The sequence below is a fragment of the Delphinus delphis genome, chromosome 11 (assembly GCF_949987515.2).
Source record: "Delphinus delphis chromosome 11, mDelDel1.2, whole genome shotgun sequence".
Lineage (NCBI taxonomy): Eukaryota > Metazoa > Chordata > Mammalia > Artiodactyla > Delphinidae > Delphinus > Delphinus delphis.
The window spans coordinates 44,991,993-45,209,344 of NC_082693.1; the positions used below are offsets into that span (position 1 = coordinate 44,991,993).

The 217,352-nt window shown below is 47.9% G+C and overlaps 14 protein-coding genes across 35 annotated transcripts; 9 read left to right on the forward strand and 5 right to left on the reverse strand.

The window, feature by feature from the left end:
* Positions 1–207: 207 nt before the first annotated feature.
* Positions 208–7,229, forward strand: GLI1 (GLI family zinc finger 1). Of its 2 annotated transcripts, XM_060026292.1 has the most exons (11): positions 208–307; positions 538–630; positions 896–1,091; positions 1,346–1,490; positions 1,843–1,932; positions 2,023–2,160; positions 2,474–2,623; positions 3,244–3,408; positions 3,912–4,142; positions 4,661–4,928; positions 5,350–7,229. In XM_060026292.1, the coding sequence occupies exons 1-11, from the start codon at positions 208–210 to the stop codon at positions 7,092–7,094; spliced, it is 3,321 nt and encodes a 1,106-aa protein (XP_059882275.1). In that variant the 3' UTR covers positions 7,095–7,229. The 2 variants fall into 2 exon arrangements, with proteins under 2 accessions (XP_059882275.1, XP_059882276.1); XM_060026293.1 differs by lacking the exon at positions 538–630 and having other exon boundaries at positions 926–1,091.
* A 142-nt stretch (positions 7,230–7,371) lies between these two features.
* Positions 7,372–19,370, reverse strand: ARHGAP9 (Rho GTPase activating protein 9). 4 transcript variants are annotated; one of them, XR_009521213.1, is made up of 20 exons: positions 19,170–19,370; positions 14,690–14,757; positions 14,046–14,379; positions 13,548–13,771; positions 12,359–12,583; positions 12,058–12,171; positions 11,758–11,862; positions 11,466–11,527; positions 11,247–11,337; positions 10,898–11,038; positions 10,702–10,800; positions 10,331–10,472; positions 10,121–10,228; positions 9,649–9,747; positions 9,399–9,476; positions 9,198–9,251; positions 8,815–8,949; positions 8,354–8,459; positions 7,932–8,063; positions 7,582–7,716 (listed from the first exon to the last, which is right to left on the reverse strand). XR_009521213.1 is itself a non-coding variant. In XM_060025067.1 (19 exons), the coding sequence occupies exons 1-19, from the start codon at positions 19,177–19,179 to the stop codon at positions 7,545–7,547; spliced, it is 2,367 nt and encodes a 788-aa protein (XP_059881050.1). In that variant the 5' UTR covers positions 19,180–19,359; the 3' UTR covers positions 7,372–7,544. The 4 variants fall into 4 exon arrangements, 3 of the variants coding, with proteins under 3 accessions (XP_059881050.1, XP_059881052.1, XP_059881053.1); XM_060025067.1 differs by lacking the exon at positions 7,932–8,063 and having other exon boundaries at positions 7,372–7,716; positions 19,170–19,359; XM_060025069.1 differs by lacking the exon at positions 7,932–8,063 and having other exon boundaries at positions 7,374–7,716; positions 10,943–11,038; positions 19,170–19,348.
* Positions 18,497–36,744, forward strand: MARS1 (methionyl-tRNA synthetase 1). 4 transcript variants are annotated; one of them, XM_060025064.1, is made up of 21 exons: positions 18,614–18,753; positions 19,568–19,658; positions 19,819–19,897; positions 19,976–20,110; positions 20,458–20,533; positions 20,781–20,953; positions 21,135–21,241; positions 25,249–25,365; positions 25,508–25,711; positions 26,461–26,662; positions 28,711–28,785; positions 32,594–32,764; positions 32,935–33,030; positions 33,169–33,286; positions 33,969–34,182; positions 34,922–35,053; positions 35,161–35,265; positions 35,357–35,543; positions 36,097–36,168; positions 36,406–36,498; positions 36,598–36,744. In XM_060025064.1, exons 1-21 carry the CDS (start codon positions 18,645–18,647, stop codon positions 36,742–36,744), a joined length of 2,703 nt encoding a protein of 900 aa, XP_059881047.1. In that variant the 5' UTR covers positions 18,614–18,644. The 4 variants fall into 4 exon arrangements, with proteins under 4 accessions (XP_059881046.1, XP_059881047.1, XP_059881049.1 ...); XM_060025063.1 differs by lacking the exon at positions 19,568–19,658 and having other exon boundaries at positions 18,497–18,753; XM_060025066.1 differs by lacking the exon at positions 19,568–19,658 and having other exon boundaries at positions 18,666–18,753; positions 20,007–20,110.
* Positions 36,745–36,756: 12 nt separating this feature from the next.
* Positions 36,757–37,575, reverse strand: DDIT3 (DNA damage inducible transcript 3). The gene is made up of 2 exons (XM_060025072.2): positions 37,438–37,575; positions 36,757–37,347 (listed from the first exon to the last, which is right to left on the reverse strand). The coding sequence occupies exons 1-2, from the start codon at positions 37,573–37,575 to the stop codon at positions 36,979–36,981; spliced, it is 507 nt and encodes a 168-aa protein (XP_059881055.1). The 3' UTR covers positions 36,757–36,978.
* A 761-nt stretch (positions 37,576–38,336) lies between these two features.
* Positions 38,337–41,004, reverse strand: LOC132433815 (DDIT3 upstream open reading frame protein). Its single transcript, XM_060025071.1, has 2 exons — positions 40,935–41,004; positions 38,337–38,389 (listed from the first exon to the last, which is right to left on the reverse strand). The coding sequence occupies exons 1-2, from the start codon at positions 40,995–40,997 to the stop codon at positions 38,348–38,350; spliced, it is 105 nt and encodes a 34-aa protein (XP_059881054.1). The 5' UTR covers positions 40,998–41,004; the 3' UTR covers positions 38,337–38,347.
* Positions 41,005–42,971: 1,967 nt separating this feature from the next.
* Positions 42,972–49,655, forward strand: MBD6 (methyl-CpG binding domain protein 6). Its single transcript, XM_060025073.1, has 13 exons — positions 42,972–43,300; positions 44,341–44,404; positions 44,583–44,719; positions 45,013–45,115; positions 45,245–45,407; positions 45,637–46,692; positions 46,865–47,526; positions 47,806–47,959; positions 48,143–48,312; positions 48,443–48,856; positions 48,963–49,015; positions 49,239–49,302; positions 49,448–49,655. Exons 3-13 carry the CDS (start codon positions 44,607–44,609, stop codon positions 49,520–49,522), a joined length of 3,027 nt encoding a protein of 1,008 aa, XP_059881056.1. The 5' UTR covers positions 42,972–43,300; positions 44,341–44,404; positions 44,583–44,606; the 3' UTR covers positions 49,523–49,655.
* A 919-nt stretch (positions 49,656–50,574) lies between these two features.
* On the reverse strand, positions 50,575–65,110 carry DCTN2 (dynactin subunit 2). The gene is made up of 14 exons (XM_060025075.1): positions 64,946–65,110; positions 63,979–64,047; positions 55,447–55,543; positions 55,231–55,292; positions 54,800–54,898; positions 54,018–54,178; positions 53,676–53,826; positions 53,251–53,316; positions 52,997–53,035; positions 52,810–52,887; positions 52,649–52,720; positions 52,312–52,414; positions 52,104–52,195; positions 50,575–51,023 (listed from the first exon to the last, which is right to left on the reverse strand). The coding sequence occupies exons 1-14, from the start codon at positions 64,979–64,981 to the stop codon at positions 50,937–50,939; spliced, it is 1,212 nt and encodes a 403-aa protein (XP_059881058.1). The 5' UTR covers positions 64,982–65,110; the 3' UTR covers positions 50,575–50,936.
* Positions 65,111–67,651: 2,541 nt separating this feature from the next.
* KIF5A (kinesin family member 5A) lies at positions 67,652–96,551 on the forward strand. 2 transcript variants are annotated; one of them, XM_060025077.1, is made up of 30 exons: positions 67,652–68,080; positions 79,061–79,148; positions 79,243–79,316; positions 79,713–79,817; positions 80,070–80,118; positions 80,551–80,606; positions 80,855–80,942; positions 81,231–81,355; positions 81,932–82,036; positions 82,361–82,509; positions 82,616–82,764; positions 83,037–83,212; positions 83,992–84,060; positions 84,436–84,642; positions 84,947–85,093; positions 85,704–85,892; positions 86,258–86,375; positions 86,750–86,814; positions 86,924–87,033; positions 87,381–87,482; positions 87,988–88,048; positions 88,298–88,369; positions 88,532–88,636; positions 89,185–89,205; positions 91,231–91,447; positions 91,679–91,832; positions 92,149–92,231; positions 92,640–92,667; positions 93,124–93,238; positions 94,219–96,551. In XM_060025077.1, the coding sequence occupies exons 1-29, from the start codon at positions 67,952–67,954 to the stop codon at positions 93,200–93,202; spliced, it is 3,120 nt and encodes a 1,039-aa protein (XP_059881060.1). In that variant the 5' UTR covers positions 67,652–67,951; the 3' UTR covers positions 93,203–93,238; positions 94,219–96,551. The 2 variants fall into 2 exon arrangements, with proteins under 2 accessions (XP_059881060.1, XP_059881061.1); XM_060025078.1 differs by lacking the exon at positions 89,185–89,205 and having other exon boundaries at positions 67,662–68,080.
* Positions 96,552–98,836: 2,285 nt separating this feature from the next.
* Positions 98,837–111,124, forward strand: PIP4K2C (phosphatidylinositol-5-phosphate 4-kinase type 2 gamma). 4 transcript variants are annotated; one of them, XM_060025081.1, is made up of 11 exons: positions 98,837–99,081; positions 101,967–102,064; positions 102,957–103,053; positions 103,414–103,557; positions 107,096–107,242; positions 107,432–107,470; positions 108,062–108,175; positions 108,547–108,814; positions 108,983–109,086; positions 109,268–109,379; positions 109,670–111,124. In XM_060025081.1, exons 1-10 carry the CDS (start codon positions 98,908–98,910, stop codon positions 109,346–109,348), a joined length of 1,266 nt encoding a protein of 421 aa, XP_059881064.1. In that variant the 5' UTR covers positions 98,837–98,907; the 3' UTR covers positions 109,349–109,379; positions 109,670–111,124. The 4 variants fall into 4 exon arrangements, with proteins under 4 accessions (XP_059881064.1, XP_059881063.1, XP_059881065.1 ...); XM_060025080.1 differs by having other exon boundaries at positions 109,268–109,367; XM_060025082.2 differs by having other exon boundaries at positions 109,268–109,390; positions 109,670–109,768.
* Positions 111,125–112,286: 1,162 nt separating this feature from the next.
* On the forward strand, positions 112,287–117,480 carry DTX3 (deltex E3 ubiquitin ligase 3). Of its 3 annotated transcripts, none has more exons than XM_060026294.1 (6): positions 112,287–112,581; positions 113,923–113,987; positions 114,178–114,254; positions 114,621–115,350; positions 116,242–116,459; positions 116,779–117,480. In XM_060026294.1, exons 3-6 carry the CDS (start codon positions 114,226–114,228, stop codon positions 116,852–116,854), a joined length of 1,053 nt encoding a protein of 350 aa, XP_059882277.1. In that variant the 5' UTR covers positions 112,287–112,581; positions 113,923–113,987; positions 114,178–114,225; the 3' UTR covers positions 116,855–117,480. The 3 variants fall into 3 exon arrangements, with proteins under 3 accessions (XP_059882277.1, XP_059882278.1, XP_059882279.1); XM_060026295.1 differs by having other exon boundaries at positions 112,288–112,581; positions 114,602–115,350; XM_060026296.1 differs by lacking the exon at positions 113,923–113,987 and having other exon boundaries at positions 112,288–112,581; positions 114,602–115,350.
* A 386-nt stretch (positions 117,481–117,866) lies between these two features.
* On the forward strand, positions 117,867–125,410 carry ARHGEF25 (Rho guanine nucleotide exchange factor 25). Of its 4 annotated transcripts, none has more exons than XM_060026298.1 (16): positions 117,867–118,007; positions 118,299–118,413; positions 120,697–120,911; positions 121,048–121,143; positions 121,224–121,297; positions 121,468–121,534; positions 121,724–121,827; positions 122,017–122,086; positions 122,206–122,295; positions 122,393–122,485; positions 122,675–122,725; positions 122,899–122,976; positions 123,163–123,363; positions 123,518–123,698; positions 123,966–124,177; positions 124,483–125,409. In XM_060026298.1, exons 1-16 carry the CDS (start codon positions 117,909–117,911, stop codon positions 124,591–124,593), a joined length of 1,857 nt encoding a protein of 618 aa, XP_059882281.1. In that variant the 5' UTR covers positions 117,867–117,908; the 3' UTR covers positions 124,594–125,409. The 4 variants fall into 4 exon arrangements, with proteins under 4 accessions (XP_059882281.1, XP_059882282.1, XP_059882280.1 ...); XM_060026299.1 differs by having other exon boundaries at positions 123,966–124,081; positions 124,483–125,408; XM_060026297.1 differs by having other exon boundaries at positions 122,899–123,363; positions 124,483–125,410.
* A 1,407-nt stretch (positions 125,411–126,817) lies between these two features.
* LOC132433821 (solute carrier family 26 member 10-like) lies at positions 126,818–133,853 on the forward strand. Its single transcript, XM_060025083.1, has 18 exons — positions 126,818–127,160; positions 127,630–127,740; positions 128,304–128,461; positions 128,653–128,817; positions 129,078–129,230; positions 129,961–130,043; positions 130,193–130,340; positions 130,451–130,564; positions 131,543–131,620; positions 131,710–131,805; positions 132,216–132,322; positions 132,434–132,503; positions 132,576–132,692; positions 132,833–132,866; positions 132,946–133,028; positions 133,126–133,180; positions 133,297–133,403; positions 133,716–133,853. The coding sequence occupies exons 1-18, from the start codon at positions 126,818–126,820 to the stop codon at positions 133,752–133,754; spliced, it is 2,061 nt and encodes a 686-aa protein (XP_059881066.1). The 3' UTR covers positions 133,755–133,853.
* An 11-nt stretch (positions 133,854–133,864) lies between these two features.
* B4GALNT1 (beta-1,4-N-acetyl-galactosaminyltransferase 1) lies at positions 133,865–140,733 on the reverse strand. Of its 3 annotated transcripts, none has more exons than XM_060025086.2 (11): positions 140,409–140,733; positions 139,599–139,817; positions 138,896–139,060; positions 138,653–138,759; positions 138,163–138,203; positions 137,835–138,015; positions 136,735–136,833; positions 136,395–136,585; positions 135,782–135,922; positions 135,291–135,531; positions 133,865–134,663 (listed from the first exon to the last, which is right to left on the reverse strand). In XM_060025086.2, the coding sequence occupies exons 2-11, from the start codon at positions 139,814–139,816 to the stop codon at positions 134,446–134,448; spliced, it is 1,602 nt and encodes a 533-aa protein (XP_059881069.1). In that variant the 5' UTR covers position 139,817; positions 140,409–140,733; the 3' UTR covers positions 133,865–134,445. The 3 variants fall into 3 exon arrangements, with proteins under 3 accessions (XP_059881069.1, XP_059881067.1, XP_059881070.1); XM_060025084.2 differs by having other exon boundaries at positions 136,726–136,833; XM_060025087.1 differs by lacking the exons at positions 136,735–136,833; positions 137,835–138,015; positions 138,653–138,759; ... (1 more) ...; positions 139,599–139,817; positions 140,409–140,733 and having other exon boundaries at positions 133,869–134,663; positions 138,163–138,181.
* A 39,526-nt stretch (positions 140,734–180,259) lies between these two features.
* On the forward strand, positions 180,260–209,775 carry OS9 (OS9 endoplasmic reticulum lectin). Of its 4 annotated transcripts, none has more exons than XM_060025088.1 (15): positions 180,260–180,429; positions 180,854–181,030; positions 182,180–182,243; positions 182,374–182,450; positions 182,636–182,734; positions 204,911–205,121; positions 205,232–205,336; positions 205,572–205,672; positions 205,874–205,925; positions 206,310–206,398; positions 206,601–206,876; positions 207,162–207,351; positions 208,274–208,438; positions 208,596–208,708; positions 209,008–209,775. In XM_060025088.1, the coding sequence occupies exons 1-15, from the start codon at positions 180,268–180,270 to the stop codon at positions 209,131–209,133; spliced, it is 2,007 nt and encodes a 668-aa protein (XP_059881071.1). In that variant the 5' UTR covers positions 180,260–180,267; the 3' UTR covers positions 209,134–209,775. The 4 variants fall into 4 exon arrangements, with proteins under 4 accessions (XP_059881071.1, XP_059881072.1, XP_059881073.1 ...); XM_060025089.1 differs by having other exon boundaries at positions 205,235–205,336; XM_060025090.1 differs by lacking the exon at positions 208,274–208,438.
* The last annotated feature ends 7,577 nt before the right edge of the window (positions 209,776–217,352 follow it).

A 217,352-nucleotide genomic window follows, 5' to 3' on the forward strand; every position in this document is an offset into this window, starting at 1 on the left:
CCTCTATGGGATTTCTCTCCTTACCGTCCCCTGGCTGAGTGAAGCTCACTTCAACTTGATTTCCCACGGCAGATGTCTTGGAGGTGCTCTGCCCAGGGTTCGGCACCTGACTTAGTTACCTGACCTTCCATATTTCTCTCCTGCCTTTATAACTTGCAGATCTCCCTTCCCCTCCTGCAGTGTCCCCACACTCTCCTCTGAGACACCATGTTCAACTCGATGACCCCACCGCCAGTCAGTAGCTATGGCGAGCCCTGCTGTCTCCGGCCCCTCCCCAGTCAGGGGGCCCCCAGCATGGGGACAGAAGGTCAGTGCGTACACCGATCCCCGGACCTTGATGACTGGCAGATCTCTCACCCAGTCCCAGGGATCCCTCGTCTATTGCAGGCCCCATGCCAGTTTCCCATATACAAAAAGATCTGAGGCCCCATGTCATTGGTGCTTGGAATATGGGATCGGGCCTTACCTGGGGTTTCGAGGTGAGACCTTATGTGTCCTCCATTCCCAACCCCCATTCCAGCTGTATCTCTTTTCTAGGACTGCCTGGTCTGCCCTTCTGCCACCAGGCCACCCTCATGTCCGGCCCCCACAGTTACGGGCCAGCCAGAGAGACCAGCAGCTGCACAGAGGGTGAGGCTTCGGGCAACATCTCTTTCCTTTCTGCCTCTTTGGGACTTGTCCTGAGGGAGAAAGTTGGAGGGCAGGGCATCTACTTTGGAAGAGGAAATGCTTGGAGATGGGATCAAGGAATCAGAGCATGATCAAGAGGTCACAGATGGGGTCAACAGGGCAGAGTCTGGTGTCATTTCTTCTGGCTGAGAGTCAGGACCCATGGGCTGCATGCATGGGGGACATGCTCCTTTACCGTATCTATCTCCCCTGTTTCCTGCCCCAGCCCCACTGTTTCCTCCTCCCCGGAGTGCAGTCAAATTGACCAAGAAGCGGGCTCTCTCCATCTCACCTCTGTCAGACGCCAGCCTGGACCTGCAGACAGTTATCCGCACCTCACCCAGCTCCCTCGTGGCCTTCATCAACTCACGCTGTGCATCTCCGGGGGGCTCCTATGGTCACCTCTCCATCGGCACCATGAGGTGCAGACAGCCTCGGGCTAAGAGGCCCCTAAAGGCCCTACCAAACCCCATTAAAAGCCTCAAGCCCTCCAAACCACCTGACCCTATTTGAATCCTTATCACTTCAAAGGCGTGGAAGCCCTGCTCAGTACTTCCCTGGGACTGCCTCAACCACTTCCCATACCGTCTTCCAGAAACCCTCCAAAGAGCTCAAGCACTCCTGAGGCTTTCTGAGATGATAGTCCTAAGTAACTGCCTCTCCTCCTCCTCCTCAGCCCATCTCTGGGATTCTCACCCCAGATGAATCACCAAAAAGGGACCTCGCCTTCCTTCGGGGTCCAGCCCTGTGGTCCCCATGAGCCCACCCAGGGTGGGATGATGCCACATCCTCAGTCCCGGGGACCCCTCTCAACTTGCCAGGTGAGAGTCCTCATATTGTCACCTGATTTCCCTCAGTTCCTGGTGGGCGGGTGGTAGACTTTTCAGAGGAAAGGTGAAGGAAGAACAGAGGACGTAAAAGTTTTCAGTGCCAGAAAAATTAAGGGGTGTGGGTGCTGGGATTCGCTCCTTGGGGTTGAATCAGTCTCTTCCAAATGAGATCCCACCTTTCACCCATCCCACACACCAGTGCAGTCTAAGGAGGAAGTCTCTTCCAAACCCAGGGGTTCCAGATGCTTGGGTGGGGGCACTCAGGGCAGGAAGACCTGGCTGGGCTCTCCCTTCTTCCTGCTCACTTCTCCCTTCACCATCCTCACCTCTGCCCTCGGGGAAGCTGAAGTCTGAGCTGGATGCGCTGCTTAGCAAGCGCCCAGAGGAGCCCTTGGAAGGTGATATGTGCAGCCCCAACTCCACGGGCACACAGGTAAGGGGGAGCGGGGAGCTTCACCTCTGCAACCTGAGCGAAACAAAAGCTGTCACCCAGGTGACACTAGGATTTTCTCTCCTACCCTAGGATCCCCTGCTGGGGATGCTGGATGGGCGGGAAGACCTGGAGAGAGAGGAGAAGCCTGAGCACGATTCTGTGTATGAGACTGACTGCCGCTGGGATGGCTGCAGTCAGGAATTCGACTCCCAAGAGCAGCTGGTGCATGTGAGCCGCAGGGGGTAACAGGAGTGCTGGCTGGAGCCTGTAGGACGTTCTGGGTGGGACATGGTGGAATCAGGCTAAGGGCAGGAGGTCAGAGGTTGGGTGCCCAGTGGGTAGGCAGAAATTCAGGAGGTGTAGCTTTGTTTTAGAAACTTGGAAGAACGGAGCTGTGGGCTATGATGTTCTTCCTGCCTCTTCTTCCCCCATGATGGGAAGCCATGGAGGGATATGGTGTGGTGGGGAGGTCCAGGGAAGGTCTGTTGTGGATCTCAGGGGCATAGGGAACCACAGAGAACCTCTGCATCTTCTCCCTCAGCACATCAACAGCGAGCACATCCACGGAGAGCGGAAGGAGTTTGTGTGCCACTGGGGGGGCTGCTCCAGGGAGCTGAGGCCCTTCAAAGCCCAGTACATGCTGGTGGTGCACATGCGCAGACACACAGGCGAGAAGCCACATAAGTGCACGGTGAGGCAACCCCTCCCCAAGCTCAGGGCTCCTTTCTAAATCGGGGCTCCCCACCAAGGCAGGGCCCAGTCTGACTTTTGCCTCCATAGGTCCCTTCCTCCATAAACAAATATTCAAAAATTGTATTTTATGACTAGGTTGGTATGAAGATGAACATATTGATATTATATATTAGAACACTTTCTTGGACCTAAAAGCTAATTTTTCCCCTTGTTTTTAAAAGAAATTAAAACATTTTTGTGGGCCCCTAGAAGTACAGTGGGCCCTAGGCACCGGGTCTGGAACTCTGCCTAATGGGGAAGCCCTGCACTGAGGACACACACTCCCCGGATGACCCCTCCTAAGACAGTCTGGGCTCCCCATGCAGGAGACGTGCCCTGGTTTGACCAGGGGCTGCTCGCTGCCTCAGCTCCATGTCCCTGCAGGCCGAGTTCCTCCAGCTACTTCTGTTCCCCCAGCTCTTGCCTGCCCTTGTCCCTGAATTTTGGGAATTCTGAAGCCCCAGTGCTCTCCCATCCTGAGTTATATTCTCTGATGTATGTCCCTTTTGAGATTCAGGGTTCCACTAATCTCCATGTCCTTCTGTCTGAGAGCGATCCTTTGACCCCCATGTCCCCTAGTTTGAGGGGTGCCGGAAGTCATACTCACGCCTGGAAAATCTGAAGACACATCTGCGGTCACACACGGGTGAGAAGCCATACATGTGTGAACACGAGGGTTGCAGTAAAGCCTTCAGCAATGCCAGTGACCGAGCCAAGCACCAGAATCGGACCCACTCCAATGAGGTGAATGCCCCACTCAAGAGACCCTCCCCACTTAAAGAAGCCACCTACTGGGGAGGTTCCCCCATAAGAAATCCCTTAGCCCAGCACCCACTCCACAGAGGTGAGTTCCCCCTACCCCCGACCCATATAATTCACCTGAAGAAGGTCTTTCTGAAACCAAGAATTTCCACTTACCACCCCTCCTCTAACCAGCCAAAGGGCTAAACTAAAATAGACACATTCTAACTAGAAGAGACCCCCTGGTCCCTTCAACCCCTGAATTTATGAGGCCTCACAGACCTGGGTTCACGCCCTCATCTTTCCCAGCCCTGGGCTGTCAGTTTTCCTCATCTTCCCCTTGATTCTTTCATCCTTGACTCCAAGGGCCCTACTCTCCTATTTCCTTGGGTGCTATGCATTCTCCCTGACCCCCCTCATCCTCACTTACCACCACTTTTTCCCATTTCTTCTGAATTCTCCCGCTTTGATCCTTTTGCCTGCTGTCTTCACTCTCCATTCAACAGAAGCCCTATGTGTGTAAGCTCCCTGGCTGCACCAAACGTTACACAGATCCCAGCTCACTCCGGAAACATGTCAAGACAGTGCACGGTCCTGACGCCCACGTGACCAAGCGGCACCGAGGAGATGGCCCCCTGCCCCGGGCACCGGCTCTTTCCACAGTGGAGCCCAAGAGGGAGCGGGACGGAGGCCCCATCAGGGAGGAGAGCAGACTGGCTGTGCCGGAGGGTGCCATGGTGAGGCAACCCCCTGCCTCTATACCCCCACCTGCCCTGCCGACATCTTTCTAGTCCCCTCCCAACTGTGCAAATCTCTCTTCTGTGGCTGGTCCCCCAGTCTCTTATCCAAGTTTTGCTCCTTGGGCTACCTCAATTCTAGGGATTTTAGTGTAATTAACTACTTCATGGGTTCAACAAACTCATATATAGGAATTAGTATATTATTTTAGGCCTTGTGCCTGTATAATTTCACGTACTCCTCACAACAACTTCATGAGAAAGGAACTTACTCTCCCCATTTTCAGATAGGGAAACTCAGGCATAGAGAAATTGTTCAAGGTCATAGAGCCCAAATTTGAGTCAAGGTAGTCTAGGCTCTTCTCATCACCTTTGGCCCTCGTCTTTCACTTGCTCGGCCCTCTCCATACCCTTAAGCAGTCACTGGGACGCAGGCTTTAGCCACTCACCAAGTTCAGGGAACTGTGGGGAAGGGGGGTGGGTGCCACCCTTAGCCCTCATCTTCATCTTCCCCACAGAAGCCACAGCCAAGCCCTGGGGCCCAGTCGTCCTGCAGCAGTGACCACTCCCCAGCAGGCAGCGCAGCCAACACAGACAGTGGTGTGGAAATGACTGGAAATGCAGGGGGCAGCACTGAGGACCTGTCTAGCTTGGACGAGGGGCCTTGCATTGCTGGCACTGGTCTGTCTACTCTTCGCCGCCTTGAGAACCTTAGGCTGGACCAACTACACCAATTCCGACCAATAGGGCCCCGGGGCCTCAAACTGCCCAGCTTGACCCACACCGGTGAGAGATGGGTGTTGGGGGTGGTTGCTAGGCTGGGACCTGGACCTTCCCTGGGGTTGGAAGGAGGACTTCACCCTTCAGGGCTGCTATACAGCTCCTTTGTACAATTAGAAAAACGTCCTCCTTCCTCAAGACGCTTTCCTTCCATCTATCAGAAAATTGTTGTGACATACAAAGTCTACGATGCAAATGCTGTCCCCTATGATTGTGCAGTGTACAACCTGTAGGACTGTTCACAGCGACCCTGAATCCCTGGTGACCCAGAAGCAGAAAGGGCATGGGTGAAGGAGGAGACAAAACTGAGTGGTTAGAGTTAAGGAGCCTTCCTTGGGATTCCAGGACAAGGCTATCCCTTGGGGGAGGCAGGGTGAGACTCAGAGGGCTCCCTGGCCCCCCTGCCTTTTCTACCTATCACTTGCAGGCACTCCTGGGTCTCGCCGCCTGGGCCCCCCAGTATCTCTTGACCGCCGCAGCAGCAGCTCCAGCAGCGTCAGCTCAGCCTATACTGTCAGCCGCCGCTCCTCCCTGGCTTCCCCTTTCCCCCCTGGTTCCCCACCAGAGAACGGGGCATCCTCTCTGCCTGGCCTCACGCCTACCCAGCACTACCTGCTCCGGGCAAGATATGCTTCAGCCAGGGGAGGTGGTACCCCACCCACTGCAGCACCCAGCCTGGATCGGATGGGGGGTCTTCCTGCACCTCCCTGGAGAAGCCGAGCTGAGTATCCAGGATACAGCCCCAATGTAGGGGTCACCCGGAGGGCCAGTGACCCGGCCCGGGCTGCAGACCGCCCTGCGCCAGCCAGAGTCCAGCGGTTCAAGAGCTTGGGTTGTGTCCACACACCCCCCACAGTGGCAGGAGGAGGACGGAACTTTGATCCCCAACTCCCAACCTCTGTCTACACACCACAGCCCCCCAGCATCACTGAGAATGTCACCATGGATACCAGAGGGCTACGGGAGGAGCCAGAGGTTGGGACCTCCATGATGGGCAGTGGTCTGAACCCCTATATGGACTTCCCACCTGCTGATACTCTGGGATATGGGGGACCTGAGGGGGCAGCAGCTGAGCCTTATGGAGCTAGAGGTCCAGGCTCCCTGCCTCTTGGGCCTGGTCCGCCTACCAACTACGGCCCCAACCCCTGTCCCCAGCAGGTCTCCTATCCTGAACCCACCCCAGAAACATGGGGTGAGTTCCCTTCCCACTCTGGGCTGTACCCAGGCCCCAAGCCTCCAGCTGCAGCCTACGGCCAGTGTCCTCGTCTTGAACATTATGGACAAGTGCAGGTGAAGCCGGAACAGGGGTGTCCAGTGGATTCTGACTCCACAGGACTGGCACCCTGCCTCAATGCCCACCCCAGTGAGGGGCCTCCACGCTCACAGCCTCTATTCTCCCACTTCCCCCAGCCTCCCCCTCCCCAGTATCCCCAGTCAGGCACCTATACCCAGCCACCTCCTGATTATCTTCCTTCAGAACCCAGGCCCAGCCTGGATTTTGAGTGCCCTACTCATTCTACAGGACAGCTCAAGGCGCAGCTTGTGTGTAATTATGTTCAGTCTCAACAGGAGCTGCTGTGGGAGGGAGGGGGCAGGGGAGACCCCCCAGTCCAGGACCCTCTCTACCAGAGTCCCAAGTTTCTGGGGGGTTCCCAGGTTAGCCTGAGCCCTGCCAAGGCACAAGTGGCCACATATGGACCTGGCTTTGTACCCAACTTGCCCAATCACAAGTCAGGCTCCTATCCTACCCTTTCACCATGCCATGAAAATTTTGCAGTAGGGGCAAACAAGGCTTCCCACAGGGCAGCAGCACCACCCCGACTTCTGCCCCCACTGCCCACTTGCTATGGGCCCCTCAAGGCAGGGGGCACCAACCCCAGCTGTGGCCATCCTGAGGTGGGCAGGCTGGGAGGGGGCCCAGCCTTGTACCCTCCTCCTGAGGGGCAGGTGTGTAACCCTCTGGACTCTCTTGATCTCGACAACACTCAGCTGGACTTTGTGGCTATTCTGGATGAGCCCCAGGGGCTGAGTCCTCCCCCCTCCCACGATCAGAGGGACAGCTCTGAACATACCCCACCTCCTTCTGGGACCCCCAACATGGCTGTGGGCAACATGAGTGTCTTACTGGGATCCCTGCCTGGGGAGACACAGTTCCTCAACTCTAGTGTTTAAGGAGTGGGGAAGCACAGATCCACATTTCCTAAGGGGTTTCCATCCCCACAAAGGAGTCAGGAGGAGGAGCCATAGCCCCCTGGAATACCCCAGGGATGGGAGGTATGGGCTGGGGCTGTACACAGTCTAACTATATTTGGGGAGGAATTTGATAATGACACTGTTTCCTGATAATAAAGGAACTGCATCAGAAAGAGCCCTGCTTTATATGTTATCTTGGGGGAGGGGTAATGACAGGGAACTAGAGAAGCAGGGTTTAATCCATCCACTTCCCTCTTTAGAGAAGCTTCCTCACCCTTTCCCAACCCCTCAGGTCCAACTCACAAAGATGGAGACAGTCATCTGGTAGACACAGGATTTAAAGGGATATCCTCAAAGCAGAACAACCCCCACCAAAGGCTATCCAACAGAAATCACCGGAGACACATTTTCTCTTCTACCTTGCCCCAGTCAGCGGAAGAGGCTGGTGTAGTCGGTGAGCATCAGCTGGACGAGCTGCCCAGGGTAGAGGGCATGGGCCGCTGGGTCAGATGTCTCCTGCTCCGGTCGAAATAGGGTTGGTCCAAACACAATTCCCAGGTTGTGGGAGGTCATGCGGTTCTTGTCTGAGTGTGCTATCACCCTGTGGGCAAAGGCCAAGAGACAGGGCCATAGGGCAGCAGCCTTGCCACTGCAAACAAATCTAACCCTTCAGAGGTTTGAGGAAGAGTTCACTTTGGGATCCCTCCATGCCGCGGCTGAAGAAAATCAAGGAGAGAGGCTCCAGGGGGACGGAGATGAAACCAATGGAGAAGCCTTCAGGATACAACTTGAAGATACAACCTAGGATACACCCACCTCTTCCCAGCTTCAGAGACTGCCCTCTCTGAGAGTCCTCTCTGCTCACAATTTGGGAGGCTTTAATTCAAATGGCTATGCTCTCTCAGAGGTCACTGCCCAGGTCCAACTCCACCAAATAAATCATCCCTACTGTCCCAGTGAAAGACAAAGAAGCAGAGGGAAGGGAGAGGGTGAGATTTTCCTTATTTCTCTCGCAGCATCCCTGGGCTTGTCTTGGTCCCCAGTTCCCCATTTGATGCTGACTGAGCAAAAAGGCTTTGACTCTGGTAATATGTGCTCTGCACAGCGGTTGCTATTCCCTCCATCACCCACTAAACTTAGGTGTTTCCCTACCTTCACCCCATCTGAACACAGAGTCCCAGCTGCAGGCCCCATCCCACCCTCTCCCAACATGAACAAAGATGTTCAGTCTTCCTGACCTGCATAAATGCTCCAGGAGGTACTGTAGAGTGTCATGGTTGGGCTTCGGCATTGAGCTTATTAATTCTTGTATTTGAGAGAGGCGCTGTTCTGATTCAGAGAGTGCTAGAGAGAGAGTGATGGGAAGGGCATGGGAGTGAGGTTAGGGAAGGTGCTAGGGCAGGGTGGGTAAACTCACTACTCTTTCCCATGCTCGGTGAAGACATCATTAATCTATCACAGCTTTCTTTTTTGCTGAGCCCAACTGCAACCTTAGAATTCTTTTAAACTCAGCCCTCTAAACACTCAGCAAAACAACAACTGGAGTTGGCACATTAGTTGAAAGTTATTTTCCATCTCTGTGCTCAGGATGGGACAGAAGAGTATAAGGGAACCTCTACTCTATTCTTTATCACTCATGCTCCCCCCACTTCCCCTCCACCCCATATCAAGGGTATTGCCCAAGGCTCCCATCCTTTACCAAGGGCAGCACGAAAATGGGGCAGCAGCAGTGGGGGCACCAGAGGCTGGGGTAGCTCCCTGAGAAAAAGCTTCAGGGCTCCAGTGATCACATGAATGTCATCCCACTCAGCACTGTCCAAATCTAATCGGCCTTCTGGAAGGAGAAGGAGGTACAGAGGGGCTCAGAAATGGCCAGAGGGACCCAGAAACTGAGAGATCAGGAGTTTGGGAAAAGATTCAGTTAAGGCAGACCACAGGAATGCCTAAGGGGTCCACAGCGGGGCAAGACGGCAGAAATCAGGATGGGGACAACCCCCCAGAAGCAGGACATGGGGGAATCCACGGGGAGCAGGGATGATGTGGGTGACTTTTAAGGGTCTGAAGGGCCCTCCATGTAAGTACCTTGTCCTGGCTGTTCTGGGAACATGTATCTCCCATCGGAGGTGATTGCCCGCTCTGCAACATGTATAAGAAGAGATCAAGCACTAAGACATGTAGCTCAAGACAGAAGACGTCCCTTTTCTGCCAGCTCCCTCACTCAGAACCACCTGTGATTCTGATACATGAAGTTCTTAGTACCACACCTGCCCAGAGCCACCTCACCTCTGTCCACCAAGAAGCGAAGTTTCTGGACCACTGCCAAGTTCCCGCTCACCCGGTAAATGCCATCCACATTTAGACCTAGGAGATAAGGCAGGGAGCAGATAAGGATTCTTGCTCTAAAGTGTGTGCTGGTGAGGGATCTGAGGGTAGAGTGAAAAAAGGGCAGAAGGAAGACTAGGATGGGGGAGGTGGGGAGTTCTGGGCCTTGGCCTGTTAGAAGGGGAGATTCTGGGGTCTCTGGGAAAGTGACCTCTCTTATCCACAGCAGCAACGCAGAGCCGCACAAAGCTGGGCACAGTGTCCCCTTCCCGCTGGCACAGTGATTCCAACTGGCAGCCGAACACCTGGTCTGGGGAGGCACAGAGTGAGGTGGGAAGCCAGTGACAGCGTCACCCATGAAAGCTCTTTCTAGCACGGGTCTTCACCCCAAAGTTGGGCTGGCTCTCCTGCCTGCCTGTTCCAGGTCTGGGCAAGGAAGTATACCCCCTCCCCCCAACAATCAGCTGCAGCGGGGAAAAGCAGTGGTCTCAGAAGTCTGCTGATCTAGTTCTGGGAAGCTCTACTCTGAGCCTCGCTGAAGTTTTCTCATCCATGAAATGGGCTGATGCCGAGATCCGGAATGTAAATAAAAGTGCTTGCAAAAACACTAAAGCAAAAAAAAAAACAAAAAAAACACTAAAGCAGGCACTAAGAAGGGCCTTAGGTGGCCCAGCCCATCTCACCTCGGAGCAGACCCCGCTCCTGCAGGGTTTGCAAGGGCGGTCTCTTTGCGATAAGCCGCTTTAGTTTGTTTCGTACCCGGTTCTGCTCAGCTCCTTCCGGACACCGACCTGCGGAAGCAAGTGGAATCTGAGCATGAGAGCAGCCGCCACTGTGGCTCCGAGGAGCAGGGAAAAGCCCCCAGACCCCGCCCACCAGGCCTGCCCCTTAACTGGAGCTCCGACGGCTGCTGATCCGCAGCAGTGGCTTGGACACCGGCTCGGACTCCACTTCTTCGTCCTCCCCCGCGCTCAGTTCACCCAGCTCCGCAGGTCCCGAACCGGACAGACGCAGCTCCAGGGGGTTCTCTCGATCCTATATCAGCACAGCAAGATGGGCCGAATCAGAGGTTGGAAGAGAGCTAGGAGAGAAATCTGCACCCCCCCTTGCCAGCTGCTGGGGTCCCACACATCCCAGGCCCACCCCAGGGCTCTACCTGCCACCTTGTCCCTCACCACCCCACATCCTACAGTTCCTTCTCCACTCCTTCTGCCCGCCCAAGCCTCTCCCGGGTCACTGTCCTGCCACCTCCCACCCATCTCACCAGGCGCTCGATGACCGCCCGCAGTGCACAGTGCCAAGCGCGTAGCTCGGCCTCGTGGTCTGACTGCAGCAGGAACTCGTGGCCAGGGACCGTGCGGATCTGAGGGGCCCGCGGGGAAAGGGCTTGAGTCAGCGGGAAGGAGCATAAAGAGCAGGGAGGCCCAGCGGGAGACCCGTGAGGGAAACTGGGGGCGCACCCTCGGGCCGGGCGGGGCTTCGGGGATGAGCGGGAGAGCGCTCACGTGTAGGACGTTGCGGCGGCTGGACAGCTGGCGGCCATGGGCCAGGGCGGCCCCGCGCAGGTCGACGCTGCTTTCGGGTCGGCTACCCGCCGGTCCCTGGCGATCCGGGGAGAAACTGAAGCCACGGCGCTGTTCCCCTCACGGCCTCCCTCTCACCCGGTGGACTGCGAGGACACGGGAGGCTGCGCTCCTTCCTCTCGACGTGCCCTCCCCCTCCCCCCCCCCAACCCCGGTAGGCCTGAGGCCTGTAGAAGTTGTGCCGGAACCCCTCGTGCCCCCCGCTGCTCCCCTCCCTCACACTCACCCAGACGGTGCAGGGGACGGTCGGCGGTGGCTCTCGGTAGAACACCAGGCTGTTACCCGCTAGTACTACCCAAGATGGGCCCCAGTTCTTCCTGCAGGGGCGGCGGGGGCAGTGATAATAGTGCAGAGGTCATTTACATTCGCGTCCGCGAGGGCCCAACACTTGGCGCTACCCGCGGAATCCGACAGTCCCCGCCCCTGCTGTGTTCCCAGTTCTCACCGGAGCTTGCGGCCGCCCTGGGCGATCTTCGTCATGTTGAGCATGCCCGACCTTTCCACCTCCTGGCAAGAGGAAGGAAAGGTATCAATAAGCCACCCAGAGCCCCCCACAGTCACCATGGCTTTCCCCAGGGGATCTCCCAGGAGTGAGGTCCTTTAAAGTTGAGCGGGCGGTGCTCGGTAAGAGAGGATACCCAGAGAACGCTCAGAAAGAGGAAGACCTTTCTGAAGGGGCAAGAACTGGGGGCTGGGCAGGGAGGATCTTCACGTTCACAAGGAAACGGGAGACTTACATGGGGGTCGTCCAGGACCTGCGGCAGTGGCCGAGGGGACTGCAGAGCCGAAGGCTGGTCTGAGGGGTCGAGCTGGGAGGCGAGTCTGCAGAGGGAGGGTGAACCCTGGGGGAGGGGATTGGAGAAACAGGTGGAGGAAACTTTAACTTCGGAGTCCCTGGCTGTAGGGGGAAGAGGGGTGCGGATGTGGGGGTGTGAGTCAGGGGGTGTGGTGGGGTGCTGAAGAAGAATGTCTTGCATAAAAGAGAAAGTCTAAAACGATGGCTTTTCCTGCATGTGATGGGGGGGCGGGAATCTCACCTGGGAGTCGAAAAGTCCTGGCGTCCCTGTGCCAGATTCTGAGTCCTTTGCCTGAGGTTGCAAGACACCGTTGTCCTTATTCATGGTCTGTGGCCCCTCCATGGAGCCAGGGTTCTGGGGAGAGGGAAAGGCAAAACTCCATCCAGATGCCACCTCAATCGGCTCTCGACACCCTTCTTAACACTTTTTTGATTTGTCTGATCTTCTGAGAGTCCCAGTGAGAAAACATACTACTTTGGGGATCAGTAGGGGAAAGAAGGAGATTGAAGGGACAAGGGACAAGCAGGAGGGAAGGTCTCACCATCTCTCGGGTGCGAGTGTGGCGTGGAGGCTTCCAGGATTTGCAGCCAGTCAGCGAATTTATGTAGAAGCAGCGTCCGAAGTTGGGGTCCAAGTGCTGCTCCCAGGCGTCCAGCCTCTGCAGCGGGGGACATGCAGGGCTTGTGGGTGGGGACCGGGGACAGCGGCGAAGGTCCACCAGGTTGCAGTACACAGGGGGCTCTGACATGAAGGTCTGGGGTCTTGCCTGCAAGGAAAGGGGGAAGAAAGAGGTAGTTATTCTACCTGAGCCCCTCCCCGATCTTCTCTCTCCTAACCATCTCCTCCTCTCTCCCCCACCATTTTCTCACCACCACCTCCTGGCTGGGGTGACCCAGGTACTGAGGAAGAAACCCTAGTCTCCTGCAGCTGTTTTTTTTCTGTTTTTTTTTTTTTTTTTTTGACTCCCTCCCTCACAGTCTTTGCTTTTCTCCTCACTTCCTGTTGCCAACTTCCCTCCTCCCCCACCCCACCCCCACCAGAGGACCTCAGGAAAGGGGAACAGGCTTTCCGTGTGTATGGAGGGAGGGGTCAAGAGGAGCGTCCCACCCTCACATCCTCCAGAGTAAAAGGAGACAGAGAGGGGTCAGAGGCCCCTGCTAGCGGAGTGTGAGAGAGGAGGGGCCATTTTTCACCCACTAGTAAGTAAGAGAGAGGGGAGGGGCTGAATCTTCAGGAAGATCAAGGGAGTTCCATCTCTAGAGGAAACTTGCTGGTGACCTGAGCTAGCAAGACAGGACACAGCAAAAAACCCTGCCCTGGGCCAGGAGTCAAGAGGCTGAGAGACAAAAGCAAAGCTAAGCTGGCCTTTCAGTCCCTCTATCATTTTGCAGGTTCCACGTACCCTCAGGATCTTTGCTACTTGCTGTCCCTCAGCTAGAAGTCCTTCTCATCTCCTCATTTGTTTCAGGGCTGTCTCTCCTCATGCAGATTCAACTAAATGTCATTTCCTCAGAGATGCATTCCTAGACCACTACATTCATCCTCCACCACATTTAGCTTCTTGGTAGTGCTTTTTAGTACCAAGGGCTATCTTATTTATGTGTTCATTATCCCCATGGGAATCCCTTGACGGCAGAGATTCTGTCTGTCCTGTTTGCTAATGTGCCTAGAACTAAGCCCAGCAGTAAATGTCTGTTGACTGACTGCTCAGAAGAAGCACTATGACTCACCATGTTCGCATCGGCGTCTGTCAGCAAGTCTTCCTGGGAAAGGGATCTTCTACTTGGTCCTTCCTGGAAGGGCTTCAGGAGGCTTGGCCTCAAGTTGCTAACACTGATACTTCTACACATTTTAGGGGGAAGAGGAGGAGGCTGCTCAGATGTAGCCTGGGCTCTGCCTGGGGTTTCCTGACACAGGTGCATCTCCTCCAGGGAGCCAGGAAGTAACTTTGGCCCTGGAAACAGAAAAATGGGAAGAGTTGGGGGCAGGGTCCCCCCATGGGTCTTGGCTGGGTCCCTGATCTTGGGGGCTCACAGGGAAGACAAGAGCAGGTAGAAAATTACATGAGATGTAGAAGGCTTGAGACTAGGAAGGAGAGGCGATAGGGACACCATGGTGGGGATGAGGGGTAGGAGTAGAGGATTAGCAAAAGCTTCGGGGAAGGGGATCTTTCCAATAATTCCCAGAAGCCAGGGAGGTAGGAAGGTGACGGGGGAGGACTTACTCACCAGGAGTCCAGAGGGATTGGCTGGGGGTGATGGTTGTTGGGCTCTGGGAAGGGCTGAATTCCTCTGTCATGGAGGCAGCTGGGATGAAGATGGGGCGAGAGGTGGAGGGTGTTCCCAGGCGCCTTACCAACCACCAGTCTGAGTTGGTCTTTTGAAGCAGTAGGAACCTGTCCCCTTCAGCCAGAGACACCTGCCGGCCATCTGCCCCAGTGTAAGTGAAGGCGTACAGGGCACAGAGCTGGGATCCCTGAGAAGGGCTCCGGGTCCCCAGCCCTAGGTTTCCCTGGGTACTTGGCCACCACCCGCTCGATAGCATTGTCGTCGGTACTGTCACCTATGGGAAAAAGGGGTGAGGGAGGTCCAGAAAAGGATAGGAGTGGCTACTTGCAGGCAGAGAGACATGGTTCTAAGAGCAGTGTGGGGTAGAGGGGAAGAATAGAAAGCCTGGGGTAAGAGGAGAGGGTAAGGCAGAGGGCCTGAGTGGGGGTCAGTAAGAGGTTTTGGGGGCTGAGAAGTCCTGGCTGATGTGACTAATGAGGAAGTATGCAAGTAAGGTGAGAGAGGATGTGGTCAGCAGGGCTTCGAGACCAGCAAGGCAGGAAATCAGAGGAGGGGGTCTAGCTGGGTGATTTTCCTCCAAGTACCTTCTGGGGCCAATCAGAAGATCCAGGGACAAGAGGAGCTGGTCCTGGGTGGTGGTGGGACTCTTGAGCTGGACACAAGAAGATGAGGAGAAAGAATCAGGTCTGAGACAGAACACAGGCAAAGAGACAGGAGTTAATGAATGACAAAGATACAAAAATGTGTGACTATTAAATTTACACAAGCACCAATGTTTCTATTGCCAATCACCTCAGACCTAAAACTGCGTACTTCCTGTGCAGATTCAGAAAAACACAAAGACAGAGAAACAGAGTGCCAGAGAAATACTAAGACCAAGTTGGAGAGAAAGAGAAAGTGGCTGGGAGAAACACAGAGGGGTTCAGAGTTTGAGGAAGAGGTGAAAATACCATCCTCAATTTAGGATGTGTTTTGGGGAGCTGAGCAGCCTTGATATGATCCTCTGTACATAAGCCTCTTGGGTGGGACCATACTTTAGTGTGTGGGTTCATTCATTCATGCTCTTAGCAAGGATTGGCTGACCACCTCCTGCGTAAAAAGAACAGTGTCAGCTACTGGAGATAAGAGAAGGGAAGGAGATAGACATAGCCCTTGCCTTCTTGAAGCTTAAAGACAGATCTTAACTGATGACATAATAAATTTATTAATTACAATTGAATCAGGGACTATGGACAAGTAGTACAGGATGCTTTGACAGCTTATGGGGGTGAATGGGGGACTAATGTTAGCTTCTCCCTGGTGGAAGGTGGGAACTGACCTCCGCTGTCGGTTGCCAGAGCTTTAAACCCCACGCCTGTGCTTCCTCCTTACCTGACCACGCCTCTTTTCCCCTTCTCTCAGTCTCTCCACTGCGAGATGTGAGGATTTCTGTCTGGCTTTGGAGATGTTGGGTAGGGAGTGCCCCACCCCCTTGGTGACATCAGAGAGCCAGCTCTCCTCCCCACACATGATTTGAGGCCTTGAGGCCCAGGCTGCCAGTATTGGGATTCTGTCTCAGTGATGTCTTCCTTAGTTTGCTCTGTTTTCAACTTGTGGAGAACCTTACCTCTCAACTCTCCCTTTCCACTTCCAAAATAGTGACCAACTTTATTCATTTATCCATTCATCTGGTGGTTGTTAAGTGCTCAAATCTCATCCTCTTCTGCCTTCTCTGCCATCTCTCCTGCACTTTATCCTTTTCCTCTTTATTGGCTCCTTACCATTAGCTTTTAAACATATCCAAGTCTCTCCCATCTTTAGACGAACTTCCTTTTACTGTACTCTCCACCCTATCTCTGTCTTCCTTCTTACAGTCAAACTTCTTGAGAAAGTTGCCTAAATGGGGGTCTCCATTTCCTTTCCCCTCACTCCCTCACCTTTGCAAGCTCACTCCTCATAGGGTCACCCCTAACTTTGCAGGGACACTCTGCAGTCCTTATGTTGCTTGACATCTCAGCGACAGCCAACACAGTTGACCTTTTCAGCAGTTCCTTCTCTGTTGCATAAGGAAGGACTTTGCTTGCTTCTTAAACTCCAGAGGTCTGTCTGAGATCCTGTACCCTTTGCATTCTATACACCATAGGTGATCTTATTCTCTCCCCAGCTCAAATGACCTCCATACGTTGCTGGCACCATATCTCTGGTCCAGCTCTTTCTCTGGAGCTCCAGTCTAATCCATTGTCCACTGAAAAACTCCACTTGGGTTTTTCATAGGTACTACAAACATAGTATGTTCCGAACTGAACTTGTCAGCTTCCCCCCCAAATCTGTTTCTCTTCTAGTACAACTATTAAGTTAAATATACTTATTTATTTTTGGCTGTGTTGGGTCTTTGTTGCAGTGCACAGGCTTCTCATTGCAGTGGCTTCTCTTTGTTGTGGAGCATGGGCTGTAGGCACGCGGGCTTCAGTAGTTGTGGCTTGCGGGCTCTAGAGCGCAGGCTCAGTAGTTGTGGCACATGGGCTTAGTTGCTCTGCGGCATGTGGGATCTTCCCGGACCAGGGCTGGGACCCGTGTCCCCTGCATTGGCAGGTAGATTCTTAACCACTGTGCCCCCAGGGAAGCCCCTATTTATTTATTTTCTTTTTTGGCTGCACCATGCTGCTTGACGGATCTCAGTTCCCCAGCCAGGGACTGAACCCGGGCCATGGCAGTGAAAGCCCGGAATCCTAAAATCTAGGCCACCAGGGAACTCCCAAGTTAAATTTAAATTTATAAATATTTATTGAATGCTTACTGCCATACGTGCCAGGGCAAGGACCATGTGCTAGGCATTGTCAATTAAGAGGTCCTCTCTTGGGGAATTCCCTGGCGGTCCAGTGGTTAGGACTCGGCTCTTCCACTGCAGGGGGCATGGGTTCCGTCCCTGGTTTGGGAGCTAAGATTTCTCATTTTTTGGCTTGGCCAAAAAAAAAAACAGATGCCCTCTCATAACAATTAAAATACAGTGTGATAAACACTGTGATAGGGGAAATACTATCATCTGTTGGAGTACATAGAGGATGTACCCAATTGCCCATGCCAGAAACCTGGCAGCCAACCTTAATTTCTCTTGTTTCCTCACCACTCACATTTAATTGATTACTGAATCTTTCCAACCTGCCTACTTCCTTTAATCCCTACAACTACTGCCCTTTTCAGCCCAGATAATATGACCTTTGAACTAGTCTCCTTGCATATAGTTCTACTCCTCTCCAGTCCATTCTTGGCACAGCAGCCAGAGTGATGCTTCTAAAACATAAAAATGGCCTGCCACTCCCCTGACTTAACCATTCAAAGGCTTCCCATTTTCCTCAGAGTAAAGTCCAAATTTTACAGTGTGGTTTACAGAGCCTTTCTCCTTTTAGCCCAGTGTTTTCACACTCCCCACCACAAACTCCATACTCCAGCCACACACTACTTCCTCACATTCCTAAACAGCATTGAGGTCTCTGGTCCTTTGCATAAGTTGTTTCCTCTGCCTGAAACACTTCCTTTCCCCACTCCTACCAACCTCCACCAGGCTAACTCTTTCTCATCAGCTAGGTCTCAGTTGAAAGGCCATTTGCACAAGAAGGCCTCTCTTAACCCCTTAGAGTCGGGTAGGGGTCCTAACTAGGAGACCCTACAGCAGATTTCACATTCCCACATTATAACTTTCATGACACGTTAAAGGTTATTTGACTTTCTGACTTCCCAGGAAGTCTGTGAGCTCCGCTAAGGCAGAAGCCTGTTATCTATTTTGTGAATAATCGTATCTTCAGTGCATTGTATAGCACAAAGTAACCTCTCTGTACCTCAGCTCGTAAGTACAATTAGGTATTAATTAATCTTAAAGGTATACAAAGATGATTAAGAAGGGTCCCTTTCTCACTTACTGATACGTGCTTCCTTGAATAACGTATACTTATTGACAAACTCTTAGCCTTCTTACTCCGCCTCAACTTACCTTTTTCCTTTACATGCTCCCTTCCCTTTAAATGAGATTGCCTGGCTGCATATGCGCTTTAGAATGGTATTAAATCAATATTTAATAGTCACATTCTTTTTTGTTAATAGGATATGTACCCTAATTTTTATTGTGTCACTAACGTAAGTTTATCATAACTCTCAACTCTAAAACTCTGATTCTTATGAACTCGAATCGAGAGTCAGCCATGGCGAACAGCCGCTATCATGACGTCGCCACTTCAGCAAGATGACTGGGGGCCTCGGTTTCCGTCACCGCCCGTGGCCTGAGTTACAGGATTAAAGCGCGCCGAGCCCCACACGTAAAGGTCTCCTCGGCCCTCCCACCAAAAAAGTGCTGCTCTGGCACAGTATCTACTGCCTCTCCGTCTCTATGACACTCTTTTCCTGTTTCCTAGTGTTGCATGATGGGAGAAATAGTCTACTTTCCGGGAGTCTGGCCGGGGGAAAGGCCACATTCGGAACTCCATTTCCCGGCGTGCTTCGCGGCGGTCGCTCATCCCACTGGCGGGAGACCGGTTCCGGTTGCGTCAGCGTGGGATCCGCGGCGAAATGAGGTTGTTCGTGAGCGAGGGCGCCCCGGGGAGCCTGCCCGTGCTGGCCGCCGCCGGGAGGGCCCAGGGCAGAGCGGAGCTGCTTATCAGCACTGTAGGCCCGGAAGGTAGTCTGCTGGTGCTGGTGGGCGGTGGATGAGCCGGGCGGGACTGAAAACACGCCGACGACCACCCTACAGTTGTCTTCGTCAACCCCGCCCCCGTCACGCACTCCCGTCAACCTTCTCCCGCATTATCCTTGGGCGCCTCATCCCCTCTTTCTTCCCAGTCGTACCTTTCATCCGTCACTTCCCTTAATTACCCTCAATGTACCCTTCTCTTGCCTTCCCTCCTTCCTCTTCCAGGACCTCGCCTCACTCTAGTGAACCTCTTTCCCTTTTCCAACCTTCTCCCACCCCTATCAGGCAACCCCCCCACCACACGTCACTCACATGATAACCGCCAGGTTCTCCTTTGTCGTTCTTAGGAAACCCTGCTTTCCTTTCCTAAGCACACAGAGACACACATACTCTCTTCGGTTTACCTCTTCTCATTCCCAGCCATCTGTTTGGGTGACTCTTAAGTGGTTCTCTTGTCAGTCCTCCCAGTTCTCTTAATTTTGTTCTCCCACTGTAGCTCAGATCAGTCTCAGATATCCTGATTACTTTCAGTTGTTCCACTTCTTGGCTGCAGCACTACCCCAGTACCACCACCTCCTCGCTGCAGTCCCCATCTGTTGTTTCCAGCTGGCCGTCTCAGCTGAACACCTGCTGGTCTCTCCAGTTCATTCTGGACCCACCCCCTTTCAGTGCTCCTATCCTGGACCCTCTCCGTGAGACTGCCCATCCCCCCCCGCCCCCCGCCATAAAGTTGTCCCTCTAAGTTGACAAAGCATTTCTTTTCTTTTCTCTGTTTTTCACCCATCTTCCTCTCCCGGGTCAGAGTGTGTGGTCCCGTTCCTGACCCGGCCTAAGGTTCCTGTCTTGCAACTGGATAGTGGCAACTACCTCTTCTCCACCAGTGCAATCTGTCGGTCAGTACTGGTTCTTGATGCAGGGAGGTGGCTGAATAGAATCAGGGATTATTGTCCTCTGTGTAGCCTTGTTTACAACCACTGTTTCACTGGGGGGTGAGAAATGGGCTTGACAAATGGGCCCCTTTAATTCTACCTCTGTTGCTCTCTTCCTGGGTAGATACTTCTTTCTGTTATCTGGCTGGGAGCAAGATGACCTCACCAACCAGTGGCTGGAATGGGAAGCGACAGAGCTGCAGGTAGGACTGAGATGTGGGGAATGGCAGGCAGGCTCTTGCTCTGCATGGCTGCCCTGACCCGTGTCTCCTGCATTTTAGCCAGCTTTGTCCGCTGCCCTGTACTATTTAGTGGTCCAAGGGAAGAAGGGAGAAGATGTTTTTAGCCCGGTCCGGAGAGCCCTGACTCATATTGACCACAGCTTGAGTCGTCGGAGCTGTCCATTCCTGGCTGGGGTGAGTTGGGCCTTGAGATGGGTACTGGGAAAAGCTGTATGATATACGAATTAAGAGGGAAGACTGTATTCAGAGTTCAGAACTTCCAAACTGCCACTTACTAGCAGTGTAAACTTTAAAACTCACAAAAACACTTTAAACTTCATTTTTTTCACCTTTGAAGTGAGGGTAATGTATTACTGTCCGCCTCAGTGGGTTATTGTGAAGATTAAGAGAGGTAATTTAAAATGCTTAGCACAGTGCTTGACACATAGTAAGTGCTTAGGAAATGTACGATACTGTTATGTCAATTGGGAAGAACCTGAGTGTCTCACCTGTGTACTTCTTCTTTTCTTTCCTCAACAAAGGAGACAGAATCTCTAGCTGACATTGTTTTGTGGGGAGCACTATATCCATTACTCCAAGACCCGGCATACCTCCCTGGTGAGAACTGTGCATATCACTTCTCCACCAGCCCCAACCCCAGGAGCTTGGTGTCGGGGTTACAGAGTGGGCAATAGAATATTGAGGACCCATTTTGATGTGTAGCTTGACAGGGCAGCTATAGCAGAAAGGTGGCTGAGGGAACTGGGAAAGGCAGCTGGAGAAACTTTGTGAAGAAGGGGAGGAGGTCCCTTCCCGCCTGCCCATTCTTGGTCTTACTGATTGCCTCTTTTCTTCCATGCCACAGAGGAGCTGGGTGCCCTGCACAGCTGGTTCCAGACACTGAGTTCTCAGGAGCCATGTCAGCGAGCTGCAGAGACTGTGCTGAAGCAGCAGGGTGCCCTGGCCCTCCGGCCCTACCTCCAAAAGCAGCCCCAGCCCAGCTTCCTTGAGGGGAGGGCTGTCAGCAATGAGCCTGAGGTTTGGAACAGAGCAGAGGGGTCCCCACAGAGCCTCAGTGCGTGAGGTGGTGGGTGGCTTGGAGAGGGACTTTGAGCATGACTGCTAACTTTTTCAGTTCATGGAGAGCAAGGAGAAGAGTTCTTTACTCTACGCACCCCCCCCCCCTCACCTGGTGAGGGATACTGTCCACTCTTCATAGGAGGAGGAGCTGGCTACCCTATCTGAGGAGGAGATTGCCATGGCTGTAGCTGCTTGGGAGAAGGGCCTGGAAAGCTTGCCCCCTGTTCAGCCACAGCAGAATCCAGTGTGAGTAGGCACACATGAGTGGGGCTTGGTTTCTTACGTGGAAATTGTTGATAGAGCCAATACCTGCCTGTCGAATTCTCTTTGCTGACCTTTGATTTTCTGTCCTCTCAACATCTTGGCTAATACTTTGGATATACTGTCCATCAGTCCCATCTGCACCCATGTTTTCAGCTACTTTCTGTCTACTGATTGCACCTAAATCTGTTTTTTCCAGTTCACATCTCTATTCTGAGCTCCAGACATAGTTGTCAGACTATCTCCTAGATTCCTCCACCTCCACTGGCATTGCAAACTCAACGTGTACAAAACCAAACCTATTACCTTCCCTGCCAGCTTCTCCTTCTCCTTCATTCACTTGTCTTAGTGAATGACTCCCACCTTCCACCTAAAATTCCAGGCCAGAAATCTTGGTGTCATCTATCTATACCCTTCTCTCATCTCTGCTTGTATCATTTGTTCCATTACCAGGTTATTGATTCTAACTCCTAAAGAGTCCTTGTATCCATCCCTTCTCCCTGTCCTCACTGCTGCTACCTGAGATTGGGCCTCACCATCTCTTACCTTCTCCTTCCGTGCCATCCCATGCTCCACACTGCCACCAGAATGGCTGCTTAAAACTGCCTATGTTATCATCTCACCTTCCTTTTCAGAATTCTACAGATGGTTTCTCTGTGTAGTTCATAAGGCCTTTCATGATCTGGCCCCTGCCTGCATGCTTAGCGTCATATTCTGTTACTCTCCTGATAGCTAAGATAATATTCACACACATACGTAGATTTTTCCATTGAAATGAAATGTCTGTAGTTCTGAACATGTTGTTCAATAAAGATTTAAGTGTCCACTCCTTGTCAGGCCCTGTGTGCTGGGAACTGGGTCTACAGAGGGGAACGAAACAGATAAGACTGTCCTCTCATACCACTTTGAGTCTAGTGGTATAGACAGGTGTTTAAAAAAAACTGTCACTCATGAAACTAACACAACGTTGTTAATCAACTATACTCCAAAATAAAATTAAAAGTTAAATAAAACCTGTCACACAAAGGTGTAATTATAAATTTTGGTAAGTACTATGAAGGAAAAGAACAGGATGCTATGAGAACATATCACAGGAGATTAACTTAGAAAAATGGCATTTGACCTAAGACTTGCAGGAATTCCCTGGTGGTTCAGTGGTTAGGACTCCACGCTTTCACTGCTGAGGTCCCAGGTTCAGTCCCCGGGTGAGAAACTAAGATACCGAAAGCCACGCAGCATGGCCAAAAAAAAAAAAAAAAATAGGGAACTAAGACTTGCAAGATGAGTAGAGTTAGGCAAGGGTAAGTCTGGGGGAAGGGTGTCTCAGATAGAGCAAGCATCGTGTTTGGTTCTTTATAAGGAATTTCTAAAAGGCTAGTGGCTGGAGACTGGTCAGTCAAGGGGCAGTTGGGTCAAGATGAGTTTTAAGAGGAAGGCAGGCTGAGATCATATACTGTCACACCTTGTTGTTTTTGCCCATGCTCTTCCTTCTCCCTGGAATGCCTGCATCTTACCTACCTGCTGTACAGTTGTTCAAGAGACCAGTTCTATCATTTCTTTCTCTGTAGAGCTTGTGAGAGTTTTAAGTGCTTCATCTTCTGGGAGCTTCCATTGTCATATTATGTTGTAATTGTCTCTTTTTAAACTTTTTTTTTTTTTTTTTTAATTTTTGGCTGCGTTGGGTCTTCATTGCTGCACGCAGGCTTTCTTCTAGTTGTGGCGAGCGGGGGCGGCTCTTCATTGCGGTGCGCGGGCTTCTCATTGCGGTGGCTTCTCTTGTTGTGGAGCACGGGCTCTAGGCACGCAGGCTTCAGTAGTTGCGGCGCATGGGCTCTAGAGCCCAGGATCAGTAGTTGTGGCGTACGGGCTTAGTTGCTTCGCGGCATGTGGAATCTTCCCGGGCCAGGGCTCAAACCTGTGTCTCCTGCGTTGGCAGGCGGATTCTTAACCACTGTGCCACCAGGGAAGCCCTATAATTGTCTCCTTACATGTCTGTCTCCTCGCTAATCTGTAAGCTTATTGAAGGCAGGGCCTCTCTCTTCTTTTATGGTACACATTTTCTAGCACAGGGCCAAGCATTTGGTAGATTATGATAAAATTTGAATGAATTAATGAAAGTTTGTTCATTCACTGATTTTGAGTATTTCTTTTGAGTACCTGTTGAGGATTGTTTTAAAGGTAATAAAGAATAGGAGATAGATTTTTCTCAGGTGTTTATACAGGCTAACATGTTTAAATGTGTACTTAGAGGAGGAGACAATTGACTAAAGACCCTAGAGCCAAACCAGGCTATCTTCTGTGCTTTTCCTTCTGACTGAAGGACATCCCCAGTGTCTTTTTTTTTTAATTTTTTTTTTAAATTAAACTTTTTATTTTGAGATAATTGTAGATTCACATGCAGTTGTAAGAAATTATACGGAGCATCCCCAGTGTCTTGATCAGGCAAATTCCCACCCATTCTCGAGGGCCAACTCAAGTAGTTCTGCCTCTGTGAAGTCTTAGTCTTAGGCCGGAGATACTTGCCTTCCTTCAAGCTCCTTGGGCACTTTGTACCCCTCATCGCACTGATCCAGTTAGAAGTTGTCTGATAGAACGTAACCCTCTTGAGGGCAGAACCCTGGGCGTACTCTGTGGTGGTGCATATCTGCCACCGTAGTAAGCACACTCAAGATGAGAGAGACGTTACAAGGTGACAGAAAAGGAGCACCACAGAATGTGTGGTACAAGATGCTTATGGACTCGGGATACAAGGATGACTGGGTGGAAGGCCGGTTGCCAGTAAAGAAAGGCTTTCCTGAAGGAGCTGATTTCTAAGCTGGATTTCAGAGAAAACTATGGTATTCAGTCATGGGGAGAAAAGTCAGTTAATCCAGGAGAAAACAGTGAGATCTTTCTCAAGGAAATGAGCTGTAAAATGTTCCAGGAAGTAGATGGAACATCTAACTGGATATATAGCATGCAGCTGGGAAGAAGGGTAAGGTTAACATGAGGTAATCATTGGAGTCTCTATTAGCAGAAGAGATTATGGGACTTGGTGAGCTCGCAGGATGCCCAGGGTTGAAGGACACGGTAAGTGATGGTAGTCAGCAATTGTAGATTAAGAATGGTTGGAAGTAACGCAACATTGTAAATCAACTATACTTCAATAAAAAAAAATATTAAAACTGAAAAAAGAATGATTGGAAAGATGAAAGGAAACCTGGTGAGGTGTCAGTGCCAGGGAGGGGGGTGAATACAAGACGTGTGCAGCTGAGCTTTCACTGGTGATGAAGCGTGAAAAGAGAAGAGCAGACCGAGTGACTTCCGACAGCAGATTGAGTGACATGACTAGGAATGATCCTGGGAAAGTGGGGAGGAGAGGGTGGCTATGAAGGCAATGGCTGGTTCCTGCTGGTTTGAGTCAGGCCGTGAGGAAGTGACAGATACGGGTTAGGGAGGGAAGAGTCAAGGGATATGAGAGGACTTGGGAAGGCTTGTGTATGGGCTGGCGAGCTGTAAGCATTTCAGGTAGTGAGTAGAGGTAATGTTAACATAGCACTTGGGAAGAAGGGAAGAGGTCAGTGCTGGGAACGCGTTTTTGGGTGGCACTGCGTCTAGGAAGTCAGCAAATGATGTTAATTTTTTACACAATCTGTGGTTGGACAGATCCTGGGGAGAGTTGTCAATATCCCAGAGTTTGGAGCCTGGGAATGAGCTAAAGGAAAAGGAGTACTTAGGGTAGTAAAGAGAGACAGAGCTCAGCGTCAGAATGAGGCTTCTTAGGAGCAGTACACGAGGCTTGGTTGCTGTGGGCAAGGCCCTGTATTTGCAACCGTAGGGATCTCATGGCTTTTGGGGGAGTTTATGCTCCAGTGGATTCGTGTGAGGAAAGACTTCAGATGGACGTGAGCCTGTTACAGTAGAACAGATGCATCTGGGTGTTCTGTGCACTTTGGGTCCCTCTTGACCCTCTCTTCTCCTCCCTGGACTGTTCTCTTCCTCTTCCCTACCAGGTTGCCTGTGGCTGGGGAGAGGAATGTGCTCATCACCAGCGCCCTCCCTTATGTCAACAATGTCCCCCATCTTGGAAACATCATCGGTTGTGTGCTCAGTGCTGACGTCTTTGCCAGGTGGAGCCAGCTGCTGGGGGAAAGCCCTGAGGGAGCAGTGGGCCCCAAGGGAATAGGAGGCCTCAAGGGGGGAAGCCGGAGGGATCCTGGGTACATGGGAGGGGCTGAGATGGGGCCTCATGATCACCACATTCCTTCCCAGGTACTCCCGGCTCCGCCAGTGGAACACCCTCTATCTGTGTGGGACAGATGAGTATGGTACAGCGACAGAGACCAAGGCTATGGAGGAGGGTCTAACCCCCCAGGAGATCTGTGACAAGTACCATGTTATCCACGCCGACATCTACCGCTGGTTTAATATCTCGTTTGACATTTTTGGTCGGACAACCACTCCGCAGCAGACCAAGTAGGTTTCCTCTAATCAGGCAGAAATGGAGAGTGGGAGCAGTGGGAATATCTAGGAGACAGAAAGAAGGAACCAAGATTGTTCCCCGCCCCCCACCCCCAAATATCCAGATATTGTCCTGAAATGTGTCCCAGGCATTATTACGGGGATTCATTGTGTGCAGAAGCCTGACCAGGGCTGAAGGTGCAGCTGAGGGAGGGAAGAGACAGGACTTAGGCTCATGGGAAGGACCTGCCTTCCCTCTACCGCCTCCCTTCTCTTCCTGGCCGCCACTGTCTCAGGACAGCCCCTCTCACTCCTGTGTTTATAGCAAATACACTCATTTTCCTCTGCCTGATTATCGTCCTCATAAAAACTGCATAGTAGACAGGCTGCCAGCTGAGAGTTCTGTGCAGTTTAGCAGCACTCTGATTTAATTTTAATTTTTAGGACATATCAAAGAACTAAACAGTCCTATTATCCTTTTGGAGATTTTTGTTAATGAAGAATACAAAACAGATCTGTATTTTACAAAAGTAAATTCTAGAGCGGTGAGGAAAGAGATCGTGTGGGGAGTTGGGCAATTTATGTGAGGTGTTTGGGCTCATCAGTAAACTCCCTACAGATGACTAAGTGGTCTCTGACTGATTTCTTTGGCACTTGGACTGAATGGGTTTGGATTCTGGGTGGAGTGGCAGGAGGGAGGGGTGCACCACTTCCTCTGACTTCCCCCGGTCCACCCCTCCCCTGTCCCTTGCTCACCTCATCAGAATTACCCAGGATATCTTCCAGCGGTTGGTGGCCCGAGGTTTTGTGCTGCAAGATACTGTGGAGCAACTGCGGTGTGAGCACTGTGCCCGCTTCCTGGCTGACCGCTTTGTGGAGGGCATGTGTCCCTTCTGTGGCTATGAGGAGGCCCGGGGTGACCAGTGTGACAAGTGTGGCAAGCTCATCAATGCCATCGAGCTCAAGGTGAGAGGAGGGTCTCCTGGGAGCCCGGAAGGAGACAGTCTCTAATCTTAAGGGACTCCCAGTCTGGTCCGCCTCAGGTTCTTTTTTTTCTTCCTTTTTTTTTTTTTTTAATTGAAGTATAGTTGATTTACAGTGTTGTGTTAATTTCTGCTGTACAGCAAAGTGACTCAGTTATACAAATATATACATTCTTTTTTATATTCTTTTCCATTATGGTTTATTCCAGCTTATTGAATATAGTTCCCTGTGCTATACAGTAGGACCTTGTTGTCCATAGGATTTTTGTTTTAGCATTCAAGACCTTTCACCAGTGGCTCTTCCTACTCTGTCTTGGCAATTCATCACTCAGTTCACTGCATAAATACTTACTGAGCATTTACTATGTGCTTGGCATTGTGCTGGAAAATCGACAAGTTGAGTTCATATTACCCTACCTTTGCTCCTGCTTCATACCACCTGATCTGCATTTGTTTAGTTCTTTCTCTTTTCCATATATGCCACCTTTACTTCTACTCCATGTTTATTCATTTGGTAGTTCATTCATTCATTCATTTATTCAACCAACTTTTTTGAGTCTTTAGGGTAGTCACAGTTCTAGGTGTTGAGGATGTAGCAGTGAACAAGACAGATTTTTATCTAGTGCGGGAGGAAACCAACACTAAAGATAGAATAGAGTTACTCCAGGGTAAACTGCCTGGAAGATGTGGTGGAGGGTGACTTCTGGGGGAAGAGTTGAGCTGGGTGATTAGGGAAGGCCTCTCAGAAGTAACATTTGAATTGAGAGTTTAACTGAAGAATGAGAAGGAGCCAGGAGGTGATGAGTGGGGTTAAGAGTGTTCCAAGCAGAAGGACCAGGAAATGCGAAGACCGGAGGCAGCAAAGCGCTGAAAAGGGGAATTGAAAAGGCCAGTGTGGCTCATAGTGAGTCGGGGTGGGGGTGGATGGGTGGTGGTGGATTGAGACAAGGTCAGAGAGGTAGACAGTGACCCGATTTCCAGGGCCCAGTCAGCCATCTGGGAGTGGAATGGCACGCTGCTCTGTGGATAATGGGTAGGAGGGAAGCGAGAGAGAAGGTGGGGAAACCAGTCTGGAGGCCAGTGGTAGCTCAGAAATGGGATGACGATAGCTTGGACTAGGTTAATAGCAGTAGAAATAGCGGGGTGGGAGGGGGGAAGGATTTGAGATATGTTTTGGAGGCAGACTCTATAGAACTTGATAGACTGCAATTCGGGGTGATAGAGAAGTCAAGAGAATGACGACTTGTATGCTTTTAGCTTGAGCAGCTTGGGCGGATGGTAGTACTATCTATGAACACAGGCAAGATTGGGTGAAGAAGAGCTTTCCTGTGGAATTCAGTGATACTATTTGGGTTTGTTAAGTTTGAGGTGCCTCCTTAGACATCCAAGGAGGGATGTTAGGTAGGCAGTTGATAGAGGCATGTGGAGTTCAGGAGAGAGGTACTGAGAGTTATAATTTCTCACCTTCAAAAACCCAGATCAAAACTCATTCAGAAGCTTTCATTGGTTAGCTCCACCTGTTTACTCCTTTCGCCATCATCCTTCAATGTTTGTATAGTCAAGTTGTGCCATGAAAATGAGTATTTCTTGACATTTTGCCATGTGAAAACCTGTGCTTGTTTCTCACGCAAGCCCTCTCTCCCTGATTGATTGTAACTTCCTCAAGGAGAGGAACCGTGTGTCTTCTCTTCGTTGCTCTTTCTGCTCCTCACACAGCTGCGTACAGTGCAGGGCTCTGGGTCTAGCCTGTGCTCAGAGAATGCTTTTTCCTATTCTTTGGAGTGAAAGGACACAGATGTGAAACTCTGAGTAGCAAATGTTGTGCTATGCAAACCTGAGTCTGCAAGTTCAGAGAAGACCCAAGTAAGTAGTTCGTGAGTTGGCGGGGTGTGAGCGTGAGGCTAAGCTCGGTGCCAGACGGGGGACCTCATCTCTCTGTGCCTCCCCCCTCTCCTGGACAGCTCCTGGCATGTAGCCTGATCCTGACTGTCCTACCTTGGGTCACCCCTTCTCTTGACTTTCCCTTCACAGAAGCCTCAGTGTAAAGTCTGCCGGTCGTGCCCTGTGGTGAAATCCTCTCGGCACCTGTTTCTGGACCTGCCTAAGGTGAGTGGGCCTTTCCCTCAAGCCAGTCTGCATGGCCTCCTCTGCCCCCTCTGCCTCAGCCACAGGCAGAGGCAAATTTGTACCAAATCACCCTCATATATTTTTAATTTCCATTTTAAAATTATACTTAACATGCTTAAGGTTAAAAGATGTAACAGGAAAAGGGCACAAAGTGAAAGGTCCAGGCCCATCTGCCAAGAGAGATTTACTACTGCTGATTTTCCTTTGTAGCACTTGCACATGAAAGTATTCTTATGCCTTTTTTTTCTCCTTAATACAAATTAGATCATGGCATTCATATTCTTCAGTCTACTTTCTTTCTTTTACTTCACAATGTGTCTTAACCAATTTTTCACTTTAGTGGATTTGCTGCTTTTTTTTTTTCCTTTTAAACTTTTTATTTGGAAATAATTTCAAGCTTGCAAAAAGAGTTGCAAGAATAAGCAGTTGCTAGAACAAAGAACCTCATGTTCTTTACCCAGAAGAACCTCATGTACCCATTACCCAGATTCATGGCTGTTAAGATTTTGCTCCATTTGGTTTAGCTTATTCTCTCTCTCATACATGTATGCATCTGTACTTATATAACCTCTTTACTCTTGAATGCTGCCCGGTGTGTTTCCTAAGAAAAAAGACATATTCCTGCATAACCACAGTATGGTTAACAACTTCAAGAAATTTAACATTGATATAGTTGTGTGATCTACCAGCCATATTCCAGTTTTGCCAACTATTCCATTAATATCCTTTCTAGCATCATTTTTCCTGTAGTGTAGAATCTGGTTCTGGATCATGTATTGCATTTAGTTTTTCTGTCTCTTTAGTTTCCCTTAACCTGAAACAGTTCCTCAGCCTTTCTTTATCTTTTATGACATTAACAGTTTTTAATAATTATACGCCCTGATTCCCCCTTTTAAAATAGAGTATTCAGTCTGGATTTGTTGGCTGTTTTCCTCATGGCTAGATTCAGGTTATGCATCCTCAGCTGGAATACTACATAAATGATACTTTGTTCTTTCCAGATGATACTTTGTTCTTTCCAAAATGATACTTTGTTCTTTCACATCATGGCCATTTCCCCCTCATTGGTGATGTTAATTTTGCTCAATCAGGGTGTTACCCAGCTTCTCCACTGTACAATTAATGTTTTCCCCTTTGCAACTTATAAGCAGTCTGTGGGAATACACTTTAAGACCATGCAAGTACTTTGCTCTTCATTGAAAGGTTCCCTCTAAATTTAGCATCCATTTATTTAATCATTCTTACCTGAACCAGTTTTTGTTAAGATTTGCCAACTCTGCCACTCCCTCCACATTTACCCTTCTCCTTCATTCATTTATTTCATTTATTATCAGTGTCAACTCATGGATGCCAATTTTTTTTAGTGGTTTATAATTGATTCCTGTCCTAAATAATTTTCATATTCGAATTGTCCCTTATTTGGCCAATGGGAGTCTATTCAAGGTTGTTTCTCTGGGTGTTTCTGAGGTCTCCCATCATTTTTTAAGCACTTCCTTATTTTCTAGCATAGCAGGATATTCTAGATTCATCTTGTTCCAGTCTGGGATTCAACCATTTCTCTACCAAGCCCTGTTTCTTTTTTTTTAAGTAGGTAACAGTGTTAGAGACCAAGATTTAAGTGTGCTCATTGCTACTGGGATGTCTTTGCTTCTAGGCCCTGTCAGCAGAGAGTTAGGCATTTGTTTTGGGTTCACACTGACACCTGAAATACCAGGCCAGCCCCATGGGGTTCTTCCTCACTTTCCCTCATCTCATATTTTTATTTCCCTTCTTCCAAACAGTAAGTACTCTGGTTCCCAACAACATTATTTACTCATTTGCTCGATTCTACAATACACCTAAAAATTTCAGAATTGCTTCACCCATACCACTATCAAAAAACCTACTAAGATGAGTTTAAGGTTTATTGGCAGTCCTGCCCCTTCCCCCCCAAGCGTGGGTATATAATCAAATATGTTCAAAATTGTCTTGGCTTAGTTTTTTCCCCCTTTAGTGTGGTTGTGTTACTGAAGTAAGCCAATAAGTTTGGTTCATTTGCTTCTAGTTCTTTTTCTCTCCTCATACTTACTAACTTAATTTTTTGAAAATGTAGAACATCAGTATGCTTCTAAAACATCAAAACCATGCAAAAAGGTATACGCAGAGAAGTGTCATTCCCTTATTCCCTTTCCTGTCCAGGCTACCTTGTTCTCCCATCTCCTGTAGGTGATGGGCTTTGTTTTCTGATTTTGTCTTAGTGTGTTTATTTTTGTAAAGATAAGCCTGTGTGTGTGTGTGTGTGTGTGTGTGTGTGTGTGTGTGTGTGTGTGTATGTATGTTATTTCCTCTTATACAAAATACAGCATACTGTATATACTCTTTTGCATTTTGTCTTTTCCATCTAACAGTATGTTCTAGAAATGACTCCATATCAGGATTACTCCATATCAGATGATAGAGATCCTTCTTACTCAGGCTTGTTTGTTTGTTTTATTTAAACAGCTGCATAGTACTCCATTTTGTGTGGGTACCATGGTTTTTTGTTTTGTTTTTTAAAAATATTTATTTATTTGCACCAGGTCTTAGTTGCGGCATGCGGGATCTTTAGTTGTGGCATGTGGGATCTTTTTTTTTAGTTGTGGCATGAGGGATCTAGTTCCCTGACCAGCGATTGAACCTGGGCCCCCTGCATTGAGAGCGCAGAGTCTTAACCACTGGACCACCAGGGAAGTCCTGTGGGTACCATAGTTTATTTAACCAGTTTCTTGTGTTTGCCATTTAGGTAGTTTCCAGTATTTTGCAGTTAAAAATACTATTGCCTTGTGCATGTGTATTTTTGTATTGTGGGAAGTGTATCTTCAGGATAAATTCCTTAACAGGGATCACTTGGCTGTGTCCAGGAGAAATGCATATGTAGGTTATTGCCAAATTTTTCTCAATAGGTGTTATTCCATTTTACATTCCTCCCAGTAGTGTGTGTGTGCACTTGTTTGCCCAGAGCCTCACCAGTAGAGTGTGTTGTCAGGTTTTGGATGCTACAGTATTTATGTGGATGAATCACATGAACCATCCCTTACAAAAGATTTATCTTTGTTTTTCTGCTTACAGAAGTGATATACACTTGTTTTTAAAATTTCAGAATGAGGGAATTCCCTGGCAGTCCAGTGGTTGGGACTCTGCACTTCCACTGCAGGGGGCACAGGTTTGATCCCTGGTCGGGGAACCTAGGATCCCACAAGCCACGCAGTGCGGCCCAAAAAAAAAATGTTCAGAATGAAATACATGGTGTAAAAGTGGATGTTCCCCTTAATCTCATGTGAGAATAAAGCACTGAGATATAGTTTTCCTCAAAAATTTTTTGGCCTTATGTTAATCTGTGTATTACTATTCTTTATTTTTATAAATAGGATTATATCATATGTTACTGTTTAGCAGTTTATTTAATGTATTTCTGAGATCTTTACATATCAGTACATACAGGTCTTCCTCACTCTTCTTAAAGGGCTTATAAGTATTTCATTATGTTGATATACCATATTTCTTTAAATTCTACAGAACCAAGTGAATTAGTTTTAATTTTTGCTGTGGTGAACTGTGCACTTCTTTATAAACACATCTGTACACACTTATGTGAATATTTCTGTTGAAAAAAATCCTTAGAAGTGGAATTGCTATGGCAAAGTCATGAATCCTTAATTTTAATTATATATCACCAAACTACTCCAAAATGGTTGTACGTATTTATCCTTATGGTGACCACACATGCGACTGTCCTAAACCAGCTCTCTGTGCTTCTCTGCTGTCTCAGTTGGGAAAGCCGCTGGAGGAGTGGTTGGAGAAGACGTTGCCTGGCAGTGACTGGACACCTAACGCCCGGTTCATCATTCGTTCTTGGCTTCGGGATGGCCTCAAGCCACGCTGCATAACCCGAGACCTCAAGTGGGGAACCCCTGTGCCCTTAGTAGGTTTTGAAGACAAGGTAAAAACGCTATGCTTTATTCATATCTCATATTATTCAGCCTTGGGATTGAAACCCTGGGCTAGCAGAACAGACTTGATTGTGTCTTGATTCAGTCTGAGGCTTTGGGTTGGCAAGGTTTTCCCAGTGTTCTTGCATCTTACTGTGTCTCCTCCCTCCTGACCCTCCAGGTATTCTATGTCTGGTTTGATGCCACCATTGGCTACCTGTCCATCACAGCCAACTACACAGACCAGTGGGAGAAATGGTGGAAGAACCCAGAACAAGTGAGCAGTTCTTTGTTAGCCTGTCAAAGACCTGGGGAGGGTGCGTGTATAGTGGGGGTGGTTAGGGGTGGGTAGCTGATCTTTCTTGGGCCTTTGAAGAGGATGTCAGGAGCTCTGTCTCCCAATTATATTCCATAGGTGAGCCTGTATCAGTTCATGGCCAAAGACAATGTTCCCTTCCACGGCTTAGTCTTTCCTTGTTCAGCCCTAGGAGCTGAGGACAACTACACTTTGGTCAGCCACCTCATTGCTACAGGTACCCTGGGAGATTGGAGAGGGGGATGTTCTTAGGGAATGAGGGCCAAGACAGTACTTGGAAGAAACTCCTGGAGAGGTGCTAGGTCTTGAGTTAGGAGTTGAGATGGAATAGGAAACAATTAGAACATGGAAGCTCAATGCAGAAAAGGAAACAAGGGCTTCCCTGGTGGCGCAGTGGTTGAGAGTCCGCCTGGCGATGCAGGGGACGCAGGTCCGTGCCCCGGTCCAGGAGATCCCACATGCCGCGGAGCGGCTGGGCCCGTGAGCCATGGCCACTGAGCCTGCACGTCCGGAGCCTGTGCTCCGCAACAGGAGAGGCCACAACAGTGAGAGGCCCGCATACTGCAAAAAAAAAAAAGGAAAAGGAAACAACCTGAAGAGAGCAAAAGTCCAAAGCTAAATTTTGTAATGGGTAGAAGTAAACAGAAGACCAGATGCAGAGGAGGGATCTCCCAAGTTCTGTGCAGGCCAGCTACTCTAGAACTGAGGTTGAGGGAGAGGAAAGAAGAGTTAGTGGGTCAGAGAGGAAGGACATGATTTTTTTTTTTTATACAGCAGGTTCTTATTAGTTATCTGTTTTATACATATTAGTGTATATTTGTCAATCCCAATCTCCCAGTTCATCCCACGAGGAAGGACATGATTTGAACAGATGGTTCTCATTCTCCTTCTCTGTCCAGAATACCTGAATTACGAGGATGGGAAATTCTCTAAGAGCCGGGGTGTAGGAGTGTTTGGGGACATGGCCCAGGACACAGGGATCCCTGCTGACATCTGGCGCTTCTATCTGCTGTACATTCGGCCTGAGGGTCAGGACAGTGCCTTTTCCTGGACAGACATGTTGCTCAAGAATAATTCTGAGCTGCTTAACAATCTGGGCAACTTCATCAACAGGTGGGACCTGGTGAGGGGTGAGAGTCAGCAGATGAGCCTGGGGTGGGGCTAGTAGGCCACGTATGCTTGGTGCGAGTTAGTTGTAGAGATGTGATTTAGCAGAGTTGGTCACAAAGTGAATTTTTGTGAATTATTTTCTTATTAATGTTCTTTGTAGAATTGGAAATGTGTTTTTTCCTAGCAAAAAGGTTCACTTGCAGACCACTGAAAAGTTTGGCTGAAGAAGGGGGTTATTTTAGCATAGGGGTAGGAGACTTCTGCTGTACTTTTCAGTTTTCTTACTTCAGGCTCACATTCCATTATCGGTCCCTATCTCAGCTACTCTGCAACCTAAAGAAATATCCTCCATGGCTACACACGCTTTCAGGTTTGCTCATTAACCACATTGAACAGATAGTCCCTACTAGAGGATTTATTTGTTTGGTAGCAATTAATGCATATTTCAACGTGATCATTCTGAGTTTTTAACTTCTTAAAAATAAACGGTTGCTTAACTTTATTAGCTCCCTTTATATAAGGGATATCTGTATATAAAACGTCTGTTATGTGCAGACTCATATTCTTACGGGAGAGGGAGAATAAGGAATTAATTTGTTAAGTTTTGCCTTCCAGCTTGAGGGAGCCAGGTGGTTTCAGTTCTGAGAAAATGCAGAGTTATGAAAATCGTGTCAAATTTCTCTAAGGAGACTGGGCAGTAACTTCTCTTTTCTCTCCCCTCTCCTGCCCTCCTCCCATCCAGAGCTGGGATGTTTGTGTCTAAGTTTTTTGGGGGTTTTGTGCCTGAGATGGTGCTCACCTCTGATGATCGGCGCCTGCTGGCCCATGTCACCCTGGAGCTCCAGCATTATCACCAGCTGCTAGAGAAGGTTCGGTAAGTAGCTATACCTCTGTCTCAACTCAGTGATCTGCTGGCATGTTGAGAGCCCCATACTGGTCCCCCCAGAACCTTACACCTTGGCCTGCATCCTTCCTTCCCAGGATCCGGGATGCCTTACGCAGTATCCTCACCATCTCTCGCCATGGCAACCAGTACATTCAGGTGAACGAGCCCTGGAAGCGGATTAAAGGCAGCGAGGCTGACAGGTAGGTAAGGAGGTACGGTTGGCTCTAGGAATAAAGTGGCTGGTAGGCTACGTCCTCCTGGGGGTCGTGACTAATATCTTTTCTTCCTCAGACAGCGGGCAGGGACAGTGACAGGCTTGGCAGTGAATATAGCTGCCTTGCTGTCCATCATGCTCCAGCCTTACATGCCCACGGTTAGTGCTACCATCCAGGCCCAGCTGCAGCTCCCACCTCCAGCCTGCAGCATCCTGCTCACAAACTTCCTGTGCACCTTACCAGCAGGACACCAGATTGGCACAGTAGGTCTCTAGATTTGAAAGAGCCAGCTTCTCTCAAAATTCCTGCTTTTGCCAAGCAGCCTCTGGGGAGGGGTCAGGGAAGAACTTAACTTTGGGCATGAGACTCTCATAGCTATTCGAACCCCTTCCCCACTCGTCCCCACTCTTCACTTAGGCTTGTTTCTAATATAAAGTCCTTAGTATTGGTTTACAAGCCCAGTGTTTTCTGTAGCTCACGTATCCTCACTGTCCTTCATGCCAGGACCCAAGGGGCAGGGAGAATACAAAGTAACCACCTCCTCAACACAAGGGGATAAAAGTATGTACACCTCTAAGCTTTTGCATCAACCTAGCATCATTAAATAGTTTAAATAACTTTTGACCCTAGTGAATGCTTTTTCTGGATTCTTTACTGAAATCAGCAGGTATTTGCTCAGTGTTACACTCTGTAAGAGTGTTTTTTCTAGACCACTGAGTTCCTAAATGTCAGAAGTTGGGGTGGAGAGGCCCTCTATATAGTCTGGTAGAGTTTATACCTAATCAGTGAATGATTCTGGAATTCTTTTTTTCACAGGTCAGTCCCTTGTTCCAAAAACTGGAAAATGACCAGATTGAAAGTCTGAGGCAGCGCTTCAGCGGGGGCCAGGTGAGAAAGCTAAAGACTGTGCCTCACCCACCAACAGTTAGCATCCTCCAGTAGCCCTCACTCATCCCTCTTTCCATCTATTGGCCCTGCTGCTTCCTCACTTCATTTTTCTTTCCTGTCTTAGCTAGAAGAGTCCTTGTCATTAAAGGTAATCACTTTCCCCCTGAGATGTTATATAAAACTTGAGGTCAGGGGATGTATATGGTAGCAGGTGCTAACTCTGTTGTTGATCTCAAGGCAAAAGCATCCCCCAAGCCAGCAGCTGTAGAGACTATGACAACAGCTGGACCACAGCAGATACAAGTGCTGATGGATGAAGTGACCAAGCAGGTACGGAGCTTAAGCCCTATGGGAGGCTGGAAAAGCTGAATCCTAAATAGGTCGTTTCTGGTCTCACTGTTGTGATTCCCCCATCCCCTCTTCTCTTAGGGCAACATTGTCCGGGAATTGAAAGCACAAAAGGCAGACAAGAACCAGGTTGCTGCAGAGGTGGCTAAACTCTTGGATCTGAAGAAACAGTTGGCTCTAGCTGAGGGGAAACCCCTTGAAACCCCTAAAGGCAAGAAGAAAAAGTGAAAGTGAGAACTTGGCTCCTAGAAAGTCACTTTAATGGATGTGGACAGTAATAAATAAATGTACAATCTCTATATACATGCCGAGACCCTCTCCTGTCATCTACCCTAAGTTTTCCCCCTACTGAATAGATGGGGGTGGGAGGGGTCCATCGTTGGCACTGGTGAGAAGGTGGTCAGTAGATACTTCCAGGAAGGGTCGGAAGTGGCCTGAGGGGGAAGTGCTGGTCCCAGCCGTTCATGCTTGGTGCACATTAACCATCCGGTCAATCAGGGCTCGGCGAGTCGCCTCCACTTCCCTGGTCAGGCGCTCGATTTCCTGCTTGAGCCGTTCGTTCTCTTCAGCTAGCTGTACCACTTTTCTTTCGTTCTCTTGTTCTTTCTCCTTCATGCGTTGCTTTCCAGCCCGTGCCGGGGACTGGCCACTGTGTTTCCGTTTCCTGGGTCTTTCTTGGTCTTCCTCTTCTTCCTCCTGAGCCGGGGAGCTCTGACTGGAATCCGGAGAGCTGGGGCTCTGGGAGGTGCGCGTGACCGCTGCTCGTCCTGGCTCCTCGGTCAGCCAAGCCAGGGAGGCGGGGTCAAGAGTGGTGAAGGTTTTTGGTTCTTCCTTCAAAGGAATGAGGAAAGGCAGAGTAGGTGTTAATTAGCTGAGAAGGGACGGGCAGCCCCTGACCAGCGTTAGGCCTAGCATTCTTACCTCCTCGTTTCCAGGGGGTGAGACATAGGTACCCCCATTTTCATCTGAGGACAGCACCTCCTGCAAGTCCTCATACCAGGCTTCCAGCTCCCAGCTGGACAGTGTCCCGAAGGAGAAAGGCAGTGACTCAGCTGCCATCTCTGTGGCTGGATCAGGCTCTGGGAAAGGACATAGTCAGGATAGTGGGTGGGGGAAGAAGCTCCACAAAGCCGTCAGTCTACGGGTTGGCACACTGGCCTGCTGCCTGTCTGTTTTGGTAGATAAAAGTTTATTGGAACACAGCCACATCCATTTATTTACATATTGTTTACGGCTGCTTTCATGAGACAACAGCAGAGATGCATAGTTGTTACAGAGACTATTCTGTGTGGCCCTCAACGTCTAAAGTACTTACTGTCTGACCCTTTAAAATTTACCAACCCCTGATCTAGAATGATATTCCGTCTTTGCTTTTGCCCAGCACATGAAGAAGCAAGTGCCTGGATGTGCATTCTTATGGGTTCCTGGTAAAAGTCTTCGGCCCCCCTTGGGGAACTCCACTGGTTGTGTCCAGGGGCGGTCACCAGACCATCTGTGCTCCTTTCTCCTCCTGTGTGGGGAGCTTGGGCAAACAGTCCTTGGGTCAGTCTAACCTTGGTGGGGACGGAGGTGTGGTGAGACCTCACCTGACTGCTCACTCAGGGCCAGCTTTCAATTAGGACATGCTCTAAGAATAGTGATTTGGTCACCTTGTTAGGGGCAGGTCAGGAGGATGGATGTGGCCTAACAGCAAAAGCCTGCTCAGATTCAAACCGTCCTCTCCCACCTTCTCTAGGTGTTTTCATAATTTCTTAGGGCCCCAGTAAAGGGGGCCTAAGCAGCAATTCTTAGGAGCTGGTTTTGGGAAAGGGTTGGTTAAGTTTACCTGCTTTCAGGTGTGGTGATGTATGAAGATACACTTCCTTCTGGAACACTGTGGGGATCAAAGATAAATGTTAGCCATTTCTGGAAGGGGGGAGACAGGCAGGTTCTTTTATCTCCAGCTTCCTACTGCTCCTTCCTTACTTCTTGTCTTATAGAGTATAGTTAGTTATTAGTCCCTGTAGCCATTTCTAAGGACAGAGAAGAGCCTGACTTCCTTTATTTTTAGTTGCTGACATTTGTAGTCCTGATTACATAATAACAAAATCCTGGCCAACTCAGCTTTCTCTAAATTTAAGGCAGTCCTCAAATCTGCCAGGGTAAGGACTGGACTACAGGGAAGGGAAAAAATCAAGTGGCATTTTCCTAATTCCATTCCCACACTGACATCCTCCAAATGTGTATTTCCAGTCTAGACCTCTCCTGGGACCTCCAGCTCTAACTGCTTACTTGCCATTCTCTTTTTGGATATCTAATATGCATCACAGACTGAACGTGTCCAAAGACCAACTCCTGCTAATCTTCTCCTTCCAAGGTCTTTCCCATCTCGGTATACAGCAACTTTAGCTTGAGCCAAAAACCTTGGTATCATCCTTGATTCCTCTCCTCTCACACCCCACAATCCAATCCAAACCACCAGCAAAACTTCTTGAGTCATTCTTCAAAACCCCAGAATCTAAACACGTCTCACCAATTCCACTGTTTCTAATCTAGATCAAGTTACTATCATCTCTCGGGTGACTGCAGAAACCTCTTGACTGCAGGTCTCCCAGTTTCTGCTTCTGCAACCCCTCCCAGAGTCTATTCACAACAGCCCCCAAAGTGAGTCTTTTAAAACTTAAGTCAAGGGCTTCCCTGGTGGCGCAGTGGTTGAGAGTCTGCCCGCCGATGCAGGGGACACAGGTTCGTGCCCTGGTCTGGGAAGATCCCACGTGCCGCGGAGCGGCTGGGCCCGTGAGCCATGGCCGCTGAGCCTGCGCGTCCGGAGCCTGTGCTCCGCAACAGGAGAGGCCACAACAGTGAGAGGCCGCAAAAAAAAAAAAAAAAAAAAAAAACTTAAGTCAGGCTGTGTCATTCCTCTATTCAAAACCTTCTCATTTCACACATATTAAAAGCTAAATTCCTTAAAATGGCTTAGAAGGCCCTCCACAATCTGCTCTTTCCTTGCTCTGTTTTTCTCATTGACCACTCTCCGTCTTGCTCACTCTAGTCCAGCCAACTGGCCTCCTGTTCCCTAAAGATACTATGCATGCTCCCACCTTAGGACCTCTGCTCTTGCTATTCCTTCTCCTGGAAAGCTCTTCCTTCCACATACCACATGGCTTACTGCCTTGCCTATTTTTAGGTCTTTCATTTAAATATCAGCTCAGTGGGGGAATCCCTGACCACCCAGTGTAAACTGTAACCTCCACTCAGCATTCTCTACCCTTCCATGCTGTAGTTTTTTTCTATGGCACATGTTTGCTTACTGTATGCCTCTTCCCACTGAAATGTAAGCTCTGTGAGAGGAGAGATTTTTTTCTCTCTTGTTCACGGATAAATGCTGGGTCCCAAACTTAACCAGCATAGTAGGTGCTGGTTAAGTATTTGTTAGGAATCAATGGATAAATGTCCCCAATCTCTCATAAGGAAAGGAGGACGAAGTCCAGAGGCAGAGCAGCAGCTGCCTATCCCTGGGGACTGTAGATGCAATATCGTCCTCAGTGCTTCTGTACAGGGCTGTCCTCCCTGGAGAACCCTCCTTGCTTTCCAGTGTGTGAGACATAGCTTTCATCATCAGTGGAGCCCCGGGCCAGAGGGCTGCAGAGCCAAGCAGGGGGCTGACCTGATGCAATGGTTACACAGAGATTAGCTGGAGACAGGACAAGGGGAAAGAGGCAAGGACCAATCCCAGGGGAAGGACAATCCACTGGGGAGACCTCCAAATGGCTTCCTACACTTAAAAGATCCAGGATGCTCTCTTCTGCAGAGGGCTTAGGGACCTCTGGGGAAAAGGAAAACTCATCTCTGCTCCCCGTCCATCGACATCCCTCTTCCCAAAGGCTTGTGTCGGTCTCTTAAGATTCTCTCCTCTGCAAGGGTTTAGAAAGAATGTCCTGTGGAGGGTCCAAAAGCCCCATCTACTGACGTGGCTATGCTGGCCCTGAGACGCTGCGGCTAAGACAGGATTGGGGGTGGGGGTGGGGGAGGACGCTAGTGGCAAAGTGGCGGCAGCGGCCTGAACCACTGTCAACCAGCCTTCTCGGCGCGGGGATGTGTCCTGTTGCCCCGCCTCCCACCCGGCAGGCCTAACGAGGAGGCCTGGGGTCTGCAACGGGAGAGAAAAAATCTTCCTAGGGCAGCTGGGGCCCCTTCCCTGAACAGCACAGAGTAAGGCCTATGCTCCGGGCAGTGGTGGGATGCTGCTGTCGTGCGAAGGAAGAGGAGTCTGTAAGCACTACTTCTGAATGAAGGCTTCTCATCCCTCCCCCGGACGGTCACTTCATTGCGGAGGGTGTGGGACCACATCCTTAAGAGCGGATGCCCTAACTTTAAGGTGACAACTGGTGTTCACGAGGATGGGAGGGTAAAAGGTAGATGGGGGAATCAGTACTCGCCTCTCTCCTCAGGTTCCGGCTCTGATTTTGGCTCTGTCGCTGCCACCCGCTCATCTTCAACATGATACACTCTATGCCTTAGACTCAAGCCTCTGACCCGGATAGCGCGGAGCTGAGATCTTTTAATAGGGCCTTGCCCTCCTCTCCGGAGGCGGATCCAGAAGCCTACCAATCATAAAGCGGCACGCCGGCATTGGCCCCGCCTCATACCTTACATCCGCCACTCAGGAGCCCCAAGGCACCGCCCCCATCGCTCCCTCCCGCTTGGGGGTCGACTTAGTGTTGGACCCGGAAGTGGCTTTGGGTCACGAGGCTTCGCGGAGGAGGTGAGTCATGCGCGCGCGCGGAGGGGAGAGCTGGCGGGGGAGGGGAGGAAAGGGGGGCGGGGATGATGCAATGTTTGGCAACCGGTGTCTGCGCGCGCACGCGCAGGGCACTACAAGGGTGGTGGGAGGTGCGGGGGGGGTGGGGGAGAGGAAAGAGGGCGGGGCGCCAGCTCGCGGCACCCAACGGCCCCAACAGCGCTCAACCGTGGTTGCCCCTAGGCTGCGGTGTGAAGCCTTACTGCGGCTAGTCTCCCTCAAGAGCTCTTGTTCTGCCCACCTGACTTGAGCCCCAGTTTTACCTCCTCCACAAGAGACTCCCATTTTCTTTGCCCCTCATCCCCTCCCAGCAATGGACACAAGGTCTTTTAAACCTCCGTCCTTTGAAAATTTGCATCCAACCACCAGGGTTGTTTGCATCTTCTTGAGTCTTCCTAAAGGGGTCCTCTCTTTTAGCTCCCTGGCTCCCTCAGAAGAGGCCAAGTAACTTGAATCCCCTTGGTAGTCATTTTCAGCTCCTCCTCGCTGAAGAGCACCCTTAAACTCTTTATAAAGTTTTTGATGAGCCCTTGGCATGCAGGAATTCATGTTCTTTGCCGGGTGGCCCCGATTCCCACTCTTTCCCTTATCACCTTCCCCCGTGGTGCTCTGGTGCCCTTCACCAAAGATCAGGCCCGCCCTTTTCAGTGTACCAGACCTGCAAGTCCTTTGACTCCCTGCTGTGAGGAGCGGGGCATAGGCCTCCTGCTTTCTAGGTGTTTGGGCTACAGTAGGGCTGTGTTGCCTGGAACACTGCGTGCACGTGAGCGCACGACTGCCTTGGACTAGGTTGTCAGGAGCCCAGATTCTAGCCTCAGCGGTCCCTCACTTGCCCAGGGATCCCAGGCCTGCCTGCCACCTAATCTCCCCGTGCTTCACCGTTCTTGTTAGTAAATAAAAGATAACGAGTTATGGAAGTAAAATGAGAGAATTATGAACTTGGAGGCAGCTTGAACAAAAGTGAAAAGCACCGTGGAAAATGCAAAGTATTTTTCTAGTGCCATTAGGTAGAAAACAGAGGCCATATGGTGGCCTGTTACATATCCTGTCATACCCTCATGGGGGCAGCCGGAGTTTGTCCTAAGTAGAAACTGTCAACAAGGCTGGTTGTGGCTGGGTGGCAGCTTCAGGCGGTGGTGTGACGGTGACAGGTCTTTGGCCAGGCCTGCACCATTGCTCCAGAGCTCCATTTCTCCTTCTGTAAATGGGGGTGGGGGTGGGTTGGAGCAGATGGTCTCTCCTGGCCCGAAGACATGACCAGGTTGTCAGTGACAGGCAGAGGTCATGTGACTTGACAGGCCGGGGTCGTGTTGTGACTTGTTGACCTGGGGAGGCGGGTCAAGTCCCAGCACACTACCCGGGAAGCCTTTGGGGGCGGGGCAGGGCAAGTCGCGACTTTCATCTTTTGGGGCCGGTTCCTCCCGGACCTGGCATTCCTGGCTACCCCAACAGATTGTGGCTTCGGAAGGGGCCCCTCCCGGGGGAAGGCTGGGATTGGCCACCAGTGGCCTGGGAAGAGGCTCGGATCCTTCCGCTGAGGCCGGGGGGGGGCGCGGGGGGGTGGGGCCCGCGTGGGGTGTTTGTTCTCTTGGGGATTAATGGGGGGTTGTGGGGGAGGGGTAGGCGCGCTCCCGCATGCGCACTGCGGCCCCTCCAGTTGGCTCGTCCTTGTCCGCTGGGCGGGGGCCCGGCCCCGCCCCTCTCCCGTCCGGGCAGCGGCGGCGGCAGCGGCGGCTGCGGCGGTGGCGGCGGCAGCGACGGCGGCGGCGGTAGCAGCCTGCGCGGTGCCTTCTGGGAACGGAATCCCCAGGGCTGCCCCTGGCCCCCATGGCGCATGCGCGGGAGGCCGCTCGGTGATCCGCGGCGGCGGCAGCGGCGCTTCCTGCTAGGACCGGCCGGGGCCGTACCGGAGGCTCGGGCTCCACCGACCCTCCTCCCACTCCCTCCCACTCACCCTCTGGGCCGCGACTGCGCAGGGCGGGGCCGGCCGAACCATGGGCCGCGGTGAGTGCAGGGCCCGGCCCCCCCACCCCGCCCCTCCCCCTCCCCCTCCCTTCCCCTCCCCTCCCCTCCCCTCCTCTCCCCTCCCCTCTCGTCCCTACCCTCTGCCCCCTCCGCGTCCTCTCGGCCCCTTTCCCTGGCCCCATCCCCATTCCCCCGCCCTCACCTGCCCCCACCGTTTTTCCCTCTCACTGCTTGACTTTTGCCTTCTTCACCTCCTTCCCCTCAGTGCTTCGCCCACCCTCCGCCCGCCCTCTCCCCAAGTTCCTTCCTACTTCGTGCGCCTTCCCCTCCTCCCCAAGCCGAGGGAAGCAGGCTGGGTGACAGGCGCCTTGTTATGAGAGGGAAAGTTTAGAAGCCGCCAGTGTGGGGTGGGAGCGATGGTAAGGTTGGAGAGGATACTTGCAGGTTTGGGGGGCGTCCCCGTGTACATCAGAGGAGAATTCTTCTTGGAGGTAATTTGAAGCCAGTGGGACAGGAGGTGCTGAATCCCCTTGCCTTAGGCTTGGGGGAAAATTGGGAGTTTCTGAGAATCGTGGGAGAAGACCCAAATGAACTAGATCAGTGATTGTCTAGTGGAGCCAGGCATGGGGGGAGTTATGCTGGTACCACCCCAGCGGGCAGTTGGGCAATTGCCTGGTGACCTGTGGGGCAATCTACTTTTTATATGATCTTCCTGAGGGGGAGGGAACAGCAGGGGCCAGACTCTCTGGGAAACTTCCTAGTGGCCTGGTATTATAGGAATTAGCCCACACTCTTGGCTGAAGGTTTCTCTCCTTGGTGGGACAAAGGGGCCTTACCCTTTATATGCCTAGGGATTGGGCTGTGATTCCTTGGTCCCTGGAAGCTGAGGCTTTGACCCTCTGGTCCCTAGGGACTGGACATGGAAAGGATGGTTGTGGACTCAGCCAGCAGATCCCTGAGATCTTTATGGGTACTTACCTCATATTATTAAGGATCTTTCCCTTGAGAGTTTCCTGGGCTGTGGTACTTTCCTAGCTTGGGCAGATTCCTGACGGTCCCTCCTCTCTCCTGTGTTGCAGGTGTGGGCTAAGCCGGCGGCCCCGGCTTTAGACTGGACCCCACAATGTTTGCAGAGATGTTCAGGTAGCCATGGTGGGATGGCAGAGGGTTCCCCCTCATTCTCTCTCCCAGCTCTCCGAGGGTTTCCCCTTGCCTCCGAGTCCTCTTGAGTCTCCCCACACCTTTGCTTTTCTTAAGTGCTCCCTCAGGTACCCAGCCCAGTTTAATCCTCCTAATGCCACATGGATGTCTGTGTTATCAGGCACGTGGGAGCTGATTACACACAATGAATGGGGGCAATGAGAGCAGTGGAGCAGACAGAGCTGGGGGCCCTGTGGCCACATCTGTCCCCATCGGCTGGCAGCGCTGTGTTCGAGAGGGTGCTGTGCTCTATATCAGGTATGACTCCCCAAAATTCCCCAGTTTCTATCCCCAGGCCCTTCAATTGCCTGAGTTTTCTCCCAACCCTCCTCTCAAAGCCCAGATTGCTGGTGCCCTGTTCCTCTTCTCTGTTCCTCCTCCTTCCTCAGCCTTTTTGCTCTCTTTGTCTCTGGCCCTTTGCATTTCTTCTCTCTGTCTCTTCCTTACTCTGCCCTTCCTAGGAAGGTCTTTGACTAATGAACTGTTCTTTAAGAGTCTCTCCCAATTCAGTGTCAACTAATCCCATACTCTCTGACCCTGTCCTCTCCCAGCCCAAGTGGCACAGAGCTGTCTTCCTTGGAGCAAACCCGGAGCTACCTCCTCAGCGATGGGACCTGCAAGTGCGGTCTGGAGTGTCCACTCAATGTCCCCAAGGTCAGAGTGGTGAGGGGAGCCAGAGAGTATAGGGATGAGCCGAGAGAGTTAATGCAAATCGCTGACTGTGGTAGCTCTTCTCACAGATTCTGCTCCCTCAGGGTCCCTGTCCATGCTTCCACCTTGCAGGTTTTCAACTTTGACCCTTTGGCCCCGGTGACCCCGGGTGGGGCTGGGGTGGGGCCAGCATCAGAGGAGGACATGACCAAGCTGTGCAACCACCGGCGGAAAGCCGTTGCCATGGCAACTCTGTACCGCAGCATGGAGACCACCTGCTCACACTCTTCTCCTGGTGAATCTTTTCCACTTTACAGAGACTGAGGAAAACTTAAGGGCCTGGAAGAGGGATGGTGGGAAGAGCTTTGTGAGAGGGAAGCAAGGAGAAGGGTGGAGTGGGGAGCTGCTTGGTGAGAGGAGGGTACAGGGAAGCTGGGAATTTATGGGAGAAGGGATGGAGAAGACAAAAGAAAGTTCTTGGAAGGGGAGCCACAAGTTGATCCTTTGTTTCTCATTTATTGCAGGAGAGGGAGCGAGCCCCCAAATGTTCCACACTGTGTCCCCAGGGCCTCCCTCTGCCCGCCCTCCCTGTCGAGTTCCTCCTACAACTCCGCTTAATGGGGCTCCTGGCTCCCTTCCCCCAGAACCACCTTCAGTTCCACAGGCTTTCCCCCCTCTAGCGGGCCCTGGGGGGCTCTTCCCACAGCCAAGGCTTCCCGACCCAGTCCCCTCTGGAGGCAGCAGCAGCCCTTGTTTCCTGCCAAGGGGCAATGCCCCCTCTCCAGCTCCACCTCCTCCACCTGCTATCAGCCTCAATGCCCCCTCATATAGCTGGGGAGCTGCTCTCCGATCCAGCCTGGTGCCCCCTGACTTGGGCTCTCCTCCAGCTCCCCATGCCTCCTCCTCACCACCTTCTGACCCTCCTCTCTTCCACTGTAGTGATGCCTTAACACCCCCTCCCCTGCCCCCAAGCAATAATCTCCCTGGTCCCCCTGGCCCCCCTGGTCCTGCCACTCAGCCACCAGTGTCTTCAGCCACTATGCACCTGCCCCTGGTCCTGGGGCCCCTAGGAGGGGCCCCCACGGTGGAGGGGCCCGGGGCACCCCCCTTCCTTGCTAGCAGCCTACTCTCTGCAGCGGCCAAGGCACAGCACCCCCCTCTCCCCCCTCCCAGCACTTTACAGGGCCGAAGGCCCCGTGCCCAGGCGCCCTCAGCTTCCCACTCCTCATCATCACCCCGCCCCTCTCAGCGTCGTCCCCGCCGCCCCCCAACTGTACTGCGATTGCTAGAAGGGGGAGGTCCTCAAGCCCCTAGACGGAGCCGCCCTCGGGCCCCCGCTCCCGCCCCACAGCCTTTTCCTCTCCCTGAGCCCTCCCAACCGATTCTCCCTTCTGTGCTGTCCCTGCTGGGACTCCCCACCCCTGGCCCTCCCCACTCTGATGGAAGCTTTAACCTTTTGGGGTCAGACGCACACCTTCCTCCTCCCCCAACCCTCTCCTCAGGGAGCCCTCCCCAGCCCAGGCACCCCATCCCGCCCTCCCTGCCTGGGACCACCAGTGGCAGCCTCAGCAGTGTGCCAGGTATGTGAGTGTGATGGAGCCCTTCCTCCCTTCGGGTGGAGAGACAGCCAAGGCATTTACGGGGAATTGAGAGCTCTGTGGTGGTTTTCTGGGTTGGGGGCAGGGAGGTTGGATTCTTCGGACGCTGGGAGGAAGGACCTCCCTTGAGCTGAACCTCTCTTTTTCTTTGCAGGTGCCCCTGCCCCACCAGCTGCCTCCAAAGCCTCCCTAGTCCCTAGCCCTGTGCTTCAAAGCCCATCCGAAGCGCTCGGGATGGGATCGGGCCCAGCCTGCCCTCTGCCTCCCCTGGCTGGTGGGGAGGCTTTCCCGTTCCCCAGCCCCGAGCAGGGCCTGGCACTGAGTGGAGCCGGCTTCCCGGGGATGCTAGGGACCTTGCCTCTCCCTCTGGGTCTGGGGCAACCTCCGCCTTCTCCATTGCTCAGCCACAGTTTATTTGGCGTGCTGGCTGGGGGAGGGGGACAACCTCCCCCGGAGCCCCTGCTACCCCCACCAGGGGGACCTGGCCCTCCCCTAGCCCCAGGCGAGCCCGAAGGGCCTTCGCTTTTGGTGGCTTCCCTGCTTCCACCACCCCCCTCAGACCTTCTTCCACCCCCTTCCGCACCCCCTAGCAACCTCCTTGCCTCCTTCCTGCCCCTGTTGGCCCTGGGCCCCACAGCTGGGGATGGAGAGGGATCTGCAGAGGGAGCCGGGGGTCCGAGTGGGGAGACATTTTCAGGTTTGGGAGACCTGCCCCCCTTGCTGTTCCCCCCACTTTCAGCACCCCCCACCCTCATAGCTTTAAATTCTGCGCTGCTGGCTGCCAGCCTGGATCCCCCGTCAGGGGCGCCCCCCCAGGTGAGGATGAGGATGAGTGGGTGGGACAGAACCAGAGGTAGAATCAGAGATAGGAGCCGGGAATCAAAGGCTTTCAGTTTCATGTCTGAGCTCTTCCTCAGGGTCTTTGGGGAGGGCTTAATTCTTGGCTGGGGGTAGGATGGCTGCAACAGCTGGGTCTGTATTTAATAAACATGGCCTACTTCATGTGAGGCTTCAGTGGGATTGTACATATGAAAGTACTCTAAACTTACTGAATACTTTACACATGTAAATGTAATAACTATTCTTTCTCCTTAGCCCTGTGTCCTGAGTGCCCCCCAACCTGGACCACCTACCTCCAGTGTCACCACGGCAACTACTGACCCGGGGGCCTCCTCTCTGGGCAAGGCCCCCTCCAACTCAGGGAGACCCCCCCAACTCCTTAGCCCTCTGCTGAGTGCCAGCCTGCTGGGTGAGTCTGAGGGAAGACTCTGGTGTGGGAGAGAAGAAAGGAAGCAGAAAAATTGAGAGTAGAGGCTGGATGAATTAGGGAAGAAAGTCTCTGACCACCGGGTAAAGGCTAAAAGAATAATAGGGTCTGCTCAGCCTAGCTGGTTGGCCTAGGGAGACCCTTGACTTTACAATTCCTCAACAGGTGACCTGTCTTCGCTGACCAGCAGCCCTGGAACCCTCCCCAGTCTGCTGCAGCCTCCTGGCCCTCTTCTCTCTGGCCAGTTGGGGCTGCAGCTCCTCCCTGTGGGGGGAGCTCCTCCACCCCTCTCAGAGGCTTCTAGTCCCCTAGCCTGCCTGCTACAGAGTCTCCAGGTGAGGGTATGGGTGTGGGTGTGTTTGTTAGGGAGAGAAGTTTTTCCCAAACTGGAAGTATAGACATTTTGAGTTAACAGTAGCAGAGGGACTGCATTTGAGACTGACTGAGATTTTGTTTTGTCTGCAGATCCCTCCAGAGCAGCCAGAAGCCCCCTGTCTGCCCCCTGAGAGCCCCACCTCAGCCCTTGAACCGGAGCCTGCCCGGCCTCCCCTCAGTGCCTTAGCCCCACCCCACGGTTCTCCCGACCCCCCAGTCCCTGAGCTGCTCACTGGGAGGGGGTCAGGGAAACGGGGCCGGAGGGGAGGAGGGGGACTTAGGGGCATTAATGGTGAGGCCAGGCCAGGCCGGGGCCGAAAGCCTGGCAGCCGGCGGGAGCCTGGCCGACTGGCCCTCAAGTGGGGGGCACGTGGTGGCTTCAATGGACAAATGGAACGGTCCCCAAGAAGGACCCACCACTGGCAGCATAATGGGGAGCTGGCTGAAGGGGGTGCTGAGCCCAAGGATCCATCCCCTTCTGGGCCCCATTCTGAGGACCTTAAGGTGAATGCAGAGTGATGGTGGCCTGGGCACAAAGACTCTGAGGAAAGGTTGAGGCCAAGGCGCCTTCTCCTAACTTTTCCTACACACACAGTCTGTCTTTTCTCAGGTGCCCCCAGGGGTAGTCAGAAAGTCTCGTCGTGGCCGGAGGAGAAAATACAAGTGAGTGTTGGGCCCACCACAATACCGGCCTTTCCCCACATCTTCTTGGGTTTATAGAAATAGCTCAAGAGTGACTTGGCTTTCAAAAAGGCAGATACTTGCTTGAATATGAATAAGGATGTTACGCCTTTACTATCCAAACGTAGAAAGTTTCCCACCCAAACTCTGAAATTCACCTGGTGCTTGGGGAGGTGTTCCTGATCATCTGTGCCCCTTATTGCAGCCCTACCCGGAACAGCAACAGCTCCCGCCAAGACGTTACCTTGGACCCCAGCCCCACAACCCGCGTAAGTGTGCGTCCCTGTGTGGGTGGGTGCGAGTGCGTGTACGGGGTGAGGCAGGAGGAGAAGGTCAGTGGGAGTGGGGAGAAAATAAAGGACTTCCTGATACCTAGCTGTTTGATCACTTCTTTCAACTTCCCCTCTTGTATAGGCGGCTGTCCCTCTGCCTCCCCGGGCCCGCCCTGGCCGTCCTGCCAAAAACAAGAGGAGGAAACTGGCCCCATAGCAGCCATACCTGGAGCTGGATCTGACCCTGACTGGGGAGAGCTGAGTGCTGAGCCTTGGGAGCCCCTGCAAGCCACGTGCACCTGTGGACAGTGGGTGGGGGCACTACTCCCCACTCAGAGCACAAATGCAACCCCTTCCCCACAATCCCATCCTGAGCCATTGCAGGGGGTAGGGAGGTCACCCCCTCCCCCCCAAAGCCATGTCACTGAAAAGGCCTGGGGGGGGGTATATGGCCCTCTCCCCACCAGGCTAAGGGGAACACCCCTTTCCCCAGGTCTTTTATTTGTTTAAGTTATTTTTGCACAAATGACTCTTTTATATTTAATTCGACTTCATTGCCTCCCTTCTTGAAGCCAGCAGGCTCAGTTTACAAACCTGTGAGCTACTGTTGGCTGCTGCCCTCCTTCCCAGTGAAAGGTACAAAGCAATAAGCATCATGCACCCTCCCCTCACCCCTACAACACCCCTCTGCCTCTGGCTCAGGTTGCTCAAAGCACAGATCCCTTCTTACCCCTGTCCCCAGGTTTGAAACACATAGCCTCATTTCAAGGTGTAGCCAGCTTCCCTCTACTTTCCTCTGGGATATAAAAAGGGGGTAAGGGGGCAAAGAGAGCCGTCTGGGTCTCTCCTCCCATACACACTACACTGCCCCTTCTCCCCCCATCAAAACGCTCAGAGACGTTGTGATGATGCGACTGAGGATTATGCAACGTGGTCCAACCGGAGCGGCCAGCATGACCAGCTGTCCAGGGGCTGCCTCCTGCCTTTTCTTTTGTAAAGACAAGACCTTTGGGAGTTTTAATTCTGTTTTGTACTTGCCCTTTGGGGCCTCCACTGCTTTTCTATGGGAGACACTCTTAATTTAACAGATGAGAATATTTTGAAACTCTGGCTCTGACTCTGTCCTCATTTTTTCCTTAGTTCTTTTGTAAGAACAGGTTACAATTTAAATCCTTCTCTTGTAGTAGAGAGTGGCTTAGACTGTCTATTACACTGTGAATGTCTCTCTCTCTAGTGCTGCCTCTTCCCCAGGAAACAGCAGAGGCCACACAGAGTACAACAGCATTTAATGGTCAGAAACAGTTGTACAGTATTACAATCAGTCACAGAAGCTGTGCTGGAGGACAGGATCCAATCCTTCCCCACACCAGGCAAAGCAGTATTGGACAGGAGCTGGCATGTGGCTGGGCCCACGTCCTCATCCCCGTGGCCTGAGGGGAGACCACCATCTAATATCCCCCAGGTTCCACTGCTCTTCAGAGGAGGGGTGTAAGCCCCACATGCAAGAAGAACTCCTTGCCCCCAGTGTCAGATAGGATGTGAGAGTTACGATTAAGGGGAAACCCTGTGTAAGGTGTTAACGGAGTTCAAAGGGGTAGGGATTACCCCTGTTCTCCATCTCCCAAAGGTGCTCACTTTCCCAGTTTCTTCATCCGTTCATCAATGTTGGCAAAGTTCCGCTCAACTGTGGACAGGTTATCACGCATCGTTGTCTGCACCTAGAAAAGTGACAGAGCTATTTTACTCTTTGTCAGGTTCGGGTGCTTACCTGAATGAGGACCTAAAGAAATTCTCTTACAGAAGGCAAAAAAGATATGGAGGGGGATTCCCTGGTGGTCCAGTGGTTAGGACTCAGCACTTTCACTGCCAGGGCCCCGGTTTGATCCCTGGTTGGGGAACTAAGATCCCACAAGCCACACGGTGTGGCCAAATTAAAAAAAAAGAAAAAAGAAACGGAAACAAGTTGATGGGCCCCAGAGCGGGAAGGTTATTGCACCAGTTTCCAGGCTGCCCTGGAATACCGTGGACCTAGCACAGGGTCTGCCAAGCAGGCAGGCTTCTTAAGAATTCCCATCCTGACTTTAACCAGAACAGCTCTTTTATCTGTTTTATGTAATGAGGAACAAGTAAGATTTTGTTGACATGAGGGTTTCACAGGTCCAGTTTTAGAAAACTGCTCTGGAGGAAGAACATATACCAAGCACTTTAATTTATCTTGATGGTCCTACGATACAAGACAACTTTAGTGCTTCTCCCAGCTCTGAGAACAGTGCCCCCAACAGAAACCGAGGACTCGCTATGTGCTGGGCACTGCTAAGAGAATGAAGGAAGAGGCGAGGCTCACTGCCCAGCATCAGGAAGGAAGTGGCAGAATCAGGTGGGAGCCCAGCTCCTGATTTCAAAGCCCATGTTCTATCCGATGTGCTGTGCCCAGAAGCATCTGGTTGAGGACCCAGGGCGGGTAAAACTAAGCTGTGACTACAGAGTGAAGGGGTAGGTTTTATAGGAAAAACTGAGGTTTACTGAACTCTTAACAATTCACTCATATTATTTCACCTAATCCATAAAACTCTGAGGTAGGTGTAAGTTTCCAGATGGTAAGATGGAGGTTCATAGATTAAATAAGTTGTCAAACGTCCCACAACCATTGAGAAACAGTATGGAGACTCAAACCAAGCCCCTGCCATACCACCATGCCACCAAATGGGCTAAGGCAGAACCCTATGGAGATGAAGCTGGAGAACCTAGCCTGTGTGTGCTGGGGAAGGGAAGTAGCTGACCAGTAAAGGGGCACACACCTGGGTCAAGAGGGTGGCGCTGTCCTTGAGGGAACAAGCGATCATCTGCTGTGTCGTATCCAAGTGTGTCATAAGCTGACCAAACTGCACGGCTATGAAAGAAGGTCAGAACGGTATGTGTGGTGTTAGAATCCAAGACCAGAGGGAAGGGAACGAAAGCTGCCCACTTTCTAATTCCTCTTAGCACCCCTGGCAGCTGGCCTCCCACCTTGTTCATGCAGCTGCCTGATGGTGACAAGTCTCTGCACCAGCTCAGGAAGGGTGGAGGCGAGGGGGCTCCAGCGCTGTATGGTTTCATACAGCTGGTGCACCTGGACGGACAAGACAGTGGCCAACCTTCAGCGAAGTACACACTGACCATTCACTAGGGTGGGAAAGGTCAACTTGGTGGGGCAAGAGGGAAGCACTGCCTTTTCTCAGCTATTAAGAGCATATGAAGACAGGGACCTGAGGATTCAGTGCTCTCATGCTTTGCTCTTAACCACCAGAAGAGTACATAAGGGAGCAGGAAAGGGTATGAAGATGGAGGAAAGGTAATTCCTGACCTTGCTTTGTGCATCTGCATCCTCTACAGAAGCTTTATGCTTGGCAATCTCATTCACTTTTCCCAGGACACTCTGAAAGCACAGGTTTTAAGGTTTATAGGGCATCTAGGGCTTCCAGAGTCCCAAGCTACCTGTAATCCAATTTGCCCCCCACTTAATACCTGTAGCCGAGCCTCCACTTGGTCCAGAACTGCAAGGTCCAGGGCGCTCACCTTTGCTTGCAACAGCTCTACAGTCTCCTGGGGGCGGGATTTAGGACAAGCTTCATGAAGGGGAAGAATCAGACTAGAAAACCCAATCCCGATATCCCCTCTGTAATCCAAACACTCCAGTTCCTTTTACACTCACCATAAGGCAGGCTCCCTGCAGACCTGCAGAAAGGGGATTCTGATGGGGAAAAGCAGGAAAGAAGTCAGTGGTTCTTATCTCTCCATGCGATTACCACCTTCTCCCATCCTTTCTGGTTCTAGCGGGCAACCCCTGGCTGATCCTGTAACTGGAGCCCTTTCCTGACTCCTCCCAGGATTCTGTGGAATGCTGTGGACCTCAGGGCTCAGGGCGCAGGATATGCGGGTTAGACTAAGTATAGGAGAGCACCTGACCTGAGCATCCTGATCACAGCGTACAGCTGCTTCCAGCTCCGCCAGGCGCTTCTCGAGTTCTGCCACCTAGGGGGAGGAAGGAGGGGAGATTTGCCATCCACCTCCCTGCTGCTGCAGTGGGAGGTAAGATCCTGCTCTTTGCTTGTCTGCTTACCACTCCCCTACCCTCTCCCCACCGCTCTGCCAAGGGACTTCTTTCCCTGGAACACATCCCTAGTCAAAGTCTTCACTGAAAGTAGATGGTGAGGCAAACACGGAGAATGAGACATCAAGAGGAATCAAGCATTCCCAGCACCCTCTCCCCAGATGTGATCCCTTGGAGGGAGCGAGGCAAGTCTCTAGAGCCACATCTCCCTGGCCCCCCAACCAACAATTACATACATACATACATATATACATACATACACACATACATACATACATACTTTGGCAGCTTGAGAGAACTTGTCCTGCTCAGGCCGAGAATGTAGTTCATAAGTGACAAGGCTGCTATCTGGGGGTGTCCCACTAGTGGTCTTTCCCCCTGAACCAGTCCCTTTGCTGTTCTTTGTTGCTTCCAGCTGCAGCAGTAGGCGCCTAGGTCAGGAAACCAGAAACAATGTCATGACTTGAAGGATGTGGGTCAGCCCAGTCACTCTCGTTTCTGCCTCACAGTCAGCATTAAGGAACAGCTAGGCCACTTCTCCCCTTCGTATCCCTGTCAGTACCTGGCTGAGTCCCTCTACACCCCAGTCACCAATGATTTCCCAACGAAGTCTGGCACCCACTTAGCCAGAGCTCCATCGGGGTCAGTAAGGTTGATTGCGGCATCTGGTCCCAGCAGCTTCTCCAGATGGGAAGCAACCAGCTGCTGCTTCAGGGCTGCCAGCTGTTTGGCCAGCACCACGGGGGTCAGCTTCTCCTCAGTGGCTGACTCCTTCACTGTCGTCTGGTATGAAAACAAACAGACAGTGAGGGGTGGCAAGAGTGAGTCAAGGAAAAAAAATAGATCAAGACCCTTAAAAATAGCTGCGGCTGAGGACTTCCCTGGTGGTGCAGTGGTTAAGAATCCGCCTGCCAATGCAGGGGATCCAGGTTCGAGCCCTGGTCCAGGGAGATCCCACATGCCGCGGAGCAACTAAGCCCATGCGCCACAACTACTGAGCCTGTGCTCTAGAGCCCGCGAGCCACAACTACTGAAGCCTGGGCACCTAGAGCCCGTGCCCCGCAACAAGAGAAGCCACCTCAATGAGAAGCCTGCACACCGCAACGAAGAGTAGCCCCTGCTCGCTGCAACTAGAGAAAGCCTGTGTGCAGCAACGAAGACCCAACGCAGCCAAAAATAAATAAATAAAAATAAATTTATATTAAAAAAAAATAGCTGTGGCTGAAACTCACTGGGATGGTCCTTACCCACCTATAGTACCGAATATAAATTCATGTGCATTTCTAAACTCTGAAAACCTCAGCCCCTTATCCAGGAGCTTAGGGAAGCTTTCTCCTCTTGCTGGGAGGTCTTCCTCTGCTACATAAGTCATAGCAGAGAGGGGAGAAGAGAGTTTATAGTTACCTTGATTTTCTCAACTTCAGTCGTCAGCTCTTGGACCTCATGCAGCAGTCTCTGGTACTTTTGCTGGGGTGTCTCCTTCACTCCCAGACCCTCTCCAAGCTAGAGAGCAAGCACAGATGGTGATGTTACACCTCCCAGTAGAGGGAACCTCAAGAATTGGTCCAAACCCCAGGCCTAGTTTGTAAGTGTATCATGCCCAACTCAGAATCCACGCCATCCTAGTCCAGGAGGACTGGAGATGGCTGGAGGCCTGGAGACGCTCCAGAGCAAAGAGCAGGGGGACAAAGCATCCTCAACTGCATCCTGCTGGCCTCCTCAGGGCCCCCAGCCACAGAGAAACTTGGAATCCCAACTATGTCCCTTGATCTCTCTCCTAAATGCCCGCTGGGTAGGACTGCTGCACCATTCCCATCAACACACACACAACAAACCATCTCGTATTCTCCAGATTCATATCCCGTTCTTTTGGTTTTTCCAATTCGATCTGAGAAATCTGCCAAGAAAAGAAGACGGAATTGAGGGCCTGATCAAGACACACGGCAGTCATGGTCTCAGATGACTGTGAGGGCTTCCATAAGACAGCCCAAAGCAAAAGTCAGTAAGGCCTGAGGTCAGGCTTCCCCATCCAATTTCCAACCGGGTCTCACCAAGTCCCTTTGTTCCCACTCTCTTGTCTTTGAACTTGTCATAGGCAGCATTGGGATTGACAATGATGTGCTCCACACTTGTACTCGTCAGCTCCTCCTGCAGGAACAGGTAGTTCAGACCAGGGGCAGACTCATTCCCACCCTCGAACTTCCCCGACCCCACAAAATCCCCAAGCCACTGGGAGACTGGGCTGTACTTTCCCAAGGGGAAAGAAGGGCGGCTCCATTCCAAGCTACAGACCCAGGTTCAACCTAGGAAATGAAAGCTTCCTGGTAAATTTGGAGTCTCAGTTGTATAAATATTAACACCCTGATTCAACTGGGAACAGAGGCAGCATAACCTCCCCGCCCATTCTGTACATAAGCCTCCCTATCCCCTCCCCTTCCCCAATGCAACTGGGCCCTCCCAGTTATCTGGCACACACCATGCATTCAGGGCAAGAAATCAACTTGACTTCTTTCAACCTCCCCCTCCTAAAAGTAAATTTCCTTGCTGCTGAGGAAGTCTATTTTCAAGCTAACTTCCCATCCTTGCTGGAGGGAAAGAGGAGACAATCAAGCTACTAACTCTGAGAGTGAATATCAGGACTTTCATAGCTGCTGAAGGGAAGATACCAGCTCTTAGATACAAAGGGAAGGTTGGCAGAAGGCCTGACCAGAAGCCTTGTTTCCAGGCTGCCGTGAAGTCAGGGAATTCAGGGGATACAGAGAAGAGGCAAATGCTTTTTAATTTTTTGGCCGCGCCGCGCGGCACATGGGATCTTAGTCCCCCAACCAGGGATCGAACCCATGTCCCCTGCGTTGGAAGCGTGGAGTCTTAACCACTAGAGTGCCAGGGAAGTTCCTTGCTGTATTATTATTATTATTATTATTTGCGGTACGCGGGCCTCTCACTGTTGTGGCCTCTCCTGTTGCGGAGCACAGGCTCCGGATGCGCAGGCTCAGCGGCCATGGCTCACGGGCTCAGCCGCTCCGCAGCATGTGGGATCTTCCCGGACCAGGGCACAAACCCGTGTCCCCTGCATCGGCAGGCGGACTCTCAACTACTGCGCCACCAGGGAAGCCCACTGTATTATTTTTTAAGGGACATCTTAGAAGCAACAAGCATAAGCTGTATCTGTTTGCCAAGAGTACCCATGGGCAAAGGCCACGTTTAAGTCCTGAAATGGAGATAGCCCGGATCTTTTCAGAGAAGCTGCAGTACCTGCCTCTTCTCCCTGACCCTTCTGCTGTTTCTCAAGCACTGAAGCTCTTCCATAAAGAGGGGAGGTGGTAAAGAAAGTGAAAGAGATTTCACCCTAAAAATTGATGCAGAAAGGTTCCCTCCTTACTAGATATCTATTAGCTGTTCAGATTCTAATAACTGCACCAAGACCATGCCCTCCAGACTGCATGTCTCTCCTTCAATTGTCAGCAGTCCGACAGGTCTCATTACGTTACTGAAGGAAGTGGAAGGAGACCAGAAATCCTTTTCTGTTGGGGTGGACATCTCCACCTTCCACAGGAAGAAAGTAAAGACAGTCTTCCCTCCTTTAGCCAGAGCAATGATTCTCAACCCTGGCTGCACAACAGAATCACTTAGAAAAGGGGCGGGGGGCGGGGGAGAGGCCTGGGTTCACCTCTGTAGATTCTGATTTAATTGTTCTGGGGTAGGGCCAGGGTAGTGGGCCAGTTTAAAAGCTACCCAGGTCATTCTAATATGTATCCATGACTGAGAGTCTCTGTCTGTGTGTGTGTAGTAGGGGTTGATTGGTGGGGGAGCAGTTATGATGGAGAGACATGGAGAAAGAGCAGCAGACACAAGCTCCATCCTTCATCTCTGCTCTGCTATTACAAAAGGAACCAGTGAGTGGCAGCTTTATAAATAGGGAGGAGGGGGGTAAGGAGAAAATATCAACTTCGACCTTACCTCTTCTTCAGGGAAGTGCTAGGCAGAGGGGCAAGAGCTAAAGATTAAGGGAAAATAAAAGGGTTCAATGTCCCATATGCAAGTGCCTAGGGGAAGAAACAACTGAGTCCTAAATTATTCTCTCCTTAATTTTCTCTGAAATGTTATGGCCAGAGCACACACTGGCCAAATAATTGTGTGGTCTCTGGCCTCTAAAAAGTGTTTGTCTGAGAAGGACTCATGTCCAGGAGAAGGACTCATGTTCGGGAAAGAACATCACCCTCTCTCAAGTTCCCCCTCAAGAATATGCCTCTCCTCCTGTGAGTGCCCCGATCAAGGCCAATGAAGTAGAAAAAAAAACCTCTTTGGGAGGCAGAGTCTACAGACCAAGGAAAGAAATTAATCACAGCTACCATTTTGTTAAGCCCTTATTGTAAGCCAGGCACTATGCAGATGAGAACCTGCTTTCCTAAATAGGGAAGGTGTGGAATAAGAAAGGGTCAACAAACAGAGCATGAGTCTCAGAGGTTCTGGGATGGTAGGAGGGATGGTCAGTGCTTTCATCTCACTATTCCTGCTGCAGGAGCACATCCTGAGGCAGAAGGGCTGCCCGACGCTGGCATCCTCTTGGAGCCTCTCCGAGGGTGTGGCCCCGGAGACTCAGGTCGACAGCATACTTTAGCCCTCCGGTGGCACCTACTCCGCCAGTGACTCGGAGATCTGGGGGCATGGGCTGGAGGTAATGTCATTACAGTGATTCGTGAGATGGGAAAAGGTCAGCTGGGGCTGGGGCTGAATAGAGGGACAAAAGATTTAGTAGAGATAAAAGGACAGAGAAACAACTGCCCATCATAGCACACCCCGTTAAAAAGCACATGAAAGGTCAGGCTTCTTACCAGCTCCTTGTGGTTTCCCCAGAGGTGAGAAAATCAAAAGAGTTAAAAGGAAAGGGAGTGGGGACATGGGGGTGAGGGAGGGAAAAAAAAGACAAAATTGTTATTAGCAAATTGTCACATGCACTACATGATAGTCTTCAAACATACTGCACCACAGGGCCCAGGGGAGCCTAGCAAAATTTTGGGGCCAAGAAATTTCAGCTGGGGTCACCACATACCCCAAGAGAAAGAAGAGCTTGGGACCCTTTCCTCTCTGATGGTGAGGATGTCATGAAGCTTTGCCATTAACAGCAGCAATTCAGGATCATCTGAGAACTAGTAGTTAGATGTTGCAAGCTGGTGGCATGGAAGAGGACAGTGGGGGGAGAGAAGGCTGAGATGGCGGGGAAGCTGTAGAAATGGCAGAATGTGAAGCAGAGGCTGTGAAGACATTCTGAGAACGTGTAGCTGATTGAAGGTCCATGATTCTCAAGGGGGCGTTCATGGCTCAAGTCTTCTTATCTCTCGGTTTCTCTAGTTTTGAAGAATTAGGCATTTGGATGGCAGAATCAGTCATAATGAGGGTGCTCATGTGGGTGGTTTGATATGACTTTATGTTAAGCAGAACAAAATATGTCAGGTACAGATGGTGAGTTTAAGGAAATCCGAAGTACCTAATTGAAGCCCCATCCTCATTCTCTGTTGCCAGAGGAGAGGCAGGGCAAATCCTGGTCCCTTGCGTAGTCTGGTGTATTATTTACATCCATCTTGGGTGGTTGGGAACTCACCCTACAGCTCTGAGGGATCCAGAGCAATTCTGCCATGATGTGCTAGCACAAAGAGTCCAAAAGACACCAAGATTCACGGCTACCAGACATGTGCAGAACATATTTCTTCAACCCTCTGTTCACAAGGTTCACAGGGGTTGGAGGGTACACAAGGGGGAAAGGTGAGAGTATTTCAAAGAGGCTGTATTTTAGTTCAGGCCACGTAGACAAGGCTCCACTTCCAGGCAAGACTGGTAAAGAACTGCCAGGAGAGGAAATCCGGCTGTATGCACAGCCTTTCCAGGATCTCTACTGATGGGCAGACAGAAGTGTGGGAAGTCGAGGATGGTTATATGTATATGAAAACACATGATGGGACAAAAACAACTGCATCCTCTCCCAGAGATTTCAGCTAGATACATCTGAACTTCAACCTCGCCATTCCCGTCTCACGCCAGAGTCCAGCCCAGCCGAGACTCCTCTTTCAGCTCAGGGTAGAGGTGGATCCAGGTCCTGTGGTCTAGGCTGGGATGTCTCTGCAGAGTGGGTGTAAGCACTCACAGGTGCACACATGCAAACACACAAGGGGAGGCACACACACTATACCTTTCTCTTACTTGCCTCACCAAGCTAAAACCAGCTTGAGAAAAACTCAAGGATAAAGAGAGGACAATGGGCCATAAGTTCAAGTTCAAATCATCAGGAACAAGCAGAATGGGGGAGGAAAGAAAATCAAAAAAAGGAAAAGTGGTATATTTGTTTGTAAATAGTATATACCACCTCCAGGTCTGACCTATGCGTGGGTTGGGAAATGAGATTTTAGGGATAATTTCTGTAACCTGGAGTAGTAATAGTCACCATGGGAACCTATTACACCAGCCAACTTGATTAGAAAATTCTAAGTGCCCTGATCCCAGGTACCAGTTTACCTGGTACAGGACTCTCAGTCCCTCTCACTAATAACCTCCCAGACGCCCCAGGGTTGTTTGGCTAAGTGGCTATGCCTCAGAGGGCAAGACCTGAGGTTCCAGATCAGACACGGGAAGAGGTCACTGCTGCTCTCTGAGCCTGTTAGGCTCTGTGCCAACACCGCAGCCAGGGGCACTTCGGAACCATGATGACAAGGAAGATGGATAGTGCTGTAGAATAAAACTGTCCAGGATGGACCAACATAGTGCTGACCATCCAACCATTTCTAAAGGAAGGGTACAGAAACAGAAAGACTCACGAAAGCACAAAGAACCCAAGCTAGTACCTTAAAAATGTATATAACACCCCTTTCCTATCCCATTTACTTTTCTCTAAAGGCTTAGCATAGGGGAATATTAAAATGAGGTTTTTACCAGGTATAATCCACATACAGTCAAGAAGTGAGGACTGTTGCTGTCCCCCTTGTTCTCCACCCTTGTCCAGAATGGCTAAAAGTCACTCCCTTTCTCTTAACTCCATTTCAGTCTGTGGAGGAGAAAGGCAACCCCCTTCCAACTCCAGCTCTTAAATGCCTTATGTCCAGAAGCAGTCTTAGTCTCCATGCTTCTATCCCATCCTCCATTGGACAGTTGTATTCTGCACACCTCACAAGGGGAAGAGACAATGATCCATGAATCATAGCTGTGCTTCTAAACCTTGATTAAGGATCTTTAACCATGAGGCCAGCAGGCCCCTTAGTGATCCAGCTAGAGATGCATTAGAATTTAAAACAATTAGCTGCAACAATAGCACAGTGACAGAGCATTGCATGCGAGATGGCAAATGAAAAAACATGCAGAGAAGAAGCATCGAATGGTCTTACTTGTGCAAACTAGTGTCCAGGCAAGGTGGTGAGGAGGGAGGATGGGGGAAGCATTAGGAAAAACTCAGATAAGTTCAAGTGCGCCAATAGTCAATGAACACAATCAAGCATACTCTGTGATATCCTAAACTGCAAGGAAAAGAATCTACTATTTCACATCTCAGGCTGGTGGAGTTTTCAGCATTATCTACCCTTTGGAGAACCAAACCTCTGCCACAGACCCACCAAACTAAGGCTAGGTCACTTTTTCCCTTTCACATGCATCAGGGATAGTTACAGCATAAAGGGAGGGACTAAATCCTATTTCTAGTGAGTTTTCTAAATTTACTCCCCTTGTTCCGGCAGTTCAAAAGCCATGAGCAGAATGCCACACAGACCCAAAGGTAGGCTGTGGGCCCAGGGGGGAAGAAATTCCAATTGGGAATTAGCTTTCCTGACAAGACATTTTAAGAAAAGTGTCCAAAAAGCCCATCATCCCAATCAACCCAGGAGTGTCTGAAATGCAGAGGGGATCCTCCTAGATTGAGGAGTTAAGAGTTAGACTGTGCCGTTTTCTGGCCCATTCACTTTAGAATATTTTAGTTCCTGCTAAAATTGTTTTGAAGGGATAGCAGGAAAATCAGGATTATGTTTACCAAAAATAAAACCTTCTACTACTTTCCTCCCCCATCCTCCCCACTATGGGAATCGCAAATTTTAATGTTTAAGTTAAACTAGCAATTACAATCTTTAGGGGCTATTATAGGATATTATTTCCTTCAGCAGCCCAATTTCTTCCACAGTGGAGTAATGAGAAAGGAAGTGAAAAGACAGTGAAGGTCAATACCCCTTGACTATTTCTTTAAATAAAAATCTGGAGACCGCCCTGAAAGGTTCCATACGAAGCCGGTCGTCCTGGCTGTCTCCAGGGAGTGGAACTACGCAGTGGCAGGCAGCGGTGGGAAGAGACACTTTTTGTTCTACGTGCATATATTACTTACTTCAAAAACTAATAAAATTAAAGTTGAAAATAATCTGGAAACTAAGGCAGAACATGCTCTCGCCAGGAGTGAAGAAGGTGACTGAAATCTCATGGTTCAGCCACAATAGTGGTGATGTGCACTGTCACCTGTACTAGGTCTTGGGAAGGTAAGTGAGAAGGGGACAGGCTGCTAGTGAGAATCCAGGCCTCACAGAAATGAGGTTTCTGGATTGTCTAAGTACAACCCACTGCTCCTCAAGTTGCACATATACGTCAGTATTAAGAGCAGTGGCAGAACCATTACTCAGCTGACTTCCTGAAAGCTGCCCTCCTAAGGCCCACAGGGACATGCAGGGGCCAGAGACATTAGCTGACATCAGGAAACATCTCAGGCCTCTCCCACTCCCGCCAGGGCTCTTGAAGTAGCTGAAGGTCTCCCCACCCCATTTACTCCTCCCTAGTGATGGAGAGTCATTTAGCTGAGCCTTAGGTGATGGAGGCAACTTAGCTCCTCTTGTATTTACCATCCGGTTCCTATATACTTCTATACTGGCATTCTGGGCTACATGCTGCAGGAAATGAACACTTACGGTGTGCTCTCCCCATCAGCCACCCCACTAGATGCTACTAAAATAGGCTGCTCAGGCTCAGCAGGGAGGAACAGCCAATCAGGGATGCACATTCAGTTCTTCCATGCCTGGGATGAGGGTCATGTTCTTTTTATTAAGAGATAGCCCATAACTTCAAAAGGAGAATTACAATGTATTTTTTCATTTGGAAAGGGGACTGCTATATTACCTGTCTGTATCACAGCCAGCGACAAAGGGACAAAGTTCCACTCATTATCTCACCATGAAGGCTTGATATTTTCTAGGCAGAGGCCTAGGCCAGAGTTGAACAGTCTCTGAACTATGGTAGTAGAATGGAGTCCTCGGTATACATACTCCTGCCCTTTGAGGTCAGAGACTGCTCCCTAATAAGATACCTCTTAGAGTGACAGGTCTACACCTAGGTCCTGAGCAATGACAACATCTGCATTATCTCCAGATACTCAAGTTTGGGGGACAGACTGACATGCCAGCAAGTACAGAAGCAACAAGGAACACACCACTCTGAGAGGGGACAGGGAAGGTGTTCCCCACAAAGTAGGAACCACTTCCACATGGGGGAAATCAAATAAGGAATAAGTGAGTACGCCAAGCCATACATTATAAGCCAGCCACCAGCATTCTCCAGAACTAACCAGCCCCACAGACATAACCACAGGACTTACAGACACACATACTGAGCCTGTTCCCACTGACTCTTGGTCACAACTTTATTGAGATCTCACACCATCAGTGTGACCCTAGCCCAGCTCTCCTTGGAAACTACAGAACCTAAAACACATCCTATAAGACATGTTAACAGATCTTTGCTCCTCTTGGCACTTACATATAGAATTTTTACTATGTTGATTTCATTCACTCAATTTTTTCTTTCATGTTTCCTACACGTATCCTAACTCCCCCATTAGTCTGGGTGATTTTTGAGGGCAGGGACATTTCTTCCTCTGCATTGCACAAAAATCAACAGAGAATGAACACATTCAATAAATAATGCTAAGTAGTTTCCCTTATGGTTAAAATGTGTCCATAACTAATTCCTTCCCCTTGAGTTCTTCTTGAATCTGAAAGCGCTACCAGGGCCTCTCCTCTGCTGATATGAAAGATTTATGTGCTTCCTCAAATTTGTTTCGCTCTAACCAGGTTCCTTATCTTCCTAAAATCTCGAATTCATTTTCCTGCTCCTTGGCCAATGGATACTGTATATTCACATAAAAGAGTATTCCTCAATACTTCAAAGTCTAGCTCTTGTTAGGATAATAACAAACATGTACTGAGCAATATATTTTATGAAATAGAAGGCCTAGGTCTTAACCTCAAGCAGTTTGTAAGTGCTCAGGATTCATGAATCATTACCATGGACTAGTACCTAGAGCCCTAAGTAAGTCACTAGCCCCCAACCTGTTTTAAGATATTCCAATTGTATTTAAAAGGCCCAAGTACCAGGCCTCTTAGCTGTAATTCCACTGACCTGACTCTCCTTCCTGGCATTGCTCATTTGCAAGCCCTGCGACATACATACCACCCAGGCTGGGTTGGCATACCCGCTTATTGCTGTGGGTGGCTCACCAGAAAAGGGAAAGGGCCTGCCTGGGGGAGAGAGATCAGAGTCCAGAGGAGTCCTGAGGCAGCACACAGTCTTACCGCATCAAACTCCGCTTGATCATCCTCAGGCAGGTCGCTGGTTTCATAAACATCTGGCTCGTTCCTGGCCTGCAGGTAGAAGCAGTGACCACCCAACCTCACTACCCAGCATCCACCAACACCCCTAACCCCACTCCATTTGAACAAGTTAACAGAGAAAGCAGGCTGTGACGCCACCATTCTGCCCCTTCTTTCACCTGCCCCGTGACCTGCCTGTCAGTTCCCATGTCTCAGAGGGGTGGGGATAACAGTGGGGACATCTGATGGTTAATGGTGAATGTTAAGTGATGACAAAGATGTCACCCTGAATCTGAAGGGGGGCGGGTCCTCGGCACTCATGTCAGGAGGAGAGGAGCTATCATTAGGCCCTGTACACACTACCCTGGCACAAGGGCTGAGAGTGACTCAGGACCTTAGTACCCAAGGTCCTATCCCAACCCCCACCCCGAGAATGCAGGCAGGGCAGCACAAAGGGAGGGTACATGCCGGCCTGTGCGGGGGTGGTTTGGGAAGGAGGTTCCCCAGAGGACATAGTTCTCCATCTGGCACAAGAGGGGTTCTGTCACGGTAACCTCGTCACTCTTGCCAGGGTGAAGGCCATCACCAAATGGTCTGGTATGTGTGTCTCGGGAGGGGGTGGGGGGCTCATGGGAAGATTTGGGGAGACACGGGTGGTGTTGACACGGATGGCAGAAGCACTCGAGCACAGTGCTAAGTGCCTGGAGATGATTTCTGAGCCGAGAAACCGGCGACTGCCGGAAAGGGGCCTTGTAGGCCGTCCCACGGCCCAGCCCAGTCGGGTAGAAGGAGTCCGGAGGGTGCAGCGGCCGGTCGGGGAGCTAGCGGCGGGAGCCCTCGGGGCGGAGGAGGGGTTTCAGGCGGGAAGGGTCACGGGTTGCTGTCTGTTGGGGGTCCTTAGGAGGTCGGGGGCGCGGTCTTGGGGAGCCAGGGCCGGCCGTGTACTCACAATGCCGGGAAGATCGGCGTATTTAGGGTCCGCCATGGCGGCGGCGAGGCGGGGTTGGGGGACCGGGGCCTCGGTGGAGCCGGGGCCGGTGTTCGGGTAGGGGAGAGGCTGGGTCCGGATCCAGGATAAGGCGGCCGCAAAGGGAGCGGCGGAGGAGGCGGAGGAGTAGGAAGTCTCGCGACAGGAGTAGTACAGGGGGAGGGTGAAGCAAAAGTCGCGAGAACAACCCGCTACCACACCCCTGGAGTGACAGGGATTGGCGAGAACAAGACCTGGGAATGACGTAGTGGCGGGGAAGCGTCGCCTAGGATTGTGGGATATGTAGTCTTGGATGATCCGGCTTGGGCGGGTGACGGACAATAACGCGCCTTGGGAGTTACCTCGTACGACTTATTTTCTTTCGTTTTTACGTCGAGTCTGTGAAAGAGCTTTTATAATTCCTGTTTCTCGAATAAATTTGGACTCCCAGAAATTAAATGACTAGGTAAAAATAACACAACTAGGCATGCTATGGCACAGCCAGGGCTTCGAAACAATAACAACAAGTAAAATTTAGTAAAGATTTAGTCATGTTAGGAATGAGAAAGTTAAGTAAACTTCTCAGGTTAGGGCTGTCAGGTAAAATACAGAGCACCTAGTTAAATGTGAATTTCGGATAAACAACTAATAGTCTTTTCAGTATAAGTACGTCCCATACGGTATGGGACATACTAACACACACAAATTATTAGTGTTTCATCTGAAATTCAAATTTAACTGGGCTTCCTGTTTTTGTTTTTCAAATCTGGCAATTCTATCTCAAATAGAATAGGCACTTGGTAGCACCATGTCTGTCTGAATACCTTCTGTGCTCTTAATCCCTTCACTAATGGTTTTCAGACTTTTGAATTTCACAGTTCAATACAATTAAAACAACAAAAAACCTTCTTGAAGATAGGCATAGTATTGCTACCTTTTTATTTTGCCAAGTAAGTACATTAAAAAAAAAAAACCTACTCTCTACTATTACCATCATTACTTAGTAGAAAAGTATGGAAGGACATACAGTACTCTCAGAATAAAAGTCCTTTGAAACAATAAATCCAGCTTTATTAAAAAAACTTACCACATTCCACATTGTGTGGTGGCTTTTTGGGGGAGGGATGCATACACATGAACTTTTTTCTCTGACCAGTGACCCTCTATGGACTAGCATTTTGAAACTCCTTCACTAAGGATGCCATCCTGGAACCCTTGGGCGCCTGAGGTTGGGCTATTTCCTGAGCTTGCAGGATGCTGCAACAATTAGAAATAGTGCCAGACCAAGTGACTGAAGAAATGCCTATATTTCTGAGTTTATAGGAACTCATTGTCATTCTATGTGTCCTCTCTTGGCTCCTCCCCAAGCCTCTTTCTCCATAGTCCTACTGCCTACCCATCCAGCTTCTTATGCTGAACCCTTTTCCTTCAGTTTCCTTAAGATTCAAGGTGAGTTAGGGGTATATGTCCAACTTGGAGACCCCTTCAGCTGCCTTCCGAGTGGTTAGGTCTTGTCTGGCCAGGCCATCTTTCTCTCCTCCTTGCCTCATAGTATAGTATCTAAGTGAACCTAGACACTTACCAGGCAATTGCTAGGCAGAACCTCCATCCCCTCCTCCCTTCTTCTCCCATCACCCTGCTCCTCCCCTTGGCCTAGAGCCTCAACTCCTGCAGTCTAACTCTGTTGGCCAGCAGAGGCCCTGTGACGTGGAGAAAAATCTATCTGGCCAGTTTCTAGGTGGTTCTGTCCAGGGGCTGCAGCAGGAGTCTGACCTGAGGGGAGGAAGGACACAGAATCTCTAGCCTTGGCTCTTTTTTTCCCAGGGAAGGGAGAGAAACAGAAGAAGGGCCTGAGAAAGGGGCTGGTGTGTTGGGACTCTGTCCAACAGTACTGAGACAGGAAACACTCACGTAGGTGCCTAAACCTGCCTGAAGCCCAAATGCAGTTGTCTGCTCTAGAGGTCCTTTCTCAAATCCCCTCTGGCCTTACCCACCGCCATCATCACCCCTCCATCACTGCTTTCTGACTCCCTTTCTCTTGCAAAATTACTCTTGCCCACCTCCATCCCAGCCCCAACCTATGAGGCAAAAATAAGAATTTTACCTGCTTTTGAATTCTAATAGGCCAGAATAGGAGTTTTTCTTCCTTCCAACTGGGGACCTATTGTGTATGTTGGGGAGAGAGTAGAGTGCACCTTTGGATGTAGAAGGGGAAGGGAAGACCCAGACCTCCTTTGACCCTCCTCTCTGAAAAAATGGGACCTGGACACCCACCTCCATAGGGGTACAGGCAGCTGCCCTTGAAGGCTGAGTGGTGGGCTGGGAATCTTTGCGAGGGTTGTGGGGAGAGGGGAGGAGAGGTGTGCTCCCACTTTGGAGAGAGGATTGTGATGGGGGTGAAGGATGCCTTGGAATAAAGGTGTAAGCACTATTGACTCTCTTCCCCGGACAGTAGACAGGCCCACCTCGGATCCCTTAGCCCTTCCAGGGGGGTGGAGTCCGAGCGAGGGACAGACGGGTCCGGGATGCAGGGGGTGGGACGCAGTGAGTGACTGAGGTGGGGAAGGGGTGAGGACCAGATACTCTCCGAGGGTTAGGGGTGCGGAGAGGAGGCGAGAAAAGAGCAGAGGCGCTGCGGTTCGGCGGTGGGCGCCGCGGCGTGGCATCCCCCAGCGAAGGAAGCCCCGCCCCGCTCCTCCATCGCCGCCCCGCCCAGGCCCGCAGCGCCGCGCTGCAGCGCAAGGGGCGGAGAGGCAGAGCGCCGAGAGAGGACCAGACGCCCAGGTCTCCCGCATCCCGGTGCCGCAGGAGCGAGGAAGCGCGCCTCGGCCCTGTTCCCCAGCCTTCGTCCAGGCGCCCGCCGCGCCTTTCTGAGCCCCAGAGACCGAGCGCCTGTCCTCCGCCTGGGCCTCAGCTGAGCCCCTCTCCCCCGGAGCACATACGCCCCTGCAGCAGAAGAAGTGCCCCAGCCCGACACCGGCGACCACCATGGCCGAGACCAACAACGAATGTAGCATCAAGGTGCTCTGCCGATTTCGGCCCCTAAACCAGGCCGAGATTCTGCGGGGGGACAAGTTCATCCCCATTTTCCAAGGGGACGACAGCGTCGTTATTGGGGTGAGTGCCGCCCCTGGAGGGAATTTCGGAGAGGGGGCGGGAGGCTGAATCTTTTCCCCTGCCGAGCCTCAGCCCCTGCCTGTCTCTGCGCCCTCTCTCCACCGCTCATCCTCCATCCTTTTCGCCGCAGCCCCTCCTCTCCCTGCATCAGGATGGCTGGGTGTGGCCTGGCCAGGCCGGCGTCCGAGTCTCTGCAGAGCGAGAGGGGGCTACTTTCCCGCGATCAGGGGACCGGATTCCCCTTTGCTGCGCTCTGCAGCGTCCCCACCCCTAGAGCCAGTCCCATGTTTTTCTGATGTTTTCCTTCTTCCCTAGGGAAAGCGCATCTTCCCTTTGTTATTGGCTCAGATCTCTACCCCCCACCTCCCAGGAAGGGGGAGACTAGTGGATGGGCTAGATGAGAGGTGGGCAGTCCAGGGTCTCTGCGGAGGTATAAATGAGAGTGGACTCTAGGATCAAGGCCTCCATCATTCCCTGAAGTAGTTACAGCCTGGACTTGGGGGGAGGGCACAGGTCTGATGAAGGGTTTTCAGAGAAAGAAATATGTTGGTGCCACACCCAGTTTGGTGGGGGAGCCTCTGGGTCCTAAGGAAATGTCTGCCTTTCTCTCCCAGGTACAGTAGGAGGAGGATTTCAGACCCCTCAGCTCACCCTAACAAATAAAAATAACCAAACCCTGAGATCCTAACAAGTAGTTGCGTATTCATCCTTTCTCTTGATGATCCAATAAAAAGTAGCAAACCATCTCCTCTACCTCATCATGACAGCCCCTACCCATGGAAGAGGCCTTGTTAAGAAGGAGAACTAGTATTTACTGTGTGCTTGTTACTCTACATATATTATTTAATCTTCAAAACAACACTCTGAAGAAGGTATTAATATTTCCACTTTACAGATGAGGAAATTGAGGCCCAAAGAAGTTGAATGACTTTCTCAAGGTCACACTGTTAATTCACGGATCTGAACCTAAATCTGTGACTCCAAAGCTCACGTCTTTCCTTCTGTATCACATTGCCTCCACGGTTTTCTGTTCTGGACTTTTATCTGTGATGGCTCCAAAGGAATTCCTAGGGAATTCCTCACCTACCCCTCCTTTCCTAGATTGGTTGGGACTGTCAGGCTATGGGGTGAAAAGATCTGGGGTTCAGTCCAATAGGGAGTTAGGCTTAAGGGGTGCTGGGCCAGGAAACTGTAGCCAGTTTGAGAAGGGAGAGGCCCATATAAGGACCATCCTCAAGGTCAGGGGCACTTCTTATGTGTCTTTGATCCACAGTGCTTGGCACAGGGCATGCTTGTTAAAAGAATGAAGGGAAAAAAAGGGAGGGAGCCTGGGCCTTCTGAATCAGTGAGATTGGGACTTTGAGTAAACATGCCTTAGGAAGAGACTTGCTTACATGTCCTGTCCCTAAGGGCCCTAGTCCATCACCAGGCTCTCTCACCCACACTATGGACTCAAGTGGGTGCTTTCGCCCTGTGTGTGTGCTTATGTATGTGTGTGTTTGCCACATAGAGAGGGCCCCTGCTTCTCTTTGTCTCAGGGACGTTAGACCTTGCAGTCTGGTCAGTCTGGCCAGGCTAAAATAATGCCTGGATCAACCCTCGGGGCCTCTTCCCTGAATAGTCTGGACAGTGGGCGTTAGCTGTGAGAGTTAGAGCTTGAGGGCCCCCTGAGACATAAAGGCTGAGAAATAGGAGAAAGGTAGTTACAGAGGAACAAATGCACAAAAGGCTTCCACTTTTAAGGCTAGCTTCCTTGCTCTGGGTTTTTTAGGTAAATCTGAACCAACTCCTTTAGGCTCTCTGGGCCATCCATCCTGGCACGGTGGGCGCAGGGCATGGGGTGATGTTGGGAGGAGTTGTGTTGATCTGTCCGATTTGCCTAGCTAAACAGGAGAGACGTGGTGGAGGTTGGGAGGGAGGAGAGATGAAGAGAGGCCCAGGGCCCCCTGCCAATTCAGATTCTATCTTACTCCACAGCTGTTCCTTCCTTATCTGTTTTGCCTGATGTTTGCAGGCCTGTACCTTTGTCTTGCTCTGTATCTTCCCTTGCCCTAGCCCTTCCTGTCAATCTCTCCTGCCAAGATAAGTGCTTATGGGGGGGCCATTTTGTCTCAGGCAGCATCCTTGGAGCTTGCCTTCCCAGCCTTTCTATTCATTCCTCATTCCGGAGGATGAGGGCTATAGGAGAAGTGATTTTGAGGAGTGCCTTGAGGGTCCCAACAAGGGAAAGAAATCTCCCATTCCCTTTCTTCTCTCTCCCTCTAGCTCCCTTTGGGGACCAGTGTGTGGGAAACTGAGGAATTCATGGAGCAAGCAGCTTCAGGATGTCTGGGAAGGTGAGGGAAGGATGAAGGTGGGAGAGGCTAATCTCTCCAAGCCCAACCCCTGCTCCTTTCTCTGACGGCTCTCCTCTCTGCACTGCGGCTAGCTCTGGGCTACAGAGTCCCTAATGTTCATGGGCTTTTCTGCTTGGCAAAATGTAGGAGAATAAGCTGGGAAGACAGCCCTGTGAGCCATATCCACACTGGCCCCCCATGACTTCTCCCAGGAATCTGGGGGATGGAGCTTTGCCCAAGTTAATGGCCTGAGTCATAGTAGAAGGGTGTCTGGGTCACTGTCTGTGTGTGCTATGTACCTTGTTTTGCTCTTTGGGTCACTCAGAATCCGCTGTGACTTTTTAAGTGGACCCCTTTAAGTGTCTCTCTGCCTTGGTCTTGGTGGGCAGAGTGCCTGGTGTCTGAGCTGTTGCATCTATACCAGACACGGGAGGGATGACAGCAGGGAAACACATAGCCTCTCCGCCCCCCCCCCCAACTTCCTCTGTCCCTCCCCTTCCCTCCCTCCCTCCCTCCCTCCCTCCCTCCCTCATTCAAGTATCTACCACATTCTACCTCCCTTAGGTCTCCTGATGGTTAAGTGGGTTCTTAAGGAGGCAGAAAAGCAGGGTCACCAAGTACCTCATTTGGAAAAGCCAGGTTGGGACCGGCAGGATTATTGGAACAGGGTCAGTATTGTTTGAGGTGGCTCAGGATTCCTTTGATGTCTGAAGAGAGGGAGTAGTCTCCCCTTAGCCTTGGGCGAGTCTGTAAAGGAAAATGGAGAGGGGAGGTAATGTTCACTGTGGCCAGTGTCTCTCCAGCATTACCATGGCAACAATCCCCAGGGGTGTCACTATGGAAATCAGTCCTGGTGCTCTGAAGTTCAGCCTCTACCAAGTGCTTTAGCAAAGGTTGAAAAGGTTGGTCGTCTTTGGACCCCTGATCTTAGGCCCTCCCATTAGCTTTAGTCAGCACACACAGTGGAAAACTCCAGAAAGTGCTGGGAAACACAGTTGGACAGGAGACAAGGTAGCTTAGAGTGGGTCAGAGGAGAACAGAGTCCTGGGTTGGGGGACTCTGAAGAGAAGCCCTCTGGAATAGGCACTGAGGAGCGCTTAGACTGCTGTGGGTGGAGACATAGTGGAGCTCAGAGGCATTCCTCGAAGGTGGAGGGTCTCCCTGAGTGTTTCTGACCTAACAGTCTTCTAGTCCCTGACGCTGTACTGAGTCACAGAGTCTTGGATTATTACCTGGAGGTAGAGATGGTGAGGGAGGCTCCTTGGAGAAGATGGGTGGGAGAACTGCATTCTTCTGAAAAAGGGGGTGAGGTTGCCAAAAGGGAGTGATGAAGGGCTTTAGCTCTGTCCAGAAACATTTGGAGAAATGCCCACATGGAGGGGGGCGGGTGGGGTAGGGGAAGGAAAAGCCACGATAAGGATCTGACGCAGTGTTGGTACGTCAGTTCTGGGATCCCTTTGGCAGTGTGGGTCTGGAATCAGACTGCTTGGGTTTGAAACCTTGCTCTACCATTTCTCAGCTGTTTGACTTTGGGCAAGCTACCTTACCTCTCTGAATCTCAGTTTTCGCATCTATAAAATGTAATAATTGTACCTACTTCCTACGATTGCTGTGAGCATTAAATGAGATAATGCATATAAACTGCTCAGCACAGTGACAGGCACATAATAAACTCCCAATAAGAGTTAGATGTTATTATCATTTTATATGTGCTGTCTCCCCACAAGCTAACCTTTGGCACAACTGGGCAGTGGTTAACATTTTCCCCTCTTACTGGTTGTTTCATCCAAACATCCAGGTCCCTAGTATCTTCTTGCTCTCTTCTTCCATCAATATCTGTGCTTCTTTAACAAATATTTACGAAGAGCATCCTGTGGGCCAGGGACTATGCTTGATGTTGAGGATTTAGAGGGAATCCCTGCTTTCAGGAAACACTTGGTCTACACAGTGATCCAGGCTGAAAAGTGGCCTGGGCAGAGTCCTGGGAGGGGGCATCAGAAATGGCTTTTGCTAACTGTACGTACATTTCCCCAGATTCTGATAAGAAATCTCCCACAATGTACTACAGTCTGACTTAGAATAAATATGTCATGAAAGATGTGAATAATGGTGATGCTTCCCATGTGAGCAGTCTAGAAGTGGAAAAAGTGGAAAACCACTGGTCTAGTTATTCTCATAAAAAGATCTGACAAAACGAGTTCACCGTGGCTGTAATCAATAGTAAATCAAAAGACATTTGTACTTCAACAGATATAAAAATCTTAAGAAATGAACTAGATTTGGGACTCAAGGGCTCAACCAAGAGGAGGGAAGTGGTAGAAGGCCTTCCCAGAAACCCTAGAATTGTATCCATGGCTTTCTCTGCTCACGAGATTACTAAGTGCACCCATTTTTAGCTCTTGGATATTTTTTATCCTCATGGTTCCGAGAATGCCACCCTTCCTCCCTCTCTGGTCTCTTCCTTCCTCCCAGCCTAGGCTGAGGAAAAGGAGTTCCTTGGGCAATAAGTACCTTCAGCACTTGGAGAGCGCCCTCCATTTCATTGAGTCCACAGCACCCTCTGGAATCCTGTAACTGGGAGTGTTAGAGAAGAGAGAGAGAGTTAATCCCCACGTTCCCAGAAGGGAAGAAGGGAGCAGCGAGGTTGGCTTGAGAGTTATGTTTAATCCCCTTTGGCTGCATGCCTGGCTTCAAGAAGCACGGATAGACATCATTGGTGGAGAAGAGGTGAGAGTCACTGGCCTGAGATGGACATGTTTTGTTTGTTTCTATTTCTTGGCCACTGGATGGGAGAAATATTGAGTTAGATTACAATTCAAGAATCAAGGATCAAGGATAGAATAAAACAAATTGAAAGAAAGATATTACCACTTAGAAGGAGAGGCGTCAAGGCCACTTAAAATCTGTTTATTGTAACACTGTATGATTTTATTCTGTGTAATAAGAATTTTATTCTTTGTAATGAAGTGTAATGACGAACGGTATAGATAAAAAGGGTGAAAAATTCACAAAAGTCCTATGAACAATTCATAAACTCACTCAAATCTTAAAAATAATCAAGGTAGATTTTTCTTTAATAATTCTAAACATAATCATAATCTGATTACAACACTAATATATTTTAATTGTTGACAAAGTTAAAAACAAAGAAAATCACATAGAAGAAACTAAAACTCACTCAAAATCCCACCCCCCCAAAAAATACTGTTAACAATTTGATGTATTTGTTTCCAGTAGTTTTTTCCTGCATATATACATATAATAATTTTAATAAAAGTGTATCATAAACTATATTGTTTTATAACCTCTTTTTTCACCAACAAAATATCATGACTATTTCACCATCATTAAATATTTTACATAATTTTATTTATTAAGAAAACTAAGTTAATTTTTTAATGTCTTACATGCACATGTGACAAAATTCAAATGATATAAAAAGATATACAATGAAAAGTAAGCCTCCTTCCTACTCCTCTTTCCTAGCCACCCAGTTCCCCTTTCAGAAGGCAGCCTTATGGCCAGTTTCTTGTGGATCCTTCTAAAAGAATATCATACATTTACAAGCAAATACATATATACATGCATGCACTTTGTTTTAACACAAATGATAGCATACTATACATTTTATATACATATACATATAGTATACATACTATACATTTTGTTCTGTACCTTGCTTTTTTTTTACTTAACAATGAGTCTTGGAGATCCTTCTATATCAGCACAGATATCATTCTTTTTAACAACTGTATAATTTATTGTAGGGACATGCCATAATTTATTTAGCCAGGTCTCTATTGATGGATGTGGATATCTAGGGTTGTTCTAGTCATCTGCTATTACAAACACTTGAACGACCATATGTATATTTAAGGGCCCAGCCAGTGCAATGCATCCTCAAACTATTTTTGGCCACTGCATGCATGTGGGATCTTAAGTCCCTGACCAGGGATCGAACCCATGCTCCCTGCAGTGGAAGCATGGAGCCTTAACCACTGGACCACCATGGAAGTCCCATCGTCAAACTATTTTATTTTGGCCACTTTGATAGGTTAAAATGCTACTTTATAGTCTTAATATTCATTTCTCTTATAAACAATGAGGTTGTGCGTAATTCATATTTTAAGAGCCATTATCACATCATTTTGTGATGTGATATTTTATGATAGCACTTACTGAGGTATAATTTACATACAGTGAGTGCACAAATCTTATGCAAACAGCTGGATGAATTTTATAACATATTTTGACACCTATGTGACCACCACCCAGATTGAAATCTAGAGCATTTTGATTGCCCCTGAAAGCTCCCTTTTGCCCTCTTCCTGTCAGTATCACCCCAAGGCAACCGCTACTTTGACTTCTGTCACTACAAATAAGTGTTGTTTATTCTTGAACTTGATATAAAAGGAATAATACAGTATGTGCTCTTTGAGTTTCAGTTCTTTCACTCAACTCCTTTTTGAGATTTATTGGTGTTCTATTATGACATCATTTTATTTTTTAATTAAAAAAATTTTTTTTGGAGTATAGTTGCTTTACACTGCTGTGTCAGTTTCTGCTGTACAGCAAAGTGAATCAGCCATATGTATCCCCCCTTTTTTGGATTTTCTTTCCATTTAGGTCACCACAGAGCACCGAGTAGAGTTCCCTGTGCTATACAGTAGGTTCTCCTTAGTTATCTATTTTAGACATAGTAGTGTATATATGTATGACATCATTTTAAATAGCAGCAAAGAATAAAATATATGTACATGCCATAGTGTAATCAATTCCTTGTATTAACCAGTCCCCTAAATGTAACTCCTTTCAGTTGTCTTCAATTTCTCATTATTATAAGCAGTGTTGATAATAAACATTCTTGTAGCTAAATATTTGCTACAAATATTCCCCTAGTACAAATTCTTAGGATTAGAATATCTGGGTCAATGGATATGTACAATCCAAGGATTTTGATTATGCAAATTTGAATTGCCCCTTAGAAGTATGGATGTACTGTCCTACCAGAAAAGAATGAGCATGCTCCTTTCGAAGAAGTTATACCCCCTTGAACCCTCATCTACACTGCGTATTACAATTAAGTTTTTGTTTTCTAGTTTGATAGGTGAAAAATGATGTTACTGTTTTTTTCTTCAAAAATGTTGATCATCTTTATGTTTATTGAACATTTGTATTTCTTCTTCTGTTGTTAGTACCTAACCCTTGTCTATATTTTTCTGGTTAGTTTTGTCCTTTGTTACTAATTTATGAGAGTTCTTTATGTAGTAAGAATATTAATATCTTTGTTTAAATTTTTTTCTTATTTAAAAATTATGTATTTTCATTTTGGAATAGTTTTAATCTAAATCAAAAAGAACAACAACAGCAAAAAACTCCTAAAATCCCACTGTCCAAGGATAGATACTGTTAACACGTTTTTCTGTGCAAGCTATACATATATACATATATATAATTTTTTTTACAGACATGGACTAATCCTTCATATACTCTTTTGTGTGTGTTTTTTTATACTGCATACTATTTTAAAAACCACTTTTTTCTTAAAATTATTTTGTGCATACCTTGTCATTACACATTTTTCTGTAACATCACCTATTCTATTTTCTTTTTTTAATTTCAAAGTAATACATTGTCATTGTAAAATATTTACATATCACAGAAAAAATGTAGTAAGCATAAGTTCCTGTCATTCTGCTCTCCAGTCATAACCACCATTAACAGATTTATATACAGTCTTACGTGTCTTTTTTCTAAGACTGTTCTATCCATATACTTTTTAAAAATGTATAATCACATTATACAAATTGTTTTTATTTTTTCACATGATCAGTCTTGGACATGTCAATATATGTAAACCAACCTTGCTCATTTTTTTTTTTTGCGGTGCGCGGGCCTCTCACTGTTGTGGCCTCTCCCGTTGCGGAGCACAGGCTCCGGACGCGCAGGCTCAGCGGCCATGGCTCACGGGCCCAGCCGCTCCGCGGCATGTGGTATCTTCCCGGACCGGGGCACGAACCCGTGTCCCCTGCATCGGCAGACTCTCAACCACTGCGCCACCAGGGAAGCCCCAACCTTGCTCATTTTAATGGGGGTAGATTATGGAGGTATCATACCCGATATCTTCTTGATGGATGTTTGAACTGTTTCTAGTTTTTCTTGGATACAAACGGTTGCAGTGAACACCCTTCTACACACATCTTTAAGTGCTTAAGCAAGTGTGCTACACACATAAAATAAATTCCTAGCATTGAAATCGCTGGGACAGAGTATGACCAGCATGGACTTTTAAATATTTAATAGAATCGTCCTCCAGAAAGCCTCTATCAGTTTACAGTACTCCCTTAGTTGTAGAGAGCACCTTCACAATTTCTTTCTCTTTGTGGATTCTGTTTTTTGGGCTTCAGAATCTTTCACCACAGAGACCAGATAAATATTCCAGGTAGATATTTATCATAAGCCAGATTTAAAAAAATTTTTTAATGTTAAAAAATATTTATTAGTATAAATAATATTTTCCTTTTTGCAGAGAAGTAAAAAGAAGGAAACAAAATAATACACTATCATCTCACTCTCTTTGGCATTAATAAAACAAGACAAAACAAAACACTTGTACATGGTTTAAAAATGTAAACTTTCCGGGATACAGACTGAGAAATGAAAGCCTCCTCTCTCCCAGTTTCTCTCCCCCAAATAACCACTGTTAATACTTTTTTTTTTTTTTTTGCGGTACGTTAATACTTCTATATAATTCCTTCTGGAAAAAAATTCTCCACATGTTGATGCAATATTGTAGCTATACCTAGACCCACATCTTCAGCTTTAGCCAACTTTTATGATTTCTTTTTTTTTTTTGAACCGCAAAGACTGTTTATTTGACACCAATAGCATACATCATAGTAAAAAGGAAACCAGTGATCCCAATTTAATGTTGTTTGGGGGACTCTAAGATAAAATAGTAAAATAAGTGGTATTAACAGTGGAAAGAAAGAGACAAAACTATTACATGCATATGATTTCATACTTGGTAACTCAAAAGACTGAACAAAGAAGCTAATAACATTAATAAGATATTTTATAATGTGATTGGATAGAGAATGAATAAATTGAAGGACCTATTATGTCCCAGGATCCAAAAATACACCTTATAATAAAGTATGACTTTTCTTAATTAGTTAAAACGTGTCTCCCAAACTCTGGTGTCCATAGATCTGAAGGTTTACATATCAGTTGAAGAAAGATGGACTCTAGTAAAATAATTTGACAACTAAGTCATAGTCTCTTTATACCGAATGACGGGAAAACACGACTGAGTAGTTTGTCACTTATGATGGAGAACAAGCATAGTCACATTTAATCTTACCAGAGATCTTCCCTTTAATATGACTAGATAGCAAATATATTCTGTTTGGCTCCCTGGGTTGTAAATATTTTGTATCTTTAGCATTCTTATCAGCACATGTGATTTATAACATATTATCTGAATTAAACAAAGTACTTGGAGGTCTGAGTGACTTGCTTCACAGTTTCTCTTAACTTAAAGCTGCTTCCCTAAAGGGAGATCTATATTTCTTTTTTTTTTAATTAATTAATTATTTTATTTTTGGCTGCATTGGGTATTCATTGCAGTGCGCGGGCTTCTCATTGCAGTGGCTTCTCTTGTTGCGGAGCACGGGCTCTAGGCGCGCGGGCTTCAGTAGTTGTGGCTCACGGGCTCTGGAGCGCAGGCTCAGTAGTTGTGGCGCACAGGCTTAGCTGCTCTGTAGCATATGGGATCTTCCCGGACCAGGGATCGAACCTGTGTACCCTGCATTGGCAGGTGTATCCTTAACCACTGTGCCACCAGGGAAGTCAGAAACCTAATATTTCTGATTTCATATATTCTTTTCACAAAGAGAGAGCTTGTGTTAATATTTCCACAACAGCTCAGTAGTTCGGTATTTGTGTATTTCATTTACACAATAGGCAACATACTATACATCTGTCCCTAACTTTGCGTCTTTCACTTAATACATCTTCAACACCTTTTCATATCAGGACATATGGATCTATTGAGGAAGATATTTTTTAACTTAGTGGTAGATTTTTTTTTTTTTTTTTGCGGTACACGTGCCTCTCTCTGCCGTGCCCTCTCCCGTTGTGGAGCACAGGCTCCAGATGCGCAGGCCTAGCGGCCATGGCTCACGGGCCCAGCCGCTCCGCGGCATGTGGGATCCTCCCAGACCGGGGCACGAACCCGTGTCCCCTGCATCGGCAGGCGGACTCTCAACCACTGCGCCACCAAGGAAGCCCCCAGTGGTAGATTTTTTAATGTTAATATATTGTTCTTCACTCTCCACAGCCTGTGGCCCTCTTGTCTTTTCCCATTTGGCTTCCCAGGCTGGGGGTCTGGGATGGTGAGTGCTAAATCATCACACCAAGACTGAGATCCACTCATGCAGTCTCGCTGTGTGACACTCCTCAATGACATTCTACCCCACAGACACAACTCCTGATGTCAGTACTAAATTTTGCCTCTCGTTGGTTTCCCTCATCCCCATAATTGTCCACGTGTACAGAAGGTTGAAGAACGGGTGCCTTTTCGGGTGTTTCTCCTCCCTCACACCTGCCTGCTGATGTCTGCCATCTGTTATTTCCATTCCAGGGGAAGCCATATATCTTCGACCGTGTATTCCCTCCAAACACGACTCAGGAGCAAGTTTACCATGCGTGTGCCATGCAGATTGTCAAAGGTAATGAATGTATTTTTAGAATGTACTTTTTTCAGGCTCCTCATTCCCTACCCCACTCCTCTCTACCAGTGTTCTTTCTCTGCCATCTCTTCAGATGTCCTTGCTGGCTACAATGGCACCATTTTTGCTTATGGACAGACATCCTCAGGGAAGACACATACTATGGAGGTGAGGGTTCTGACTTTTATGGGAATGAGGAGCTGGGAGTGTTAATAGGAGGCCAAGGAATCTCAGTAGGGAAAGATCTAGAAATTGAGGGCTGCCTGGTACAGAGGATGAACGGAGGGCAGCGTTATAGTGGAAGTTTAATGGAATCCCTTCAGCCTGCTGCAGTTCACCCTCCTTTCCACTACTCCAGTTTTCTTCTTTTCACCTGGAAAAGCAGCAGCAATGAAAGTCCAGAGAGCTGCTCACGTCCCTCCTCCTTCCACTAAAAGGTAGTGACCACCCCCTAAGTTAGGATAGTCTCCTTAGCAGCTGTTATCTCTGTGTTCATCTGCATACCGCCAAGTTGTCTGATCCCTCCTGAGCCCAGCCTCATTCCAGAATACCCTTACTCCCCAGGGAAAGCTGCACGACCCTCAGCTGATGGGAATCATTCCTCGAATTGCCCAAGACATCTTCAACCACATCTACTCCATGGATGAGAACCTTGAGTTCCACATCAAGGTGATCAGGGCATGACTGCTGGGCATCCTCTTATGGGACTGGGAGGGGAAGATCTAGTATGAACCCACTGAGATCCTGGCACCCCAACTTATTCTCCACCCTGGTTACCTAAGTTCTTCTCTGCCAACATAGTCTCTTCTGCCCTTTCCCTCCCACCACCACCATTTGAGTGGGTTGCGTTAGCCTGAGATCCCTGTATCAGATTTAAGATAGGCCCTCTTCACTTCATACTTCTCCTTTCTCCCCAACCAGGTTTCCTACTTTGAGATTTACCTGGACAAAATCCGCGACCTTCTGGATGGTGAGTGGTGTTTAACCCCGGAGAGTGGGGTGAGGAGGGCAAGGAAGAGAAAGATCACATTGCTTTTGGGCTCTTGGGTTTTGGTACTGTTTGGCGAGTGATGCAGCAGGCACACAAGGACACACACACTTGTACTCATGTCCCTTGCCTCCACTCACCAAGAATTTCCCAAACCGAAAGGGTCAGAAGATGAGCTTAGATGCCCAGGCCCACATATAAACAGCCTGAGTCTAGCTGCAGCCCTGGGGCTGGAATCCTGCAGGAGGAAAAACAGCCTTCAGCGCGTGCAGGGGGTTTAATCTTCACAGGGGAGTCTTCCTCCCTCTTGCACATAGAGGAATCCACCATCCGAGTAGACTGCAGCGTGCAGGGGTTGGGGAGGTGGGGGGCTGGAAGTGCTGGCCTTGCTCACCCTAAATTGTCTTGATTCAGTGACCAAGACAAATCTGTCTGTGCACGAGGACAAGAACCGAGTGCCGTTTGTCAAGGTGAGAGTGGGGATGGGACACCCAGGTGGGGCCAGTGTATTGAGAGTGCAGGTGTAGGAGGACGGTAGACCAAAGGCCCACCCAGAAGTTGGAGGGCGGACATCCTGGTGGGGTGAGACATGCCAAGGGGCTGGGGAGAGTCCGGAGCCCGGGAAGAGGCACCGTCTTGAGAGGTCATTTGGTCACTGTGCAGGTAATTTAATTTGCAGATCAAAGTGCATGGGTCACTGTCCATTTGCCCCCTACAGGGTTGTACTGAGCGCTTTGTGTCCAGCCCAGAAGAAATTTTAGATGTGATTGATGAAGGGAAATCAAATCGTCATGTGGCTGTCACCAGTGAGTGGGGAGATAAGGGGATCTTGACCGTGGGGTCTGCCTCTCCTCTGTGCCCTCTGGGGCTGAGGGACGCGAAAGTGAGCAAGGGAAGGCTGTGTCTTCCAGAGGACGAGGGACGCTTGTCTGTGTGACCCTGAGACCTGCTGCCGGGGAGACGTAGGGGCTAGGCTAGTCCCGACGGACACCCCCTCTCTTGGCGGGTGGAGGCAGTGGTCCGTGGAATCCGGGGCTGAGGGCTTCCGTTACGCAGGGGGTGGTACGGGGACTGTTTCATCCTCCCTCCTACAGACATGAATGAACACAGCTCTCGAAGCCATAGCATCTTCCTCATCAACATCAAGCAGGAGAACATGGAGACCGAGCAGAAGCTCAGTGGGAAGCTGTATCTAGTGGACCTGGCAGGGAGCGAGAAGGTTGGGGGTCCTGTCGGGGTGGGGTGGGCAAGGAAGGAAGCCTTGGAGGGGGGTGGCCTTTCTGTAAATCAAAATAACTTTCTTATTGAGCTAGAATTCACATACCATAAAGTTCACCCTTTTAAAGCATATAATTCAGTGACTTTCAGTATGTTTGGCAGGTTGTGCGTCATCACCACTAATTCCAGAACATTTTCACCACCTGTTGACTGTCATGCCCTCTTCTCCCCTCCCCCATCCCCTGGCAACCACTAATCTACTTTCTGACTCTGGATTTGACTTTCTGGACATTGCACATAAATGGAATCATATAACGTGTGTGTGTGTGTGTGTGTGTGTGTGTGTGTGTGTGTGTGTGTGTGTGTGTGTGTGTGTGTGTGTGTGTGTGTGTGTGTGTGTGTGTGTGTGTGGTGAGGTCTGTAGCAAGAGCGTTTAGGGAAACAGAGGAAGGGCCTTCTCTGTCCTTTCCCTCTCCCCGTCTCCTTGGACTAAGCCACCTTACGTGGAGAAGAGGTGGGGAGAGCCCACTCCCTCTGCAGCCGCTCACGACATACTCACCCCTTCGTGCCCTGGTAGGTCAGCAAGACTGGAGCAGAGGGAGCCGTGCTGGACGAGGCCAAGAATATCAACAAGTCCCTGTCAGCTCTGGGGAACGTGATCTCTGCGCTGGCTGAGGGCACAGTGAGTGCTCCTTAGGTGTCCGCAGCCCTCAAGCCCCACCCCGTCTTCTGCCTTCTCCTAATGCCCCACCTCATCATGCCAGTTCATGGGTTGCTCCGCCCCTAGTCAGCACCACCGTCCCTTCTTTATTTTTATTTTTTAAATTTTTTTGGCTGTGCCATGCGGCTTACAGGATCTCAGTTCCCTGACCAGGGATTGAACCTGGGCCACAGCAGTGAAAGCCCGGAAGCCTAACCACTAGGCAACCAGGGAACTCCCCCACCATCCTTTCTGATTCCCCCGTTGAATTTTTTTTTCTGATTTGCGGCCTCTCTCTTTCCCCAGAAAAGCTACGTTCCATATCGTGACAGCAAAATGACACGGATTCTCCAGGACTCCTTGGGAGGAAACTGCCGGACAACCATGTTCATCTGCTGCTCACCGTCCAACTACAATGATGCGGAGACCAAGTCCACCCTGATGTTTGGACAGCGGTCGGTGGCAGGGTCCCCTAACTCCCTGCCGCAGCCCCTGCAGCGCTCTCCCCTCAGGGTCTTGTGAGCCTTAATGGAGGTCTCATCTCTTCGTTCTCCTCTCCAGGGCAAAGACCATTAAGAACACTGCCTCCGTGAATCTGGAGTTGACTGCCGAGCAGTGGAAGAAGAAATATGAGAAGGAGAAGGAGAAGACAAAGGCTCAGAAGGAGACGATTGCAAAGCTGGAGACAGAGCTGAGCCGGTGGCGCAGTGGTTAGCAACGGGTCCAGTGGGTGCAGGGAGCCAGAGAGGGCTCCTACGATCTCCAAGGGGGGCTGCGTTTCCGGAGGGGTGCAGTAGAGCAGTCATGAGAGAAAGCGAGAGCGGCTTGACTGCCTTTACCCCCACCCCCCGAAAGGTTGACGGTCCATTTGGCAAGAGAGATGGAGGCCTGGAGGTCTCTGCATTGTACAGTGAGGGAGGAAGGACCCTCGGATGCAGCTGTCCCTTCTCCCATCCCTCACCTTGTTCCACCCCTTTGCCAGGAGAGGACGTGCCAGAGACGGAGCGCCTGGCTGGGGAGGATGCTGCTCTGGGAGCTGAGCTCTGTGAGGAAACGCCCGTGAACGACAACTCATCCATCGTGGTGCGCATCGCGCCTGAGGAGCGGCAGAAGTATGAGGAGGAGATCCGCCGCCTCTACAAGCAGCTTGATGACAAGGTAAGGACAGTCGGGCAGGGCACAGAGGTGAGAGCCCAGTGGGATGGTAAGTGAGGGATTAAAGAAGTAGATTATCCTGCTGTTTTTCTGATTTTAAAAGAGATGAATGTTCATTATTGAAAATGTGGAAGATAAATAAAAATACATAGAAGAAAATTTAAATCATCTCCTCCCACCATTCAGAAATAAAGCCACGCAATTGAGATGATACCATATATGTAACTTTGCATCCGATTTTTCCATTCCTCATTATATAATGAGCAATTTCCTACTTTGTTAACAACTCTTCATAAAAGTGTTTTAAAACAGCTGCCTAACAGTCCATTTATCAGAATGTATTTAACCATTTACTTAGTTACAGGCCTTCTAGGGTTTTTTGTTTGTTTTTTTGTTGGTTGGTTGTTTTTGCTATTATAAATCGCCCTGAAATGACTATCTTTGTCTCTTGTGCGTAAGACTTTGCTTTGGAATGATTTGATTAGAATGGAGCACGAGAGTGGGATTTCTCAGTTAAAGGATATGAACATTTAAAGGCTTTTGCTGTGCATTGTCAAGGTTATACCAACTTCTAGGAAGAAAGGGATTAAAAAAATGAGGGCAGGGGTCAAGGAAAGAAGCCGAGGGAAAGACCCCTTTCTTTTTTTAGGATGTGGAGTTTCTAAATCAAAGCCTAAACTAGCTGGATTTGTATCAGGATCCACGTGTACCCCAACCCTGTAAGTCTACACTGGAAAGAGTAGCTCCCTTCACCCCGCCTTTACCCCTTTTGCCTCCAACAGGATGATGAGATCAACCAGCAGAGCCAACTCATAGAGAAGCTCAAGCAGCAGATGCTGGACCAGGAAGAGGTAATGGGAAGGAGGGCAAGACACGAGAGGAGAGGGTTGTGTGTTCACCCCTGAAAGGCATCAAAAAGACCTTTCCCTGATAAGATGGAAGAAGGGGCATTCTGCTTAGGGCTGAGTCACCCTCCAAGACTCTAGAAATCTGGAAACTTAATTGGGGTTTTGCTTAAAGCACGGATGCCGGAGTCTGGGTGCTTCTTCATTCTGTTGCCCTACTTCTGTGAAGCGGAAAGCCCACTTCCTCTTGACTCTTGCTTTGGCCCTTGCTTCTCTCCTAGACCTATACCTGGGTGGGGGTCTCAGCTTCCCCAGACCAAGGGGCCGTGGAAGTGGTCGCCGGCAGAGGACTTCCTCATGTGGCTCGCCCCTCCCTTGCAGCTGCTGGTGTCCACTCGAGGAGACAATGAGAAGGTCCAGCAGGAGCTGAGCCACCTGCAGTCGGAGAACGACGCCGCGAAGGACGAGGTGAAGGAGGTGCTGCAGGCACTGGAGGAGCTGGCCATGAACTACGACCAAAAGTCCCAGGAGGTGGAGGAGAAGAGCCAGCAGAACCAGCTTCTGGTGGATGAGCTGTCTCAGAAGGTGGTGAGTAGCCGGCTCGGAGCTCCCTGGCCTCAGAACATCCTCCACATCCAAAGGGACCTCTGCTTCCTGATGGGTCAGGATCACGTTTGCACCTTTGCACTGCCGTTCAGTGTGTCGTGGGACACTCCCCCATCCCGCCACTGCACTTGGCCCTTCTGACCCCTCTCTCTTCCAGACCCTTCTGCAGGGCTTGTGTTCTCTTCATCGCAGCCATCAGGGTCATGCATGAAGGGAGAGGCCTCCGCCTGGGCTGGGGAGGGGAGCAGGAAGATGGCGATGGGATGACCTGAAGGGCTGTCCCCAGGCCACCATGCTGTCCCTGGAGTCTGAGTTGCAGCGGCTACAGGAGGTCAGTGGACACCAACGAAAACGAATTGCTGAGGTGCTGAACGGGCTGATGAAGGACCTGAGTGAGTTCAGTGTCATCGTGGGCAACGGGGAGATTAAGCTGGTGAGTGGAGAAAGAGGCGGCAGCCTTGTTCAGGTCATTCTCGTTCTGGGCCCTGGTGGGAGGTGCCGGTGAGACAATCCAGGCCCTCAGGGATACTGGGAAGGCGGGGTGCCAAAGATCCAGGAAACATGCCTGCAAACTAGACACAGGAAAGCAGGTAGAGGTTTGCATAGACTCAACTGAAATACACATTCTAAATCCACACACCAACTGAAATTCACATTGCTGAATAAAGAAGCAGTGGAGATGTGCTTACAGCAGGATTTGGAGATGGGAGCACACAGTTAGGAATGACATATGCAGATCTGTGGCAGTGACAGTGACCCGTCTGGGTGATCAAGCAGGTCAGTTTGACTACAGAATATCCTATTGCTCTACAGGATGAAAGAAGGTGACTGTCAGAATTGGATCTTTAAGCACAGAGAGAGGGATTTAGTGTGAAATGACAGGTGATACAGAGCTGCTAGAAGTCATCTGGAACATACCCGTCCCACCCGAGTCCCTGTGTCTCTGGGTGTGTGTGCCTGGGGGCTAGGCCGAGTAGAAGGAAATGGATAAAGGGCTTCCCGGCAGCAGAGAGGCACCTCCTCCCTCCCTTGCTCTCCCACAGCCGGTGGAGATCAGCGGGGCCATCGAGGAGGAGTTCACTGTGGCCCGACTCTACATCAGCAAAATCAAATCCGAAGTCAAGTCTGTGGTAAAACGGTGCCGGCAGCTGGAGAACCTCCAGGTCGAATGTCACCGCAAGATGGAAGTGACTGGGCGGGAGCTCTCATCCTGCCAGCTTCTCATCTCCCAGGTGAGTGCAGAGGTCCAGAGCCTTTGGGTGCCATGGGAGAGGACGGGCAACTCTGTGCTTATGGGATAACTCCTAGCACCCATGTTTATGTCAAGAGCCTAGGGTCAACTGAAGTCAAGGACAGAAGAGCTGGGGGGAAGCATGAGAGGGTCCAGGCTAGAGAAGTGAAGGATCGGGGGGTACTGCCCTCTGATCCAAGAGGGTCTAAAGGAAGGGTCTCCAGAGGAATGTCCCTCGACCCTGCATCCCCATGGGAGGTGTAGCAGGAAGGGAGGAGAGCTGGAGCTTATGGAGGTCTGCACTGCCTGGAGTTGGGTCCTTTGCTGCATCCATCTTCTTCCTCTCATGAACCCTCACCCCACCAGCATGAGGCCAAGATCCGCTCCCTGACGGAATACATGCAGAGCGTGGAGCTCAAGAAGCGGCACCTGGAAGAGTCCTATGACTCCCTGAGTGATGAGCTGGCCAAGCTCCAAGCCCAGGGTGAGGCCCTCTTAAACGTCCAACCCCCCCATCCTGGGATCTAAGATTGCAGAGGGGACAGGGAGGGAAAGTGACAAACATCACAGGAAACCACCCAACGGCACACTCACCAAAGCATTAGACTGAAATCGTGGAGTCCAACTCACATGCCGCTTAGCACGCTCTTGCGCGTAGCTCAGCTTCCATGAACCATAAACCCTGCATTGTTCTGTGTCCCTGCTGTATGAAATTGGACCGTCCTCACCCAGAAGAACATCCCTGTGGGCCCATTCTGGGTGGACGTGCCTTGCTGTGCCTGGAGCTCTGGTCACAATGTGAAGTTCTGTCCGGAGGAGGTAGGTCTGATGTAAGCTGTCTTCCCCTCTCTCCCTCAGAAACTGTGCATGAAGTGGCCCTGAAGGATAAGGAGCCAGACACACAGGACTCAGAAGATGTGAAGGTGAGTGGGGAAGGCGTGGGGAGGACTGGAGCCCAGCAGGGCTGTGCTGGTCCTCACTGAGCGGGTGTCTGGGAGTCTAGCTTTGAGCTTGGGGTGGGGTTGTTTGCAGAAGGCCCTGGAGCTGCAGATGGACAGCCACCGGGAGGCCCATCACCGGCAGCTGGCCCGGCTCCGGGATGAGATCAATGAGAAGCAGAAGACCATTGACGAGCTCAAAGAGTAAGAGTTCCCCAGGGAGGCTCATCTCCACCTGGTCCCCTCCCCTTGCTGTGCCTACTCAGATGCTCCCTCTTGCACCAGGATCCGGTTCTTTACCTTCCATGTGTCATTCCCCTGACAATGACAGCCCAACTCCAGGAGGTACAAGGAGTGAGGACTAGTCCCTATCTGCAAGGCTATTCTGATTAGATAGCTCAGGGCCCCTCACCCTGTCATGGAAGCAGTGGCCTGAGTCTGCCTCTGATACCCGAAGGTATAGAAGAAAGAAAGTGTTTGAGGAGCTGGGCTTCCCTTTGCCTCTTGCTGACGTCTTTTTGTTCTCCCCAATACCTCTTTGCCCCCCGCAGCCTGAATCAGAAGCTCCAGTTAGAGCTGGAGAAGCTTCAGGCTGACTATGAGAAGCTGAAGAATGAAGAACATGAGAAAAGCACCAAACTCCAGGAGCTGACGTGAGTGACGGGTCTGCCTGCAGACCCTACTCAGACATGCTGCAGAGGCAAGACACAATCTAGATGTGAATATGGTGACCACAGGAAGCAAGTGCCTCAGAAGAACAGTTCGATGGGGTGGGGAAGGGGGAAAAAGGGAGGCTTCTGTTCAATATTAGCAGACATGGAAGGATGTGGGGGATGTTTTGTGACGCGTAAAAAGCAGGTTACAAACAGTAGGAATGGTGTAATCCCATAACAGTTATGTGGGATATGCATGCATGGAAGAGTCTGGAAGGATGGACACCAGAATGTTCCCGGTGGTTTGATCTGTAAGTAGTAGAATCATGGGCTTTTTATGGAACTCGTTTACTTATCTTTTTTTTTCTTTTCTAATTTCTGCACTGTGAACATGGGTAACTTGTGTAATATATAATAATAAAATATAGATCAAAGGAATGGAGGAGGGAGGATAGAGGGAGGCAGGGAGGCCCTGAGGGATTCTTCTGTTTCCCTCTTCCTCCAGATTTCTGTATGAGCGACACGAGCAGTCCAAGCAGGACCTCAAGGGTCTGGAGGAGACAGTTGTGAGTGGTTTCCTTCCCTGCCAGGTTAACAGGGTATGGGTGGAGGGCTTCAGTTCTTCCTCCCGATTTCTTCCTAACCCCATTCCTCCTAGCCTTTCTGCAGAGTCAGTCTGTGGCATGATCAGGACGCACCTTTTCCTAAAGGATGAGTGACTCATTTGTCTAGAGAGACTGAAGGGTCCAGTAATTTGGGAGGGGGAACGGTGACCGGGTATTTGGAGGACCCCAATTTTTCATCATTGTTTCCAGGCCCGGGAACTCCAGACCCTCCACAACCTTCGCAAGCTGTTCGTTCAAGACGTCACGACTCGAGTCAAGAAAGTGAGTGCCGTCTCGGGGTCTCCCAAGCCCCCATATCCTCCCCCTTTCCCCAGGCTTCTCCAGACCCTGTGGCCTTCAGTGGGGCTGGCTGGACCTGGTCTGGGTGGGACCTGATTGGCCTCAGGACAGCCACACCTTTCCCCTGCCTCTGTCTCTCATCAGAGTGCAGAAATGGAGCCCGAGGACAGTGGGGGGATTCACTCCCAAAAGCAGAAGATTTCCTTTCTTGAGAACAACCTGGAACAGCTTACAAAGGTTCACAAACAGGTAAGAGTGAGGGTAAGGGGTGAAGAGAACTCTTGAGGCCGGGAACCTAGGATACCTAAATCTTTGGAAGCCCTTGGATTTAGGAAAATCTACTTGCATGTTTTCCTTACTTTTCCCTTTTCCCTTTCCTACAAATCCCTTCTTTATCCCGTATTTGGTTCCACTTTTACCTTGTTCTTGGTTCTATGCCTGTTTTCCCTTTCCCAAAGCTCCCAGCCTGCCTCTGCTCAAAGTGGAATTCCCCAGGCCTACGCTGTTGGAGGGAAAGGTTGAAACTGATAGAGGTTTCAGAGGCATGGGGCCGTGACCGTACACAAGGGATACTGGTCAGACGTTAGCCAGAGACGGAGAGCAGAGAGACAAGAAGTCAGGAAGCTGGGCTTTCTCTCATGGAGAGGACTCCCTCTGCCTAGGCCTGGGGCAGGCACACAGGGCAATTACATGATGTCCTCAGACGGCCCAACTGGCCCCTGGTCAGGGCCAGTGAAAACTCCTGTGTATTAAGTTGCTGCCTCTCTATCCCCCTCCTTGCTGCTGCGGTTCCTTAGGTGGAAGACTGGGTTTCAAAGGTATGGGGTGGGGAGGTGGAAGGGGCAGTCCAAAGGAGTCAGGACAGGAAATGTTTGGGGCATACATAGAAGGATCACCCTGGCTAGCGCCAAATAGCTGAGCCTTGAAGACAGATGCAACAGACTGTCAACTGGCTCTTTTAACTGATTCGTAAAATAAACCCTAACCTATGCTTCATTCCCTTCTTTTCGAATCCACCTTAAAATTCGTTTTAAACTCACGTTCTCATTAAACTACAGCTTCAACTTCTTTTCTTCCCAGTGCCATACCCAGCATATATAGTAAATACCCAGTACATCTTCTTATTTTTTTAAATAATGAAGAAAATCCTAGAACTGTGGCCCAGTGGTAGTCCACAGGGTTTATTTATTTTATTTCGACCTGCAGAGGGCTTTAGTACCATCTTTCCCCCTTTACCTATTATAAAACAGTGTGAACAACATTATAGAAAAGTTGAAAGGGAAGAAACTTTTGTAATCGGTTTTGTCATTCTTTTTCATTTCTGTGTTCATTTTCCTTCTTAATCCAAATGCATATTACATTGCTTTTTTTCCCCAATTTTTGTCATTGTAGTAAAGTACACATAACATAAAATGTATGACCTTTAATCATTTTAAGTGCACCATTCGGTGGCCTTAAATCCATTTGTAATGTTGTGCAGCCATCACCACCATCCCTCTCCAGAGATAAGTCTTTTCATCCTGTAGAACTGAAACTCCATCCCCATTAAATAAGAACTCCTCATTCCCTGCTCCTCCACCCCCTGGCAACCCCCATTCTACTTTGTCTCTATAACTTTGACTACTCTAAGAATCTCACCTAAGTGGAATCATCTGGGATTTGTCCTTTTGTGACTTGTTCATTTCACTTAGCATAATGTCCTCCAGGTTCATCCACATTGTGGCACATTTCAGGACATCACAGGCTGTTTTCCTTTTCCCCCGTGAAGGCTCTGCCTCTGTTCTAAGTCTCAAAGACCAAAAGCTACTCACCTATAGGAGAGAGGACTCCTAATATCCTACCTCAGGGGACACAAGACTAGAAAGGAAAACATGAGTGATGTAGAAACCTCTCAGTCAACAGAATCTTAAATAGCCAGGGCCATAACCCTATTACAAATTAAGCTAAGTTATTGTCACAGCAAAACATTGTTTATAATCTGTAGATTGTCCAAAATTAAAGGGACAATTCTCCCAGTGTTCCCTGCTGCACTGATTTACCTGATATCTTCCAAGGCCGGCTCCTCCTGCAATCTGTAGGGCCCTAGTCATTGTGTGAAACCTTGTAAAAAGATCAGGAAGTCTTTTCTGGATGCAAGGTGGTTAATACCACGCTGTAGCTTAATTTAAATGGGGAGAGGGACAGCCCAGGAAATCCTTGAACATGAAGGTAATGAGCACAAATGTTTGTGAGACTTCAAAACATTTTCTTTCCTTCCTATGGGGCGGCCATGTGTGTATGTGTATCTGTGTCTGTGTGTGTGTGCGTGTGTGTGTGGTGCGTGGGCTCCTGTATTCCAGCTTCTGCTCCTGCTCTACACTGCACCTAACCTGCACTCAACACCATCTCCACCCTCCAAACTGCTACTGTGCTCTTGCTGCCTCGCCCTGTGCATGCCCACAGAGTCATCTCTGGGGGAGGGGGAGGGGCCTCATTCCCATGGTTGCCCTGGGGCTGTTGGTCTGGCACCAGCTGTGAGATATTGGGGGGTTGGTGGTGTTTAGGCCAGGAGGAGACTGGAACTCTTGCTCTCCCAAGCGTTCTGGGCTACAGAGGAGTTGGCATGTTTTTGCTGCCTGGAAAATGATGGAACTTTTTAATGCCTGACCACCGTTTGCTAAAGGGAGAAGGAAAGAACTGGCCAGAACAGCAATTAGGTAAAGGGAATGAGGCCTTTGGAGGAAACCACATGGTCTCCACCTTCCCTGACATGACTTTTCCTTATTCTCTCTCCCACCCTCACCCCCGACTCCGCTGCCTTGTTCGCCTCTCTCCCCGCCTCTTCGCCGGGGCTCGTCCCACAGCTGGTACGTGACAATGCAGATCTGCGTTGTGAGCTTCCTAAGTTGGAAAAACGACTTAGGGCTACGGCTGAGAGAGTTAAGGCCCTGGAGGGTGCACTGAAGGAGGCCAAGGAGGGCGCCATGAAGGACAAGCGTCGGTACCAGCAGGAGGTGGACCGCATCAAGGAGGCCGTTCGGTACAAGAGCTCCAGCAAACGGGGCCATTCTGCCCAGATTGGTGAGTGGGGAGTGGGCGTCAACAGGCGTACGGGAGGGATCACCACCTGGGGGAACCCAGCAAATTCCTCAGTGTAACCCCACCCCAGCCTCACCCCACCACCACTACAAAACAGTAGAAAAGTGAATTACCTTACTTGCAACTCAGTTCAGCTCTAGCTAAATGACCTTGCAGGGCAACTGCAAGGTAACAAATAGCCTCTTCACGGTCATTTTCCTTTCTTTGCCGCAGCCAAACCCGTCCGGCCTGGCCACTACCCAGCATCTTCACCCACCAACGCCTATGGCACCCGGAGCCCTGAGTGCATCAGTTACACCAACAGCCTCTTCCAGAACTACCAGAATTTGTACCTGCAGGCGGCACCTAGCTCCACCTCAGACATGTAGTGAGTGACCGTGGGCGGGCTGAAGTCCCAACCCAAGGCTCTCTGCACCCTATAAGGCATAAGACTGGGTTAATTATTGGGTGAGACTTAATTCTTTTCCTAAGTAGCTTCATTTCTAACCCTTTCTCAACTTCACACCTTTGATTAGAAGGTGGGCATCTGCCCTCCCAGCCTGAGGCCATGTTTGTTGTCCTCTGGTCTCTGGGGATGGGAGGGGTGGATGGCTTCATCCCTGAGGGTGAGTGTGGATCAGTGGTCCTCGGAATAGTGGAAGGTGGGTGCCAGAGGTTGCATCTCTCTCCTCTGCTCCATCCAGCTTTGCAAACTCCTGTACCAGCAGTGGGGCCACATCTTCTGGAGCCCCCTTGGCTTCCTACCAGAAGGCCAACATGGACAATGGTGAGTGAAAAAGATGGGTAACCAGCCTGTGGGATCCCCAGGGCAAGTTGAAAAGTATCAGAAAAGTAAGTGACCCTGCACCTACAGCTCAAACACTGCATCCCTTCAGGGTCTTGGACGCTTAGAAGTGGATTCCTCTGGTCACGTGCCTGTCCCAACCCTTCCCTTCCCTTCCCCTTCTCCTCTCCTCTGTGAGGGCTGAGGGAGGCTTTTTCTCAAACAAAATAATGATGCAGCTTGGGGTAGTTTAAGACGAGTGCCACAGACCCAGATGGCAGCTATGTTGCCAAGACACTTACCTCTTTCTCCAAGGGATTAGGATGAGAGAGGGTTTGAGGAGACCGTTAGTAACACCCAATCTCTTTTTTCCTTCTTCCAATCTTGTGTTCTCCATGATGTTCTCTTCAGGAAATGCCACAGATATCAATGACAATAGGTACGCCGGTTGCCACTGCTCTTGGGCTCTCTGGGTGGGACCAGAAGAAATGGTTACATTTCCCTCATGCCTTACTTAGAGGTTCGCTGGAGACTTTGGGGAAAGGAGGAGGAAATGAGAACCATTCTCGCCATCACTGTGTTGTCCAGGAGGTCCAGTCACCCCCAGCCTCGGTGTAGAACACTGTCCCCTCCTCCAATTCTCCCTGTGGTTCCTCCCCATGCCAGCTATGGGGGCTGGGAGAAAACGCCATGGACGTCTGATGACCTGGGTTTCCCTCCTACTTTGGGGAACTTTGTGACCTTGGGCAAGTCAGCTCTATCTCTCTGGCCTTGATTTGCCCTGTATTCCTGCCCTTCATTATCTCACCGGGATGCTGAGAGAGCAAAGTGACAGGAATGCTGTCATTTATACGGAGCTGACAATGCTGTGATTATGCTGGGTCTCTTCTTCCAGGAGTGACCTGCCATGCGGCTACGAGGCTGATGACCAGGCCAAGCTGTTCCCTCTCCACCAAGAGACGGCAGCCAGCTAATCTCCCACACGGGCTGCTGCATACCTGCACTTTCAGGTAGTTTCAGGCCGCTTCCTCTGACCAGCCTCAGGTTGCCTCCTTTCTTGCCCTCAGCTTCTTTGTTTCTCCTGCTTTTTTTTAAATCATCTCAAAACTTTTACTATATAGTTGTCCCTCAACTCCTGCCGTCCCCTCCCAGGGGCTACATCAGAACTGCCCGGTGTCCCCTAGGCACTGGCCTCCCCTCCCCCCTTGTGCTTGGCCGTAGTGGGAACCACAGTACCGCCTTTATGCCACTAGGGGTCGCTGCAACATGTCAAAAGAAGTGGGCAAGGGCAGTGTCCATCTAGAGCCGCAACACAGGTCACAGAACCTAGTGGTTATTAGGAGACCTTGGGAGATCTCTGTGTCCTATACTCCTCATATCTGTATATGTCACCAATGAGCTTTAGCAAATGCCCCAGGAAGTCTAACTTTTTGTTCGTCTAGCTGCTGTATCAGCACTCCCCTCCAATCTTGCTAGTGGAGGTGGAAAACAGCTGTGTGCCCACCTCCAAGCCCCACCTTCACCTCTGTCCTGGGTCCTCTCCCCTGTTCCCTGTGCTCTCCTAGCAGCACAGGCACCTTCCTGGTTCTTGTGTGTCACCAGGCTTCTCGCCAGGTTGCTTTATGGCTCAAAACGGGCACTGGGATCCTGTTTTATTGTCCACCTTGGATCCTTGGAGAACGAGAAACGAGAGAACATGGCCAGTCTCCTAGTGGGCGGCATCCAAGCTGAGCCCTCTCCAGGGGTTTTCCAGGGTAATAGGCCAGGTGCACGTAGGCAGAAAGGCATGAGAAGCAAGCAGTGGGAATGGGGGAGGGAGAGTTAGGGAAGGCCTGTGGGTGGAGGAGCAGGAGATGGCAGGGTGGCGTCTGGCTGTTGATATCAAAGGAACAGGACTGTAAACCCAAGTTGGCACAGATGCCACCCTGTTCCTCTTCAGTGACCGGGCTGCAAGGTGGTTCCTCACAACCTCTTTCTCTTTCTTCCCCAGTTTCTAAGAGGGACTGAGGCCTCTTCTCTCAGCATGCTGCAAACCTGTGGTCTCTGATACTAACTCCCTTCCCCAATCCTTGTTGTCCAACTGTACTATGTATGATGTCTTCTCTTACTCTGTATCTCTTTGTACTCTGTATCTATATATCAAAAGCTGCTGCTATGTCTCTCTCTTCTCTCTGTCATACTCTCTAGTATCTAATGATGTATTTAGCAATTTCTAAGCATAGTATACCCTCCTCATTTGGGGCCATAGGGAGGAGGGTCAGTGTTTCTTCTTCCTCTCCTATATGCATCTCTCACACTGAATGGTGTTAGTCACGGAGATGATAAAAGGAAAATGGGAGCTAGAGGGCTGTGATCCTTCACAAACACACACACACATGCACGTACACAAAGCCTTAAGCAGAAGAATGTCTTGGCGTCATGAGAAGATACAGAAATAGACTCTTCCTCCCTCCTCTTCCACATTTAGCACAGGGGAGGGTGAAATGGAAGGACTGCTTAAATTATACGGTGAATTTTCTTCAGACACCCCTCACCCCAACGGAGGGGTTCTGGGTGTGCACCTCTGCCCCCCGAAGTCTGCCTTTTGCCTCCCTCTTCCTGTGCCCCCTGGACAACCAAGAACATGGATTGCTCAAGGGACCACTTCCCTTTCTCCTCAAAACTCCTTTTGATATTCTCTACCCCAGAGCTCATGACCAGAACCCAAAGCTGCTTAAAATTATTTTGAAACATTGAGGAGGCCAACCCATTTCCAACAGTCTGTCAAATGGTTGCTCATCTGTCCACGGTGAAAGTTATAGCCAAGCGTAAGCAAAATGAGTCCTTCTTTGGCTTTGGGGGTAAACAGACTGGAAAATTCCTAAGTATTTTTTTTGCCACAGTGATGGGCTGGATTCCTTTCTCTGTCCCATATTGGGCTGCATGTTCTTCCCGTCTCCACCTTTTGGTTTGGGGGCTTCCAGTTCATTGGCAAAATAGGTATCTCGAAATGCCTTCCTTTCAAGCTGGAGCCTGACTTTTCCCTGATGATACACATTAAAAAATGTTTTTTTCCAAAAAGAATTCCCTCTGTAATGTCCTCATCTGGTATTAAGTGCACTTTAAAGAAAAGGGCAGGGCAGATTTTCCAGAGGTGGAGGAGCCCAAGGGCTTGACCCAGGGGGCGCCCCCCACTCCCTATGGAATTGACAGGACTATTGTTTTGTTTTCATATCCTGTCCTACCACATGGTGCTAAGGTGGCTTTCCAGGTAACTGCAGGGATGGAGAGTGGAGGTCACAAGCCAGTCCAAATCAAGAAATATAACCTGGTGTCCAGATAGCCAGTCTTATCTGGGTTGGAAGAACAGGGTAGCAGGGCAACCCATCACCTAGTTTCTAAGTCAGGAAAGAAAGCTCAGTGTGAGTGTCAGCTGGTAAATACAGCCTGTATTGGCCTGTGACTCCTTCAAGCGAAAAAGTCCTTTCTCCCTTTACCTGTTAGGCCCTTTTTAGCAATTAAGGAGAAATGCAGGGAAAAAAAAAAAATACCAGAGGGGTGTAGAATAAATCCAAGGCGGTGATATTCAGACATTTTTCAGAACCAATCTTATATAGAACCCTGACATAAAGAATAGCTAAAAGTGACGCAGACCTGGGCAGTTTGCATTTTTGTTGTTTGGTGGAAAATGCTTCACTAGTTGAGGAGCCCTTGAACAGTCCTTAAGAGACCCCAAGGATTCTGTAGAGTAGATTGAAAACCACTGCTCTGAGGAAACGGGTTCAATCTGGCTCCCCTGCCCCAAGCAAAGAGGGAAAGGGTGGGGTTGGTGAGCCACGCTGTCTCCAGACGCGCAAGTGGAGAGGAAGGAAGATACCTGTGCACCTGGAGACTTGTGCTAATGTCGGCCAGCAGGGCACCCAAGAATCCAGTGAGCTTTATGTAATCTTGCCACCAAATGACTCTTTTAAAACACAGAAGAAAATGTGAAGGTGTAGGGCAGATGAGGAGAGAGGTGACAGAGGGAACAGCCTTCTCTTTAGCAAGATGTAAGGGAAATGTAATTCACTTACATAAACAAGAAACGACACACACACAAAGCCTTCACCAGAAGCTTCACTCCACATCCCCCTCCTCCCACCCTCTCACCACATTCCTTTCAGAGAGCCAGGGTCTCCACGAGGGGCACCTGGCCTGCCCCCTCACATCTGCCAAAATGTTGCATGCCAGCGTGAAAGACAAACCAAACTGCACCAACCCCAGTGTGTATTTACTTGATGTACATAGATACCTTTAAAATAAAATAAATTCAATGATGGCTCTCCGGTGTTGTAAGTCTTTATCCCTCCCCAGTCTCACTCCCTTCCCTGCATGTAATGGCATTATGACAGCGTGGGATATATCCTTCCAGGTGTTTTTCCATATATTTACACGCAGGCTTTTTTCCCCCGCTTGACAATATGTCCTAGAGATCTTTTCATGTCAAGATACATATTTACCTCATTAAAAAAATACATGATTTTTCATAAACGTATCCTATAATTTATTCAACCATTCCACTATTGGTGGACATCCATCTAGGTTGTTCGTAATTTTTAACAAAAAATGGTATCCTGTTTTCTTCACTGTTTTCCCCAGACCACCCTCAGCCCCAGCATCAGTTCCATCCCTCTAGTGTGTCTGCAACCCTCCCTCGCCAAGAGCTCAGCTCTCTTGTCCCAAGATTGTTTACCACAATCACCCTTCTACCCCCCATTTTAGAGCATAGCCCTACCTGTCTTCTCTGCTCTTCCTTCAGAGTTTCTGAGATAAGTGAAGAAAACCATACGACCAAAACACTAGGGCAATTAAAAACAGCTCCAGAGGTAACTTGACCTTTGGTGCTGATTTACCGTTCCTTCTGTGTGTCCCCGCTGTTTTCTCTCCCACTCTCCAGAGCAACTGGTCTAAACCCTCACTCCTCAAGATCCCTTCTCACCGTCCTCTCTTAGGCAACAACTCTGTCTGTTTTAAAGGGTAAATTAAGGTGACTGAGTGTGTGAAATTCTTCACCTCCTCCCCCCCCACCTACACACTTAACCTCTGTCTATACAGATCCCTTTGCTTTCTCCCATCTGACAAGTGATAAATCTCCCTTCTCTGGACTAATCAAGGCCCTTCCAGATCTTCATTCCTGAGGTACTTACAAAGACTCAATATATAAAATAACTAATGAGAGCACTCTATTCAGTGCTCTGTGGTGACCTAAATGGGAAGGAAAGCCAAAAAAGAGGGGATATATGTTACAGTAGAAACTAACACAACATTGTAAAGCAACTATACTCCAAAAAAAATTAAGAAACTAAAACAAAAAATATATAAAATAACTAAAAGTGATGCAGACTTGGGCAGTTTGCATTTTCTTTGTTAACTTCTGTCTCAGTGATTTCTTCCCTTGTCCTTGGTAAGGTCTCCCTTAAAAGTGTGTTTTACTGTTTCTCTATAAGCCACTCCCCACCTTGTTTTCTCACAGCCAAATTTCCTGATGAAGTCCCAGGCTTCCCTTCCCCACTTCCTCACCTCCTAGTCATCCCGCAGCCCACCTGGATCTGGCTCTTGTTCTGCTGAAAGTGCTTTCCAAAGGTCACTAGTTGCCAAAGACAATGGGCACTGCTCCTTCCATGTCTTGCCTCACCTTTCCATGACATTTGACACTGCTCTCCATTCCTTCCTTCTCGAAATTCAACTCCCTTGGCTTTTGTGACCCTGCTCTCCTGGCCCCTTTTACTTCTCTGGCCACCCCTTCTCAGTCTTCTCCCACTAGCCTCTCACATGGTGGCCTATACCAGGGTTCAGCCTTTCCTTGCCCTCCCTGGGAGGTGTCATCCTCACCTACGGATTCTTCGCAAAAATTAAACTTTTATCCCCAGCCCAGATCATTCTGCTGAACTCTGGGCCCATATGTCCGGCTGCCCTCAGGTGCCTCAAACACGGTCCAAATTGAACTCTTGTTTTCAACCAAAACTGCTCCTTTTCATGTCACCACCATCTCTCTACACCTTGGCCAGAAGCCTAGGATTCATTCTCAATGTCTCCCTTTCCCTCAAATCCCACATCCACTAAGGATTTTACAAACTGACATCAAACTGTACCTTTAGATGCCAGCCCCTTCTTTCCATCCCAATAATCATTGTTTTAGTTCCTCATCTCGTGCCTAGACTTTTGCAGTACTCTGGTCACCCTCCAGAATGATGCCTGAGAGGTCTTTCTAAAAGCACGAAACCCACTTAAGGGATCTCCTACTTCGTAAAGAAATGCTTTCGGGTTAGCTTCAGGGCGGAGGTTATTCCTAGAAACTGGGCAAAACCGGAAGGCGGCGACTTTGCAGCAAAGAAGTCCTAGACCGAGGGGTTATATCAGGCCAGTCCAGGCAGCATCCCCTACGCCTGGATGACTGGTCTGGGCCTCGCGGACTGCTCGCAGCCCTCAGGGCAAAAGGCTTCGGTGCGACTCCCCACCGCCAGGTGAGTCCAGCCCACGCGCGGGCGTTGGGGCAGACGTGCGGCCGCCAGGGGCGGAGTCAGCCTGCCCCGCCCTACTCGCGCGCCTGCGGGCCAGCCTCCGGTCACGTGACGGAGGCGCAGGTGAGCGCCGCTTCCGGGGTCGGGAGACCACATCGCGGCCGGCTCCGGCTTTCACTCGGTTGGGTGTGCGGGAGACTATGGCGTCCTCCTCGGTCCCGCCGGCCACTGTACCGGCGCCGACAGCGGCTTCCGGCACAGGTTTCGGCTTCGCTTCCAAAACCAAGAAAAAGCATTTCGTGCAGCAGAAGGTGAAGGTGTTCCGGGCGGCCGACCCGCTGATGGGCGTGTTCCTGTGGGGCGTAGCCCACTCGGTGAGACCCGGCCCCGGCCCCGGCCCCGGCCCCGGCCCCGCGGAGGCCCTGTCCGAACCTCTGAGCTCCTCCGGGCTTGTCTGTTTCCAGGCTCCCGCCTCCGGAGCCCCTAGCGCTGCCACTTTTCCCCCAGGCTGTTCTGGTCTGCCCACCTGCCCTCAGGTGTTTCACCCAGCGTACTTTCTCGCTCTAGACCTTTTTTTTTTTTTAACGTAGACTTTTGTCTCTCCCTCCGCCCGTTACTCCTCCACTCTGGTTCCATCTTCCCCAACTGAAATCCAGCTCCCTGCTTCCTTCCAGTCCGTTCCAGCCTCAGGCCACGGAGACCGGCCGGGACCCGGCTCCGTCTGGAAGGACATTAGGGAGAGTAGCTCTTCTGGCTTGGTGGTGGTGAGGTCTCCAGTGAGAGTGTAAGTGTAGAAAGGGAGCGGAGAGGGTAACTGGATGAAGGGAATCGTTCACTTCTCCTTTGCACCTTGCTTTACAGCCGCCGTCAGTGACGTTGGAACCTTGGCTTTGGGGGAAGCTCCAGGCTTCCTGGACCTTCTAATCCTGCATGTCCCTTCCTTTCCCTTCCAGAGGTACAGCATTTCAGAGAAGCTACCCCACCCTGAGCCTAGTGGTTGCACTTACTCGGCACTTAATGTATGTAAGCCTTTGGTCTTAATTGCAACCCATTGCTGGCTGGAGTAATGGTATTTGGTGTAAGTGGGGGTCATCTTTGACCAAAGAGCTGGCTCAGGAGCTCTGGTCATGGGGACATTATGGTGGTGAACTTTAGAATCAGGGAACTGCTGTCGAAGGTTGGCCTGGGAATCCGGAGGAGGCCAAAAGAGGCCGGCGCATCTACTTTTCTGAGGATACCTCAGGTGAAGGAAGCACAGCCATTGCCCCCCTTCCCTCAGATCTGGATTGGAGGGATGCAGTGACCTTGAATATGACAGGCAATATTTTAAAAAAAATTTTTTTTTAATTTATTTATTTTTTGGCTGTGTTGGGTCTTCGTTGCTGCCCGCGGGCTTTCTCTAGTTGCGGGAGCAGGGGCTACTTTTCGTTGCGGTGCGCGGGTTTTTCATTGCGGTGGCTTCACTTGTTGTGGAGCACAGGCTCTAGGCATGCGGGCTTCAGTAGTTGCGGCACGTGGGCTCAGTAGTTGTGGCACATGGGCTTAGTTGCTCCCCTGCACGTGAGATCTTTCTGGACCAGAGGTCGAACCCGTGTCGGCTGCATTGGCAGGCAGATTCTCAACCACTGCACCATCAGGGAAGCCCCCAAGCAATGTTTTAAAAACTCAACTTCCTTGAAACATTATAGTCATGGTAGTGCTGTGGAGGTGGAAGGGGATGAGGAGGAATACAGTTTTTGTCACATTTTTATTTGTGGCTTAGAAAGTCATCTGGGGGTGTGTCAGCTCCCTTTTGCATTTGTGGCTCTGTGGACTGCTCCCAGCTCAGTCTAAGGCACTTGGTATGGGCAAGGCTGATGGAGGTGGGCTGCCTCTGTTATGACTCATCCATCCATCCCTTTGGGAAACTTAAGAAGGAGGGTTTTCCTTTGGTAAGATTGGGGAATTACACATAAGACCTGCCTCAGCTTCCCTAGGTATATATACTTTAGCCCCAATACCCCACCCTCCAGCCAGCACACATTTACTTCAAGGGTCTGGAATGGAGAAATTCCTTGAACATATGCCTTAGTGATGATTCAGCCTGCTTAACAGCAGGTGGCGAGGAGGGGGCATGAAGAACTGTAGCTGAATTTTAGGCTGGGAATCTCTAGTGGGTTTTTTCTTTTTTCCCTCTGGAGGAATGTGTTCTGTCCTCCTTTTCTACTGAGAATGAGAGGAGCTGGTTTTTCATTGCAGTGTATGGGATTTAGGTTAGACTACACTTCATAACCTCTGTCGAATGATCAAGTAAGGATAGGCAAGGCATCTGTTTATTCAGTTAATAAACACTTCAGGACCACTGTGGGCCAAATATTGTGCTAGCTAGGCACCTGAGTGATGCAGATGACCAGAACTGGTCCTTACCAGAGCTCACAACCCAGGTGGGGAACTCACGTAAACTAGAGGTTAGAGTCAAGTGATAAGGGTGCGTGAAAGATACTGTGGCAACAGTGGGGAGAAAGCACATCTCCTGGGCATTTCTTAGTGCAGGATCCCCCTTTCCACCCTGAATTAGCAGACTGCTGATTCTTGGGGCTGAGGAGAGCATGTGATGCTTGCATCCTTTGGGATGTGGGTTGGCTTGACTTCAGTGAACAGATGCCTAATGAGCTCATATCCTTTGCCTGCCTGCATTCCCTCTAAAATCAGCTGTTTTTCTTTTATCTTACACCTAGGTAGGTGGGGACCTACTACAGAGAACTGGGTCAGAGTGGTCAGGAAGGACTGGTCCTGTTTGTAAGGAGATGCCTCCTTCAGGATATGGACGTTTCATTCTCGCTGCTGTCGACTCCTCAGAGTCCCCTTAACTCTCCTTGTACTTTGAAAACACCTTTTGTTTCCAGTGGAGCATGGAACTGTTTGTCTTGAATGTCTTGAGTCTGCTGAGGGTCTTTTTTTTCTCTAGAATTTGTCACAGCTTTAAAAAATAGTCCAGAGTCGCTTACAGAGTTTGCCTAATATAAAATGACTGTTGTGAGCATGAAGTTCCACGGGGGCGGGAGTGTGAGGGGCTGTGTGCAAGAGTTGCTTACTGCAGGCCTTGGGCAGCAGAAGATGGCAGACACATACTCTCACCTTTGTCAAGCATATGCATAACCAGCGTTTTTAAGGGAATGAGGTTTGATTTGCCCTTTTCTGACTCTTGCCCAGACACAGTGCATAAGTAGCTCTCCACACCCCTGCTCACTGGCTTCCTGTTCTTGTGTTGGCTTATCAGATCAATGAGCTCAGCCAGGTGCCTCCCCCGGTGATGCTGCTGCCAGATGACTTTAAGGCCAGCTCCAAGATCAAGGTCAACAATCACCTTTTCCGCAGGTATGTGGGAATCCCCACCCTTCTCATGTCAGCCTTCCTAAAAGAGAAAATAAATAATTTTAAGAGTTAAGGGCTTCCCTGGTGGCGCAGTGGTTGGGAGTCCGCCTGCCAATGCAGGGGACGCAGGTTCGCGCCCCGGTCCGGGAAGATCCCACATGCCGCGGAGCGGCTGGGCCCGTGAGCCATGGCTGCTGAGCCTGCGTGTCCGGAGCCTGTACTCCGCAACGGGAGAGGCCCGCGTACCGCAAAAAAAAAAAAAAAAAAAAAAAAAAAAAAAAAAAGAGTTAAGATTGAATGAGTTGAAGGTTTTAGATTTAGAAGACAACTTACAAGTTGTTATTGTATTGTCTAACCTTCCTTCCTATGCAGAAATTCAGTATTTTGTAAAGAAACCACTAAAATAATTTCCAATGTTCCTTACACCCTTATCTATGTGTACTAGTTTACCTCTCCTCTAGCCTGGAGGTTCACAAAGTAATAAATACGTTTAGATGCCATTACCATTAGCTTCTGAGAGGGACTCCCTGAAAGAAATACCTGAGTCCTGTAAGCCCTCCTAGTATCAGAAGATGCCATTCAAGACCTATTGCTTATTTAGGGATGTCTCTGACTTGCTTGAGATTTGGGAAATGCTGCTGTTTGGATGGGCAGTAGGTCGTGGTTCTGCTTAAGCCGCTTACCAGTCATGTGACTTCAGCAGGTCACTCAACCACCCTGAGCCAGTCTCCCCTTCTATAAAATGGGAATAATACACCTTTAAAGGACCTCACACGGGTTTTATGAGAGTCAAATAAGGTAATATGTGTGAAGGTGCTTTGTAAAGTGTCATGCCCTACATAAATATAAGGTAATATTGTTACTTTGTTTCTTATCTTGAAAACCTCTATTGCAGGGAAAATCTGCCCAGTCATTTCAAGTTCAAGGAGTATTGTCCCCAGGTCTTCAGGAACCTGCGTGATCGATTTGGTATTGATGACCAGGATTACTTGGTGAGAGTCCATTGGGTGAGGATAGTCCTTTCTCCCTAACAACTGGGGAATCCGTGGGACAGTCATGTTTGGAGAAATGAGGGCCTTCACAGGTATTCTTTATTTTTTTGTGGTCACAGGCATCTAAAAAAATCTGAAGAAAGCTATAAACCCTGTCCTTGGGGGGAAATGTAGATACATTAAAATTTTTGCTTTCAATTTCATTTAGTCCATATATGGACACCAAATTTAGAACCCTTGCTCGTCCTCTTACGTCAAGATTTTATCCAATTTCAGGTGTGTTCAGTTGGCCACTGTCCTAGACTTGCATCTCCATATAAAGGGGAGGAAAAGAGCTTCTAGCCTATTTTGTGTCCCCAGGTGTCCCTTACCCGAAGTCCCCCGAGTGAAAGTGAAGGCAGTGATGGTCGCTTCCTTATCTCCTATGATCGGACTCTGGTCATCAAAGAAGTATCCAGTGAGGACATTGCTGACATGCATAGCAACCTCTCCAACTACCATCAGGTCAGGTCTCTCTCCAGCCTCATTCTTCCCCTCCCTACTCATAACTCAGCTCCAGAGCACTTGGGAGACTTCCTATCCCTCTTTCTCCCTATAGCCCATTTTGCTCCCCAAGAAGCATTTGACATCATACTTTTGAACACAAGGCATTTCAAAAAGAGAGCCTCTGCATACCGATTTGTGTTTGATTAAATAGAAGAGTTCGTGTTCCTTCTTATTTGGCACTTCTAATCTAAAACCGCTGTGAATTGATAGATACATAAAGGGTACATGTATAGCAAAGTATAAACTTTAGACTAAGTCAGAATTAGATGAAGTGTTAACACCAAATGTACTATCAGGAATAAATGCAGTCTGGGGAGAAAACCAGGATAAGTGCACAATTGGGATAGATTGGAGGAGAGAAGCCATGATCGTATCCAGCCCTAAGTGGGATTAGGGAAACTATTCTATCCGATCAGATGAATTTGGAATGTGAAGTTTCTGGACTATTTTGGGAGTAAAAACATGCCTGAATATCTTTCTACTGAAGAAAAATCTCACCAAAATCAATGAGCAAGGAATAAATGAAAGATTCTAAAAGAGTTTTTGGTTATTCAACAAATATTGGATGTCTGTTGTTATTAGGTCTTATGTGAGGCAGTAGAGAAAGAGGTGAATGAAATGGCCGTGGCCCTTGAATTTCTCTTGTTCTAATGGCAGAGACCAGTAAGCTAGCGTTAGTTAGCACACAGCAAGCTGCGTGCAAGGAGTAAAGGTATCTAGGGGATGCTCTGGGGTGGCAGAGGAAGAGCATCCCAACTCACCTGGGGCAAGAGGTGCACTTGGTAGGCTCAAAGAGAGTTTTTTAGAGGGAGTATCCTAGAAGTTGATTCTTGCATGACTAGTAGGGACCAGCCATTGGACAAGGAGGAAGAGAGCACTCTAGGCAAAGGAAAACAGCACTTGTAAAGGCACAGAGCCATGAGAGAGCTTGGTGTTGTGGAACTGCAAGAAATTCAGTGTGACTGGGATAAGGTATTGTGGAAAAACAGTTAGGCAGGAGCCAGGCCGTGAGGGTTTTATAAGCCACACGAAGAGTTTGGGCTTTATCCTGAAGGTGGTTTGCAGGGGAGTGATATATATGTTATTTAGAAATATCCCTGTGTCAGCATTTTAGAGAATGGATTGCAGGAGGGAAATACTGAGAGTGGAGATACCAATTAGGAGGTAATTGTAATAGTCCAGGTGAGAAATGACAAGGGCCTGGAGGGATGATGCAGTGGAGGTGGAAAGACCTTTGGGAGAATTGTGAGAATTAAGGCAGAGGCGCTCCAAATTCCTGCTTAGGGTTAACTGGTTGCCCAGTGACCAACAGTCGGGAAGCAGAAAAAGAAACAGGTTTTTGGAAGAAGACAGTTTGGATTTAGGCGTGTCGAGTTTGTGGTTTCTTCAGTTCATGCAGATATAGATGTCCCATAAGTGGTTGGGGTATGGAGTTTGGGAAAGAGGACTAGATTAGAAGTCTAGATTTCAGAACCATAGGTGAATAGATGGTAACTATCGCCATGAATGTATTATATTGGGTTGGCCAGAAAGTTCGTTCGGGTTTAAGATTATGGATGTGTCGAGTGAAATGAAAAGAAGGTTGAGGAAAGAACCTTCCGGAGCAAGAAGAGAAGAGAGCCCATAAAGGAGACTAAGAGTTGTCTGACGCTTTTTTTTTTTTTAACGTGATTGCTAAGTTTAATTCAACAGCTATACACACTCCTGCCTTGTAAAAATAACAGAATGCTCCTCTCAAAGTTACATAGAGACGTGAGCACAAGTTTGCTGTTTTTAATACAGCTCTACAAAAAAGTTGGCACCAAATGCACATAAAAGAAGTTTTAAGGCTTAATAAAAATACAGACTAGTAACTTCTCAATACAGCTTGGAGGCTGAGAACAGGATGCTAAGAGTTAATGAAACTTCCAGATACAGGCAGTCCCCAATGTACAGAGCATTTTCCACATGCAAATGGCCTCCCCCATCAGGTTCAAAGGAGCAAAAACTTTTTCTTCTGTTCTCCCAGTGACCAGACTACCCTGGCTCTCTAAAGCCATGCCCACGGCCCCAAGCAGGGAAGATGAGAACAAAAGTAAGGCCGCGTGGTCAGAGGCCTTACTCTGCTGCCCAGAGGCTCTGCTATGGTTGTGTTTTCCTCCTTCCCGCAGGCCTCTATCCCCAGCTCTGCCCCAGAAGTCCCTGCCAGGGGACAGATCTAGAGACCTCTTCCCCTGAGTGGCTGACGGTGAGGCTGAGACTGAAGCCCCAAGGGCCAGCGCCATGTCAGGGTCTTTTTGGCGAGAGTTGTCAGATGCTTTTAATGATTTATGCCCTACTGCATTCCACACAGGATTTGAGGATAGAGAGGAGTGGTGTGATGGGAGCTCAGAGTGAAGAGAGTTTTAAGGAGAGGCTGGTCAGTAGTATCTAGTGCCAGCCAGTTGAAATATGATGACTAGATACCCATGAGATTGGCAACTGAGGGATTTGAGGCAGTGAGGAGTAGAGAAATTTCAGAGGAGAAATGAGGGTATAATCTGATTTCAGTCGTTTGAGGTATGAATGAGAGAGAGGCAGTGGACTCATGGCTGACTAATTTTTTGAGAAGGTTGGCTATGAAGAGAAGTAGGCAGCAACACCGAGGGAGATTGTAGCATTGAAAGAGGAATTTTTTTTAAGAATCCAGATTATAGGCCATCTTGCAAACATTTTTACGGTGGGAGTCTAGCCCACCAAAGAACATTGGTCTAGATCAGTGGTCCCCAACCTTTTTGGCACCAGGGACCGGTTTCGTGGAAGACAATTTTTCCACCGACTGGAGCTGGGGCCGGGGGCGGGGGATAGTTTAGGTGGTAATGCGAGCGATGGCGAGCTCACCCACCACTCACCTCCTGCGTGCGGCCTGCTTCCTAACAGGCCGAGGACTGGTACCAGTCCGCAGCCCGTGAGTTGGGGACCCCTGGTCTAGATAAAATCATTTTGTTGATGTAATTTCTACTACTGCTTCTGTGACTACTTGCGTATAAAGAGGGATAATAACATGTACCCTTCCCCATCTCAAAGAATAATAAAGACGAAAGGAGAGATGGCGCTTTAAATTTTTTTTTTTTTTTTTGTGGTACGCGGGCCTCTCACTGTTGTGGCCTCTCCCATTGTGGAGCACAGGCTCCGGACGCGCAGGCTCAGCGGCCATGACTCACGGGCCCAGCCGCTCTGCGGCACGTGGGATCTTCCCGGACCAGGGCACGTGTCCCCTGCATCGGCAGGGGGACTCTCAACCACTGCACCACCAGGGAAGCCCCACTTTAAATTTAAGAGACATTATACATATGGGATAAATGAAAGGAGATGATGATTCAGAAACTGCACGGATACCAGGGGCATCTTTAGAAAGTCCCCACATCCCTTCGGAGCTTCTGTAACCTCTACTTGAATCCCTATGGAATAGTAGCATTTGAATTCCCATCCCTGAGCTGCTCAGCCTCTTCCCCTTCCTTCCTCCCTTCCACCCCAGTACATTGTGAAGTGCCATGGCAACACACTGCTGCCCCAGTTCCTGGGGATGTACCGGGTTAGCGTGGACAACGAGGACAGCTACATGCTTGTGATGCGCAACATGTTTAGCCACCGTCTCCCTGTGCACAGGAAGTATGACCTCAAGGTAAGGAGAGGAGGTGAGGGCTGAAGGGGAGACTCCTGATGACCTGAGGGAGGGGAATGGCCAGGGAGGGCACTGGATGATGCATTTTAAAGGAAAGAGGGCTGTGGGTTTGAGGACTTGTCTTAGGAGCTGGGTCCTGACTGTTCTTTTAGCCACTTCTGCTGACTTTGTCTTTGGGTCTCTCCACAGGGCTCCCTAGTGTCCCGGGAAGCCAGCGATAAGGAGAAGGTGATATAATTTTAGATGATAGGGTGAGGGATGGGGGAGGGCAGGTCAAAGGGACCTTCTTGGGATAAAGAGGTAGGGATCCCCAGCTATTTACTCTTATCTTAAACCACCAGAAAGAAGAGAGATGTAGACTTTTCCTGATCCAGGGATTGTTTGGAAGGGGCAGTGGGAAGAGCTTCTTTGTCACTGGCATGGGTTAGTCCATGTGGAAGGTTTCGGGATGCGTGAAAATGTCAGACTTCAAGAGCAAAATGCCTACCAGCCGCCTCCCATTCTGAGCTCTGTGTTCAAGCAGCTGTTTTTGCTTCAGAAGAAAGAAAAGTCAGAATGGAGGTTCTGGACTGAAACCATAGGCAGAAAGTAGGGGGGTGTGATTTGGGGTACAGCCGTAGTGGCTGAGTCTGGGGAAGCCACCAGAGGTAAGAACAGGCTCTGGGCAGCATCCTAGTGTTAAGTCAGTTGAGAGATGGGCTGTAAATCTGTCTCCCCTAGACACCCCAGAGTCAGAGACAAAGCCCTACATAGAGCAGGGTTTTCTGAGAGCGTGGGGTAAGGGCTGTATTCCCAAGATGTCCCTTTACCTATTCTCAGGTTAAAGAATTGCCCACCCTTAAGGATATGGACTTTCTCAACAAGAACCAGAAAGTTTATATTGCTGAAGAGGAGAAGAAAGTCTTTCTAGAGAAGCTAAAGAGAGATGTGGAGGTGATGGGTTGGGGTGCTGTGGGAAGTGGCTTTGTTTCCCTTTTTTGTTCCCCACAGGGCAGTTGCCCATTCACAATACAAGGGAACTCCTCCCCTTCCCTTTGGGTTCTCTGCATGTAGGGGAGTTGGATAAGAATCATGAAAATCCTCTAGAGGTGACTTACGGAGGGGGTGGCTGGCTTGAGCTAAAAGAATGATCTTAGATACCCAGGACAATTAGGTAATAAAGGGCAATGGTATACTCCCAACCCTCAATTTTTACACTTCTTTTCCCCAGGAGGGCCCCGGAAATTCAGGGATGGAGGTATAAGGGTGGTACTTGGAAGTGGAGAGGGAGATCTGGGGCTTCTCATTTGTCAGTGGGGTTTCAGTTCCTAGTGCAGCTGAAGATCATGGACTACAGCCTTCTGCTGGGCATCCACGACATCATTCGCGGCTCTGAACCAGAGGAGGAGGGGCCTGTGCGGGAGGAGGAGTCAGAGGGGGATGGGGACTGTGCCCTGACCGGACCTCCTGCTCTGGTGGGCTCCTATGGCACTTCCCCTGAGGGTATCGGCGGCTACATCCATTCCCACCGGCCCCTGGGCCCTGGAGAGTTTGAATCCTTCATTGATGTCTATGCCATCCGGAGTGCTGAGGGTGAGAAAAAGCCTGGAAATTTTAAGGGTGGGGAGGGTGGTCCCTGGAGGACAGAGACCAGGGTGGTGGGTGGAGAGGCTGTTTAGCTTTTCAAAACAGATCTGACTGGTTCCTGGGGAGAGGGAATTGGGATTGTACTTGCTCTTCATTGCTGGTCTCTCTCCCCAGGGGCCCCTCAGAAGGAGGTGTATTTCATGGGCCTTATTGACATCCTGACACAGTATGATGCCAAGAAGAAAGCAGCTCACGCAGCCAAAACTGTCAAGCATGGGGTGAGGGTTCTCTAAAGCCTTTCCTTTCTTGTCTTGACTATTCAAGAGCCTCTTGTGCCAGAGCAGTGGGGTGGCAGAAGGATGAAGGGTTGGGTATGGAAATGATCTGGAGTGGAACTGAGAGTGGGGAGTCGGGGAGGGGTGCGGGGCCTGACACCATGTTCCATACCTCCTCTCACAGGCGGGGGCAGAGATTTCTACTGTCCATCCTGAGCAGTATGCTAAGCGATTCCTGGATTTTATTACCAACATCTTTGCCTAAGAGACTGCCTGACTCCATGGTGACTGCTGCTGTGTGTTCCAGGTGGTGGGGTTCTGAGAGGCTTTGGGGGAATTGTGGGTATTCTGGCCACTCTTCTGCTCTTTCTCTTTTGCTAACTTCAGGCTACAGGCTTCTTCCACCCAGATAACTCATTCTTGTTGAGTAGGCTCTTCCTGGCCCTCAGAAATACATTGTCCTCTTTCCTCTTCCTTTCCTTCTCCCTTCCCCTCCAACAAGTCTGCTTGCTTCATTAGTGTTACTGTTGACTCTCTCCCAAGTGCCTTGATCTTTGTAAAATGTCCTGTTGTTTCTATAACATAGGAGGAGCTGGGGGAAGGGTGTTGTTTGCCATCTTCAGGACCTGACTGGACAGACGGACCTGGCTCAAGCTGCTACTGTGGATGCACTTTGCTGTGTGGGATGAACTAAGAGTGTCTGAATTTTGCTGATAACTTTATAGAGCTCACTGTGGCACACTTCCTTCCCCGTAGGCCCTGGGATGGAAGATTTTCAAAATACTACAGATGTGGGTGCAGGCATGCACACATACGATGGGATATGGCCAATCTTATGCGGCTGGGGTGGAGAATGGTGGGCGGGCTGGCAGCTCATGGAGGTGGGACCTCTGAGGACTCTTGTGATTATGCAGGGAATTGGAGGTCTCTGTTGAGGGTTGACTACTCTCCAGGCTCTTCCCTCACTCCACGTTCACCCCCACCAGAGATGGCCACAGTGTTGAATCCTGGGTTTGACTGTCACTGCTCTTCACCAGGACCTCACATCCCTCCTGGAGCTGGAACCCTTCATTGGGGGTGTGGCCAGTTCTGGAGGCTGGGAGGATGAGCCAGGGGTATAAGGTTCACTCCCTATGTTAAATTTCCTTTCTTCATGTCTAGCCACCCCTAAGGTTTTAGACCGAGCAGAAGGGAATATCTCTACCTGGGTTAACCCTGGTTATTTCAAGAGAAAGGAAGTCTCATGTGTGGGAACCTCCTCTACTCTCTGGAAGTGTGCCCATAGCATACTTACTTCCCCTCTCCTTCCCAAACGCTTTTTCCAGTTGGATTTGTTATTCTGTTCGTCTTATACTGCTACTGTGTCTCTCAGGGGACAGATGGCCGCCTTTGTCATCTTCACTCTCCACCCCCAGAGAGGAGTCAGAGCCATAACCCGGCCTCCTCCAAAGATAGTTGAGTTAATACGTGATATTCTCAGAATGTAGCAGACCCTGATGAGCTGAGATAGTGTACTCCCTTCCCCGCAATGCCCTTGGGGCTCAGGCAGCCATTCTTCTTGTGATCCTACATCCCCCCTGAGGCTTCTGCACTTCTCTGAAACATAAAGATGGGCACCAACGAGTGGCCTGTGGGGTACAAAGACTCTTGCTCTGTATCTGCCTGGACTGATCTGTCTCACAAGAAGTCATGAGGTCATAAAGGAGAATTCCTCCTGCCCCTCCATCTTCTGCTCACAAGAGGAGTCCCTAGTTAAGGATTAGAGTCCCTATAATATGTTCCTGTCAGGAGGCTGATGGATCTTTTTCATTCCAACCATCTACCTTCCCCTGTTGAATGCAATAAAACTCCATGACACCAGCAACTGTTCTTTAGAAATGGGTTTTCTGACCATGTGGCTGATGTATCATAAGCATTATGGTCTTCTTCATTTGTTGCTTCTGTTTTTTTTTCATCTTTTTTGTTTTATTAATTAATAAAAAAGATCTTGTGTATTTACTCCTGTTGCTGTCACTATATAGAAAATAAATTATTGAATCCAAATTCCTTCACAGAAATGCCTCTTCTTTCCCTCTTGCTATTTTGGAAGCCTGGGCTTAGGGATGCAGAGACCAGATGAAGAATTCTGATTGGTCTTTAAGGTGTTGGGTCCCTAAGGATATGGGTTTCAAGGTAGATGGCTGTGAACTTAAAAAGGTGTTGAGGAGTGTGCATGGGAATGGAAAACATTCCCCAATTTTGTGGGAGTTAGCTATAGGGGGGCCAGGGACAGCTGAGATGATGTGACCCTCCCTCTTCCCCCAGGGTTTTGGGCTAGATCACACTCCCATCTCTGTAAAGGTGAGCACCAAGCACACATGAGCTAAAGGAGAAGGAATTCAGTGTTCCTGCAGGCTTCCTGGAGAGAAGTCCTCTGTCTGCAGGGCAGGAAGAGTACAGCAGGGTCCTGGGAAAGTAATGAAGAAAGTGACCAACCATCCAGATGGAGAGGGAGTAAAGAAAAGGGGGTGGATTATCAGAAGTTGCTGCCAGTCTGGGAGATCCATCCGGTGCTTCTGGCTGAGGAGGTCTTTTGGCTGGTGGAAAAACCTGGCTCGATGTGGCCCCAGGGAAGTGAGTTGGACTGGGGGCGGAGATTGCTCTGATGTGGGAAGCAGAAGAGAGAAGAGCTTTTTTTTTTTTTTTTCTTTGAGAGTTTTTAACTCTATTTCAACCATAGACTTGATACTACCATCACTCCAAGGCATTTAAAAAAAAGATGTATTCACTTCGCATTCTGCACCAGCCTCAGTATCCCTGTTTGTGTAAAGAGAAAAATCAGAGACACTTACCAATACCCATCTGGGAGCCGGTTTTGCGGGGTCACAGAAGGTAACAATCTGGGAAAAGGCAAGCGATGAGGCAGGGGGTTGAAATGGTTTAGTCCTGGACTTATTTTTTAGAACGAATGCTTTTTCACTATTACTCTTCTTCCTACTCCATATTCCTCAAAGGCCTTTCTAGAAAAAGGATCACAGAGAATATGCCCTCTCTTCCCCATGTACCTAAGCGACACGCCTCACCCACCCATCCACCACCACCTCCCAGAAGCTGCCACGAAGCTGGCTGGGAAAGAAAAGGGAGAGGGCCCCCCTCCCGGGAGGGGGAAGCGAGGAGGGTGGCGTCTCTAAGAGATTTAACCTCCCACCCGCGGTTCCACGATACCACCCCAAGCCTCCGAAGATTGGGACGGCGCCTCCATTTTTGTTTTGGGGCAGAAGAGCGGGGGCTTGTGGATAGAAGGGGTCAAAGCAAACGGTGATTATTACCCCTGAAGGGGAACGGGGGGGGTGCCATCCTTCTTCCTTCCCTTTCCCTCAGTCTGCACCCCCTGCAAACTGCCCCCCCGCCCCCCGCCACCTTCTCGGGGTCTCCCCCCCACCCTGGTTGCTAAGGCCCAGACCGTCATCCCAGCAACAGCCTCAGTCATGTGACCGGCAATGGCGGCGCTGACAAGAGGTAGGTGAGCCCGGCGCCCCCCACACCCGCCGCGCGCCCCCCGGGCCCCGCTCATACCTCCCCGCGCGCCCTCCGGTTCCCCCTGCGCCCCCTCCTCCGCCTCCTTCCCCCGCGCGCGGCGCCGGGGCCCCCTTCCAGGCCCCGCTAATGCTCTGTCACCCTCCAGCCTTGGCCTCCATTCGGGGGTTCTGGGGCCCGCGATCGGGCCGACATCCACCCCACCCAGCTGTGGGGTTGCGGGGGCTCTGCCGAGCGGGCCATGTGGGAGGTGGTTCCGGGTCGGGTCTTGCAGGAGGTCGTGGGGGGAGGGGTGGAGATGCCTCAGTTGATGCCCGCAGGGACCCTGGCCCTTCCTGGCTGCCCCTGTGGGCGGCCTCTGTCTGGCGAGAGGGACTGGCCCCGTGTCCGGCCTGGGTTGCCCCAGAGGAATCGGACCCAGCATAAACTGTGGCCCCGCCTCCCTTTTCTGTGCCATCAGGACTCGGAGCAAAGGACACCTAGGTCCTGGCTTCTCTCTGATGGGGAGAGGGTGTTCCACCTGGATGGACAGTATGAGCCGAGGCTCTAGGGTTCCAATTTCACTTTCTGAATCTTGAGCTGCATCTGGCCTTGAGGGGACTATGATGGAGGCACAAACGGAGAGCTGCTCCCCTATGGATCAGTCAAGGAATTGAGGTCACGCTAATGGCCCTTCTTTCTATTTGGGCTGCATTTGGAGGTATTGTAGGGATAGCTCTGTAGCTGAACACGGCAAGACTCCGGGGAAACATCAGGCTGCTCCAGCGGATCCCTCTGCCTGAGCCCCACCCCTCCCTAAATGTAGCCTAGGTAGCTGGCAGGCTTGGACTTCACGTGCCGGGTTTAAAAGGTGACAGCCACAGCGAGAACTTTCTTATTGCAGGGGCTGCTGCCACTTTGTTGGCATTCCAAGCAGACTCCAGCAGAAGGGACCGGGTTAACTCTCAAGGAAGGCTCCCTAGCAATAGGGGCTGAATTATTCGGGAATGTGGAGTAGGGCGAGGAATTGGGGAGCAAAGGAAATATTCTTGTCCTTGTGACCTGAGGAAGGTGGCAAAAAAGACCTCTATCTGTGTGGGCTTTTCCCTTCCAGACTTCTCTTATCCATGCCCCTAGGCTTTCTTAAGAGCCTCAGAGCTGAGGAAGAGGAAAGTTAGCATGCTGAAGTTCCTTCTTTAGCAACTTGGAGAGTGGCTGGGGATGGAATTCTGCAAGAGACAAGGAGAGGAAATGAAAGAGGAGGTTTTGTTTCTGGGCAGACTGGGGAAAATGGTAACATTTGTCATCCTAACCCAGTCCCCCCCCCCACTCCCCCTGCCCCAGTCCTGGTCAGCTGAGTGTGGAAACAGAGGGATTTCTGCTGCTCTCATCGTCCATGGGCTTTCCAGGTATCTGCCTTTCATGGGAACCTCAACTTTCACCTTTAAATTGGTTGCCTCTATTCCACGTTCCAAGTAATCCCATTCCCAGTAACTTACACCCAGATCCCGTCTCTGTTAAGTGGGCTGCTGGGTTGGGGCTTGTGGAAATGGGAGAAGGGGTTTTTCATTTTCCCTCCTTTCCCTTTCCACCCACCAGGTCACACAACCTACAAGTAGGGAGCAGGAACAGAGAGAGAGAGCCTGCATGCCAATTCTAAGCTCTTCAGGATCAAAGTGAGCAAAAAGGAGGGCAAAAATCTCCCTTCCTTTTACAGAACTCAGTTCTCACCTGATGTGGGGGGAGGGGCCGGTTGTTTCTGTGATCTCGGGAGCAGTATAGGAGAACCAAGATTGATGCTCGGCTTGGATGATAATAAAGATATAGAAGCTTTCTTGCTCTTCAGTGGGTGCTGGAGTTTGAAAGATAAGAGGAAACAGAACATGAACTTGGGGGAGGAGGTGGGGGTTGACCTCTGAGTGAGTGGAGATAATATAGGGTTGGAAAGGAACGGGAAGTAGGAGGCACTGATATTTGTCAAATGGGGACCCCCCACCCTGAGTCCTTTTCACCCTGGGGGCAGTGTCGTTCGTCCTGTCCAGAATGGCAGCCTGTGGAGGCACCTGCAAGAACAAAGTGACTGTCTCCAAGCCTGTGTGGGACTTCCTCAGCAAGGAGACCCCTGCCCGGCTGGCCCGGCTTCGGGAGGAGCACCGTGTGTCCATTCTCATAGACGGCGAGACTTCTGACATCTATGTCCTCCAGCTTTCCCCTCAGGGCCCTCCCCCAGCCCCTCCCAATGGGCTCTACCTGGCCCGGAAGGCTCTCAAGGGGCTGCTCAAAGAGGCAGAGAAAGAGCTGAAGAAAGCTCAGAGGCAGGGGGAGCTTATGGGCTGCCTGGCTTTGGGGGGTGGGGGGGAGCACCCTGAGCTGCACCGCCCAGGCCCGCCCCCTCTCCGAGCAGCCCCACTCCTGCCCCCAGGGGCACGGGGGCTGCCCCCCCCTCCTCCTCCCCTGCCCCCTCCTCTTCCCCCCCGCCTTCGGGAGGAGGCAGAAGAGCAGGAGAGCACCTGCCCCATCTGTCTGGGGGAGATCCAGAATGCCAAGACATTAGAGAAGTGCCGGCACTCATTCTGCGAGGGCTGCATCACCCGGGCCCTGCAGGTGAAAAAGGCCTGCCCCATGTGTGGCCGTTTCTATGGGCAGCTGGTGGGCAACCAGCCCCAGAATGGGCGGATGCTGGTCTCTAAGGATGCCACACTCCTCCTACCCAGCTATGAGAAGTACGGCACCATCGTCATCCAGTACGTCTTCCCGCCCGGTGTCCAGGGGGTAAGAAGCCTATGGCCTGCCCTTACCCTTTGGTTTTCCCTGCGCTTGTTCTCTGACCTAGGAAAACTGGGGGAGGGGGAGTATGTTTGTTAGATGTGATACAGTCTTGCTGTCTCCCGGTATGCCTTCCCACTCAAGTGCCCTGGAGCTAGAGGCCCCCTTGAAGCCTAGCTTTTCCATCCCCATGACCCCAAGGCACCCGTGAAAATAGGTATGAGAGAAAGGAATTGAATTCTATTTCTTTGATGAACTTGGATGTTGACATCTATTCTTGGCAGAGGTGGAGTCTGTGGACGTGGTGGCTCAGGTGCGGACAGGCACGGTGGGAAGGGTCTGACCCCCCTTAACAGTGCTGGGAGCGTTACTCCATTCCAGATTTATGAGAGGGAAAACCTTGATGACAGTGGAAGGTTAAAATAGGAGCGGTCAAGAACGTAAAGGTGTCTTCCTGCTTGACAAAGAGTAATGTCCAGTTCGGGTTTGCAGAGTGATGAGGAAGCTCTGAAGGAGAGTAATAGAAAAATAGAACAGGTTAGACAGTGGAAGATGCATTGGGAGTGTTTCAGGTGGAGAAGGGAAGGCTGAAAGACCAGTTATTCCCAGTCTTCACATTTCTGCTGAGTTATCTGGAGAGTAAGGCCTAGCTACTTTTGAGAATTCATTTGTTGCTGAATTGAGGCTTGAGGGATCGGGACAGCAGAAAGGACCTCTTAATGATGAGGATTTTGTCTGGAAACAGGCTTCTGCTGCCCAGAGCCTAGAGCTGCACCTTCCCTGGCAGGCTGTCGCTGCCCCATCAGCGTTAGCTGGGGGTGTACGGCCAGAAGGCTGGCCAGGATGACCCTCAAGATGCCCAGCTGCTCACTGCCCACTCTGCCTCCCCCACCCCAGGCTGAACACCCAAACCCAGGAGTTCGGTATCCTGGCACCACACGGGTGGCCTACCTCCCGGACTGCCCTGAGGGCAACAAGGTGCTGACCCTGTTCCGCAAGGCATTTGACCAGCGTCTCACCTTCACTATCGGCACGTCCATGACCACAGGGAGACCGAATGTCATCACCTGGAACGACATCCACCACAAGACCAGCTGCACAGGGGGACCACAGCTGTGCGAAACGCCTTCTTCCCTTCCCTTGGCTCCACCCCTTCTCCCCATTTCTCTCTGGGAGCCTCCTAACTGGAGAGGACCACCCCCAAACTATTCAACCATATTGCCTGTCCCAGTTTCTCCTGTAGTCATCCTGGTCCTAATGTGCCCAGCTTAACCTACAAAAATAAGCAGAATTGGGCTCAGTTATCTTGGGTTTGGATAATCTCAGGGAAGGTGGGGAGGGGCTAGAATGGGGCACCAGCATGAGGGTGAGCCTGGGGGTAATATGAGTAAGCCTGAACGGCTAACCCTGACCCTCATTTCTCTTTGCTCCCAGGTTTGGGTACCCGGACCCCACCTACCTGACCCGGGTGCAAGAGGAGCTGAGAGCCAAGGGCATCACCGATGACTGAAGGACATCCCCTTTGGGAGGCCCCTGCTGTTCTCCTTCAGTAGGACCCAGTGGGAGCCTCTGTTGTCTCTCCCTCTGTCCCCCTCATCACTCAAGTAGGGGACTGCCTGACTGGGGAAGGGGTTCAGAGAAGGAGGGGCGATCCCTTCCCCAGTCCCCCACAGGCTGAGTGCTTCAGTGCAGTGTGAGCCACTCCCTTCTGGCAGAGTCTGATGTCCCAGGCTCTGCTCCCCTCCTCCCCCTGTACATACTCCCAGTCTTCCTGCCCCCTCCATTGCCCTTGGCTTTTTCTGGTTTGTGATGTGCTCCAGTGACTAAGCTGAGAAAGGACCTGGGTGGGGAGGAGAGGGTCTCTTGATCCCCCCCCCATACTGCTCCACTGCTGAATTTCTGCTCGGGGAGGGGGGTCAGTCTGCTGTGAGCCCCCGTAGAGCCGGCCGCATATGTTCTTCAGAAACAATACCCCTTCTCCCTTAACCTTGTCCTTTCTCTCCTGTGTCTCTGTCTTTGTCAGTCTTTCTCCCACTCTTCTCTGCCCCCTAGAAGGAGCCTCCTTACCCTGTTCTGGAATCGCCGCCAGACTGTAGCTTTTAATTTAATAAAAATAAAGTAAAATATGCAACTCTCTATGCCACACCCGTTCTGTTCTGTGGGCCGGGGGTGGGGGGTTGGGAGGTGGGGTGAGGAGCTGGACCTGCTGAGAGGGAGAAGGGGGTGGTGATCGGGAACTCCCTGGGCGCCTCCCCAGGCTCTCTGCCTCCAGAGGGCCTGGGAAAACGGCAGGTACTTAGTGGGCTCCAAGATAAAACTGCGAAGCCTTGGATCGTGCTTCGACAGCGGAGTCAGGATGAAGTGGGGTTTGTTGCTGAACTACAGTTGCAGAGAAAGGAACAACCCTACCCCTTTTGAAAAGTTTGGCTGGGGTGGGAGTGGGGGCGGAGCCTGGCAGGGGGCGGATTCCGCGGCGGCAACTCCCCGGACGCACGCTGGCCTCAGAGCCCCCCAGCTTCCGTGCCCCCTCGGCTCTGAAACTTGGAGGAGGGTAGGGGTCCAGCATGAAGCCCCCGGAGCGCCCCGCCCCTGGCCGCACTGACCGGATACTGGGGGTCATGGGGGGCATGCTGCGCGCATGCGCCCTACCCGGGCAGGAGGGGGTAAGAAAGGGGGACCACGGTGGGGTCGGGGGTCTTTAGGGGGCTTCAGGATGGCTGCACCCCACAAACTCAATTTACCCGCAAACAAGAATCCTTCGGGGTAGTCGCAGGAATCCAAAAGTTCCATTAAGAGCATCATAGGCACGTTCTTGGGTAAACTGCTCCCTCCACCCCAGCCTTGGCGAAGACCCTTTTATAACAAAGTGGATTTTGACAGGAGGGAGAAGGGGAAGCGGGAGGTCTAGGCTGGCCGTGGAGGGCGGGTTTCTTACGATCACTCTGTCCCCGCAGCCCCCGAAGAGAAGCCCCCTAGGGCTGGGGGGGACCGAGCCAGAATCTAACTGTACGGAGGGGAATCAGAGAGGGGAGCGCGAACGCGAGGTCCCCGCCTGGGCTCCGCTGCCCGGTAAGAAGCTAGGGGTGGGGTGGGGCACAGTTTGCCATCCTGCGCAAAGTGGCAAATTAAAAAATATGCTGCTCGTATTAGTATAAAGGTTCGCATCTAATTTGCATGAGACCCATATAGACGCTGAGACCTCCACGCTTCTTCTCGCCCTCTAGCCCGCTGTGTGTCCCCCACCTCAGCGGGTCCCGAGCCCCCGCTGGCGTAGTGTCCCCGCGCCCCACCCCTGGCCCCTCGCCAGCCGAGTCTCCAGGACTTCTCCTTAATTGGTGATTAGCCTCAGCTGGAGTCCCGGGGCCTGGAGGAAAGAAGGGTCCGGCGAGAGGGCGGCACCCGGGCTGTGTTCCCCACAAAGAGCTCCCCATTCACGCATCCCCTACTGGGGGACCTTGTCCACCCCTGCGCGGCTAGAGACAGTCCCAACCCCAGGACCTCTTCGCACAGGCTAAGGCCCCATCCGCCGCGCCCTTCTCCGCCGCAGAGGCCGAGGGGCGACCCTAGCCGACCCCGCCGCCGGGCTTAACCCCCACGCCAGTGCTCCGCAGTCGGAGCCGGAGATGCGGGAGGGAGGGGGAACCCGGGGCTGGGGAGCCCAGGCTAGAGAGGAGGGGCGGAGGCGCTGGGGACTTGGAGTGGGTACGAGGTGGTGCCTGGCGGAGGGGGAATTGGGGCGGGAACCCAGCACTGGCTGAAGGGGGAAAGCGAGGGAGAAGGCGGAGCTGGGCCGCAGAGGCCCCTCCCCGCGGCGACCCGGCGGCGGGGCCTGTTATTCTGCTCGCCGCTCGGCGGGGACCCGCGCAGCGCCAGTGACTCGGGGAGTCGGCCCCCGCCTCCTCCCCTGACCAGGCCTAGAACTACCCCCAATCCGGGAGGCCGGAGACGCAGCTGGAGCGGCTGCCGCATCCCGGCCCAGCCTCCTCCACCATCCCTCCCCTTCCCGCTGGACATCTGGACCCTGGGCCCCGCACCGACTGGGTTCCGGAAACCCTCCCCGCCCAGCTCGGCGGCCCGGCCCCGCGCCGCCCTCTCTACAGAGTCCCCAGCCCTTTTCCAGACCAGACTTCCGCCTACCCCTGGACCCCCGCCTTCCTATTCCCTCCCTCCCCCCGCCTCCCCCAGCCTGGAGCGGGGTAGGAGGGAGGGGGGGTGTGCGCCCTGCGCCGTCCCCGCCCCCCGTAGTTCCCCCTGCATGGCCTGCCCGGGTCGGGGGTGTGGGGGGGCCCGGGCGCCATGCGGGGGGGGCAAAAGGGGGGTCGCTGTGCCTGTCCCCGCGTGATCCGAAAAGTGCTGGCAAAATGCGTCTGCTGCTTCGCCCGGGGGGGACATGGTGAGTGTAAGGTCGCGAGGGCCCAGTGTTGAGTGGGGGGCGGGCTGAGGGTTCAGGACTTGTGTCTGTCCCGGCCCTAGGGATTTAGAGGCTGGAGACTATACCTGTGTTTTCCAGGAAAGTGACCTAATAGATGATCTCTAAGATCCCCTCTTGCCTTCAAATTTCTAACAGTTAAAAGTTAAGGAAATTGGGGAAGGGGCAGGGGACTCCTCTCAACTGAGTGTGAGAAAAACCCATCCACAATCCCCTTATGCCTAGACCACATCTTCCCTGAAATCCTTCTGCTGAGAATCTACTTCAGATCTGAAGAAGGACAGGGGGATGGAGGAATGAGGGATGAGGGGGGTCTACCAGGGGCTTTTTCCCAAATCACAGCTCCGCTGTCCCTGAGCCCAGGCCAAGGATAACACCGATGAGCTCTCCTCACTTGCCCCCTCTATTGGGTTTGTGCATGTGCTGGGAAGGTGGGCTGCAGAGGTCTTTTCTTTTTATAGTGACTAGTGCACTTGGTGGAGGAGGGGTCTGGGGGTGGCAGATGGGCTCTTAAGCTCTTTTTCTCCCCCCCCCCCCGCCACCACCCTTCTCAGAGAATGGTCTGTACCCATTGCAAGGGGGAGGGTTGTAGGAGAGCAGATGGCCACCCCCAGCTTCCAGTGTCTTCCCAGATGGCTGCCCTCACCCCCATATTGGTGCCATGCTCAGATATGGGGGAACCCCCACATGTAACTGGGGGTTCCAGGCCTAGGGAGCCAGGTGTTTTCTGTCCTTCTTCCCAAGGGTGTCCTGGTGAAATTTTCTCTCCTGGCCAACTCCAATGAGGATGGCAAGAAAGTGAGCCCTGAGGGAGAGGGGCTGAGCATCACAGAGCAGAGACTCTCGGAGCTCCCTAGGGACCCTGAATCTGGAACTGAAGCAAAATTTATCACCCCCTTTCTCCCCCTACCCCACCCCTTTAGAATCCTATTCCATTGCTGGCAGTGAGGGGAGTATCTCGGCTTCAGCTGCCTCGGGTCTGGCTGCTCCCTCTGGCCCCAGCTCTGGCCTCAGCTCTGGCCCCTGTTCCCCGGGACCCCCAGGGCCAGTCAGTGGCCTGAGAAGATGGTTGGATCATTCTAAACATTGTCTCAGTGTGGAAACTGAGGCAGAAGGTGGCCAGGCTGGACCATATGAGGTGAGGAGGGAGCACCAGAGAAGCATGTAGGACATCCATGAAGGGTGCTGGGAGAGGGCAGGTTGAGGGGGCCACTGGTCACTGGGGAGACACAGCTACTGTCCCTGACCTTTGAGACTTGACCTCTGGCCCCCAGAACTGGATGCTGGAACCAGCTTTAGCCACAGGAGAGGAGCTGCCAGAACTGACCCTGCTGACCACATTGTTGGGGGGCCCTGGGGATAAGACGCAGGTATGAAGACATGAGTCTGGCGTGGCTCCCCTCACCCAAGAGGCATCCATTTGCTTACTCTGGGATGTTCTTCCTTACAGCCACCTGAAGAGGAGACTTTGTCCCAAGCCCCTGAGAGTGAAGAGGACCAGAAGAAGGCTCTGGAAAGGAGTATGTAAGTGTCCACACACTCTCTATCCCAGACCCCCGCAGTCGCGCAACTTCCAGAGGATTGTCTCTCACATTTTAGATTTGAGACCTGGAATTTCCCCTGAGGTTGGCTGTGGTAATGAAGGGGCTTCTAGTCCAGGAGGGAGGAAGTGGCTAAACCTGTTCTCTTCCCAGGTACGTCCTGACTGAACTGGTAGAGACAGAGAAAATGTACGTGGACGACTTGGGGCAGATTGTAGAGGTAGCTCCCTTTTCCCTTCCCAGCCCTGGCCCAGCCCCTTCCCTCTCCCCAGGGCTAATGTTAGGAGATGCCTTGTTGCTCCTCTGTCCCACCTTCCCAGTCTCCCCTACATCCTGGACTTCTTGGGGAGGGGAGGTTCCCACCAGGACTGGCTCCACACACTCATGTTCCCACCCAACCTTCCCACAGGGTTACATGGCCACCATGGCTGCTCAGGGGGTACCCGAGAATCTTCGAGGTCGTGACAGGATTGTGTTTGGGAACATCCAGCAAATCTACGAGTGGCATCGAGAGTGAGTGATGGATCCCTGAGAGCGAGGGGAAGGGGCGTATGTCTGGTGGTCTCTGTATCCTACCCACGGGCCCACTGTTGCCTGAGGAATGTTTGGAGAGACTTCGCGGGGAACACTACCAGGGCAGACAGCTCTGAGTTGCTTGGAGTAGGGGTATTTGACCAACCTTTTCCCTCCCTACCCCTCCAGCTATTTCCTGCAGGAGTTACAGAGGTGTTTGAAGGATCCTGATTGGCTGGCTCAGCTATTCATCAAACATGTGAGGCTTGACAGAGTGGGGCCCAGGAGGGGAGGGGTTTGGGAGTGGGTCAGGACTTTCTGGAGATGTGCCCTCTCTCCTCGCTCACTCTACTCTTTCTTGAATTTTACTCCTGTTAGGAGCGCCGCCTGCATATGTATGTGGTGTACTGTCAGAATAAGCCCAAGTCAGAGCATGTGGTATCAGAATTTGGGGACAGCTATTTTGAGGTCAGTGGCTGAGACACCTTGGGGAAAGGGGGACAGAATCGTCAGCATGAGCAGGCTTTCCAGGCTGCAAAACCACCCCATCTGTCCCTGTCCCCAGGAGCTCCGGCAGCAGCTGGGGCACCGCCTGCAGCTCAACGACCTCCTCATCAAACCAGTGCAGAGGATCATGAAATACCAGCTGCTGCTCAAGGTCGGGGCCACCTGTTCCCTGGGGGCACGGCTGGTTGGGATGGCCCTTTCCTCATTCGTCTCCCCAGGGTTCCTAAGGCTCCCCACCCAGACTTCGGGGGGGGCCCTCACCTGTGTCCTCAGGGGAGGATGTGAGGGCTTTTGAGGATGTTCTCATAACCTCCCTGAGCATTTCTTCTCTGTGTCTTAGGATTTTCTCAAGTATTATAGTAGAGCTGGGATGGAAACTGAAGAGCTGGAGGTGAGTACTCCCAGATCTCACAGGACACACCACGCACACCTCATCTTCTTAGTCTCCTGGGTTCCTCCAGCTCCACGGGTGGTGAAGGGGAAGGCTGGTTGGCGATAGAGACGTGGTCTGAAGACGCCTCTTTTCCAATGATGACAGTGCTCTTCTTTTCACTTGTGTCCCAGCAAGCTGTGGAGGTCATGTGCTTCGTACCCAAGCGCTGTAATGACATGATGACCCTGGGGAGACTGCGGGGGTTTGAGGTACAGGGATGGAACAATGCTCTTCTGCCCCAGGCTGAGCACTCAGGAGATCCTTACAGGGAACTGTGCTCTCCTGGGGCTGACAGGAGATGGTTGGTTGGGAGTGTCAGGGGAAGGAGGGAGGAGCAGAGAGTTGCCCCTTTTCTCTTATTGTTTTTCTCAAAGGCCACTCTCCTTTGGTTTCAGGGCAAATTGACTGCTCAGGGGAAGCTCTTGGGCCAGGACACATTCTGGGTCACAGAGCCCGAGGCTGGGGGGCTGCTGTCTTCTCGGGGTCGAGAGAGACGTGTCTTCCTCTTTGAGCAAATCATCATCTTCAGCGAGGCCCTGGGAGGAGGAGTGAGAGGTGGAACGCAGCCTGGATATGTGTACAAAAGCAGCATCAAGGTGGGGAGGGTGTCCCAAGGGAGAGGTCTGACTGGGATAGGGGAGGCCTCTGAGAGGACAGTGGCCCCTCACATCCTCTTTGGATTTGTTGGAGGGGACAGGAACCAGAGAGGGCCTGAAGAATTGGGGGGCTACCTCTTATTTGCCAATCCAGGTGAGCTGCCTGGGACTGGAGGGGAACCTCCAAGGTGACCCTTGCCGCTTTGCACTGACCTCCAGAGGGCCAGAGGGTGGGATCCAGCGCTATGTCCTGCAAACTGCAGACCCTGCGGTCAGTCAGGCCTGGATCAAGCAAGTGGCTCAGATCCTGGAAAGCCAGCGGGACTTTCTCAATGGTGAAGCTCTCACCCTCCCTCCCCGACATCCTCCCTTGGTCCTTGGATCTCCTGAATCCCTCACCGCCCAATCTCCAGTCCCTGCCCTCACCCCAGCTTCTCCCCATCCCTCATCCTCACTTTTCCACAACTAGCTCAAGATTTAGTAACTCAGAATCCCCTAAAGCCTCAAGCGACTTACATTGGCCGACAGTCCTTGAGAGCAGAGCCCCTGGGAAAGGGCGTGTCTCTGCTGTAACCCTCCTTCTGTCCCTTTGTTTGCCCCAGCACTGCAGTCACCCATTGAGTACCAGAGACGGGAGAGCCAGACAAACAGCCTGGGACGGCCAGGAGGTCCTGGGGTGGGGAGCCCCGGGAGAATTCGGCCTGGAGATCGGGCCCAGGTCAGCACACACACACCCATCAATGGCTCTCTTCCCTCCCTGCTGCTGTTTCCCAAAGGGCAGGTGGCCAGAGTCCCCCTGTCCCTGGACACACAGGTATGAGGAATGGAATTCCCTGGTTGTAAGGGCAGAATGGGGAGGTCCTCTCTTGTTCCAGGATCCCCAAACCTCCTTCCCCTGTATCATTCCTTTCTTCCACCACCTTCCTTTTGTCTGCCCCTTCCTACTTCCCATCTCTTGCCCTCCCCCACTCCAGTTTAACCCTGAGAGAAGCTGATGGTCTCAGATAATCTAAGATGTCTGGCAAGAGGGGGTGGCTTGACTAGGGCTTACACTGACAAGAGAGGAGTGAGGGTGGATTCCTGAACTTTTGTGATCCTCTGACTTGAGTCTCTCTTCAGGCCTCCAGTGACATCCCCCAAGCTCCTCATGACTCTCCTCCAGTTCCACCAATTCCAAACGCCCCCCCCTGCCAAGCCAGACTTGCCAAGCTGGATGAAGATGAGCTGTAACTGGTGAAGGCCATGGGGGTGGTGCTGACTCAGCCACTCCGTTCCCCCAGGAACTTCAGGGCAATCCTTCTGGCAGCGCCCCAGAATTCCTCCCTCTTGGTGTATCTGGAGGGTGGGCGAGGCTGGGAGTGTCAACTTGCAGGAGGGAACCTAGACTCAGAAAGACTTCTTTCTGCCCAAGAAACATAGGCTCCTTCAGCCCCCACCCCTATGCATGCATCACAGGTCCCCCCCAAAAGGAGGAAATGTGGGTGGGTAGGAGGGCTGGGGCAAGGGCCAGACAGAAACTATTGGTTTTGTTTTTGATTTTGTTTTTTCTGTTTTTTGAGAATAAAGGTTTTGTTATATCACTAAAGCTGCTGTCTTGGCAGAGGGAAGGGGAAGCTGAAGTAGGGGTAAGTGGGGTAAAGGGGTATGGAAGAGATCAGCTGGCCCCTCAGATCAGTCACTTGAGGAGGGGCCTGGTGAAAGGAGAAGGGTGCGGGATGTAAGATAAAAGATGTCATTATCTTTGTCCCTCACCTGCGGTTTCAGCAACTCTCAGTCTAGACCTGGAGCTTAGGGCTACTGGAAAACCCTAGAACCTTGACGTATCCTCCCCTTTGCCCAGTCCCTCTTTCCCTCCCCTCTGGTCTCTGTTCTAGACCCCACTGGAAAGCCCGCTGTGGGGTGACTTCCCACCATTCCCCCCAACACCCAGATTCTAAAGCTCCGAATGCCCAATGTACCTTTCTTTCTGGGGCCACCATGTTCAGCTCAGGGAACATGGGGAGGTGAGAGGATGCTGGGGTGCTGTGTCCCCTTCTGGCTCTGGGTGTCCTTACTTTTGCTGTCTGGGAGGTTGTAAGGCATATCCATACTGAGCAGGAAGGGATTCTTCTTCAAGCCACAGACCCAAGAGCGGAGAGCCCAAAGGGGTCTTCACCTCTCCCAACTTCTGGGACAGCCCCTGGGACAGAGAGCCAAACGTGCAGAGATCCGTGTCCAGATGCCCTGTCCTGGGTCCTTGGGCATCGGTGTGTCCACTGTGTCCATCCGTCCCCTGGGCCCAGTCACGTGTACTTGAGCTTCCTCAGCAGACAATAGACTGCTGGGGTGGGAGGGTGAGGAAGAGCTGGAGTCTCCCTGTGGGCCTGAGGTCTCTCTGGCCACAATGGGGGGAGGGACCTCTAAGGTGAAGGGGACAGGACGTACAGCCCAGATAAGACTTCTGGGGAACAATAGGAGGAATTGAAGAGGGGAGACCCACCCTCACTGTACCCCACCCCCAGGGCTTTGGGGTCAGGGACTGGGGAGGGCTGCTAAGGATTCGTGTGAATGGAGGAGGGGATGGGGCAAATAACAGAATTCTGGAGCTCAGAACCTTTGAATCTCTTTAGGGACCACAGGGGTACATGAGGTGGGTGGGTGACCCTTTTGTACTTAATTTAACCACATACGTGTTGTTGAGTGCCTACTTTGTGAATAGCACTGGAACGTAATAAACAGTGCTTCAGTGTTTTTGGCTTCTGAGAAATAAAATCAAAGTTCCCTGTCTGTTCAGTGTTCCCCCTGAGGCCCTGAACTGGGAATTTAGGCCCAGCCACTCCCAGCAGAGGTGTGTGTGTGGCAGGGCGGTTCTCTATCCATCCGTGTCCAATAGCAGCTGCTTCCCATCTAGATAGTTTGTGAAACAGCTGAGGCCAATGGAGCCCCTTACACTTTCTGGGGACAAGCTGTGCCCCATGAGGATTTGGGTCTGGGGGGGGGCGGGGAAGGGAAGTTGGAACGCCGCTGAACTTTCTTGTGGGCAATGCAGCGGCCCTGGGAATGACCAGTAACCCTAGAGGAGTCAGCGTCTGTCTTCGCCCAAGGTGCAGATGCGGAAAGGAACCGGGAGCGAGAAGGCGGGAGTCAAAAGACCTAGGAGCGGTAAATAGTGGGTGTTGGGTGATGGGGCGCGTTTGTCTTTCGCCCTGCCTCTCTGGCTCCTAACCCTTTCCACGGCCATCCCTCCCCCCATAGCAGGCTGCAGAGCGAGCGATCTGGCCAAGGATGTCTGAGGAAACGCCTAACGTAGAGACACCCCCTCCCCAAGGCGCAGCCGGCTCCTGACTGTAGAAGGTCCCCAAGAGAGGGCGCCCTCCGGGACGGGATTGGACCCTGCTTCGCGGAGGCGGGACTCGGGGCCCGCGGGCGGAGGGGTATTTAAGACTGGGCGGAGTTGGAGGTGGCAGAGGGCAAAATGAGTGGGCTACCCGGTGCCAGCACCTGCCCAGGTCCGGGAGAGGCCTCCGACCTTAAGTCCCCCCTGGGCGCCAAGTTCAGGGAACCTCTTACCGAGGCCCGGTTTCAGCAGCTCTTCGGGGACGCAGAGCAGGAGCCCGAGCTACTCGCGGAGCCCCGCTGGTCGCGGCTGCGCCGGCTTTGGAAGCGGCGGGCCCGCGCCTGTTCCGGACCGGGGCCGTGGCCCCTGCTGCGGGCGCGGCTGCCCCCGCTGCGTTGGCTGCCCCACTACCGCTGGCGGGCCTGGCTGCTCGGGGATGCGGTGGCCGGAGTGACCGTGGGCATCGTGCACGTGCCCCAGGGTGAGCGGCGCCAGCAGCAGCCTGTCAGGGGCCCAAGCTCTAGAGGGCTTCGGGTTGGCACGGGGCCTGGGAACCGGGAGCGAAGTGGTGGGTTAGTGTGGCTTGAGGGCTCGGCGACAGGGACCTGAGGCCAAGTTCTGGGTAAGGACAGTGGAGCTCCATCAGATCCCCACCCCCAGCTCCCCTCATCTGTGCAATTATGCGCGAAGTCTTGGACACGGTCCGGCCCAGGGAACTGGAGAGAGGCAGGACGCCTGCCCCCCAGGACGCGGCCGACACAGATCTCTGACCTTGTCCGCCCCACGACCTCCCATCGAGGCCCTTTAACCCCTCAGTTCCCTCATGTGGCGGGATTTAGAGTCCCCGGGCCAGCCTCTAAGAGTGCGGGAAGGGAAGGACAGTCCTGGGGGCTGGGCACCCTGCCGCCTAACCTACACACCGGAGACCTTTCCTTCCACTACTCCCCCAGGCATGGCTTTTGCCCTCCTGACCTCTGTGCCCCCAGTGTTCGGACTCTACACTTCTTTCTTTCCCGTCCTCATCTACACCTTGTTGGGTACTGGGAGACACCTGTCCACCGGTGAGTGACCCAGTGACTCCTCTCCTTCTCTGTGGGGTGGAAAGGACAGGGGTTTGAGGCTTCCGTTCTTGTAAGCTCCCTCGCCCTTATTCCCGTCTTCACGCCCCCCACCTTCCCTTCCGCCTCTGCCGCTACACTGCCGTGAACCTCTGACCTAGACAGTGCTCGCTGCGGGTGCTGAGTGGGTGCAAAGAGGCGGGAGTTTACTCGGACTTTTCCCCTCCATGAAATTTGGTTAAAATGAACGTCTCTACAACTTGGAAGAGGGGAGAGGAGATACTCTGTCGCCCAAAGGAGCAGGCAGTCCCCAGGGCGTCTGCAGGAGGGGGCAGTGACGCAGTTGGGAGCAGTTTTTTCCCGGCGGGCGCTCCCTCCTTTCCTCCCTCACCTCTGGTTCCGGGCTGCTGCACCAGCTCTTGGCCCCAGAGTCTTCACCTGAGCAGCAAGCCTTCTAGGAGAGGGCGTCTGACGGCAGCATCCTGGGCGGAGAGCGCGAAGCCTGGGCTGTCGCCGCGCCCCAGGTGGCACAGCTGGTGATCTCTGCGTTTGTCCCCCGGCCCTAGGAACTTTCGCGGTACTCAGCCTTATGACGGGCTCGGCCGTGGAGCGGCTGGTGCCTGAACCCCTCGAGGGGAACCTGAGCGGCATTGAGAGGGAACAGCTGGATGCTCAGCGGGTTGGTGCGGCTGCGGCCATGGCCTTCGGGAGCGGGGCACTGATGGTGAGGGAGGACCTTGGGGGAGGACCCTGAGGGAATCCACGCTGGGGGCCCGGAGAATTGGGCCAGGGGAGAGGGAGGGACAAGTCTCCAGCACCGGTCTAGGCGGGAGAGGTGCGCGGACAAGCTGGTGCACTGCGCCGGGGCTGGTCTGCTCCTTCTCCAGTGGTGATGGCTCATCTTCTCCCCTGCAGCTGGGAATGTTCGCGCTGCAGCTCGGCGTCCTGGCCACCTTTTTGTCGGAGCCTGTAGTCAAGGCGCTGACCAGTGGGGCCGCCTTGCACGTGCTCGTGTCCCAACTGCCTAGCCTTTTGGGGTTGCCCCTCCCGCGTCAGATCGGCTGCTTCGCTCTCTTCAAGGTGAGGGTGGGAGAAGAGCGAAGAGGCTTCTAGCGGTCCTGGGAAGAGGGAAGCCCGTAAAGAAAGGAAGTGGGGGCGAGTGGAGGGATAGTGTGTGGCATGGGCGGAGAAAAGGTCAGAACCACGTGGCTGAATGAGGGTCGCTGAGGAGGTGGAAGCCCTGATGGGAGCCAGGAGAGGCCTCGCCTCAGTCTGGCGGGTCCGCGCTGGGGGCAGTCGACCCTGGCCCCAGGCCCTCTGCTCACTGCCCCTGCCCGTAGACGCTGGCCGCCGTGCTGACGGCGCTGCCGCGGAGCAGTCCCGCCGAACTGACCGTCTCGGCGCTCAGCCTGGCGCTGCTCGTGCCCGTCAAGGAATTGAACGTGAGGTTCCGAGACAGGCTACCCACCCCGATCCCAGGGGAAATCGTCATGGTGAGGATGGGGTCCCAGCCCCGTGCACCGCACAGACCCTGCCCGTCCGGTAGGAACTGGCCGCTGCCGCCCCTTCATGGAGTGCAGAGAGGTCACAGATGAGAGGTCCTGCTTACATGTGTACTTTTCCAGGCCTCTTCCCAGAACACTTTGACCCTCGGGAATCCCCCACCCAAACGTCCCCCCTTCTCTCAAAAAGCCGGCTGTAGGCCTCTTAGAAAGCCTTCTTCCTCCTTACAGCGCCCCCTTGCGGTGTCGCTCGCCACGGCACCTTCGCTCCCGTCTCTCCCCTCGCCGGTCCCGCACTGTAATTCACGGTTTATCTTCCTCCCCGCGTCCACCTACATTTCTCTCTCCCGCCCCAACTAAACAGGCTCTCCTCGTCTCCACAGATACCCCATATATCCCTTGATATAACCCAGCTTCCCTGCTTAGAATGGCTCGATTGCACCTCTTGATATCCACCATCCCTCATAGCAGCCCCCTCTTACTTCTTCCTGTCCCTCTCTCTCCATAGCTCCAGGCATACATCATTCTTCTTTCCCATCCCCAACCTCCTTCACTCTAAACCAGTTGTTAGGCATCCATCCCCAAAACATCCCAGCTACCCCAGTTGCTGGGCTCCTGCAACCACCTAATCCTGCGTTGCAATCCTCTCTCATATTGAGCTCCTTCCAGCATCTGCCAGGGGCCTGTCTCCTCCCATGCTCTAATTTGCTCTCTTTCCCAGGTGCTTCTGGCCTCCGTGCTCTGCTTCACCTCTTCCCTGGACACAAGATACAACATCCAGATAGTTGGATTGCTGCCCGGAGGGTAAGAGAGAATGGAAAGGCACCAGTTTTCTTTCCTCACAACTCTCCCACCCAGCACCTTCCCCTGTCCTGCCCTATGCCATTTCCTCTCTCTTGCTCATATCCTTGTTATACCCAACCCATTCTCACCATGGATTCCTCTCTCTCTAGATTTCCGCGGCCTCTCCTCCCCAACCTGGCTGAGCTGCCCAGGATTCTGGCCGACTCGTTGCCCATGGCACTGGTTACCTTTGCAGTGTCTGCCTCCCTGGCCTCCATCTATGCAGACAAGTACAGCTACACTATTGATTCCAACCAGGTGTGACTTTGAGTGAGGACCCCAACCTCATTCAGGGGACAGCCCCCTAATGGGATTCCCCCCTCCCAGCCATGCCTTTGTCTCCTCTTCATCTCACTGCATCCCTCCAGGAGCTCTTTGCACATGGTGTCTCCAACCTCATCTCCTCCCTCTTCTCTTGCTTTCCCAACTCGGCCACATTGGCCACAACCAGCCTACTAGTGGATGCTGGTGGGAACACACAGGTAAGAGCACGTCCCTGGGTGAGGAGAAGGGGGGAGGGGCATCCAGGTTGGGTGGTGGTGGAACAAGTGGAAGATTGGCAGATCCCCAGTTGGCAGCTCTATAGAGAAGGATGGAATTCTGTGAGGGAAGGTGAGTGAGGAGATGGGATTACCTGGGTAGGAGGTATAGAAGAGAAGAAAGGTACATTAAGACCTTTGTAGACTCTATAAGCACTGAAAAAGTTTATGGTGCCCTATGTGCAGTTCAAAATAAGAACAATACTATCTGGAAAATAAATTTAAGAAACAAAATTCTGGTGTTTTTCCTTGTGAGGACATTTTCTTTTAAAAAGAAATATCACATATCAAAGTCTCTCCCTAATGTTTTTGGTTTCTTGTACTTTGTTGGTGCCCTAAGCATGTGATTAACCTGCTTTTAGGGTCATCCAACAATGGCTTTTAAGATGAAGGTAGGCTGGTGGGGGAGGGATAAGTTGGGAGATTGGGATTGACATATACACACTGCTATATATAAAAATAGATAGCTAATAAGGACCTACTGCATAGCACAGGGCACTGAACTCAATACTCTGTAATGACTATGGGAAAAGAATCCAAAAAAGAATGGATATATATATATATATATGTATGACTGATTCACTTTGCAGTACAGCAGAAACTAACACAACATTGTAAATCAACTATGCTCCAATAAAATTTTGAAAAAAGATGGAGGTCAGCTACAAAAATAGGGATGTTGAACTGCATCTTGGGGCAGACCAGCAAATGACAGGCATTTAATTGGGGGAGGGGAAGGTAGGTGTGAGCGGCAGAATATCAAGCAGGGGGTTGAGGAGTGAGGAGTATCAGTGTGGAAGGGGATTTGGGAGGAGGGAGACTTCCAAGGAGGATGAGGCAGAGTAGGCAGGGAGACCAACTCTCACGCGGGGGTGGGTGAGGTTCCCTCCCTTCTTTGCTTCCGTCCCTCCTTCCCTCTAGGTGGCAGGCCTCTTCTCCTGTATGGTTGTCCTGTCTGTCCTGCTGTGGTTGGGGCCCTTCTTCTACTATCTGCCCAAGGTAAGCAGCAGAGGAGGTGGAGGGGTGGCTGGGATGGGTGGCGACATCCCTCCACACTGGGGTGGTCAGCTTACCTCCTCTGCCCCAAGGCTGTCTTGGCCTGCATCAACATCTCCAGCATGCGCCAGATGTTCTTCCAGATGCGAGAACTTCCACAACTATGGCGCATCAGCCGCGTGGACTTTGTGAGAAATGGCAGCATTACCCTCGGATGCCCCCTCCCATTTACCAGCGTCCCCAGCCTCTGCCCTTGATCGAAGCTAATTGTCCCAGTCCTAAGTTCTGCAACCCCCCCCCCCCAACATGTATACCTCCTAATCCCTTTACTCAGAGACAAGGTGAAGGGCGGAGCTTGAACCTCTTCAGACCTGAATATTTGTAACTCCCCAGATGGTTCAAGGTCTGGGGTCATTACACTTGGTGTGTATCCCCTATTAGGTCCATCCCGTTCCTTCCTTCTGTCATTGTTTCTACTTTCTCCCGGGCCATCCCTCCCCATCACTTGCCCCGGCAGTCACTGCCCCTGGACCCCTTTCCCTGGCAGGGATGGCCTGGCATTTCTTTTGGTTATTTCGCTCCCATCCATGTCCTGCAGGCTGTGTGGATGGTCACATGGGTGGCTGTCGTGACCCTGAGTGTGGACCTGGGCCTGGCTGTAGGTGTGGTCTTCTCCATGGTGACTGTGGTCTGCCGCACCCAGAGGTGGGAGTAGAGATGAGGGGAGTCAAGATGAGCGGAGGGAAGAGAAAAGAGTGCCTGGGGTGACTCTCCAGCCAGGTCAGGCTGGGAATCTGACCCCAGCTTCCCGCCCAGGGTACAGTGCCTGGCACTTGGACTGGCTGAGGGGACAGAGCTCTACAGGCCACTCAGAGAGAGTCACAAGGTGGGTGGGCTACAGCCGAAGAAGGAAGGGAAGATTAGACTCGGATGTTTCACTGACCCTCTGACCCCTTAGCTCCTCCAGGTCCCAGGGCTCTGCATCCTGAGCTATCCAACACCGCTCTACTTCGGGACCCGTGGGCAGTTTCGCCGCATCCTGGAGTGGCACCTGGGGCTTGGAGAAGGAGGCAAGGTGAGGGACTTGGTCAAAGGGGTGTGTGGCTTCTTTGGGGGTGGGAGACAGGTGGGTGTTCTGGGGGGGGTCATTGTGCTCAAGGGGTGCATGTTCGTGCTTGTGTCTCAGAGATGGTGACTACCCTTTTCTACTCACAGGAGGCTCCAAAGACAGACGGCCCACCTGATGCAGGTGAGATGGGATGACAATGAGGGAGATTTGGGCACGACCCATGGAGGCATCTGGGTACTCCTGCCTTCTGCCATCCTAGTTGCTGAGCCTGTCAGAGTGGTAGTCCTAGACTGCAGTGGTGTCACCTTTGCAGATGCTGCAGGGGCCAGAGAAGTGGTTCAGGTGAGGGAGAGGGTAGGTTAAGGAGAAAGTCCCCTTGTCCCACGAATACTCTCTGATATAGGATTTAACCCCCTGCCCTCCCCCCCGCCCCACGTAGCTGGCCAGCCGATGCCGAGATGCTGGGATCCACCTTCTCCTGGCTCAGTGTAATGGTGAGATGTGGAGGATGGAGGGATCTGGAGAGTGGGGAGTGACTGGACGCTTGCAGGGAAGGAAGAGGACACGGTGTAGTTGTAGGACCTGAGAGCCTGACCCCTTCTCCACACAGCCTCAGTGCTGGGGACACTGACCCAGGCAGGACTCCTGGATAGAGTGACCCCAGAACAGCTGTTTGTGAGTGTCCAGGATGCAGCTGCATATGCCCTGGAGAGACTGGTGAGGGGGCAGTAGCAACGGGAGTGGAAGCCAGGAGGTGCTGGGCTATGGCAAAGGAGGTGTGAGTCAGTGACTGAAGATCCAGGCAGAGGGATTTGTGAAGGGGGCTGAGGAGGGAGATGAAGGAAAGGGGTGGGGATGAAGTGATTAGTCTATATAAGACTAAACCAGGGAGACTGGGCCCAGCTGTGGGTGAAGAACTGAGGAACTAAGGTTCCAAAGCAGGCGGGGTACCCCTGAGAGGTCTGCCAAATCTTGGGTGAGGGAGGGGGGCACCTAATCTACTTCTGACATGTCCCTTCCCTTTTCCAGGAGCTCACTGGTCCAAAGACTTGCACAGTGTGGGTCTGACCCGGTCATGTGGAGTGTGGAGGGTCCCAAAAGCATGTGTGTGAGGAGGGCCAGGGTCCCCGAGCCCCCTTACTTAATGTAACTAATAAAATGAAGCTGAAAGTCTCTGGGGTTCATGAAGTGAGTCTGGGTGTCTGCACACAGACCCTTGGTGCCCCATTCCTCCATGCGCACAGCATTGCAGAGACACAACTGAAAATGGCTTTCACCTGTATGTTCACTGGTCCCCACACCAGCTCCCGTCACCAGTTCTCTCCATGGGGTGGGGCTGCAGTCGCTGCACAGAGTCCTGGATCCAGGGATGCGAGGGAGGCCCCAGCCCTGGGAATATATACTGGGGGCTTCCCCACCCCCTTGGTCCCAAGGAGATGAGAGTGTTTCCGCTTTAGGATTTTAGAGTCCCCATGGGCTCTTTGGCACTTGGAAAGCAACCCCCCACTTCCTGCCCTATGGGAAGGGGGTGGGAGGAGGACTTGGCACTGGCTGTGGGATGAGTTATGGCTCCATCATGCCCCTGGGCACTCGCAGAAAGGAGGAATGTCACCAGGACAAGCCCCTATTTGGGATCAAGTTCTGAAGGAGATTGGAGACAGTCAGTGGAGTGGTCACTGGCTGGTGGGCTTTGCTAGATATTCCTGGCAGGTGCAAGGAGGTAGGCCCAGCCTGACGGTTGGAAGGCCCCGAGTGGCCGTCACTCTGAGGTCATGCACTGGAGCCGGTGTTTGAAGAAGAGCAGGCGGTGTTTGGCCACCTGACTTTCATCCAGGGATCCCGGGTAACGGTACCGAGCATAAGTCTCTGCCCTGGCGTCCCGTGATGTCCAAGGCAACTTCAACTTGGATGCGTGATCCACAACAACGTCTGAGCAGGAGCCCACCTGAAGAGAACCAAGTCCATCCAGGAAGAATTCTGGGGGTGGAGGAAAGGCGAGGACACAATGAAGGGTCTTGAGGATACAGAGGCCCCACCGTTAAAGGAGAACTGAGATTTGGGATATGTTGGGTGCATATGCAAAGACCCCATTTCTAAGGACCTTGGGCATGTAAATCAACCCTTTTGAGTCTTAGTTTTACTCTTGTATAAAATGGAGTCAATATCCTTACCTTGTGCTTTGAAAACTGATCCTCCGCCCCACCCCCCGCCCCTCCCTGCCCCGCCCCCAACACACACACACAGAGGTTCAATAAATGCCGAATGGGCTGCTCCGAGGTGGTCTGAACCAAGGGATACGGCTGGGAGCGAGATAAAGGTGCAGGTGGCAGTGGTGGGGAAGCTCAAGACGGACCCAGCAGTTGTACTGGCTGTGGAGGTTTAAATGATGCTCGGGGCTGAGGGGGTGGAAGCTCTCTCTCTTGCCCGGGCACAGGTCTTGGTAAATCTTTGTAGAACTGCTCTAGGGGCCCCGGTAGCAGCCGTGGGCTCCGCGGGGGTGGTCGGGGAGTAGTACCCAGGGCCCTTGGCGCCTTACTGCACCGAGCCCAGCCCAGCGCCCCGCGGGATCCCTGCCGGGCCCGGCCAGGAGGGGGCGCCACTCACCCAGGTGCGCCACGCGGCTGAGGCGCGGGTCAAAGCCGACCTCGCGCACCTTGTCAGTGCGCGCCAGGAAGAAGTTGACCACGCCGTCGGTGACCACGCACCCTGGGAAGCCGACGAGCTCGTGGTGGAAGCCGCGCTTCTGCCGGAGGCAGTTCCCGCGGCCTGGCGCGCCGGGCTCCACGCTCAGCAGCTGCCGGTACGTGGTGGCGAAGCCGGAGATCTCGCGCACCGCGCCCCCGACCTGCCGGGGCGGGAGGACGGCTGCAGGCGGGGCGCGGACCGGAAGGGGATCCTCTCCCCCTCCAGGGCGGCTCTCCTGCCCTGTCCTTTCCCGCTTCTCCCCTGCAGGACCCAGATAGTGCCCCAGGCTCCGCTTCGTCGTCCCCTCCCGTCCCAGGGCTGGCTGCCCTCAATCGGGTCTACCGGCCGGCCGCGGCCTTAGACTGCCGAAGGCTCTCCTCCCACCCTATATCTCAAGGCCCCTCCCCTACCAGGTCCAGCGGCGTCCGCTCCAGCACGTCCACAAGCCTCTCCAGTCGTGTCCGCGCCGTGAAGACGAAGTCGTCGTCCACCCACAGCACGTACTTGGTGGTTACTTGGGATACGGCCAGGTTCCGGCCTGCGAACCAGCCCTGGGGAAGGGTAAGTACGGTTGGCGATGCTGTCGAGATAGAACGTAGCCCTCTGCCACCTTTTCTCCTCACTCCTGATCCCTCTCAACAGCTTATGCCCCTCTCCAAACTTTCGAGTGCTTACGAATGGCCGGGAGCTAGGTAAAAAATGCATTTCCCACTTGTGTGAGGCGCTGAGTCAGTGTTCTGGGGGAAGGTATTGGAATGCATTTCATTCATGCGTTCATTCATTCATCAACTATCTACTGAGCCCCCCACTAGGTGCTAAGCACCATTCTCAGAACGCAGCGCTGGTAAGACACACGATTCCTGCTCCCGTGGAGTTTACATTCCAGAAATCCTCATGCTTAACAGGCGCCTCAGTGATTCTGAGGCAGGTAATCGTGGAATCACTATGGTGGAGACTGCAGACTGAGGGTGCGCCCCCTCCCGGTGCCCTGTGGCGCACAGTTCAGCCTCGCTGGCTGCTCACCTTGCCAAAAGGCATGAGATAGTGCTCGATGTGGGGACCTCTAATGCTCTCTGGCTTGTCGCTGTCGTCGGCGATTACCACTGTGACTGTCGGGTAGAAGCGGCGGATGCTGGCGATGAGTGCCCGTAGCCGATTGTAACGAAGGAAGGTCTTAGTGGCAATGGTGACCAGAGCGCTGATGTTGTACTGGGCTGGGAGTGAGGGGCAGGGTTAGGTGCAGAGGAGAGTAGGGAGTGAAGAGCAGGAAGACATCTCGCAGGGGTGTCTCCCAACTTGTCGCCCTCTCCCAACTTGCTCTCCATCAGGGCTGGATCTATGTCCCTGAACATACCAGTCTCACCTCCCAGGGGTAGAGACCCAGGTGGGTACAGCTGAGGGCTGGGTGGGTGTCTTATGCGTATGGTGAAGGCAACTTTGTGTCCCTCGGTGGAGAACCGGACTGGGAAGAAAGGACATGAGATGTGGCCCCTAGGGCTTGGACAACATTGTCTTTTCAGTAAAACAATATTTAAGCGCCTACTCTGTGTAGCACTTTTCTAGGTCCTGTTAGACAAGAATGCAAGGTTCTTATCCCCATGGAACTTACATTTTAATGGGTGGGAGAAAGATGATAAAAGAGTTCATTAAAAAGCTAACCTTTATTGAGCATTTACTATGTGCCAGGCACTTTTAAAGTTACCTTAAATATATGGACTCATTTAATCCTCACAGTAGCCCTATTAAGTAGATTCCTACTACAGAAAAAGAAGGCACAGAGAAGTTAACATGTCCATAATTACCCAACTGTTAAGCAACAAAGCTGGGATAGGAACCTAGTCAGTCTGGTTCCAGGCTAAGTAAGTAAGAAAATTCAGATACAGATAAGTATTGAATAGAAAATAAGACAAGTAATGTGATAGTGAAGAGGAGCCATTTGAGCTGAGATCCAAATGATAGGAAGGAGCCAGCTATGCAAAAATCTGCGGGAAGAGCATTCTAGGCAGAGGGAACAGCAAGTGCAAAGGCTCCAAAGTGGGAGCAGGTTTGGTACAGAAGCCTTGGAGAGAAGCAGGAGGACTGTGTTATGCCCCTTTTGCTAGAGGAGAAATGGGGGCTCTGGGAGATAAAGCCCTTTGCCCTCTAGTAAGTGGTGGGCTGGGAATAGAGCTTGAGTCTTCTGGCTCCTGGGGCAGGTCACTTCCTGGGGCCCCCATGGTTGGCCTGAAGGGGGGACACACCCAAGGCTCGGGTTTCCCTCTGGCCTGCTCCAGCCCCAGATGAACAAAGGCCCCTTCTCTCCCTCCCTGGCCCTGCTGGCCCAGCTGAAATGCCCATTGTGTGGCTGGGCAGCGCTGGCCATGGCCCGAGTGTCTCCCACACCCTCTGCCACTTGCTCGCTCCTGCCTTTCTGGGCTCCCTGTGTTCACCCAGCCTGTTACTACCTCCACCTGGGCCTCGCACCTATGTCTGCTGTGTTTGCCTGGTAGCTTCGGCTGCTATAAGTCACCAGTTGCAGCTGCCGATTGAGTTGGTCCAGCCCTGGGCTGGTGAGGGTGAGATCTGGCTGCCCCTCTCCAGTGAGAGTCACTCCAGTCACTTCCCCTGCCACGTCCCAGGTGCCCAAGGAGGCAGTCAGGTTCACCTGGGAGAGGGGATTGGAGAGTGCAGAGTGAGGCCCCAGACCCACCTCTTGCCTCCCTGGTTCCTCCATCCCTCCTTTGGCAGCTTTGTTGCCCTCCCGGCATCCTTAATGCCCACCTGGCCTCCTCGCCCTCCTGTTTCTTCTCACCTGGTATACCTCCTGACCAGAAGTGGCCTGCAGGCTCAGTCCTGGGAGGAAGGAGAGGGGATCAAAATCACAGACAATCTGGAATTCCTCATTTTCTCTTCCCTCTTTCACCACACCCAGCACAGAATTTCTCATGCATCCCTCTTGTTGAGGCCACAGCAGGGCACATTGCGGGGCATAGCCTAGAGTAACTTATTTTTTACTCCTTCCCATCAAAGCAGTAGCTCTTCTGTGGCCTGCCCTACCTGTTCACCTAACTTTGGCCAGTCAGCAAGAATAGACCCTTCTCCCCAAACCTCTCCAGTCACTGTCTTCTACAATTCCTGACAATCTTAGAGTCCCTTCTGTCCCCATCTCCCACCTCATGAGCCCTCCCTGACCTCAAGTCTCCCACCTCCCATTCCAATCTTCCCTCATTCTTCCTCACCCAACCTGGGCTCTGCCACCCCCCACCATGGCTTAGGTCATTCCCTAGGACCGTTCTCCCCACCTGGCACCAAGATGCTCCTGAGGGGCTGGACCTCCACACCCTGCAGGGGGTACTGTAGTGGGGAGTTGGCAGGGGCTATGAGCAGCTGGTCAGCAGCAGACTGGCTCCTGGCAGTGAAGGAGGGGGAGGACAGAGGAGCAGTCAGGGGGAGACGGGCTCTCCCTCCTGCCACACCCACCCTCCAGGCTTCCCCCTGCTCTCCCCCTACAGAGTCATGCCCTCCTTTCCCACTGGTACCGGTACCTTGAAAGGAAGGCCTGGAACTCCTGCTCCCTCAAGGCAGATGCAGCCCTCAGCTCCTCAGGGTCAAAGGCCTTGGTGAAGTCAATGGCTTGGACCTGCCTCTGGAAGGGGAGGTGAAGGCTCCCCCCACTGGACTCACAACTGCAGTTGTTTGTGGACAGCAGCCTGGAGCCGGGAGGAAGGGTCCTCAGAGCCCAGCCATGCAGCTCACTTATCCCACAGAACATTTACACAGGACCTACATCTTGGCCTTTCAACCCTGTCCATCCAAAATCTGTTCCCTTAAACACTGCTCTTCAAATAGTCCCCAGGAGGAGGAACCACCAAAGGAATGACGCATCCCCTAAATCTGGATTTTACAGAGGTGTAGAATAGGGCCAATTGCTAGGTGTTCAGAGTTGCCTACACGCCATTAGGACCCCACCTGGACTCTCCTTTCATAGGGAATCACCAGGACTCAGAAAGTCAGCGCCCTCCCCTGACGGCACACCCTCCCTTCCCCGTACCGTGACAAGGTTCTTGGAGGACAGATTTGTCCCCCCCGCCAGCACAAGACTCAGTGGCCCCCTCCACCTCCCACTTCACCCCTCTGCAACCAGTCGTGGGGAGCCCAGGCATCAGAGCTCAGCAGTGGAGGAAACAAGAGCTTCCCACGCCACCCCCCAGCGAGTGCCGTGCCAGTACCACGACTCCTTGCACTCACCCCACCACTTGCTCCTTGATCCTGACTGGGATGTGTGCGTACCGGGGCTCGGGGGCAAGACCTGGCAATTCTGGCCTGGGGTTGCCCTGCAGGGGCGTCCACAGCGCAAGAGGTGCCTGGAGGCCCGGCGCGACCCGGGTGCTCACGTACAGGAGCCCCAGCGAGGCGCAGGCGAGCAGCAGGACCAGCACACAGAGGGCCCGGCGGCCCAGCCGCATCCTGGGTGGGCGGTAGGGATGGGAGAGTGAGAAAGGTGGGGAGCGAAGGCGTGGGTTGGGGCCCCCGCGCTTCCGGAGGCTCCTGCCGGCCACCCGGGGCTTTCCACATCTCGCGCGCCAGGATTTGCATAGCGAATCGGTACCCCTGTCCCCTCCCCTCACTTCCCGGGCCTCGGGTCTCCCGGCCTCCTTTCTTCTCTCCCTCTCCCGCATCTTGCTTTCCTCTCACGCCTGAGGCCGGGCATCTTGAAGCAAGAAAACGTTGGAGGTAGTGGTTTCGATGCGGCGGCTCATAAGTAGAAGAGTACCATTTTATCAGAATAGCGGGTGTTCCCGAGCCCGCCACCTCCCCTGGCCCGCGCATCCCCCAACCCCTCAGTCCGAGCATCACCTGGCCCCGGCTGGGCTGCAGAGGGCAGCGCCACACCTTGCCTGTCATGAAAAATGCAGAATCACGCCCGCGCTACTGGGTGGCCCCGGCGGAGGTGACCCCGTGAGTGGCCTCGGGAAGCTGTGCGGGGGGACAAGGTGGACCTGCGTGCGCGCCTCTTCCCGCCTCCGGCTCGGCCCCTCATCCCGCCCGGGCACTGACCTGTCTAACGCTCTGAGGCCGCCGCAAGATTTCGGTCCGGGCTGCGCCAGGCTCTCAGCCCCAGCCTGGGGGTCCTCATGGGGCTGGAGGCGGCCTGATGGGGGAGTCGGGTGTGAGGCTGAGAGTGAGGGGGATCCTCCTGCCTCCCGAGCGCGCCCGACCCCTCCCGCCTTCGGACTCTCCGGGCTTTGTAGACCAAGGCGCTGGGGTGGTTCTGGGCGTTTCCTGCGGAGGTGGGGATCGGAGTCCAGAAGCCGCCGCACCCCAGTCCCAGAAACAAATCCGAGGCTCCCCGGTACCCTGTTCCACTTGCCGGGCCGGGAGAGGTCGGGCCGCCGCCCGGCTCTTCAGTTCGCGGTTCCGCGCGGCTCAGCTCCCGGGCTGGTTCGGCGGAGGATCCGGCTACGCGCGGGGAAGGAGAGCGCTGGGGCGCCTTCTGGTGGGCGCCGAGGACATTGCGGGGGCGCGAAGCCCGCGCCGAGCGCAGGTCCTTCTCTCTACCCCCCCTCCCCCTCCAGCCCTTCGCCTCCGAACCCTGGCATCTCCCCCGCCTGCCCCCGATCCCAGTCACTCTATTCCCTATGCGTTCGGAGCCGCCCTCTCGTCTAGGCTGTAGGCAAGGACAGGCGACAAGGGCTTCGGGAAGAGTTGGGGCGGAGACGCCCTGTAACCCCATTTCAAGGAAGATTTGGGTACTTAGGGTGAGATAAAGGAAGACAGACAAGACTCTGGAAAATAAAAAAATGCCTGGCTAAGAAAGACAGGTTCACAGCCTCCCTCCCATGCTCGCCTCCCCCGCCCCCCAACCCCCAACCCCAGTTATCTAACGAACACTCAGTGATGTACCAAACACTCGGCAATTCAAGGGCCTGCTTCTCCTGACTGCTCCTTGTTGCAGGTTTGCGGGAGGAAAGAAACCCCAAACAGTGGCTAGATTGGTTGTAGTTCTGCGTGCAAGCTGCAGACCTGTAGACTCCCTTCTTTGTAGCTGGATTCTTGACGCTGTCCTAAATTCCGTGGTTCCACGGTTCCAATAAAAGATGTCACGATTTAATGGGGAAAAAAGATATAATAAGAAATGTAAAATAATGAAAATGTGGGGACGGGGAGAGGGAAGGATGGATTGTTGGATGAATTGTGTACAAAGAAATGACTAATCAGCTGGGGAAAAAGTGCGATTCTCACCCTCCTTACACCAAAATAAATTCCAGATCTATCAAGTATTTTAGTATTAAACGTGAAACCACAAAGAGCAGTAAAATAATTCATGGAGTTTGTTTTGTTTTTTATGGTCTTGGAGTGGGGAAGAGATATATAAAAAATATTTAATATCAAGATATATAAAAAACTCGAGTGAAAAAATTTCTATAAACAAACTTGAGAGAGAAATGACAAACTGTGAAAAAGTATTTGCAACATGTAAGACAGATGAAGGTCTGCTTTTCTTAAGAGCTCTAAAACATCAGTAAGAAAAAATGGGGACTTCCCTGGCTGTCCAGTGGTTGAGACTTCACCTTCCAGTGCAGGGGTGCAGGTTCAATCCCTGGTCAGGGAGCTAAGATCCCACATGCCTTGGGCCAAAAAACCAAAACATAAAACAGAAGCAGTATTGTAACACATTCAATCAAGACTTTAAAAATGGTCCACATCAAAAAAAAAAAAAGAAAAGAAATCTTAAAAAAAAAAGAAAAGAAAAAATTATCAATTACCACCAAATGAACAAAAATTGTGATTAGGCAGTTGACAGAAAAAGTGAAAATGGCTTTTAAAATATATGAAATTATACTTGACCTTATTCATAATAAATAAAATGCAAATTAGAATAACAATGAAATGGTTTTTGATTACCAAGTTAGTAAAGGTCAAAGAGCTTGCTAGCACATTGAGTGGTCAAGTATTTGGAGAAACAGTCACTACCATACATTGCTGTGAGTGTAAACTGACACAACTTAGAGCAATTGGCCAATCTATTAACACTTAAAATATTAATCATTTAAATTTTAAATATTAGTAAGTTAAAATTTTAAAGATATGGTTCAGTCAGACAATGGAACACTGGGTTAATCTATATCTATTGATACTGGATGATATCCAAAGCTGTTAAGCAAAATAAACAAGGTACAGAACAGCATATATAGTTGGCTCCTGAGTGTGGGTTTTAGCTTCTGGGTTTGTCCAAAATCTGGAAATGAAGTGCTGCCATAATAAAAACCTAAAAATGTGGGAAAGACTTTGGAACTGGGTCTTGGGTAGCAGCAGGAAGGAATTTGAGGAGTGTTAGTGAAAGACCTAAGAATGTTGAAGAGCATGTTAGTAAAAGCCTCATGTCCTTTAAGGAGGCTGCTGATAAAGAGAAGTGAGGAAAGTAGGGAAATTGAAGGAAAGGGGGTCCTTGTTATTGAGATACATTTAGCAACATTGTCACCAGCAGTGGAGTGGAAAGTAGAAACTATACTAATGAATTGCAGATCTCATTGAGGAGATTTCCAAGCAGAATGTTGAAGGTGCCATCTGGTTTCTTCTTGTTGCTTTTTTTTTTTTTTAAATAAATTTATTTATTTATTTTTGGCTGCATTGGGTCTTCGTTGCTGCGCGCAGGCTTTTCTCTAGTTGCGTGAAGCGGGGGCTGCTCTTCGTTGCGGTGTGCGGGTTTCTCATTGTGGTGGCTTCTCTTGTTGCAGAGCACAGGCTCTAGGCGCATGGGCTTTAGTAGTTATGGCATACAGCCTCAGTAGTTGTGGCGCACGGGCTTAGTTGCCCCGCGGCAAGTGGAATCTTCCCGAACCAGGGCTTGAACCCATGCTCCCTGCATTATCAAGCGGATTCTTAACCATTGCATCACCAGGAAAGTTCTTTTTTTTTTTTTTTTTTAATATTTATCTGTTTATTTATGCTCTGGGTCTTAGTTGCAGCATGTGGCTTGTAGTTGCGGCATGTGGACTCTTAGTTGCGACATGCATGCCCGATCTAGTTCCCCGACCAGGGATCTAACCCAGGCCCCCTGCATTGGGAGTGTGGAATCTTACCCACTGGAGCACGAGGGAAGTCCCTCTTTTTGTTGCTTATAATAAAATATGAAAAGAGGTAAGCTAAAGGAAGGAATGCTAACAAAAAGGATCTGGGGATTGTTGGGTTTGAAAATTCCTAGCCTCTCCAAGGACAAATGAAGCTAATATTTAAAAAATGGCTTGCAGGCAAAGATCATATCTAAGGAATGCTCAAGAAAACATGGTCTGAAAATGAAGCCAAGGAGGTGAACATAAATTCTTTGTTAAGAAAGAGTTAAGGCAGTGCCTCAGAGAATAGTTCAGTTTAACAATAGGACTCTCAGTGATCAAAGGAGAAGCTCAAGGAAGAGAAAGGTTTATCTATAGTATTTGTGAATACGGCTTTCATTTGGTGTAGTTAATCTCAATAAGATTCACAGGAGGGCTTCCCTGGTGGCGCAGTGGTTAAGAATCCGCCTACCAATGCAGAGAACATGGGTTCGAGCCCTGGTCCGGGAAGATCCCACATGCCGTGGAGCAACTGAGCCTGTGCGCCACAACTACTGAGCCAGCACGCCACAACTATTGAAGCCCGTGCACCTAGAGAAGCCACCGCAATGAGAAGCCCGCGTGCAGCAGCAAAGACCCAACGCAGCCAAAAATAAATATAAATAAAATAAATAAATTTATTAAAAAAAAAAAGATTCACAGAAGACCTATAAAGATTTTAAGAGAGCTGTATCTGCAGAATTTTATTGGTGATAGAATGATTCTCTCTTATCATTCTGATAGATAAATGTTTGCTGTTTTAAGTCCCCCAAGTTTGGAGTAATGTATTACATAACAATAGATAACGAATACTGAATATTATACAATTGACCTTGAACAATGAGAGGATTACGGGCACCAACCCTCAAGTCGAAAATCTATATAGGGACTTCCCTGGTGGTCCAGTGGTTAAGACTCCACATTTCCACTGCAGGGAGCACAGTTTAGATCCCTGGTTGGGGAACTGGTCAGAGAACTAAGATCCTGCATGCCGTGAAGTGCAGCCAAAAAAAGAAAAGAAAATCCGTAGTCAGCTCTCCATATCTGGGGTTCTGCACTCACGGATTCAACCAGCCATGGATCGTGTAGTACTGTACTATGTATTTAGTGGGAAAAAAAATCCTCATATAAGTGGACCCGCACAGTTCAAACGTGTGTTGCTCAAGGGTCAGCTGTATAGACTGAGAAGAAATGGTCTGCAACTATACACGATAACTCATAATGCTGAAAGAAAAAAGCCAAACACAGAAGATTACATTCTGTGTGATCCTTTTTATTAAAATAGAATACAGGCAAAATTTATCTGTGATGTTTGTAGTCAGGATCATGATTATCTTTGAGGGGTGGAGTAGTAACTAGAAGGGGTCAAAAAGAATCTGGGTGCTAGTAAAGTTGTGTTTCTGCATTGGACTGCTGATTACACAAGTGTGCTTAATTTGTAAAAATACACAGAGTTGTATACTTGTAATCTGTATACTTTTCTGTATGTATATTGTACATGGATACACAGTTTAAGAATATGTGAGACTTTCAAATGCCTGCTTCACTGGGTCTCATCCCCTCCAACTTTCCCAAAGACTGTTTCTGCCATTCCCCGCCCCATACATTGTCAGTCTGTCCTCCACTGCCATGCAAACATGCTGTCTTTTCTTCCTTCTTAATAGACCCCTCCCTTGACCCCTGCATCACCTTCCAGCTACCTCCCCATTTCTCTGCTCCTCTTTATGGGAAAACTTCTCCAAAGAGTAGTCAACATGTCCCTTCCTCCCCTGGATCCACATCAATCCAGAATCTACCCCATATTTCCACTGAGTCTGCTGTTATAAGATCCCCCATGGCCTCCTTTCTGCTAATCCAGTGATGACTTCCCTGTCTTCATCTTACTGAGCAACTCAGCAACATTTGACACCACTGGCCATTCCTCCTTGAAATCCTCTTTTCTCTTGGCTTCTGAGACATCATGCTCTCCTTGCTCCTCACTGGCTGCTATCCTATTTCCTTCACTGAATCCCCTCCTTTGTGTGATCTCTCATTGTTAGAGGGCCCCACGTTCAGTCCTTAGACCTTTCTCCCTGGATTCTCTCACCAGACAATGTCACTTAACCTGTAGGGGAAGAAAACTTTTTTCCCCTATGCCCTTAGGTTTTATACCTGGAGTACTGCAAATTAAACTGACAAAAGACAGATTAACATGAAAAAAGTCTTATTATGTATGCATATGGAGGGCTTCATAGAAAAGAACTGAGATCCAAAGAAGCAGTTAAGCCTGAGGCTTATATACCATTTTAACAAAGAGCAGTAAATTGTGGAGAAGTAATAAGGCAAAGGCAAAAGGGTTTAGGCTTCTAGGAGTGGTAAATTGTGAGACGGTAAAAATATGGGGGAAAGGAAGGTAAGGGTTATTTTAGTAAGGTTTGTTGTGCAGACTCCAATTTGTGCAGTCGTGGGGTGAGAAGTGTCTCTGGTTATTAAGAGTTGTTCTTCTTTCCTGGTCTAGTTGAGGAGAGGGGGGGACACCTTCACAAAGGAAAATTTATACCCTACCTTTGGGCAGATAGGGGAAGGGTAGAGAGCTTTTCCTGAGTCTGCTGCCTCCAGCTCAAAATAATCCTTATGCCAAAGTTGCATATTTTGGGGTCACATCCTCTGATCCCCTTCACAGCCCATGGCTTTAAAGCCCACCTATCTGCTGATGACCTCCAGAAGAATAACCCCAATCTTCCACACTATGCTTCAAGACCATAGGTCTAAGGGCCAACTCGACATTTCCACGTGGATGTCTAATATGTATTAAAACTTAAAAAGACCAAAAAAAAAAAAGAATATGTGAGAACAACATATTGCTTTTGAAAATATTCAGAAGCTTTTTTCTTCAAGCAGTACACCCAATTTCAGTGGGGTGGTTCTTCTTATAGTCACCTTGGGTCAATCACGTAGCTGTAGCCATCTGGCAGCTCAGCGGGGGCTGGGTGATACAAGTTGCCTTTACTCACATGGTGGGAGTTTGGTGCTGGCTCTTAGCTGAACTTCTCTCTCCTTGTGGGCTTTCATCCTCCGAGAGGATAACCTGGGTTTCCTTACATGGCAGTTTCAGGGGAGCAAGTGGGTGAGAGTGGAAGCTGCGTGGTCCCTTGAAGCCTTGCTTGCAATTCACATAACATTATTTCTCTCTCTCTCTTTCTCTCCTCTCTCTCCATATATTTCTCAAATATATTTCTGCGCCAAAGCAAATTTTCAGGCCATCTCAGATTCAAGGAGTGGCTACACTCATAAGTGGATATGGATGCAAAGAACTTATGACCATTTTTAATCCACCAATATCACCAACGGCCAAATCTTTAAATCCAGGAACTGTTTCTTTTCTTTTTTAAAAATAATTAGTTAATTAATTTTATTTATTTATTTGGCTGCGTTGGGTCTTTGTTGCTGCGCGTGAGCTTTCTCTAGTTGCGGCGAGCAGGGGCTACTCTTCGTTGAGGTGCGCAGGCTTCTCACTGCAGTGGCTTCTCTTGTTGTGGAGCACGGGCTCTAGGCGTGTGGGCTTCAGTAGTTGGAGCACACAGGCTCAGTAGTTGCGGTGTGCGGGCTTAGTTGCTCCACGGCATGTGGGATCCTCCCGGACCAGGGATCGAACCCATGTCTCCTGCATTGGCAGGCAGATTCTTAACCACTGCGCCATCAGGGAAGTCCCAGGAACTGTTTCTTAATTAGGTACTTTTAGAAAGGAAGAATGTCTTAATAACTTGGTGTTAACATTACAAGGAGTAGTGCTGTGAAATGGCAGAGCTACGTACACAAAGGTACCTAGAAGTAAACATATAGACAATAACAATCAACAAAAGACCCAGATCTTCTAATACCCTTTTCCACTAAAAGGAAGCAGGCTCCTCAGACTCATTCCAGGTCCTATCCCAGGACTGGGACAGGAAAAGTTAAAGATGAACTTGGAATGTCAGAAAGCAATGAAATACTTTAAAAAAAAAAAAAAAGGATGGGAGCATGTTCAAAGGACACACACAGGAGCAAGCTTAAAGGGGCTTTCACTGGCTGAATCTGGGAAATTTTTTTTTTTTTTTTTTTTTTTTTTTTTGTGGTACGCGGGCCTCTCACTGCTGTGGCCTCTCCCGCTGCGGAGCACAGGCTCCAGACGCGCAGGCCCAGCGGCCATGGCTCACGAGCCCAGCCGCCCCGCGGCATGCGGGATTCTCCCAGACCGGGGCACGAACCCGCGTCCCCCGCATCGGCAGGCGGACTCTCAACCACTGCGCCACCAGGAAAGCCCTGGGAAATTTTGAGCACCAAAATAATTTAAGATAGGAATGAATTATAAACCATTGAAAAAATAGGAATCCACGAGTCCACACTGATAAGAAGTACATAATTGAATAAATTAATTAATGTAGGAAAAGAGAAACTGCTGATTGATAAATATGTGGGAAATGATGAAGTGGAAAATAATTCTGCAACCATCATAGTAAAAATTGTTTTGGGCAAGAATCATCAATGAGTGCTAATTCTAAGGGAGGAAGTTTGATGAGGAGTAAGGTGTTTACAGAATTTGAAGTGTCTCCCCACAGTTTTCTTGTTAGTTGTAAGAGGAAAGATTGTAACTGCACAGACAGCACCTTGACTCCGTAGTCAGAATTAACATTACTAATGAGGGGCAGAGGACATGGTGTGCCTCCAGGTATGCCACCCTGAAAAAGACACAGCATCACTTATGCAGTATTCTGGAATAACTTGTATTCTAAATATGGGAAAACACACAAGCCCTAATTGAGGAATATTTTATATATTTGAAAGAAACTGGCCAATATTTTATTTTTAAATGTCAATGTCATGAGAGACAAAGACAGACTGAGTAACTCTTCCAGATAAAAGGAGACTAAAGAGACAACTAAATGCAATATGTAATCGGAGATTGGGTCCTGTCCTTGAGGGGAAAAAAGTGCTGTAACAGACATTTCGGAGACAAATGACAAAATTGGAATATGGATGGTAGCTTAAAGTCAATGTTTTATCTTTGTTAAGAGATAGATGGTAAATGTTAAATTTCCTGACGTTGATAACTGTGGTTACCTAAGAAAATATCTTTGTCCTTAGAAAACATACTCTGAAGTATTAAGAGATAAAGTGGCATGATGTATGCAATTTACTTTCAAATGGCTTGGGAAAAGAAATAATAAAATGTGTATGTGTTGTATATATATGTGTGCATGTGATATATACAATATGTAATTTATATGTCATTAATTTAATAATTATTAGCTATTATGAACCTAAACCACAGAAATGTGTCTGGCCGGGGGCATGAGGCAGGCTCTGAGGAGCTCCTGTTCTTTATGTCTCATCACAGAAAGAATTCAGTGAGAGGCAAAGTGATTGATAAGAAGTGACTTATTAGAATAGGACACTTGTCTGCTGTGTGTATTTATGAATATTAATGAATAAAAACTGCTTGGCTGGTATACCTTAACTACTTCATGAGGTTTTTTTGCAGCATGCAGGAGTTTTAGCGACCTTGTTTTTTAAAAAATTAAATACAAGGAGTAAAACTTAAACAAAAATAAAAGCCCAAAGCTTTCCCAAACATTACTCAATGATTATGCAGCAAAAGCGTTACTTGACAAAGTAGCTTTTGAATGATGTCTGCCTGATTCACCTTACTTTGCGTGCCTCTGTGCACAAGCCAGCTCTGCAGTGGAACCTGGGGTCGGAGCTGTGTCGTGCTCTGCCCTGTGTGACTGTCCTATGGTCCTGTTAGTCATCTTACCATGCAGAGCTCAGCCTGTCTAACTCATCCATAGAAGATACACCAGCAAAGCTGCTGTGAGAATCTGTTGCAGGTGTCTGAGTGCCCTAAAAACAAATCCTGTTCTATTTTTTTAAGTTTTTACTTTTTGTGGTTGTTTAAATTTTTTTCAGTTGTTAAATATGTTTTATTCAGGTGTAGATAAATTTCATTTATTCACTGTTCAACAAAGTTAAAATTTAAAAAAAAGAGTGGGATGCTTGTGAGGCTTACAAGTGGACAGGCAAGGGAGTGTGTGCTGCCCTGAGTATTTAGTAGGTTACATTTTTATAATCAAAGGAAAAGAGGGGAGGAGGTGCAGACCACCTTCTTCTTCATTCTTTGAGTCTTCCATCATTAACTCCTCCTTCATGTCGGGCAGGGGAGTTTTTGACCCTAGATGGCCCATCCAGGACTGTTGTGGTGCTATGGAAAAATTATTTTAGGTTTCAATATAATGAGGGTTTTTCACTCGGAAAAGTCACCTTTCCCTAAATTATTGTTTTTCATGTGTACAGAGAGCATGTCCTAGGGGTCATCATTGGGCAGGGTGTAGGCCTTATTTTTCCACTATTGTTTTATTGTCTTGAGGCATAACTCATACCTCCATTGCATGGTTTTGTGAGTTTGCTTCGTTTTGTTGTTAGGCAAGCCTGTTATGATTGCTGTTAGTATGAGACAGTTTCACTTTTTTTGTGCTAATATTATGATATTGTATTGTTGATATTTTCTTGGCACTTTTGCCATTTTCTTTTTCTTTTTCCTTTTTTTATCAGTTGACTCACTTTCTTTCTGTCTTCCTTCCTTCCTTCCTTCTAGTTTTATTGAGATATATTTGACATACAGCCCTGTATAAGTTTAAAGTGTCCAGCGTAATGATTTGACCTACATACATCATGAAATTATGATCACAATAAGTTTAGTGAACATCCATCATCTCATATAGACAAAATGAAAGAAAAAATTAAAAAATATATTTTCCTTGTGATGAGAGCTCTCAGAATTTACTCTCTTAACAACTTTCATATATAATCTACAGCAGTGTTCATTATATTTATCATGTTATACATTACATCCCTAGTACTTATTTATCTTACAACTGGAAGTCTGTACTTCTGACCACCTTCATTCAATTCTCTCTCCCTCCAGGTCCCTCTTCTGGTAACCACAAATCTGACCTCTTTTTCTATGAGTTTGTCTGTTTGAAGTATAATTGACGTACAACATTATGTTAGTTCCTGGTGCACAACACAGTGATTCAGCATTTCTATACATTACAAAATGATCACCACGGTAACTCTGTCACCATACAAAGTTAGTACATTATTATTGACTATATTCCCCACACTGCACATTTCACCAACCATGCTTCGTTTATTTATTATTTTTAAAAAGTCTTTATTTATTTGGCTGTGCTGGGTCTTAGTTTCGGCACGCGGGACCTTCACTGTTGTGTGTGGAATCTTCATTGTGGCACATGGGATCTTAGCTGCGGCATGCAGGTTCTAGTTCCCTGACCAGGTGGTGAACCTGGCCCCCTGTATTGGAAGGGTGGAGTCTTAATGGCTGAACCAGAGGAGAAGTCCCATGACTCATTTACTTTCTTTGTAACTGGAAGTTTGTTCCTCTTAATCGCCCTCATCTATTTTTTTTCATCCGCCTAACACCACCCCGGCCCAGCAACCATCTGTTTATTCTCAGTATTTAAGAGTCAGTTCCTCTTTTGTTATGTTTGTTCATTTTCTTTTTTAGATTCCACATATAAGTGAAACCATACAGTATTTGTCTTTCTCTGACTTATTTCACTTAGCATAATACCCTCTAGGTCCATCGTGTTGTCACAAATGGCAAGATTTCATTCTTTTTATGGCTGGGTAATATTCCGTCATATGTATATGTCACATCTTCTTTATCCATCCATCTATTAATGGGCACTTAGGTTGCTTCCATATCTTGGCTATTGTAAATAATACTGCAATAAACATAGGGGTGCATGTTTCTTTTCGAATTAGTGTTTCTGTTTTCTTCGGATAAATACCCAGGAGTGGAATAGCTGGATTGTATGGTAGTTCTATTTTTAACTTTTTGAAGAATCTCCATACCGTATTCCATACTGTTTTCCGTAGTAGCTGCACCAATTTACATTCCCACCAACAATGCACGAGGCTTCCCTTTTTTCCACATCCTCACCAACACTTATTATTTCTTGTCTCTTTGATAACAGCCATTCTGACAGGTGTGAGGTGATATCTCATTGTGGTTTTGATTTGCATTTTTTTGACGATTAGTGATGTTGAACATCTTTTCATGGGCCGGTTGGTCATTTGCATGTCTTCTTTGAAAAAAATGTCTATTCAGGTCCTCTGCTCATTTTTTAATTGGGTTGTTTGCTTTTTTTGCTATTGAATTGCATGAGTTCTTTGTATGTTTTTGATATTAACCCCTTATCAGATCTGTTGTTTACAAATGTCTTCTCCCATTCAGTAGACGGCCTTTCGTTTGTTGATAGTTTGCTGTGCACAAGCTTTGTAGATTGATGTAGTCCCATTTAAAAATTTTTGCTTTTGTTTCCCTTGCTTGAGGAGACATAGCCAAAAAAATGTTGCTAAGACATGTCAAAGAGTGAACTATGTTATCTTCTAAGAGTTTTATGGTTTCAGGTCTTATATTTAAGTTTTTAATCCATTTTGAGTTTATTTTTATGTATGGTGTGAGAAAGTAGTCCAGTTTGATTCCTTTGCATGTAACTGTCCAGTTTTCCTAACACCATTTATTGAAGAGGCTGCCTTTTCCCCATTGTAGATTCTCACCTTTTTTGTCATAGATTAATTGACCATATATGTATGGGTTCGTTGCTGGGCTATCTATTTTGTTGCATTGATCTATGTGTCTGCTTTTGTGCCAATACTATACTGTTTTGATTACTGTAGCTTTGTAGTATAGTTTGAAACCAGAGAGCATACCTCTAGTTTTGTTCTTCTTTCTCAAGATTGTTTTGGCTCTTCAGGGTCTTTTGTGTTTCCATACAAATTTTAGAATTATTTGTTCTAGCTCTGTGAAAAATGCCATTGGTATTTTGATAAGGATTACATTAAATGTGTAGATTGCCTTAGGTAGTATGATCATTTTAATAACAATATTAATTTTTCCAGTCCATGAGCACAGTATATCTTTCCATTTGTTTGTGTCATCTTCAATTTCTTTCATTAGTGCCTTATAGTTTTCTGAGTACAGGTGTTTTACCTCCTTAGTTAGATTTATTCCTAGGTATTTTAATTAATTAATTAATTAATTAATTAATTTAGGCTGTGTTGGTTCTTTGTTGCTGTGCATGACTTTCTCTAGTTGTGTCGAGCGGGTGCTACTCTTTATTGTGGTGTGTGGGCTTCTCAATGCAGTGGCTTCTCTTGTGGAGCACAGGCTCTAGGCACATGGGCTTCAGTAGTTGCAGCATGCAGGCTCAGTAGTTGCAGCACGCGGGCTCTAGAGCACACAGGCTTCAGTAGCTGTGGTGCACGGGCTCAGTAGTTGTGGCTCATGGGCTCTAGAGTGCAGGAGTAGTTGTGGTGCACGGACTTAGTTGCTCCATGGCATGTGGGATCTTCCTGGACCAGGGATCGAACCCATGTCCCCTGCATTGGCAGGTGTGTTCTTAACCACTGCACCACCAAGGAAGTCCTATTCCTAGGTATTTTCCAATGCAGTTGTAAATGGGATTGTTAATTAATTTCTCTTTCTGATAGTTCGTTGGTAGTGTATAGAAATGCAGCAGATTTTTGTATATTAATTATGTATCCTGCAAATTTACTGAATTCATTGATGAGTTTTAATAGTTTTTGGTGGTGTCTTTAGGACTTTCTGTATATGGTATCATGTCAGCTGCACAGTTACAGTTTTATTTCTTCCTTTCCAATTTGGATGCCTTGGGCTTGTCATAGCAAGCCTTTATTATGTTAAGGTATGTTCCTTCTATACCCACTTTGTTCTTTTTTATCATAAAGAAATACACACACACATATACAAACTATAGTTTAAAGAAGAATGACAAAACTGACCACTGTGTACCCACCATTTTGTTTAAGCAATAAAACATTACTTGTTCCATTAAAGCAGTCATTCTCAAAGTATGGTCTGTGTACCCCTGCGAGTCCCCAAGACCCTTTGTGGGGAGTCCATGAGGTCAAGGCTGTTTTCATAATACACCAAGGTGTTATTTGCCTTTTTTGCCGGTTTGACATTTGCACTGAGGGTGCAAAAACAACGGTGGGTAGAACTGCTGGCCCCTTAGCACTAATCAAGACAGTGGCACCAAACTGTACTGGTCATTGTGTTCTTTACTGCCACACGCTTGCAGTAAATAATGCCAGTTTCACTTAAGAATGTCCTTGACAAAGCAGTAAAAACCATTAGTTTTGTTAAATCTCAACTCTTGAGTGCATATATTTTTAAACTCCTGGGTTACAAAATGGGAAATGCCAATAAAGCACTTCTGCTGCATACCGAAGTACGGTCATTTGGAAGGAAAGTATTTGCATTATTTAGATGCAAGCTGAACTAGTCCTTTTTTTTTTTTTTTTTTTTTTTAAATGGAACACTGTTTTTACCTGAAAGCATGATATATAATACTATGTTTGTTGAAATCTGGGAATTTGGCAGACATTTTTACAAAAATAAATGAACTGAGTCTGTCACTTGGAGGAAAACTACTTGGCAGTGTTTTTTGCCAATGATAAAACTGGAGTTTTCAAGTCAAAACTAGAATTTTGGAAAACTTGTACCTGCCAGCTGAGCTTTATAATTTCCTGGTACTTAAAGACTTTTCTGATGAGATTGGCGGTAATATTAATGAATATGATTTTTTTGATGCTGTGTAATAAAATGTGTCAACATTTGGAAAATCCACATAACTCCATGAACCAGTGTTTTCCAAATGACCAATTCGTGATGTTACAAAATTATATAGGGGTAAATGTTCCAGTCAAAACACAAGATGTATTTTAATATGACAGAGTAGAAAAAGCTTATTGATAGGATTTCAGATTCCACATTGCAACTAATCTTTAACAAACTCCTCCTTGTGGAGTTGTATAAGATCAAAGAAGAATATCCATAATTATCTGAATAGGCTATTAAAATACTCCTCCCTTTTCCAGCTACATAGCCACATTTATTCATGTATTTTAATCAAAACAACCTATCACCATAGATGAATGGAGAAGCAGATATGAGAGTCCTGCTATCTTCTGTTATTGTCACACACTAAAAAAATTTGCAAAATTGTAACAGCACCCCTCTTTTCACCAATTTTTTATTTTGAAAATATAGTTATTTGTTAAAATAAAATATGTTATTTATGTTAAAAGTGGTGGCTTTATTATTATTATTTAAAGTGACATGAATATATATATTTAAAATTTCTCAGTTTCAATTTCTAGTACAGTAAATATCAATAGATATAACCCATATAAACTACAGTTGTTCAGAGGACTCAAGTAGTAAGAGTGTAAAGGAGTCTTGGGATTAAATGTTTGAGAATTATTGCTGTAAAGCCCCTAAAGGACCTTCCCTATTAAACCTCTTTCCTGCTCCTGTGTAACTCCTATTCAGAGTTTCAGTTATTCCCTTTCTCTTTCTTACAATTTACCGTATATATTCCGCTTCTCGATCACATCTCCTGCCCACATTCTACTGCTGGTGGGATTTGGCTTGTTTCAAGTTTTTGCTTCTACAGATATTTTTGTACACATTTCCTGGTGCACAGGTGCAAGAATTTCTTATCGTATATACACAAGTGGAATTACTGGATCATAGGTCAAGAAATTTTCTGGATCATAGGTCAAGAAATTTTCAACTTTATGAGGTAGTGCCAGATTATTTTCTAAAGTCATTGCACCAGTTTACACTCCCACCAGTAGTATATCGAAGTTCCAACTGTTTCTCCAACGCTTGCTGGCATTTTCTGTAGTAAGACTTTTTAACTTGTGCTGATCTGTTGGCTGAGAAATATCTCATTTTGATTTTCAGTTTCAGTTTCTTCCTTACTTATGAGGTTAATCCTCTTTTCATAAGTTTAAAGGTTGTTTGTATTCCCACACTTAAGGAAATGCATATTGAAGTCTTTTGCCCAGTTTTCTATTGGATCGTCTATATTTTCAATTTGATTAATGGGAGTTCATTATATATTATGGATCTTTGTCCTTTGAAGGCCATTTCTTGAAAACATCTTCCCTTAAGTTTAAGACTTGTCTTTTTACTCTTTTTATGATAGCTTTTTGATGAACCAAAGTTCTTAATTTTAACGTAGAAAAACATCTTTTCCTTTACAGGTAATGCGTTTGATTTAGAGTTCACGATGAGATTCTCTCCTACTGTCTTCCAAAAGCTTTGGAGTTTTGCCTTGAACATTTAGGCTTATAATACTCCTGGACTTGATTTTGTGGATGATGTGAGGTAGGGGATTCAAATTTTTTTTCTTTATGGACTTCTAGTTGTCCCAGTATCAATTACTGAAAAGCCTATCTGCAGCGCTCCTCTGTCATATTATTTTGTGTCCATATGTGTGGTCTGTTTCTGGGTTCTCCATACTCTTCTATTCATCCACTTATCTTTCTCTGCACCAATATTACGCTGTTTTAATTACTATATCTTTTTTTTTTTTTTTTTTTTTTTTGCGTTATGCGGGCCTCTCACTGTCGTGGCCTCTCCCGTTGCGGAGCACAGGCTCCGGACGTGCTGGCTCAGCGGCCATGCCTCATGGGTCCAGACGCTCCGCGGCATGTGGGATCCTCCCGGACCGGGACACGAACCCGTGTCCCCTGCATCGGCAGGTGGACTCTCAACCACTGTGCCACCAGGGAAGCCCTAATTACTATATCTTTAAAAGATGTCTTTATAACCGGTAGGGTAATTTCTCCCATCTTGTTCTTCTTCATGGCTACTCAGCCATGTAAATTTTAGAATCAGTTTGTCAGGATCAACAAAAATAACAGGATTTGACTGAGATTTCTTTTTTTTTCCTTCTGTTTTTCAACTTTCATTTCACTAAAATATATCATGTGACTTAAAAAAAATTAATTTGTTTATTTTTTGGCTGCGTGGAGTCTTCGTTGCTGTGCGCGCAGGCTTTTTCTGGTAGCGGAAGCGGGGCTACTCTTCATTGTGGTGCGCGGGCTTCTCATTGCAGTGGCTTCTCTTGTTGCGGAGCACAGGCTCTAGGCACACGGGCTTCAGTAGCTGTGGCACGCGGACTTCGTAGTCGTGGCTCGCGGGCTCTGTAGTTGTGGTGCATGGGCTTAGTTGCTCTGCAGCATATGGGATCTTCCCAGACCTGGGCTCGAACCCGTGTCCCCTGCGTTGGCAGGCGGATTCTTAACCACTGCGCCACCAGGGAAGTCCCTACCTTGACTTTTATAGTAGTCATTTCCTTACGGCTCTCTATGGTTTAAGTTTCCAAATGTGACTCCCTAGACACGATAGACTTGCCTAAGACCCAGTCTTAGCCTTCCCCTTTTATGTCACTTTTTTTAATGTCACTTTTAAATAGGCAAACATTTTTAAACTTTACATTGAGATATAATTTACAAGGCATAAAATTCATCCATGATATGTGTACAGTTCTACAATTTTTATTTAATTATAGTTGTGCAACCATCATGGCAATCCAGTTGTAGAACATTTCCATCACCCCCAAAAAGTTCCCATGTGCCCATCTTCAGTAAACCCCCACTCCCACCCCCAGTCCAGGTACCCCCTGATCTGCTTTCTTTCCCTAAGCTTTGTTTTCTCCGGCATTTCATGTAGATGAAATAATAAAATATGTAATCCTTTGCATCTGACTTCTTTCATTTCACATAATATTTTTGAGGTTCATTCGTGTTATAGTGTGTATCAGTGCTTTCCTTTTTAGTGCTGAATGATATATCACATTTTGTTCACCTGTTCATCGGTTGATGGACATTTGAATTGTTTCCAGCTTTTGGTTGTTATGAGTATTGCTGCTATGAACATTCGCTCTTAAGTCTTTGTGTGAACATGTTTTCATTTCTACTGGCTATTAGCAGGTATAAGTACTTCATTCTTTTTATGGCTGAGTAATATTCCATTACATGTATATACCTTATTCTGTTTATCCATTCATCCACTGATGGACATTTGGGTTGTTTTGGCTATTGTGAATAGTGGTACTATGAACATTCATGTACAAGTATGTTTTGAGTATCTGTTTTCAATTCTTGGGATATATACCCAGAAATGGAATTGCTGGGTTATACAGCAATTTAACTTTTTGAGGACCTGATAAACTATATTCCATAGTGGCTGCAGTATTTTACATTCCACCAGCAATGTACGAGGGTTCCAATTTCTCCACATTCTTGCCAGCACTTATTTTGTATCCTAATAGGTGTGATTTTTTTAAAAATTGAGATGTAATTGACATATAGCATTGTGTAAGTTTAAGGTGTATAACATGTTGATTTGTTACGTTTATATATTGCTCTATGATTAACACCATAGTGTTAGCTAACACCTCTATCATGTCTCATAATTATCATTTCTTTTTTGTGGTGAGAACAATTAAGATCTAGTCTTTTAGCAACTTTATAGTTTATAATAGTGTTGTTGAATATATGATTTTTAAAATTATAGCCATCCTAGTGTGTGTGAAGTGGTATCTCATTGTAGTTATTGTTTGCATTTCCCTAATGATTAATTATATTAAGCATCTCTTCATGTGCGTGTTGGCCATTTGTATATCTCTTTGGAGAAATGTCTATTCAGGTTTTTGCCCATTAAAAATTTTGGGGGGTTGTTGTTGAATTGTAGGAGTTCTTTATATATTTTGGATATTAATCTCTTATTCAACATATAATTTCCAAGTACTTTCTACCATTCTGTTGGTTGTTTTTCACTTTCTTGATAATGTCTTTTGATGCATGAAAGTTTTTAATTTTAATTAAGTCCGGTTTATCTATTTTTTCCCTTTTGTTACTGTGCTTTTCGTGTCATATCTAAAGATCCATTACCAAATCCAAAGTCATAAAGATTTACTCTTGTTTTCTTCTGAGTTTTTAGTTTTATCCCTTGTGTTTAGGTTGTTGACCCATTTCTTACTCTTTCTTATGGCTGCATTTATTCTATTATAAATCTGTACGATCATTTATCTAAATAGTTTCCTGTTAACAGACATTTAGTTTATTTTAACTATTTTATTAAGACAAAAGTGCTATAGTGAATAATCTTGTACCTATAGAATATATGTAGATTAAGTTCCTAGAAATTCACTCTTGTAATTTTGATATGTACTGCCAAATTGCCCTGTGTAGGTAACTTATTCTCTGTGGTGGTTAATTTTACGTGTCACCTTGACAGGCCATGGACCACCCAGATATTTGCTTAAACATCATTTTTGGATGTGCCTGTGAGGGTGTTTCTCCATGAGATTAACATTTGAATCAGTAGACTAAGTAAAGCAGATTGACTTCCCCAACGTGGGTAGGCATTACCAAACGGTTGTGGGCCTGAACAGAACAAAAAGTCTGAACAAGGAAGAATTTGATCTCTCTCCGCTTCCCTGCTGTGATGGTATATCAGTCTTACTGTTTGTGACGGTGTATCAGTCTTCTCCTTCCATCTGGCTGGAACTTCTACACCATTGCCTCTCCTGGTCCTCAGGCCTTCAAACCTGGACTGAACTTACACCACTGGCTCTCCAGGGTATCCATCTTGCTGACTGCAGACCATGGGACTTACGCTCCATACAACTAATTCCTTATAATACATCTCCATATATATATTTATACTATTCATTCTATTTCTATGGAACTCTGACTAATACACTATCCCTCCAGAAAAGTATAAGAATGCTGGTTTCCCTACAGCCATGCCAACTCAGTGTATTTTTAAACTTTTGGATTTTGGCCACTCATCAGATAGGCATCAGGTAAAGAATGGTGTCTCAGCTCCGTTTTTTAAAAATAGTTATTTATTTGGTTGCCCTGGGTCTTAGTTGCGGCAGGCAGGCTCCTTACTTGTGGCATGCAGCTCTTAGTTGTGGCATGCATGTGGGATCTAGTTCCCTGACCAGGGATTAAACCTGGGCCTCCTTCACTGGGAGCGCGGAGTCTTATCCACTGCCTACCAGGGAAGTCCCTCAGCTCCATTTTAACTTGCATTTTTTTCAGGAAACGGTATGTAATCTCACTCATGTTGAAGAGCTATTGTCTTTTTTTCCTCCTTTACTCTTTTCTTTCAACCATTCGATTCTTTACTCATTTTTCTAATGGGGTGTTGATTTTTTTTCCCTCTCAGTTTATAAGAGCTCTTCACATAATAGATTATCCCTATGTCCATGATAGGAGTTGCAACTATTCTTCTAACTTCTTGCGCAGGATGCTTCCCTCACTCTCTCCTTTTCTAATCATGCATTTAAAGCTACCCACTTCAGGGAATTCCACAGCGCTTAGCGATTAGGACACCACAGCGCTTTCACTGCCGAGGGCCCGGGTTTGATCCCTGGTCAGGGAATTAAGATTCCACAAGATGAAAAAAAATAAATAAATAAAATAAAGCTACCCACTTCACTCTGAGGACCATGTTGGTTGCATCCCTCAAGTTTTTTTTTTTTTTTTTTTTTGCGGTACACGGGCCTCTCACTGTTGTGGCCTCTCCCGTTGCGGAGCACAGGCTCCAGACGTGCAGGCTCAGCGGCCATGGCTCACGGGCCCAGCTGCTCCACGGCATGTGGGATCTTCCCGGACCGGGGCACGAACCCGTGTCCCCTGCAGTGGCAGGCGAACTCTCAACCACTGCACCACCAAGGAAACCCCTTTTTTTTTTTTAATATTTATTCATTTATTTATTGGCTGCGTCAGGTCTTAGGTGCAGCACATAGGCTCAGTAGTTGCGGCGCGTGGGCTTAGTTACCCCGCAGCATGTGGGATCTTAGTTCCCAGACCAGGGATCCAACTGGCATCCCCTGCATTGCAAGATGGATTCTTACCCACTAGACCACCAGGGAAGTCCCCCATCCCTCAAGTTTTGATATGTGGTGTTTCCATTTTCATAATGATTTGTACTTGGCTTCAGGACTTATTTAGAAATGATGCTGATTACATTTCTAAACAAATGTGTTTTGTTTCTGTTGCTTTTATATGACTGCTACTGAGTTCTAACTTTGTGCCATTCTGTCAATGATTTTTTTGGTGATTGCTGAGGCTTTCTTTGTGATGAGCTTTGAAAAATAGTCTGGGTGTGCTCGAAAGCATGTGTTTTCTCTAATAATTCAGTTCAAGATTCTAACTGTGTTGTTCAAATTTTCTGCTAATTTTTTGTCCAGGTACCAATCAATTATTGAAAGGTTGTGTTAAAATCCTCACTGTGATGGTTCATTTGGCAATTTTGATCACTTTTCCTTTATAAATTTTGAGGCTGTGTTAGGTGGATATAAATTGAGAACTGTGGTATCTTCGTGGTAAATTATTCCTCTTATATTTGTCTTATACCTTAATGTTCTAATCATTTTTTCCTAATCACATTTTTTAATTATTGTGAAATATATCACAATATGTAAAGTTGTATAAAACATACACATATTATAATAAGGTATATGTATAATAAAGTGAGGAATAATAAAGGAAATACCAATCTAATCACTTTATGGAAAAGCACTGACAGGACCTTAAAAGCTCCTCTGTGCCCTGCACACCCCATCCCTCGTTCTCCCTTAGCACAGAGGTAACCGCTATCCTGACTTTGTGAGGATAATCCCTTTGCTTTTCTTTAGAGTTTTACCATATGTATGCATCTCACTGAATTTAGTCTTTTTCTGAACTTTATACAAACGGCATCATATCACATGAAAACACCTAGAGTATATATACAGAAGTCACTTGTTTCTTTACTGTTTTGATGAGATGCATACATGTCGATGGCTATAGTTGCAGTGCATTCATTAACGTGCCCATATACTATTCTTTTGTATAGTTCGTCATCTATCCACCCAAATTACTTTTCATGGACATTTGGATTGTTTCCATTTTTCTGCTGTTACCAAAAATTGCTTCTATGAACAACATTATTTTAAGTACCTCCTAATATTATGTGCAGAAATTTCTTCAGGAAGAATTTCATCTGGTAGTACATCACTGGGTATAGGATATGAAGGTGAACCCATATCCTATTTTAGTATAATGTCCACTTTATTTGGCAATGCCAATTGTTTTCCCAAATGGTACTCCACTTATAGTGTATAAGAGTTCACAATGTGTCATATCCTGGCCAATACTTGGTATTGACAGACTCTTAATTTTTTAATAATTTATTAAGTGTTTAATGGTATCTCATTATGAATCTAATTTGCATTTCACTGATTCCTAACAATTGATCATATTTCAAGTTTTTATTGACTAGTATGAAACTGATTTGAACTAATGTACTTAATTGATATCCTATTAGGTCAAACTTTAGTATGAAATTAAATGAGTTATTTATTTTAATGTTAAACCAATTTTGCATTCCAGAAATGAACCCAGTTTTGTCATTATGTATTATCCTTGACTATCCTTTTTATATCTTGCTGGATTCAGTTTGTTAATTTGTGTGTGTTTGTTTGCTATTTTTAAAATTGAGATATGATTGACATATAACATTATATTAGTTTCAGGTGTACAATATAATGATTTGATATTTGTATGTATTGTAAAATGATCACCACAATAAGTCTAGTTAACATCTGTCACCCTACCTAGCTGCAAACTTTTCCTTGTGGTGAGAACTTTTAAGATTTACTTTTCCAGGAACTTTCAAATTTGCAATACAGTATTACTCACTATAGTCACCATTCCGTACATTATAGCGCCATGACTTATTTTATAAATGGAAGTTTGTGTCTTTTGATCCCCTTCACCCATTTTGCCCACCCCTTACTCCCCACCTCTGGGAACCACTGATCTGTACTCTGTATCCATGAACTCAGTTGTTGTTTTTATTTATTTATTTATTTATTTTATTATTATTTTTTTTTTGCGGTACGAGAGCCTCTCACTGCTGTGGCCTCTCCCGTTGCGGAGCACAGGCTCCGGACGCGCAGGCTCAGCGGCCATGGCTCACGGGCCCAGCCGCTCCGCTGCATGTGGGATCTTCCCAGACCCGGGCACGAACCCGTGTCCCCTGCATCAGCAGGAGGACTCTCAACCACTGCGCCACCAGGGAAGCCGTGTTTTTAATTTTTAGATTCCACATATAAGTGAGATCATACAGTATTTGTCTTTCTCTGTCTGACTTATTTCACATAGCATAATGTGTTCAAGTTTCATCCGTGTCGCAAATGGCAAGATTTCATTCTCTTTTATAGCTGAATGACATTCTATTGTATATATATACACCACATTTTCTTTATCCATTCATCCATCGATGGACACTTAGGTTGTTTCCATCTCTCGCTATTGTAAATAATACTGCAATGAACATCAGGGTACATATATCTTTGAGTTAATGTTTTCCTTTTCTTCTGATAAATACCCAGAAGTGAAATTGATGGATCATATGAGAGTTCTATTTTTAGATTTTTGAGGAAACTCCCTACTGTTTTCCATAGTGACTGCACCAATTTACAGTTCCACCAACAGTGCACAAGGGTTGCCTTCTCTCCACATCTTCTTCTTCCTCTTCAACATTTGTTATTTCTTGTCTTTTTTTTTTTTTTTTTTTTTTGCCTTGCCTTGCGGCATGTGGGAACTTACTTCCCCCACCAGGGGTCGAACCCGTGCCCCCTGCAGTGGAAGCGGGGAGTCTTAACGACCGGAACGCCAGGGAAATCCCATTTCTTATTTTTTTGATAAACAGCCATTCTACAGATGTGAGGTGACATCTCTTTGTGGTTTTGACTGCATTTCCCTGATGGTTAGTGATGCTGAGCACCTGATTTTCCTGTGCCTGCTGGCCATGTCTTCTTTGTAAATATGTGTATTCAGATCTTCTGCACATTTTAAAATCAGGTTGAATGTTTTTTGTTATTGAGTTATATGAGTTCTTTATAGATTTTGAATATTAACCCCTTATCAGATATTGTTTGCAAGTATCTTCTCCCATTCAGTAGGTTGCCTATTCATTTTGTTGATGGTTTCCTTTGCTATGCAGGAATTTTTAAGTTTGATGTAGTCCCACTTGTTTGTTTTGCTTTTATTGCCTTGGTTTGGTGTCAAATCCAAAAACTCATCACCAAGACCAGTATCAAGGAGGCTACCACCTATGTTTTCTAGTTTGTTAATTTTTTAATAAACTGATCCTGAGAGATACTGACCTGTAGTTTTTCCTCCTAGTACTGTTCCTGTCTTTATCATGGTTTGGTAACAAGGGTATACTAACCTCAAAAAATAAGTTCAAAATGTTCTCTCTTTTTCTTCTATGCTTAGAGGAGTGTATAAGATTGTAATCTTTTATTCAGTTTTTTATAGAATTCACTTGTAAAACCATCTTGGCCTAGGTTTTCTTTTGAGAATATTTTAAACTAGGATTCATTTTCTTTAGTAGTTTTAGGGCTATTCAAAGTTTTCAGTTTTAGTAAGTTATATTTTTTATAAATTTGTCTATCTAATTTTTCATACTATTTTCATAAAGTTGTTCATGATATCCTTCTATTTATCTTTTTAATCGGTAGCATATGTAACTAGGTTCCTCCTTTCCTTCTTCATGGATTATTATTATTTTTCTTAAATATTTATTATTTGGGACTTCCCTGGTGGTCCAGTGGTAAATAATCCGTCTTACAATTCAGGGAACGCGGGTTCGATCCCTGGTCAGGGAACTAGGATCCCACATGCTTCAGGGCAACTAAGCCCGCATGCCACAGCTACAGAGCCCACATACCCGGGAACCTGTGCGCCACAACTAGAAAGAAGCCCTCATGCCTCAACGCCTGCAGCAACTAAGACCCCACCCAGCCAAAAATAAATAAAGTAAATAAGCAATAAAATAAATCTTAAAAAAATTTTTTTAATTATTATTTATTTATTTGGCTGCGCCAGGTCTTAGTTGCAGCATGCAGGATCTTCCTTGTGGCATGCGGGATCTTTTTCTTTTTTTTTTAGTTGTGGCATGTGGAATCTCTAGTTGCAGCATGTGGGATCTAGTTCCCTGACCAGGGATCAAACCCCCGCCCCCTGCATTGGGAGTGTGGAGGTTTAGCCATTGGACCACCAGGGAAGTCCCATCATGGATTATTTTTGCCTCACTCTTTTGTTATTCGTCAATCTCTCCAGAGGTTGATCAGTTTTAGTAGTATTTTCAAAGAACCAATTTTTGGCTCTGTTGAGCTTCTGTATTGTATTTATTCTCTATTTTATTGATTTCCACTCACTCTTTATTTTCCTTCTGTTTTTTGAGGGGCTTAATTTTCTGTTCATTTTTCAACTTCTTTTTTAAAGAATTGAGATATAATCAACATACGTTATATTAGTTTCAGGTGTACGACATAATGATTGGATATTTGTATACACTGCAAAATGATTACAATAAGCCTAGCTAACATCCATCACCACACATAGTTACGTTGTTTTCTTGTGATTAGAACTTTAAAGATCCACTCTTTTGGCAACTTTCAAATATATAATGCAGTGTTATTAACTGTATTCACCATGCTGTTCATTATATCCCCAGGACTTATTTATTTTACAATTGGAATCAACTTCTGGAAATGAATGCTTAGCTCATTTATTTCCAGCTTTTCCTCTTTTATAATATGAACACCTCTTACAAAATTTTCACCAAGTACTACTTTAAGTATCTCTCACAAGTTTTTATGACTATTTTAATTTCCTTATATAATTTTAAAATGAATAATATTTTCCAACGATTAAAAATCCAGAAAGTATAAAAAAGTGTACAGTGAAAAATCTACCTCCTGTACTTATTTCCCATCTGCTCAGTTCTCGTTGTACCCTCCCCCCACCCTCAAGGTAACCCTGCTGTAAGTTTTTCATGTGTCCTTTCAGCCTCTCTTTGTACATTTACAAGCAATTATGACTAGAGATTCTTTTTTCTCTTCCCTTTATTCACACACAAATATAGGATATTAAATGCACTGCTCTGCAGCTTGTTTTTATTCCCCTTAATAAAAGGGAATTGTGTTCCCCCTCAGAGAGTTTTCAGTAGAAATACATATAGAGTTGCCTCCTTTGTTTTTATGGTTGCAAATTATTTCGTTTAGGAATGTTTCATCATTTTGTTGCCATTACTATCCTGATTAAAATTGTTTCCCCCAATCTTTTGTTATTACAAAAGATTATTACATTGTACGTATGTACATGTATAAATACATCCATAGAAGTATAATTACTGGGCAAAAGATATGTTTATTTAAAGATTGTATTTTAAAAAACATTTTATTATGGAAAATTCAAAACAAATATAAAATTAGAAATGTTATAATGAGGACTTCCCTGGTGGCGCAGTGGTTAAGAATCTGCCTGGCAGTGCAGGGTACATGGGCTTGAGCCCTGGTCCGGGAAGATCCCACATGCCGCGGAGCAACTAAGCCCGTGCGCCACAACTACTGAAGCCCACGCGCCTAGAGCTTGTGCTCTGCAACAAGAGAAGCCACCGCAATGAGAAGCAAGTGCAATGCAACTAGAGAAAGCCTGCGTGCAGCAACAAAGACCCAACGTAGCCAAAAATAAATCAAATAAATAAATTAAAAAAAACATAACCATCTATGATATCTCACTAAAAAATTACCAGTAATTCTTTAATATAATCAAATATTCGGTATTTCCAAAGTTTCCTAATTATCTCAATTTGGTTTTTTTTAAATAAGAAAACTATAGGCTTCCCTGGTGTCGCAGTGGTTAAGAATCCTCCTGCCAATGCAGGAGACACGGGTTTGATCCCTGTTCCGGGAAGATCCCACATGCTGCAGAGCAACTAAGCCCATGCGACGAGCCACAACTACTGAAGCCCTTGCGCCTAGAGCCCGTGCTCCGCAACAAGAGAAGCCACAGCAATGAGCCTGCGCGCCAAAGTGTAGCCCCCACTCGCTGCAACTAGAGAAAAGCCCGCATGCAGCAACGAAGACCCAATGAAGCCAATAATAAATAAAATAAAATAAATAAATAAATAAATTTTTTTTAAAAAAAGAAAAACTATGCTTGGCTTGTTTGAATCACAGTCCTATTAAGGCCCATATACTCCGTTAGATTGTTATGGCTCTTTAAGTTTCCTTTAATCTATGGATAATCCCACCATCATTTTTTATTTCCTGCCATTTATTTATTATTATTAATTAAAAATTTTTTTAATCAATTTATTTATTTTTGGCTGCGTTGGATCTCTGTTGCTGCGTGCAGGCTTTCTCTAGTTGCGGTGAGCGAGCGCTACTCTTTGTTGCGGTGCACAGGCTTCTCACCGTGGTGGCTTCTCTCGTTGCAGAGCACGGGCTCTAGGCACGTGGGCTTCAGTAGTTGCGGCACACAGGCTCAGCAGTTGTGGCTCGCAGGCTCTAGAGCGCAGGCTCAGTAGTTGTGGCCCACAGGCTCAGTTGCTCCGCGGCATGTGGGATCCTCCCGGACCAGGGCTCGAACCCGTGTCCCCTGCATTGGCAGGCGGACTCCCAACCACTGCGCCACCAGGGAAGCCCCATTTATTTATTATAGAAACTAGATGTTTACCCCCTTGTTTTCCATAGTCTGCTTTTGCTGATTGCATCCCCAGGTGTCTTTTAATGTTTTCAGTCCCCCTGTATTTTCCGTAAATTGGTAGTTAAATATTGATCAGATCAGATTTCTTCTTTCTTTTTTTGTTGATCCCACTTTTTGGCCACACTGCGCAGCATGCGGGATGTGGGACCTTAGTTCCCCAACCAGGGATGGAACCCATGCCGCCTGCAGTGGAAGTGCAGAGTCCTAACCACTGGATGGCCAGGGAAGTCCCCAATCCCACAAGTTTTGATATAACAATATTTTCATTATCAATAAATTATAAATGTTTTCTAGTTACATTATGATTTCTACTTTGAACCATGGATTCACAAACAAATGACAGAAGAGAACATGGGTGATCACACAGTATATTTATAGGGCCAGAATTGAGGGTAGTGTACATCACTTCTCACACCATTGGACAAAACTCAGTCATACAGTTCCATCTGACTACAGCAGAGACTAGGAAATGTAGTCTAGCTGTAGGATCAGGAAGAAAATGAAATCGGTTTGGTGAACATATGATATGGCTTTTACCAGAGTCTATCCTTTTAGTCACCAAATATTCATTTTATTTTTACTCACACGTGTATATAACACACTCACCTCAAGTGAGAGAACCCAAATTCCCATCTAGTTCTTGCATCAAGTTCAACCCAAAATCTCAGAGTGATTTGAAGTCCTCTTCCTCAGTTCCAGATGTGGCTCCTCTATGCCTGCCCACCCCCTCACTTATAGGTACAGAAGAGCTGCAAATAAACACTGACACTCAGAAGAGGAAAGAAGGGAAGGAAGACCAGCTGCAGTCAATGGCTCTTAGTGATATGGGCATCCTGCAAGGCAGGCATAGTGAAGTTTCCTGCTGTGCAGCAGAGAATTCCTCTGATTAGACTCTGGTTCTGCTATTTGAATAAACCTTGTTATCTGTATTCTCCAAGGAGCCACCTTTGGCATGGGGTGGGGCGTTTACTTATTCTCTATCCTCATGATTACATCTCACGTAGGCTTTGGAGAATATTCCCTCCTTGGGGCCATACAAGTTTTAGAGCCAACTTTCTATAGTAGAAATTTGGAAGCCATATAGTGGTTTTACATTTGAACTCTCAGAGACAGTTTGTGGTTTCCTTGCAGTGCAATGCTGCAAAAACTTAGAGGAGATTTTTCCTGTCTCTTAATTCAAGAGAGGACACATTCTTAATCTGTGTTTTGCCACAAGGCTGGATATTAGTAAGACTTTTTGATCAGGGCCTTCTCAATTTTATTTCTCACTGTTCTAAGTCTTAAAGCAATAGAGTTTTCCAACAGTTTAAGACCTAATGTTTCTGGACATGTAATTCCCTTTAATATTTGCTTGCAAAAAAAAGCCAGTACTCGCCTGAGCTCATCTCTTTTTTGTAATGCATCCAAAATTTTCCAGTGCATGCCATTTGATTCTTTCCAACCTCTTCCCTTTGTGCTCAATAGCGTATACTGTGTTTTCCAAATTATTACAGGCATCATTTTACCAAGTATTTTGTCATTGTAGAACATGATGTTCCAGATAGTGTCTTTGGTCTCTTAGCTCCACACCTACCCTTTTGGAACATCTTCTCTAATGTCAGATAGGACTACTTTCCTAATCATGTTGTTTCCTGTTATGTTCTAACAGCTGCTGGAGGGAGCTGCAGTGGTAACATTGGTAGCAATGTGATTCTGAGTTTCTGTTCGGGCATCCGGGTTTCAACAGCAGCAGCCTCAGTGCTCAGCAATGGTAGATTCTGGGTAACACCATTTTCCCTTTTGCTCCACTGGCCCTAGAGTTAGTCACATCCTGCACTTACTAATCATTGAATAACCTTATCTTCTGCTCCACTGGCCCTAGGGTTAGTGACTTCCTGCACTTACTAATCATTGAATAACCTTATCTTCTGCTCCACTGGCCCTAGAGTTAGTGACTTCCTGCACTTACTAATCATTGAGTAACCTTATCTACCCCTTTTTTCTACTCCATCCCTCGTGGCACTTTGTAAATGATTATCTGTATTAAATTCTCTCTATTTGAAATACCCAGAAGTGTTTCTGTTTTCCTAACAGAACAGTGTTTACTGTCTTGTTTACTAACACAAATAGATTGCCATCCTTTGAGCCTCCAGTATAGTTTTCTCATTGCTGGCCACCTGATTGCTAGGTCAGTGCCGTATATTTTGGTTTTTGTTACAGCAGCACACCACTTCCACTATCATAACCCTGGTACCAAAGCCAGACAAAGAACTACAATAAAAGAAATCTACAGACAAGTATCCTGTATGAACATAATGCAAAAATCTTTGATAAAGATTTCTATTCTTTCTATTCTAGCAAATAGAATTCAGCAGCATATTAAAAGGATCATACACCATGAGCAAATGAGATTTATTTCTGGAATGCAAGGATGATTCAATATACAAAATTTGATCAGTGTAATAGCCCACATTAACAAAATGAAGGGAAAGGACTGCATGATCATCTCAGTTGAATAAGCAATCAAATAAACATTCAGTTGCTGGAGAGGGTGTGGAGAAAAGGGAACCCTCATACGCTGTTGGTGGGAATGTAAGTTGGTGCAGCCACTATGGAAAACAGTATGGAGGTTCCTCATAAAACTAAATATAGAATTACCATATGATCCAGCAATCACACTCCTGGGCATATATCCAGACAAAACTATAATTCAAAAAGATACGTGCACCCCTATGTTCATAGCAGTGCTATTCACAATAGCCAAGACATGGAAACAACCTGAATGTCCATCAACAGGTGAATGAATAAAGAAGATGTGGTACATATACACCACATATATATACCATATATACCATTTGCAGCAACATGGATGCAAGTAGAGATTATCACACTAAGTAAGTCAGATATCATATGATATCACTTATATATGAAATCTAAAATATGACATAAATGAACCTATCTATGAGACAGAATAGAATCACGGACATAGAGAACAGACTGGTGGTTGCCAAGGGGGAGGGAATGGGGGAAGTGATGGATTGGGAGTTTGGGATTAGCAGATGTAAACTATTATGTATAGAATGAATAAACAACAAGATCCTACTGTATAGCACAGGGAACTATATTTAATATCCTACAATGAACCATAATGGAAAAGAATATTTTTTTTAAAAAAGCAGGGTCTGAAAGAGATATTTGTACACTCATATTCATAGCAGCATTATTCACAATAGCCAAAATGTGGAAGCAACACAAGTGTCCATCAAGAGATGAATGGATAAGAAAAATGTGGCATATACATACAACGGAATATTATTCTGCAATGTGCTACAGCATAAATGAATCTTGAGGACTTTATACTGAGTGAAATAAGCCAGTTACCAAAGGACAAATACTATACGATTTTACTTTTATGAGGTACTTAGAGTAGTCAAAACCATAAAGACAAAAAGTATAATGGTGGTTGCCAGGGGTTGGGGTAGTGGATAATAGGGAGTTATTGCTTAATAGGCATAGAGTTTCAGTTTTATAAGATGAAAAGTGTTTACAGGATAGATGGTGATGATGGCTGCACAACAACGTGAATGTATTTAATACCACAGAACTGTATACTTAAAAATGGCTAAGGTGGTACATTTTATATTATGTATATTTCAAAACAATAAAAAAGTCCTTTAAGACAGTTGCTTGCCTATATACCAGCAATGAACAAGGGGAATTTGAAGTTTAAATCACAATCATTTACTTTAGCACTCCCCAAAATGAAATACTTAGGTATAAATTTAACAAAATGTGTATTATAGCTTTATGAGGAAAACTATAAATTCTGATGAAAGAAATCAATGAAAAATTAAGTAAATGGAGAGATATTCATGTTCATGGATAAGAAGACTCAATATTGTTAAGATGTCAGTTCTTCCCAATTTGATTTATAGATTCAACACAATTCCAATCAAAACACCAGAAAGTTATTTTGTGGATATTGACAAACCAATACTAAAGTTTATATGGAGAGACAAAAGACCCAGAATAGCCAACACAATATGAGGGAGAAGAACAAAGTTGCAGACTGACACTGCTTGACTTCATGACTTCCTGTAAAGCTACAGTAACCAAAACATAGTGGTATTGGTGAAAGAAGAAACAAATAGATCAATGGAACAGAATAGAAATCTCAGAAACAGGGACTTCCCTGGTGGTCCAGTGACTAAGACTCTGCGCTCCCAATGCAGGGGGCCTGGGTTCAATCCCTGGTCAGGGAACTAGATCCTACATGCCGCAACTAAGAGTTCTCATGCTGCAACTAAAGATCCCGTGTGCCGCGACTAGGACCTGGTGCAGCCAAATAAATGAATAAATATATTTTTAAAAAAAAGAAATCTCAGAAATAGACCTACATAAATACAGTCCACTGATCTTTGAGAAAGGAGCAAAGGCTGGGAATTCCCTGGCAGTTCAGTAGTTAGGACTTCACGCCTTCACTGCTGAGGGCCTGGATTCAATCCCTGGTTCGGGAACTAAGTTCCACAAGCTGCGAGGCACAGCTAAAAAAAAGAGAGAGAGAGAGAGAGAGAGAGAGAGGAGGGAGCAAAGGCAATACAATGGAGAAAACACCATCTTTTCAACAAATGGTGCTGGAACAACTGGACGTCCACATGCAAAAAGAAAATGAATCTAGACACAGACCTTACGCTCTTCACAAATGTTAACTCAAGATGGATCATAGGGCTTCCCTGGTGGCGCAGTGGTTGAGAGTCCGCCTGCCGATGCAGGGGACACAGGTTCATGCCCCGGTCTGGGAAGATCCCACATGCCGTGGAGCGGCTGGGCCCGTGAGCCATGGCCGCTGAGCCTGTGCGTCCGGAGCCTGTGCTCCTCAACGGGAGAGGCCACACAGTGAGAGGCCCGCGTACCGCAACAAAAAAAAAAAAAAAAAAAAAAAAAAAAAATGGATCATAGACCTAGGTATAAAATGCAAAATTATAAAACTCTTAAAAAACAACGTAGGGCGTAGAGAATGGACTTGAGGACACGGGGAGGGGGAAGGGTAAGCTGGGACGAAGTGAGAGAGTGGTATGGACTTACATATACTACCAAATGTAAAATAGGTAGCTAGTGGGAAGCAGCCGCATAGCACAGGGAGATCAGCTCGGTGCTTTGTGACCACCTAGAGGGGTGGGGTAGGGAGGGTGGGAGGGATATGGGGATATATGAGGGAGGAGATATGGGGATATATGTATATGTATAGCTGATTCACTTTGTTATAAAGCAGAAACTGACACACCATTGTAAAGCAGTTATACTCCAATAAAGAGGTTTTTTTAAAAAAATAACATAGGGCAAAATCTAGATAATCTTGGGTATGGCAATAACACTTTAGACACTACATCAAAGACACCATCCATGAAAGGAATTATTGATAAGCTGGACTTCCTTAAAATGAAAAAATTCTGCTCTGTGAAAGACACTATCAAGAGGATGAGAAGACAAGCCACATACTGGGAGAAAAATCTGCAAAAGACATATCTGATAAAGGAATGTTATCCAAAATATACCGCAGAACTCTCAATTTCAACAATAAGAAAACAAACAAGCCAATTAAAAATTGGGAAAAACACCCGAATAGACACATCGCCAAAGGAGATATACAGATGGCAAATAAGCTTATGAAAAAATGCTCTACATCATATGTCATTAGGAAATTGCAAATGAAAACAACAAGATAGCACTACACGCCTATGAGAATGGCCAAAATCTAGAACACTGACAATACCAAATGCCAATGTGGGTCAACAGAAACTCTCGTTCATTGCTGTTGAGGATGCAAAATGGCACAGTCACTTCGAAGGACAGTTTGGCAGATTCTAGCAAAGCTAAACATACTCTTAGCATACAGTCTAGCAGTCATGCTCCTTGTATTTACTCAAGTGAATTGGAAACTTACATGCACACAAAAACCTGCACACAGATGTGATAGCAGCTTTATTTATAATTGCTAATACCTGGAAGTAATGGTACCTCCAGACTGTGGAATATTATTGAGCAGTAAAAAAAAAGAGTTATCAAGCCATGAAGAGACATGGAGGAAGCTTAATTGCATATCACTAGATGAAAGAAGCCCATCTGAAAAGGCTACAGCTTGTGCCATTCCAACTATATGACATTGTGGAAAAGGTAAAACTATGGAAACAATAAAAAGATCAGTGTTTGCCAGTGGTTAATGGAGAGGAAAGGATGAATTGACAGGTCACAGAGGATTTTTAGGGCAGTGAATCTATTCTGTACGATACTATTAATGGTAAATATATGTCATTATACATTTGTCAAAACTCGTGGGAACTAAAGGCCCAGGCCGTGGAGGTAACACAGGTGGCTGGTTTCAGGTGGAGCAGGATTGTTTGGCCACAGCAGAGACCTCCCAGTCGGCCACAGGAGAGACCTTGAAGGACACTAAGATGCCTGGTGAACAGCAGACGGAGGAGGAGGTGGGAACAGGAGGGGGAAGAGGAGGAAGAGATACAAGAGGAGACTGGTGCTTCTGGTGAAGAGTGAGCAGGATGAGGGTGAGAAGTATGAGATGGTGAAACTCAAGATCCCCATGGACCACAAGGAGGTCTCCAGGGAGGCGCCAGCACCCGTGGCCAATAGGGCAGGTCCACACTTGGGCTGGCCTGCAGCCATGCTTTTGTTGGCCCTCCATGTCGACCAAGTATCCACTGACATGGGTGAGAGGCTCTTCCTGTACACCTAGCACAGCCAGGGCTCCTTGGTGAGACTGGTGCACAGCAAATATGGCCAAAGGAAAAAAAAGAAAGAAAAAACCCTCATAGAATGTATAACAGCAAGAGTGAACCCTAATGTAAACTGTGGACTTTGGGTGATGATGTGTCAATGTAAGTCCAATGATTATAGGGAATGTGCCACTCTGATGTGGGATGTTGATAGTAGGATAGGCTCTGCATGTGTGAGGACAGGGAACTCTCTGTACTTTATGCTTAATTTTTCTGTGAAACTGAAACTGCTGTAAAAAATAAAGTCTGTTTAAAAGAAAAAAAATGAAATGTGGTTTTCAGAATACCAGCTCCAACATCACAGTGGTATATAGAAGGGTGGATTTGAAGCCAAAAGACATAATAATCAGCATACTCTCCATGCAGACGATACAAGAAACCTTGAACAATTTACTTTATTCATCAAGTTCCCAATGTGTGTTATTGCTTTGGTGTGTTTTGATTCCATCTTAATAGTTAAACCCCAGAAGACATTAGCACTGTTTTTTCTGCTGTCAATAATCATGTAGGATTTTTACCTATTTCTCCACTTCATTCCTTCTTACATCTCAGACCTTCCATCTTGTATCCCTGTCCTTTCCTCTGAAGTATATCTTTACTGGTTGCAAACCCTCCTGGGGAGTTGTTTTTTTTTTTTTGTTCGTTTGGTCTGAAAATATTTGTATTTTTCCCTCATTATTGAAAGATATTTTCACTAGCCATAAAATTCCCAGTGGCAGTTATTTTCTTTCATCACACTGACAATATCATTTATTGTCTTCTGGCTTCCATTGGTGTCATTTGAGAAGTCAGTTCTCAGTCCAACTGCTGCTTCTTTGAAGGTAATCTGTTTCTCTGGCAGCTTTTAATTTAATTTAATTTAATTTATTTACTTATTTTGCGGTACACGGGCCTCTCACTGTTGCGGCCTCTCCCGTTGCGGAGCACAGGCTCCGGACGCGCAGGCTCAACGGCCATGGCTCACGGGCCCAGCCGCTCGGCGGCATGCGGGATCTTCCCGGACCGGGGCACGAACCCGTGTCCCCTGCATCGGCAGGCGGACTCTCAACCACTGTGCCACTAGGGAAACCCTAATTTTATTTTTATTGTGGTAAATGTACATGCAGTGAAATGCATGGGCCTGTGTTGTAGGTCAATGAGTTCTGACACATGCATCCACCCATCCAACCCATACCCTGGATGATTTTAATATCTGCTGTTATTCATTAGTGTCACTTAGTTTCATGGTGATATGTCTTAAGTATAGACTTCTTTTCCATCTATTCTGCTTTAAATTTTGGGGGGCCTCTTGAATATGTGGATTTTGTATCTTTCATTAGTTCTAGGATATGCTCAACAATTATCTTTGCTTCATTCTTTCTTTCTGTTTCCAGGACTCTAACCAGTTTTCTCACTTTACTCTCTGTATGTCTTATTTTCTCTTTCATATTTTTCTCTTTGTTGCTCTGTGTTTCATTCTGGCTATGTTCTTCTTATGTATTTTCTACTTCACTAATCCTATCTTCAGCTAAGTTTAAACTTTCTTTGCGTATTTAAAAAGAAAATTTAAATGAAAAATTTCAAATACAATCAAATGTAAAGGATAATGAATCTCCATGTATTTATCATGCTGCTTCAACTAAAAATATGGTCAATTTTGTTTCATCTATACTCCCACCACTTCTCCCAGACTCCCACAGAATTATTTTAATGCAAATGCCAGTCATTATACTCTTTCACTGATGCATACACGAGTATGTATCTCTAAGAGATAAGGAGTATCTTTTTAACATGACCATAATACCATTATTACATCTAGCAAAATTGACAATGATATCTTAATATCATATAATATCCAGTCAGTGTCCAAATCTCCCTAGTTGATTCATAAAAGTCTTTTTCTAGGTAGTTTGATTCAGGATCCAAACAAGGCTATACATTGCATTTGACTGATACATTTCCTAAACCTCTTTTAACCTATAACAGTCCTCTTCCCCCTTTTTTTCTTGCAATATATTTGTTGCAGAAACTGGAATATTGATCCTCTTTTATTCTAGATTCTCATGGTGTTGTTTAACATATTGTCCTGTTTCTCATATTTCCTATAAACTGGTAGTTATATACAGAGTCTTGGTTTTTTGGCAAGAATTCTTTGTAGATAATGCTCTGTACTTCCTACTGTATCCCATCAAGAAGCACATAATGTCTGGTTGTTCCTCTTTTCATGATGTTAAGTTTTATCAGTGTATGCACATGGTGTCAGCTTGATTCATCTATAAGGCTCTTAGCTAATGTTTCTGACAGTCATTGATGACTACTGCCTCGATCAATTATTTCGTTAGGATTATAAAATGATGACAGTATATCATTCCTTCTGCTCTTATTAGCTGGAATTCTTCTCTGAAGAATAATTGCTTCTTAAACTATTTAGTTATTTTATTTAGTTTTTAATTTAAAACTCTATATTTTAATTTCTAGAAACTCTATTTTAAATATGTTAGATTATTTTTATAGTTTCCTGTTTTCTGATATATTTTCAAATTTCTTTTATTTCTTTAAGTATAGTAAGCATAATTATAATCAGTGTCAGGTAATTACAATACTGAATTCTTTGGGGCTCTGTTTCTGCTGTTGTTTCTTCTGGTTCTCATTCACAGTGTCTTATGTCCTTTTGGGTTTAGTGATTTTTCATTATGAGTTACTAACTTCCCTTGGAAAATGATTTGTAGGAGTTCTTTGGTGCCTGGGATGAAGGGGATATTTTTCCAGAGTGGATTTGCATTTGCTTCTGCCAAGTGCCTGGGCCATTATTTTCTCCTCCTCGGAACCACTTAAATCTAAATTTACAGCTTGAATTTTTTTAAAGCCATTTAAATGTTGTGAAATTGGTCTGTAAATTTCTTTAGGGGCCTACTTGTGATTACAAATTCTCCTTTGTTTGGCACTGAGGCAACCTTCCTTGCAGTTCCCTGGAGCTGGGGACCTGGGGACAGGTTCACTACCAGGAGGATTTTCTCTCAGTCTCCACCTCTAGTGCACCTTTTGTCCCATCCTCTAGAAAACAAAAACACATCAACAAAGCTCAAATCTGTACACCGTTGGTGGGAATGTAAATTGGTGCAGTCACTGTGGAAAACAGTATGGATGTTTCTCAAAGAACTAAAAATAGAACTACGATAGAGCAATCCCACTCCTGGGTATAGATCTGAAAAAAAACAAAAACACTAATTCAAAAAGATATGTGCACCTCAACGTTCATAGCAGCATTATTTACAATTGCCAAGATATGGAAGCAACCTAAGCATCTATCAACAGATGAATGGATAAAGAAGACATGGTATATGTATACAATGGAATCCTACTCAGCCATAAAAAAGAATGAATATTTGCCATTTGCAGCAACATGGATGGACTTGGAGGGTATCATGCTGAGTGAAATAAGTCAGACAGAGAAAGACAAATACTGTATGACATCACTTACATCCGGGATCCAAAAAATACAACAAGCTAGCAGACTCACAGATGTAGAGAAAAAACTAGTGATTACCAGTGGGGAGAGGGAAGGGGGAGAGGCAATATAGGGGTAGGGGATTAAGAAATACAAACTATTATGTATGAAATAAGCTACAAGGATATATTGTAAAGCATAGGGAATATAGTCAATATTTTATAATAACTGTAAATGGAGTATAACCTTTAAAAATTGTGAATCACTATATTGTCCACTTGTAACTTACATAATATTGTACATCAACTATACTTCAATTTTAAAAAGAGTTCAAAAAATACATTAGAAAAACAAAGGTTGGGGACTTCCCTGGTGGTCCAGTGGTTAAGAATCTGCCCTCCAATGCAGGGGATGCAGGTTCAATCCCTGGTCAGAGAACTAAGATCCCGTATGCTGCAGGGCAACTAACCCCATGCGCCACAACTACTGAGCCCACACGGCACAACTAGAGAGCCTGCGTGCTGCAACTACTAAGCCCACGCGTTCTGGAGCCCGTGCACCACAACTAGAGAGAAGCCTGCACACCGCAACTAGAGAAACCCGTGCACCACAATGAGGAACCCGTGCACGGAAACGAAAGATCCCGCATGCCACAACGAAGATCCCGCATGCTGCAGCTAAGACCCAACACAGCCAAATAAATAAATAAAAATTTTTAAAAATTAAAATAAAAAAAAAAACAAAGGTCAACTCTGCAACTTTGGCAAATGCCTTCCAAGCAAATGTGACTACAGGGTTTTGACTGTCAAAACCCTCTAGGTTTTCTGACTTCATTTAGATTTCGGCCTGTTAATTCTCCACTGTCCTGTTGGCTTTACCATGCTTTCAGAAGGAAGATAATTATATTTTACTCAGCATTTTAAGTTGTTTTTAGTGTGAGGATAACCAACCACGTTGAAGAAAAAAGAAGTCTGTTTAGCTTTTCCAACACAACTTTTTATTTTCGTTGGAATTAATGTCTTTTTTCCCCCTTAACTTTCTACATAATGATACTTATCATTAATATATTCCCAGGCTCTCCTCTGGTTAAACAAATCTGTTCTCAATAAGTTCAAATGTATTCGTATTCAATCAGTTTTATTTCTTAAAGAAATCACTCCGAAATCCTTCTGAACTGCTCTAATCTTATGAATTGATCTCTAGTCCTGCCCTACAACTTGGAATCTCCTTTCAGCATCGCCTTGGGGATTCCTTTTGTTTCTCTTTTGTGCAGGATACCTTGTTTCTTGGATTTCATACCTTTTCTGTCTTTTGACTAACATTTGTCCTGGTGTCATAAATCCTCTCCTATCTTTCTGAAGAACAATGCGTGGAATATCCATATTTTGAGACCTTGCATGTCTGAAATTGTCTTTATTCTGGACTCATAATCAGATCATAGTTTGGCTGTGTGTAGAATTCTAGGTTGGAAATAATTTCCTTCAAAAATTTGAAACCATTCTTTCTTGTCTTCTATCTTACAATGTTTTGATAAGCCTAACTGCTCTGATTCTTGATCCTTGTATGCAACTTGTCCTTTCTCTCTAGAAGCTCTTAGAATTGTTTGTCTGTGTCCAGTGTTTTGAAATTCTATAATGATGAATGTGGTGTGGGCCTGATTTGTTTTGCTATCAGTGTGCCCTTTCAATTTAGAGACTCAGTTCTCCATTTCAGGAGAATACTTTAAAATAATTTCTGTGATGATTTCTTCCATTCTGAGTCTCTGTTCTTTTTGTGGAACTGTCATTATTCAGATGTTCAACTTGCTGGACTGATCCTTTGCTTTTTATTAATTTTCTCCTAAGGTAGAGCAAATTTGATTTTCAACTTTATCCTCCAGTCTTTCTACTGAATTTTTATTTCTGCTATCATGGTTTTGATTTCTAAGAGCTCTCTTTTTCTTACCTGAATAGTAGTTACTTTTAAAAATAGATTCCTGTTGTTATCTTACACACACAATATATTATCTCTCCGAGGATCTTGATGGATTTTTTGTTTAATTTTCAGTTGCTTTTTCTCCCTGGCAATTTGTTTCCTCTAAGTTGCTCTTTTTCTTCTTGCTTGTTTTGGTGTCTTCCTTGTACATTAAATACTTTCCTTAAATGTTTTATGATCCTTGGCTGTCAGCTTATATTTTAGAATGAGGATATTAAAAAGCTGATTGGAAAGATTGTGTGAGGGCTGGGGCACATAGGCCAAGGGCTTAATTGTAGGATTCCTTCACCTATTTCTTTAAGAGAAGCCTGATGAGAGTATCTTTGGGATTTCTTTTTGGGGCTGGACAGATTCTCCAGATGAGTTTTTCCAAAGATACAGTCATTTCATGTTTATGTTTGTTTAGGAATCAATTTCACAGGTTTGCTAAATCAGTTACCATTCCTCCATTTGCTTTCTAGCTTCTAAAATGTTGCTGCTGTTGTCTCCTTTCCCTGTCCCTTTGTTCCTACATGGCCTGGAGGATAATACGTGCATTCGCCGCCTGCCCCTCTCCCCCCAGCTCCCAGTTTTCAACTGGAAGTCCTCATTATTTCTTTAGGATGATTTTATTAGACGACAACTGCAGGATCGCGCTGAAAGGTTTTGACAGAAATTACCAGATTGCCCTTAAGTTGTATGTATATGTGAAAAGAGGAATACTATTATATAATAATTGTTTTGCCACAAGTATTAAGCAGCTTTCAGGAGTATTGCGTGCACGCACCCATACGCCTCAATCCTCCGCCTGGCGGCCGCCGGACACAATACAAGAAAAGGCTTAAAAAGCAATTAGAGATGCGCACTACAGCTGGGCGAGGACCGAGAAAAACTGCTTAACTCGGCCTAGCGGGTAGACGGTGCCTCTCTGGAACTGGTAGAGGGTGGGAGGGGGTCCGATATCGTTGGTGATTGGTTGGCCTCTCTGACCAATCGTGAGCAGCGAGTGGTTTTGCTAATCGTCGTGATCCACCTCCTCGTGGGCTTTGGAGCCACATTAGCAAATGGGACTAGGGCACATAAGAGGGACAGAACATTTAGCCAATAACACCTTGTGGCGTTGATGGGCGGGGTGAGGCCGCCGCCAGGTTTAGGGCGGAAGGAGTTGTTCTGGATTAGAAGGGGAACGAAAGATGGCGGCGGAAACGCTGCTGTCCAGTCTGTTGGGGCTGCTACTTCTGGGGCTCCTGTTTCCCGCAAGTCTGACCGGCGGTGTCGGGAGCCTGAACCTGGAGGAGCTGAGTGAGATGCGTTATGGAATCGAGATACTGCCGTTGCCTGTCATGGGAGGGCAGGTGAGGAGGCGTAGAGGGGACGAGGGTCCGGGGCAGAAGGGGAAGGGGGAGAAGGTAGAGGAAGAAGGGCAGCTGTGGAGTCTGTGGCGGGAGCCTAAGGAGAATCGGGAAGTTGAGCAGGGGTTTTATGAGGACTCCGGAGGGTCGTAATCAGAGACCCATTCCCTTGGGGCCAGGGCCTGGGAGGGGTGGGGCTTCCCACTGTCCACTTCAGGTCCCAGTTCCTGACTGAAACACTCAGACTCCTCCCCCGTGGAGAAGTGGGAGTGCCCTCGCCCCTCACTCGCTAAACACAGCTGGAGGACTTGTGGTTCTCTCTGTCTTGACTGGGCTCTTCCCCAGGATATGAAGAGGGATCTCGTTGTTCTCCCTGATCCCAACCTCTCTTTGCCTCCCTGCCCCCCGACCCCCACTTCTTTCCCAGAGCCAAGCTTCGGACGTGGTGATTGTCTCCTCTAAGTACAAGCAGCGCTATGAATGTCGCCTGCCAGCTGGAGCTATTCACTTCCAGCGTGAAAGGGAGGAGGAGGCACCTGCTTACCAAGGGCCTGGGATCCCTGAGTTGTTGAGCCCAATGAAAGATGCGCCCTGCCTGCTGAAGGTGAAAGGGACTGGGATGGAGGGAACTAGGGCTTGGAAACTATCTATTTGGGAACCATTGTGCCTGTGAATGAGGAGTGATGGGGAGGATCTGTTGGAGTTAAGAAGGCCATTGAAGGAGTAGGCATATTGTACAGATAGGAAAGAAGCAAAGAATCCTGTAACCACAGATGACACTTTGCTGAATGTAGAGGAGAGTTAGAAGAGCTCAGAATAAGGGTTAAGCTAAGACTAAGGTGCTAAAGAGGGTCAATGTGGGGCAGTAGGGGCACTCCCCTAGAGAAGCCTTCCTGGTAAAGTCACCCCCTCCCCTGTCACTCTCTGCCCAATATCCTATTTTATTTTCATCATGGCACTTTTCATGATCTGAAATCATCTTTTTAACTGAATCGTCCGTTTATTCATTTTTGGTTTGAGTCCTAGCACTAGAACGTAAGTCTATGAAGTCAAAGAATTTATCTTGTTCACAGCTGTATCCCCCGTGGCTAAAACAGTATAAGAGAGTTCAATTAATACTTTAATATTCTATGTTTCCCTGGTCTGAATGCTACAAGGATATCATGGTTTCGTATCTTTATGGACGACAAAGAAGGATTTTTTTTCTTTTTTTGGCTGTGTTGGGTCTTAGTTGCTGCACGTGGGATCTTCGTTGAGGCACACGAGATCTTTCACTGCGGCGCGCGGGCTTCTCTCTCTAGTTGTGGCGGGCGGGTTTTTCTTTTCCCTAGTTGTGGCATGCAGGCTCCAGGGCGCGTGGGCTCTCTAGTTTGAGGCACGTGGGCTTAGTTGCACCACGCTACGTGGGATCTTAGTTCCCTAACCAGGGATCGAACCCACATCCCCTGCATTGCAAGGCAGATTCTTTACTACTGGACCACCAGGGAGGTCCCCAAAGAAGGACTTTTTTATAAAAAGAGAAGAGTGGAAAGCCTCCAGGTGCAAACCACTTAGGCTGTAGAGGTCTCTCTCCAAGTCACAGAAGGCAAACAGGCCCTCCCTCCTCACCGAGAACCTGGAGGATTGAGTGTGGAAGCAGAGGGAGATGAAAAGTAAATGAGAGATTATGTGTCTTGGAGCCAGGAGAGATTCTGGTTCCAAGAAGAGACATCTGTACTCCATCCCCCGATTGTTCATTTTTTTTTACTGTCAGACCAAGGACTGGTGGACATATGAATTCTGCTATGGACGCCACATCCAGCAGTACCACATGGAAGGTGACTCCCGCCTACATTTTTCCTAAGCCCTCAGCAACCTGTCATGGAAGGTGACCTGCCTCCCCAGTTCCCTTCCCTCCTAGTCCTCTGAGGACAGGGTAACCACGCTTCACTGTGCTTTCTCTTGCAGATTCAGAGATCAAAGGTGAAGTCCTCTATCTCGGCTACTACCAATCGGCCTTCGACTGGAATGATGAAACAGCCAAGGTGGCAGGAGTGTGGGATTGGGAGAGAAAGGGGTCTGGGCTGCAGACTGAGAGCCCTGACGAGAAGGGGAGGGTCAGGATTAGCTGACGTGTTTCTTGGGGTTTGGTGGCTATTAGGATAAAGTGCTCTTCTTCCCCCTTGCTGTCTTTCTCACACCCCTCCCTCCTGCCTGATGTCCTCCCCAGGCCTCCAAGCAGCATCGCCTGAAACGCTACCACAGCCAGACCTATGGCAACGGGTCCAAATGCGACCTCAACGGGAGGCCCCGGGAGGCTGAGGTTCGGGTGAGTCTTGGGTGAGGGAAGTTGACACTCGCCCAGTGACAACTCAGATTCTAAGGGAAGAGGGCAGGGTTGCGTGGTATAGTCAAGAGTTTCTCTCCCAGACCCTAAACTCTAAGTTTAAGACTCATATTTCTAGCTTCGCGTCACTGCCTGGATTTTCAGAGGCAGTTCAAGTCAACATTTCCCAAATCCTCCCCTCTGGACCCCCAACCACACTTTTATCTGTGTTTCTCCTTTTTGTCACCTAAGCTGGACATCTGAGTGTCATTATTGACTCTTACTTCTTCAATTGTCCTCCTTTCATCATTTAACGACTCTGCAATGAGGTCGTGCTGGTGTAGGTATTGGGCTCTGCTCTGGGGGTACAGTGGTGAGCAGACACGCAGCCCCTGCCCTCGTGGACTACAGTCAGGAGAGGAAGACAGAGATTAAAGAATCACAGAAATGAGCCTGTGATTACAAACTGAGAAGTGATATGGAAGAAAGGAATCAGGGTCAACAACAAAGTCCACTCTCTACTTCTAGACTTCTCTCACAACTCGCCTCTTCTTTCCCATGCTTGGTACCTTCATCTCACTTGCATCACTGCCAACAGCCTCTTAACAAGTGTTCCCCATCCAGTAGTCCTTAACTGAGTTCAGGCAGACAGCTGTATGGTAGGCAGAGTTTCTCAGGTGATTCTAATGTGTATTCACAAACATAAACACCTGTAGAGAACCACGTGACACAAGAATTATCTTCACGTAATACAGATTTGCACATGCAGCTGTGTGCTGGTAAATGCGGAGCACGGGGATCCTGCCAGGGTAGGGTGGGGTGGTGGAGGGGGAAGCCCAGACGTAATGTTTGCCAGTATCCATGGTATAAATATCCCCATCGTGGCAAAATTCATACTATCACTGTGATGTCAATCATCTTGCGACATCCCTGAAAACTTACCAGTTGGCTCTGGCGAACTGGCCTGACCTGGCTTCGGCACACCACTATGAGCAAGTGTCCCTTCTCTGCCAAGTTCTGGAAAGCCTTCAATAATTATGCCTCACGCAAAGGATAGGATCCAAATACTTCAGCACAGGCTGGGGTGGCAGCAGCGGAGGTGGTGGGAAGCAGCCAGATTCTGGATCTGTTTTGAAGGTAGAGCCAAGATTTGTTGATGGATTGGATGCGAGGTGGAGTCAAGTATGACTCCAGGGATTTTAGCTTGAGCAGCTGGGAGAATGGAACTGTCATTTACTCAAGTGGGAAGAAACGGGTTTGGAGGAAGAAACTAGGCTGGTGTTGGACATATGAAGGTCAAGATGCCTATTAGATATCCCAGTGGTGATGGTCAGTTGGTAGTTGCGTCTGTAACTCTGGAGTTCCGGGACAGGGTCTGGGTTGGAGGTATAACATCCTACTGCGTTTCTGTCCCACTGCCCTTCTTCCTGTCCTTTGAACCAGTGAGTCTCATTGTTCCCTCTGCCTAGCGCCATCTTCCCAGAGATCTTTGAATGGCTGGCTCCATCCTGTCAGGTTATATACACCTACGACACCTCCACAGGGAGACCTAACATAGGCACACAGACACACACACCCTTCCGCCTTGATCCTGGTAAACACCTACGGTGTTTTATATTCTTCAATGCATGTATCATTTCCTGAAATTAGTTTATTTTTTGAGTTTAATCTGTCTCTCTATCCCCAGTAGAATAAGCTCCAGGAAGTCAGGGACAATGTCTGTCTCATTTTATGCTGTATCCTCAGTGCCTTCAACAGCGCCTGGCACCAAGTAGGTGCCCAGAGATTCTTAATGAATGGAAGAAATGATGAGCCATTTCAAAGGCCACTTTATTTTATGTGACCTTTCTTGGCTAGCCCAGAAAGTTCATTGTGTTCCCTCAGCGCTTCATACACATGCAACCACGTCCACATATATCCCCGTCTTAGCCTGTTTGGGCTGCTGTAACAAAATACCACAGGCTGGGTAACTTATAAACAACAGAAATTTATTTCTCACAGTTCTGGAAGCTGGAAGTCTGAGATCAGGGCGCCAGCATGGTTGGGTGAGGGCCCTCTTCCAGGTCACAGACTTCTTGTGTCCTCACAAAGGAGCTCTGTGGGGTCTCTTTCATAAGAGCATTAATCCCATTCATGAGGGTTCCATCGTCATGACCTAAGCATCTCCCAAAGGCCCCACGTCCTAATACTATCACAGTGGGCATTAGGAATTCAATATACGAATTTTAGGGAGACACAGACATTCAGACTACAGCAGCCCACAGCATCCACACACATATATGACCTATTATAGCGCTTGATCGTATTGTTTCTTTACTTGTCTGTACCTCCAGTAGGCCGAGAACTGAAGGCAGCTTTCCTCACATCTGCTGAACCATATGCCCTGTGCTAAGCACTGGAGATGAAATGGTGACTGAGAGACCCAGTCCTGCTCTCAGGAGACAGACATTAAATAAAGAGCCACAGGAAGCAGGGAAAACTCGCTGATGGGTGAGGCACTTTTCACAGGGGAGCACACAATAAAGGAACTAATCGAGTCCAGGTCAAGGGGAGGCCTCTGGAGGAGGTGGCCTTTGAACCAGCAGTTGAAGGATGAAGAGTTAGACCAGCAGCTATAGACCAGTGGGAAGGAGAGGGCGTTCCAGGCGGAAGGTACAGTGAGTGCAAAAGGCCTGGAGGCAGGAGGGATCGATAGCCGTTCCCAGTGACTGGAGGGAATTGTGGGAGATGAGGCTGGGCAGTCTTCAGGGGCAAGGCACAGGTCATGAAGCTCTGTAGCCGTGTTGAGGGGTTTGGACAATCGGAGAAACGAGGGGGCGCCAGTGAAGTATTTTGAGCAGAGTGGTACCATATTCGGTGTTGGTTTTGAAGGCTCGCTCTGGCTGGAGCATAGCAAATGGGTGGGAGACCAGTGAGAAGGTGGTTGCAGTAATCCAGGTGAGAAAACAAGGTGGTCCAGGGGTGAAGGCATGTGAATTATTGGAGAGATTTAAGGGGCAAAATCAATATAGTAAGATTCCCAGGTTTCTGGCTTGAGCAACTGGATGGATGGTGATTTGTTTTTGAGATGGGTACAGTGGGAAGAGGAGTAGGTTTGGTGAAGGAAAATGATGATTTTGATGTTGAATACGATGATTTTAGTGGCTGTAGGCATCCAAGTAGAGATATCTGAGGAGGCTGTGGATCTGTGGGTCTGGAGCTGACGAGAGAGATCTAAATAGAACCCAGAGTGCTGGAGCCATCAACATACTGTTAATAATTGAAGCCATGGTATGGATGAAATCCCCCCCCGCCCCCCGCCCAAGAAACAGGATATAGTGAGAAGTGGGACAGAACTGTGAGGAAGCCAGCATTGAAAGCCTGGGCAGAAGGGAGCTTTGCCAAGAAGAAGCGACCAGAAGGGAGACTGTGGTGACATGGAACCCAGGAAGGACATGTCTCAAGGAGGGACTGGTCCGTGTTGTTGGCTGCATCTGAACCTTCAAGGAAGTGGAGGATTAAAAACTGCTTGTGGGTGATCATAGGAATTGTTATTTTAATAAAAGCAAAACAGGAACATGGAAATAAAAATTCAGACTGTAGGGATGGGAACCAGATGAAAATTGGTAAGTCCTCTGCTCCCAGTCTCCCCTGACCAGTCCTTGGGTTGGACTCAATGCCAGAGGTCATTGGCAATCTCCACCAGAGCAGTTTTAGTGGGCTGGTGAAGCTGAGGTGTTGAGGAACATGGTGAGGAAGTGGGAATCTTTGAAGAAGTCTGGCTGTGAAGGGAAGGGAAAAGGCGAGCACTAGTTAGCAGGGCTGTGGGCTTGGGAAAGTGGGACTTTGTGCTTGTTGTTTCATGTGTTAAGATGGGAGCGTGTTTAAATGCTGGGTGGACCTAGTAGAAAGGAGGCAAGGCTGAGGTTCAGGAGAAAGAATGAGAAGAGAATGTGGGCAGGGCTGCGATCCTGAGGAGGCGGCTCTGTGCTTGTAACTAGAACAGAAAGATGGCATATTTGCTGGGGAGTCTGGAGGTTTTAGTGGCAGAAAGTTGAGGGCGTTCCTCTGTGGCTGCTTTTATATCCTGATGGGCCACCCAAGTTCGTAGCCTGAGTGACTGAGTGAATCCCCCACTCCGGGGCAGGCCTGGTGAAGTTCCATCTTCCCGGTGCCTCCTTGGCGGGAGCAGTGTGCACAGCGTTTGGTAAAAGTGCAGTTTCCGGGGAGTTTTGGAGCAATCGGTTAGCCATCTGGAATTAAATAAATTTGGATCCCTATCTCAATTCGTACATTAAGTAAGATTTCAGAGAGATCTAAGATTTTTCCATTAAAATGTTTAATTATGAAACATTTCAAACATACAGAAAATAATGTCAAAGAGACCCATAAATCCACTGCCAAGTTAAACAGATGTTAACATTTTGCCGTATTTGCTTCAGATCTGTTTTTTTTAATAGAAGGAATAAAATGCTAATGATATAGTAAAAGCCACCCTCTCATTTCTTCCCTCTCTCTCCTCTCCAGAAACAACCACAACCATCTCTATGCTTGCTTTGTACTTTTATTAATGCTACACATATCACAGGCAATATATACATTTTGTATTTTAAAATTATACATCGGTATAGTTTTGCTTTTTCACTAATCGATGTTTTTACCATTCTGTGGAGTGACATGGAGATCCAGTTCGATGACTTTTTTAAAAAATAAATTTATTTATTTTTGGCTGCGTTGGGTCTTCATTGCTGCACGGGGGCTTTCTCTAGTTGCAGCGAGCAGGGGCTACTCTTCGTTGTGGTGCGTGCGCTTCTCATTGCGGTGGCTTCTCTTGTTGTGGAGCACCGGCTCTAGGCGCGCAGGCTTCAGTAGTTGTGGCACGCGGGGTCAGTAGTTGTGGCTCACGGGCTCTAGAGCGCAGGCTCAGCAGTTGTGGCGCACGGGCTTAGTTGCTCCGCGGCATGTGGGATCTTCCCGGACCAGGGCTTGAACCGTGTCCCCTGCATTGGCAGGCGGATTCTTAACCACTGCGCCACCAGGGAAGTCCTAAAATGGGTTTTTCTATATTAAAATATGCTGTTGAGATTTTGATAGGGATTGCATTGAATATGTATATCACTTAGTGTAGTATTGCCGTCTTAGCAATATTATGTTTTCCAGTCCATGAACATGGAATGTCTTTCCATTTATTTGTATCTTCTATAATTTCTTTTAATAATGTTTTGTGGTTTTCAGTATACGAGTCTTTCACCTTCTTGGATAAATGTACCCTAAGTATTTTTTTTGATGCTATTGTGAATGAAATTTTTTTTTAAATTTCCTTTTTGAATTGTTCATTGCAAGTGTATAGAGATACAACTGATATTTGCATGTTGATTTTATTCCTGCGTCTTTGCTGAATTCATTTATTAGCTCTAACAATTGTTTTGTTTGGGTTCCTTTGGATTTTCTTTTCTTTTTTTTTTTTTCAGGAGAAGGAAGGATTTATTACTTACAGCAAGTACGAAGGACAGGGGGGATCTTTCCCAAACCAGTGTCTCCCCGAACAGCAAAATTGGGGAATTTTTTAGCTAAGGGTACATGCATACTCATGAAGAGGCTTGAGTAGAGGAGATCAGCATAGAATTGGGGCAGAAGTGGGCAGAGTCCAAGCTTTAGTGTATTGAAGCCAGGAAGGTCAGTATCATCATTCTGGCCTCTATCTGGGTGGGGGCCTTAGTTCCTACAGAACTCAAAGACTGTATCAGATTGCTATGTATATCCCTTGAGGAGGAGCTAAAACTGCACCCCAGATGGGACTCAAACCCGCAGTCTTCCAATTGAAACCACACAGCTCGTCTCAGGACTTAATGAAGCTCAGGTTCTTTATGTTTCAGAGCAGAAGGAATTCAGCAAGAGGGAAAGTGATAGGTAAGAAGTAGATTTATTAATATCCTTTGCAAAGAGGTTGCAGGAAAATGAGGCACAAGAGATGGTCATGTCCCAGGTCTCAGGTGAGTTCCTGGGATGGGCCATCAAGTGAGGGTCCTTGATTTTGTGCAGGAAAGAATTCAAAAAGCAAGCCGTAGTAAAGTGAAAGGAGAGATACACATTCCATATGCAGAATGTGGTCCATCTCAGAAGGCAAGCATGGCCTCCTTTGGATTTTCTACGTGTAATGTCATGTCACCTCTGAAACAGATAAATTTACTTCTTCCTTTCCAATTTGGGTGCCCTTTATTTCTTTTTCTTGCTTAATTGCTCTGGTTAGAACTTCTAGTACTGTGTTAAATAGAAGTGACATAAAGTAGGCATCCTTATCTTCTTCCTAATATTAGGGGAAAGGCTCTCATTCATTCATCATTGAGTGTGACATTAGTGGTGGGGTTTTCATGTATGGCCTTTATCATGTTGAGACATTCTCTTCTCTTCCTAGTTTATCAAGTGATTTTATCATGAAAGAATGTTGAATTTTGTTAAATGCTTTTTCTACGTGAATTGAGATGATCATGTGGCTTTTTTCTGCATTCTATGATATTAATGTGATGTATTATGTTATATAGATTGATTTTTTTATATGTTGAACCATCTTTGCATTCCTGGAATAAATCCCACATAAATCATGATGTATAATGCTTTCAGTGTGCTGCTGAATTTGTTTTCCTCATATTTTGTTGAGAAATTTTGCATCTGTATTCACAAGGGATATTGGCCTATAATTTTCTTTTCTTGTAATACCTTTGTCGGGCTTTGGTATCAGGGTAATGCTAGCCTCATAGAATGAGGTAGGTAGGCATTTTTTTATATATTCCATATTTAATTCCTTAGTTACTTACATTTTCTCTATAGCTTATCTTTTTCTTTTGTTTAGAATGTCTTAAACGTACCTTTAATTAACAAAATTTTTTTTCAGAACAAACTTTTTATTGAAGTAGAGTTGATTTACAGTGTTGTATTAGTTTCAGGTATACAGCAAAGTGATTCAGTTATATATATTTTTTCAGATTCTTTTCCATTATAGGTTATTACAAGATATTGAATATAGTTCCCTATGCCATACAGTAGGTCCTTATTGTTTATTTTATGTATAGTAGTGTGTATCTGCTAATCCCAAATTTCGAATTGATCCCTCCCCCACCCCCTTTCCCCTTTGGTAACCATAAGTTTATTTTCTATGTCTATGAGTCTGTTTCTGTTTTGTAAATAAGTTCATTTGTATCATATTTTAGATTCCACATATAAGTGATATATGATATTTGTCTTTCTCTTTCTGAATTACTTCACTTAGTATGATAATCTCTAGGTGCATACATGTTGCTGCAAATGGCATTATTTCATTGTTTTTATGGCTGAGTAGTATTCCATTGTGTATATATACCACATCTCTTTATCCATTCATCTGTCAATGGACATTTAGGTTGCTTCCATGTTTTGGCTATTGTAAATAGTGCTGCTATGAACTTTAGGGTGCATGTTTCTTTTTGAATTATAGTTTTATCCGGATATATGCCCAGGAGTGGGATTGCTGGATCATATGTAACTCTATTTTTAGTTTTTTTGTTTTTGTTTTTTTTGCGGTACGCGGGCCTCTCACTGTTGTGGCCTCTCCCATTGCAGAGCACAGGCTCCGGACGCGCAGGCTCAGTGGCCATGGCTCACGGGCCCAGCTGCTCTGTGGCATGTGGGATCTTCCCGGACCGGGGCACGAACCTGTGTCCCCTGCATCGACAGGCGGACTCTCAACCACTGCGCCACCAGGGGAACCCTATTTTTAGTTTTTTAAGGAACCTCCATACTGTTTTCCATAGTGGTGCACCAATTTACATTCCCACCAACAGTATAGGAGGGTTCCCTTTTCACCACACCCTCTGCGGCATTTATTATTTGTAGACTCTTTAATGATGGCTATTCTGACTGGTGTGAGGTGATACCTCATTGTAGTTTTGATTTGCATTTCTCTGATAATTAGCAATGTTGAGCATCTTTTCATGTGCCTGTTGGCCATCTGTATGTCTTCTCTGGAGAAACGTCTATTTAGATCTTCTGCCCACTTTTTGATAGGTTCTTTGTTTTTTTTTGATATTGAGCTGTATGAGCTGTTGTATATTTTGGAAATTAAGCCCTTGTTGGTCACATTGTTCGCAAATATTTTCTCCCATTCCATAGGTTGTCTTTTCGTTTTGTTTATGGCTTTCTTTGCTGTGCAAAAGCTTTTAAGTTTAATTAGATCCCATTTGTTTATTTTTGCTTTTATTTCCACTTCTCTAGGAGACGGAGCCAAAAAAAATATCTGTGATTTATGTCAAAGAGTGTTCTGCCTATGTTTTCGTCTAGGAATTTTATAGTATCTGGGGTTTTTTTTCTGTTGTTTTTTTTGGCTGCGTTGGGTCTTCGTTGCTGTGGGCCGGCTTTTCTCTAGTTGCGGCAAGCAGGCTTCTCATTGCAGTGGCTTCTCTTGTTGCGGAGCACAGGCTCTAGGCGTGCAGGCTTCGGTAGTTGTGGCATGTGGGCTCAGTAGTTGTGGCATGTGGGCTCAGTAGTTGTGGCTCGTGGGCTCTAGAGCGCAGGATCAGTAGTTGTGGCGCACGGGCTTAGTTGCTCTGAGGCATGTGGGATCTTCCCAGACCAGGGATCGAACCCATGTCCCCTGCATTGACAGGCGGATTCTTAACCACTGTGCCACCAGGGAAGTCCCAGTATCTGGTTTTATATTTAGGTCTTTTAATGGGATTGTTTTCTTAATTTCTCTGATATTTCATTGTTAGTGTATAGAAATGCAGCAGCTTTCTGTATATTAGTTTTGAATCCTTAATTCCAATATGATTAAAATTTTCAGTCTTTTTCTTTATAGTTTGTACTTTGGATCTTTTATTAAATACTTTTCTATTCACCTATATTTTTTGAAGTTTTAGAAGATTTCTTATTATATTTCGGACTTCAATTCAATCAAAAATTTAATGTATAGTGTAAGCTTGGGACCTAAATATACCTAATTTCCATCAGGATAACCAGTTGTCCCAGCATCATTTATTGAGTAATCTGCATTTCCTCTCTGATTTGTAGCACCACCTCAGTCATTTATCAGGTTCCAATATATGTGTGTACTTTCTTATTGGCTTCTCTTTTGTTTTAAAAGTCTGTCTATTACCAAGTTTTGTTATCTGATAATGTGTATTTTCCTTTGTTCTTCAAAACCATCTGGGCTATTGTTGGATAAGTTCTGTGAAAAACTGTTTTGGGAGTTTTAACTGGAAGTATGTTGAATTTTAGATTAATTTGGAGAGAATTGATATTTTATGATATTGAGTCTTCATATACTATGAACATGATGTTTACTTGTTTTTATTGTCTTGTACTTTAGTAAGATTTAAATGTTCTTTGTGAAGCTCTCGTACATCTTATGTGAGGTTAGTCCTAGAGACCTTGTAGCTTTTGTTTATTTGTGTCTTGTGTGTATATGTACATGTTTCAAGCATACAGGCACCTTATAGTTTTTGATGCAATTGTAAATGGCATCTTTTAAAAAGTACATCTTATGATTGATTGTTGCTGGTGTATGGTCACATTAATTGATTTTATGTATTGATCTTGTATTCAGCAACTTTGCTGAACTCTCTCATTTCTAATAGTTTGCAGATTCCCATGGATTTCCTGTGTAAATAATCATGTCATCTGCAAATAGGGACAATTTTGGTTTCTTCCTTTCTAATTCATATACATTTCATTTTCCTTATACTTACAGTGCAATAGAAATGGTGATGATGGCCATCTTTGACTTGTTCCTGACTTTAAAGGGAATGCTCCTGAAGTTACACTAGTTTTTAAAAGTATTTTATTTATTTATTTAGCTGTGCCAGGTCTTTTTGTGGCACGCAGGATCTTTGTTGTGGAGTGCAGGATCTTCGTTGTGGCGTGCAGAATCTTTAGTTGTGGTGTGTGGATCTTTTTTTTTTTTTTTTTTTTTGGCTGTGTTGGGTCTTCACTGCAGTGCGTGGCCTTCTCATTGCGTTGGTTTCTCTTGTTGCAGAGCAGGGGCTCTAGGCACACAGGCTTCAGTAGTTGCGGTGCGAGGACTCAGTAGTTGTGGCTCATGGGCTCTAGAATGCAGGCTCAGTAGTTGTGGCACATGGGCTTAGTTGCTCCACGGGTTGTGGGATCTTCCCGGACCAGGGATTGAACCCGTGTACCCTGTATTGGCAGGCAGATTCTCAACCACTGTGCCACTAGGGAAGTCCCCGTGTGGGATCTTTAGTTGCGGCATTCAGGATCTTTTTTCATTTGCAGCATGCAGGATCTAGTTCCCTGACCAGGGATCAAACTTGGGCCCCCTGCACTGGGAGTGCAGGGTCTTTATTTATTATTTTTTTAAAAAATATTTATTTTATTTACTTATTTTTGGCTGCGTTGGGTCTTCATTGCTGCGCACAGGCTTTCTCTAGTTGTGGTGAGTAGGGGCTACTCGTCCTTGCGGTGAGCGGGTTTCTCATTGCGATGGCTTCTCTTGTTGTGGAGCATGGGCTCTAGGCTCACGGGCTCAGTAGTTGTGACTAGCAGGCTCTAGAGCGCAGGCTCAGTAGTTGTGGCGCACAGGCTTAGTTGCTCCGCGGCATGTGGGCTCTTCCTGGACCAGGGCTCGAACCCGTGTCCCCTGCATTGGCAGGTGGATTCTTAACCACCATGCTACCAGGGAAGCCCGCGCAGGGTATTTAACCAAGGTTTTTGTTTTGTTTTGTTTTTAATAAATTTATTTATTTACTTTTGGCTGCGTTGGGTCTTCATTGCTGCATGTGGGCTTTCTCTAGCTGTGGCGAGCGGGGGCTACTCTTTTGTTGCGTGTGCAGGCTTCTCTTGTTGTGGAGCACAGGCTCTAGGCGTGCGGGCTCAGTAGTTGTGGCTCGCGGGCTCTAGAGCGCAGGCTCAGTAGTTATGGCGCATGGGCTTAGTTGCTCCGCGGCATGTAGGATCTTCCCGGACCAGGGCTCAGACCCGTGTCCCCTGCATTGGCAGGTGGATTCTTAAACACTGCGCCACCAGGGAAGCCCGGGAGTGCAGGGTCTTAACCACTGGACCACCAGGGAAGTCCCTGAAGTTACACTATTAACATATTTTCCTGTAGGCTTTTTGTAGACTCTCTTTATCAGGTGAATGAAGATCCATTCTATTCCTAATTTGCTGAATATTTTCATGATGCAAAGCTGTGGAATTTTAACACATGTTTTTCTGTATCTATTAAGAGGGTCCTATGGTTTTTCATCTCTGTTTTTTTATATGGTAAATTAAAGTAATACATTTTCTAAGGTTTTTTACCCTTGCATTTCTGGGCTAATCCATCGTCTTGAACTATTCTTAACACACTGCTATGTTCAGTCTCCTAATACGTGATTTTTACAGCTATTTTCATGTGTGAATTGGTCTATAATTTTCTTTTTTTGTATTGTGCTTACCATCTTTTGGTATCAGGTAATATTAGCTTCATAAGTGCCTTGAGAATCTTCCCTCTTTCTTTGTTCTCTGAAATAGTTTGCTAAGATAGGAATTCATCTGTTCTTTAAAGGTTTGGGAGAACTCTGTAAAACTGCCTCATCCCCACAATTCACCACAGTATTGGTATATTGTGGGCATGGTTTTTACTACTGTTTTAATTTACTTAATGATAATAAAATTTTTTAGGTTTACTATGTCATGAAGCATTAATAAATTATAATTTCTTAAGCCATTATTTCATTCCTAAATTTTCAAATGTATTAGCATAAAATTAGTGTTTTATTTTTATTTAAAATCTGTTTTTGTAGATATACCCCCTTTTTAATTCCTAATATTGACTTTGCCTTTTCTCTTTTTGTTGATCTGTCTTGCCAGAGATTTGTCTATTAGTCCAAGAGCTACCTTTTGACTTTGTTTATCCTCTCTATTGTCTGATTACTATTTCATTAACATCTTCATTATTTTATCTTTATTATTTCTTTCCTTCTTCTTCTTTTAAGTTTGTTCTGTTCTCTTTCTAACTTGGATTTTTTTTCACACTTAAAAAATTTTGTATTTAATTTTTGAATAGGTATTAAATTTTCATAGCTCCAATGTAGAAATGCTTTACAAAGTATACAGAGAAAAGCCTCAACACACCTTTCCCCTCATCAGTCTCTTCCCATCCCCATAAAAAGGTAACCATTGTTAGCTTCTTTTTATACACTCAGAAATTTTTTTTGCTCTTATTAAAACATTTTTAAAAATTGAAGTTAGTTGATTATATTATATAAATTACAGGTGTACAATATGGTGATTCACAATTTTTAAAGGTTATACTCCATTTATAGTTATTATGAAATATTGGCTGTATTCCCTGTGTTACACAGTATATCCTTGTAGTTTATTGTATACATTATAGTTTGTACCTCTTAATCCTCTATCCCTATATTGCCCCCCTCTTCATCTCCCCACTGGTAACCACTAGTTTGTTCTCTATATCTGTGATTTGACATTAAGTTATTTATTGCTTTTCCAATGTTAAACCAATTTTGCTTTCCCGAGATGAACCCAGTTCAGTCATATGTATTACCTTTGACTATCCTTTTATATCTTGTTGGGCTCAGTTTGTGATGTTTTAAAGGATCTTGTATAGTGTATCTCCTGAGAGGTATTGACCTGTAGTTTTTCCTTCTAGTACTGTCCTTATCATGCTTTAGTGACAAGGTTATGCTAGCCTCAGAAAATAAATTGAAAAATGTTCACTTTTTCTATACTCTGAAGGGTGTGTAAGATTGCAAGTTTTTATTCCTTAAATGTTTGCTAGAATCACCTGGAAAATCATCTCAGTCTAGGTTTTCTTTGTGGAAAGATTTATGGAAACCCTTTATGATTTGTGGAAGTCATAAACTTATGATTCATTTGATTTAGTAGTTTTAGGAATATTCAAAGTTTTCTATACCTAGTTGGGTCAGTCTTAGTAAGTTATATTTTTTAGGAATTTATCTAGTTTGTCTCATTTTTCAGATTTATTGGTATAAAGTTGTTCATGATATCCTTCTATTATCTTTCTAATTTCTGTAGCATCTGTAATTAGGCTCTTCTTTTCCTTGCTCATGGGTTATTTTTGCCTTGCTCTTTTGTTACTGGTCAGTTTCTCGAGAGGTTGGTCAGTTTTAGTAGACTTTTCAGAGAACTCGTTTTGACTGTGTTGACCTTCTGTATCGTATTTGTTTTCCATTGTATTTATTTCCACGCTAACCTTTATTTTCCTTCCTTCTACTTTTTTCAGCTTTAATTTGCTGTTTTCTTCTAACTTCTTGAAATGAATACTTAGTTCATTTCCAGCTTTTCCTCTTGTATAATCCGTCTCTTATAAATTTCTCTCCAAGTACTACTTTAGGTATGTATCACAGTTTTCTAAGCCTATTTTAAGTTTATCTAATTTTCAAATGGATACTACTTTCCCATGACTCAAAACCCAGAAACTATAAAGAGGTGTGCAGTGAAAAATTTCCCTCCAAACTTCCCTCCCACCTGCTCATTTCCCATCGCGCCCTCCCCCCACCCCCGCCCCCCAAGTAACCCTGCTTAGATTATTCTTTGTCCTTCCAGCCTTTCTTTGTGTGTTTAAAAGCAATTATGACTAGAGATTCTTATTTCCTGTTCCCTTTTTTTACACACAATACACAGTATATTAAACAGACATTCTGCACCTTGTTTTTGTATATCTTGACAATAATTCTTAGACATCTTTCAGTGGCAGTACATCTAGAACTTTATTCTTTGTTTTCACATTTGCATAATGTTCCATTGTGTGAATATTCTATCATTTTGTCACCATTACTGTACTGATTAAAATAGTTTCCCCCCTACTTTTTGTCATTACAAAAGATTATTCCATTATACATATGTATATGTGTAACTGTATCTTGAAAGTGTAATTGCTGGGTGCAGGTTATATATATTTAAAGATTGTCTTTTTAAAATTTTTGTTATGGAAAATTTAAAACACAGAATCAGAGATAATTGTCCAGTGACCCACCTGTGTGTCGTCTGGCTTGAGCCAATATGGCCAGTCTCATTTCATCTATGCCCTTGCCCACCCCCCTGCACTACACCTCCACTCCCAGATTATTTGGAAACAAATTACAGACATCATATCATTTCATCCATAAATATTTCTGTATTATCCCTAAAAGACTAGAGCCCTTTTAAAAATATAACCACAATACCATATCACACTAAAAAATTAACCATAATTTCTTATCACCAAATATTCAATAATTTCGTTTCCCTGATTATCTTATATATCTCATAATTATATAGATTTTAATGGTGGTACCATTTAATTTGAGTCCTCAAATACAAGTCCTGGACCATGTAAGTTTCAATTTGTTGAGACTTGTATGGTCCAGTATATGTCAATTTCTGTGAATGATTCTTTGTGCTTGAAAAGAACGTGTCCTCTACTGTTAGGCACAGTGTTTTCTGTATGTCTTTCAGGTCATGATTGTTCAAATCTTTTGTATCCTTACTGCTTTGTCTTCTGCTATAATTATGGATTTGTGTGTTATTCCTTATTATTCTTTGAATTTATTCATCATTATTCTGTCAGTTGTTGCTTTTGTATCTTGGGGCTATGTATTAATTTGTTCAACAAATGTTTATTAAGTGTTTCTATGTGCCAGGCACTGTTCTAGTTGCTAGCGATATTTCAGGGAACACAACAGACAGAAATGCCTGCTCTAGTTGGGAGGGACAGACAATAAGGAAGATAAAGAATTACACACAATTTAAATTATCGTCCTCATAAATTGAACATTTTAACATTATGAATTGACCTTCTTTATCTAGTAATTTTTTTACTTAAAGTCTCTTGTGTGATAATAATATTAGCTGTAACAGCTTTCATTGAGTTATGTTTGCTTATTTTTTTCATCCTTTTGCTTTTATCTTTTCTATATTCTTATGTTTTAAATGTGTCTCTAAATAGCATATACTTGTATTTTTAACCATTTATATGTGTGTGTGTGTATATTTGGACTTATGTCTAACGTTTTATTTTATGCTTTCTTCTGTTCCACTTTCTTTTTCTCTCCTTTCTTGCTTTTGGTTTGCTTTATTTTGTCTTAATTATGCCACTTTTTCTCTCATCTCAGTGGGAAGTTATGCTCTTTATTTTTTTAAATAACATCTTTATCGAGATATAATTCACATACCACACAATTCAGTGTGCAATTCAGTGGTTCTTTGTATATTCAGTTGTACAACCATCACCACAATCAATTTTAGAACACTGTCATCACCGTAAAAGAAATCCACTACCCTTTAGCAGTTACTTTCCATTCCACCTCTGCACCAAACCCCATCCTCCCTCTAGACAACCTCTAATCTTTCACTCTATAGATTTGCTTATTCTGGGCATTTCATTTCATATATATATGCAATGTGTGACCTTTTGTGTCTGGCTTCTTTCATTTACCGTGTTTTCAAGGGTCATCTGTGCATAGCATGTACTAGTACTTCATTACATTTTATTGCCAAATAATATTCCACATTCTATTTATCCATTCATCAGTTGATGAACACTTGGGTTGTTTGCACTTTTTGGCTATTATGAACAATGCTGCTTTTAACATACGTGAACAGGTTTTTGCGTGGACATATGTTCTCATTTCTTTTGGTACGTACCAAGGAGTAGAATTGCTGGATCATATGGTAATTCTATGTTTAATCTTTCGAGAAACTGCCAGACTGTTTCCAAAGCAGTAGCATCATTTTATAATCCCACAAGTGGTGTATGAGGGTTTCAGTTTCTCCACATCCCCATCAACACTTGTTTTTCATCTCTTTGCCTATAACCTTCCTAGTAAGTATGAAACGGCATCTCATTGTGGTCCTGATTTGCATTTCCCTGATGGTTAAGGACGTGGAGCATCTTTTCATGGGCTTATTAGCAATTTGTCTGTCTTCTTTGGAGAAATATCTATTCAGATCTTTTGCCCATTTAAAAATTGCAGTGTCATTTTATTATTGAGTTGTAAAATTTCTTTATGTATTCTGGGTACAAGTCCTTTCTCAGATGTGTGATTTGCAAATATTTTCTCCCATTCTGTGGGTTTCCAGTTCACATTCTTGATGGTGTCCTTTGCAACACAAAGGCCTTTAATTTTGATGGATTCCAATTTATCTATTTTTTGTTTTTGTTGTTACTTGTGCTTTTGATGTTGTATCCAACAAACGATTGCCAGGAAGACTTACACCTATGTTTCCTTCTAAGAGTTTTATAGTTTTACATGTAGGTCTTTGATCCAGTTGGATTTAATTTTTTGTATATGGTAGGAAGTAGGAGTCCAACTTCATTCTTTTGCTTGTAGATATCCAGTTGACCTAGCATCATTTGTTGAAAAGATAATTCCCACTGAATCATCTGGGTAACATTGTTGAAAATCAAATGATGATAACAGTGAAAATTAATTTTTGGACTCTCAATTCTGTTTTCTTGGTCTATATATTTATACTTATGTCAGTACCACAATGTCTTGATTATTGTAGCTTTGTAGCAAGTTTTGAAATCCATAAGTACAATTCAAAATCCAATCCTGTTCTTTTTTTTCAAGATTGTTTTGGCTATGTGGAGTTCCTCGAATTTTCATATGAATTTTAGGAACAGTTTGTTAATTTCTGCAAAGAACGTGTCTGAAATTTTGATAGAGATTGCATTGAATCTGAAGATCAATTTGGGGAGTATTGTCATCTTAACAGTATTAAGTCTTGTAATCTGTGAACTTGGATGTCCTTCTGTTTGTCTTTAATTTCTTTCAGCAATGTTTTGTAGTTTTGGAAGTTTTTTTGTTTTGGTTTGTTTTTTTCCTGGGACATAGTGGGTGTTAAAGAATAGTTAGCTATTGGGGTTTTTTTGTTTTGGCTGCGTTGGGTCTTCGTTGTGGTGCATGGGCTTCTCATTGTGGTGGCTTCTCTTGTTGCAGAGCATGGGCTCTAGGCACATGGGCTTCAGTAGTTGCAGCACACAGGCTCAGTAGTTGCAGCACAGGGGCTCTAGGGCGTGCGGGCTTCAGTAGTTGTGGCACACAGGCTTAGTTGCTCTGGGGCATGTGGGAATCTTCCCCAGCCAGGGATGGAACACATGTCCCCTGCATTGGCAGGCAGAGTCATAACCACTGCGCCACCAGGGAAGTCGTATTGTTTTTATATTATTATTTTTTAAAAATTGAAGTATAGTTGATTTAGGGAGTTCCCTGGCAGTCCAGTGGTTGACTCTGTGCTTCCAGTGCAGGGGGCACGGGTTTGATCCCTGGTCAGGGAACTAAGATCCTGCAAGCCACGTGGCAGAAAAAAAAAAGTGTGAAGTCTAGTTGATTTAGTGTTTTGTAGTTTTCAGAATAATAGTTCTACACTTATTTTGCTACATTTATTCCCAATTACTTAATTCTCTTTGATGCTATTGCAAATGTAATTATTAATTTTATTTTTGGACTGTTCATTGCAGGTGTATAGAAATACAGTTGATTCCTATATCCTGTAACCTACTGAACTCATTTATTGTAATGTTTTTTTTTTTTTTCTAGTAGATTCCTTAGGATTTTCTATATGCAAGATCAGGTCATCTTGTAAATAAAGATAGTTTTAGTTTTTCTAATCTAGATGCCTTTTATTTCATTTTCTTGCCTAATTGCCCTAGTCAGAACCTCCAGTATGATGTTGAATAGAAGTGGCATGAGCAGACATCCTTCTCTTGTTCCTGATCTCAGGGGGAAACCATTAAGTTTTTTACCGTTAAGTATAGTGTTAGCTGTGGATTTTTCATAGATGCCTTTTTTTTTTTAAATAAATGGCTACTTTTTTTTTTTTTTTTTTGGCTGCATTGGGTCTTCATTGCTGTGCGCGGGCTTTCTCTAGTTGCAGCGAGCAGGGGCTACTCTTTGTTGAGGTGTGCGGGATTATTGCGGTGGCTTCTCTTGTTGTGGAGCACGGGCTCTAGGTGTGCGGGCTTCAGTAGTTGTGGCGCACGGGCTTCAGTAGCTGTGGCTTGAAGGCTCTAGAGCGCAGGCTCAGTAGTTGTGGAGCATGGGCTTAGCTGCTCCACGGCATGTGGGATCTTCCCAGACCAGGGATTAAACCCGTGTCCCCTGCATTGGCAGGTGGATTCTTAACCACTGTGCCACCAGGGAAGTCCTATAGATGCCTTTTATCTGATCGATGAAGTTCCCCTTTTCCTTGTTTGTTGAATGTTTTGATCATGAAGAGATTTTGAATTTTGTCAAATGCTTTTTCTGTATCCATTGAGATAATCATGTGGTTTTTGTCCTTTATTCTATTGATAGGATGTATTAATTAAATTAATTGATTTAAAAAATGTTAACCCAACCCTGTACTCCTGGAATAAATCCCACTTGGCCATGGTGTGTAATCCTTTTTATATGTTGTGGAATTCATTTATCTAGTTGAGGATTTGGGGGGTTATAATCATGAGAGATTTTGGCCTGTGGTTTCCTTTTTTGTGATATCTTTATCTAGATTTGGTGTCAGGGTAATACTTGTCTCATAGAATGAGTTGGGAAGTATTCTCTCCTCTTCTATTTTTTGAAGAGTTTGAGACCGATTGGTATTTTTATTTTTTAAATGTTTGATAGAATTCATCAGTAGACCCACCTGACCCAAGCTTTTCTATGTAGCTAGTGTTTTAATTACTAACTTAATCTCTTTACTTGTTACTGGTCTATTCAGATTGTCTATTTCTTCTTGAGTCAGTTTTGGTAGTTTGTGTCTTTCTAGAAATTTGTCCATTTCATCTGAGTTATCTGATTTGTTGGCATATAGGTGATCATCGTATTCCTTTACAATCCTTTTTATATCTGTAAGGTTGGTAGTAATGTTCCTTCTTTCATCCTCAACTGTACTAATTTGAGTCTTCTCTTTTTTTCTTGGTCAATCTAGTTAAAGTTTTGTCACTTTTATTTATCTTTTCAAAAATCAACTTTTAGTTTATTTTCTCTATTGCTTTTCTGTTCTCTATTTCATTCATTTCTGTTCTAATCCGTATTATTTCCTTCCCCCTGCTTGCTTTGGGTTTAGTTTGCTTTTCTTTTTCAGGTTATGGGTCTGATATCTTTCTTCTTTTTTGTATTTTACAGGTAAAAATTTTCTTCTAAGCACTGCTTTAGCTGCATTCCATAAGTTTTGATATATTGGGTCTTCATTGTGTTTTCACTTATCTTAGTATTTTCTAATTTTCTTGTGATTTCTTCTTTGAGCCATTGGCTACTTAGGAGTATATTGTTTAATTTCCACATATTTATGAATTCCCCCAAATTCCTTTATATTATTGATTTCTAATATCATTCCATTGTGGTCAGAGAACATACTTTGCCCCTCCTTTCCTTTTTAAATTTATTTCATTGAAGTATACTGGATTTACAATGTTGTGTTAATTTCTGCTGTACAGAAAAGTGATTCAGTTATATATACATTCTTTTTCATAATTCTTTTCCATTGTGGTTTATCAAAAGATATTGAATATAGTTTCCTATACAGTAGGACCGTGTTGTTTATCCAGTCTATATATAATAGTTTGCATCTGCTAATCCCAAACTCCCAATCCTTCTCTCCTCCCCCTCCCCTCCCCCTTGGCAATCACAAGTCTGTTCTTTATGTCTGTGAGTCTATTTCTGTTTCATAGATAAGTTCATTTGCATAATATTTTAGATTCATATGTGATATCATAATGTATTTGTCTTTCTCTTTCTGACTTACTTCACTTAATATGGTCATCTCTAGGTCCATCCATGTTGCTGCAAATGGCATTATTTCATCCTTTTTTACAGCTGAGTAGTATTCCATTGTACATGTGTACCACATCATCTTTATCCATTCATCCATCCTATTCATCCATTGATGGACATTTGTTTCCATGTCTTGGCTATTGTAAACAGTGCTGCTGTTAACATAGGGGTGCATGTATCTTTTTGAATTATAGGAGAACATACTTTGTATGATTTAAGTTCTTAGCTCCTTGAACATATTTATAATGACTACTTTAAAATGTTTCTCTATTATAAAGCAGAAACTAACACACCATTGTAAAGCAATTATACTCCAATAAAGATGTTAAAAAAAAATGTTTCTCTGTGAAATCTAACATCTGTGCCCTCTCACAGGCATGTTCTGTTGCCTGCTTTTCTCCTGTGTATGCGTCACACTGAATTGTTTCTTTGCATATCTCGTGATTTTTTGTTGAAAACCGGACATTTTTGGTATTCTATTGAAGCAAGTCTGAATACTGATTCTTGCCCTCCACCACAAGACTTGTTTTGGTTGTTTGCTTGTTTATTTCTTTAGTGACTTGGCTGGGCTATTTTAATGAAGTCTACTTCTCCTACAATATGAGGCCTCTGATGTCACTTCTCTGAGGGCACAGCCTTGGACATGCACACAGTCACACGAGAAGACAGTGGTTTCAGCAGGGCTCACTTTGTCTCTCTTGCTGATGTTACCCTGTCTGCCTCTGCTGGTCTCATACCCAGCTGTTCTTACCCACTAATTGCCAGCTGATTGCTCTGTAGTTTGTTACATGTGGGGCATAAGTTGGTCCATAGTCTGATCCAATTAAATTTGGGCCCCTTTACAGGGGTTGGTTTTTTTGTTTGTTTTTTTTTTGCGGTACGCGGGCCTCTCACTGTTGTGGCCTCTCCCGTTGCGGAGCACAGGCTCTGGACGCGCAGGCTCAGCGGCCATGGCTCACGGGCCCAGCCGCTCCGCGGCATGCGGGATCTTCCCGGACCGGGGCACGAACCCGTGTCCCCTGCATCGGCAGGCGGACTCTCAACCACTGCACCACCCGGGAAGTCCCCAGGGGTTGTTTTTGATGCTATCAGCTTCTTTAGTGCTTACCATCAAATTTTTCATTTTTTTGAATGTGCCCGTAGGATTAAACTTCCCCATACTCTGTTTTACATGAAGTCAGTTCCTTTGGAAAGAGCTTTGGAGCTCTCTGTTCTTATGGATTGCCTCTCCGCTGGGCAGAATCTCTAAGCCCCTGCTCCGGAGCTGGTATCAGGGACAGTGATCCAGTTCTGTCAGAGTGACACTCCTGGGCAGGGGTAATAGCCTCTGGTCTTCTCAGTTTGCATCTCTGTTGTGAAACCTCTGCCCTTTTAGTGATCTGTGGTGGGATCAAGGTCCAATATTCTTGTCCTGCTGCACCTGAAATAGAGCCTCTGTCCTATGAGTGGGGCTGGGTGGAGGAAGGGAGTCCTCAATCTCTTGACCACATTCAACAGGAATTTATTCTCTGCAACTCAGAACTAGAGAGGACTGAGAAATATTGGTGGCCTGCCCCTCTGGTGAAATACCATATCCCTTGGCTGGATGCTGAGGGGATAGGAAGCCCCGTTTTTTGGACCACACTCACCTGAGTGGAGCATCTGTCTAAGTGAGCTGTGAAGTGGCGGTTGGGGAAAGAGAGGGAGGGAGCAGGTCATGGCCCAAGTACTGCACACTTTCACGGTCCAAGATGTAGCAGATTTTCTTGAATAGATGTTTTTTAGTTTGTTGTATGTCCTTAGGAAAATTTCCAGAGATTTTAAATGTGAATTTAAAAAAACTGTTCACCGGTAATGGAATTTCACTAAGCAGTGGGTCTGCAGAGCTCCTGCTGCTATTCAGAAGTGAGGCCTCCCTTCTACTTTTAATAGTACTTTAGAAATTACAATGGTGTATGCTAAATTTATCAAAGGCTAACATTAATTGATATCTTTGTTCTCTTTCTGAATAATACAAGGACCTTAGAACTGTTTGACGTTTTTTTAAAATCATACACACACACACAAAGAATATATAGATTTCAAATACATATGAAAATATATATCAAATATGTAAAAGTATGTACATACTGTATTTATATAAAGCAATAACGTGAAACAAATCAGATGGTTACCTACAGTTGAGCTGCCCAAGTTCAGTTCCTATTTTTTACCACTTAGCAGCTGGTCAGCCTGGATAAGTCCCTCAACCACCTCAAACCTAAGTTTCTTGAGCCACAGAGTTGAGATACTAGTACCTCCCTTACTGGGTTTCTGTGATAATTAAATGAGATAATGCATGCAAAGTGCCATATGCACAGTGTATGCACAGTGCCTGACAAACTGTAAGTGCTTAATGGAAGACCGCTGCTCTGAGAACTAATGGTAATTGTTGGTGGTAATTACTATTTACTCACCCTCTCTGTCCTGGCAGTTCCTCTGTGACGAGGGCGCTGGTATTTCTGGGGACTACATTGATCGAGTGGATGAGCCCTTGTCCTGCTCTTACGTGCTGACCATTCGGACTCCTCGGCTCTGCCCTCACCCCCTCCTCCGGCCCCCACCCAGTGCTGCTCCCCAGGCCATTCTCTGCCACCCTGCCCTGCAGCCTGAGGAGTACATGGCCTACATTCAGAGGCAAGCTGGTGAGTAATTAAAACGAGGAAGGAGAGACATGGGGAGGGACATGCAGAAGATGAAGTACTGAAGAGCTGAGAGGAATGTGTCCCTGTCCTGCCTACACGCTGTCTTTCAGTAGACTCAAAGCAGTACGGAGACAAAGCCGTAGAGGGTCGGCAAGACCTGGACCCTCAAATATGGAGTGAAACCAAGCCTGGGGTGATGCCCCAAAAGAAAGCAGGTAGGCCCTTGTGTCACCTGTTCCATGAAACAGATCTCCCGTTTCTTCCCTTCTCCAGCGTTACCGTCCTGTACACCCAGGGGTGTCTTGTCCTTAACAGTCCTGACTGTTGGGGTGGGTGAAAAAGTACTACGGGCCCTAACCCCTTAGTAACAGAGGAGAACGAACCCCATGCTATTTGCTCCCTTCTGTTTCTCCCCTCCTTTCAGGTTCTCCCTTGTTCTCTGTATTCCAGGCGCAAGCCTAGCCAAGGATGATGGTAAGGAATCAGATTTCTGGAAGATGCTTCACGAGCCAGAGGAACAGGCGCCAGAAACGGGGGAGGCACAGGCTGAGGTGAGAGCCAGCTTCCTAGCCGTTTCTCTGATGAGGCTGAGCCTGGGCTTTGGGCTGGAGGGCCACTCAAGCTGAGGTCATTATGATGAGATGACCTCCATTTACCTAGGGATGGAAGCATTTACCCAGAGTCATTGCTTTGAGAGTACGGTTGGCATGCATAAGCCTGCGTACTTGACTCTGCCCTTTTCTTCTCATCAGGAGCAAGAACCAAACCTTGAGGCAACGGATCCAGCGCCAGGCTCCCACGATGGTGAGTGAACCCTCCACGTCTCCTTTACCGCTTGAATGTATTTTCAGGTTCTGCAGGGGGCAGGTGGGGGGTAGGGATAGAGCTAAAACACTGGGAGGGAGGTTGGGAGCCAGGCCAGCAGCAGATTCCTTTTTATAGGAGTGCGTGAAAGAGCAGGGGACGCGGCAGCTTGGTAGCATCCTTCTCTCTCTCACCTGTGAGGCCCCCTGAGGCCACATGAGCGCTCTCTGGAGGGGTGTGTTGGGCCCTATCTCTCACACTGGACAGGTAGTTCCTGCAGGCAGGGACTGTGTCCTTCCTTGGCCTCCTCAATTCCTCTACTTAGGAAGTAAAAACAGAATTAATTTAAGACACAATGGGTCCGTTCCTATTCTTTCATCACAGATTTCCAGAACAACGTGCAGGTCAAAGTGATTCGGAGTCCGGCAGACTTGATTCGATTGATAGAGGAGCTGAAGGGTGGAACAAGAAAGGTATGGGCCCTGCTCCAGGGAGGGGTGGAACCTGCCTCCCTGCTGGGAGCATTCGGAAAACCACCCCTGACCTGGGCCTGACCTCAACTTCCTTTACTCCTCCTGAGTCCCCCGCTACCACCTCCCTGTTTGTCTGCCCACCACGTGTCTACAGAAACCCCAGCCATCTACCATCTCCCTCTTTCTCCCGATCCCCACCCAGGGGAAGCCAGACGCAGGCCAAGAGCAGCCTGGAGACGGTGCTGCAGAAGTCGCTCCCAGGGGACCGGAGGTGAAGGAAAAGCGTGATCCAGAACATGAGAACGAGGTGGAAGAAGAGGAGGACGATGAGGATGAAGAAGACGATGAGGATGAAAGGCAGTTGCTGGGAGAATTTGAGAAGGAACTGGAAGGGATACTGCTCCCGTCAGACCGAGACCGGCTCCGTGCGGAGGTGAAGGCTGGCATGGAGCGGGAGCTGGAGAACATCATCCAGGAGGTGAGCTCCACTCTCTCCACTCTTCCGCCGGCTGCTTCCGCAGCTGCCAGCGCCTGTGGGCGGGACAGGCCCAGGGACCGGAGGAGAACAGGGGCAGCACCTCCCCTGTCTGGGACATGTGACCTGGCGCCCTGAACCGCTAGCTGCTTACTTAATTAAAAGGGGGGATGGTGGGGAAAGGGGTCAGAGAGAAGGATGAGACTCAGATACTCCTCCTCCGTGGAGCATGGACTGCCCCTCACACTGCAGACCCTTGACTCTCCACCCCCACCTTGGGCCTCCCAGACAGAGAAAGAGCTGGACCCAGACGGGCTGAAGAAGGAGGCGGAGCGTGATCGGGCTATGCTGGCCCTGACATCCACTCTCAACAAACTCATCAAAAGGCTGGAGGAAAAACAGAGTCCAGAGCTGATGAAGAAGCACCAGAAAAGGAGGGTTGTCCCCCAGAAGCGTCCCCCATCCCCCCAGCCAGCAGGTGAGAACTGTCAGACAGGAAGGAGCACCAGGTCCGTCATCTTCATCCCTTCTGAGAACGCTCACTCTCTCTCTTTCTGGGGTACTGTTCTCGCGCTTGCCTTCTTCCCAACACCTCTGTCCCTTCGCCTGGTTACCTCCTAGTCGTCCTTTTGGGAAGCAGCTTTCGGAGGCCACAGGGCCTCTGGCTTGCTGGCGTGCCTGTTTGCCGGCTTGCTCCTGTACATCCAGTGCCTAGCACTTTGGCCGGCACCTCGTGGGTGATCAGTAGATATTAACCGAATGATGTGAGCCTGTGTGCGGAAGACTGCACGTCTGTGACAGGTGCTGCCTGTCGATGGCTAGCACTGCGCAGGGAGCGGCCCCAGCTAGCAGGGTGTCAGTGGGGCAGCCCAGCTGCTCATAAGCCAGCTGCCTGGACAGACTCGAAGTTCGCTTCCTCTTGCGCCCCTTGTGTCCATTCCACGGGGCCTGTGGGTGTGGAGACCAGGCATTCCAAATGGAATGTCCTAGTCTCAAACCTTCCATCCCACTCTCTCTATTATAAACACTGAAATGTCTTTTGAGTCCCGACATTGTGGGGTGCCAAACCAGTTTTCCAACCTGCTTCTTAAAACAAACTTCTTTGCAGGCCCAGGTGGCCTGATTTTTGCTTCAGAAAGCAGTCGTTCTCCTGTAGGTGATGGGCAGAATTATCGGGTCGGGAGGGAAGGAGGAGACTGCAGTTGGTGCAGGGAGCTTTCTGGGTTGCAGCGCGGTGGGGTGATGGGCACTAATTTATTCTGAGCACTGGCTCACATACATGTTCGAGATGGAATAACTGCCGAAACCAACTGATGGCTTAGGGAGAGGCGACCACCACAGCCCCTCACCCTGGAGTCACGGCTCTGCTTTGTGTCTCCCTGTGTGTCTCCCCCTCTAAGAGGAGGATCCTGAGCACAGAGTCCGGGTCCGGGTCACCAAGCTCCATCACGGAGGCCCCAATCAGGATCTGACTGTCCTCGAGATGAAACGGGAAAACCCACAACTGAAACAAATCGAGGGGCTGGTGAAAGAGCTGCTGGAGAGGGAGGGACTCACAGCCGAAGGTGGGCCCTGGAGGGCGGGCTGGATTCAGAGCTGTTGGAAGGGCTTGCTGCTGAAGTGGAGGGGCTGGGAACCTCGGCCGGGGGCCCGGGGGCAGAGGACCTGTGCTGAAGCTCCCACCCCTCCTCTCTATTCACCGGCTGTCCCGATCCTTTCCAGGCAAAATTGAGATCAAAATTGTCCGACCGGGGACTGAAGGGACTGAGGAGGATGCGCGCTGGCTGACTGATGAGGACACGAAAAACCTCAAGGAGATCTTCTTCAATATCTTGGTGAGAGGCGCCCCGCCCGCAAGTCCTGTCCAGCCTTCCCTCTCCCGCAACCAGCTGAGGTGTTGAGGGTGTGGTTGAGAATCCTCCAGGCACCTCCCAGCCTCGCCGCTGGCTCAGCCTCAGTTTCCTCATCCGTAAGACGAGGCTATTGGTTCTGGGCATCGGGCCCTCAGCCAGAGAACCCCATGAGCCGTGTGTGCGCTGGCTCCTGCCTCCCCCATGCTTGCCCGCCCTCCCGGATCCTCCAGCGCCCGGGGCCTCCCTTGGCCTCCGCTCACCCCCCTGTGCCCTCCCACCAGGTGCAGGGAGCTGAAGAGGCGCAGAAGGAGCGGCAGCGGCAGAAAGAGCTGGAGAGCAATTACCGCCGGGTGTGGGGCTCTCGGGGCGGGGAGGGCACGGGGGACCTGGATGAATTTGACTTCTGAGACCACCGCCTTTGGCTCGCCACGGAGTCCAGAGTCTTCCTAGACTGGCCCTGCCTCCTTCCCCCCAACCCCCGGGGTCCTGAGGCAAAACAGCAGAGGAGAGCTGAGCTGTGAGCCGTGGACCTCGAGGCCCTCCTGGGGGTGTGGAGGGGCCTCGGGCTGAGCGCTGCTGCTACTGCTGAGAGTGCCCTCAAGACCTCCTAGGCCTGTGAGATCTGCTTTCCTGGGCTTCTCCCCGTACCCGCGTCCTTTCCTCCCAGCTTCCCCCGTGTCATCTCCCAGCTTGTGGGTTCCTTTGCCCTCCCTACCTAGAGCGTTGTGAGATCTTTTGAGTGGAGTAGGGCAGGGGGAGCAAGAAGTGCGGGGCGGTCAGCAGGCCCCAAGAGGCAGGCCCACCCCTGCCTTACACCTGTTCAGAGGGCCTTCCCCCTTCCCCCAGACTGGCTTGGGATGTCCTGCCCCTTTCCCTTTCCACACTGTTCCCTACAGTCTGTGCTTCTGAGTTGAAGCACCTTCTCTCTGTTGCTGAGAAAATGGGAAGAAAGTTGCCCACCACCTCTAACACGATCCCATGAAAAGGGTAGGCTGCGAATCCACCCACCATGTTCTAGAACAATCAGGTTTCTAAATAAAGAAATGGACCATCAATCTTTTTTTTTCTTTTGGGAGGGGGTAGGTGGGTTTGGGGCTCAGTAGGGAGGAGACTTGGTGTTCTCCTCAGGCTGGAGGGCATGCTCTCTGATCCCATTCTGTGCGCCACAGTCCCGGCAGTAGCAGTGGGGCTGGAGTATGCAGGAAGAGACCAGGACGGTGAAACAAAGCCTGCTGGCCTGGCCCTGACTGAAACACTTGCAGTGCTGGTGTCCCTTCTTTTCGTCATCTGTCCATTTCTGTCCCTTCTCTTCTCCCCTTTATATCCCGAGAGCCACAAGGTACACACGGAGTTACCCCACCACAGGGGCCTCCTGCCGAGCTCTCCTACAGTGCTGCAGACTCCATCCCCCTACCTGCCAGCCATACCACTTCATTTCCCAGAAAAGACATCTACCTTTGGCCATGCCCAGAGAGAGGGCTGTTGCCCACACAGGCCACCTTCCTAGTATGCCAGTGGTAGGCAGGCCTGGTTAGGTGTCTCCATCTCTTCCTCATTACCAAGTGCAAATCTAGGTCCCCTGCTTCCCCCACTTTCTCCCCTTGCTCTGTCTGCATCTCTCAGGTGTGCAGCATTTTGCTGAAGACTCCGCTGACTCATGAGGTAAGGGATAGAGGGCATGGAACTCCCACGTCTCCAAAAGTGGAAAGAAGGATTCAATTGCTGAAGGAAGCTGTATGAGGCTGACCCTTTTCTTGCTGAAAGCAGTCTTAAACTTATTGTGCAAGTTATGCTTAAATTGTTTTATTTAAAGATGCAAATAGGTAGGCTTCTGAAACCCTGCTTCCCCAGATCCATTTGTGTATCTTGAGGGGAGAGACCTAAGACACTATCTCAAGTGCAGCTACAGTCAGAATGCTGGACTCAAATCCTCACCCCTCCACTTACTATTAGTAGGGCCTTGAACAAGTTGTTTTAACTTTTCCAGTGCTGTATCCTCATGGGTAAACTGGATAACTGTACTGGCCTTGGGTGGTTGTGAGGACTGAATGAGATAACAGGGTGTGTTGTACTCTTAGCACTGTACCTGGCCCACAGGAGGTGTTCAATAACATCATAAACCAGCTGCTGAGTTCTGAAGAGACTAGATGGTACTTGGAGGCAAGAGTCATAGAAGGAATACCAAAAGCTGACCAGAAGCTATTTAGAATGGGAGAGTGGCAACAGGCTGGGGCAGGAGGGTTACCTTTGATTTGATAGGGGTAGAACCTTGACAGCATCAGAAAATGGAGTTCTACAGTTAGACTTAATTGATAGCTTCAGGCCACTACATCCAAAAAATAAAAATAAAAACAACAATACACATTCTTTTTAAGTGCACTTGGAACATTCTCTAGGATAGACCACATACTAGGACACAAAATAAGCCTCAGCAAATTTAAGAGGAAAGAAATTATTTCAAGTATCTTTTCTGACTACAATGGCATGAAACTAGAAATCAACCACAGAGAGAGAAACAAGAAAAAAACAATTACATGGAGATTAAACAACATGCTACTAAAAATACCAATGGGTCAATAATGAAATCAAAGAGGAAATTAAAAAATACCTTGAGACAAATGACAGTGAAGACACAACCATACAAAATCTATGGGATGCAGCAAAAGCAGTCCTTAGAGGGAAGTTCACAACTATACAGGCCTTCCTCAAAAAATAAGAAAAATCTCAAATAATCAACCTAACCTACCACTAAAAGAATTAGAAAAAGAAAGACAAACAAAACCTAAAGTCAGCAGAAGGAAGGAAATAATAAAGATCAGAGAGTAAATAAAATAGAAATTTAAAAAACAATAGAAAAAGTCAATAAAACCAAGAGCTAGTTCTTTGAAAGGGTAAACAAAATCAACAAACTTCTGGCCAGGCTCACTAAGAAGAAAACAGAGAGGACCCAAACAAAATAAGAAATGAAAGATGAGAGATAACCAATACTGCAGAAATACAAAAAAACAGAATACTATAAACAATTATATACCAACAAATTGGACAACCTAGATGGAAGGACAAATTTCTAGAAACATACATCCACCAAAACTGAATCAAAATGAAATAGATAATTTGAAGAAACCAATCCCTAAGTGAAACAGAATCTGTAATTAAAAAAACAAACAAAACAAAACAAAACCAACCCCCTTCAAACAAAAGTCCATGACCAGATGGCTTCACTGGGGGAATTCTACCAAACATACATAAGAAGAACTTGTACTGATCCTTCTCAAACTCCTCCAAAAGACTGAAGAGGAGGGAACAGTCCCAGAGTCATTCTATGAAGCCTCCACCACCCTGATACCGAAACCAAGGACACTACAAAAAGAGAAAATTACAGGCCAATATCTTTGAGGAACATATAAGCTAAAATTCTCAACAAAGTATTAGCAAACCGAATCCAACAACACATAAAAAAGATCATGCACCATAATCAAGCTGGATTCATCCCAGGGTCACAAGGATGGTTCAACATACACATCAATGTGATACACCACACCAACAAAAGAAAAGACAAAAACCATATGATCATCTCAATAGATGCCGAAAAAGCATCTGACAAAATTCAACATCCATTCATGATAAAAACCCTTACCACAGTAGGTATAGAGGGAACATATCTCAACATAATAAAAGCCATTTATGACAAATCCACAGCCAACATAATACTCAATGGTGAAAAGTTGAAACCCTTCCCACTAAAATCTGGATGAAGACAAGGATGCCCACGCTCACCACTTCTATCGTATTGGAGGTCCTAGCCACAGCAATCAGACAAGGAAAAGAAATAAAAGGTATCCAAATTAGAAGGACAGAGGTAAAACTCATTTATGCAGATTACATTATACTATATATAGAAAACTCTAAAGACTCCACACAAAAACTACTAGAATTGGGCTTCCCTGGTGGCGCAGTGGTTGAGAGTCCGCCTGCTGATGCAGGGGACACGGGTTCGTGCCCCGGTCCGGGAAGATCCCACATGCCGCAGAGCGGCTGGGCCTGTGAGCCATAGCCGCTGAGCCTGCGTGTTCGGAGCCAGTGCTCCGCAACGGGAGAGGCCACAACAGTGAGAGGCCCGCGTATCGCAAAAAAAAAAAAAAAAAAAACCAATCCCTTTTAAGATCATATCAAAAAAAAAAACAACTTAGGAATAAACCTGACCAAGACTTAACATGCTGAGCACTATAAAACATGAATAAAGGAAAGTGAAGATGATTCAATTAAATGGAAATATAGCTCAAGCTCTTGGATTGGAAGAATTAATAGTGTTAAAATGGCCATACTACCAAAGCAATCTACAGATTTAATGCAATCTCTATCAAATTACCCATGACATTTTTCACAGAACTGGAACAAGTAATCCTAAAATGTATATGGAACCATAAGAGAATTGCCAAAGCAATCCTGAGGAAAAAGAACAAATCTGGAGGCATAAACCTACCAGACTTCAGACAATACTACAAAGCTACAGTAATCAAAACAGCATGGTATTGGCACAAAAACAGACATATGCATCAATGGAACAGAACAGAGAGCCCAGAAATAAACCTATACACCTATGGTCAATTAATCTTTGACAAAGGAGGCAAGAATATGCAATGGAGAAAAGACAGTCTCTTCAGAAGTGGTCTTAGGAAAGCTGGACAGCTGCATGTAAAGCAATGAAGTTAGAACACTCCCTCACGCCATACACAAAAATAAACTCAAAATGGCTTAAAGACTTAAATATAAGCCATTACACCATAAAACTCCTAGAAGAGAACACAGGCAAAACATTCTCTGACATAAACCATAGAAATGTTTTCTTAGGTTATTCTCCCAAGGCAATAGAAATAAAAGCAAAAATAAAACAAACAGGACCTAATCAAACTTTGCACAGCAAAGGAAACCATAAACAAAACAGAGAGACAACCTATGGACTGGGAGAAAATATTTGCAAATGAGGCAACCAACAAGGGCTTAACTTCCAAAATATACAAACAGCTCATACAGCTCAATAACAACAACAACAAAAAAAACCTGAATCAAAAAATGGGCAGAAGACTTTAAACATTTCTCCAAAGAAGACATACATATGGCCAATAGGCATATGAAAAGATGCTCAACATTGCTAATTATTAGAGAAATGCAACTCAAAACTAGAGTAAGGTATCACCTCACACCGGTCAGAATGGGCATCATTAAAAAAAGTCTACAAATAATAAATGCTGGAGAGGGTGTGGAGAAAAGGGAACCCTTCTATACTGTTGGTGGGAATGTATCTTGCGGCAGCCACTATGGAAAACAGTATGGAGGTTCCTTAAAATACTAAAAATAGAGTTGCCATGTGATCCAGCATTCACACTCCTGAGCATATATCCAGAGAAAACTCTAATTCCAAAAGATACATGTACCCCAATGTTCATTGCAACACTATTTACAATAGCCAAGACATGGAAGCAACCTGCAGATAAATGGATAAAGAAGATGTGGGATATGGGGCTTCCCTGGCGGCGCAGTGGTTGAGAATCTGCCTGTCAATGCAGGGGACACAGGTTCAAGCCCTGGTCCGGGAAGATCCCACATGCCGCGGAGCAACTAAGCCCATGCGCCACAACTACTGAGCTTGCGTGCGCGCCTAGAGCCAGTACTCTGCAACAAGAGAAGCCACCGCAATGAGAAGGAGCCCACGCACCATAGCGAAGAGTCGCCCTACTCGCCACAACTAGGGAAAGGCCGCATGCAGCAACGAAGAGCCAACGCAGCCAAAAATAAATAAATTAATTTAAAAAAAAAAGATGCGGAATATATACATATATATGTATATATATATATCTCAGAAAGAGAAAGACAAATATCATATGATATCACTTAGGTATCTAAAATGTGATACAAATGAACTTATTTACAAAACAGAAACAGATACAAATGAACTTATTTACAAAACAGAAAACAAACTTATGGTTAACAGAGGAGAAAGTGGGTGGGGGAGGGATAAATTAGGAGTTTGGGATTAGCAGACACAAACCACTATAAATAAAATAAACAAGGTCCTACTGTATAGCACAGGGAACTAACTATATTCAATATCCTGTAATAAACTATAATGGAAAAGAATACAAAAAAGAATATATATATATGTAACTGAATCACTTTGCTGTTTACCAGAAACTAACACAACACTGTAAATCAATTGTACTTCAATAGAAAATAAAAATAAATAAATAATCAAGAAAATAGAGTTCTAGAGACCTCACTAGATTTAATCATTGTACTTTCAATAATAAATTCCTTTTTACTTTCCTTTGGCTTCTGGTAGAACTCCCAGCTGCGCTAAGGCACATGAGAGGAGGGGAGCAGGGTGTCTGGCAGATGGTAACCAGGACGGGGTGAGGAAGAGGGGATGGCGAATGGCAGCAGAAATCCAGGTGAGGACACCAAGGGGAGCTGGGAAGATGGCATGGATGTTAAGGGGCAGCAGCTCCCCTTCAGCTCCCAGGGAGTCCCCTTCTAGAGTCCTATTCAGCTACAGTCTGGAGGGCTCAGTGTTCTGTCACCCCACCCATGACCACCCTTTACATTTCCCACAGGCCAAGAAGCAGCCCATGACAAAAAGGAGCCAGTGGAGTACTTAGTGTGGGGACTTGATGCGGGTGCTGACACCTTGACCACCTTTCTCTGGTAGGAACCGAAAGGAACTTCCCGCTGGCCTGTGGTTCCCTGAGGTCATTTCATTCTCTCCAGGGTCCTTGTTTCCTCCCCGTAGTCTCTCACACTCTTGAGCTTCTGAGGAAGGGAGTGAGCTTTTGCCACCGAGAAGGAAAGTGGGGATGGAGGGGGGAGTCCAGGGTCTCTGATGAAAGAGGGGAGGGGTGGCTGGGTCTTCCAGTTGAGGCTTCTTTGCTACTTGCCTCTCTTCCTCTTGTTTTGCCTTCCCAGACCATATGCCTGCATCTGCACCTGTTACTGCACCTGCAACTCTGAATCCACCTTTTCCTGGGTCAGGGTGCTGTGCTAGGTGGTCACCCAGCCTAGGGCCCTGTAGAACCCGGGCCTCCCATGTGAGTGGGATCTGGGCCTGTTCCTGCAACCAGCTCAGTGGTGCACCTGCAACTGAATGTCCCTCGTGGGGATGAGGGGTGCAGAGGACCAGAACCAACCTTACCGGAGGACGCTGGGCCACAGACTGGTTTGTCAAGGTAGCTGACAACATGTGTGTGGCTTTGCCCAGCCCGTGCAGGCTGCTGGCCCACCGCCGCCCGCCCGCCCCCGCGCCGGTCCCTCTACCAGGTCAAATGCTTTCAGCTGCACACAAGGAACAGCGGGACTGCCTATATGCTGAACCACGAGATGTTGCAGCTCTTGGCGGCTGCGCCGGCCTCAGGCTGCTGTGTCCTTGCAGTCCTGTGCATGACACGGGGGTGGGCAAATGTCTGCCTCAGCTGAACATGGAGTTTGTGACACCAGGGACATCTGTGATTAGGAGACCTTCCATCCCTTCCCTCCCTGCAAGGAGAGGGACCCCTACAATAAAGCTCTACTTCTGGTACCAGGTGCTCAAAGTGGGTAGGCTGGCCTGGGGCAGTCCTCCAGGACTGATGCTGGAGCCCCTACCAGGTGCCCTCTGAACAGATATTGTTCAGATTACAAATAAACAGATGCCACCAAGGTAACCTGCCCAAGATCACCTAACTATGAAGTGGAGCTACTGGTGTCAAAATCAGATCTGACTCCGAAGTTCCTGCTCTTAACCAAAGCTACTCTATCTTCTCACCCCTCCAGCAGCCCCCCTCCCCTGTCCTCTTCTCTAAGCTCCATACCCCAACTCCTTCCCAAAACAGGAGTCATCTTGGGAGTCAGTGACTTCTCTGCTCCCTGGGTCCCCACTGTTGCCCTGACCTGCCCGTCTCCTTCCACTACATGAACCTGGAACTGTTGTACATGATGGAGCATCTGACCTACTGCCCCCGCGCCCTTGGATACTGCCCTGACACCAGCCCCAGCAGGAGGCACCCTCCCTGGCCCTCTCCCACCTCCAATTCCCCACCTTGACCAAGGCCATTCCCTGACCCAACTCTTCAAGAACAGACCAGCAGCTCACCCCCTAGACAAAATCACTTCCTCTTTAATTGCTGTTGAAGAAGATTCACACCACCTGCCTTGGAGGAGATGAGGGGCGGGTATTCCCCCCCTGCCCCCGCCCCTCTCCTCTCCCCAGTTACCTGGTCCTTTGCAAAATATTTTAGCCAGGAAAAAAAAAAAATACCGGAAACCACTGACACAGACGGCCCAAGGGCTGGGTTGACTGAGGGAGGCGGGGCTGGGCCAGGTAAATTCACCCCAGCACCCCCTTTCCGGAGATGAGGCAGGGGGCCCGGAGACCCTCCCAGCCACCTCACGTTCTCTTAACCCTGGCTGGGAGGGATCCTGGGGTTGAGGGCTGGGTCTGGAGCTGCTCCAGTGGAAGGGAGGGGCTGGACAGGAAGAACAGTGGGGGAGGGGTCCCATTGTAGGGGTGCCGCCTACCCCAGATCACCACGGGCGCTGCACAGTCACAGGTACGCAGTCACGGTCACAGACACTCACAACCCGAGAGCACCCCACC

Excerpts from the sequence above, each read along its gene's own strand:
- GLI1 (XM_060026292.1), top strand. The coding sequence starts at position 208 with ATGTTCAACTCGATGACCCCACCGCCAGTCAGTAGCTATGGCGAGCCC. Across the intron at positions 1,092-1,345 it reads CTCTCCATCGGCACCATGAG|CCCATCTCTGGGATTCTCAC; the intron begins GTGCAGACAGCC and ends CCTCCTCCTCAG. Across the intron at positions 4,143-4,660 it reads CTGTGCCGGAGGGTGCCATG|AAGCCACAGCCAAGCCCTGG; the intron begins GTGAGGCAACCC and ends TCTTCCCCACAG.
- MARS1 (XM_060025063.1), top strand. The coding sequence starts at position 18,497 with ATGATGGGAGAAATAGTCTACTTTCCGGGAGTCTGGCCGGGGGAAAGG. Across the intron at positions 28,786-32,593 it reads TGTTTCTGGACCTGCCTAAG|TTGGGAAAGCCGCTGGAGGA; the intron begins GTGAGTGGGCCT and ends CTGCTGTCTCAG. Across the intron at positions 35,054-35,160 it reads CAGCTGCTAGAGAAGGTTCG|GATCCGGGATGCCTTACGCA; the intron begins GTAAGTAGCTAT and ends CTTCCTTCCCAG.
- ARHGAP9 (XM_060025067.1), bottom strand. Across the intron at positions 14,380-14,689 it reads CTTCTGATTGGCCCCAGAAG|GTGACAGTACCGACGACAAT; the intron begins GTACTTGGAGGA and ends TTTTTCCCATAG. Across the intron at positions 8,460-8,814 it reads CCATTTTCGTGCTGCCCTTG|CACTCTCTGAATCAGAACAG; the intron begins GTAAAGGATGGG and ends CTCTCTCTCTAG.
- DDIT3 (XM_060025072.2), bottom strand. The coding sequence starts at position 37,575 with ATGGCAGCTGAGTCACTGCCTTTCTCCTTCGGGACACTGTCCAGCTGG. Across the intron at positions 37,348-37,437 it reads CACCCCCTGGAAACGAGGAG|GAAGAACCAAAAACCTTCAC; the intron begins GTAAGAATGCTA and ends ATTCCTTTGAAG.
- LOC132433815 (XM_060025071.1), bottom strand. The coding sequence starts at position 40,997 with ATGTTGAAGATGAGCGGGTGGCAGCGACAGAGCCAAAATCAGAGCCGG. Across the intron at positions 38,390-40,934 it reads GCCGGAACCTGAGGAGAGAG|TGTTCCAGAAGGAAGTGTAT; the intron begins GCGAGTACTGAT and ends TGATCCCCACAG.
- MBD6 (XM_060025073.1), top strand. The coding sequence starts at position 44,607 with ATGAATGGGGGCAATGAGAGCAGTGGAGCAGACAGAGCTGGGGGCCCT. Across the intron at positions 47,960-48,142 it reads GCTGAGTGCCAGCCTGCTGG|GTGACCTGTCTTCGCTGACC; the intron begins GTGAGTCTGAGG and ends ATTCCTCAACAG. Across the intron at positions 49,303-49,447 it reads ACCCCAGCCCCACAACCCGC|GCGGCTGTCCCTCTGCCTCC; the intron begins GTAAGTGTGCGT and ends CCTCTTGTATAG.
- DCTN2 (XM_060025075.1), bottom strand. The coding sequence starts at position 64,981 with ATGGCGGACCCTAAATACGCCGATCTTCCCGGCATT. Across the intron at positions 54,899-55,230 it reads AATCTGGAGAATACGAGATG|CTTGGAGAGGGTCTGGGAGT; the intron begins GTTTGTTGTGTG and ends CTTGCTCTCTAG. Across the intron at positions 52,415-52,648 it reads ATGCAGATGCACAAAGCAAG|GTGCACCAGCTGTATGAAAC; the intron begins GTCAGGAATTAC and ends TTGTCCGTCCAG.
- KIF5A (XM_060025077.1), top strand. The coding sequence starts at position 67,952 with ATGGCCGAGACCAACAACGAATGTAGCATCAAGGTGCTCTGCCGATTT. Across the intron at positions 80,943-81,230 it reads TCGTCATGTGGCTGTCACCA|ACATGAATGAACACAGCTCT; the intron begins GTGAGTGGGGAG and ends TCCCTCCTACAG. Across the intron at positions 88,370-88,531 it reads TCACGACTCGAGTCAAGAAA|AGTGCAGAAATGGAGCCCGA; the intron begins GTGAGTGCCGTC and ends GTCTCTCATCAG.
- PIP4K2C (XM_060025079.1), top strand. The coding sequence starts at position 98,908 with ATGGCGTCCTCCTCGGTCCCGCCGGCCACTGTACCGGCGCCGACAGCG. Across the intron at positions 103,054-103,413 it reads TTGATGACCAGGATTACTTG|GTGTCCCTTACCCGAAGTCC; the intron begins GTGAGAGTCCAT and ends TTGTGTCCCCAG. Across the intron at positions 103,558-107,095 it reads ACCTCTCCAACTACCATCAG|TACATTGTGAAGTGCCATGG; the intron begins GTCAGGTCTCTC and ends CTTCCACCCCAG.
- DTX3 (XM_060026294.1), top strand. The coding sequence starts at position 114,226 with ATGCCAATTCTAAGCTCTTCAGGATCAAA. Across the intron at positions 115,351-116,241 it reads TCCCGCCCGGTGTCCAGGGG|GCTGAACACCCAAACCCAGG; the intron begins GTAAGAAGCCTA and ends CCCCCACCCCAG. Across the intron at positions 116,460-116,778 it reads TGCACAGGGGGACCACAGCT|GTTTGGGTACCCGGACCCCA; the intron begins GTGCGAAACGCC and ends CTTTGCTCCCAG.
- ARHGEF25 (XM_060026297.1), top strand. The coding sequence starts at position 117,909 with ATGAAGCCCCCGGAGCGCCCCGCCCCTGGCCGCACTGACCGGATACTG. Across the intron at positions 121,535-121,723 it reads ACTTGGGGCAGATTGTAGAG|GGTTACATGGCCACCATGGC; the intron begins GTAGCTCCCTTT and ends ACCTTCCCACAG. Across the intron at positions 123,699-123,965 it reads CCAGCGGGACTTTCTCAATG|CACTGCAGTCACCCATTGAG; the intron begins GTGAAGCTCTCA and ends TGTTTGCCCCAG.
- LOC132433821 (XM_060025083.1), top strand. The coding sequence starts at position 126,818 with ATGAGTGGGCTACCCGGTGCCAGCACCTGCCCAGGTCCGGGAGAGGCC. Across the intron at positions 130,341-130,450 it reads ACACTATTGATTCCAACCAG|GAGCTCTTTGCACATGGTGT; the intron begins GTGTGACTTTGA and ends GCATCCCTCCAG. Across the intron at positions 132,504-132,575 it reads CACTCAGAGAGAGTCACAAG|CTCCTCCAGGTCCCAGGGCT; the intron begins GTGGGTGGGCTA and ends CTGACCCCTTAG.
- B4GALNT1 (XM_060025084.2), bottom strand. The coding sequence starts at position 139,816 with ATGCGGCTGGGCCGCCGGGCCCTCTGTGTGCTGGTCCTGCTGCTCGCC. Across the intron at positions 139,061-139,598 it reads ATCAAGGAGCAAGTGGTGGG|GCTGCTGTCCACAAACAACT; the intron begins GTGAGTGCAAGG and ends TCCCGGCTCCAG. Across the intron at positions 136,586-136,725 it reads ACCCCTGGGAGGTGAGACTG|CCCAGTACAACATCAGCGCT; the intron begins GTATGTTCAGGG and ends CCTCACTCCCAG.
- OS9 (XM_060025088.1), top strand. The coding sequence starts at position 180,268 with ATGGCGGCGGAAACGCTGCTGTCCAGTCTGTTGGGGCTGCTACTTCTG. Across the intron at positions 181,031-182,179 it reads ATGCGCCCTGCCTGCTGAAG|ACCAAGGACTGGTGGACATA; the intron begins GTGAAAGGGACT and ends TTTTACTGTCAG. Across the intron at positions 206,399-206,600 it reads TGAAGGGTGGAACAAGAAAG|GGGAAGCCAGACGCAGGCCA; the intron begins GTATGGGCCCTG and ends ATCCCCACCCAG.